The 258,632-nt window shown below is 49.2% G+C and overlaps 1 protein-coding gene across 1 annotated transcript; it reads left to right on the top strand.

The window, feature by feature from the left end:
- Positions 1–34,616: 34,616 nt before the first annotated feature.
- LOC144754048 (antigen peptide transporter 2-like) lies at positions 34,617–170,724 on the top strand. Its single transcript, XM_078641561.1, has 12 exons — positions 34,617–35,166; positions 46,929–47,499; positions 71,603–71,717; positions 85,308–85,438; positions 96,808–97,013; positions 100,379–100,576; positions 108,289–108,417; positions 111,823–112,005; positions 152,972–153,145; positions 160,960–161,119; positions 163,959–164,095; positions 168,657–170,724. Exons 2-12 carry the CDS (start codon positions 47,268–47,270, stop codon positions 168,861–168,863), a joined length of 1,872 nt encoding a protein of 623 aa, XP_078497687.1. The 5' UTR covers positions 34,617–35,166; positions 46,929–47,267; the 3' UTR covers positions 168,864–170,724.
- The last annotated feature ends 87,908 nt before the right edge of the window (positions 170,725–258,632 follow it).

The raw sequence follows: 258,632 nt of genomic DNA, 5'->3' as shown, positions 1-258,632 counted from the left end.
CCTTGCGTCCACTAGGCAGTTAAATAACTATGCGCCCAAAACTAAGCAAGCTTACTACTTACGGAATGTAATCATAGGACACTAATCTAAACTGGGCATATGTGCCATGCCGTAATTATGCTAGACGGTGTGCTGCGCTAAACAAGGCCATGAAACAAGTCCCATGCCCTTTAGACAGAGGACTGTCAGGTTAGTGCAATTGAGTATTGCAAACACATTCTGCTGCATCACCCTCCTAGTCGCTGCCAGCAACTACTGAATTAATAGCTTCAAGTCGTGCAAATGCGAGACCTATTGCATTGCAAATGCTTGTTTTAAAATGTGGGTGATGTAGGGGAGAGATTGTTAGAGAGTGATGGGCGACAGGACACCAGGTTTACTATGGTGCAGGAGCGGGTAAATGTGTGGCTAGCTGAGGCTCGACCTTAAAATATAAAAGGAAATTAAACTCATATCCCCTTTGAGGAACTGAAATCTGAATTAGACCCTGAGAGCAAACTAAAAACACATAGTAGTAGTTAGAAATTAGCGTGATGCACCTACTTAGTTCATTGAGGAGGTGTGAGCATTAATATACCCACTTCAACCTTGCTATAACGAGCTGAGCAGAACTGAGAATGCTTTGTATCCCATATATTAGCATTCTGTTTTAGGTTAACCCCTCCATTGTGAATATACCCGATTTATGTATACATTAAGAATCGGGCCTTTTCTGAAGAAACCCCATGTTGGTTTCATTTCCCCGTACCTCTTGCTCTTGCTAGGAAAACACGTGACCTGTCACTGTGTAAAGGGAGAGTCTAAAAGGTCGGCCTGGGCTATGAATGGACCATTGATTCGAACTTGGGAAACTCAAGGTTACATCTGCCTTTCGTGTGGGATGAACACATTCTTGGCCCTCGTCACCAGCCGTCTGGACTACGGCAACTCCCTCTATGCCGGAACCACCGCCAAACTCCAGAAGAGACTCCAGCGGATCCAGAACACCTCAGCACGACTCATCCTGGACATCCCCCGCCGAAGCCACATCTCCGGACACCTGAGAGACCTGCACTGGCTCCCGGTCAACAAGAGAATCACCTTCCGGCTCCTCACCCACGCACACAAAGCCCTACACAACCAAGGCCCAGGATACCTCAACGGCCACCTCAACTTCTACGCTCCCAAACGCCAGCTTCGATCGACCAGCCACGCCCTCGCCGCCGTCCCCCGCATCCGAAGAGCCACCACAGGAGGAAGGTCCTTCTCCTACCTGGCCGCCAAGACCTGGAACTCCCTTCCGACCCACCTCCGCCTGACCCAAGACCACCTCGCCTTCAGGAAGCAGCTCAAGACCTGGCTGTTCGAGCAGTTGCGGACCCCCCCCCCCCCCCCAGCGCCTTGAGACCCTCCGGGTGAGTAGTGCGCTATATAAATGCTTTGATTGATTGATTGATTGATTCTTGCAGACTCTCGTGCCTGAGAACAAAAAGGGAGTCACCCTTCCTGAGATGCCCAGTAATGAATAGCTAAGCTTTGAACTAATCATGTGTGCCATATATGGTCCCTTCCTGGGGTGAAGGGGCCAGAGGATGTGTTTTCCTTTCACAGTGATAATGTGTGTTGAACTGAAAATATATAATGACTTGTTTGAATATGAACAGGCAGTCTTCTTGTCACACTGACTAGGTGTGGACGGGGAGGCTTCTCTGCGCAGAGTCCATTTAGAATACATGATTGGAGCTTCTTCACTGCCAACTGACTGATTATTTGGTAATTGCTATTGGGGCTATTGGAGGGTATGGCTCTATTAGACTTATTATTTTTCGGTACAACAGTTGGGGGCTCGTCCGGGCTTCCGCATATGGGGTTGTCCTCCCGTACTACGGGGTAAAATTAGGACATTAGGGGGAGTGCTCTGGTCGAGGGGGTGGACTGGCTAATAATTCTGCGGAACTCCGCTCTCGCGATCAGGGAGTCCCAGCTGCTATTGACCCCTCGCCGGAATCCTATGAGGTGTAACCTGGGAACTTCAAATAGAGAATGAAAGAGCAACCCTGCCCTTGTGATATAATCGTCCCCGAGGGGATCCAACAAGTTTTTATAGGGTGATTTATCTAGGAGCCAATATTGCACAACACCCAAGTCAGTTCAGTATATACTCAGAGATGATATTTTCTTTTTAAACATGAAGTTATTTATTCTTTATCTTGGAGTTTTTTTTGTATCAAATGGTGTAAACATTATATATACAATATACAGTACAAATGATAGAAAAGGATAAAAATAGACAGTGATGGTCCTACACCTGTATCAAGTTCTACCCAGTAACATACCACATGACATTCATTCTCTAACATTCACTCATTCCAATTCAATCACTATAGTGTTCTTTCATTCCACTTGTATTCACTAATATGGGCCCGGTGCTTGCAACATAAAGATGTTTAAATTTGTTGCATAGATCAGGGTATTGTTCCAGGGGAGGACGACTTGAAGGGATCCAGATGAATATGGAATATTGTGTCGTCTTCCTGGAAGCGCAAGCCGACGCGCGTTTCGGTGATTGGCCGGGGTGGCCACACCTTCTTCAGGGCTCGGGGTGGTTAACTGGGAGGGGACAGGCATGAAATCTAGGGATAAAAACAGTGTCTTAGATCTTTGGTCAAAATGCAGGGTCAAATTGAAAAAGATTTTTTTATGTCCTTTTTACTTTGTTTTTACCCAAACATTAAGCTATGTTTAACTGGGCATCAAAATTATTTGTCTGACCGCCATAATAATGGGAATTAGATCTTCACATGGTAATCCCTATTAGATAAACTGAATTTAGGCGCCCTTGAATAAATGTGTGTATGTATGAGGGAAGTGTAAATAGTCATAAGTTATGAAACATGATGACATGTATCCAATGGTTTGCCTAGATAAGGCTATCAAGTTGCCTTTAGTAGACCTCACCGAACGGGAAGTCTCTTCCTAGGAGGGTTCATAGGTAGCCCAGTTTTGCACAGTCACAGGAATTTAACCATAGATGTATCCATCTAGAAATAATGTTTGGGTAAAAACAAAGTAAAAAGGACATCAAAAAATCTTTTTCATTGTTATTGGTATCCGTAAAATAAACAGAAAATGTATATATGTATATTTTGACCCAGCATTTTGACCAAAGATCTAAGACACTGTTTTTATCCCTAGATTTCATGCCTGTCCCCCTCCCAGTTAACCACCCCAAGCCCTGAAGAAGGTGTGGCCACCCTGGCCAATCACCGAAACGCGCGTCGGCTTTCGCTTCCAGGAAGACGACACAATATTCCATATTCATCTGGATCCCTTCAAGTCGTCCTCCCCTGGAACAATACCCTGATCTATGCAACAAATTTAAACATCTTTATGTTGCAAGCACCGGGCCCATATTTGTTGTAGGAGAGTAGGGTCTGCTATCCTATGGTCACCCCAAATTTTTGCTTTTTGCTTCACTGGTTTTCGACTACTGAGGCTGTGGGCCTGCTGATCAGACCCCCAGCCTGCTGTTCTCTCACTAAATTACTAATACATGTGCTATAGGCACATACCACAATTGGAAATGGACTCCTTGTCAGCCCCTGTATAATGCACTATAGGTGCCCAGGGCATAGGGGCCACCAAGGCCTACCAGGGGCTGCAGCATATCTTTTGCCACCCCTGGCTGGTTCTTAAATTGACACAACTGGCTGATCACTCAGCTGGGGTAAGGTGGTGTAATCACCCCTTGCTTAGATATAGTATACCTATATCTAAACCTATATCTGGACACATATAAACCTGTGAGCCACTCCTATGGAAGGCCTCATCAATCCTGGAGGCAGAGTGCGTGGTTTAATGTGAGATGGAACTCTAGCATGAGCTGAGCCTGTCTGCAGCTGTCGGGAACAACTCCCTAAGCTGTTTCAGGATAATGCCATACCATATACTCTTAAGTGCCTTATAATCCTCGCGGTTATATAGCAACTCTGGTTTGGCTTTATCAAAACATGTCGTGTAAGGTGTCATACGATTTGGAATACTATCCCCTCGCCAGTTCTGGCGACGGGGATAGCATTCCACCCCTCTAGAGGGGTAAGACATGTTACTTTACTTAAATGCGGTTAATTTCTAAAAGGACCTTAGATCCACAAAATGGATGCCTCTGCCACAGACAAAGGTCTGACCCCCTGAAGCTGACCGAAACTCAGCCAAATGGGGCCTGGACAAAGGGTTTCCTGTCGCAGGGGGGTGTTACCACCCTCCAGACAGGAGATAGTGGATTGTAGCAGGGAGGTTTGAAAGAAACCAGACACTGCCTGGGGCGCACAAGGCTGCCCCTTGCATAATCCGGCCAAACCGGTTCTGGGGCACTCCAGCCCTCGTGCCAGGGCGGCCTGGATCAAAGGAAGGGGGTGTATCCACCCACTTCCTGGGTCCCACCCATAGGAGGGGACCTAGCAGGTAATCCAGCCCCCAAAATTAGTATAAGACTGGGAGCAGTGCCAATGCACTTCAGATTATCCTGAAGAAACATAAGAAATGAAATTCTGGACCCTTCGACATCCTACTCGACGTAGAAGCCCGAAGAATCTCCCTTGTGGTCAAGGAGTGACCACCCTGTGCAAACAGGCACCATCCAGCCATCAACGTCTGCTTTGTCGCAGTTCCCGCCGGAACTCGAGCGACAGAGATTGACGAGATCAAGCTTGCCTGCCTTCCAACAGCCCGATCCACAGTCCCTGCAGAGCTGAGACCCGTGGAGGCGACCGGAAGTGTGGGGCACGACATCTTGAATTGACCACGAGACGCTGACTGTGCAGCCCACGAGTGACCCTCGAAGCTGTACACCGGGGTTTGGGAAGCCCCAACCTTGAGCCACTCTTGCACCGAAGTTCAGCCCTCCACACTTGACGAGTGCTGCGTGGGGCCCTTCTGCTCCATTTGGCTCAATGCGTTGGCCCGGTCACTTGCCAGCCGGCTAGTGGCCCCTGTACCGACGGACTTTGAAATTCGACCTGTGAATCTGGTTGCTCCAGATCTACACCAGCTCCCCTGAAAAGGAGCCCCCACTCTGACCCTCCTGGTTCGAGTGAGAAGCAATCTCCCGGTTCCGCGTGGATTGTTTTTGCCAAGTGTTGTTTGCTCCAATCTTGAAGCCGACAGCGCCAACGGCGAGAGCCTGCGTGGGACAGATCGTGACCTGCTCCTGGACGTCGTAGATGCCCCAGAGCCCACGTGACAGCGGAGAGAAGCTCCTCGACAACGACCTGATTGCGCCCGACATTGTCTGGTTCCGTCCTGGTTCCACCCTGGTCACGGCTGAGTGACCCAGACTCTGTCCCCTCTGCTTTCAGGTACTTTTCGACTCGAGTCCACCCTTGGACTCCACCGGACACTTCTCTTTCACCCCGCCTGCAGCCCTTACAGCTTCAAGCACCAAGAGCCTGCGTGACGAAACCCGACTCAACTTCGACCCTGTGCACCCGCTTCCTGTGGGTGAGGTAACTTTGCTCCGCCGGTGTTCCCACACTGGTACACATCTCTAGGGTCTGTGTCTTAAGTTTTGTTCCTCTAGGTTCAGCGGAAGTGTCCTTAAACTTTAACTTTGCAACTTTTACGCACCATTGGTTAACATTGGTGCATGCGTGCGCTTTCCGCACTGCTCCCGAATCCCGTGGGCCTCTCCCGACTTCAGCATTGCTTGTCCCGACTGCTCCCAGCGATTCCCTAGGCCCTAGGCCTAACCACTGTTCGATTGGTATCTCTTATACCACTTGTTTAGTATATGGTTTGAGTGGCCACCCGCCCTCATCCATAATTGTGCAACTTTGTATGTTTAAACTGTGCTTTTGATTTAACGCTTGTGCCCCTTTATTCATAAAGAATACTGGGGATTGTTTTTAGTAATAAATACATATATTTTTATAATATATACTTGTGTGGTGTCCTTTCATTTGATATTACAGGATTGTATGTGGTAAAACAGCTCGCTTAACACGACCTCTTAAGTTAAGCCTTTAGGCTGCTTAGTCCATGCTACCCCTAGGATAGCTTGTCTAACAAGGTTGACTTACAACCTGACACCATAAGGGATTGTTTGGTCTGATAATAGGTGGTTCCAGAATTGGAAACATCACCTATCAGGCCAACTTCTCACATTGGTGAGCAGCGGTGCGGATTTGAGCTTGCTGTTGTTTTACCATTGCAATCTTTTTATCAAATTGAAAGATCACATCAAGTACCTCTAGGTACATATAAATCAAAAGCTTAGCATATTAAGTTCTACTGAACTTAGTAGTTGTAGGTTAAAGGGATTAGCACACCCTGACTACAACTCACTAGCAAGGTACAGTAGGAAAACACTTAGTGTAGGTAAGTGCACCACTTACACCTCACTAGCAGTCATGTCTGACACAGGAAAAGCCTCAGGGTCTGCTCCTGTGACAGTTGACCTTACCAAGGCAACTTCCAGCTATGACAAGTTAACCCGAAAGGACTTGATTGCCTTGTGCATATCAAGAGGGTTAAAAAGGGGCACAAGTCCCACATGTCCTATCCTGATAGCCATTCTAGAGCAGGATGACTTAGAGAAGGGAAATGAAGCTCCCTTAGACTCAGGAGATGGAGTGAACCCACCTGTAACTGATACCCCTCAAGAGGAAGGAGAAGAGGAGGAAGAAGAGGAGGAGGAGGACTCAGATGTAGAGGACCCAGAAGATCAGGATCAGAGGGGTAGCCAGGTCCAAGTTGCCAGGCTTAACCAGGCCAACTTAGACCTACTGGGAAATGGAGAGGGCCAGCACCTCCCCAGATCCAACCATATCATTCTCCCAGGCAACAGAAGAGTGAGATCTCCCTCAGGGGACTCTCATATTTCTAGTGCCTCAAGGGAATCACAGAGAGGTATGACTGCCTCTCAGAAGATAGAGCATAGGGCCAGAATGAGGGCTGTCAAACTCCAAATAGAGAGGGAGGAGGTAGCCTTGGCTCAAGCTAGACTTGCCTTGGCAAGAGAGCAGAAATTGTGTGGCTTAGATGCCACTGGTGGCAGCAATATTCCTAGAGAAAAAGACAGGAGCTATGACAATAGAAACCTGACAAAAATTGTGGCCCCCTACAAGGAAGGGGATAACATCCACAAATGGATGACTGCTCTTGAGAGAGCCTGCATGGTACAGCAGGTTCCTCAGGATCAGTGGGCTGCAATTTTATGGTACTCCTTTTCTGAGAAAGGGAGGGACAGGCTCCTCACAGTTAGACCTGAGGATGCCAAAAACTACACTGTCTTGAAGAGTGCTCTGATTGAAGGGTTTGGCCTAACCACTGAGCAATACAGGTTGTTGTTCAGAGACACCCAAAAAGCACAGACTCAAGACTGGACTGATTTCGTAGATTGTGCCACTAAGGCTCTGGAGGGTTGGTTGCAGGGAAGTAAAGTTTCAGACTATACAGGATTGTACAATCTTATCATGAGAGAGCAGATCCTTAATAACTGTACAAACCAGCTGTTGCATCAATACCTTATTGACTCTGATCTGACCTCTCCGCAAGAATTGGGAAAGAAGGCAGACAAATGGGTCAGAACAAGGATTAAGCAGAAACCCCAGAACCAAGGTGGTGACCAGAAGAAAACAGACCAGAAGGGTGGAAATCAGAAAGATAAAGAAAAAGACCAGAAGTCTTCAGGCCCCCAAACTAATAGTAAGGAGGGTGGTTCCCAAAATGGAAACAAAAAGAAGAAGAAGAATGGCCCAAAGAAGCCTTGGTGTAATAACTGCAAATCAGTTTCCCACTGGGGCAGTGAATGCACCAAGACAAATCCAGTCCCCACCACTCCATCTCCTAAAGCAACTGCAACCCCTAGTCCAGTAAGCAGTGGTGGAACACAGTCCAAGGGTGTAGCAGGGTTGACCCTGGGTATTGAAGTAGGATCTGGCCTAGTCAGAACCCCTACTCAGGCAGTTCTCCTATATGATGTGGACCTAGCTTTGTCCACTACAGTGAGTCCCAGTAACCTGGGCAAATATAGGCAGACGCCTTTAATCAATGAGAAACTGGCTCAGGCCTACAGGGACACATGTGCCAGTGTCACAATGGTGACACCTGACTTTGTGGACCCTGGACAGATTGTACTAGGTGAAAGTTACCTAGTGACCAACGCCAGCAACTCCACTACTTCCCATAGTGTGGCAGTTGTGAACTTCTCCTGGGGAGGGGTAGATGGCCTAAAGAAAGTTGTTGTGAGTGCAGACCTTCCAGTAGACTGTCTGTTAGGCAATGATCTTGAAAGCTCAGTTTGGTCAGAAGTGGAGTACAGGACTCATGCAGAAATGCTAGGGATTTCAGCTCATGTCCTTGCAGTGACAAGGTCTCAGGCTAAGAAGTGCCTTCCTGAACCAGTGGTGGATCTTGGAACAATAGACCAACCACAACCCAAGAGAAGGAGCAAGAGAGGAAAGGCTTAGCCTTCCACCTTGCCCCAGGTTGAGGATCAAGTTTCAGAGGAAACTGATTCTGCAGTCCAAGAGGAGACTGTCTCTGAGGAACTTGAACCTGACCAGGTTGAGTTTCTGGGGACAGGGGGACCCTCAAGGGCAGACCTGAGGCAGGCTCAATTAGATTGCCCTTCCCTTGAACCCCTCAGACAGCAGGCTGCTGCTGAGGCTGCTGGGGATGCCCAAGGTACCCATACTGTGTATTGGGATGATGGACTCCTTTACTCAGAGGCTAGAGACCCCAAGCCTGGCATGACCAGGAGGTTGGTTATACCTCTGCAGTTTAGGGGGTTCCTCCTTACCTTGGCCCATGATATTCCCCTTGCAGGACACTTAGGCCAGAACAAGACGTGGGACAGGCTTGTTTCACACTTTCACTGGCCTTATATGTCAGAAAATGTCAAGGAGTTTTGTCGCTCCTGTGTCACTTGCCAAGCCAGTGGTAAGTCAGGTGGCACAACAAAGGCCCCCCTAATACCACTACCTGTGGTGGGGGTACCCTTTGAAAGAGTTGGAATTGATATTGTGGGTCCCATGGACCCCCAAACAGCATCTGGGAACAGATTTATACTGGTGGTAGTGGATCATGCCACCAGGTATCCAGAGGCTATTCCCCTGAGGACCACCACAGCACCTGTGGTGGCAAAAGCCCTCATTGCAGTTTTCTCAAGAGTGGGCTTCCCAAAGGAGGTATTATCAGATAGGGGCACCAATTTTATGTCCAGCTATCTGAAAGCAATGTGGAAGGAGTGTGGAGTAAACTACAAGTTTACCACCCCCTACCATCCACAGTGCAATGGGCTTGTGGAGAGATTTAACAAGACCCTAAAAGGCATGATAAAGGGATTACCAGAGAAGCTCAGGCGGAAATGGGACATTCTTTTACCTTGCCTGCTCTTTGCTTACAGAGTGGTCCCACAGAAGGGGGTTGGCTACAGCCCTTTTGAACTTTTGTTTGGCCACCCTGTAAGGGGTCCATTGTGTTTGGTGAAGGAAGGATGGGAGTTACCTCTCAAAAAGCCTAAACTAGACATAGTGGACTATGTACTTGGTCTCCGCTCCAGGATGGCTGAATACATGGAGAGAGCATCCAAAAACCTGGAGGCCAGCCAAGAATTACAAAAAGCTTGGCAATGCATGACCAAAAGGCTGTACTGGTAGAGTTCCAACCAGGACAGAAGGTGTGGGTACTGGAGCCAGTGGCCCCAGCAGCACTCCAGGACAAATGGAGTGGACCCTATCCTATCATTGAGAAGAAAGGAGAAGTCACCTACTTGGTTGACTTTGGAACCCCTAGGAGCCCTCACAGGGTAATCCATGTGAATCGTTTGAAAGCATTTGTGGACAGGGAGGACATGAGCTTGCTCATGGCCACAGATGGGGATCAGGAGGAAGAGAGTGACCCTCTCCCAGACCTGCTTTCTCAGAACCCTGATGATGGTTCAGTTGATGGAGTAGCCCTGGCAGGCAGCCTCACTGACCAGCAACAGAGGGACTGCAGACAAGTTTTGCAGGCCCACAGGCATTTGTTTTCACTCACACCCAGCCAGACTGACTGGTGTACCCATGTGGTGGACACTGGTGACAGTCTGCCTGTGAAGAATAAGATCTACAGGCAACCTGACCATGTCAGGGATTGCATCAAGGCTGAGGTGCAAAAGATGTTAGAGCTTGGAGTGATTGAGCCATCAGAGAGCCCATGGGCCAGCCCAGTAGTCCTTGTGCCAAAACCTCATACCCAAGATGGAAAGAGAGAAATGAGATTTTGCGTGGACTACAGGGGTCTCAATGCTGTCACTAGGACAGATGCTCACCCCATTCCAAGAGCAGATGAGCTCATTGACAGATTGGCTTCTGCCAAGTTTCTGAGCACATTTGATCTGACAGCTGGCTACTGGCAAATCAGACTAGCTGAGGAGTCAAAAGCCAAAACAGCATTCTCTACCCCTAGTGGACATTATCAGTTTGTGGTAATGCCCTTTGGTTTGAAGAATGCACCTGCCACTTTCCAAAGGTTGGTGAACCAAGTCCTTACTGGGTTGGATGACTTTTGTGCAGCATATCTAGATGATATTGCTGTCTTTAGCTCCACCTGGGAGGATCACCTGATCCACCTGAAGAAAGTTCTGGAGGCCCTGCAAAAGGCAGGTCTGACTATCAAGGCCACCAAGTGCCAGATAGGGCAGAGTAAGGTTGTATACCTGGGCCACCTAGTAGGTTGAGGTCAGGTTCAGCCACTGGAGAGCAAAATCCAGACCATACAGGACTGGGCTCCTCCAGTTACCCAGACACAAGTCAGAGCCTTCTTGGGCCTGACTGGGTATTACAGAAAGTTTGTGAAAAACTATGGGTCTATAGTGACACCATTAAATGACTTGACATCCAAGAAGATGCCAAAAAAGGTTCAGTGGACAGTTAGCTGTCAAAAGGCATTTGAAGACCTGAAGAAGGCCATGTGCTCTGCACCTATCCTGAAGAGTCCTGACTACTCCAAACAGTTCATTGTACAGACAGATGCTTCTGAGTTGGGGTTGGGAGCTGTGCTCTCACAACTTAATCAAGATGGTCCAGACCAACCCATTGCTTTTATTAGCAGATGGCTGACCCCCAGAGAGAAACGTTGGTCAGCCATTGAGAGGGAGGCCTTTGCTGTGGTTTGGGCCCTGAAGAAGTTGAGGTCCTACTTGTTTGGAACTCACTTCCTAGTTCAGACAGACCATAAGCCCCTCTTGTGGCTCAATCAGATGAAGGGTGAAAACCCCAAACTGCTCAGGTGGTCCATTTCCCTACAGGGGATGGACTTTACAGTGGAGCACCGCCCAGGGACTGACCATGGTAATGCAGATGGTCTCTCCAGGTACTTCCACTTAGAACATGAAGACTTATCTGGTCAAGGTTAGTTTAATGTCCCTGCGTTTGGGGGGGGGGGGTTGTGTAGGAGAGTAGGGTCTGCTATCCTATGGTCACCCCAAATTTTTGCTTTTTGCTTCACTGGTTTTCGACTACTGAGGCTGTGGGCCTGCTGATCAGACCCCCAGCCTGCTGTTCTCTCACTAAATTACTAATACATGTGCTATAGGCACATACCACAATTGGAAATGGACTCCTTGTCAGCCCCTGTATAATGCACTATAGGTGCCCAGGGCATAGGGGCCACCAAGGCCTACCAGGGGCTGCAGCATATCTTTTGCCACCCCTGGCTGGTTCTTAAATTGACACAACTGGCTGATCACTCAGCTGGGGTAAGGTGGTGTAATCACCCCTTGCTTAGATATAGTATACCTATATCTAAACCTATATCTGGACACATATTAACCTGTGAGCCACTCCTATGGAAGGCCTCATCAATCCTGGAGGCAGAGTGCGTGGTTTAATGTGAGATGGAGCTCTAGCATGAGCTGAGCCTGTCTGCAGCTGTCGGGAACAACTCCCTAAGCTGTTTCAGGATAATGCCACACCATATACTCTTAAGTGCATTATAATCCTCGCGGTTATATAGCAACTTTGGTTTGGCTTTATCAAAACATGTCGTGTAAGGTGTCATACGATTTGGAATACTATCCCCTCGCCAGTTCTGGCGATGGGGATAGCATTCCACCCCTCTAGAGGGGTAAGACATGTTACTTTACTTAAATGCGGTTAATTTCTAAAAGGACCTTAGATCCACAAAATGGATGCCTCTGCCACAGACACGAGTCTGACCCCCTGAAGCTGACCAAAACTCAGCCAAATGGGGCCTGGACAAAGGGTTTCCTGTCGCAGGGAGGTGCTACACCCCCTCAGACAGGAGATAGTGGATTGTAGCAGGGAGGTTTGAAAGAAACCAGACACTGCTTGGGGCGCACAAGGCTGCCCCTTGCCTAATCCGGCCAAACCGGTTCTGGGGCACTCCAGCCCTCGTGCCAGGGCGGCCTGGATCAAAGGAAGGGGGTGTATCCACCCACTTCCTGGGTCCCACCCATAGGAGGGGACCTAGCAGGTAATCCAGCCCCCCAGATTCGAATAAGAGTGGGAGCAGTGCCAATGCACTTCAGATTATCCTGATGAAACATAAGAAACGAAACTCTGGACCCTTCGACATCCTACTCGACGTAGAAGCCCGAAGAATCTCCCTTGTGGTCAAGGAGTGACCACCCTGTGCAAACAGGCACCATCCAGCCATCAACGTCTACTTTGTTGCAGTTCCCGCCGGAACTCGAGCGACAGAGATCGACGAGATCAAGCTTGCCTGCCTTCCAACAGCCCGATCCACAGTCCCTGCAGAGCTGAGATCCGTGGAGGCGACCGGAAGCGTGGGGCACGCCATCTTGAATTGACCACGAGACGCTGACCGTGCAGCCCAGGAGTGACCCTCGAAGCTGTACACCGGGGTTTGAGAAGCCCCAACCCTGAGCCACACTTGCACTGAAGTTCAGCCCTCCACACTCGACGAGTGCTGCGTGGGGCCCTTCTGCTTCTTTTGGCTCAACGCATTGGCCCGGTCACTTGCCAGCCGGCTAGTGGCCCCTGTGCCGACGAAACTTGAAATTCGACCTGCGAATCTGGTTGCTCCAGATCTGCACCAGCTCCCCTGAAAAGGAGCCCCCACTCTGACCCTCCTGGTTTGAGTGAGAAGCAATCTCCCGGTTCCGCGTGGATTGCTTTTGCCAAGTGTTGTTTGCTCCAATCTTGAAGCCGACAGCGCCGACGGCGAGAGCCTGCGTGGGACAGATCGTGACCTGCTCCTGGACGTCGTAGATGCCCCAGAGCCCACGTGACAGCGGAGAGAAGCTCCTCGACGACCACCTGATTGCGCCCGACATTGCCTGGTTCCGTCCTGGTTCCACCCTGGTCACTGCTGAGTGACCCAGACTCTGTCCCCTCTGCTTTCAGGTACTTTTCGACTTGAGTCCACCCTTGGACTCCACCGGACACTTCTCTTTCACCCCGCCTGCAGCCCTTTCAGCTTCAAGCACCAAGAGCCTGCGTGACGAAACCCGACTCAACTTCGACCCTGTGCACCCGCTTCCTGTGGGTGAGGTAACTTTGCTCCGCCGGTGTTCCCACACTGGTACACATCTCTAGGGTCTGTGTCTTAAGTTTTGTTCCTCTAGGTTCAGCGGAAGTGTCCTTAAACTTTAACTTTACAACTTTTACGCACCATTGGTTAACATTGGTGCATGCGTGCGCTTTCCGCACTGCACCCGAATCCCGTGGGCCTCTCCCGACTTCAGCATTGCTTGTCCCGACTGCTCCCAGCGATTCCCTAGGCCCTAGGCCTAACCACTGTTCGATTGGTATCTCTTATACCACTTGTTTACTATATGGTTTGAGTGGCCCCCCGCCCTCATCCATAATTGTGCAACTTTGTATGTTTAAACTGTGCTTTTGATTTAACGCTTGTGCCCCTTTATTCATAAAGAATACTGGGGATTGTTTTTAGTAATAAATACATATATTTTTATAATATATACTTGTGTGGTGTCCTTTCATTTGATATTACAGGATTGTATGTGGTAAAACAGCTCGCTTAACACGACCTCTTAAGTTAAGCCTTTAGGCTGCTTAGTCCATGCTACCCCTAGGATAGCTTGTCTAATAAGGTTGACTTACAACCAGACACCATAAGGGATTGTTTGGTCTGATAACAGGTGGTTCCAGAATTGGAAACATCACCTATCAGGCCAACTTCTCACATTGGTGAGCAGCGGTGCGGATTTGAGCTTGCTGTTGTTTTACCATTGCAATCTTTTATCAAATTGAAAGATCACATCAAGTACCTCTAGGTACATATAAAATCAAAAGCTTAGCATACTTAAGTTCTACTGAACTTAGTAGTTGTAGATTAAAGGGATTAGCACACCCTGACTACAACTCACTAGCAAGGTACAGTAGGGAAACACTTAGTGTAGGTAGGTGCATCACTTACACCACACTAGAGTCATGTCTGACACAGGAAAAGCCTCAGGGTCTGCTCCTGTGACAGTTGACCTTACCAAGGCAACTTTCAGCTATGACAAATTAACCCGAAAGGACTTGATTGCCTTGTGCATCTCAAGAGGGTTAAAAAGGGGCAGAAGTCCTACCAGTCCTATCCTGATAGCCATTCTAGAACAGGATGACTTAGAGAAGGCGAATGCAGTTCCCTTAGAGTCAGGAGATGGAGTGAACCCCCCTGTAACTGATACCCCTCCAGAGGAAGAAGAAGAAGAGGAGGAAGAGGAGGAGGAGGAGGACTCAGATGTAGAGGACCCAGAGAATCAGGATCAGAGGGGTAGCCAGGTCCTAGTTGCCAGGCTTAACCAGGCCAACTTAGACCTACTGGGAAATGGAGAGGGCCAGCACCTCCCCAGACCCCACCATATCATTCTCCCAGGCAACAGAAGAGTGAGATCTCCCTCAGGGGACTCTCATATTTCTAGTGCCTCAAGAGAATCTCAGAGAGGTATGACTGCCTCTCAGAAGACTGAGCATAGGGCCAGAATGAGGGCTGTCAAACTCCAAATAGAGAGGGAGGAGGTAGCCTTGGCTCAAGCTAGACTTGCCTTGGCAAGAGAGCAGAAATTGTGTGGCTTAGATGCCACTGGTGGCAGCAATATTCCTAAAGAGAAACCCAGGTCCTATGATAGTAGAAACCTGACAAAGATTGTGCCCCCCTACAAGGAAGGGGATGACATCCACAAGTGGATAACTGCTCTTGAGAGAGCCTGCATGGTACAGCAGGTTCCTGAGGAACAGTGGGCAGCAATCTTATAGTACTCCTTTTCAGAGAAAGGGAGAGATAAGCTCCTCACTGTTAGACATGAGGATGCAAACAATTACAAAGTCCTGAGGAGTGTCCTAATAGATGGGTTTGTCTTAACCACTGAACAGTACAGGTTGAAGTTCAGAGACACCCAGAAGACACAGACACAGGACTGGACTGATTTTGTAGATTGTGCTACTAAGGCTCTGGAGGGTTGGCTACATGGCAGCAAAGTACATGACTTTACAGGATTGTATAATTTGATCATGAGGGAGCAGATCCTAAGTAATTGTCAGAACCAGCTCTTACACCAGCACCTGGTGGACTCTGATCTGACCTCTCCCCAAGAATGGGGAAAGAAGGCAGACAAGTGGGTCAGAACCAGGATTAGGCCTAAGAATCAGGACAGTAACCAGAAGAAGGAGTCTACCAAGCCTCAAGATAAGGGTGGGGATAAAAATAAAGAAAAGACTTCCCCAGGGCCCCAAAACTCCAAGAATGGGGGTGGGTCCCAAGACACTTCTTCAACAGAGAAAAAGCCCTATTGCCATGTCTGTAAGCAGGTTGGGCATTACAAAACAGACAACTGTTGTCCCAAGAATGGCAATAAAGAGAATATACCTCCAAAGCCAGCTCCAACACCTCCTGTTACTGTCAACAGTAATCCCCCAGGAAGTGGGAGCACACCCAGGAATCTGGGTGGGTTTACTTTTGGAGCCCAGGAGGACCCTGGCCTATCCAGGTCCCCATCCCCAAATAATCTTGTTTATGAGACTGGCATGGGGTTTGCCAACTTCTCTGATTGCCCAAATACTTTGAGCAAATATAGACAAGAACCCATCATCAATGGTTTGAGAGTTGAAGCTTTTAGAGACACAGGGGCTAGCATCACCATGGTGGCTGATGGCATATTCCCCTCTAAGCAACTTTTACCTGGTGCCACATACCAGGTAATAAACATTGATGGCATCCAAACAAATCATCCCATGGCAGTAGTAAGTCTCAGCTGGGGAGGTGTCACTGGCCCAAAGAGAGTGGCAGTGTCATCAAACTTGCCTGTGGACTGTCTACTGGGTAATGATTTAGAAATCTCAGCCTGGGCTGAGGTTGAACAGGAAACCCATTCTAGAATGGTGAATTCCAATGGAAAGGTTAGTGGGGCTGTACTAGCTACAGCCCCAATCCAAGATGTCCTTCCTGAAAAGGTTGGTAGGGCTGAGCAACTCTCTGCCCCATCTTTAGCAGAAGCTCTTCCTGAACAGAATAGCAAAGCTGTTATGATAACAGCAGAAACCCAAACTGAGTCTCCTCCTGAAAAGGTTGGTGGGGCTGTGATGGCCACAGCCCAAACTCAAAATGATATGTGTGTTGTGAAGCCTGAAATGATGGATAACTCCACACAAACTGAGAGCACAGAGGAGGACGAGAAATCTCCCCCTCACCAGACTTTAGGAAAGGATCAGCCTCCTCAGGGAACTGATCTTACCCCTGATGAAGGAACTGCCCCAGAGGTGGTTAGGCCTAGCCTGACAGAGCCTCTGATGTCAGTGGACCCTTCTCAGGTGGGACCCAGTCTGGAGCAGGTAACCTGCCCCTCTCTACCTTGCCTTACTCAGCCCAGGGCTGCAGAGGACAAGAAGGACAGTGAGACCCAGAGGGCCCCCTGTCAAATAAAGCACCCCCATCAACAGATTAGGGGCACCAAAACTAGTAGCCCTAGTGAGGTGAAAACTTTAAAAACTCCTGAGGGAGCCCCCTTAAAAACAGTTAGGGACCTCCCACAGATGGATTCTGTTGGGCACAGCCAAACCTGGGACCCAAAGGGCCCAAACCTGAACTGTCCCTCCAGCAAGCCAAACAGAGGGACCCAGCCTCCAGCTTTAGGTAGCCAGAGGTTGACCCTGAGATCACAGTGCAACTCAGTTAAAGAAAGAAAGGCACACATGGTGGAAGATAATTGGAGGAAGCTAAGCCCTAAATTAGTGGAGCCTCACTTCAATACTCCATATCCAAACCAGCCTTTAACTTTGCATAAACACACCCAAGGTAGTGATTCCCTATGGTGGAGACCCTCTGATAACCCAAGGGTGAGGGGCTGCTTAGTGGACCATGAGACAGGGGGTACCCATGCTAGTGCAGGTACTTCCTTATATGGCCACTCAGGCAATATAGGCTTACCTGGCCAAGGATAGCTTTATCTCCTTTCGTTTGGGGGGGGGTTGTGTAGGAAGGTGGCTACCTGACTATGGTTACCCCAGATTTTTTGCCTGTGTTTAGCTGTTTTTTGACTTAGTTGACCTGGTTCCCTGCTAATCAGGGCCCCAGGCCATCTGCTCTCTCTGTAAAATGGATTCCATTTACCCTAGGTACATACCACAATTGGAAATGGACTCCTTGTCAGCCCCTGTATAATGCACTATAGGTGCCCAGGGCATAGGGGCCACCAAGGCCTACCAGGGGCTGCAGCATATCTTTTGCCACCCCTGGCTGGTTCTTAAATTGACACAACTGGCTGATCACTCAGCTGGGGTAAGGTGGTGTAATCACCCCTTACTTAGATATGGTATACCTATATCTAAACCTATATCTGGACACATATTAACCTGTGAGCCACTCCTATGGAAGGCCTCATCAATCCTGGAGGCAGAGTGCGTGGTTTAATGTGAGATGGAGCTCTAGCATGAGCTGAGCCTGTCTGCAGCTGTCGGGAACAACTCCCTAAGCTGTTTCAGGATAATGCCATACCATATACTCTTAAGTGCCTTATAATCCTCGCGGTTATATAGCAACTCTGGTTTGGCTTTATCAAAACATGTCGTGTAAGGTGTCATACGATTTGGAATACTATCCCCTCGCCAGTTCTGGCGACGGGGATAGCATTCCACCCCTCTAGAGGGGTAAGACATGTTACTTTACTTAAATGCGGTTAATTTCTAAAAGGACCTTAGATCCACAAAATGGATGCCTCTGCCACAGACAAGAGTCTGACCCCCTGAAGCTGACCGAAACTCAGCCAAATGGGGCTTGGACAAAGGGTTTCCTGTCGCAGGGGGGTGTTACCACCCTCCAGACAGGAGATAGTGGATTGTAGCAGGGAGGTTTGAAAGAAACCAGACACTGCTTGGGGCGCACAAGGCTGCCACTTGCATAATCCGGCCAAACCGGTTCTGGGGCACTCCAGCCCTCGTGCCAGGGCGGCCTGGATCAAAGGAAGGGGGTGTATCCACCCACTTCCTGGGTCCCACCCATAGGAGGGGACCTATCAGGTAATCCAGCCCCCAAAATTAGTATAAGACTGGGAGCAGTGCCAATGCACTTCAGATTATCCTGATGAAACATAAGAAACGAAACTCTGGACCCTTCGACATCCTACTCAACGTAGAAGACTGAAGAATCTCCCTTGTGGTCAAGGAGTGACCACCCTGTGCCAACAGGCACCATCCAGCCTTCGACGTCTGCTTTGTTGCAGTTCTCGCCGGAACTCGAGCGACAGAGATCGAAGAGATCAAGCTTGCCTGCCTTCCAACAGCCCGATCCACAGTCCCTGCAGAGCTGAGACCCGTGGAGGTGACCGGAAGCGTGGGGCACGCCATCTTGGAAAGACCACGAGACGCTGATCGTGCAGCCCACGAGTGACCCTCGAAGCTGTACACCGGGGTTTGAGAAGCCCCAACCCTGAGTCACACTTGCACCGAAGTTCAGCCCTCCACACTCGACGAGTGCTGCGTGGGGCCCTTCTGCTTCTTTTGGCTCAACGCGTTGGCCCGGTCACTTGCCAGCCGGCTAGTGGCCCCTGTACCGACAAACTTTGAAATTCGACCTGCAAATCTGGTTGCTCCAGATCTGCACCAGCTCCCCTGAAAAGGAGCCCCCACTTTGACCCTCCTGGTTCGAGTGAGAAGCAATCTCCCGGTTCCGCGTGGATTGCTCTTGCCAAGTGTTGTTTGCTCCAAACTTGAAGCCGACTGCGCCGACGGTGAGAGCCCTCATGGGACAGATCGTGACCCGCTCCTGGACATCGCAGATGCCCCAGAGACCACGTGACAGCGGAGAGAAGCTCCTCGACGACCACCTGATTGCGCCCGACATTGCCTGGTTCCGTCCTGGTTCCACCCTGGTCACTGCTGAGTGACCCAGACTCTGTCCCCTCTGCTTTCAGGTACTTTTCGACTCGAGTCCACCCTTGGACTCCACCGGACACTTCTCTTTCACCCCGCATGCAGCCCTTTCAGCTTCAAGCACCAAGAGCCTGCGTGACGAAACCCGACTCAACTTCAACCCTGTGCACCCGCTTCCTGTGGGTGAGGTAACTTTGCTCCGCCGGTGTTCCCACACTGGTACACATCTCTAGGGTCTGTGTCTTAAGTTTTGTTCCTCTAGGTTCAGCGGAAGTGTCCTTAAACTTTAACTTTACAACTTTTACGCACCATTGGTTAACATTGGTGCATGCGTGCGCTTTCCGCACTGCTCCCGAATCCCGTGGGCCTCTCCCGACTTCAGCATTGCTTGTCCCGACTGCTCCCAGCGATTCCCTAGGCCCTAGGCCTAACCACTGTTCGATTGGTATCTCTTATACCACTTGTTTAGTATATGGTTTGAGTGGCCCCCCGCCCTCATCCATAATTGTGCAACTTTGTATGTTTAAACTGTGCTTTTGATTTAACGCTTGTGCCCCTTTATTCATAAAGAATACTGGGGATTGTTTTTAGTAATAAATACATATATTTTTATAATATATACTTGTGTGGTGTCCTTTCATTTGATATTACAGGATTGTATGTGGTAAAACAGCTCGCTTAACACGACCTCTTAAGTCAAGCCTTTAGGCTGCTTAGTCCATGCTACCCCTAGGATAGCTTGTCTAACAAGGTTGACTTACAACCAGACACCATAAGGGATTGTTTGGTCTGATAACCGGTGGTTCCAGAATTGGAAACATCACCTATCAGGCCAACTTCTCACAACTAGCCTCTGGAAGGTGGCTGGCGCATTTTTCATGCCGAAGGGCATCACTTTGAAGTGATAGTGGCCATCTGGCGTCGAGAAGGCCGATCGCTCTTGTGCGCCAGGAGTAAGGCCGATCTGCCAATACCCCGCCGTGAGATCGAAGATGCTGAGGTATCTGGCGGCCCCTAGGCGATCGATCAGTTCATCCGCCCTGGGGATGGGATGTGCGTCGGTCCTGGGGACTGCATTCAGTCCCCGGTAGTCAACACAGAACCGGAGCTCGGGCGCTGTTCCGGGGGAAGCGGCTTTCGGGACCAGGACAACAGGACTGGCCCAGGGACTGTTGGAGGGTTCGACTACCCCCAGGGCCAACATCTTGGCCACCTCGGATTGGATGCAGGCCCGAACCCGGTCGGGCACTCGAAAAGCTCGTTGTTTCACAGGGGGGCTGTCTCCGGTATCTACATCGTGGACACACCACCGGGTGACCCCCGGCGTGAGGGAAAACAGATCCGCAAACTGCCCCAGCAGCTTCCGGCAGTCTTGTTGCTGCTCTGGGGTCAGGGTAGAGGAGAGCCGGACCCCTTCGAAGGAGCCGTCCTTCTCGGTGGTGCTGAGAAGATCTGGTAGTGGCTCGGAGTCGTCTTCAGCTCCATCATCGGTCGCCAGCAGCAGACTCAGTTCAGTGCGTGCAAAGTGCGGCTTGAGCCGGTTAGCGTGTAGAACCCGGAGGGGGTTCCTGGGGGACTCCATGTCTACCAGGTAGGTGACGGGGCTCTTGCGCTCCACCACCTTGAAGGGCCCCGTCCATTTGTCCTGGAGGGCACACGGTTCAACCGGGGACATGACCAAGACTTGCTGGCCCGGCTCGAACTCGATGGACGAGGCGTTCTGGTCATACCAGCGTTTCATCTCCTCCTGACTGGCCTCCAGGTTGGCCTCGGCCAGTTCCCTGAACTTCCGAGTCTGATTGCGGAGTGTCAGGAGGTACCGGTAGACATCCGGTGGGGCATCTCGAACTGCTGTCTCCCAGCCTTCCTTGACCAGGCTAAGGGGACCTCGAACCGGGTGTCCGTACAAGAGTTCGAACGGGCTAAACCCCAGGGATTTCTGGGGTACCTCTCGGTAGGCGAACAGGAAGCAGGGCAGCAGGACATCCCATTTGCGCCGGAGGGGCTCTTCTAGGCCCTTGATCATTCCCTTCAGTGTCCTGTTAAAGCGTTCCACTAGTCCATTTCCCTGGGGATGATACGGGGTGGTGAACTTATTTGCGACCCCGCACTGTTGCCATAGGGACCGCATATGCTTCGAGATGAAGTTGGACCCCCGATCACTCACGACTTCTCGGGGGAAGCCGACTCGGGAGAAGATGCTCATGAGGGCTCGGCCCACCACGGGGGCCGTGATGGTTCGGAGAGGGATGGCCTCAGGATAGCGGGTGGCATGGTCCACCAGGACGAGGATGAAGCGGTGCCCCTGCGAGGTGCGAGGGTCCAGGGGCCCTACGATGTCTATTCCCACTCGCTCGAAGGGGGTGGTTACCACAGGAAACGGCTGGAGCGGAGCTTTGACCTTCCCCCCGCTCTTCCAGCTGGCTTGACAGGTCGGGCAGGTCCTGCAGTGGTTCTGTACATCAGTGCGCATTTTTGGCCAGTAGAAATGGGTCACCAGGCGGCTGTAAGTTTTGTCCTGGCCCAGGTGCCCGGCGAGGGGCACATCATGTGCTAAGTTCAGGAGGAAGTCTCTGAACCGGAGGGGTACAACCAGCACCCGGCCGGCCCCTAGCTCGGCAACCTTCTGCTCACTGTAAAGGAGGTCGTTGTCCCAGTAGACCCAGTGGGACCCCGCGGGGTCTCCAGCGGCTTGCGTAGCGGCTTGCTGTCGCATCCCCTCGAGGGAGGGGCAGGTTTTCTGTTCCTGCCGGAACTGTTCGCGGGTGGGGCCACCTTCTTGGCGCCATTGAGCGAGTTCTGGGAGGTGGTTGAGCTCGGTGAGATCTTCTTGGTCAGGCCCTTGGGGGCCGGGCTCGGTATCGGCGTCCTCGGGGACGACGGGTGGCGGAGGTGCGGGCCATTCTGGCTCCTCTGTTGGAGCTTCCCCCGCTGGGGCGGAGGCTCGGGCGGACATGGAGCGGGTGGTCGCACAGACCCACTCGGGAAGGCCTAGCATCCCCAGGTGCTCTCTTCGTTCGACGCCAGCCCACGGGGAACTTTCCAGGTCGTTCCCAAGGAGGCAGTTCACGGGGGCATCGTCGCGGACAGTCACTTTCAGCACGCCCGACACTCCCCCCCACTCGAAGGGGATGCGGGCCATCTGACACAAAGTTTCGGAGTTATCTGCGGATCGGACTGGGCACAGGACGTTAGGAAGGATCTGTTCCGGGGTCACCAGATGGCAGCGGACCGCTGTCACGCTGGCCCCAGTGTCACGGAGGGCTTCGGTCCGGCGACCATTGATGGTGACCCACTGGCGGTACTTCTGGGTGTTGCCGGGGATCGGCCCTCGTGGGATCATGTCGTGAGTACCCAGGCAGGCTAAGGTCATGGCGGCGGGCTCCCACTCGGCCTGCTCGTGGTCGTCGTCCTCTTCCTCACTTCTTTCTTCACCTAGGGCAGCTGCCGCGATCTGGCGGGCGGGGGGCCCGGTGGTGCCGGGTCGCTGGTTCATCGGGCAGAGGGGGTCATTCGCATAATGACCCTGTCGCTGGCATCTCTGGCACGTAACGTTCGGGCGGGGCCCCGGCCTGGCTGGGGGCCCCCTTTCCGGCCCAGGGATGGCGACGTGGAGGTAGGGAATGACCCCTGGGGGGCGTCTCGACCCCGGCTCTGGCCTACTCCGCCACCTCGTGGTCGGTGGTTCCCCGGGGACCCCCGGCCGTAATCTCCCATCGTGTTCCGGGGAACTCGGGTGCTGGCCCAACGGTCTGCCTCGACAGAGAGTTTTCGTGGCTCAGTCAATTTGCTGTCGAGGAGGTGCTGCCGGAGTTCGACGAAACAGTTATTGGACAGGTGTTCCCATAGAATGAGGTCGACCAACTGCTGGTAGGTGGTGACCTGGCAGCCCCGAGTCCACCCCTCGAAGGCTGTACTGTAATAGTTCACGTATTCCACCCACGTGGTACCGGGGATTTTTTTGCAGTCTCGGAATCGCTGCCGGTACATCTCGGGGGTGAGTCCGTAGCGAGTGAGGAGGGCGGTCTTCATGTGCTTGTACGAGGTCCTCTTGGTATCAGGGAGCTCCAGCAGGGCGTCTCTTCCTTCGTTGATAAACTTCCCCCACAGGCCGGCACCCCAGTCCCGGAGGGGTACTCGATGGGCGGCCATGGCGACCTCGTAAGCTTTGAACCACTGCTGGATGTCGTCGTTCTTATAGTACTCTTTGACGACATCCTTGGGTATGTGCACCTTCGTGTCCACCGGGGGAGGTGAGGTCTTACCCCCGGAGGTGGCAGTCTCGTTTGCCTTGGCTTTGAACTCTAGTTCTTTGAGGACGCGCTCGTGCTCGAGCAGGAGTTTCTTCTCCTCGAGGTCTCTTTGTCTTCGCTTTTCTTCCAGGTCTCCTTCTAGCCGTAGCTGCTCGAGGGCCAGCTTCCTTTCTGCCAGTTGGATCTCTCCTTCTTGTCGGAGTCGAGCAAGATCCAACTCGTGGAGCCGGTTCCTCTCTCGTTCTCGGGCGTCTTCGGGGGAGAGGCCTGTGTTTGGGTTTGCGGGTCTCTCTCCCGCTGGGTTCAGCTGGGCCTCCGGGCCTCCGTTCGGGCCCGGGTTCTCTTCCCTCGGAGGTGGCGCCTCACCGGCGTCCACCCAGGCCTGCAGGGCCTCTTTGAAATCTTCTTTGGTGCTTAAGCCAGTGGTAGCGATGCCTAGATCTCTGCAGAATTGCTTCAGCTCCTTGTGACTGTAGTCTTCCATTTTCTCCTTCTGGAATTCTGTGCTCATGGTCGCAGTGGGTTTTTCTGGGTAGCGAGTGAATCACTCTCTGTACGATCTGCGTGGGCTCGGATCCCAGCGCTTGCCACCAATGTTAGAAAGGCGACCCGGGGGAGGTAGAAGATGTCTGACTGACCACCCCTAGGTCCACCCCTCCGTCGAGAAGTAGCCGAGCGTTTACCGAGAGGCCTCCTGACTGAGGGTCCTCTCTTAGGATCGTACAGCCGAGTAATCACAACACTACAAATGGACACCACACAGGAGGTCAAGTTCTCAAGCTTTTATAAGTAATAACGGGTGCGGGTTCTTGGCAGTATATACAGCTGGATCGAGGGATCCGTAAAGTCTCGAACAAGGGAGGTAAGGTAGCGGGACAGTCTTACTCTGGGCAGAGGAAGGGATACCCTACGCACAGCTCTCAATCCTCGAGCTGGGGGGTCCCGAGAGGTTCGAGCCGCGGCAGCGCCAGCAGGCTAGCAAGATGGTTCAGCAAGGTAGGCCGCGGCCGCGCCAGCAGGCTCTCAGGTGGTTCAGTAAGGTAGGCCGCGGCAGCGCCAGCAGGCTCTCAGATGGTTCAGCAAGGTAGGCCGCGGCAGCGCCAGCAGGCTCTCAGGTGGTTCAGCAAGGTAGGCCGCGGCAGCGCCAGCAGGCTCTCAGATGGTTCAGCAAAGTAGGCCGCGGCAGCGCCAGCAGGCTCTCAGATGGTTCAGCAAAGTAGGCCGCGGCAGCACCAGCAGGCTCTCAGATGGTTCAGCAAGGTAGGCCGCGGCAGCGCCAGCAGGCTCTCAGATGGACGTCAGGTTACAGGAAGGATGAGTTTGTCTGGTGTCCTACTCCGGGGCTGGCCCAGATATAGGACGGAGGTCCTTTGATGTCCGGTCCCTCGCGCCTGGGGGCCAGAGGGGCCGGGATGATGGTGTCCAGACACCCAGCACATCACTCTGGCTGCAGAGCTCCTGCTTGAGCCCGGAGGGGCCCCTGCACGTGCCTTGCAGGGGGGCCCCCTCAGCACATCACTCTGGCTGCAGAGCTCCTGCTTGAGCCCGAAGGGGCCCCTGCACCTGCCTTGCGGGGGGGGGCCCCTCAGCACATCACTCTGGCTGCAGAGCTCCTGATTGAGCCCGGAGGGGCCCCTCCATGTGCCTTGCAGGGGGGCCCCCTCAGCACATCACTCTGGCTGCAGAGCTCCTGATTGAGCCCGGAGGGGCCCCTGCACGTGCCTTGCAGGGGGGCCCCCTCAGCACATCACTTTGGCTGCAGAGCTCCTGATTGAGCTCGGAGGGGCCCCTGCACGTGCCTTCCGGGGGGGCCCCCTCTGCACATCACTCTGGCTGCAGAGCTCCTGCTTGAGCCCGGAGGGGCCCCTGCACGTGCCTTGCAGGGGGCCCCCTCAGCACATCACTCTGGCTGCAGAGCTCCTGAGTGAGCCCAGAGGGGCCCCTGCACGTGCCTTGCAGGGGGGCCCCCTCAGCACATCACTCTGGCTGCAGAGCTCCTGCTTGAGCCCGGAGGGGCCCCTGCACGTGCCTTGCAGGGGGGCCCCCTCAGCACATCACTCTGGCTGCAGAGCTCCTGCTTGAGCTTGGAGGGGCCCCTGCACGTGCCTTGCGGGGGGGGGGCCCCCTCAGCACATCACTCTGGCTGCAGAGCTCCTGATTGAGCCCGGAGGGGCCCCTGCACGTGCCTTGCAGGGGCCCCTCAGCACATCACTCTGGCTGCAGAGCTCCTGCTTGAGCCCGGAGGGGCCCCTGCACGTGCCTTGCGGGGGGGGGGGCCCTCAGCACATCACTCTGGCTGCAGAGCTCCTGATTGAGCCCGGAGGGGCCCCTGCACGTGCCTTGCAGGGGGGCCCCCTCAGCACATCACTCTGGCTGCAGAGCTCCTGAGTGAGCCCAGAGGGGCCCCTGCACGTGCCTTGCAGGGGGCCCCCTCTGCACATCACTCTGGCTGCAGAGATCCTGATTGAGCCCGGAGGGGCCCCTGCACGTGCCTTGCGGGGGGGCCCCCTCAGCACATCACTCCGGCTGCAGAGCTCCTGATTGAGCCCGGAGGGGCCCCTGCACGTGCCTTGCAGGGGGGCCCCCTCAGCACATCACTCTGGCTGCAGAGCTCCTGCTTGAGCCCGGAGGGGCCCCTGCATGTGCCTTGCAGGGGGGCCCCCTCAGCACATCACTCTGGCTGCAGAGCTCCTGATTGAGCCCGGAGGGGCCCCTGCACGTGCCTTGCAGGGGCCCCTCAGCACATCACTCTGGCTGCAGAGCTCCGGATTGAGCCCGGAGGGGCCCCTGCACGTGCCTTGCAGGGGGGCCCCTCAGCACATCACTCTGGCTGCAGAGCTCCTGATGGAGCCCGGAGGGGCCCCTGCACGTGCCTTGCGGGGGGGGGGGCCCTCAGCACATCACTCTGGCTGCAGAGCTCCTGATGGAGCCCGGAGGGGCCCCTGCACGTGCCTTGCAGGGGGGGGCCCTCTAGTTTCGTTACGCCGGTGCTGTGAGCCTTGGTCGGACAGCCATGTCGTGAGCTTCTTCCTGAAGTCTTCCAGCGAGGGGGGGCGGATCGCAGGTGGAGGGGGGGAGTGAGTCCAGTGGGGGCCTGAGAGGGGCCCCTGCTCCAGGAAACGCCCCTGCGGTGTGGGCCCAGCCGGATGCATAGGAAGCGCATTTCTAGCATCTAAAGACGGAGTGGTAAAGCCAGGATGAGACCTCAGGTCTGCTGATTCCAAAGCCAAAACCGTGCGCAGTGGATGACGTACAGTGGTGACGTACAGCGGTGACGTCAGACCCTCCTACGTCATCTCTCCGCCTTGTGAGGGTCCGGCCGAGGTGCTCCTATAGCGCTGCTTCCATCAAACCTATTCTAAGCGCTTCCACGGTCCTACAGGTAAGAGGGCAGATGTAGGTTGTGTGACTGCCCTCCGGGCCCTGGGGCAGGGGCTGGTGACCGGGCAGTGCCCGTGGGCGGTGCCGATGTTTACCATGAAGGCTCGTCCATGCCACCTGCACCGGGCAGGGGCTCACAAAGGGCAGCATCAGAGGGTTTACTCCTTGAGGGGGGTGAAGTTCAAGATGACGTCATAACCCCACTCGGTGACCTCAAGGTCGACATGGTTATGGAATGTTGGACCCGGCCTCATGGCGTGGTCCTACCCCTCCCGCATGGCGGGCCCAGGACGACATCAGCCCTCCTCCGGACCTCGGGCGGCCCCTTCTGGCCGACCCTGCACCCCAACACCACAGACCCGGCTACCATCCCGGATCCCCATCATCGGCCTGGCCCAAGCGTAGGCCCATCACGACCTAAGCACGAGGCCGTGCCCGACTCCATCTTGGGCCCACCACGTCACGACCACGTGGCCTCGGCCCCAGCCTCGGCCCCAGCGAAGCCCAGACATCGAGGCACCAAGATCCACCCAGGTGGTCGAGTGGCCACTCGACAGATCCCGGAGGGAGAGGAGTTTCGATGGCCCTCCAGCCGTCCCCGGACGCCTGGTATCAATCGCCCTCCGGCCTCCCTGGGCGCTGTCTCCACCCCCCTGCTGGGTGTCTGGACACCATCATCCCGGCCCCTCTGGCCCCCAGGCGCGAGGGTCCGGACATCAAAGGACCTCCGTCCTATATCTGGGCCAGCCCCGGAGTAGGACGCCAGTTGTATCCTGGACTGGAAGCCCTGCTGACGCTGTCACGGCCGACACCAGACGAACTCATCCTTCCTGTAACCCGACGTCCATCTGAGAGCCTGCTGGCCCTGCCGCGGCCCACCTTGCTGAACCATCTGAGAGCCTGCTGGCGCTGCCGCGGCCTACCTTGCTGGACCATCTGAGAGCCTGCTGGCGCTGCCGCGGCCTACCTTGCTGAACCATCTGAGAGCCTGCTGGCGCTGCCGCGGCCTACCTTGCTGAACCATCTGAGAGCCTGCTGGCGCTGCCGCGGCCTACCTTGCTGAAGCATCTTGTTAGCCTGCTGGCGCCGCCGCGGCTCGAACCTCTCGGAACCCCCCAGCTCGAGGATTGAGAGCTGTGCGTAGGGTATCCCTTCCTCCGCCTAGAGTAAGACTGTCCCGCTACCTTACCCTCCTTGTCCGAGACTTTACGGATCCCTCGATCCAGCTGTATATACTGCCAAGAACCCGCAACCGTTATTACTTATATAAGCTTGAGAACTTGACCTCCTGTGTGGTGTCCGTTTGTAGTGTTGTGATTACTCTGCTGTACGATCCTAGGAGAGGGCCCTCATTCAGGAGGCTTCTCGGTAACGCTCGGCTACTTCTCGACGGAGGGGCGGACCTAGGGGTGGTCAGTCAGACATCTTCTGCCTCCCCCGGGTCGCCTTTCTAACATTGGTGGCAAGCGCTGGGATCCGAGCCAACGCAGATCGTACAGAGAGTGATTCACTCGCTACCCAGAAAAACCCACTGCGACCATGAGCACAGAATTCCAGAAGGAGAAAATGGAAGACTACAGTCACAAGGAGCTGAAGCAATTCTGCAAAGATCTAGGCATCGCTACCACTGGCTTAAGCACCAAAGAAGATTTCAAATCGGCCCTGCAGGCCTGGGTGGACGCCGGGGAGGCGCCACCTCCGAGTGAAGATAACCCGGGCCCGAACGGAGGCCCGGAGGCTCAGCTGAACCCAGCGGGAGAGAGACCCGCAAACCCAAACACGGGCCTCTCCCACGAAGACGCCCGAGAACGAGAGAGGAACCGGCTCCACGAGTTGGAGCTTGCTCGACTCAAACAAGAAGGAGAGATCCAACTGGCAGAAAGGAAGCTAGCCCTCGAGCAGCTAGGCTAGAAGGAGACCTAGAAGAAAAGCGAAGACAAAGAGACCTCGAGGAGAAGAAACTCATGCTCGACCACGAGCACGTCCTCAAAGAACTAGAATTTAAAGCCAAGGCAAGCGAGACTGCCACCTCCGAGGGTAAGATCTCACCTCCCCCGTTGGACACGAAGGTGCACATACCCAAGGATGTCGTCAAAGAGTACTATAAGAACGACGACATCCAGCAGTGGTTCAAAGCTTACGAGGTCGCCATGGCCGCCCATCGAGTACCCCTCAGGGACTGGGGTGCCGGCCTGTGGGGGAAGTTTATCAACGAAGGGAGAGACGCCCTGCTGGAGCTCCCTGATACCGAGAGGACCTCGTACGAGCACATGAAGTCCGCCCTCCTCACTCGCTACGGACTCACCCCCGAGATGTACCGGCAGCGATTCCGAGACTGCAAAAAAATCCCCAGTACCACGTGGGTGGAATACGTGAACTATTACAGTAGAGCCTTCGAGGGGTGGACTCGGGGCTGCCAGGTCACCACCTACCAGCAGTTGGTCGACCTCATTCTATGGGAACACCTGTCCAATAACTGTTTCGTCGAACTCCAGCAGCACCTCCTCGACAGCAAATTGACTGAGCCACGAAAACTCGCTGTCGAGGCAGACCGATGGGTCAGCACCCGAGTTCCCCGGAACACGATGGGAGATTACGGCCGGGGGTCCCCGGGGAACCACCGACCACGAGGTGGCGGAGTAGGCCTGAGCCGGGGTCGAGACGCCCCCCAGGGGTCATCCCCTACCTCCACGTCGCCATCCCTGGGCCGGAGAGGGGGCCCCCCAGCCAGGCCGGGGCCCCGCCCGAACGTTACATGCCACAGATGCCAGCGACAGGGCCATTATGCGAATGACCCCCTCTGCCCGATGAACCAGCGACCCGGCACCACCGGGCCCCCAGCCCGCCAGATCGCGGCAGCTGCCCTAGGTGAAGAAAGAAATGAGGAAGAGGACGACGACCACGAGCAGGCCGAGTGGGAGCCCGCCGCCATGACCTTAGCCTGCCTGGGTACTCACGACATGATCCCCCGAGGGCCGATCCCCGGCAACACCCAGAAGTACCGCCAGTGGGTCACCATCAATGGTCGCCGGACCGAAGCCCTCCGTGACACTGGGGCCAGCGTGACAGCGGTCCGCTGCCATCTGGTGACCCCGGAACAGATCGTTCCTAACGTCCTGTGCCCAGTCCGATCCGCAGATAACTCCGAAACTTTGTGTCAGACGGCCCGCATCCCCTTCGAGTGGGGGGGAGTGTCGGGCGTGCTGAAAGTGACTGTCCGCGACGATGCCCCCGTGGACTGCCTCCTTGGGAACGACCTGGAAAGTTCCCCATGGGCTGGCGTCGAACGAAGAGAGCACCTGGGGATGCTAGGCCTTCCCGAGTGGGTCTGTGCGACCACCCGCTCCATGTCCGCCCGAGCCTCCGCCCCAGCGGGGGAAGCTCCAACAGAGGAGCCAGAATGGCCCGCACCTCCGCCACCCGTCGTCCCCGAGGATGCCGACACCGAGCCCGGCCCCCAAGGGCCCGACCAAGAAGATCTCACCGAGCTCAACCACCTCCCAGAACTCGCTCAATGGCGCCAAGAAGGTGGCCCCACCCGCGAACAGTTCCGGCAGGAACAGAAAACCTGCCCCTCCCTCGAGGGGATGCGACAGCAAGCCGCTACGCAAGCCGCTGGAGACCCCGCGGGGTCCCACTGGGTCTACTGGGACAACGACCTCCTTTACAGTGAGCAGAAGATTGCCGAGCTAGGGGCCGGCCGGGTGCTGGTTGTACCCCTCCGGTTCAGAGACTTCCTCCTGAACTTAGCACATGATGTGCCTGTTGGACCCGGGCCTTGTGCTGGTTCACCCCTGAACTTTTTGCCTTATGTGTGACCCTGGGTCAGTGATTTTTGGGTCTCTGCGCACTTTCCCCTGGGTCCCAGAGTGAAAGTGCGTGCGTGTAGCATGGCTGGCCTGCCCTCCCATAGGAATGCATGGGGGATGTGTGTGTCCCTGGTAGTTCCTGATGCGTGGGGAGTGCAGGCTCGAGTTTAGTATGTGTAAACTCGTGAGAGTGAATGCTGCGAGATGGTGTCTGCGGCATGTATGTGTCTAGAAGGGAAGTGCTACTTCTGGACATTGAGATATGTGTGCGTGTGCTGTGAGGGTGCTGGAGCATGATTGGCTGGAGCTGGCTGGCATGCCAGGCTCCAGGAAGTCTAGATGGGTTTGCCCGGTGGTGAGTGGGAGATTAGCATGAGTGATGTGTGGGAGGAGTGTACCTGTGTCCTGGATGGGCTGGGTTTTCCCCACACAATGCTGGCTCCGCCCCCCTGTGGTGTGTCTAACGACCCTAGCCTCCCCAGTGAAAGAAATTGGTGGTTGGGCCATCAAGAGTGCTCCAAAGCCAGCTGAAACTGGGTTTCCCCCCACCCTGCACCCTTAGACAAAGGGGTTTTACAGTATGAAGAAGGGGCTGTGTCCCCATGAAGGTGTTCTGCTTTTGGATCCTGCCAGAGGGGGCTGTTGCTGTTGCTGGGGCCAGGAGGACCGCCACTTGGACTGTCTCCCTGCCTGGAGACCCAGTGTGCTGGCTCTGGCCCAGCCTTGCCCCCCTGCCTGCCTCCAGCCCCTGCTGGAGCCTTGTCCTGTCCTCCAGTGCTGGGGAGCACTGAGGATTCTTTGCCTGCAGCCTGAGAGCGCTGCTCTCTGCCCTTCAGCGCTGGGGAGCGCTGAAATCGCCTAGCTGGCGCTTGAAAGCGCTTGATTTTGGCCATAGCGCTGTGAGCGCTGTGTCTTGTCCTGTAGGCGCTTGGGAGCGCCTACCCTTCGTTTCTAGCGCTGCTAGCGCTGGGTGTGCACAGCCGGTGCCCACCCGGCATCTGGTCGCCCCGTGTGGCGATTTGGCGGCGCGGGTGCCACCCCGCTCATTGCCGCTTTGTTGTGCCCGTTGTTGTTGATCCACGAGGGAGCCCACTCCTCGGATCATGGGAGCCCGCCTGCCTGCCTAAGAAGCGAGCCGCCGCGCTGCCGCGGCGACCCAGAAGTGGTGAGGAGGCCCGGCCAAGGGATGGATTTCACTGTGGAGCATCGCCCCGGCAACGACCATGCCAGTGCCGACGGCCTGTCCAGATTCTTCCGCCTCGGCGAGGAGAATCCCCAAGAAGATGGGTGACTCTCCCCTGCCTTCAGCTGGGGGGACGCGTGTCGGACCCGGCCTCATGGCGTGGTCCTACCCCTCCCGCATGGCGGGCCCAGGACGACATCAGCCCTCCTCCGGACCTCGGGCGGCCCCTTCTGCCCGACCCTGCACGCCCCAACACCACAGACCCGGCTACCATCCCGGATCCCCATCATCGGCCTGGCCCCAGCGTAGGCCCATCACGACCTAAGCACGAGGCCGTGCCCGACTCCATCTTGGGCCCACCACGTCACGACCACGTGGCCTCGGCCCCAGCCTCGGCCCCAGCGAAGCCCAGACATCGAGGCACCAAGATCCACCCAGGTGGTCGAGTGGCCACTCGACAGATCCCGGAGGGAGAGGAGTTTCGATGGCCCTCCAGCCGTCCCCGGATGCCTGGTATCAATCGCCCTCCGGCCTCCCTGGGTGCTGGCTCCACCCCCCTGCTGGGTGTCTGGACACCATCATCCCGGCCCCTCTGGCCCCCAGGCGCGAGGGTCCGGACATCAAAGGACCTCCGTCCTATATCTGGGCCAGCCCCGGAGTAGGACGCCAGTTGTATCCTGGACTGGAAGCCCTGCTGACGCTGTCGCGGCTGACACCAGACGAACTCATCCTTCCTGTAACCCGACGTCCATCTGAGAGCCTGCTGGCGCTGCCGCGGCCTACCTTGCTGAACCATCTGAGAGCCTGCTGGCGCTGCCGTGGCCTACCTTGCTGAACCCTCTGAGAGCCTGCTGGCGCTGCCGCGGCCTACCTTGCTGAACCATCTTGTTAGCCTGCTGGCGCTGCCGCGGCCTACCTTGCTGAACCATCTGAGAGCCTGCTGGCGCTGCCGCGGCCTACCTTGCTGAACCATCTGAGAGCCTGCTGGCGCTGCCGCGGCCTACCTTGCTGAACCATCTTGTTAGCCTGCTGGCGCTGCCGCGGCCTACCTTGCTGAACCATCTGAGAGCCTGCTGGCGCTGCCGCGGCCTACCTTGCTGAACCACCTTGTAAGCCTGCTGGCGCTGCCGCGGCCTACCTTGCTGAACCACCTTGTAAGCCTGCTGGCGCCGCCGCAGCTCGAACCTCTTGGAACCCCCCAGCTCGAGGATTGAGAGCTGTGCGTAGGGTATCACTTCCTCCGCCCAGAGTAAGACTGTCCCGCTACCTTACCCTCCTTGTCCGAGACTTTACGGATCCCTCGATCCAGCTGTATATACTGCCAAGAACCCGCAACCGTTATTACTTATAAAAGCTTAAGAACTTGACCTCTTGTGTGGTGTCCATCTGTAGTGTTGTGATTACTCTGCTGTACGATCCTAGGAGAGGGCCCTCATTCAGGAGGCCTCTCGGTAACGCTCGGCTATTCCTCGACGGAGAGGTGAACCTAGGGGTGGTCAGTCAGACATCTTCTGCCTCCCCCGGGTCGCCTTTCTAACATGGAAGGAAACTCAAAAAAGGTGCCCTGTGACGTAGAGTCACGTGTGCCCCCGACAGGTGTCTTCGGGTGTACCCAGACCCCGCACTCAAACTGCCCCATATATTAATACAAGCGCTACCTCGGCTGACGCCAGTAGGTGGCGCCAGAGACTGGATCTAGGTCGCTCCTTGCCCCAGCCTGGATAGAAGCCATGTTAATAAACTCTGAAACATCTCTTCATTCAGGGGGGGTGAGGGGGCGAAGAAACTTCTTACAGCACTGGAAGGGAGGGGGCTGACAAGCGGGAGGGAGAGGCAGAGAAAGGGGTGACAGACAGATAGATGGGGGACAGAGAGGACCAGGCAGAGATGGGGGAGCGACAAATGTATGTATGTATGTTTTGGATTTATATAGCGCTTATAACCCAGGGGTCTCTAAGCGCTTTGCCTTGGGAACCTGTCCTGGCTTTTCCCTGTGAGATAGCCCCTACAGGGCATCCCCAAGGTGAAAGCCAGGCATCCCGCCGCGGGGGGGCCGTTGTGGAGATTAAGCAGGCTGTTGCCCAGAGCTGCAGAGTGTGAACCCGTGATTCGAGTAGGCACCGAAGCGAGAATTATCGAGTCCGTGGACATTTGAGCTCAAGACCCTGCCGCGTCGGGAATTGAACCCTGGTCCCGGGTCTGACCTCTGCTTCAGGGTCTGCCTGCTCTAACCAGTGAGCCACATTTCTCCACTTCTCCAAAGAAGGAGAAGGGGTCAGAGAGAGGCAGAGAAGGGGTGATAATGATAAACGAACACAAGTGGAAGGGAGGGGGTGTCACAGATAGGGGCTGCAAGGAGAAGGGCAGTGCAGCGCATAGAAGCGGGCTGTGCCTCGAACCCCCGGCTCATCGGTAGCGCCCAGAGGCCGCTGGTGTTTCTTACAGAGTGTGAGTCGGAGGATTGTCTCTCCCCCTCTCTGTTTTGCGCCTTCCCTCCCTCTCCCCTCTCCATGTCCCTTTCACTCTCGCCTTTCCAAAGAGTCCTGCCCCTCTCGATCTCTCCCCCCCCTTCCTTCTCCCTCCTGCCCCTCACTGTCTTTTCTCCCCTCTCTAGCGCCTCCTCCCCGGACGCCCCCTGGCTGCGGTCCCAGCGCTGACAGAAAATGAAACTGAAAGTGAAGGCGCCTCTGTCCTCTCCTCCTCCCCGGCTCTGCCCGCCCTGGGTTTCCCCTTCAGTCATCAAACGCCGCAAAAGGCAGAGGAGACAGGAGCTGGGGAGCAGCGAGGCGCTGTACAGACCCAGGGCGAGGCGCTGTACAGACCCAGGGCAGGAGCCTGGTGAGCATCGAGGCGCTGTACAGACCCAGGGCAGGGGCCTGGTGAGCATCGAGGCGCTGTACAGACCCAGAGAGAGGCGCTGTACATACGAGGCGCTGTCAGACCCAGGGCAGGAGCCTGGTGAGCAGCGAGGCGCTGTACAGACCCAGGGCGAGGCGCTGTACAGATCCAGGGCGAGGCGCTGTACAGACCCAGGGCGAGGCGTTGTACAGACCCAGGGGCAGGACCCGGTGAGCTGTAGATACCCCGGGGCAGGACCCTGTGAGCTGTAGATACCCCGGGGCAGGACCCGGCGAGCTGTAGATACCCCGGGGCAGGACCCGGCGAGCTGTAGATACCCCGGGCAGCACTGAGGGTACAGCACAGAGGGCTTCGGCACACGGGTAAGTACTGGAACATTTCTGGCGCACGCACTGCACCCTCATCTTCTCTCTGCCCCGTCTTTCATCATGTCTACCCCTTCTGTTCGGTGCCCTTTCCTCTAACTCTGTTTGCACCTGCCCCCCTCCCCGCTGGCACCTCTGCCCACGTGTGCTCTCTGCCACTCTTGTTTATGCTCCAGCCCCTTCACCTTTGCCACTTCTGCCCCACGTGCGCTCTGCCCCCAATCTTTCTGCCCCTGCCCGCTGGGCTTCTGAGGTCGATCCCTTTCTTACCCGTTTATTTGTCCCCAGAACTCTCTCCCTGTGCCCCCCAGCCCGGCTCTGCTCCCTGTGCTCTGCTCCCTGTGCTCTGCTCCCTGTGCTCCCCAGCCCTGCTCTGCTCCCTGTGCTCTGCTCTCTGTGCTCCCCAGCCCTGCTCCCTGTGCTCTGCTCCCTGTGCTCTGCTCCCTGTGCTCCCCAGCCCTGCTCTGCTCCCTGTGCTCTGCTCCCTGTGCAATGCTCTCTGTGCCCCCTGCCCTGCTCTGGTCCCCGTGCTCTGCTCCCTGTGCCCCCCTGCCTTGCTCTGCTCCCTGTGCTCTGCTCTCTGTGCTGCCCGTGCTCTGCGCTCTCATGCCGCTGTTCTCTTCCTTTGCTTCCTGGCATCTGGTCCCAGTGCTTCTGTGTTCCCTGATGGTGTTTTCCATAATCCAAAGGCACTTTTTCCCCAACTTTAATGTCAGTGCTCCCCGGACCCCTCTCCACGCGCCACCAAGGCTGCAAGACTCCAGGATCGAAGAAGAAATGATTTACCAGCCTCCTCGGATGCTGCACACAGGGCCCGTGGAACTCAGCAATCAATCAATCAATCAATCAATCAATCAATCAATCAGTGCATTTATAAAGCGCACTACTCACCCGTGAGGGTCTCAAGGCGCTGGGGTGGGGGGGGATGCCGCTAATGTTCAAAGAGCCAGGTCTTGAGAAGTCTCCTGAAGGAGAGGTGGTCCTGGGTCTGTCGTAGGAGCAGGGGGAGGGTGTTCCAGGTCTTGGCGGCGAGGAAGGGGAAGGATCTTCCGCCGGCCATCGTTCGTGGGATACGGGGGATGGCGGCGAGGGAGAGTCTGGCGGAGCTGGCGGGTGGAGGTGTAGAAGCTGAGTCTGCTGTTCAGGTAGGCTGGTCCAGCGTTGTGGAGTGCTTTGTGTGCGTGGGTGAGGAGCTTGAAGGATATCCTCTTGTTGACGGGGAGCCAGTGTATGTCTCTCAGGTGGGGGGTGATGTGGATGCGGCGGGGGACATTGACGATCAGTCGGGCGGAGGCGTTTTGAATGCGTTGCAGTCGTCGTAGGTGTTTGGCCTGGATTCCTGCGTAGAGTGCCTTGCCGTAGTCCAGTCTGCTGCTGACGAGGGCCTGTGTCACCGTTCTTCTTGTTTCGGTCGGGATCCACTTGTAGTTCCTGCGGAGCATGCGGAGGGTGTTGTAGCAGGAGGAGGTGACGGCGTTGAACTGCTTCAACATGGAGAGGGAGGAGTCGACGATGAAACCCAGGTTGCATGCATGGTCGGTGGGTGTCGGTGCTGTTCCTAGCGTGGTCGGCCACCAGGAGTCGTCCCATGCTGAGGGGGTGGAGCCGATGATGAGGACCTCCGTCTTGTCCGAGTTAAGCTTCAGTCGGCTGTTCCTCATCCAATCTGCGACAGCCTTCATTCCTTCGTGGAGGTTGGTTTTGGCAGTGTGTGGGTCCCTGGTGAGGGAGCTGGGTGACGTCGGCTTAGGAGATGATGTTGAGATTGTGCTGGCGGGCGACCTGGGCGAGGGGGGCCATGTAAATGTTGAACAGCGTCGGGCTGAGGGAAGAGCCCTGTGGTACGCCGCAAATGATGTCGGTGGCTTTGGAGCGGAAGGGGTGGAGATGGATGCTCTGGGTTCTGCCAGAGAGGAAAGAAGTGGTCCAGTCCAGGGCTTTCTCTTGGATTCCGGCTTCTTAGAGGCGTGTCTTTAGTGTGCGGTGGCAGACCGTGTCGAAGGCGGCTGACAGGTCCAAGAGGATGAGGGCAGATGTTTCGCCGATGTCCAGGTGGGCCCTTATGTCGTCTGTGGCGGCGATGAGGGCTGTCTTGGTGCTGTGGTTTCTTCGGAATCCGGACTGGGATGGGTCGAGGGTGTTGTTGTCTTCGAGGTATCGGGTCAGATGCGTATTGACGATTTTCTCGATGACCTTCCCCGGGAACGGGAGATGGGAGATGGGTCTGAAGTTCTTGAGGTCTTTGGGGTCCACCTTGGGTTTTTTGATCTCGGCGTGCTTCCAGCTTTCTGGGAATGTGGCTGTCTCGAAGGAGGTGTTGATCACTTTCCGAAGTTGGGGTGCGATGGCTGCGTCAGCTTAGTTGAATATGTGGTGGGGGCAGGGGTCAGACGGTGATCCTGAGTGGATGGAATTCATTGTCTTGCGGGTTTCGTCGTCATTGACGTTGGTCCAGGAGGTTAGGCTGTTGAGGCGGGTGGGGGTCGCAGGTGGGTTGGGGACTGGAGTTGTCGGGCTGGTCGTTGTGTTTAGGCTGTTGTGGATGTCGGCGATCTTGAAGTGGAAGGAGGTGGCCAGCGAGTGGCACAGTTCCTGGGAGAGTGGGATGTCGTTGGCATTGGTGCTGGGGTTGGAGAGTTCCTTCACGATACTGAAGAGCTCTTTGCTGTCGTGTGCGTTGTTGTCCAGGCGGGTTTTGAAGGAAGATTTCTTGGCGAGTCTAATGAAATGGTTGTGTCTGCGAGTGGCGTCTTTGTGGGCAGTGTGGCTGTCCGGTGTTTGTTCATGGAGCCATTTCTTCTCCAGTTTCCGGCAGGTGCATTTGGAGGTCTGTAGTTCTTCGGTGAACCAGGTGTCTTTCTTGCTGGTGCGGCTGTCTGCGGGTTTCTTGAGTGGGGCAAGGGTGTTGGTGCAGTCGTCGAACCTGTGTCTGAGGTTGCGGGCGGCGGCGTCTGGGTCAGTGGATTCGGTGGGTGAATTCAGGGCAAGGGTGGCGGCCAGATAGCCCTCGGTGACTTTGCTCCAGCAGCGACGGGGCAGCTGTTGGGCGCGGTGGTGCGTTGTGGCCTTCTTGTAGGTGAAGTGGATGCAGCAGTGGTCGGTCCAGTGAAGTTCGGTGGTGTTGTTGAAGGAGATGTGGTTGCTAGCGGAGAAGATGGGGTCAAGCGTGTGGCCGGTGGCGTGGGTAGGGTCGGTCGGTGACTTAATCATATGCACATTCTCAGGAACGAACCACAGCAGGGCTATGTGTGTGGAAAGCAGCCTGAGGTCACCATCTAGAGTGCATGTTTTCATGTAGTGTTTGGTATTTCTGTAGCACAATTCTAGTCAGAAGGCAGGGGAGTGCTGTACGTAGTAAGAGGCAAGTTTAAAGTTAGTGGTAATAGTAGAAGAAGCTGAGTTTTGGACGGGTAACGGATTGTGATATATTGCTCTTTAAATTCTTTCCTTAATTGAAGCAGTGTTGGGACCCTTGTGTTGTGATAGATACAGTGTTATTGCTCCACATTCCAAGTCATAGATGGAACAGCCCTTTTGTCTTGTTTTTCTTTGTTACACTTCTGAGTTTGAACTCTGCTGTGTCCTGGCTGTGGTTGTGCCGAGAACCGCCAGCGATGGTGAGCTTGTCTACAAGATAACGGGGTGCGCCTGGCTGTGATTGGTTTGTAAATGATGCCGCTGGTCCTGAAGATGGTGCCGGCCGGCATGCCACTGGAGTTTCATCGGGATAGAGGTGATGTGATCATATTCTTCAGGCCCTGGATGAGACGTGCTGACGTGTCAGATGGCCCTCAGGGATGCCAGCGTGCAGTCTAGGAGGCCATGGAAGAGGGTGTTACCACCTCCCAGATGCAAGAGCACAAGGTCATAAACAGCCGTTCTGAAGTCGCTTTCTGGAATCGCAAAAAGAGAGCTGCTACTGAACAGAAAAGACTTTCAAGTTGGGTTGTGTATCGTCAGCAGATTGTTGAATCTTGATGCTATTATCAGAGAGTAGAGCACCGAGTAGCTATATGTAAAGGTCGAAGATGACAAGAGAGTGTACAGAAGCCTGGGGGAACTCAAGGTGATGGGATCTTTGGTGACATGAAGGTATCCATGTGAACAAACTGGTGTCGGTCGGAAAGTTAGGAGAATCATTGAGCATGTTCGGTGAAACCATTCTGAACTCAAAGGTGCATTTGAGGGTACGGTGATCGACTATGTCAGCTGAGAGGTCCAGCAATAATAGGTGGCAGGGGACGTCTTCATCAGTGGTCAAGCGGGCATTGTCTACTGTGTGTATGGTGGTGGTCTCTGTGGTGCAGTGTGAACTGAAGCCAGAGTGGGAGTTGTGATTGATGTGATCTTAGAGACGAACGTTGACTGCTTTTTCAATCTTGCCGATGAATGGCAGGTGAGTGATGGGTTTGGAGTTGGCAAGGGCACCAGGGTCTAGTGTTGGGTTCCTAAGGAGGTGGAGGGTCTGGCCTGTCTTGAGAGTTTCTGGAAAGTTTACTTCAGTGAGGGAGGCGTTGACAGTCGTGAGTAGGGGCAGAGAGCATCCCCAGCGAGAGCTTCGACGAAAGAGGGATGGTAAAACATTATCTTCATTAGAAGTGGCTTTGAAGGATTGGAGTGTGAGACCTTTGAGAGCTAGGGTTTGAAGCATGATCGCTGCAGATTCTACTGGAGGGGGTCGCTGTGAGAGTTGGAGCAGGCTTTGAGTTGTTAATGTGCTGTTGCATCTTCTGTATTTCGTTCATGAAGAAGAGGTCGATGCCTTTGCACTTTTCAGTGGAGCGAGGAGTAGGTGGGTCTGGCCGGAAGTTGATGCAATGCTTGGTTGTCTTGGACAGTGTTCTGCTTCTGTTGGTGGCTTCACTGATGGTGTTTGTATTGTACTTTGCTTTGCCTGGTGTAGTGTGCTGATTGCATGTTGAGAGAAGGGACTTCAGTATCAAGAGATCCTCTGGACTTCTGTTTTTCTTCTGTATTCTATCCTGTCCGCGATCAGTCGTTTATTGTCACCAAGGTCTTTAGGGTCGCAGGGAGGGGAAGGCTTTGGCTTCCAAATACGTAATCTAATTAAGGTGTAGGCATTCGTAACACCTTCCCAAAAGTTGTTGGATTTGTTTCGAAGAGTGTTGGCGTCAGACATGGAGTTGATGGGATGCAGCATTAGAGAGACAGCGAGGGTCGGTTCATGTCAGCTTGGCCCTGGATCTGGAGTGTCAGAGCAGTGGGTAAGACGCCAGGTGCCCAGGGCAAGTTTTCATGTTTATTGTTTCCTTGGGACACGTAGCCCAGCCCTTTGCCTACCAGATTACAGTGCCACGTTATGGACCAGGGAAGGGCACCGTCTGCAGTTAAGATAATGTACGTGTTCATATGTTTATGATTCATTAATGCAAAGCCTTGATTATTAGGGCAAGCGCTCTAAGGAAATGTAAGTTCGGACTGCACCACTGACAGTGGTTCCAGTGTAAAAATGTGTACACATGTTTGCAAAGTTGAACAATATGAGTCTATGTATAATGCTTCCAGGATGCTCTCTGATTAGATGCACATTTATGCAAAAGCTTGAATGCAAGATTGATGAATCTTTGTTATTAAAATAAAATGTTCATAAACAAATGCAGCGAGGAAAAAACGTTTTGCTAAACTGCTGTGAAATTTTAGGTACCATTTCTTTGCAGCATCATTTAGTAAAATGTGTTCATGCTTGCTAATATTTCCCAAAAATATTCATAATGGAAAATCTGTGTAATTGGTTTCAACAAAATTATTGTAAACATGAAAATAAACAAGCATTGGCAAAGCCAATAGGTATAACATTGGTGGTCAGCCTTTCGGTTTTGTCAATGCGTGTCTTGTTTTGACACGGTTTTTGTAAAACGTTATTGTTGTGGGATCTGCTGGGCCCTCATCCTTATAACAAATTGGCAAAAGCTAAAATATTTTTGGTTTCAAAAACCACACATTGACTCAGATGTTCCTGCCACTGAACAAAACTACTTTGGGTGCCGATATGATCCTTGTGAAAGAGCAGAAGGCTGTCACTGACAGTGATGCCAGTCAATGGAAAGAGAGGGAGAAATAGAATTTTAATAAAAACTAAAAGGTCTTGGTTAACTCCAGACCTAATTTGGAACCTAATTCTTAAAGAAAGTCACAGAAGTGCACCCTTGGTAAATGTCCTTGCATTAGTGCAGATGTATGGCTTTCATGAATTCACAAGAATTTACAGAAGTAGGTCCGGAAATCATACTCCTAGAAAATATTTATGAACTGCATTTTAGCACGAGTAAATATTCATATGTAGATTTGCTCTTGCAAAAATCTGTTGTGCTGTAACAAGTTCACTTTCCTTCCAACCACTTTTTTCCCAACACTGGACGAAGTTCTACTTTTGCTGTTGTCAGGAATAAATTTCCAACCTTTCTCTGAATGGGAACATTTTAGAGATGAGCTGATGAAAACTCTTATGACATGCAAGTTAGTAGGTTTCGGCATACTCAAATGGGCTTTCAAACCCTGGAACTATTTCTTACCGCTACCTGTAGCCCCAGTATGTAGGTCTGCTGAAAGGTGCCAAAACAAAATAAGGGGATTGCAAGTATTCAAACTCTACTATGGTATGAGCTCTTGCATAAGCAGAGAGGCTATTATCAGAGCTCTTCTATAATAAGATTGCTGCCATAATTTGTCATCACAATACATGGTGCAAAAGGGACAAGTGGATTTGTTACAGGACAAATACATTTATGAAGCAACATGCCCCATGGACAAGTAGACATTTTATTAAATTCCACACTCCTGCAGACGGGACAGTTACAAGTCTCTGCTCGTTACAGTTCTTCGTAGCGTGGAGGTCCCACGGATCTTGGCTGGATCTCTACACACCATGCAGTCTGTCTCCTCTTCTTCACACTGTGATGTCTTCATTGCTGGAGTACATGTTCAGTTCCTTCAGGGGAGGCAGCCCCAATGTCCTGTCTCTGGGCTTAACCTTTCTCAAAACAAGAACTTCAGGTGATTCCTGAATGAGCCTATAGAGCCGACTTGTAATCGGTGTGAGAAGTTAACCTGGCATATGATGTCCACTGGTTCTAGTGGGCACCTTGCACCAGTCTAATCGACCCTTATTGATGGTGGTTGTAAAGTCAACCTTATAGAAAGCTATCCTAGTGGTAGCATGAACCAGCAGTCTTCAGGCTAAGATTTCAGTAGGCGAGTTAAGCAAGTTGTTTTACCATATATAATCCATTGAATATCAAATGAAAGGACACCACAAGGTATATATAAAATATATATGTATTTAACCTAAACATAACCTCTCTGCACTCTTTATGACGTCAGAGGTAAAAATACTATACAAGTCACACAGTTAATATACGATAAGTTGCACAGTATACGTTATGCCCTAGGGGCCTCACAAACCATATACTAAGAAAGTGGTATAAGTACCACGTGAGAGTTAGAAAGCAGGCCTACGGCCTGTAGAATCGCTGGGGCTACACTAAACAACCAAAGGTTAGGAAGTAGGAGATCCACGGGAGCCGCGTGCAGTGTCTAAACACAGGCGCGGGTTCCCATTGACTTTCTATGGAGTTCGTAAAAGATACAAAGTTACAATTTAAGGACACTTCCGGATGGACTAGGATGGAACCCTTTTAAACTAGGACACTTCCAGAGTCAAGACCCACGGAAGCACTGGAGTACTCGAGTTACCTCGCCCAGGGAGGCCGGGTGCATAGGTGTCTTTTCGTGTCGGGTTTCGTCGTCCTTTTCTATGGAGAGCTGCAAAGAAGTGCTGCAGGCGACCAGAGGAAAAGTGTCCGGGTGGATCCAAGGGCGGATCGAAGATCTGAAGAACCTGAAAGCAGAGGGGACAGAGTCTGGGCCACTAGCCAGTGACCAGGAAGGAACCAGGCGATGTTGGGTGCTTTAAGGTGAAGAAGGTGAGATTGTCTCTTCAGCCACGAGGTCCAGGAGGCATCGATGATGAGCAGGAGCTGGATTTGAGCTGTTCCACGATGGATCTAGATGACTACGGTGCCGGTATCTGGATTGGACCCAACAAGCCTTGGCAACCGCAACCCATGCAGGACGTCGAGATTGGCTCTGTTGCAGACCAGCAAGGTCTGTGGCGCTTCTCCTTTTCAGGGAAGCTGGAGCAAGCCTGGAGCAACCAGGATAGCAAGTTAAATTCAAGATGGCGTCTTCAGGGGTCTCACTAGCCAACGGGCAAGGAACCGGGAAGACTCGTCAAGCTCAAATGCAAAGGCGGGACCCACGGGACACTCGCAGAGTGTGGGGGCCTGGGCTTCGGTACAAATGGTGCTCGGGGCTGAGGCTTCTCGTACCCCAATGCACAACTTACTGAGGCTTCAGGAAAGGAGTGCAGGTGGCAAAATGCAGGATATCCAAGATGTCCGGTTCCACGTCTCTCGTGTCTGCCACCAGTCTCAGCTTTGCTGTGGATGTGGATCGGGGTCAGAGAAGTCTGGAAGTCCAGTTCTTGAGTCCCAGAGTCTTCGGGTTCCGACGGGAGCCTTGAAACTGCAGACTGGCAAAGTTGCTGTTGGTGCCTGTTTGCACAGGTTGGTCACTCCTTGACCACAAGGGAGATGTCTTACGTCTTCCAGTCAGAATAGAATGTCGAAGGTCCAAGATATGTCTTACAAAGATTCGTCCAGGATAATCTTAAGTTCTGGGGACACAGCTCCTATCCTTATACTAAGAAAGGGGGCTGGATAACCTGACTAGGTCCCTCCTATGGGTGGACCTGAGAAGGGGGTGGTTACACCCCTTTCCCTTTGTCCAGTTTCGTGCCAGAGCTGGGGCTGGAGTGCCCAGCAAGTGGTTTGAACCGGGCTATGCATGAAGCACCTTGTGTGCCCCAGGCAGTGTCTAGATGCATTCACTGAATGCAGCCCTCCCTGCCCCAATACACAAAACCCCTGTTTGTGGAGGTGCTGGCACCTCCCTGGACAGGAAACCTATTGTCTAGGCTGCCCTTGCTGGAGTTCCCCAGCAACAGGAGGTCAGACTCGTGTCTGTGGCAGCAGCATCCATTTTGTGATGCTGAGGCTCTGTTCAACTTAAACCGGGTAAAGCAGTAACTTACATGTCTTTTCCCTAAAGAAGGGTGGAATGCTACCCCCCCTGCCAGAATTGGCGGGGGGGGGGTGTAGTATTCCAAAGTGTTTGACACCTTACACAACATGTTTTGATAAAGCCAAACCAAAGTTAGCATTAACTGCGAGGATTATAATGCACTTAAGAGTATATGGTATGGCTATATCATAGAACAGCTATAAGGAGATGGTTCCGAAAGCTGCAGAGGGGCTCAGCTCATGCCAGAGCACCCTCTCACATAAAACCAAGCACTCTGCCTCCAGGATTGTCGAGGCCTACCATAGGAGTGGCTTATAGGTGTATATGTGTCTATATATAAAGGTAGATATAGGTATACTATATCTAAGTATGGGGTGATTAAACCACCTTACCCAGGCTGTGGGAACAGACCTGTGGTGTCAGTTTGGAAGGCAAACCAGGGGTGGCACAATACATGCTGCAGTCCGTGGTAGGCCTAGGGTGCACCTATGCCCTGGGTACCTATGGTACACTATACAGGGGCTCACAAGGGTGACCCAGGAACCAAACTGGTATGTACCTAAAGTGCATGGTATCAATTTAGAGAGGGAACAGCTGGTATGTGGGTCTGATTAGCAGGCCCACAGCCACATTAAAGTCGTAAAACCAGAGAATCACAGCAAAAAGTGGGGGTGACCATAGGAAGCAGACTCTACTCTCCTACAATCGGAAACCCTGCCGATTGGGACTGGGCACTCGGATTTAAAGCTGTACCCCAACTTTTAGAGGGAGCCCATGAGTTCAAAGTACATCTGTCTGTAGTTGTGTCTTTTTCTGGCACTTTTACTGTGGGTTCATTGTGGATGACAGGGATCCGATAATGTCCTCTTGATTTGCACATTGGATTCAGAGCATCTCCTATCCAGGGTGCTGCTGATGCTGGCTTCATCTCCTGTCCCGGGCGGTGCTGATGCTGGCTTCATCTCCTGTCCAGGGTGGTGCTGATGTTGGCTTCATCTCCTGTCCCGGGCGGTGCTGATGCCGGCTTCATCTCCTGTCCAGGGTGGTGCTGATGTTGGCTTCATCTCCTGTCCAGGGTGCTGCTGATGTTGGCTTCTGCTTCTCGGGGTATCAAGACACAGGATCCAGCCTATGGGCAGGCAGCTCGTCGCCAGATCTCATCAGATTGCAACCGTACCATGTCTGCGGCCAAAGCCTTTGGTCTGAAGTCTCATCTCCCTCTCCACTGACCCCTGGGAGGTGAACACAAAGAACACTCCCTGCACCATTGACTGGTTTGTGGCGTCAGACCTTAAGGCACACGATGTGGCTTACAGGACCGTACTCCTATTTTATGCCATCTATTACCAACATTCACCCAGGTCTAAACATGCCAAGTGTTGATATCAATGCCTAGATAAGCCGTGCTGCAGAACATCTGCCAGTTCAAGTCCTCACATAACAGCCATTACTATCATATGCAGAGGTGTTTTAAGGCTTGGGCAAAGTGGGCTCTGGCCCAGGGCCCCAAACTTTCACCCTCCAGCCCCGATAGAGGCAGCTCGTTCTGCAGAGTCTTACCCAGGTGACCTGGATTCATTCTTAAACTGACTGTTTTAAATGCTGTTTCCTTTAATTTATTTTTAATGTGGGTGATGTGTGAGATTCTATTATAGACATTTTGCAGAGAAATGTTATGTTTATGTTTCATTCAACGCCCATAAAAAAGTTTTTTAGATCAAGACACAGCCTCACATATGCGAAATGGGAGATTATTTGCAGTAACGTTTGTGAGCTGCTGCTGTGTTCCAATATTGAATACACACGTCACTATCCCTGAATATTAGATGTAAACACATTTAAAATTTGGACATGTGTGCGTGTGAACTGTCAGTGACCCGGCCAAAAAGAGCTAAACAGGTCACATGGCCAGGGCCACGCATACCCTTTATAGCTATTATGTGCCCACTTGGGTACTCAGAAGGGTCTCTGGCCATATGCCAGGTATTGCCACCACATGCCCACATCCTTCTCTAGCAGGTACTGCTATTATAGGCCCAGATGGGTGTTCCTGTTGAGAGCAAACAATCTACGCCGTAGATAAGCAGTTACTGCGACAGCATTCCCTCTTAGGCGTCACAGGGAGGCATTTCTATCTCCGGCCAGATAGTGCCATCTTATTCGGAAGAACTCTGGCCAGTTGAAGCAGGAGGATCACAGGATGTGGAAGGGGTGATGGCCTGTCACCTATCATAAGTAAATGAAGGGCAAACATTTAATTTCGGAGGATTCAAACAGAATTTGTGGGTGGGTGGGTGCAGCATCCTCCGAGTCAGCAGGGTGTGAGTGTTGGCGACCATGCATGGTGGAAACTGCAGGTGCATCTAATTCTGATAAAATGCACACCCACTACTCGACTGCACCCCCTTTTGTAGTCCTACATGAGACTGGGCCTGATTTAGACATTGGTCAGACGGGTTACTCCACCACAACTGTGACGGATATATCGTCCGTCGAAATATAGATCCATTATATCCTATGGGATTTGTATTTCAGGGGACAGTTGTGACTGAGTAACCCGTCCACCAAGATATAAATCAGGCCCTTAGTGTTCATTCACTTTGAGGATGTTTTGTAATAAAGTATAAACCTTTTCTAACATTTCTTCTCTCGTTCAGGTTCCTTGGACTTTGTTCTGCAAGTGCTTTGAAGACATTGGCTGCTCCTCGCCATGGGTGGACTCGTCTTCCTCCTGGCCTTCAGCCTTGGTGAAGTCCTCTTCAGTGCCTCAGTCACTCGCCTCCTTCTGCCCCTTTGAGATCCTCAGCTACATCTGGCTCTTGGCTTTCCTCAAACTCCTGCTGCTCCTCGGTGTAGTTAGGAGACTCCATGGAAAGTTGGACCTCGCCGGAGGTAGCTTCAGTGTCAGGACCATCTCACTGTGGCCAGTGGTGGCCTCCCTCACGCCCCCTGTCTATGAAACCGCCAAGCTCCTCGCCCTCCGGGGGCCGGTGGAGATGCACTCCGGGGGGTATCTGTCTCTGTTGATGGTGCTCGCCTCAGGGGTGGCCGGCTGGATCTGGGGGCTCCTGTGGCCCTGTCGGTCTCTCAAGGATGGAAAAGGAGACCCTTCTGAGGAGAAGGGGCGTCTCAAGGCATGGGCGGCCTTCAGCAAGCTCTGGCACTACTCCAAGGAGGACAAGGCCTACCTGTCTGGGGCATTCCTCTTCCTGATGCTTGCTGTTGTTGGTGAGTACATGTATGTGTGTGTATTGTGTTTGTGTGTGCTAGTGTGTGTGTATGCAAGCATGTGTGTGGTGTATATGTGCATGCAAGCATGTGTGTGTGTGCATGTGCAAGTGCATTTGAGTGCCTCACTGTGTTTGTGCAAACGTGTGCACCATTTGTCCATTGACTGTCTTTGTGCAAATGCATGTGCGTTTCTAGTCGCACGCCTGCATGTGTTTGCGTGTAACATATTTCCAGTAGGTGCTGTAAAACAATCCCTCTCTACAGACCCATCAGTAAGGCCTCTCCCTAGGGTTGGAATGGGGCAGAAACTAGGGCTAGAGCTTTTGGTGCCCGGGGAAGTCCCTGAGTTTGCCGCCAGTGCAGGTAAGAGCGGAGAGGCGGGGGGAGGGCCACAGACGGCGGGGAAAATAAAATTAAAAAGAAAGAAAACCTCTTTCTTGAACCCCCCAAAAAGTGTTGCGGGTGCGAACCTCCCCCCGTTGCTACACCGCTGGCTGGGCACCAAAATAAAAGTGGCCCCCATTAATGAATTAGATAGCTAAAAACGTGGTCCATGTTTGTAAATTGGGGCAGGTTTGATCTTGTGAATATACGCTGTATAAGTGTTTCACAATGTATGGATGACTGCATGGATTAGAGCTTGTAGCAGGCAATGTTTGTTATAATATACACCAGCCCAGCAGACCATAAAACAGGCCCACAAACATCCAAAAACACAGCCAACACTGTGACGTCTCAGACTAACCCATCATCACTGCCTAATTGACCTGTAGGCTAGTCTGACACTGGCCCTCCCTTTAACAGTTTGCAGATTGAGGAATCTGGGCATCAGAACAGAGGAAGAACTGTCATGGCCGACCAAGACTCTTTGGGCAAAGTTGGGTTCTCTCTTGTGTGTATCCTCGAAGAAATGATTCTGAAACCCCTGCAATGAGTACAAGTTCCTCTGTGTCTTTCCTTACTCTGGCTTGCATGGATGATGTTACCAGCATGTGGAGTGCTCCAAATACTAACATACTGCTTGTATAGTCCAGGACCCCTCCTAGGGGAGCCCTGTGCTCTCGTCATTGCTCCCAGTGACATAGAAACATAGGTTTAAGTCCTCTGTGTCATCATTTGAGCTCTACATCCCTTATTTTGACAAGACGGAAATTGTATTTTAAAAACTGGAGCCATATCTGAGCTCTTTACACCTGCTTCAATCAAGCAATCAGTAGATTTGCAGAGCACTTCTTGTCACCCTTGAGGCTATCGAGGCACTGACAGGGTCCAGTTGATTAGCTGAATAGCCAGGTCTTCAGGGACGTTCAGAACTCTGAAAGAGACGGGGAGGTCCGTAGATGAAAGGGCAGCTCGTTCTATGTCTTCACTGCTAGTTAGGAGAAGGAGCGACCTCTGCATCTGCTACATCCGATAAGGGGCGTGAGGGTTAGAGAAAGGGACATGGAGCAGAGGTGTCAGTGACGCTGATGGAAGTTCAGGCGGTGGTTGAAGTAGGAGTCCGCAGTTGTGTAGGGCCTTGTATGCGTGGGTCAGGAGTTTGTCGGTGTTGAGCATTCTCGGTGCAAGCTGCCCATCTGTGGAGTTCTTGGCCTCTGTTTATAGAACATCAAGCTGACCACCTAGCTTTGGATAGTGCTAAAATAGGTTTTTATTAAGTTCACCTTCTCAAAGTGGGAGTGGGTTTCTTCTCCTCATGTACCCCCAAGAGGCAGGGCAATGGTGAATACTGCGATTAAGGAATGCCCATAACGTACCACAGTAGAACATATGGGGTGTTCACAAGCATAAGTGGAACAGGAACATGTCTGATGCACAACTTTAGCCCACCCCCTTTCTTTGTTTCCATAGCAGTAAACATTCCCTTTTTTCTGAGAAGTATCAGTGAGTCAGTAAAAATTATGTTTTTAAGATTATAAGACCACAATCTTGCTTCATGTCTGTGGTGTAACACACCCAGGGAAAGTGTGTGACTGTTGATTTATGTGACATAAACTCCGAAGTGACATAATCTGTCAAAGGCTATGTGTGTGCTAGTACCGCTTGCTCAGGTCCTGCTTGTTTGCATCTGATATCATCCAGGAATATGACTCTGTGTCCATTGTCCTGTGTACATTGATTGTAAAAGAACTTTCTACCTGCTTTCCGAATCCACCCGATGCAATTAACGATGGAAAATAATAATGCATGGGTGATCTTTCACTCCCGTTTTTATAAGGAACTTCCAGCTTGGAAACCTTCTCTATGTTGGGTACAACTTTGGAATTGGTTCAAACCCAACCTAGCCATCCAATCATGTCTGAAGTTGGCACCTCATTTCCAAACTGTTTCTGTTTCTCGAGGCATTCCACATTATCCCATCGCTGTTGAATATCTATCCAAAAGACTGAGTAATTTTATAATTAATACAAGTATATTGTACTCTCTGTAGGCTGAAGACATCCAGGTATATCTGAAGGTTTATTCTCAGGATGATGTCTCTTTACTCTGGGCAAAACACAGCCTTGGATACACCTCAAATTTAACACAAATATGGCCAAGGCCCTGATTCACAAAGGGCCTCTGTACTTGTGGCGGAGGCCACACAGTCCAAGAATTTCGACTTTTGTGACATGAAAATCACACTTACTTAATTTACAGTAAAGTCCATGATTTTGAAGGATAGTTAGTATTGTTGTAACATGTTTTTTGTGCATACTTTCTGATTCACAATAAATCAAAATATCATCAATGTAGACGATAACAAATTTGTCCAGGAATTCTCGCAAGATGTCATTGAGAAAAAATTGAAAAGCTGCTGGAGCGTTGCAAAGTCCAAATGGCATAATCATATATTCAAAAAGACCGTACCTGGTTTTAAAAGCAGATTTCCATTGATCACCAGCACACATTGTGACCAGGTGATATGCCCCCTTAAGATCCATTTTTGGTTTAGATACAGGCAGCTTTAACTTCATCTAATAATACCGGGATTATAGGAAGTGGGTATTTGTTGTTGATTGTGATTTTATTTAGGGCTCTGTAATCAATGCACAAGGTCAACTCCCCATTGGCTTTAGACACAAAAAATAATGTGGAAGCTGCAGGGGAATTAGATGGCCTTAGTTATAAACCCATTCGATCGGTAGTGATCTAAGTAGTCTCGTAAATGATTGTTTTCTTTTTCAGACAGAGCATATTTTCGGCAATTAGGAATTACAGATCCTGGGAGCAAATAAATTTGGCAGTAATAAGGGCGATGTGGAGGAAGAGTATTTGGCTGTTTTTAGTTAAAGACATCGCCAAATGATTGATATTGTGCTGGTAGTTAGACGTCCATTTCTGCTGCGGTTGCCACTGAATGTTGACTAAATTCTATTTGTTTTTGAAAGCAGTGTAGTTCACAATAGTGAGACATACTGACGATAGGTTTTGACACCCAGTCTATAATAGGGTTGTGCAATTTAAGCCAAGACATCCCAAGTATAAAACCATATTGTGGGGCACTAATGAGATTGAACTGAAAGAGTTCTGTATGGCTTTTGTCCCTAATGTCAAATTGTAAAAACACTTGGTTTGCATGGTCATTGGACCGGAAGACAAACTCTCCCATCCACTGTTTGCACAAGTTCTGGTCTTTTCTTTTTTTGATGAGGTAAATCCAAAGTTTGTGCTAAAGCATCGTCTACAAAGTTGCCAGTGGCTCCTGAGTCTCTGAGCACAGTAATGGTATGTGTAAGTTCTAAGGACACTAATAATGCCATTTTTAAGGTTAAATGTGTTTCATGTTCATGGAAGGTTGAACTTATTGAAGGGATTTGCCAACCACTCGAAAAAGTCCCCTCTTCATCTTTTGAGTTAACTTGTTTTCCAGTTTGAAGTCTATAGTATTGAATGTTTTTGTTTGTGGGCTTCGGGGTTTTAGTTTGATGAGACAATCTTTAACAAAATATCCTTTTTTGCCACAATACAAGCATTGTTCATTTTTATGTCGTGCTTCTTTCTCTTCTTTAGATAGGTAAGATCGTACAGTACCTATTTCCATAGGTTCGCTTTGAGTTTTTTGTGTGTTAGTGTTATGGAAAATTCTAGGACGTTCAAACTGTGGAATTCCCCGGTCAGGACGACAACGATCTCCTTTCCTTTTCATCATACGATGGTCTATATGAAGGGTCAGATTCATTAAGTCTGTACAATCTTGGGGTTGTGGATCGATTTGAGCTAGAATGTCCTTCAGCTCATCTTTAAGGCCTTGATAATAAATGGCTGCCCTTTTTTCTTCAGGCAATTCCGTTTCAGCCACTATATGGTTCAAAAGTGTTAAGTAGGTAACTAATTCACGATTACCCTGCTTTAATTCCAATAATTCTTTGTCCGCTGAAGTAGCCCTAGCAAATACCTTTTCAAATTCCTTTACAAAAGACTTCCAATTACACAAAATTGAGTTGTCACCACGAAATAGAGGTACAGCCCAATCAGCAGCGCCCCCAGCTAGATATGAAATCAGGAACACTACTCGTGATTGAGCACCGGGAAATGAAGAAGGTCTACATGTAAAATGTAATTCAATCTAGGTTAAGAAAATCTGTGTTTTACCGGGATCCCCAGAGTACCGCTCTGCAGATGCCAAAGGGATTTGTGGTGGTACTGTGTAAGAACTGGGACCACCAGTTCTCCGGGGGGTAGCTTGGCTCGAGCAGGAAGGCAGCCAGGGGCTTACGTGTAAAGCAGCCACTCAACACACGCATCCACTGAGACACGAAGTGGGCGCAATAATGGAGACCACACCAGTAGTTGTGTTTGAAAATCAAGATCTTTTATGTAGGCTTTAGATCAAAGCAATTAATGCATTAGCAAATTATTAGCATTTCATTAAAGTACCTCATTAAAACATTTCATGAACGCCTTTCAAAATGCATTTCCTGTAAAATGGCAAAACATTTCATTAAGTACTTTCAGTACAGCAGAAAAACTCCAAATAACCCAGCCTGTCGCGTTATACTATTCAGCAGGCTAAAAGGGTACTTTCATAAACCAGGGCCGACCATTTCAAGAAGCAGTTATAAACATTACCCCTTGTAAATATCAACAGTTCAATACCAGAACTCAGGTCATCAAAATAATACTGGAATGAATCAATAAGTATCAGAGTTCGGCCCCATCAGGAACTGTAGAAGCCCGCCCCTGCAAGAAATTCAGTACAGTGAACAAGATCACCATTCCATTAGCAGGCATGAACAATGCAGGCCACCTAAGGCGGCCACTAAACACCAACAGTCACTGAAGTGGATTATCTGATTGCCAAGTATAAACCCACAGTTCAATTGACAGGCTTCAGGCCTAAAACTGACAGTTAGGCAGAACATTGAAGTACGGACAGAGTCTGTCCCCAGGCCTCCTAGACACTCGAGGCACATTAGGGGGCCAACAGGGCCCAGTCACAGTTCTCCCCAGGGGAGGGGCGACCTCGGGGCCTTACCCGGCCTTCCGCCCTCCTCCCCGGGGGTTACCTTGTGTCTTCGGCCTGATCAGGGCCCTTGTGGAGATTCTGGGGTAAGCGAGAGGGGCTTCGGCCCTCCCGTGGCCTCACTCCGCCCGGCACGGTGAAAGCAGGCAGCTGTGGGGCACCGGCGCTCGGGGCGGCCGACCGGAGGGGGGCTCCAGGGCTCCACAGCACCTCCGCGATGAGTCGGCGCTTCCCCGGGTGCCGGGCCTCGCTGTAGATGGCCCGGTCTGGGCGGCCAATGGCGCCGCGGCTCTGGCGGGGGGCGTGGCCGATGACGAGGCCGGAGTCCCCCGTCACGTGCTGCAGGCAGGGGGAGGCTTCAGGCCTAGTGCGGCCTGGTGTAATCGGTGCGGCGGCCCACTCCTGGCATACGGGGGCCGCCGAGGAGGCTCGATGACGGCGCAGGGCCCGCGGGGGCACCGGGGCACAGAGAGGCATGGTGACCTCGGCCCAGCGCGGCCCGTGGAGGATTCTGGCGGCCCTCTCCTGGCACACGGGGGCCGCCTACGAGGACGCAATGCTGGCGCTAGCGCCGCGGCCACCAGAGGGAATTTCTAGGCGCTACCGGAGGGCGTAAACGGCTCCGGGCCGCAGCGGTGAGTCACCCCGGCCCAGCGCGCTCAGTTCTCAAAGCGCTAGGGGGCAGTTTCAGTCAGCACTCACAGGGGGCTTCAGCGTGAGGGCAGTCAAGCGCTTGAGGGGTACCTTTACAGCAGGTTTTGACAGGCAGGCAGTCTCTGACACAGCGCTTTAGGAGGGGACCGCTTATAGCGCTTTTCCAGTTATGCAGCCAGCAAGGCAGGCAGGAGGGAAAGCAGAGCAAGTCAGTCAGGGGGAGGCAGGCAGGGCAGCACAGTCCAGTACCTGGTCGATCCCCCAGCAGTCTCTGGTCAAAGCAAGTAGTCTTCTTGGCGCTTGGATGGTTCTGCGCCCTTAGATGTTGGTTTCTTAAAGTTGAAGGGGGGGGTGAGTTAGAGGCTGGATGAGTTTTCCTCAGTCACTCCAGATGGACCCTGGGGTTCCCTACCGCTGGGCCAGATCAGGGGGCTAGTCTAGGACACCTCACCCAGCTTAAGAGGCAGCACCTAGAGGGGCGTGGCTTGGACGCCGATCGGGATGGCGGCGTGAGCTCGTAGCTCCGCGCAGAATCCCGTTAATTCTCCTGTTTTCGGAACCCTAGGCGGCCCGGAGACGACGCTCCTGCCCTCTGAAGTGTGAGGGGACAGCTGGACACTATTGGTGAGCCGCTGGGGGACTGCAGGCCCCGAGGAGACCGAGTCGAAGAAGCGGCTGAGGTGTTGCCGAGGGTGCGAAGAAAATGGCGGCGTGGAGTTCGGCGGCCCCCGAACTTCAGCTCTGAGCCGAGTTGGCGCCGACTGGCAAGGGCTACTGGCAGGAGATCCTGCATTCAGCTGATCGAGGCACTGGGGTCGGCAGTGCTGTGCCTTGGGGCCGAGTGACGCTGCCCTGACTCGCCAGGAGCTTGGGGACCCTGGCTGGCTGCCGCCCGGAGACTCATCCTTTCCCCCTCAGGCTCCCGAGGGGGGCGGCGGAGCGGAGTGTACCTAGCTGGTCGTTGCTCCTGTGAGTTTCAGTGAAGACATTGCTCTGCCCGGTGCCCGACGACCGGCACTAGCCTACGGGCGCTGACGACAGCGGGCTCCGGGACCTGTGACGCAGCACCCTGGAATGGCGGCGACTGGAGGGCCGATGGCCGTGAGATGCACTGAGGAGGGCTCGGCGACATCGGCTCGGCTGGGCGAGGGTCCCTCCCCGGAGCTTGACCGAGAACAGCGGCTGAACCGGCGATTGCATGCCATACTTGATGCGATCGCCTCGACTAAGGACGCGTTGCACCAAGACATCGCCCAAGTGGCCACGGGCCTAGGGCTGCTCCGCGCGGATCATGCGAAGCTAGCGGACAGAGTTAAGGACCATGACCAACTGTTGCTGGACCTGAAACCATCGGTGGTGGCCGCGGAGCATAGGATTGCGGACATGTTGGCCCGGCTGGACTCGCTGGAGCGGAGGGCGGAGGATGCCGAAGGCCGCAATAGGCGGAACAACGTGCGGGTCGTCGGCCTTCCGGAACGAATTGAGGGGGAGGATGCGGTGGCCTATATGGAGACCTGGTTCCGCACTGTGGTGGCGCCGGAGGGGCTCACTCCTTTTTTCACGCTGGAGCGGGCCCACCGTGTGCCTGCTCGCCCGCCGGGGATTAGCCGCCCCCCCCGACCGATGGTGGTGAGGCTCCTCCATTACAAGGACCGAGATCTCCTCATTCAGCGGGCCAGGATGTCGGGCCCTTATGAGGTGGAGAACAGTAGGGTTACGATCTTCCCGGACTACACCCAAGCGGTCCAGAAAAACCGGGCATCATTCTTGGCGGTGAAGAAAGAACTCAGGGAGGAAGGCGTTCAGTATTCCTTGCTCTGCCCGGCTAAGTTGCGGATCATCATGGATGGGGCTACGCACTTTTTTCAGACTCCGGACGAGGTTTGGCATTGGCTGGAGTCGTATAGAGCGGGGACGGACAGATCGCATAAAAGCAGACGAGATGAACCCAAGCGGCCCCGGGTGAGGCAATCGCAACGCATCAGATCCCGCAACAGGCGCCAGCGGGAGAAACGGGAGGCTCAAATGGCGGCGGAGAAGAGGGATGCACTCGCAGCGACGGCGGCCATTACAGGGTCGCAACAGAACAGTGAACGGGCAGAAACGGACTCGGGAGGGGAAGGCAGCAAGACGGGCGAGGAACTCTCGGAGGCGGAAAGCTCGAAGGGGCCGACGGTGACCCCACAGACTTCAGATGGTATCTTTTGCGGCTGAGATTGGACTGGGCTAGTTCGAGACTTCATGGTAGGGTGGTATCCTGCTGTTGGAGGACGGGATGCCGGGAGGGGAGGCTGTGTGCTTCGGGAGGGATGGAGGCGCGGGGTGCGGGCTCCGCTTGCTGGGGTCGGCGGCGACTCACCCCCCTTGGGCCCTTAAGGCCGACTGTGGTGGAGACCACAGGGTAAGAGTGTGTGAAGTTGGTTCAAGGTTTGGATGGGGGCGGACATTGGGTTTGTGTGCTCTGTCCTGGGGAGTGGGGTTTGGGGAGTTTTTCTGTTTTGGGGGTGTTCGGGGGGGGCAACTGCATTGGGGGGGCTGTGAACTTTCGTTATTTGATTTGGACTGTACGAAGTTGGAATGGGGACGTTACCTAATCTGAAATGCCTGACGTGGAATGTCCGGGGGCTGCGAACTATGGTGAAACGTCATAAGGTCCATGCATATTTAGTACGCAGGGGGGTTCAGATTGCCATGCTCCAGGAGACTCATCTCACTAAGAAAGAGTGTACTGCCTTGCAGAAACGATGGAGGGGCCAGGTGTTTGGCACCACTTACTCAGCGTATGCCAGGGGGGTGCTGATCTGGGTGAGGGCGGGGATACCCTTTCAATTACTGAATCAAGTTGTGGATCCGGAAGGCAGGTTTGTGGCGGTGGAGGGGAGGTTATATGGACGGGATGTGGTTTTCTGCTGTGTGTATGCGCCGAACACTGATCAAGCTCGATATTTTGATAGCCTCTCGGGGTCTTTGGCCTCTTTCCTGGCGGCCCCAATAGTGCTAGGGGGGGACTTTAACTCGATCACGGATGTGGCTCTGGATAGGTCCCATCCCCCCCTGGTGGACTCCCCGGTGCGCAGGTTAGCCGCGCACAGGAAGGACTGGCAGGATAGATGGGGGTTGCTGGATGTCTGGAGGGAGCGGCACAGGGAAACCAGGGATTATTCCTTTTACTCTGCTCTTCATGACCTGCATGTCAGGATTGATTCGGTGCTCTGCAGTGGATCCCTAGCCCCGCTGATCTCCCATGCGGAGTACTTGGCTAGGACGACCTCAGATCATAACCCCCTATTAGTGCACATTCAGTGGCAGAGAGAGCGCTCAGTGATTGCAACGTGGCGGCTTCGGCCGGAAACGCTTGAAGATCCTGTGTTCACTGATGCGGTTCGACAAGGCATTGATAGCTATTTCGGAGTGAATGAGGGCACGGCCACGAGTAGGTCCACTGAATGGGATGCGATGAAAGTGGTGGTGAGAGGAGTGTGTTTGGGTAGGTTTTCGAATGCTCGCACGGCTGTGTTGACTGACCTCATGAAAGCGGAAGAAAGGTTGAGGGATTTGGAGCGCCGCAGGCCAGCTAGGCTGGACTTACAGGCCCAGCTCTTAGAAGCGAAAGAAGTGGTCGCCACCGAGACGGAACGTTTACGATGCTATGATCACAGGCAATGTATCATCAGGGCGCATGCGGAAAGGGACAAGGTGGGTACCCTCTTGGCCAGACTGGCTAATCCGGAACTTAGGGGCTCCCCGATCCTCGGCATTCGTACTGCGCAGGGAGAGATGGTATACACCCAAGCAGCGGTATTGGAATGTTTTAGGGGGTACTATGAGGAACTGTATCGGGGCCAGCTGGGAGTGGGGGTCCAGGACATTGCGGAATACTTGGGGGCGAGGCAGCTTCCGGTCCTAGATGAGGAGGACGCGAAGGAACTGGGCGGCCCGATCACGCTCTCAGAAATGCGGGCGGCCATTAAGCATATGGCCCGTGTTGGACAGGCCACATGAAGGGCTCGCTCCCTCCCCGCAGGACAGGGCCCGGGCCACCGTCAGCACCATTGCCCGGCCCAGCCGCCATCTTGGACACGGCACCACGCGGCCGTGCGGCCTCAGCCCGACCCCAACCCTGGGCCTGGCCAGGCCCCGACATACCGGCACCACCCTCCACCCAGGAGGTGAACGGCCCACTTGGCAGGTCAATGGGAGTACGAAGTGTCGATGGCTCTCCCCCGCCAGGTGCCGAGCACCCCCAGCCTCCTCGGGCGCGGTATGCGGACAGTTTGGCGCCCAGGCTGCTGGCGGTGTACGCTGAAGCCTTTGAGGCTGGGGTATTGCCTGGGTCCATGCGGGAGGCCTTGATTGTGCCGCTCCTGAAGCCTGGCCGGGATGCTGCGGATGTGAGGTCTTACCGCCCGCTGTCCATGCTGACGGTGGATTATAAGATTCTGAGCCGAATACTGGCCACCAGGCTGGCCCCATATATGACGGGCCTGGTACATAGGGACCAGGCCGGGTTCATACCCACGTGGAGCACGGCGCTGAATATTCGCCGCCTGGTGGGGATAATGGACGCCATCTTGGACGAGGAGGGAGCCCCGGCGGTCCTATCCGTGGACATCGAGAAAGCCTTTGATAGCTTGGAATGGCCGTTCCTGGATGGAGTTTTGGAGAGGTTTGGCATGGGCGAGGGGTTCCGCAGGTGGACAAGGGTTTTGTATGCTTCGGCGGCGGCGAGGGTGCGTTTGGGCGGCCTGGTGTCTGCGGCGTACCCGGTAGGCAGGGGCACGCGGCAAGGATGCTCTCTGTCCCCCCTGTTGTTTGCTCTGGCGATGGAACCTTTGGCGGTCCATGCGAGGTCGGGTGTCAGGTATGCGGGGATAGCGAGAGGCGGGCAGTGGCATTATATATCGCTGTATGCGGATGACTTGCTCCTGTACCTGGCTGACACCTCACGGGCATTGGCCGGTGCGATGGAGCTGTTGTCGGAGTTCGGCCGGCTGTCGGGCCTTAAGGTCAATTGGGCGAAGACTTGTGTGTTCCCGCTGCGGGCGGGCTCGCCCGTTCCTGGTGGCGACTTGGGCGTGGTGTGGGAGCCATCTTGTTTCACCTATCTGGGTGTTCGCATCTACCACGCGACTGCAGATCTCTTGGAGGGCAACATTGGTCGCTGTGTCCGGGCACTAAGGGGCAGCTTGTCTTTCTGGTCGACCCTCCCGCTGACGGTTCTGGGTAGGATTGCGCTTTTAAAGATGGTGGCGCTCCCCCGCTTCCTCTATTATTTCCGAACGCTGCCTGTCTGGATTCCCCAAGGGGTCTTCAGAGACCTGAGATCGATGATTATTGGCTTCTTATGGGGGCACGGCCGCCGTAGAGTGGCCCTGAGCACGCTCCTCCGCCCTAAGGTTGAAGGGGGCATGGCTGTGCCTGACTTCGAGCTGTATTATCTAGCGGCGCAGCTGCAGGTTCTTACACAGAACGTGGCTAGGGTGTTCCGGGGTCCAGAGGAGGACCGGGACCGAGGGATACGACGCCACGTGCTGTCCTATATTGTCATGCAGCAGAGGCTTGAGTTGCGGGCCCTCACAATGGAGGAAAGGACGCTCCGGCTGTGCTGGCAGAGGAGCCTTCGGAGAGCGAGGGCTTCGCGGCCTTATGCGCCGGAGATCCCGATCGGCATGCTGACGGCCTTGCCGCACGGGGGAGATTGGTCCCCGTTGCTGGATTGGGAGGAGGCGGGACTACAGGTGGTAGGCGACTTGTACATAGATGGGGCTTTGGCACCGTTCGAGGCGCTCCGGGACCAGTTCGGGCTGCCCGACGGGGGGTTCCTCCTGCACGCGGCAGTGGTGGCTGCCATACAGAAGCACTGGAAAGGGGGGCTCGTAGAACCCACGACGACTATGGCGTGCCAATATGTGGTGATGGCGGCAGGCACGGTCAAAGCTGTGACGTGCCTCCATAATAGGATGCTGAATGAGGGACTGGAGCCACTCCTGGGGCTCAAGGCTAAATGGGAGGAGAGTGTGGGCCGGCACATACCGGATACGGCTTGGGGACACATCCTGCGGCGCACGTGGAAAGGCACGAGAAATGCGCGCTTTCAGCAAGTGCATTTCTATGTGCTTCATAGGGCCTATTTAACTCCAGAGAAATTACAGCGGTACTTCCAGGTGCCGGATGCCCGATGCCCACGGTGTTCGTCTCTGGGAGCGGACATGGATCATTTGTTTTGGAAGTGCCCGCAATTGGGGACCTATTGGGCGGAGGTAGGGGAACTCCTGAATGCAGTGACAGATAGGGAGGTGGAATTCGATATGGCGGCGTGCCTGCTGCTCTGGTTCCCGCACACTAAACGCACCAAGGTGACGAGCAAGTTCCTTGATCTGGGTCTGATATTGGCGCAGAGGGAGATATCGTGGCATTGGAAGTCCAGGGGGGGGCCCTCGCTGCGTAGATGGAAGAATGAATTGCTGCGGTGGTCTGCCTGCGAGAGTGTGCTCCGGATGCGGCAGGCTGTTAAGATAGGGAATGAGAAGGTTTTGGAAGCGGCGCGTGCATGGGAGCTAGTGGTGCAGGCCTTGCGTGATTCTTTTGTGGACGACGAGGATGGGGAGAACTAAGCCGGTGGACACCACGGGGCGAACACAGAAGTGCTATATTCCGCACTGTGGTGGTTCCATCTAACTCGACAGGACGAGGCGTACGCCCAGCAGTTGCCAGGGGGGGGGCCTTGGGGGGACTGGTTCATGGGGGTTCGGGGTGGGACGGAAGCCACTGGATGGTAGCCGCCTGGGTGCCTTGACTCTACTAGGATGGTTGGCACAGTGTGGAGTATGAAAGGGCTGGAGGGAGCAGCCAGGCGAGATAGAACGATAGCACCTAGGGCAGGCCTCGATATGAGCGGTGTCACTGCTTTACCTCTGGGATGGCAGACGGAGATGTTGTTGTGGGTGGGGGGGATAAAAGCAGATACGTACAACGACTTTTCGACCATGGTCCCCGTGGGACGTGCACCGTGCTTTTCCTATTGAATGTAATAACATGCCGCCCGGCCCCCGGGATGCGGGCTGAATGGCTGTGTACAGTTTGGACTTCTTAGTGGACGAGGGGATGTCACGAATGCACCGGTTGATTGATTGTATCCTGTGGTTTCTAACTCTGCAATAAAAATATATTTGAAAAAAAAAAAAAGAGGCAGCACCTAAATCCTGTCACTCCCAGTAGCATATGTTCCTAACTAGGCCCTCCCGCCTAAAACTCCTGCGTGGGTTCCCCAGGTCAGTGATGCCCCAACTAACTAGAAGAAGTTCCCTCCCTTGCTTAAGTATGCCCAGGTCAGGTGACCACTCTCTAAGGCGGCAAAAATCAATTCCGCCTTTCTTCTGGAAGGTTCCAGGAGCTTCCCCACTCTACCTATGGACAGGGGATGGGTGGCTGGCATTGCAACATTGTATGGGGATCCAGCCAGCTCCTGGCAGCTAGGGTGCTACACTAAAAAGACCATGCTGCAGTAGCAGGGGCCAGTGGCAGCCATGTTTGAAGTAGAGAGCACCTGCACCCTAACATGGATTAGCCATGAAAAAGGTGCCCGAAGGCCTAAGGGCCAGCAAAAAGATGCTGGAAAAAATGAGGCAAGGGCAAATAAAACACAGGGAAAGACCACCCTAGGGCTCACAGGTCTAACATGCGTCCCCCCTAGCCGAAAGAGGGGAGAACTACCCAACCTCTATGGAGTTCTCGTCACTAAGGCGGAAAAACCGGGATAGACCGTCAGCATTGGCGTGGTCAACTCCGGGCCGATGTTCCACCCTAAAGTCCATCCCCTGTAGGGATATGGACCACCTTAGCAACTTGGGATTTTCGCCTCTCATCTGCATGAGCCAGCGAAGGGGTCGGTGGTCGGTTTGAACTAGGAAGTGAGAGCCAAAAAGGTATGGCCTCAACTTCTTCAAAGCCCAGACCACAGCGAAGGCTTCTCGCTCGATGGTACTCCATCGCCGTTCCCGAGGGAGGAGTCTTCTGGAGATGAAGGCCACAGGTTGGTCTTGGCCATCATCATTGAGTTGCGACAGCACGGCGCCTACGCCATGCTCCGAGACATCTGTCTGCACGATGAATTCTTTTTGGAAGTCCGGAGTGGCCATCACCGGAGCGGTGCACATCGCGCACTTCAGTGTTTCAAATGCCTCCTGGCAAGCAGCCGTCCAGATCACCTTGCGTGGCTGCTTTTTGGACGTCAACTCGGTCAAGGGGCCACGATGGTGCCATATCCCTTGACGAATATGCGGTAATAGCCAGTGAGGCCGAGGAAAGCTCGGACCTCAGTCTGAGTTTTGGGGGGCTCCCAGGCCATGATGGTCTCAATTTTGGCCTGGAGGGGTTGCACCTTACCCCCGCCCACCAGGTGTCCCAGGTACACGACAGATCCCTGTCCAATCTGGCACTTGCTAGCCTTGATGGTGAGGCCAGCGCGTTGCAACGCCCGCAGCACCTCCTGGAGATGCTGCAGAGGGTCCTCCCAGGTGCTACTGAGACAGCTATGTCATCCAGATAAGCTGCTGAGAAGGACTCCAGGCCAGATACCACCTGGTTCACCAACCGCTGGAAGGTGGCCGGAGCATTCTTGAGCCCGAAGGGCATCACTCGAAATTGGAAGTGGCCCTCGGGGGTGGAGAACGCTGTCTTCTCCTTCGCTCCATCGGCCATGGCAATCTGCCAGTACCCTGATGTCAAGTCGATGGTGCTGAGGTACTTGGCTGCTCCCAGCCGGTCAATCAGCTCGTCTGCCCGTGGTATCGGGTGAGCATCTGTCTTGGTGACAGAGTTCAACCCCCGATAGTCCACACAGAACCGAAGTTCTGGTGTGGTGCCCGGTGGAGCTGCTTTCGGCACCAGCACGACCGGACTAGCCCACGGGCTGCTGGAGGGTTCGATCACTCCCAGCTCCAGCATCTTGGTCACCTCACCCTGGATGCTGTTCTTTACTTTATCGGACAGCTGGTAAGACTTCGTTTTCACTGGCGGACTGTCCCCTGTGTCCACATCATGGGTACACAGATGTGTAATTCCAGGCGTGAGGGAGAACAACGAGGCGTGCTGCGCCAATACCTGGCAGCAGTCCCTCTGTTGTTCTGGGGTCAAGGATGGGGAGAGGACAACTCCCTCCACTGAACCATCCTTCTCCTGAGCCGCTAGAAGGTCAGGAAGAGGCTCACCTTCCTCCTCCTCGCTCCCATCCGTCACCATGAGGAGAGCAAGCTCCGATCGCTCATGATGAGGCTTCAGGCGGTTGACGTGGAGCACCCGGTGGGGCTGTCGGGGGGTCTTCAAGTCTACGACATAGGTGGTCTGGCCTCGACGCTCCACAATCTCGTACGGACCAGTCAACCGGTCCTGGAGGGCACTAAGCTCCCCAGGCTCCATGACCCTCACCTTCTGTCCAGCGTCCAACTCTACCGTACGAGCGTTGCGGTCATACCACTCCTTCAGGACGGCTTGGCTAGCTTCTAAGTTGTCTGAGGCTTCCTTCCACAGCTTGGCCATCTGGCTGCGGAATGCCAGCATGTAGCTGACAACATCACGGGGAATCTTCATCGAAGTCTTCTCCCACCCCTCTTTGACCAGACTGAGGGGACCCCTAACGGGATGGCCATAGAGCAGTTCGAAGGGGCTGAAACCCGACTCCCTTCTGGGGTACCTCGCGGTACGAGAACAGCAAGCAAGGGAGGAGGATGTCCCATTTCCGCCTCAAGTCTTCCGGCAGGCTCCGGATCATCCCCTTCAAGGTCTTGTTGAAGCGCTCTACGAGCCCGTTAGTCTGGGGGTGGTAAGGAGTGGAGAACCGATAGGTCACTCCGCACTCCTTTCACATGGCCTGCATGTAGGCCAACATGAAATTTGTGCCCCTGGCCGACACCACGACCTTGGGGAATCCCACTCGGGTAAATATCCCCATCAGGGCCCGCGCCACCACAGGTGCAGTAACGGTCCTCAGAGGGATGGCCTCCGGGTACCGAGTGGCGTGGTCCACTAACACCAGGATGAACCGATGTCCCGCAGAGGTCGGAGGGTCCAACGGCCCAACAATGTCAATTCCGACCCGCTTGAAGGGGGTCCCGACCACCGGGAGTGGTTCCAATGGAGCCTTCAATTTGGTCCCAGTCTTGCCACTGGCCTGGCAAGTCTTGCAGGTCTTGCAATAGGTGTCAGAGTAAACTCTCATCCTGGGCCAATAAAAGTGTGGGACTAGCCTTGCAAAGGTCTTGTCCTGGCCCAGGTGTCCGGCTAAGGGTATCTCATGTGCCAGTTCCATCAAAAAGGCCCGGTAACACTGGGGGACCACTAAGGCCCTCGAGGATCCATGCACCGGAACCCTTGGCTCACTGTACAGGAGGCCATCCTCCCAATACACGTGATAACTGCCGGTCTCTTGGTTGACCGCTTGGGCTTCGGCCTGTCGCCGCATGCCTTCAAGCGTGGGGCACTCCTTCTGCACCCGACGGAATTCCTCCCGGGTAGGACCTCCTTCCACATGCCACTCTGCAAGGGTCGGCAAGTCCCCCACGGGAACGACATCCACCTCCACGGACTCCGGGGTTACCTCCGTGGGCTCCCCATCCATCACACGGGGTGTGTCCTCCACAAAACTCTCCTCTGGACTGGCACTGGGTTGGGCCGTTGTCTCAGGCTCCAACCTGGGTTGAGCTTCTTGCCGGGCAGCCATGGACCGCGTGACTACGCAAGTCCACCCTGGTAACCCCAGCATCTCAGTGTGGGCCTTAAACTCCACGTCCTTCCAGGCGGTATGTTCGAGGTCATTACCGAGCAGACAGTCCACAGGCAAGGCAGGGCTGATCGCAACTCTCAACGGGCCTGACACTCCTCCCCACTCAAAGGGAACTTGAGCCACGGGATAGTAGCTCATTCTGCCGTCAGCCAATACGGCCGGATGGTACACATCAGGTACTACCTGCTCAGGGGACACCAGCCGCCTCACTACGGTGGTCATGCTGGCTCCTGTGTCCCTCAGAGCGTCTACCTCCTCCCCATTGACCTTCACCCTCTGCTGGTACTTAGCAGTATTCGATGGTAAGGGCATCACTGGGACCATCTCTCTATCCCCAAGTGAAACCAGGGTCAGGCCTGTCCACTCCCCTTCCCTATCTAGGGGCAGCTCCAACCCAAGCGCTACACTAGCCACCCCAGGACTCTTGCCACCAGTGGGGGCTGGGGGTCGTTTGCGACACTGGGCATCTCCCTTGTAGTGTCCGACCTCTCCGCACTCATAGCACCGGACCACTTTTGGCTGCTGACTCTTGTCAGGGTAAGTGGGTTTTGGGGAACGGTTCTGAGATGGGGTACCTACTCCTTTCCCAAACTGTCTAGTTTGTGGGCCTCGTGAGAACTCCGTTCTTTTATCTCCACCCTCTTTCTTCTGAGGGGCGCCCTGTCCGCCTTTCGGGCCATCTCCCCCGGGGCCCTTGTGTGACACCCGGGTGCTAACCCAAGTATCCTCCTCCTCCGCAAGCTCACGGGGATCAGTAAGCTTGCGGTCCACCAGATGTTGGCGCAGCTCTGGAAAACACTTACCCAGGAGGTGCTCTCTCAAAAAAAGGTTATACAGACCCTCAAAATCAAGCACCTCGCTGCCACGCACCCAACCATCCAGAGCCTTACGGGCATACTCAAAAAAATCCACCCAATTCTGAGTGGACAGCTTATGGCTGTCACGGAACCTCTGGCGATACCTTTCAGGGTTGAGGCCAAAATGTTTGATAAGCGCCTCCTTCATGGGGGTATACCTAAACTGGTCTGCCTTATCCAAATACAGGAGGGAGTCCCTGACGTCAGGAGGTATATAACGGTACAAACCACTTCCCCAATGTTTCTCGGGCACCTCATGGGCAGTCAAGGCCATTTCATACGCCTCCAACCACCTGGCAATGTCATCCCCCTTGGTGTAGCTCGCTGTCTCCTCCTTAGGTAACCAGAATCTGGGCTCCTGCTGAGCCTCTGGTACGCTGCCACCATTAGGACTCCCTGGTGCACCCAACTGTAATGCTCTCAGCTCCATTTCCTTGAGCTGAAGCTCGTGCACCAGCTTCCTTTCCTCCATAGCTAGTCTTTCTCTCTCTAAAGCCAGCTTCTTATCTTCCCTTTCTCTCTCCCTCTCATGCTCTAACTTGGCAAGCTCCCACTTTAATCACCTCTCCTCCCTCCTGTCCTCGTACTCCTGCGACGATACACTCCCCCTGGATACACTACTCCCTGCCCCGGAAGGTCTTCCTGGCAACACATTGTCTGACATGTAAATGTTGAGTAGGCCTGGGTCTTCGTGAGTGTCCGCCTCCCCTTGTGTGACCTGTTCCCCATCCTCTTCCTCCTCCTCTGGGTGGGCCCTTACCCATGCCCTTAAGACGGTACGGAGCTCTTCTTTGACAGCTCTGGTCCCCACAGGCACCCCATCCCCTGACAAAACTCCCTTAACTGCACTACAGTGTACCTATCAAGGTCAGCCAGCTGGAACTCCATTTTGTCAGGTGGGGACCCAGATAACCTGAAAGAAAAGATTCTAGGACGTAGGCAACAATGCTGGGTCGACACAGGTTTCTACACACTTTGCAGACCTAGACAGTGGTGGGCAATTGAGTTAACTTGTGGCACGATAGGTGTCCAATTAATTGCAGCGCACACTGTCCCACTGGAGGGTGTTAGGTAGCTACAGGTCCTGGATCCCACCGCTCGCCACCAATGTAAGAACTGGGACCACCAGTTCTCCGGGGGGTAGCTTGGCTCGAGCAGGAAGGCAGCCAGGGGCTTACGTGTAAAGCAGCCACTCAACACACGCATCCACTGAGACACGAAGTGAGCGCAATAATGGAGACCACACCAGTAGTTTAGTTGTGTTTGAAAATCAAGATCTTTTATGTAGGCTTTAGATCAAAGCAATTAATGCATTAGCAAATTATTAGCATTTCATTAAAGTACCTCATTAAAACATTTCATGAACGCCTTTCAAAATGCATTTCCTGTAAAATGGCAAAACATTTCATTAAGTACTTTCAGTACAGCAGAAAAACTCCAAATAACCCAGCCTGTCGCGTTATACTATTCAGCAGGCTAGAAGGGTACTTTCATAAACCAGGGCCGACCATTTCAAGAAGCAGTTATAAACATTACCCCTTGTAAATATCAACAGTTCAATACCAGAACTCAGGTCATCAAAATAATACTGGAATGAATCAATAAGTATCAGAGTTCGGCCCCATCAGGAACTGTAGAAGCCCGCCCCTGCAAGAAATTCAGTACAGTGAACAAGATCACCATTCCATTAGCAGGCACGAACAATGCAGGCCACCTAAGGCGGCCACTAAACACCAACAGTCACTGAAGTGGATTATCTGATTGCCAAGTATAAACCCACAGTTCAATTGACAGGCTTCAGGCCTTAAACTGACAGTTAGGCAGAACAATGAAGTACGGACAGAGTCTGTCCCCAGGCCTCCTAGACACTGTTGGCACATTAGGGGGCCAACGGGGCCCAGTCACAGTTCTCCCCAGGGGAGGGGCGACCTCGGGGCCTTACCCGGCCTTCCGCCCTCCTCCCCGGGGGTTACCTTGTGTCTTTGGCCTGATCAGGGCCCTTGCGGAGATTCTGGGGTAGGCGAGAGGGGCTTCGGCGCTCCCGTGGCCTCACTCGGCCCAGCACGGTGAAAGCGGGCAGCTGTGGGGCACCGGCGCTCGGGGCGGCCGATCGGAGGGGGGCTCCAGGGCTCCACGGCCCCTCCGCGATGAGTCGGCGCTTCCCCAGGTGCCGGGCCTCGCTGTAGAAGGCCCAGTCTGGGCGGCCAATGGCGCCGCGGCTCTGGCGGGGGGGGGTGGCCGATGACGAGGCCGGAGTCCCCCGTCACGTGCTGCAGGCAGGGGGAGGCTTCAGGCCTAGTGCGGCCTGATGTAATCGGTGCGGCGGCCCACTCCTGGCATACGGGGGCCGCCGAGGAGGCTCGATGACGGCGCAGGGCCCGCGGGGGCACCGGGGCACAGAGAGGCAGGGTGACCTCGGCCCAGCGCGGCCCGTGGAGGATTCCAGCGGCCCTCTCCTGGCACACGGGGGCCGCCGACGGGGACGCAATGCTGGCGCTAGCGCCGCGGCCACCATAAGGGATTTCTAGGCGCTACCGGAGGGCGTAAACGGGTCCGGGCCGCAGCGGTGAGTCACCCCGGCCCAGCGCGCTCAGTTCTCAAAGCGCTAGGGGGCAGTTTTAGTCAGCGCTCACACGGGGCTTCAGTGTGAGGGCAGTCAAGCGCTTGAGGGGTACCTTTACAGCAGGTTTTGACAGGCAGGCAGTCTCTGACACAGCGCTTTAGGAGGGGACCGCTTATAGCGCTTTTCCAGTTATGCAGCCAGCAAGGCAGGCAGGAGGGAAAGCAGAGCAAGTCAGTCAGGGGGAGGCAGGCAGGGCAGCCCAGTCCAGTACCTGGTCGATCCCCCAGCAGTCTCTGGTCAAAGCAAGTAGTCTTCTTGGCGCTTGGATGGTTCTGCGCCCTTAGATGTTGGTTTCTTAAAGTTGAAGGGGGGGTGAGTTAGAGGCTGGATGAGTTTTCCTCAGTCACTCCAGATGGACCCTGGGGTTCCCTACCGCTGGGCCAGATCAGGGGGCTAGTCTAGGACACCTCACCCAGCTTAAGAGGGAGCACCTAAATCCTGTCACTCCCAGTAGCATATGTTCCTAACTAGGCCCTCCCGCCTAAAACTCCTGCGTGGGTTCCCCAGGTCAGTGATGCCCCAACTAACTAGAAAAAGTTCCCTCCCTTGCTTAAGTATGCCCAGGTCAGGTGACCACTCTCTAAGGCGGCAAAAATCAACTCCGCCTTTCTTCTGGAAGGTTCCAGGAGCTTCCCCACTCTACCTATGGACAGGGGATGGGTGGCTGGCATTGCAACATTTGTATGGGGATCCAGCCAGCTTCTGGCAGCTAGGGTGCTACACTAAAAAGACCACGCTGCAGTAGCAGGGGCCAGTGGCAGCCATGTTTGAAGTAGAGAGCACCTGCACCCTAACTTGGATTAGCCATGAAAAAGGTGCCCGAAGACATAAGGGCCAACAAAAAGATGGTGGGAAAAATTAGGCAAGGGCAAAAAAAACACAGGGAAAGACCACCCTAGGGCTGACAGGTCTAACATACTGTGACTATGATATTTAGTATAACTGTACTTCCTTGACCTGCTGTGTGCACCACGCTAGGATATTTTCCTAAGGGGACATCAAATGGAGTTTTCTCTGGTGTTCCTCTGATATCTACTTTGTGTTGCAACTGAGTGACCTTGTCTGCAAGTGCTGCTATAGTGGCCTTAGAGTCCGCAAATTCTCGCTGAATCTGACCTAGGGCTTTAAAAATATCATCTAAAGAGGCCATTTTGACACCAAAGAGATCAGGAGGTATTAATACCATGGGTTTCCTATTCTGTCACACTCGATTCCTCAGGATCTCTTTGTTGACAGAATGTTCCACAAGTGCAGAGACGACCCCACAACTGCGGGGCCTCTGCCACGAGTGCAGAGACGCCCCCACGACTGCTGTGTCTTCACCACGAGTGCCGAGGCCCTATGTGAATCAGGCCCTGCGTTTCTACTTGCCTCTTCACACAAGTCCTCTACTCAGTGCTAACCTCAACTTTTTGCCGACTGTCATTGATGGTGCCGGATCTCTTGGCCTCATCCTCGATAGCTGACTCAGTTCTCACAAATGTGCACCAATGACACGGCTAGAAATGTGCACCATCGGTTCAGACTTACCAAAGGGAATAAAAAGTTCTTTCCAGAACCACACTGGAGGAAGGAAGTTAGGCTTTGATTCTGTCCAGATTGGGTTATGATTACACTGTCACGCTCGATTCCTCGGGATCTATTTGTTGACAGAATGTTCCACCTCCAGGTAGCTTCAAGTCAGTTTGCTTTTATTGCTCAGACTATTGAAGTGGCCAGGTGAGGGAAAGGGTGTTGGGAAGGGAAGTGCTGGGAGGGCGACTTACAGGGAAAACAGCCACTGATTATTCTCATTGTTTCTAACCTTTGCCTTATTGTTTTTATATTGATAAAGTTTGTTTCTAAATTTACTTGAACCTCTGTGGCAGTAAAGATGGAACAGAATTATTAAGGAAAGAGTAGATATTATTATATATTAAGTTCCCCTAGAAGATAAAATATACAATACCATAAGATGATCATATAAACAAATGTACTAAGGCTCTAAATATTCTATACTCAAAATTATTATTGTGTGCTTATTTCACCTCCCAGGTCTAATAATGTTTATGTCTTAAACCTCAGGGGTAATACCTAGGAAGATGAAAAGTCATAAACAGTTAAATCACTCTTCTGACTGTATAGTTCTTCTTTTTAAAACACAAAAATGATATTGACCATGTCTTGACAATACAGATTAACAGAATGCAGGAACTGCCTAGCACATCCGGTAATGTGGAGGAGTGTGGCTCAATTGTTAGAGCGGCAGACCTTGATGCAGAATTCTGGCCCGGGACCAGGGTTCGATTCCCGCCTCGGCAGGGTCTCGGGCTCAATTTCCTCGGACCTGTTAATTCTCGCCTCAGTGCCTATTCTTATCACGGGCCCCACGCTGCAACTCTGGGCAATAGCTTGCTTAGCCTCCACACCGGCCCCAACAGTGCTAAGGATACCTGGCTACACCCTGGGGGTGCCCAGGAGTGGACACTTCACAGGGAAAGCCAGGAGGGGTTCCACAGCTGTATGAGTATCAGCGCCAGGAAGCCGAATAGGCGACACCGCAAGGTGACCGTCTGGTGACAGTGCGCTCTATAAGTACCATGACATTTACATTTGACATTTACATCTTTAAAGTGTTCCCTGTCATCTCCACGGTTCTGATGCTTTATCACTAGAAACACCAGCTTTCACCACAGAACACAACTCTGCAGACTGTGAGTGCCACCCCTACATCTGCACCTCACCCCCTGACGTTCGCACCACCTCCTGTCTGAGTCTTCAAAAAGGAACTACAACTTTTTCTCCTCAACCTCTAGTTCCTGTCTTCCATCCTTGTGTCACTTGATTGATCTTGTGTCATTTGAACCGTCTTGTGAACATCTTCCATTTTCGGTGGCCTGTATGAGTGATGTACGCTCTTCTTTCTAAATACCTGCAAGGTCTGTACCTCCCTACCTCACAGGTTTAGGATCTCTTCACCCCACGACCTTTGGGATGTTCATTGCCCTGGATCTCGTTCCTCTTTCTTCTGAACTGAGCTTAGGTCTCCTCAGATGATGAACTTGTGGTCTTGTTGTCTCTCTGATTCCACATTGTGACTCTCTGTGACCCGTATGTAGGCAGAGCACCAGCTGTTGCTCTTTTGTTCTCTTGTCTGGCTCTCTGTTTGTCACCTGCGTGCCCTAGGTGAGGTGCTCTGATGATCAAGAGTCTTGCTAGTGCTCTATAAACATCCCAAGTAAACATATAAACATTAGCACTTTAACAGCTAGGATGGAAGAGGCAAGAAGGACGAGCAATGATAGTTGAGGAGTGTGAGATGCAGCTCTTGGCTCGACCTCCCTCATCTGTCACAAGGGGTGACAATTGTCTCTTCACCCCTGCAGCTGGCCTCAGTTCTAAGCAGTGCCAAGAAGCCCTCATGGTGTGAGACACAGCCGCACTGCTCAGCTTGCTGAGCTCAGATAGTGTGAGACATAGCGCCTCACCACTCCAGATGGCTGCAGCTCTATGGTTGATGATTCCAACAGAGAGTGAGCAGTGACCCCTTTACCCCTCCATCTGGAAGCAGATACCCCCTGTCACGAGGTGCTCATAGGATGAGAGACACACATTCTCCTGTAAGTATTCACCTATCTCGATGGGTCGGAAGGAGTGAGTAAGTTGTGTGTTGTTTGCTTCTTGCACAGTTGAGTTCGGTGGCCGGAGCAGGTAGTGCTCAGTCTGTATCACTCACCCTCTCTCCTCTCTCTCTTGTCCAGGTGAGATGTTCATCCCGTACTACACCGGCAGAGTCATTGACATTCTGGGCTCCAAGTACAAAGAGGCCGACTTCTTTGCCGCCATCTTCTTCATGTCCATATTCTCCATGGCCAGGTGAGTAGAGGGGTCTCAAACTGCAGCCGCCAGTGGTGTCCCCCAAAGGCCGTCAGACAAATATCAATGAGTCCCAGCCTTGGGGTCCTAGGACAGTCCGAGGTTACAGGGCAGTATTCTGAGGTCCCCCACAGAGTAAGTGGCACTCAACAACAGCAATGTCAATCACTCAATCAGCCATTTGTTAAGTGTGACTACTCACCCGTAACGGTCTCAAGGCGCTGGGGGTAGGGTGGGCGGTGCAGGTTCCAGTCCATCAAGGAGGGGGGGGGTCTGTCGATTAGCCAGGTTTTGAAGTCTTTTTCGAAGATCGGAAGCGATGTTGTCGCTCGGAGGTGGAGCGGCAGGGCGTTCCAGGCTCTGGCCGTGAGGAAGAAGGAACGGCCTCCCGATCCTGTCTTTCTGGTGCGGGGGACCATGGCATAGGAGAGCTGGGCTGATCGTAGGGTCCTTCGGGGTGCATGGAAATTTAGTCGGCTGTTCAAGTATGCTGGTCCGGTGTCGTGGAGGGCCTTGTGTGCGTGGGTGACCATCGTGAAGGTGACTCTGGCCTCGATGGGGAGCCAGTGTAGTGTGCGCAGGTGCTGGGAGATGGGACAGTGTCTTGGCAGGTTGAGGACCAGTCTTGCGGCGGCGTTAGGGTGCAGTGAGAGACTGTTATGAACGCCCCTGAGAGGTCGAGGAGGATGAGGGCTACTATTTGTCCTTTGTCCAGTAGGGTGTGGATGTCGTCTGTAGCAGCGACGAGGGCAGTTTCCGTACTGTGTTTTTTTCTGAAGCCGGATTAGGATGAATGTGGCGAGTTGGCTGTTGATGGCTTTCTCAAGGACATTCGCTGGGAACGGGAGCAGGGAGATGGGTCTGTAGTTTTTTTGGTCAGTGGGGTCCGCCAAGGATTTCTTCAGGAGGGGGTTGATCTCGGCGTGTTTCCAGTTGTCAGGGATGAGGCGGTTGCCAGGGAGTGGTTGATGGTGTGGTGGAGTATGGGTGCGGTTGTGTCGGCGGCTCTGTTGACGATATGGTGGGGTCAGGGGTCTGTGGGGGCCCCAGAGTGGATTAACTTCATTGTGTCTTCAGTGGTGAGGGCTGTCCAGTTGTCAATCGCTGACTTCAGGGTGTTGGGGTGGTTGGCGGGGGTTCAGTGTGTTGGTTGTCTTCGTCAAAGTTGTCGTAGATGCTCTTGATTTTATGGTGAAAGAAGGTGCTGAGTTTGTCGCAGAGGTCTTGTGAGGGAGGAATATCCATTGATTCGCTGGTGGGTTTGGCAAACTCCTTGATGATGTTGAAGAGTTATTTGCTGTTGTGTGCGTGTGTGGAGATTCTGTCATTTTTTTCCTTATTTTTCTGATGAGTAGGTGGTGGGCGTTGGTAGCGGCTCTGAAGTTGTTGTGTGCTTCTGTGGATTTGGTGTTCCTCCAGGCCTTTTCGAGGCAGCGGCAAGTACATCTGGACTCTCGAAGTTTGGTGGTAAACCATCTGGTTTTCTTGGCTTGGGTGCTGTTGTTTTTCTTGAGGTGGGCTATGGTGTTCGCACTGTCAGAGATCCATCTGTGCAGGGTTCGGGCTGCGGTGATGGGGTAGTCATTTCCCACGGTGGTTGGGGTGGAGTTGCTGAGTGAGGAGGTGAGCTGGTCGTCAATGATTCTGGTCCAGTTTTGTCGTGGGAGCATTTGCTGGTGTCTGTGGATGGTGGGTGTTCTGAAGGTGAAGTGGACGCATCGGTGGTCAGTCCATGGGAGTTCGGTGGTGTGGCTGAAGGTGATGGAGTTTCCTGTTGTGAAGAGGGGGTCGAGAGCGTGTCCTGCAGAGTGCGTTGGTTCGGTCACGATTTGGCGGAGTCTAATGTTGTGGAGGTTGTCCAGGAGGGATGTGGTGTTGGGGTCCAGTTGGTTGTCGAGGTGGAAGTTGAGGTCTCCCAGCAGGGTGTAGTTGGTGGATGCGATGGCATGCGGGAGATGATGTCCATGATAGAGTTGACGAGAAGTCAGCGGAGTCCAGGGGGTCAGTAGATGAGGGTTCCTCGGAGGGTGGAGTTAGGGCTGGCCAGTATCTTGAAGTGAAGGTGTGTCGTTTCGTCAGGGAGTGTGCTCAAGTGGACGGTGGATTTGTGGACGATGACGATTCCTCCTCCCGGGCGGGTGGGGTGGTCCTTCCTGGAGATCTTGTATCCTTGGGGTATGGCGATGGCGATGTCCGGTCCTGAGTTGGTGTTGGTCCAGGTTTCAGTGAAGAACGCTACATCCGGGGTGGTGGTGTCGAGGAGGTCCCAGATTTTGGTGGCGTGTTTGTTGAGGGATCAGACATTTGAGTAGGATGCATTGCGAGGTCTTCGGTACGTGTGTGTTCTTGCGGTTGGGTTGTGCTGGGTCTGTGTTCCAAGCGGTGCTGTAGGTTTGTCAGCAGCGGTGACAGCTGAAGGGTCCGTTGGTGTCGGCTGGTGAGGCTAGCCTGCAGTTGTTGTTGCGGCCTGGGTTGAGTGCGTGGAGTGCTGCTGGGTCATAGCGTTGGCGGTGCGGAGGTCCAGGGTTCCTGGTATGGTTGTGGTCGGGTTGCAGACGGGCTAGCCTCTGGCGCGCCAATTGCGCGCGGCCGCCATTAGGTAGGGGTTGGGGAGGGCTGGACAGCTGGAAGGCGGGAGCGGGGAGGGGAGCTGAATTGGGGAGGTCGCGCTGGGGGGGCCGCGGGGGCAGCAGCGGCAGGGAAAGCGGGCAGGAAAGGATGGAAAAGGAGGAGTAAAGGAAAAAGGAAATAGAGCAGAAAGGAGCAGAAATGAAGAAAAGTGCAGAAAGGAGAAGAAAAAGAGGGTAGAAAAACAAGTGAAAAAACATGTGAAAAACGAGTGAAAAACACGTGAAAAACTGAGCTATAGAAAGGAGATAGAGGTCCACTGTGGGTGGAGGAGGGCCTCAAACACCAAACACTCGAGAGTGCGGGGGCAGGCCTCACTTAATGGTGGAGCTGCGAGGGAGGGGGAGCAATTTCACTGACAATGAGTCAACTCAGTTCTCCCCCAGAAGTGGATGAAGTGTGGGTGGAATACATTATAGCATGCCCGAGGGGCTCCCACATCAGCACAGCTGGCTGGAGAGAAGGCAGGCTTCTTCCATGGTGCAAGGGTGCCTGCCTCGGCACTAGGCAGCAGTTTGTGCACGGCGAGGCGAGAGCAGGACTGCGGCGCATAATGTCCAGTACGCCGCATCCCTGCCCCCTCCCTTTCATGCAGCGCAGCACGGTGGCTTGATGCGTTGTGCTGCGTGAAGTAGTGATAAAAAAGGGCCCAAGATTCTCCATCTGGATAGTATTTGCAGCCCTAGACTGTGTTTCGCTGCTGATCTACAAGTGTGAAGAAGGAGTTTAAAGATAGATTGTACAGAGGTTTTAGTTTGGGTGAATAAAATTGGAGCCTTAAGAAAATTGTTAAAACGAGTTTTTTTGGGTGTTTTTTTTAAACTTCTTTTTATTATACAAGTGTCAGCATCCATATACATTACATAGGCACAATTTATAATACAAGTTTCTCATTGACGTTCACAACTTGCAGCTTATGGACATGCAGGAATAATCATTACACAATTGAATTCTTCCTAGATGATCCCAGCCACCCACCAACTCCTTCCCTTCTAAATACCAGATATCCCCCCATTCCCCCTAAAATCTTCTCATCGCTGCCAGACTTTCTCCCATTGTTTGGGGCAGCCCGGCTCTCATAGATTGTCTTTTCTGCTGCCCAGCACCAGTCCAAATCTCTCTTCCATTGTGACACTTTCAGCGGTTGAATTGCCCCCCATGCCCCTGCAACATTTCTTTTTGCCACCATTGCAGCCACCTGTAGCCACATTCTATGATATTGGAACCAATTCTGTTCCCCCGGAGGCGCATAGCATGTGCCACCTGGTGTCCAGGAGACTTCTTGCTCAATCACTTCTGACATAATCTGAGCCACCTTCCTCCAATATTTCTATATTATCGGGCATTCTCACGGGATATGAAGGAATGTACCCCTCTGAGTGCACCCCCTCTGTCATTCCTGTTAGTATACGTCCCAGCTTGAACATGAGTGTGCTGGTATAATATGACCTATGCAGGATTCTCAGTTGGACCAGTCTGAATTGTGCCCGGATCGCCACCTCCCTAGGACTCTGCACCGCCTCCGCCCAATCATCATCTTCTAACAGGCCCACATCAGATTCCCCCGCCTCCCGCAGCTTAATGAGTAGGTTTCGGGAATTATTTATTATCTTCTTGTATGTGCATCAGAGAGCCTTCTCCGGAATGGTGTCTTATAGTAACCAATCCTCTAGTGGACAATATTCAAGGATCTGATCCTCATCTTTGAGGTGCCTGCCCAGCGCATGCTTCAGTTGCAGATATCTGTAGTGTTCTGTGGGCGCCAATTGATATTCTTTCTGTGGCTCTGAAAACGTAATCACAGCCTGCCTTTTCCACACGTCTCCGAGGCGTACAATATCTATTAATTTCCATTTCGAGAAGCCCTGCAGTCTACCTACATCCCGGAGCATTTCGCTGTTCCACGAGGGAATCTGCTCTGTTAGCCGGTTGGTCCAACCCAAAAACCTATTGGTCTTTGACCACACTGTCAATACTATCTGAGTATGTGGGGGTGTGTTTCCCGTTCTCACTCGGCCATACAGTGCCCCCAAGTAGCCGTTGGTCCCCATAGCCCAATGACCCACCCTATACGCCGGGTCATTCCTATCTGCAAATGCCCAATCATTAATGACCATTAGGTGCGGGTCCAGTAGTACTTTTGAAGATCTGGGATGGCCAAAGCTCCCTCATATACCCCCTTCTGTGGTTTGGCCAGAGCCATCCGTGCACCCCGCCATCCCACAGCAACGCTCTCAGCTCGCTATCCACCTCTTTAAAGAATGTGTCTGGTATGGGGCAAGGGGTATTTTGTATAATGTATAGTAATCGCGGCAGGGACATCCTTTTGAAGAGAACTGCTCTCCCCATACGGGATATCGGTAGCGTCCTCCAGTGGGTTACATCTCTCCTTAAACGTTCCAACTGCGGCTTTAGGTTCCCTGCCAAAAACTCTGAGTCTGTTTTCCCTATCTGTATGCCCAGATATTTAAAACTATCTGTAATCTGTAGCTTGGAGTCTGCTCCCAATAATCGGGGTTTTCCCACTCGACAACATATGTAGGAGAGACTTATCCCCGTTGATCTGGTCTCCAGAGTATCCTTCAAAAAGCTTAAAAATCTGAAGCAGCCGGTTGATTGTGAACCGTGGTCTCATTGCATATAAGAGAACATCGCCCGCATTTAATGATACCCTCTCTTCCCACTGATCTCCCCCGCATATGCCCGATATTACCGGGTTCCCCCCGGACCCAAGCCGCGAGTGGTTCCAGCGCCAGTGCAAATAAGATCAGTGATAAAGGGCACCCTTGTCTCTTACCCTTCCGGAGAGCAAAAGAGCGGGACACCGAACCATGAACTCACACTCTGGCCAGAGGCTGCATATACAGCAGCTTGATAATGCCACTCTATTCTATCAAACGCCATACGGGCGTCCAGCGACAGCAGCGCTGCTTCCACCCCTGGGTAAAACTAGGTTTTTTTTTGGAATATTTAAATTCTGCTTTCCAAAGCCCACATTTTTAGGGAATTTGGAGAAGCAAGTCTGGAACTGGGTCTAAAGATCTTACAGCCGCATGTGTGTTAAGACATGGGAGATTTCTGAAAGCTCTACTAGTCTTGGGGCGAGAGAGGTGATCTCAAACCTAAATCCTTAGTAACACCTACAGTCTGTGAGTTCACTTGCACCCCACCCTGACGACAGCTGCCAATCAACTATAAACTGACCGAGGAGCTGCACCTCTTCACAGTGCACGACAGGGCATTCCTGGGTTGTGTTTTACGACAATCTGTGTTATTTCCACACAGACTTGTAGCTCAGGACGGGAATGGTAATTGGTTAAACCTTCCAACTCAAATTGTGTTTGCACATGACAAATACAGCAGAATGATCTATAAATATCACAGATAAAAAAACACAGACATGTAAATCAGTTTTACATGCACCACATATTATGGCCTGATCTGCGCGTGTGCTTTGAAACCAGTATAAATGTGACATGCAGTGGCTCATTTAGGAAGAAATCCTGATATTTCCAGTAAACCTATTGCTCGATGGTTCGGTGTGCCTGCGTAAACATCATGAACAGCCAGTAGGGCAGGTTCTTCCACATTTGCGTCATCCGTAATGGACGCCGTATCACAAAGCTCGCGATTGAGTCCTGCCCTCTTCGGTCCCTTCGTGGCCGCTCTGGCAGATGTGAATTCTCACTTCACTTTCCTTCCTGGTCACTGAGGCTGCCTGGACGGCTGATAGTTGTCTAAAGCTTAATTCAGATAAACATAGGTCCTTGTCCTGGGTGAGCCTCCCAGGGTCTTCTCCGGCACTTGGTGGCGGTGAGGTAAGTGGTGTACTATATGGTGTGGTTGTGTGACCTCACGGTGGAATACACTCACTCACTGGGTCCGGTCAGCCTCATTTCTGCAACCTTAGCTCGACCATGAGCAGCTGTTGCTTCGAGCAGCCAGGCTTGGACAAAGGAACACGTGTAAGTGTAAAGCATTTAGAAGAAACAAATCAACGAAATAAGAAAGTCACACAACACAAAAGAAATCCAAAACCAATTCCTACAAACAGATCGTATGTTTATGAAAGTTTAGTCACCAGAATGAACACAATTGGCTGGAGGGTTCTTGGGAAATAGATCTTAGAGTAAAACGTAAATCACAGTAAAAGTCCAACAAGCACTGATAACCGTATAGTTTGGAAACTTTGTAAAATGTTTAGAAAGTTGTGTTCGACTATTCGGGCCCATTTTGGGTGGCATTTCCCCATCGGTAAAGAGGTAAAGAGGGCCAGTGAGGAAGCTTAGGACAGTTACCTTCTCACCAAAGCAGTCTTCAGTCCGGTTCTAAGCTCTATCGGTGACCCCCAGAGAGATCAATTGCATGGTCCTTATGCAAGGGATGCAAGCTGCTGAACATGCTCTAGCTTACTTCTTGATTCACGGTCCAGGTGTACTGACTATGGCTACAGGATCTGATGTCATTCAAAGTCCTCTTTGGTCTTGCAAAAGTCCAGTTGCCATTGGACTACTGGTCTATGGTCACTGCAAAACCAGCTGTTCCCGTGGTGAAGGCTAGTGCTGGTTTTGAGCGGCCAAACTGCTCTCCATTGACTCTCCCAGGTCCAGCAGACTCGGATGCAACTTTTCAATGTTGCCACTTCATCTCCGTCAGCAAGTTGGTAGTCAATGTCGATCAAGAGATTGTGGCTACTGGCTAGCCAAGGCGGGCTTCTTTCGCTTTTATGGCCCTGGTTCTGTAACAGGAAGTCATCCAACTGACTCTTGGGGTTCACCTTTTCTGTCTGGGGCTCAGGAGTGACTTTGCCATGAGCCAGTCACCACAGGCACAATCCTCTCCTTGCTAGCCCAAGGATCAGGAGGTGCAGGCCAGCGGTTGGTGCAGCGTCTCTTGCCAGGTTCAGGGAACACAAGGTCACTCCTTCTATGGTCCCCTCTCCAATCCAGTCGTTATCTGTGGTCTGGGTGCTAGGATTGTTATATTTATGCCCAGAAAGTACCTTTAGGGGATGAAGCATTTACTAGCCAATGAGCTACCAGGTCCCCTCTCACTGATGATGACTTAGTGCAATGTATGGTATCTAGCTATCCCAGAGTGCACTATTCCGCCCACTCTTGGGCTGGCACAGTTATGAGCATGGGGGGGAGGGCGGGGCAGCGGGGGGTAATCGACAGATGTCAGCATAGGAAAAATTCAATAAAAAAATATAACCACTTACCTTGCGCTCGGCGATGCGGTGAGTGCCAGGTAAGTGGTTTTATCAATTTTTTTATTTAATTTTTGCTATCCCATCATCTATCGACTCCACCCACCCCACTGCTCTTACCTGTGCCGGCTGCGCCTTCCAATGTGCCTCAGGCGTGTGAGCCGATGCGTGTGCCATGTTTGTGAGCCCACACGTGTGCCCATGTGTGTGAGCCCATATGTATGCCCATGTGTGTGAGCCCACGTGCATGTGCCCTAGTTTTTGAGCCCACACTTGTGCCCTCGTTTGTGTGCCCACGCATGAGCCCATGTGTGTTTGCCCCTGGTTTAACGTTCCGTCGCTCTCACAGCTGTTGGTTCTGTCCTGGGAGAAGCAGGGCAGGCAGGGGACCTCCAGACAGAGAGCTTCAAAGCACTGTAAGTCATATGACAACTTCAGAGCTGCAGATGACTTGGTCATTCATTGTCAGGAATCAGGCGAACGAACAGGGCAGACCGCTCTGCTGACTCCTCGGGCCAACTATCAGGGGACACAGACCCCTCTGCTGAACCCTCGGGTGGGCTAACAGGGCACACAGACCTCTCTGCTGACCCCTCGGGTGAACTGACAGGGCACACAGACCTCTCTGCTGACCCATCGGGTGAACTAACAGGGCACACAGACCTCTCTGCTGTCACAGACCTCTCTGCTGACCCATCGGGTGGGCTAACAGGGCAGACAGACCTCTCTGCTGACCCCTCAGGTGGACTGACAAGGCTCACAGACCTCTCGGCAGAACCCTCAGGTGAACTAACAGGTCACACAGACCTCTCTGCGGTCACAGACCTCTCTGCTGACCCATCGGGTGGGCTAACAGGGCAGACAGACCTCTCTGCTGACCCCAATGTGGACTGACAGGGCACACAGACCTCTCTGCTGACCCATCGGGTGAACTAACAGGGCAGACAGACCTCTCTGCTGACCCCTCAGGTGGACTGACAGGGCACACAGACCTCTCTGCTGTCACAGACCTCTCTGCTGACCCATCGGGTGGGCTAACAGGGCAGACAGACCTCTCTGCTGACCCATCGGGTGGGCTAACAAGGCAGACAGACCTCGCTGCTGACCCCTCGGCGAACTAACGGGGCAGACAGACCTCTGTGCTGACTCCTTGGGCAAACTAACTGGGGGGCCGACAGACCTAACTGCGGAACTCCTCGGGCGAACAAACAGGGCAGAAAGACCTCTCTACTGTCACAGACCTCTCTGCTGACACAGATCTCTCTGCTTACCCGTGGAGCGAACTAACTGGGTAGACAGACCTCTCGCCTCCCAATTATTCCATAGCCAGGGACTGATATAAGAAGTATTTGCAAGGCAATAGGTCTCTCATTGCTGAAACTTTGAGCTATTGGTGTTGCTAGTAATAATAAAACACCAATATCTCAAATGTTCAGTAATGGGAGAGCTAATGCATTGCAAATGCTTGTTGCGGCCATCTGCCCTGGACCCATTAACACTACCATGTGAGACACCCACAGTTCAGAGAAGCATCTGGAACAGGTGTTTGTTTGGGAGTATTTTGGATCAAACTGATTTCCTGTAACATTCTGCAACTTTCTACAATCGCAAACGCAGAACAGAGCACAGACACAGGCACTCTTCTTATCCCATGAGGCACAGGGTCAAGACTGATTTGCTTATGGCATGTCTGTACTGGGGTGGCGTGGTGAGCAAATTAACAATGGATTAAACCCAGATCTGTGACTGGGGGTGAATGTTTTGGCAATGTGCAACATTCCGTCCATCACGTTGTGTGTCTTGCTGTTCGCCCTATGTGGGAAGGGTATGCCCAGACGTGGGTCCCGTGCTCACTACGCCACTGGAGTCAAGATATCCTGGCCGATGACGGCAGATAGCCAGAAACCGGTCCTAGGATGCTTGATTCCGGTCCAGGGAAGATATGGCTTGGCAGTTTGGGCTGGACTGTTCCCATGGGTCACAGGGTCAAGACTGATTTGCATATGGCTGGGTTCAAACTGGAATGGCATGGTGAGCAAACAAACGATGGATTTAGGCCCAGATCTCTGTACTGGGGTGAATGTAAGACATTGTTCTGCCTTCCGTCCCTTTATAAATAAACTGTTGTTGTTGTTGTTTGTGCATTCTATCATGCCACACCTCTTGGGCTCCCACGGCTGTTCATCTAAGTGTGTGCCACGTCACAGGCACACAATACAGAGGCACAAATACAACCACATACAGATACATACATTATAATACTGTGGCAATTCGTGAAATTCAGATAACACTGAAGAAGATTTCTGAAAGATTTTAAATAGCTGTGTATTCTCTTATAAATAATTCAGCGAATTCTGTTTGACAGTTAAGGAAGAAATGTATATTCTGCCAACTTTTTTCAGACTACCAGCACAATTTTCAAACTGTTTTGCTTTGAAATGAAATCTCTTATTAAACTCTGGTAGTTTTGATTTTGTTTTGTGAACTTTCTCTTCAGGAGACAAAACCTAGGTTGCACATACTTTTAATTGAGACTATATTTATCTCTATGAGAACATCCATCAGCTCTTCCAGACAGCGACTACCTTTTTAAAATAATGTTAAAATATCTTTACACGTTTTAAATTTCAAGATTTTTTTTGTTTAATAGGATCCCCCTAAAATGCAGGTTTTATTGTTTACTTTCATTGCGCACATTGGAAACCCGCATGGCTCAATCAAGTCCAGGCGGCAGAAAACATGCATTGTCTTTGGCGAATGAAAGGATGTGATTGCATGATCTGCTGCTCTGACAGGCCCACATACCAAGTTTTGGAGAATCGCTGATTTGCCTGGAAAATTAGGAAATATAATTCCAAGCATTCCAAACTGCCGCACCATTCCTCCCTTTGACTTTCGAGTAGTTAAAAGCTGATGAAATCTCTGTGATAAATTTCTTGAGACACCCCCAAGCTGTAACATAAAATACCAATGCATTATGGTTCTGAATTTATGAATGCCCATGGTATCAGTAATTCTGGGAGCAGGAACTACTGCCTCGATGCTCCCACCCACCGTAGAATGTGGGTCAACGCCGTGTGCAGGTGAAGGAAGAGGACTCACCTGTGTGTTTGCTCACCCCTAAGCATCTTTTCAGCTCCTGTGGTGAGAGTGACTTGTCTTTGTTCAGATCACAGAAGTCGGTAAAGCGTCAGCCGCATTTATAGGCTTAGCTTTCCTTTTTACGTAACGCTTCAGGGGTTTCATTTCTCGTTTGTTAATGCTGTTACTTGGTTGGTGTCCAGTTGTTGAAAAAATTAAAGCAATGACAGGCCAAAATACAACTGCGGCAGGGGCTGTGTGCGCTGCTTGAAAGTGGGGGGAATGGCATATAACGTGAAGCAGAAGCGGAATGAAAACAGGGCGGAAGCAGCCGTGGGCCAAAAGCATGAAAACAAGAAAGTTAGAAAGTTCTCAGAAACAGGAGATAACAAAAGCAAGCGTAAGTACACTGTACTGCTCCTGAGCCTTGAAAGGAAGTGAGCTATCAGCTGCGGAACGAGACAGGAGGCAGCAAAGAAGAGCGACGCTGGAATGGACCAATCCTAAGCAGGAGGCGGGACTAAAGGCGTTCACCGATTACAGCAGGTCTTGTAGATAGCGCGTGCGTGCTGATGCTCGACCTAAAAATCACAACTTTTAAGGACAATAGAGAAACATGGGAGCTAAGAAAAACATAAATTTTTGTTTTGTGCTTTTTATTGACATGTTCACCTGCTCAAACCTCTCTACCGGACGCACACACAAACACACACATATGTTTGCTACCAAACACTCACACAGTTCAAGAAAGTTAACTCAGAATGTCCGGGACACCAGGCAGGCCCGTCTCCACAGATATGTCCTTCAGTCTAGCCCTGTGCTGGCCCATGGATTACCAAAGATTTGTTTTATATTAGTGACCCAAGGAAAGTTCATGCCACTGGGAAACAGTTCATTTTAGGGGCTGGGTGAGTGATTAATGGTTTATTTACAAGACGGACATGCAGACTGTCAGAGCTCCCATCAGCCTTTGATGTAAAACACACCAAGAGGCATTAGCCATCCTTATCTGCTTGGAGCTCTGGAATAAGACATGAGGGTGGGTACGAGCAGTTAACATTCTGCTGCTGACATTGCCAAGCACCGGCACAATGAAAAGAAAACATGGAAAGCGCATGTGAAAATGCGCTGAACGTTTTTAAAAAAGTCACTGAATTCGACGAAATCAAGTCTCTTGGGGGTGAACTGGCGAAGCCCTTGTGAGTAGACTTGGACATTTCAAACTCTCTATTCCAATCATTAAAGCAGAGGTTGCATAATATAAGATTCATATATACCGCCGGTGACAAATGCAGGAACTTCAAAGTCACAAGTTTGTATTTAGCCGCGGCAAGTCAACGTTTGGATATTTCCGATGGGAGCAAATGTGGTACTATAAATTGGGCAAGGGCGACATTGGTTATGTAGAGTATCTAGAGCAATGGTACGCACAGCTACATAAAACAAGAACAGGGAAAGGAAAGAACACAATAACAGAGCGAGAAAGAGAGACCGAGAGAGAGAGAGAGCCCGGGAGTGCTGCGTGTGTGCACGCACAGTCTGCTCATTTTCAAGCACTGCACTCGTGCTTGTGGCACACCCCTGCTTGCTCCCACAAGGTGGACGCCGCCACAAACACGAGTGTGTGCTTGAAAATTACCAGAGCGACGGCTAAAGGTCCTCCTATGCAGCGCATGCGCGCTGCATAGGCGAGACCTAAAAAGCAAGTATACAAACCCAAAAATGGAAGGAATGCTAAGACAGAGAAGGGCAGAAAAATAAAGGTTCACGGTGCAGGACGGCTGAAGCGACCTTGAACGAGAGCGTTGTAAGCACACCAAAATGCTAATTCACCAGGCACAGGCTCAGTGGAGCCCTCACCACTTCTGCTGTGTCAGCCACGCACCCGGGTGGAGGAAGTGTATGTAAATGGTGGCCATATTGGATAGAGAAGATGTCTGTAGAAGATCATGGTTTCCACAGAATCTAGTATGGCCGACTTAAGGCAACAAGACATGGGGTCTCACCTGGAGTCTACCCTGGCTACCAAAGTTTCCAAGCTCCATTGCTCCTCTGTCTCTCAGCGGGGCTTTCGCTCCAAATCCTCCAGGTACGTATCTGTGTGCATTCCCTCAATATCTGAACGGTAATATGGGAAACCTGCCCCTATTGCTCCTAAACCTATTAGTTTAATTCTGTGATGGGGGTTCGTCTGTAAAGGGGAGATCGCCCTCTTGCCTCTGGAGCCCTGCCATTGCCCCCAACATTGGCCTCAACATTGCAAACGCCAGGCTCCATCCCAACAAGTACAGGATCTCTTTGCCACAAAACTGTCTCCACTAAGCTAAAAGGTGGCAAACAGAAACACTGGGTTTGTGTTGAGGCAAGGAATAAAGGAATAAGGTGCTTGGGAATGGTGGCCTGTGGAGGGTGGGCTGCCATATGACCAGGATAGTACCTCTTGTGCAGTTGCTGGGGTCACAGATCTGGGCCAGGGCAGTGTGTGAAGTGCTGTACCCCAGGTCATGTGAACCTGGCCTCTCAGCGTTGAGGCCCAAGGTTCCCGTTGCTTCTAGCATATGGTATTCTCATGTTTTATTCTTCTCTTACAAGATTTGTGTTTCTGTTGTCCACACCCACAGGTGATTACCTCTTACCTTGGTTTATTCAACCCCATCTCTCCTTCTCCACAGCTCTCTCTCCGCCGGGTGCAGAGGAGGACTCTTCATGTTCACCATGGCCAGCCTCACCCGCCGCCTCCGTGTCCTGCTCTTCAAGGCTGTTGTGAGGCAGGAAATTGATTTCTTCGAGTCCACCAAAACGGGTAACACTCTACGTAGCTTTTTAAAAAGACTCATTTGCAGTCAGTCTGTCTCCACTTTGATGCTTGTTGAGGTCCCTAGGTCTGAGTTACCCCAAATGCCCCCATTTCACCTACTCATTGAACTTTGCACAGTGGTCATCATGTGCTCATCCAGAGCAGGAAGCATCGTCAGCTCCCTCGTGAAGGTTTGATCTGTAGGATCTCTTCTGACTGAGGGGTACGGAGTTCCAGATCTTTCCTGCATGTCCTAGTTAGCTCTGGAGGTTCAAGCAGGAGTGTGGCTCAGCTCCTCACAGATGTTCATCTGCCTGAGTCGTTTAGTTTTGGGCCGGTATGTGGTGGTTCTTACGGATTGCTTCGTACGAGACGCAGGATCGTTTGCTCTTACTCCTGGATTCTATTGGCAACTGATTGAGTGGGATCAGCATGGAGATGATGTGGTCAGATCTTCTCTTCCTGGGAGCAGTCCTGCTGACGCATGCAGCGTTGATTAAAACATGCTCAGTGGATCTTGGGACTAGCACGTAGCAGTGAGTTGCCGTAGTACAGTCGTGACCGAACAGCAGCTTGCATGACTTCGTCCTGCGGGATGTGGTGTTTGATAGTCCTAGAGGTTCCAGCGGATCTTACTCTCATTTCGCTTCAGCATGTATGTGCGCTTGAAGGTAGAGTTATGTCCTCCAGACTTGTACCTCCATCAGTGTTTAATTTACATATTAGATGCTACTTAGTGATGTGATCTTCTTGTACAGTTGACTATCATCCAGTTTGAAAGAGTAGAAGAGTTTTCTATCGCAGGTTGAATATTTTGGTGATAATATGGAAGTCTGTGGGACTCTTTGGTGTAACAATGATGTGTTAGGCAGGGAGTTGGCTATTTTTTATATCTGCCCCCAGTTTTCCAGGTGTGATTTGAGCCAGTACACCACCGAGCCTTCCTGGTCTACCATCTCACCGAGGATATTCATGAGGGTGTGAGGTGGTTTACTGTCTCAGATGCAGCAGGAAAGTCTACTGGAATGAGAAGATATTCATCTCCTGCAAGGAAATGGGGTGTAATATATGGTGTGCTTGTGCGACCTCACTGTGTAATTACACCAAACAACCCCTTTAAGATCAGTAGATTGTGTTTGTTAAATCCTCTGCTCAACCGTGTGCCTGCTGTGGCTCTGAGCAGCAACGCTTACACTAAGGAACAAGCGTAAAACATTTAAACAGGAAAAAAACAATTGAAGAAGAAATAACGGAGACACTCGAGAAATCCAACAACAATTTATGTAAAAAAAAGTAGATTTTAAAATATTTTTTTTACACCACTATGGAAAAGATCCACCAGTTGGTAGATTATTCAAGGTACAGTAAATCAGAGCATTTCATTCAATCACAAGGAAGCTTTGGCAAATTCAACGAATTTGACACTAAATAACTTTTTCACCAAAATGTTTGGCAAGTTATGATGCAGTCAGTTAGAGTTACTTTGGGAGACAGACTCTAGCAGGCAGCCTGTGAGGGTACCAGCAAGACTCTCAGAAATAGCTGCCTCAACAGAAGAAGCAGTCTCCAGACAGTTCCAGGCTCTTTATCCGCATTCCAATGACCTCCTATGGAAGTTATCCTGATGCTGAGGATACAGGAAACTTAATGTACTTACGGATGCTGGGGGTGCAATGCGGTCACCTGGGGGTCTTTTTGTGTGGGAGTCTGGGGTCCTCTTGTGGCTACTCTGCCCACAGGCTTAGTAAGGTGATCCAGGCCACAATGGTCAACTGGCTGGTAGTAGTCTATTTGCCATTTGGCTATCAGTCGTCCGGTGTTGCGGTTACCGCCAAATCCTTCGCCGAGCTGTAGCTTGCCTTCAGGGTGACCAAGCTGCACTCCGATGACTCTACCGGTTCTAGCAGACTTGGATGTAACTTCTGAGCATTGACCCCTGGTGCTGCACGACGGTGGAGAGTGGCGACCCTGGGATCAAGGCTGCTACTCGCCCATAGCAGGGCTACTTCAGCTGTTAAGACAATGTTCTGTGAGGAGGAGGTCAGCCGGCTGAGCCTTGCACTCTCTTGCCTTGGCTGGGCTTGGGAGATGATTTCTCCACAAGAAGGACATAGCAGGCACTGTTACTTCCTTTGCTAGCCAGTAGGGCAGTCCGTGTCGCTGCAGCCTCCCCTCGCTGGGAACTTGGTGCAGCATGGCCGTCCTTCTTCGGTCCTTCTTCTAGTCCTGCGAAAATCTGAGTTCAGGGTGCCAAGGATTCCCTTCTTATGCTCAGAAAATGCCCTCAGGGCAGGACACGGGTGGTAGCCAGTGGGTTAGCAGGTTCCCTCTCTCTGGATTGTTTTTTCCTGGGAGTCGTTAGCGCATCTTTTCCCAGAGGGCAGAAAGCTGTCTGGTGGACAGACCCAAAGTACAACCCTTAACGGGCCCTGGAAACCTTGGGCAACCAAAGTGGCAACTTCTAAAGTTGCACTTTGCACATCCTGGGCATGACATTTGACTTCACCATGCACTCAGATTTAATGCACTGATTCTTTTGATAGCTTACAGCACCAACGTTAGCAGTCCCATTCATAAGTTAGCAGTGCTGCGGTGTCGGCTTGTAACGCTGCACTTGCCAATGGGGCTAGTAGCGTTTCCACAGTAAAAACAACAACTTAGGGTTTTTACTATTAGATCATGAAAATGTATATTTTCCATTTTTTAACATACAGCACCCTGCTTTTGGGCTCCACAGGCCTGACTTAGGGGTGACTTACATAACGTAAAAAGTGAGGTTTGGGCTTTGCAATGACTTCAAATGGCGACATCGAGGCAGAAGTATTAAACTGCCCTTCCAGTCTGTTTTACTTTGTCGTACTCGTGGTGACACAACCAGTGCTGCCGTCCACGAGAGGCGCTTCAACCTACAGACACTAGGTACCCCTCATACCATATACTACATACTTATAAGTAATTTGAGCTATGATAATTTAGGACGATCCAGTTAAACGTGTTGCATAATTTACAACTTTGGCATAGCTCTATAAGGTGCGCTTTCCCACCCAGGGGTGACACAGCTGAACTTGTTTCAATGCACCAACAATGAATGAACACTTTTAAGTAATAAGTATGTATTACTACAGGAACAATCTGTTTCTCAACACATCTAAATCAACTACACAGAGTATTATAAAAACAGGCACGTTATCAATAACAAGAATAAAATGAACATTTCTAACATGGTTAACATTTCATCTAAAACCTAACACCCTGATTCCTACTTCTATGTGCTACCGTAAGAGAGCGTGGAAGGCAGATCAACTTGCAGTCTAGAGTTTCTTATGGAGAAGCGACGCATTGCATAGCTTGTTGACAGCAAAGGCTGAGGCGTGAAGACAGTGTTCCCTGTGAATGGCAAACGCACGCTGCGGTCTTTCTCCGGTACTCTGCTTTATCAGCTTCAGACGAAGTGTAGCATCTCCGAAGTGTGCTGGCAGTAGGCAAGACTGTCTGTGGCTGGATCTCTGGCGATAATCTGGGCAAAGCACCTCTCCTGACAAGTGGTCAAGTGGCAGTCCAAATATACTAAATCTTATCAAAAATTGGAATTTCTGATATAAGTTTAGGAATGTCTGACATAGATTATGTGCATCAAGGTGTGCGTCTCAGTCCTTTCCATATGAACATATGAGGTAAAAGGACGTCAATTCAGACTACACGATTTCCACTAAATGTCTGTATTTGTTCTTATTACCCTGGACCTGATTAAAAGTAGACATATGACCAGGGGCGGCTCCTCCGCTAAGGCGAAGGAGCTTCGCCCCACTGTCTTTCAGCACGGCAAAAACGGAAAAATAAAATGATGATAACGCGATGTTATTATCATTTTCTTTTTCCGTGCTGGGACAGTGCTGCTAGGCTGAGCAGCGCAGGGGGGAGTGGTGGCACCCTCCTAAGTGCGCATGAATGTTTGGCCGGCCCTCTCGGGCCAAACATTCATGCACACTGTGCATGTTCTCCACTCTACATTACATCAGAGACCCTTCATTACAGCCTGGGTTGAGAACATGCCCAGGCTCCCATTATCTGGCTGAGCCCTGAACCACGGCCGTCAGACCAATCACAAGGCTGCATTGCAGTGTAGTGATTGGGTTAGTGGAGTCTGTGTGCTTCCCGTTCGAGCAGAAATCAGGAAGAGGATGGAAGAGAGGCGGCGGCTGGCCAGCTGGCCGGCCATCATGTAAGTGATCTTTTTTTAATTTATTTTTTAACCCTCTTTTCTCCCCTCCCCACCCCACTACTGCTTCCCAGGAGCAGCCCTGGCTGCGCAACACCCAGACAAATGTTGCATCAACTTTTGAAACTATGTCATTAATCAAATGAATTGACACTTTCATAGTTTTAAGAAAGATAATGTCAGACGACATCTGCATCCAGTGGCAGACATGACAGCGATTCTTCATAAACGAGAGAACATGGTTACTTCCATTGTCTAAGATTGAAAACTGGCGACCTCCATTAAGCAAGACGGAATCGGGCATTAATAAAATGGAGTTGGACATTAGGGGCTTGACGTCACCTGCACCATTTTAAGGATCAAAGCGCATGCACTAAGTCCTGGTTAGCAGGGCTCGGGGCATTTCAGAGGCTTTACACCTGTACCTAGTAGTCAAAATGGGAGCAAAAGATGGGGGGTGAAAGCCTGTTTCCTTCCGTCTCCCCGGTCTATAATCTCAAGAGCATCATCAACAATCTTTAGAGTGGCAGATTCCACCCTTCTCTGAAGCTAACTGATGTTTGCCCAATGAGTTGTATTCTGAGATGTTTTAGTCAACATCTTTCTAAGGTTCAAGACTGGGAACAAGTTGTTCGACACTTTTCCAGGCGTCCCTATTTCCTTGAGAAAAGGTCTGACTTGAACAATTGTGAGGCAATTTGCTTGCACCAATGATGAGTGAATCAGGCACAGCATCATAGCGGGGCTGACTTCTGTTAGGGTATTTGACTCAATAGGCTCTGTGAATTGTGATGGCGGTCGAGTTTAGATTTACATTTTTTGAGACTTCTCTGAAACATTAGCAGGAGACATTTGTTCTTCTCACTTTTGTAAAGTTTGATTCATTCTCTGGATTCAGGATGAGTGACTGGTCAGTATTATTTACTTTTTCATAGAAAGGTTTACAGATTTCTCATGTATTTCTTGACCTGAAATAGTCATTTTTACAACATTAAGTTGCAGGCTACAGCTTGAAGTTCTACATACACTCCGGGGGGACTTTAGCGGGGTACCACACCTCACATGTACTTACGCACATGCGTGTACACTCCGCATACAGGAGGAAGAACAGATATAATAAACTACACAGTTTTTTCCCCAGGAAGAAGCAGTGGGCAGTTTTAACTCTGGGGTTCAGATAAGGTCTTTACTCCACCACTATTATCAGATGCCAAACACCAATAGTAGATTCATTGTCTGGTCAAGGAGACCTTATGGTAAAAGGAGATCTTTGGGCAGATCCAATCCACCACTAGAGTCTAGCATTCTGTATCTGAACACCATGCCGTGTTGACGTAAAGCACTGGTAAAGAAACTCGTGGCATTGGGCTAATGCGCAAGAAAACACACCGGGTGGAGACTGTTGTTTGCCACGATTGTTGCACAATATTATTTCACTCAAGAAGGATAACAGAGCTTTCCTGGGTAGCATTGAATTCAAAGACTCTGTAACTAAAAGGTGCTGCGAACTTCTGGAATCAAGGTACAACTCCAAATATTTTATGTTTTATTTCATTTTCTGAAGAACAACAAGAACAAGGAATGCAGCCGATACCTCCACTCTCTCTAACCCCACCCCGTCCCTCCTTATTTTCACAAGCGGGGTCACAAGATTAAACTCTCATTCGATCCAATGGACGTCCGTTCAGTTTTGGCGCATGCAGCGTCCATACCGTACTCCAGGTACTACCATCCATCGGATACAAGTCCCTTGGTGGGTTCTGGATTGCCCTAAGCATTCCCGGACATCTGCGGTCTCTATGTCTTCGGCAAGAAAATCCCAGTGTGGAGACCACTGAGTGCTAAATTCCTTCTCTCTACCCGCCATATCACGCAGTGTGGTTTCATACCCATCCTTGACCGGAATCAGTGATAATACTCCTGCCTCCGGATAATCCATTTTGCTATAAGAAGTAACCAGCATGCAAACTTTTTCATGTCTTTTTTGGTCCTCCATTTAATGTCCAGCGTCCTTCACCGTACTGCTACCCATGCCGTTCGTGGTACCGTGAGCCCTGGGATATCCTACATGTCTTGCAGTAAGGACTCTTCCACAGTATTCTTTCAGTTTTGGGCAGTCTCATAAAATATGGGATAGGGTACTTGTTTCATCACATTCCCCCCTTTACTTCTCTGATTTATGTTTGTTTGTTAAATATGGAGTACACTGACATCTGCAAAGTGCTTTAGGATTTGCCTCTTTACTGTCTAACGCCTCCTCCTGGTAGGAGACTGAGGTCAGACCATTGATTATAATTAAATGTAACACCCAGATCTTTCTACCAAGCTCCTTCAAACCAAGGTTGTTTTCTGGTTCTGATGCTCAGAGTATTGTGAGTACATATTATGTGCTTATCGGAGTTGTAGTCGTGCTAGTTTTTGGAACCAAAACTAAATAGAACCCCTAATTTTATGCATCTATATTTTTCCAACAAAAAATCTCTTTGTCCAAACCTAGCTGAAAGCCTGTGTTACTGGATAGAGGTGTAAATGCGGATGGGTAAGACTTTAAATGTTTAATATTACATGTCCATTCTCAGTGCTGTCTTTATTATAACATTAGTCCCATGGCACTGGTGTTCCTATTGGCTGCGCTCCTAAAGCGCGTTGTTCCCCTCAGAACAATGTGGATATCTCTCACTGGGCAACTCCTCATCCAACACTTAGAGGAGTTAAAGTTTTGGGATCTTCATCTCAAATGATCAGTCACAGTCAAAATATTCCAGTGACCGGGCGCCCACCGAGCCGGACAGCTTCACTTCCAACTGGGAAGTAAACTTTATGGTAAGGGACCAACTGAGACAATGATATCTCAGTAAAAGTATGAGCTAAAAAGATGGTTCAAGCTCTTTCAGAATCAGGATGGCCATGCCCAATCAAAACTATGGGCCCGATTCACAGAACTAACTGTTATGTATTTATTTATTATTTATTGTCTCGTGCTTTGCCTCGCTCCAACCTTCCACTGCGGTGGTGTTCTAGAGTGTAAAGCAGTTGGAGAGCTGAGGGAAGAGGGCAGAGGTGTTTCTCTGCTGTGTCGCAATAAATCTACTTTCTGCATCAATTTCGGTGTCAAGCTATCTATACACTAACTTAAGACAAAATCCTCAACTTACTACTTTTGGTATTCCCAGAAGTTAGGATTTTGTCTTAAGTTTGTCTTAAGGCAGACTTAAGACAGACTTAAGATAGGATTTTGTCTTGAGTCTGTCTTAAGACAAAATCCGAAATTCTGTGAATACCAAAAGTAGTAAGTTGAGGATTTTGTCTTAAGTTAGTTCTGTGAATCGGGCCCGTAGAGTGTAAAATTCCAAGACCACCAGGTCTACCTCAAATGGACATTACACTCTTCCATCCATGGGTATCTCCTCCTCCCCTCCAAAGGAACCTCACCCTCCCCTTCATCAAACATCACACCATTCCCTCAGTGACTCATATTAGCCTCACTGTTCTTTCGACATTTAAGCTACACATTGTTCTCAAATATTAATCCCCAGGTGTCTTCTAATCCTTCTTTGACGGCTTTTGTGGGACCCTGGGCTCTGGGCTGAAGCCCCTCATCATAATCCTTGGGGACCTCACCCGGAGCATGAAGATTGCCCTGAAGGACCATCCTTCCCCCCCAATTACTCTCCCATCTCTCTTTTTCCAATATCCAGTGAACCCTCATTCTCATGGTGGACTCTTGACCTTGACATCTCCACTCTGACCAATTTCCTCTCCAAAGCTTGTCTATCCTCCGTCTCATGGCAAATACGTAATCTCTGGCGCACTGCGGTTTTGTTTTATTTTATTCAGGAGGTTTAAAGCACAAAAATATCGTTGTAAAAAATATAGATAGTCAAAATATCAAATTTTTTTAATGTCTTAAAAGTAATTGAAAAATTATGAAATAATAAATATAAATTAACTTAAACATACTTAAAATACTTAAATAACCTTACAATTAATAAATAATGAATGTAAGTTAAAAATAAATAAACATACTATTTGATTTTTAAATACATATATATATATATATAAACATAATATGAATAAAAAATATACAATATTTTTACCGTAGGTTAGCGGTAGGGGAAAATTTACTATTACCACTCCAATGAGTGCAACAGTAGAGAAAGCGTTGGATAGCGTAGGGGTAAAAATTACTATTCCCACTCCAGTGAGTGCAACAGTAGGGAAAGCGTTGGATAGCGTAGGGGTAAAAATTACTATTCCCACTCCAGAGAGTGCAACAGTAGGGAAAACGTTGGATAGAGTAGGGGTAAAAAGTACTATTCCCACTCCAGTGAGTGCAACAGTAGGGAACGCGTTGGACAGCGGGAGGGTAAAAATTACTATTCCCACTCCAGAGAGTGCAACAGTAGGGAAAGCGTTGGATAGCGTAGGGGTAAAAATTACTATTCCCACTCCAGAGAGTGCAACAGTAGGGAAAACGTTGGATAGAGTAGGGGTAAAAAGTACTATTCCCACTCCAGTGAGTGCAACAGTAGGGAAAGCGTTGGACAGCGGGAGGGTAAAAATTACTATTCCCACTCCAGAGAGTGCAACAGTAAGGAAAGCGTTGGATAGCATAGGGGTAAAAATTACTATTCCCACTCCAGTGAGTGCAACAGTAGGAAAAGCGTTGCATAGCGTATGGGTAAAAATTACTATTCCCACTTCAGGGAGTGCAACAGTAGGGAAAGCGTTGGATAGCGAGGGGTAAAAATGACTATTCCTACTCCAGCGAGTGCAACAGTAGGGAAAGCGTTGGCTAGCGGGAGAGTAAAAATTACTATTCCCACTCCAGAGAGTGCAACAGTAGGGAAAGCGTTGGATAGTGTAGGGGTAAAAATTACTATTCCCACTCCAGGGAGTGCAACAGTAGGGAAAGCGTTGTATAGCGTAGGGGTAAAAATTGCTATTCCCACTCCAGTGAGTGCAACAGTAGGGAAAGCGTTGGCTAGCCGGAGGGTAAAAATTACTATTCCCACTCCAGTGAATGCAACAGTAGGGAAAGCGTTGGATAGCGGGAGGGTAAACATTACTATTCCCACTCCAGAGAGTGCAACAGTAGGAAAAGTGTTGGATAGCGTAGGGGTAAAAATTACTATTCCCACTCCAGAGAGTGCAACAGTAGGGAAAACGTTGGATAGAGTAGGGGTAAAAAGTACTATTCCCACTCCAGTGAGTGCAACAGTAGGGAAAGCGTTGGATAGCTGGAGGGTAAAAATTACTATTCCCACTCCAGAGAGTGCAACAGTAGGGAAAGCGTTGGATAGCATAGGGGTAAAAATTACTATTCCCACTCCAGTGAGTGCAACAGTAGGAAAAGCGTTGGATAGCGTATGGGTAAAAATTACTATTTCCACTCCAGGGAGTGCAACAGTAGGGAAAGCGTTGGATAGCGCAGGGGTAAAAATTACTATTCCCACTCCAGTGAGTGCAACAGTAGGGATAGCGTTGGCTAGTGGGAGAGTAAAAATTACTATTCCCACTCCAGAGAGTGCAACAGTAGGGAAAGCGTTGGATAGCGTAGGGGTAAAAATTACTGTTCCCACTCCAGAGAGTGCAACAGCAGGGAAAGCGTTGGATAGCGTAGGGGTAAAAATTACTATTCCCACTCCAGGGAGTGTAACAGTAGGGAAAGCGTTGGATAGCGTAGGGGTAAAAATTACTATTCCCACTCCAGGGAGTGCAATAGTAGGGAAAGCGTTGGAGAGCGAAGGGGTAAAAATGACTATTCCCACTCCAGGGAGGGCAACAGTAGGGAAAGCGTTGGATAGCGTAGGGGTAAAAATTACTATTCCCACTCCAGTGAGTGCAACAGTAGGGAAAGCGTTGGATAGCGGGAGGTTAAAAATTACTACTCCCACTCCAGAGAGTGCAACAGTAGGGAAAGCATTGGATAGTGTAGGGGTAAAAATTACTATTCCCACTCCAGTGAGTGCAACAGTAGGGAAAGCGTTGGATAGCGTAGGGGTAAAAATTACTATTCCCACTCCAGGGAGTGCAACAGTAGGGAAAGTAAATACTTCATATATGAATACAAATAAATTAAATATTAATACCAATTTCAAATGAATCAAAAGTAATTACCAATTTAATATAAAATAATAATTAATCAATAAAAAATAAAAAATAAAAATTACAAAAAAATAATTACCTATTAATACAAATTAATTACCAATTAACAATTGAAAAATAATTAACAATTAATTGAAAATAAATACCAGTAAAACATTTTTAAAATGTAATTAATTACAATTAAATTACTTCCCACCCAATTCCCCTATAAACCCACAACCCGCTACAGAAAATAAATTAATAAAATGAACATAATTATCAATTAATAAAAAATTATTACCAATTATATTTTAATTAATTATCAATTAAAAATTAATTAACAATTAATTCAAAATAAATACCAATAAATAAATTAAATATTTAATTAATTATCATTTAATTACTTCCCACCCTATTCCCCTATAAACCCACAACCTTCTACAGAATTATATTATGCACAAATTAAATACCATAAAATTCATTACTTAAAATAAATTATAAAATAAATATACACTTTTCACACATATACTAACATAAAAAACACTTTAAAAAATGTGATATTATAAAAAAATTGATATTAACTTACTTACCTAAAATTCGATATTTTTGTTGTCTATATTCTGTCCATTCGATATTTTGTCCATTCTATATTTTGAATTTGATATTACTGCTATTCAATTCGATATTTTTGTGGTCTATATTCTGTCCATTCGATATTTTGTCCATTCTATATTTTTAACTCGATATTTTGCCCATTCTATATTTTTTACTCGATATTTTGATTGTATATCCCCCAGAAGGCCCTCCACTATCTCATGAACATCTCCTCTGGACTCAAATAATCTGCTTTCCAGCATCCTCCATGCCAACCACCGTGGAAACTGGGCTTACGTTCCTGCACAACTTGTGTCAGAAGTGGGCTTTTTGAGGTTTAGGGGAGTTCTTGAGTGCATGGATTTTTCTTAAAACATTGAAGTCTCCAGATGTCGCAGACGTGGAGGGAAGTTCACTGATTGAGGGTTGTCCAAGTGCTAGCATGTGCTCTTTCTGTTTTTTTGGTCCTGTGCAGGTGAGATCACCTCGCGCCTCTCTGCCGACACCGCCCGCATGAGCCGCTCCATTGCTGCCAACGTCAACATCTTCCTGCGAAGCCTGGTGAAGGTGGCGGCCACATACGTCTTCATGCTCAACATCTCCTTGCAGCTGACTCTTCTTACATTCGTGGACACACTGGTCATAGCGGGATTGCAGACCGTCTACAACCGCTACTATGAGGTACCTGTGTGCTCATGTGAGCTCCAATGCAAACTTCAGTCTTCCGCCATGTTTGTGTGAGTCCTGCGCAGGGTGATATCTTCCAGTATAGGCTGCGAAGAGAGTGACCACCAGGAGCTGTTCATCTTACGAGTGAGAACCTCTCTGTGACAGTGAGCGTCTCTTTCAGTGAGTGAAAGACTGTCTGTACCACTAACAGCCTGCTTGTTCCAGCAGGTAAGAGCATGTTTAGTCTGTTCGTGAGAGAGGCTTTATCTTTTCTAGTGCGTCATTCCATGACTGTGGCAGTGAGTGAGATCATGTGAGCTCTGGCTAGTGGCAGTCTGTGCTTATGACATGAACCCTTCACAGAGAGACCTCCTGTGCCAGCCTCCCTGCAGTAGCAGATGCCCAGGGCAGAACAGCTGCCTCTCCAGGGTCAGCAGAGTTTGGCTGAGCTCCCATGCACCCTAGTGTCCTGGAACAGTGCACAAAATGACTTCTGACCATTCGATATTTCACAACCGGCATGTCACGCCCACTCATTCTTGAGAAATGAGAAAGGCTTATACAGGTATGGCCAGTTTTTAACACGTTGAGTGCACATGAAGGCCGGGAACCGTCCGAACATTGCCGCTCCGCCCAATTAATCAGTGGGCGGGGTTCGGAGTGCTCCCGAACGTCATTAGCACACGCCTACTGTGACTCATGACGGCCAGGAGCCGTCCTCAGCATGGCAGCGCCTCGCCCAGCCCTGCCCCCTATCACACCGCAGGGAAATGTGCCCCACAGAGAAGGGGTTAAAGTCTCCGCTGCAGACATCTTCAGCCTTCTGTTGACCACACCTATTGTTTCCGATACATATAGACTGGTCTTAGGTCCACCCCTTGCTCTTGATTGGATGGCTTTGTTGTCTCTCTCACCTCCCTGCTCATAATTCATGGGCTTTCCTCCTGTTTGATTCATTTGTCTCGCCCAGGAGCATTTCAGTCTCACAGTTTTCAAACTAGTTGACTTAAAGTCTTCCACAGCCGACGTGCTTACATTCAGAGAACTACTTGTTTTTTTTCTTTTCATGTACACACCCTGTGGAAGTGCCTGTGTTTTTCTTGCTCTCTCCCGTGTGGGCAGCTTCCTCCTCACTTTGCCCTGCCCCCTCTTGATCTCCACCTTGGTTCCTCACATTCTTTCCTCTCCCACCTCATCTGTTGCTCCCCCACCCCTGCCTTCTTGGGGCACCTTCCTTATTTATTTAAAGTTTTTGGCACCCATCTTAAAAATGTGTTTACCCAATTAGGATGGGAACCAGCAATTGTGCATTAGCAAGCATGTCTTCTACAAAAGAATGGGCCTGTTTTATTTTAACAAACCCAGTGAAGGATACCTGCTGCAGATGCATGTGCTTCCGCGGCGGCCATCTTTGAATGGGTTTGTTAAAATAAGACAAACATTAAAAAATGGGCACTATGAATGCGTGCATATCCAAGGCAGCCATTATTGAATGAATACATTTGTAATATTTTATAGCCAGTTCTCAGATGGCTCATACAGATGTATTCACAATTGTGGCTATAATAGTACTTTTTTAGGCATGTTGTCATCATTATATGAAGTTCAGTATTGAGTAATGAACTTCTATCACCAAACGTTCTATAAAGCAACAAGTCGCTCAAAATGCAGACAGTCCATCACTGTGGTCTTTCACAAAGCTGTAGTGGCGTTTATCACTAGATGTCCCCGCAAGGAGGAAGCATTTATTAATCATGGACATATAATGCAAACTTTTGGCCTTGTTGAAAACATCTATGTAGGTTTCCATTCTGGCGTTGATGCTGAATTCACAAAAATTAAACCTCGATGGGAAGCCCTTACAAATATGAACATAACAGGTGACCATTGCCCAATGATCTGAAACCTAGATTACAATATAGGCTCTGTATTGACTTAAAATCTCACTCACTTCTGTTCTGGCCATCAGAGCAACGATAGGTGTGCGTGTGCCCTCTATACTTCTGTCTGCTTTGAGCACAGACCTGATGTTTTCAGCTGTTCATCACATCTGGATAGTCAGGCATGTAAAATGACCTACATACTCCAACCTCTTTTTCCTGCCATTTCACAAGAGCAGTTGTGTAGCTGCAGTGGACATATGCAGCCACATGCATCAAGTCATTTAGGAATCGCAAACGGTGCGAGTCGCAAAATTCGGCCGTTTGCGATTCCTATATCGCTATTTGGGATGCATCAATCAAAAATGCAAGAAATCGCTATTTTTTGCGATTTCTAGAAATGCGATTGCATTTTGCATGACACCTAAAAAAATTGCGAATTCGCAATTAGGAGGAAAAAAATACCATGAGGTTGGACCTCATGGTAATTTGCGAAAAATCTGAAATATGCAATTTTGTGCATTTTTCAAACTGTCATGTTGTGCACACACATGCCCCTTAGGGCATGTGTGTGCACAACATATGTGCATTGATTGATTTCAGGGGTGCAACAGGGTGTCCTTTGGACACCCTGCACCCTTGAAATTGCAATCTTAATTTGCGATTAGCTAATTGCGAATCTCAAATTAAGATTGTCTTCCCATTCATTCCTATGGGCCTTTTGGCCTATAGGAATCAATGGGAAGGGATTCCTTAATTGCGATTCGCAAATTGTGAATCGCAATTAAGGAAAAATAAGGAATCGCTAAAAAAATTGCTATTTTTTGATGCATTGCCGTTTGCGATTCCTTAATTGCGATTCCTTAATTTTCACAATTAAGGAATCGCAAATGGCAACAATGATGCATGTACCTGATAGACTTTTCTTGGCGAAATATATACACTTCTATATTTATAATATTTTTCATTAGTTGCAGGGCCCCTCTGATGTAGCACATGGAGGTCTAGCCTCGCAAGCCCTAGGCACAACCTGTGCCCGACACTTCCCATCCTTAGCCGTGGGTCCCGCTCTGTGTCGCACTCAGAGAGTCCTCGCCAGCCTCAGGGCCCCACTGGTGTTACACACAGCGTCGTCCCTCACCAGTTTTAGGGTGTTATGTTTGTCGCACTCAGTGACTCTCCTTACCAGCTTCAGGGTCCCACCTCAGGTGTACACAGTGACCCTGCTCACCCTCAGGTCATGACCCCCTCCCCAGTGATATGCTCTCAGCAGTAAGATTGCTTGAGCTCACACACCCCGCGTCTACATTTACTAAGGATTGTGTGGTGCTGCAGAATTTTGTGCTTCACTAATGGGCCTTTCTATCGGTAAGTAAGCAAGCAAGCGCCTACGCAAAACGTTCGTAGATAGCCACTTAGATCCCAGTTTCCTCAGCGCACAGACATGACATGGTGGATGCTAGTCTTCGATAACACTTGTTCTCTTCCTGCCCATAGGACCTGGTGAAGAGGGTCCAGGACTCCATTGCTCGATCCAATGACCTGGCGGGTGAGGTGGTGTCTTCCATCAGGACCGTGCGCAGTTTCACCGCAGAACGCGAGGAGCTCAATAGGTACCGCGCTGCCCTGCTGGAGACTCATCGCCTGAAGACCAAGCAGGAAATGGTGCAAACTGTGTATCTTCTGGCGCGGAGGGTATGTTTTGCACCCGTCCCTCTCACCACTAAGGACATTTGTTAAAAGTTCAAGTTCTCCACTCTAGATGTTGGGTGGGTAGAAGTGGGACCTACAGAAGGGGTGTTCCTCTAGCTGTTGGCCGAGTGCATGTGGTGGGTGGTAGTGTGCAGTCACAGGGAAGAAAGGGTCCATGTTTTCCTTTGGAAGGGCTTAACCAGGCTTATGAAAGTTTACAGTTTTTCTTTATGATAAGTGAATGTTAGTCCACAAGCAGATGTAGGTGCATGCATTTTTTGGGGGTGAATTTTTAGCAGAAGTATCTACGTGAGTGGCTTTGCCAGGCTGATTGTCTGATTCTTTTGAAGTCAGTTTGTGTCTGTTTGTGAACTCCAGAGTATATAAAAAAAGACCATAAAGTGTCAAAAGTGAGGAAAAGCTAAAAGCAAAATAAATGATGAGAAATGTTACTTCCTTCTAACAGTGGTGAAGCAGCCTGATGTCTATTACATTTTAACCCATTTCACAAACGGGTGGTTTAATTAGGGACAAGTTTAAAAATCTATTAAAATACATTCAAGAGTGTGGGATTTTATAAAATATCCTTGTCAATGAGATTGAATGTTTCATAAATCTTCTTTTCCTGTAAAAAATATCCACTTGTCCCTTTAGTGGCATCCAGCGAGTTGACACATCATGGCAACATTCTCATTGAATCAGAAGTGGTGAGGCCAGGACTCACATTATAGCAGGGTTTGTATTCGAGTAATTCCCTGATTTTTCCACCTTCCCGCAAATCTACTTACTCGAGCAGGAAGTAGCGAGAAGTGGTAATTCCATTTGAGTTTGTGCACACCCACAAACGTTCACGTTTAAAGGTTTTTACCAACTCTTTTCCAATCTCTTCCTACACTGGGACAAGTTAAAAATTTACATCTGACAAGGGCAAAAATAAATCTTTTGCCAGGCTGGGGAAAAAAGGGTTGTTGGTAAAGTCAACTTGCAAACGTTCAGCAGATTCTCGAACGAGCAGACATAGACATGCCTATTTGCTCACACAAAAATGTAGTTCTCAAAGTAGTACTGTTTCCAGGCCTACTTCTTTAAATACGTGTGAATTCATGAAAGTTGTAAACATGTATTTATTCAAGGACATATAACATGGGATGTATGTCAGTACAACGCGATCTAAAAGATCGCGGTACTTGACAACGCGGGCATTACAACGCAAGTCGTTACAACGACTTGCGTTGGAGGGCGCAGATTTTGGAATATTATAATTTTATATTCCAACACCAGTCCACGTAACAGTAGGGAAGGAGTTGGAATATAAAATTACAACATTCCTTGCCCAACAGCGCCATCCAGCGCAAGTAGTAGTAAAGACTTGCATTGTAATGGCATCGTTGTAAAGGCACTGCGGTGTAAACACCGTGTTGTAAACGATGTTTAACTATAACATGGACGCACTTTTTTGACTTTCCTTAATAACTAGACCCCTAATTACATCTGATCTTATTCAAGGCATTTATTATTATTGTCTTCTAGATGCTTTTTTTATGTACATTGTATTTTTAAATAATTTTCTATTTTGCTTTCAGGCTTCAGCGAGTACTTGCATTTAATCATAGAGCGCATACTGGTAACATTATAGGTAGCTTCAAATTGGTAAACTTCGCAAACGTGTGCACATGTTATACTGGCACCACTGTTAGTAGTGCAAGCCGAGCTTTCTTATACACAGTCCACATGAAACAGTTTTATAAACATTTCAAGGCAATGGTGATAATTGTAGAAAAAAGAAAAAGTTACAATAGAAGGAAAAGGGAGCGAGCAAAAGAATAAACAGAAATTAGATAATTGTTTTCATCCTGCAACTAATATAGACATATATTTTTTTCTAATATCCAAATAAAGGAAGAATTGTTAAAACTGAATGTTTATCTCATGTTCCAAATCTCCTGAGAACACAAAAGATACCAACAGAATATGGAGAGGATAATAGGTGAGATTAGGGTTGACGTGTGCCTAACTGGAAAGGTTCTACGAAAAGCATTCGAGGGAATCACAGCAGAGGGATCCAGAATCACAGTAGAGGTCTTCATGGGGATATGCAAAAAAAAGTGGATTGACTTATGGAGTTATTATGTTCTCTGTAGATGAGGGTGGACAACCGAGAGGACCGTTTCCATCACAATAACCTTCGGCTTCTTGGATTCCCTGATAACTTGAAGGCTGGTGCCTTCCCTAGATTCCTAGAAAGATAGTTACAAGAGTGGATCCCAGAGGATAACTGTCGCCCAATTTTGTCAGCGAATGTAAGCATTGGCCCTGTTGTGGATGCCATCACTGGGGAACACGCTCTCATCCAGTTACTGCCCGAATTCTACATTAACTGGACAGGGATGGTATCCACAATGCTGCTAGACTAAAAGAATCTTTGCTCTATAAATCACAACCATATCCATCTTTCCTGATCTATCCAATCACTAAAAAGAATCTTCAGGAAATTAACATTAGGTATATGTTGCTTTATCCGGCTAAGCTTAGAATCTTCTTTTAACACCCCTCCTTCTTTTTTGAGACTCCACAAGCAGTGTTGGAAAGGATAGAGGAGAGACCGCGCATCATGCACATGGGTCCGCATGCTCAGCTTGAAGAGGAGAGATACCACAATGGGGAAAACCGAGCAAAGGTAAGACGATCGACTCACAAGATTAGAAACCACCCTCGATGCACAGCAAAAGACGATCTGTACCGATAAATACGCTCCGGGGACTGGCTCCTGAGATCGATCAACCAAATCCACACAAGGACCGGCTGACCTGAATCTCCTGCAACCCATAAACATTACCGCTCTTTCAAAGCCAAGCAGATGTTTCCTTGCCGGTTGATGAAGGGTGGGTTTCGCTGCACAAGCAGCTGGGACAGATAGGTTATTGCAGACAGCACACAATAAACACATACATCAAGGGAGCCCCCTAGAAGCCGATAATACAATACTTTCTTCTCAGAGGGGCAGATGGTGAAGACCTTCACTCAATCTGTGTTTTATATTCGCAAACTCATGCTTTGTAAATGTTAATTTCCCTCACTGAGCTTTATCTTCACATACTCACTCTCGGTGGATCATAATGTCCCTCACTGAGCTTTATCTTCACATACCCATGCTGTCTGGATCTTATTGTCCCTCACTGAGCTTTATCTTCACAAACTCACTCTCTGTGGATCTTAATGTCCCTCAGTGAGCTTTATATTCACAAACTCACTCTCGGTGGATCATAATGTCCCTCACTGAGCTTTATAGTCACAAGCTCACGCTCCGTGGATCATAATGTCCCTCACTGAGCTTTATAGTCACAAGCTCACGCTCCGTGGATCTTAATGTCCCCCACTGAGCATTAGCTTTACAAACTCACTCTCTGTGGATATTAATGTCCCTCACTGAGCTTTATCTTCACAAACTCACTCTTGGTGGATCTTGCTGTCCCTCACTGAGCGTTATCTTCACAAACTCACTCTTGGTGGATCTTAATGTCCCTCAATGAGCGTTATCTTCACAAACTCACTCTCCGTGGATCTTAATGTCCCTCACTGAGCGTTATCTTCACAAACTCACTCTTGGTGGATTTGAATGTCCCTCACTGAGCTTTATCTTCACAAACTCACTCTTGGTGGATCTTAATGTCCCTCACTGAGCGTTATCTTCACAAACTCAATCTTGGTGGATCTTAATGTCCCTCACTGAGCGTTATCTTCACAAACTCACTCTTGGTAGATCTTAATGTCCCTCACTGAGCGTTATCTTCACAAACTCACTCTCTGTGGATCTTAATGTCCCTCACTGAGCGTTATCTTCACAAACTCACTCTCCGTGGATCTTAATGTCCCTCACTGAGCATTATCTTCACAAACTCACTCTCGGTGGATCTTAATGTCCCTCACTGAGCTTTATCTTCACAAACTCACTCTCGGTGGATCTTAATGTCCCTCACTGAGCGTTATCTTCACAAACTCACTCTTGGTGGATCTTAATGTCCCTCACTGAGCATTATCTTCACAAACTCACTCTTGGTAGATCTTAATGTCCCTCACTGAGCATTATCTTCACAAACTCACTCTCCGTGGATCTTAATGTCCCTCACTGAGCGTTATCTTCACAAACTCACTCTCCGTGGATCTGAATGTCCCTCACTGAGCATTATCTTCACAAACTCACTCTCGGTGGATCTTAATGTCCCTCACTGAGCTTTATCTTCACAAACTCACTCTCGGTGGATCTTAATGTCCCTCACTGAGCGTTATCTTCACAAACTCACTCTTGGTGGATCTTAATGTCCCTCACTGAGCTTTATCTTCACAAACTCACTCTCGGTGGATCTTAATGTCCCCCACTGAGCTTTATCTTCACAAACTCACTCTCTGTGGATCTTAATGTCCCTCACCGAGCTTTATCTTCACAAACTCACTCTTGCTGGATCTTAATGTCCCTCACTGAGCTTTATCTTCACAAACTCACTCTTGGTGAATCTTAATGTCCCTCACTAAGCTTTATCTTCACATACCCATGCTCCATGAATGCTAATGTCCCTCATTGAGCTTTATCTTCACATACCCGTGCTCCATGGATGTTAATGTCCCTCATTGAGCTTTATCTTCACATACCCGTGCTCCATGGATGCTAATGTCCCTCATTGAGCTTTATCTTCACATACCCGTGCTCCATGGATGCTAATGTCCCTCACTGAGCTTTATCTTCACAAACTCACTCTCTGTGGATCTTAATGTCCCTCACTGAGCTTTATCTTCACAAACTCACTCTTGGTGAATCTTAATGTCCCTCACTAAGCTTTATCTTCACATACCCATGCTCCATGAATGCTAATGTCCCTCATTGAGCTTTATCTTCACATACCCGTGCTCCATGGATGTTAATGTCCCTCATTGAGCTTTATCTTCACATACCCGTGCTCCATGGATGCTAATATCCCTCATTGAGCTTTATCTTCACATACCCGTGCTCCATGGATGCTAATGTCCCTCACTGAGCTTTATCTTCACAAACTCACTCTTGCTGGATCTTAATGTCCCTCACTGAGCTTTATCTTCACAAACTCACTCTCTGTGGATCATAATGTCCCTCACTGAGCTTTATAATCACAAGCTCACACTCTGTGGATCTTAATGTCCCCCACTGAGCTTTATCTTCACAAACTCACTCTTGGTGGATCCTAATGTCCCTCACTGAGTTTATCTTCACAAACTCACTCTTGGTGGATCTTACTGTCCCTCACTGAGCTTTATCTTCACAAACTCACTCTCTGTGGATCTTAATGTCCCTCACTGAGCTTTATCTTCACAAACTCACTCTCTGTGGATCTTAATGTCCCTCACTGAGCTTTATCTTCACAAACTCACTCTTGGTGGATCTTACTGTCCCTCACTGAGCGTTATCTTCACATACCCGTGCTCCATGGATGCTAATGTCCCTCATTGAGCTTTATCTTCACATACCCATGCTCCGTGGAGCTTTCCACATGACACTGCAGACACCTTTGCCCAGTATCACATTACCTTTATCAGACACCACCATCGCAAATAACACAAATCTGACATACTACTTGAACCGCTATTTCATGGCCACAGTTTCAACGAAAGACAAACTCCAATATAAAAACCCTATTGACCACCAATGAATAACGGAGGCCTTACAGCAACTGGCCTCCGGCAAGACCCAGAGGCAGGATCGCTTCCCTATGGAATTTTATACATGGCTCAATACATCACTAGCTCAGTCACTCCTTGGTAGGTTTGATGCGCTAAGGGCACAGGGTGCCTTTCCTTCAGAAATGTTCAAATCTACCCAAACTACATAGACCAAAGAATGTCGAGAATCATACCACCCAATCTCATTCATTAACTCTGAACTGAAAATCTTGGCCAAGGTATGAGTGACCCGAGTCGGAGGCATAATTACTAACTTAATACATCCTGATCAGAGCGGTTTTATCCCTCATCGGGCCACTAGGCATAAAAGAAGGCGGGCTGCTAATGCTATGGCTTTGGGGCACCCTTAAAAGCCTCTTAGCGGTACTGTTAATCGACTCTGATAAAGCTTTCGAAGATGTATCATGGAAATGTCTATTTGATCTCCTTCATTATATTGGCTTCGGACCACCTTCCTGGCTTACACTTGTTCTGCATCTGATGGACAGGTAGGCAGTATCAAACTTAAGAGTTGTGAAATAGGGGTTCTCTTTGTCGCCCCTATTCTTCTATCGCAATAGAACCCCTGGAGCAAGCAGTGATGCAGGTGCTGATGGAGTTTGGTACACTCTAGGGTCTTCAAACCAGCTGGAGTTAGACTAGACCATCATGGCCATCAGGATACCTATCATTCATGGGCAGAGCACATAGGGTTGAGGATTACAACACGCAGTATTAAATATCTGGGGGTGCATCGTACATACATAGAGGATGCAGTGCAATTATGGGCCTCCCTACCACCCGTCTATACTTGGAAAAGTGGCTCTTTTGAAATGATTACTCTCCTGAAAGTACTTTATGCACTACAGAACTACCCTTTTCCCTTCCATGATGATTTTTACCTACGCTCGCAGCATGTCTTTGGTCCATTCATTGAGATGGGAACCTCCGGTAAGTATCATTGTCCAAATGCTAGAACTCCATCTATGATGGGTAAAGGCCTATGATATATTCTATTACATGTAATATATTCTTTTACAAAGTCGCTTGTCTGACAATTTTCAATCATTATCAGCATAGGTGGGCATGAGGACTGGTCCTGCATAGCCTGTGAGACTATGGTTAATGGGAGAGGAATCTCCAATATAATTCCTGCATGTGAAGCCACCCGGGCGGAAATCCCGTCTGCGACGAGGGTGGCCCTTGAGGTCTCGAAAACCTCTAATAAATGAATCGGGTGGTATGGAGGCTGGCGGGCCAGAACCCTCTATGGACTGGTAATACTCTCCCAGATGTCACAGCACTTGAGGGTTTTGGAGGAGAGGATCGTCTGGAAATCTTATCTACTAGAAAATGTGGCCCCCACCGGTGCCCTGAGACCTTTGCTTGAGTTGCAAGATGAATCTGGTCGACGACACACACAATTCCATCAATATCTCCAAGCTAACCATGTTTGAACTCTCTGGTAGGGGAAAAGTATCTGCTCTATACCGTGCATTGATCATAAACTCTTCAGACACCGCTCTGAAACTCCGAGAGACATGGGAGGATGCTATAGGTCATCTAGATGAAGACAAATGGATATCAGCGCTAATGGCCCCCAGAAAGACAGCCATATCTAATGCATAGCGACTTATCCAGTCTAAGTATCTTCATCGAGTTGATGTAACGCCGGCTAGACCTTGGCAAAGGCCACAGGGACCGGGACCAGGATGTCTCAGCTGTCTGTCCTCAGTGGTCGACTTTTTACAAACTTTCTGATCCTGTCCGGTTCTCAGGCCATTCTGGTAGAGCATAGCTTGCTCTTTTTGTCAAGTACTCCGAGATCCCTCAAAAAATACCTAGATAATAAAAATGTAATTGAACCAAGCTGCCAAACAATGTGTTACAGGTAAGTAGCTTATTTGCCGTTCTCTGTATCCCTGGAAGCCTTTGATCCATCAACACTGGTGGGTGTTTTCTGATGTCTGTGGCGGGGTGCATTGATACAAGATGAGAGAGCTTATCACTGTTTTGTCTCCTTGCAGCTGGCCGTGCTCGCGGTGCATGTGGCGATGCTGTACTTTGGGCAGCACCTGGTCCAGAGCGGTAGAATAAGCAGTGGGCGTCTCGTCTCGTTCATCCTATTTCAGATGGAGGCTGGAGATCACATAAGGGTAAGGGTCACCCTTGCGAACCGTTACTACTAAATGTAGGTATTTGTGCTTCAAATGCTAATGTGTCCTGAGTAAAATGATACCTCACTTGTGTGGGTGGGGCAAGGGGCTGTGACTGGAAAGAGCCCAAAACATAGGAAGTAATGGAATAGCACAGAGAATTCTAAGCACTACATTATTTTAAAAATACGTTTTTCGCCGATTCTGTATTGGACACCTACACAAGTGAGGTATCATTTTACTCGGGATACTAAGGAGAACGCTGTGGGGTAGGACATTTGTGCCACCACAGTTATTCCACACAAAAATATGTGGAAAATGTGTTTTTTTACAGCTAAATTTGAAGTTTGCATGGCATTCTGGGTAGGAAAACGTTGGGGGAACCATGCAAGCCATAACTCTTTGGACTCCCGCAGGTGTCTAGTTTTCAGAAATGTTTAAGTTTAGTAGTTTCCCAAGATGGCCGCCGAACCCGTGGCCAAAACCCCCCAAAACCAGGTAGTTTTGTTTTAGGTACTTTTGAAGTTTCCACAGTACGATTTTGGCCATTTCCTGTGGCAGCCACTATGCCTACCCACACAAGTGAGGTACCATTTTTATCGGGAGACCTGGGGGAACGCTGGGTGGGAGGAAATTTGTGGATCCACGCAGATTCCAGAAATTTTCCACAAAAATGTGACCAAAAAGTTATTTTCTCAGGTAAATTTGAGGTTTGCAGGGGATTTTGCGTAGGAGAATGTTGGGGGACCCATGCAAGCCATACCTCACTGGACTCCCCCGGGTGTCTAGTTTCCAGAAATGTGTGGGTTTGGTAGGTTTCCCTTGATGGCTGCCGAGCCCCGGGCCAAAAACAAATGGGACCCCCCTTGCAAAACCAGGTTGGTTTCCGATAGGTAATTTTGATGTCGCCTCAATAGGTTTTGGGCCCTTGCCTGTCACAGGTACTTGACCCACCCACGCAAGTAAGGTACAATTTTTCTCGAAAGGTATTGGGGAACGACGGGTGGTTGAATTTTGTAGATCCACGCAGATTCCAGAACTTTCCTCCTCAGAAATGTAAGGAAAGAGGGTTTTTTTGACAAATTTTTAGGTTTGCAAGGGATTCTGGGTAACAGAACCTGGTGAGAGCCAGTCAAGACATCCCCATCCTGGATTCCCCTGGGTGTCTAGCTTTCAAAAATGTATCGGTTTGCTAGGTTTCCTTAGGTGCCGGCAGAGCTAGGGTTAAAAAACTACAGCTAGGCACTTTGCAAAAAAAGGGTCATTTTTCACTGTGAAAATGTGGAGTGTCCACAATGCGTATGGGCCGTTCACTGTTGCGGGCACTAAACCTACCCACACAAGTGAGGTACCATTTTTCTCGGAAGACTTTGAGGAACGTGGGGAGGGTGGAATTTTGTTGATCCAGACAGATTCCAGAACTTTCCACCAGAGAAATATGAGGAACAAGTGTTTTTTGGGACAAACTGTTAGATTTGCAAGGGATTCTGGGTAACAGAACTTGGTGAGAGCCAGTCAAGGCACCCCATCCTGGATTCCTCTGGATGGAAAATGTATAGGTTTGCTGGGTTTCCCTAGGTGCCGGCAGAGCTAGGGTTCAAATACTGCAACTAGGTACTTTGCAAAAAAAGGGTAATTTTTCACTGTGAAAATGTGATGTGTCAAAGTTGCGTTTTGGGCCGTTTCCTGTCACGGGCACTGGGCCTACCCACACAAGTCAGGTACCATTTTTCTCTGAAGACTTTGGGGAACGCAGGGTGGGTGGAATTTTGTGGATCCATGCAGGGTCCAGAACTTTCCACCAGAGAAATGTGAGGAAAAAATGGTTTTTGGGACACATTTTTAGGTTTGCAAGGGATTCTGGGTAACAGAAATAGTGAGAGTCAGTCAAGTCACCCCATCCTGGATTTCCCTGGGTGTCTACTTTAAAAAAATGTATAGGCTTGCTAGGTTTCCCTAGGTGCCGACAGAGCTGGGGTTAAAAAACTACAGCTAGGTACTTTGCAAAAAAAGGGTAATTTTTTACAGCGAAAATGTGGTGTGTCCACGTTGCGTTTTAGGGCATTTAGTGTCGCGGGCACAAGGCCTACCCACACAAGTGAGGTACCATTTTTCTCGGATGACTTTGGGGAACGCTGGGTGGGTGGAATGTTGTGGATCTGTGCAGATTCCAGAACTTTCCACCACAAAAATGTGAGGAAAATTAGCTTTTTTTTTTTACAAATCTTTAGGTTTGCAAGAGATTCTGGGTAACAGAACCTAGTGCGAGCCAGTCAAGTTACCCCATCTTGGATTCCCCTTGGTGTCTAGTTTTTAAAAATGTGTAGGTTTGCTATGTTTCCCTAGGTGCCGGCAGAGCTAGGGTTAAAAAACTACAGCTATGCTCTTTGCAAAAAAAGGGTCGTTTTTCATTGTGAAAATGTGGTGTGTCCACATTGCGATTTGAGCCATTTTCTGTCGTGGGTACTAGGCCTATCCACTTAAGTGAGGCACCATTTTTTTCGGGAGACTTGGGGTAACAGAGACTAGTAGAGCAGCTGTTATTAGTTATTGACTTTTGATGCATTTCTTCCTTCCAAATGAAAGACAATGGGTAAAAAAGAAGTCATTTTCACATAATGACCTATAATTCTCATGCTAGTATGGGTACTCCCAATTTTGGAAATGTGCAAATATCTACTGTTCCTAAACTCTATATTTTGTTCCCATTTCAGAAATACATAGGTGTCTTTCATACCGATTTTTCCATGCATTCGTCGGGTTCTTGGTGAACCTACAAGTCTTATATATCCCCACAACCAGAAAGGTCAAGCGGATGTAACAGTATATTGCTTTCAAACAGCTGTCATAATTAGATAAAGTTACAGGTGAAAACGTTGACACAAATGGCTGTTTATTTCAACTAATTGTCAATTTTTACTATATTTAACTGTTAGTTTCTGTAAAGAAAACCTTGAAGGATCTACACAAATGACCCCTTGCTGAATTCAGAATTTTGTTTACTTTTCTAAAATGTATAGCTTTCATACCCATTTCTACCAGTAACTGGAAGGAGGTTGAAAGCACAAAAAAAGTAGCAAAAATAGGCTATGTCCCAGAAAAACGCCCAAACTGTGTAAAGATGTTTTTCTGACGAGAGTCTGCTTGTCCCATAAAGCTGGGAAGATGGTGATTTCAGCACCACAACCCCTGGGATCCGTAAACCCTGGGTACCTTTAGAATCCCCCTTATTTGGTAAAAAAGTTACCGGGGCCTAAGCACGAACTACCTCAAATAGCCAAAAAAGGCTTGACACGGGGGGCAAAGCCCTAGCAGCAAAGGGGTTAAGGGAGGTCAGACAATGTTTACCGGGTGAGTTCACTTCCATCTGGAAAGGATAACCTTCTCTCCTTCACCTCCCTGCAGTCCATGGTGCACATGTGCAGCCAGATGATCCTGTCCGTAGGGGCAGCGGAGAAGGTGTTCCAGTACATGGACCGAACTCCTGGGGTGTCCACTGGGGGTCACCTGAAGCCCGACAACCTACAGGGCCACATTCGGTTCAACAAGGTGACGTTTTCTTACCCCACCCGGAGGGACGTGCTCAAGGTGAGTGAGTGTGGTAAGGACACGTCTGTCCCTCTCATAGAATGGGGAGAGGATGTGGTCTGAAGGCTAGACTGCCGACCTTGGAGCTGGGAAACCAAGGTTCGAATCTTGGGTCGACTCCACATCCAGTGAATCTGGGCAAATCACTTAATCTCCCCGTGCCTACCACAAAAAAAATCAATGTGTCTGTGCGTAACGTAACCAGTGCTCACGTAAAGCGCTCCAATACCTCGAGTTCGAGCTCGCAAAAAAAAACCATTTACGAGCGCCAGGCTATGCCACGCCCATAGACGGAGTAAGAACTCAGGAAAATCTTGGGTGAGCCCCTGATGTCCGAGGGTCACAAAAAGGACCCTTTGACTTTCATCCCTGGCTTTGCCTCCACGCCCACTGTGGCGGGGACCTGAGCGCATCAGTGGGATTACGTACAGCAGCTGTAGGAACGCATACCGCCCGTGCGGTGCTCCAGGGTGTAGCACCTGGTGACTCGCCCCCAATGAAAGAGAAACAAAACGCACAAAAAACTAGTTTGAGGTCACACAGACCAACCTAACCTGCTTCAGCAATCCAGAACCTAAGCCCGCCCAGTGTTCCTGTGTCCCCGCCTCTAAACCCATGTACCTCAGTCTTCCTGTGTCCCACCTCTAAACCCATGTATCCCAGTGTTCCTGTGTCCCCGGCTCTAAACCCATGTACCCCGCTGTTCCTGGCTCCCTGCCTCTAAACTCATGTACCCCGGTGCTTCTGTGCCCCTGCCTCTAAACCCATGTACCCCAGTGCTCCTGTGCCACTGCCTCTAAACCCATGTACCTCAGTCTTCCTGTGTCCCCTGCCTCTAAACCCATGTACCCCAGTGTTCCTGTGTCCCCGCCTCTAAACCCATGTACCCCACTGTTCCTGTGTCCCCTGCCTCTAAACCCATGTACCCCAGTGTTCCTAGGCCCCTGCCTCTAAACCCATGTACCCCATTGTTTCTGTGCCCCTGCCTCTAAACCCATGTACCTCAGTGTTCCTGTTTCCCCTCCTCTAAGCCCATGTACCCCACTGTTTCTGTGTCCCTGCCTCCAAACTCATGTACCCCAGTGCTCCTGTGTCCCCGCCTCTAAACCCATGTCCCCCAGTGTTCCTAGGCCCCTGCCTCTAAACCCATGTACCCCATTGTTTCTGTGTCCCTGCCTCTAAACCCATGTACCTCAGTGTTCCTGTTTCCCCTCTTCTAAACCCATGTACCCCACTGTTTCTGTGTCCCCGCCTCTAAACCCATGTACCCCACTGTTTCTGTGTCCACTCTTCTAAACCTGTGTACCCCACTGTTCCTGTGTCCCTGCCTCTAAACTCATGTACCCCACTGTTCCTGTGTCCCCGCCTCTAAACCCATGTACCCCAGTGTTCCTGTGTCCCCGCCTCTAAACCCATGTCCCAGAGTGTTCCTGTGTCCCGCCTCTTAACCCATTTCCCCAAGTGTTCCTGTGTGCCCGCCTCAAAACCCATGTACCTCAGTGTTCCAGTGTCCCTGCCTCTAAACCCATGTACCCCGCTGTTCCTGTGTCCCTGCCTCTAAACCCATGTACGCCAGTGTTCCTGTGTCCCCTGCCTCTAAACCCATGTACCCCAGTGTTCCTAGGCCCCTGCCTCTAAACCCATGTACCCCAGTGTTCCTAGGTCCCTGCCTCTAAACCCATGTACCCCAGTGTTCCTGTGTCCCCGCCTCTAAACCCATGTACCCCAGTGTTCCTGTGTCCCTGCCTCTAAACCCATGTACTCCACTGTTCCTGTGTCCCCGCCTCTAAACCCATGTATCTCAGTGTTCCTGTGTCCCCGCCTCTAAACCCATGTCCCCGAGTGTTCCTGTGTCCCCGCCTCTAAACCCATGTACCCCAGTGTTCCTGTGTCCCCTGCCTCTAAACCCATGTACCCCAGTGTTCCTAGGCCCTTGCCTCTAAACCCATGTACCCCAGTGTTTCTGTGTCCCTGCCTCTAATCCCATGTACCCCACTGTTCCTGTGTCCCCTCTTCTAAGCTCATGTACCCCACTGTTTCTGTGTCCACTCTTCTAAACCTGTGTACCCCACTGTTCCTGTGTCCCGGCCTCTAAACTCATGTACCCCAGTGTTCCTGTGTCCCCGCCTCTAAACCCATGTCCCCGAGTGTTCCTGTGTCCCCGCCTCTAAACCCATGTACCCCAGTGTTCCTGTGTCACCCACCTCTAAACCCATGGACCCCAGTGTTCCTGTGTCCCCGCCTCTAACCCATGTACCCCAGTGTCCCTGTGTTCCCGCCTCTAAACCCATGTACCCCAGTGTTCCTGTGTCCCTGCCTCTAAACCCATGTACCCTGCTGTTCCTGTGTCCCTGCCTCTAAACCCATGCACCTCAGTGTTCCTGTGTCCCTGCCTCTAAACCCATGTACACCGCTGTTACTGTGTCCCTGCCTCTAAACCCATGTACCTCAGTGTTCCTGTGCCCCTGCCTCTAAACCCATGTACCCCGCTGTTCCTGTGTCCCTGCCTCTAAACCCATGTACCCCAGTGCTCCTGTGTCCCTGACTCTAAACCCATGTACCCCACTGTTCCTGTGTCCCCGCCTCTAAACCCATGTCCCCGAGTGTTCCTGTGTCCCCGCCTCTAAACCCATGTACCCCAGTGTTCCTGTGTCACCCACCTCTAAACCCATGGACCCCAGTGTTCCTGTGTCCCCGCCTCTAACCCATGTACCCCAGTGTCCCTGTGTTCCCGCCTCTAAACCCATGTACCCCACTGTTCCTGTGTCCCTGCCTCTAAACCCATGTACCCCAGTGCTCCTGTGTCCCTGACTCTAAACCCATGTACCCCACTGTTCCTGTGTCCCTGCCTCTAAACCCATGTACCCCAGTGTTCCTGTGTCACCTCTTCTAAGCCCATTCACCCAGTGTTCCTGTGTTACCCACCTCTAAACCCATGTACCCCACTGTTCCTGTGTCCCTGCCTCTAAACCCATGTACCCCAGTGATCCTGTGTCCCCTCTTCTAAGCCCATGCACCCCAGTGTTCCTGTGTCCCCTCTTCTAAGCCCATGCACCCCACTGTTCCTGTGTCCCTGCCTCTAAACCCATGTACCCCACGGTTTCTGTGTCCCTGCCTCTAAACCCATGTACCCCAGTGTTCCTGGGTCCCTGCCTCTAAACCCATGTACCCCAGTGTTTCTGTGTCCCCTTCCTCTAAACCCATGTACCCCAGTGTTCCTGGGTCCCTGCCTCTAAACCCATGTACCCCAGTGTTTCTGTGTCCCCTTCCTCTAATCCCATGTACACCACTGTTCCTGTGTCCCTGCCTCTAAACCCATGTACCCCACTGTTCCTGTGTCCCCTTCCTCTAAACCCATGTACCCCAGTGTTCCTGTGTCCCTGCCTCTAAAACCATGTACCCCAGTGTTCCTGGGTCCCTGCCTCTAAACCCATGTACCCCAGTGTTTCTGTGTCCCTGCCTCTAATCCCATGTACCCCACTGTTCCTGTGTCCCCTCTTCTAAGCCCATGTACCCCACTGTTTCTGTGTCCCCTCTTCTAAACATGTGTACCCCACTGTTCCTGTGTCCCTGCCTCTAAACCCATGTACCCCAGTGTTCCTGTGTCCCCGCCTCTAAACCCATGTACCCCGCTGTTCCTGTGTCCCTGCCTCTAAACCCATGTACCCCAGTGCTCCTGTGTTCCTGCCTCTAAACCCATGTACCCCACTGTTCCTGTGTCCCTGCCTCTAAACCCATGTACCCCAGTGTCCCTGTGTTCCCGCCTCTAAACCCATGTACCCCACTGTTCCTGTGTCCCTTCCTCTAAACCCATGTAACTCAGTGTTCCTGTGCCCCTGCCTCTAAACCCATGTACCCCGCTGTTCCTGTGTCCCTGCCTCTAAACCCATGTACCCCGGTGCTCCTGTGTCCCTGACTCTAAACCTATGTACCCCACTGTTCCTGTGTCCCCGCCTCTAAACCCATATACCTCACTGTTCCTGTGCCCCTGCCTCTAAACCCATGTACCCCAGTGTTCCTGAGTCCCCTCTTCTAAGCCCATGCACCCCAGTGTTCCTGTGTCACCCTCCTCTAAACCCATGTACCCCACTGTTCCTGTGTCCCTGCCTCTAAACCCATGTACCCCAGTGTTCCTGTGTCCCCTTCCTCTAAACCCATGTACCCCAGTGTTCCTTAGTCCCCTCTTCTAAGCCCATGCACCCCAGTGTTCCTGTGTCACCCTCCTCTAAACCCATGTACCCCACTGTTCCTGTGTCCCTGCCTCTAAACCCATGTACCCCAGTGTTCCTGTGTCCCCTTCCTCTAAACCCATGTACCCCAGTGTTCCTGTGTACCCTTCCTCTAAACCCATGTACCCCAGTGTTCCCGTGTCCCCGCCTCTAACCCATGTACCCCAATGTTCCTGTGTCCCCTCTTCTAAGCCCATGCACCCCAGTGTTCCTGTGTCACCCACCTCTAAACCCATATACCCCACAGTTCCTGTGTTCCCGCCTCTAAACCCATGTACCCCACTGTTCCTGTGTCCCCGCCTCTAAACCCATGTACCCCAGTGTTCCTGTGTCCCCGCCTCTAAACCCATATACCCCAGTCCTCCTGTGTCCCCACCTCTAACCCATGTACCCCAGTGTTCCTGGGCCCCTGCCTCTAAACCCATGTACCCCGCTGTTCCTGTGTCCCTGCCTCTAAACCCATGTACCCCAGTGTTCCTGTGTCCCTTCCTCTAAACCCATGTACCTCAGTGTTCCTGTGCCCCTGCCTCTAAACCCATGTACCCCGCTGTTCCTGTGTCCCTGCCTCTAAACCCATGTACCCCGGTGCTCCTGTGTCCCTGACTCTAAACCCATGTACCCCGCTGTTACTGTGTCCCTGCCTCTAAACCCATGTACCTCAGTGTTCCTGTGCCCCTGCCTCTAAACCCATGTACCCCACTGTTCCTGTGTCCACGCCTCTAAACCCATGTACCCCACTGTTCCTGTGTCCCTGCCTCTAAACCCATGTACCCCGGTGCTCCTGTGTCCCTGACTCTAAACCCATGTACCCCACTGTTCCTGTGTCCCTGCCTCTAAACCCATGTACCCCAGTGTTCCTGTGTCCCTGCCTCTAAACCCATGTACCCCGCTGTTCCTGTGTCCCTGCCTCTAAACCCATGTACCCCGGTGCTCCTGTGTCCCTGACTCTAAACCCATGTACCCCGCTGTTCCTGTGTCCCTGCCTCTAAACCCATGTACCCCACTGTTCCTGTGTCCCCTCTTCTAAACCCATGCACCCCAGTGTTCCTGTATCACCCACCTCTAAACCCATGTACCCCACTGTTCTTGTGTCCCTGCCGCTAAACCCATGTACCCCAGTGTTCCTGTGTCCCCTTCCTCTAAACCCATGTACCCCAGTGTTCCTTGGTCCCTGCCTCTAAACCCATGTACCCCACTCTTTCTGTGTCCCTGCCTCTAATCCCATGTACCCCACTGTTCCTTTGTCCCCTCCTCTAAGCCCATGTTCCCCACTGTTTGTGTCCCCTCTTCTAAACATGTATACCCCACTGTTCCCTGTGTCTCTGCCTCTAAACCCATGTACCCCAGTGTTCCTGTGTCCCTGCCTCTAAACCCATGTACCCCAGTGTTCCTGTGTCACCCACCTCTAAACCCATGTACCCCAGTGTTCCTGTGTCCCCGCCTCAAAACCCATGTACCCCATTGTTCCTGTGTCCCCGCCTCTAAACCCATGTACCCCAGTGTTCCTGTGCCCCTGCCTCTAAACCCATGTACCCCGCTGTTCCTGTGTCCCTGCCTCTAAACCCATGTACCCCAGTGCTCCTGTGTCCCTGACTCTAAACCCATGTACGCCACTTTTCTTGTGTCCCCGCCTCTAAACCCATGTACCCCAGTGTTCCTGTGTTGCCTCTTCTTAGCCCATTCACCCCAGTGTTCCTGTGTCACCCACCTCTAAACCCATGTACCCCACTGTTCCTGTGTCCCCTCTTCTAAGCCCATGTACCCCACTGTTTCTGTGTCCCCTCTTCTAAAAATGTGTACCCCACTGTTCCTGTGTCCCTGCCTCTAAACCCATGTACGCCACTGTTCCTGTGTCCCTGCCTCTAAACCCATGTACCCCAGTGTTCCTGTGTCCCCTCTTCTAAGCCCATGCACCCCAGTGTTCCTGTGTCACCCACCTCTAAACCCATGTACCCCACTGTTCCTGTGTCCCTGCCTCTAAACCCATGTACCCCAGTGTTCCTGTGTCCCCTTCCTCTAAACCCATGTACCCCAGTGTTCCTGGGTCCCTGCCTCTAAACCCATGTTCCCCAGTGTTTCTGTGTCCCTGCCTCTAATCCCATGTACCCCACTGTTCCTGTGTCCCCTCTTCTAAACCCATGTACCCCACTGTTTCTGTGTCCCTGCCTCTAAACCCATGTATCCCAGTGTTCCTGTTTCACCCACCTCTAAGCCCATGTACCCCAGTGTTCCTGTGTCCCCTCTTCTAAACATGTGTACCCCACTTTTCCTGTGTCCCTGCCTCTAAACCCATGTACCCCAGTGTTCCCGTGTCACCCACCTCTAAGCCCATGTACCCCAGTGTTCCTGTGTCACCCACCTCTAAACCCATGTACCCCAGTGTTCCTGTGTCCCCGCCTCAAACCCATGTACCCCAGTGTTCCTGTGTCCCCGCCTCGAAACCCATGTACCCCGGAGTCCCTGTGTCCCCGCCTCTAAACCCATGTACCCCAGTGTTCCTGTGTCCCTGCCTCTAAACCCATGTACCCTGCTGTTCCTGTGTCCCTGCCTCTAAATCCATGTACCTCAGTGTTCCTGTGTCCCTGCCTCTAAACCCATGTTCCCTGCTGTTCCTGTGTCCCTGTCTCTAAACCCATGTACCTCAGTGTTCCTGTGTCCCTGCCTCTAATCCCATGTACCCCGGTGTCCCTGTGTCCCTGCCTCTAAACCCGTGTACCCCAGTGCTCCTGTGCCCCTGCCTCTAAACCCATGTACCCCACTGTTCCTGTGTCCCTGCCTCTAAACCCATGTACCCCAGTGCTCCTGTGTCCCTGACTCTAAACCCATGTACCCCACTGTTCCTGTGTCCCCGCCTCTAAACCCATGTACCCCAGTGTTCCTGTGTCACCTCTTCTAAGCCCATTCACCCAGTGTTCCTGTGTTACCCACCTCTAAACCCATGTACCCCACTGTTCCTGTGTCCCTGCCTCTAAACCCTTGTACCCCAGTGATCCTGTGTCCCCTCTTCTAAGCCCATGCACCCCAGTGTTCCTGTGTCACCCACCTCTAAACCCATGTACCCCACGGTTTCTGTGTCCCTGTCTCTAAACCCATGTACCCCAGAATTCCAGGGTCCCTGCCTCTAAACCCATGTACCCCAGTGTTTCTGTGTCCCCTTCCTCTAAACCCATGTACCCCAGTGTTCCTGGGTCCCCGCCTCTAAACCCATGTACCCCAGTGTTTCTGTGTCCCCTTCCTCTAATCCCATGTACCCCAGTGTTTCTGTGTCCCTGCCTCTAATCCCATGTACCCCACTGATCCTGTGTCCCCTCTTCTAAACCAATGTACCCCACTGTTTCTGTGTCCCTGCCTCTAAACCCATGTATCCCAGTGTTCCTGTTTCACCCACCTCTAAGCCCATGTACCCCAGTGTTCCTGTGTCCCCTCTTCTAAACATGTGTACCCCACTTTTCCTGTGTCCCTGCCTCTAAACCCATGTACCCCAGTGTTCCCGTGTCACCCACCTCTAAGCCCATGTACCCCAGTGTTCCTGTGTCACCCACCTCTAAACCCATGTACCCCAGTGTTCCTGTGTCCCCGCCTCAAACCCATGTACCCCAGTGTTCCTGTGTCCCCGCCTCGAAACCCATGTACCCCGGTGTCCCTGTGTCCCCGCCTCTAAACCCATGTACCCCAGTGTTCCTGTGTCCCTGCCTCTAAACCCATGTACCCTGCTGTTCCTGTGTCCCTGCCTCTAAATCTATGTACCTCAGTGTTCCTGTGTCCCTGCCTCTAAACCCATGTTCCCCGCTGTTCCTGTGTCCCTGCCTCTAAACCCATGAACCTCAGTGTTCCTGTGTCCCTGCCTCTAATCCCATGTACCCGGCGTCCCTGTGTCCCTGCCTCTAAACCCGTGTACCCCAGTGTTCCCGTGTCACCCACCTCTAAGCCCATGTACCCCAGTGTTCCTGTGTCACCCACCTCTAAACCCATGTACCCCAGTGTTCCTGTGTCCCCGCCTCAAACCCATGTACCCCAGTGTTCCTGTGTCCCCGCCTCGAAACCCATGTACCCCGGTGTCCCTGTGTCCCCGCCTCTAAACCCATGTACCCCAGTGTTCCTGTGTCCCTGCCTCTAAACCCATGTACCCTGCTGTTCCTGTGTCCCTGCCTCTAAATCCATGTACCTCAGTGTTCCTGTGTCCCTGCCTCTAAACCCATGTTCCCCGCTGTTCCTGTGTCCCTGTCTCTAAACCCATGTACCTCAGTGTTCCTGTGTCCCTGCCTCTAATCCCATGTACCCCGGTGTCCCTGTGTCCCTGCCTCTAAACCCGTGTACCCCAGTGCTCCTGTGCCCCTGCCTCTAAACCCATGTACCCCACTGTTCCTGTGTCCCTGCCTCTAAACCCATGTACCCCAGTGCTCCTGTGTCCCTGACTCTAAACCCATGTACCCCACTGTTCCTGTGTCCCCGCCTCTAAACCCATGTACCCCAGTGTTCCTGTGTCACCTCTTCTAAGCCCATTCACCCAGTGTTCCTGTGTTACCCACCTCTAAACCCATGTACCCCACTGTTCCTGTGTCCCTGCCTCTAAACCCTTGTACCCCAGTGATCCTGTGTCCCCTCTTCTAAGCCCATGCACCCCAGTGTTCCTGTGTCACCCACCTCTAAACCCATGTACCCCACGGTTTCTGTGTCCCTGTCTCTAAACCCATGTACCCCAGAATTCCAGGGTCCCTGCCTCTAAACCCATGTACCCCAGTGTTTCTGTGTCCCCTTCCTCTAAACCCATGTACCCCAGTGTTCCTGGGTCCCCGCCTCTAAACCCATGTACCCCAGTGTTTCTGTGTCCCCTTCCTCTAATCCCATGTACCCCAGTGTTTCTGTGTCCCTGCCTCTAATCCCATGTACCCCACTGATCCTGTGTCCCCTCTTCTAAACCAATGTACCCCACTGTTTCTGTGTCCCTGCCTCTAAACCCATGTATCCCAGTGTTCCTGTTTCACCCACCTCTAAGCCCATGTACCCCAGTGTTCCTGTGTCCCCTCTTCTAAACATGTGTACCCCACTTTTCCTGTGTCCCTGCCTCTAAACCCATGTACCCCAGTGTTCCCGTGTCACCCACCTCTAAGCCCATGTACCCCAGTGTTCCTGTGTCACCCACCTCTAAACCCATGTACCCCAGTGTTCCTGTGTCCCCGCCTCAAACCCATGTACCCCAGTGTTCCTGTGTCCCCGCCTCGAAACCCATGTACCCCGGTGTCCCTGTGTCCCCGCCTCTAAACCCATGTACCCCAGTGTTCCTGTGTCCCTGCCTCTAAACCCATGTACCCTGCTGTTCCTGTGTCCCTGCCTCTAAATCCATGTACCTCAGTGTTCCTGTGTCCCTGCCTCTAAACCCATGTTCCCCGCTGTTCCTGTGTCCCTGCCTCTAAACCCATGAACCTCAGTGTTCCTGTGTCCCTGCCTCTAATCCCATGTACCCCGGCGTCCCTGTGTCCCTGCCTCTAAACCCGTGTACCCCAGTGCTCCTGTGCCACTGCCTCTAAACCCATGTACCCCACTCTTCCTGTGTCCCTGCCTCTAAACCCATGTACCCCAGTGCTCCTGTGTCCCTGACTCTAAACCCATGTACCCCACTGTTCCTGTGTCCCCGCCTCTAAACCCATGTACCCCAGTGTTCCTGTGTCACCTCTTCTAAGCCCATTCACCCAGTGTTCCTGTGTTACCCACCTCTAAACCCATGTACCCCACTGTTCCTGTGTCCCTGCCTCTAAACCCATGTACCCCAGTGATCCTGTGTCCCCTCTTCTAAGCCCATGCACCCCAGTGTTCCTGTGTCACCCACCTCTAAACCCATGTACCCCACGGTTTCTGTGTCCCTGTCTCTAAACCCATGTACCCCAGTGTTCCTGGGCCCCTGCCTCTAAACCCATGTACCCCGCTGTTCCTGTGTCCCTGCCTCTAAACTCATGTACCCCAGTGTTCCTGTGTCCCTTCCTCTAAACCCATGTACCTCAGTGTTCCTGTGCCCCTGCCTCTAAACCCATGTACCCCGCTGTTCCTGTGTCCCTGCCTCTAAACCCATGTACCCCGGTGCTCCTGTGTCCCTGACTCTAAACCCATGTACCCCGCTGTTACTGTGTCCCTGCCTCTAAACCCATGTACCTCAGTGTTCCTGTGCCCCTGCCTCTAAACCCATGTACCCCACTGTTCCTGTGTCCACGCCTCTAAACCCATGTACCCCACTGTTCCTGTGTCCCTGCCTCTAAACCCATGTACCCCGGTGCTCCTGTGTCCCTGACTCTAAACCCATGTACCCCACTGTTCCTGTGTCCCTGCCTCTAAACCCATGTACCCCACTGTTCCTGTGTCCCCTCTTCTAAACCCATGCACCCCAGTGTTCCTGTATCACCCACCTCTAAACCCATGTACCCCACTGTTCTTGTGTCCCTGCCGCTAAACCCATGTACCCAAGTGTTCCTGTGTCCCCTTCCTCTAAACCCATGTACCCCAGTGTTCCTTGGTCCCTGCCTCTAAACCCATGTACCCCACTCTTTCTGTGTCCCCTCCTCTAAGCCCATGTACCCCACTGTTTGTGTCCCCTCTTCTAAACATGTATACCCCACTGTTCCCTGTGTCTCTGCCTCTAAACCCATGTACCCCAGTGTTCCTGTGTCCCTGCCTCGAAACCCATGTACCCCAGTGTTCCTGTGTCACCAACCTCTAAACCCATGTACCCCAGTGTTCCTGTGTCCCCGCCTCAAAACCCATGTACCCCAGTGTTCCTGTGTCCCCGCCTCTAAACCCATGTACCCCAGTGTTCCTGTGCCCCTGCCTCTAAACCCATGTACCCCGCTGTTCCTTTGTCCCTGCCTCTAAACCCATGTACCCCAGTGCTCCTGTGTCCCTGACTCTAAACCCATGTACCCCACTTTTCTTGTGTCCCCGCCTCTAAACCCATGTACCCCAGTGTTCCTGTGTTGCCTCTTCTTAGCCCATTCACCCCAGTGTTCCTGTGTCACCCACCTCTAAACCCATGTACCCCACTGTTCCTGTGTCCCCTCTTCTAAGCCCATGCACCCCAGTGTTCCTGTGTCACCCACCTCTAAACCCATGTACCCCACTGTTCCTGTGTCCCTGCCTCTAAACCCATGTACCCCAGTGTTCCTGTGTCCCCTTCCTCTAAACCCATGTACCCCAGTGTTCCTGGGTCCCTGCCTCTAAACCCATGTTCCCCAGTGTTTCTGTGTCCCTGCCTCTAATCCCATGTACCCCACTGTTCCTGTGTCCCCTCTTCTAAACCCATGTACCCCACTGTTTCTGTGTCCCTGCCTCTAAACCCATGTATCCCAGTGTTCCTGTTTCACCCACCTCTAAGCCCATGTACCCCAGTGTTCCTGTGTCCCCTCTTCTAAACATGTGTACCCCACTTTTCCTGTGTCCCTGCCTCTAAACCCATGTACCCCAGTGTTCCCGTGTCACCCACCTCTAAGCTCATGTACCCCAGTGTTCCTGTGTCACCCACCTCTAAACCCATGTACCCCAGTGTTCCTGTGTCCCCGCCTCAAACCCATGTACCCCAGTGTTCCTGTGTCCCCGCCTCGAAACCCATGTACCCCGGTGTCCCTGTGTCCCCGCCTCTAAACCCATGTACCCCAGTGTTCCTGTGTCCCTGCCTCTAAACCCATGTACCCTGCTGTTCCTGTGTCCCTGCCTCTAAATCCATGTACCTCAGTGTTCCTGTGTCCCGGCCTCTAAACCCATGTTCCCCGCTGTTCCTGTGTCCCTGTCTCTAAACCCATGTACCTCAGTGTTCCTGTGTCCCTGCCTCTAATCCCATGTACCCCGGTGTCCCTGTGTCCCTGCCTCTAAACCCGTGTACCCCAGTGCTCCTGTGCCCCTGCCTCTAAACCCATGTACCCCACTGTTCCTGTGTCCCTGCCTCTAAACCCATGTACCCCAGTGCTCCTGTGTCCCTGACTCTAAACCCATGTACCCCACTGTTCCTGTGTCCCCGCCTCTAAACCCATGTACCCCAGTGTTCCTGTGTCACCTCTTCTAAGCCCATTCACCCAGTGTTCCTGTGTTACCCACCTCTAAACCCATGTACCCCACTGTTCCTGTGTCCCTGCCTCGAAACCCTTGTACCCCAGTGATCCTGTGTCCCCTCTTCTAAGCCCATGCACCCCAGTGTTCCTGTGTCACCCACCTCTAAACCCATGTACCCCACGGTTTCTGTGTCCCTGTCTCTAAACCCATGTACCCCAGAATTCCAGGGTCCCTGCCTCTAAACCCATGTACCCCAGTGTTTCTGTGTCCCCTTCCTCTAAACCCATGTACCCCAGTGTTCCTGGGTCCCCGCCTCTAAACCCATGTACCCCAGTGTTTCTGTGTCCCCTTCCTCTAATCCCATGTACCCCAGTGTTTCTGTATCCCTGCCTCTAATCCCATGTACCCCACTGATCCTGTGTCCCCTCTTCTAAACCCATGTACCCCACTGTTTCTGTGTCCCTGCCTCTAAACCCATGTATCCCAGTGTTCCTGTTTCCCCCACCTCTAAGCCCATGTACCCCAGTGTTCCTGTGTCCCCTCTTCTAAACATGTGTACCCCACTTTTTCTGTGTCCCTGCCTCTAAACCCATGTACCCCAGTGTTCCCGTGTCACCCACCTCTAAGCCCATGTACCCCAGTGTTCCTGTCACCCACCTCTAAACCCATGTACCCCAGTGTTCCTGTGTCCCCGCCTCAAACCCATGTACCCCAGTGTTCCTGTGTCCCCGCCTCGAAACCCATGTACCCCGGTGTCCCCGCCTCTAAACCCATGTACCCCAGTGTTCCTGTGTCCCTGCCTCTAAACCCATGTACCCTGCTGTTCCTGTGTCCCTGCCTCTAAATCCATGTACCTCAGTGTTCCTGTGTCCCTGCCTCTAAACCCATGTTCCCCGCTGTTCCTGTGTCCCTGCCTCTAAACCCATGAACCTCAGTGTTCCTGTGTCCCTGCCTCTAATCCCATGTACCCCGGCGTCCCTGTGTCCCTGCCTCTAAACCCGTGTACCCCAGTGCTCCTGTGCCACTGCCTCTAAACCCATGTACCCCACTGTTCCTGTGTCCCTGCCTCTAAACCCATGTACCCCAGTGCTCCTGTGTCCCTGACTCTAAACCCATGTGTGAGAAGTTGGCCTGGTAGGGGATGTTTCCAATTCTGGAACCACCTACTACCTGACCAAACAATCCCTTATGGTGTCTGGTTGTAAGTCAACCTTATTAGACAAGCTATCCTAGGGGTAGCATGGACTAAGCAGCCTAAAGGCTTAACTTAAGAGGTCGTGTTAAGCGAGCTGTTTTACCACATACAATCCTGTAATACCAAATGAAAGGACACCACACAAGTATATATTATAAAAATATATGTGTTTATTACTAAAAACAATCCCCAGTATTCTTTATGAATAAAGGGGCACAAGCGTTAAATCAAAAGCACTGTTTAAACATACAAAGTTGCACAATTATGGATGAGGGCAGGGGGCCACTCAAACCATATACTAAACAAGTGGTATAAGAGATGCCAATCGAGCAGTGGTTAGGCCTAGGGCCTAGGGAATCGCTGGGAGCAGTCAGGACAAGCAATGCTGAAGTCGGGAATGGCCCTCGGGATTCGGGAGATGTGCGGAAAGCGCACGCACGCACCAATGTTAACCAATGGTGCGTAAAAGTCAAAGAGTTAAAGTTTAAGGACACTTCCGCTGAACCTAGGGGAACAAAACTTAACACACAGACCCTAGAGGTGTGCACCAGTGTGGGAACACCGGCGGAGCAAAGTTACCTCACCCACAGGAAGTGGGTGCACAGGGTCGAAGTCGCGTCGGGTTTTGACACGCAGGCTCTTGGTGCTTGGAGCTGAAAGGGCTGCAGGCGGGTTAAAGATGAAGTGTCCGGTGGAGTCCAAGGGTGGACTCAAGTTGTAGAGTACCTGAAAGCAGAGGGGACAGAGTCTGGGTCACTCAGCAGTGACCAGGGTGGAACCAGGACGGAACCAGGCAATGTCGGGCGCAATCAGGTGGTCGTCGAGGAGCTTCTCTCCGCTGTCACGTGGGCTCTGGGGCATCTGCGACGTCCAGGAGCAGGTCACGATCTGTGCCACGCAGGCTCTCACCGTCGGTGCAGTCAGCTTCAAGTTTGGAGCAAACAAGCCTTGGTAAGAGCAATCCACGCAGGATCGGAAGATTGCTTCTCACTCGGACCAGGAAGGTCAGAGTCGGGGCTCCTTTTCAGGGGAGCTGGTGTGGATCTGGAGCAACCAGATTCACGAGTCTTCTTAGGTAGTTCGTCGGCACAGGGACCACCAGCCAGCTGGCAAGTGACCGGGCCAACGCGTTGAGCCAAATCGTGCCAAAGGGCCCCACGCAGCACTCGTCGAGTGTGGAGGGCTGAACTTCGGCTCAGGAGTAGCTCCGGGTGGGGGCTTCTCAAACCCCGGTGCACAGCTTCGAGGGTCACTCGTGGGCTGCACGGTCAGCGTCTCGTGGTCACTTCAAGATGGCGTGCCCCACGCTTCCGGTCGCCTCCACGGGTCTCAGCTTTGCAGGGACTGTGGATCGGGCTGTTAGAAGCTGGGCAGGCTTGATCTCGTCGATCTCAGTCGCTCGAGTTCCGGCGGGAACTGCAACTAAGTAGACGTCGAGGGCTGGATGGTGCCTGCTGCTGCAGGGTGGTCACTCCTTGACCACAAGGGAGATTCTTCAGGCTTCCACGTTGAGATGGAGGGCGAAGGGTCCAGAATATCGTTTCAAATGTTTCTTCCAGGAAATCTGATGTGCCTTGGCACTGCTCCCACTCTTATTCGAATCTGGGGGGCGTGATTACCTGCTAGGTCCCCTCCTATGGGTGGGACCCAGGAAGTGGGTGGATACACCCCCTTCCTTTGATCCAGGCCGCCCTGGCACGAGGGCTGGAGTGCCCCAGAACCGGTTTGGCCGGATTATGCAAGGGGCAGCCTTGTGCGCCCCAGGCAGTGTCTGGTTTCTTTCAAACCTCCCTGCTACAATACACTATCTCCTGTCTGGAGGGCGGTGACACCCTCCTGTGACAGGAAACCCTTTGTCCAGGACCCCCTTGACTGAGTTTCGGTCAGCTCCAGGGGTCCAGACATTTGTCTGTGGCAGAGGCATCCATTTTGTGGATCTTAAGGCCTTTGGAGAAATCAACCGCATTAAAGTGAAGTAACATGTCTTACCCCTCTAGAGGGGTGGAATGCCATCCCCGTCGCCAGAACTGGCGAGGGGATGGTATTCCAAAGCGTATGACACCTTACACGACATGTTTTGATAAAGCCAAACCAACGTTGCTAAATAACCGCGAGGATTATAAGGCACTTAATAGTATATGGTATGGCATTATCCTGAAACAGCTTAGGGATTTGTTCCCGACGGCTGCAGACAGGCTCAGCTCATGCTAGAGCTCCATCTCACATAAAACCATGCACCCAGCCTCCAGGATTGGTGAGGCCTGACTATAGGAGTGGCTCACAGGTTTACATGTGTCCAGATATAGGTTTAGACATAGGTATACTATATCTAAGCAAGGGGTGTGTACACCACCTTACCCCAGCTGAGTGATCAGCCAGTTGTGTCAATTTAAGAACCAGCCAGGGGTGGCAAAAGATATGCTGCAGCCCCTGGTAGGCCTTAGTGGCTCCTGTGCCCTGTGCACCTATAGTGCATTCTACAGGGGCTGACAAGGAGTCCATTTCCAATTGGTATGTGCCTATAGCACATGTGTCATTAATTTAGTGAGAGAACAGCAGGCTGGGGGTCTGATCAGCAGGCCCACAGCCTCAGTAGTCGAAAACCAGTGAAGCAAAAAGCAAAAATTTGGGGTGACCATAGGATAGCAGACCCTACTCTCCTACACAACCCCCCCCCAAACGCAGGGACATTAAACTAACCTTGACCAGATAAGTCTTCATGTTCTAAGTGGAAGTACCTGGAGAGACCATCTGCATTACCATGGTCAGTCCCTGGGCGGTGCTCCACTGTAAAGTCCATCCCCTGTAGGGAAATGGACCACCTGAGCAGTTTGGGATTTTCACCCTTCATCTGATTAAGCCACAAGAGGGGCTTATGGTCTGTTTGTACCAGGAAGTGAGTTCCAAACAAGTAGGACCTCAACTTCTTTAATGCCCAAACCACAGCAAAGGCCTCCCTCTCAATGGCTGACCAACGTTTTTCTCTTGGGGTTAGCCTCCTGCTAATGAAAGCAATTGGCTGGTCTTGACCATCTTGATTAAGTTGTGAGAGCACAGCTCCCACCCCCAACTCAGAAGCATCTGTCTGAACAATGAACTGTTTGGAGTAGTCAGGACTCTTTAGGATAGGTGCAGAGCACATGGCCTTCTTCAGGTCTTCAAATGCCTTCTGACAGCTAACTGTCCACTGAACCTTTTTTGGCATCTTCTTGGATGTCAAGTCATTTAATGGTGTCACTATAGACCCATAGTTTTTCACAAATTTTCTGTAATACCCAGTCAGGCCCAAGAAGGCTCTGACTTGTGTCTGGGTAACTGGAGGAGCCCAGTCCTGTATGGCCTGGATTTTGCTTTCCAGTGGCTGAACCTGGCCTCCACCTACTAGGTGGCCCAGGTATACAACCTTACTCTGCCCTATCTGGCACTTTGTGGCCTTGATAGTTAGGCCTGCCTTTTGCAGGGCCTCCAAAACTTTCTTCAGGTGGATCAGGTGATCCTCCCAGGTGGAGCTAAAGACAGCAATATCATCTAGATAAGCTGCACAAAAGTCATCCAACCCAGTAAGGACTTGGTTCACCAACCTTTGGAAAGTGGCAGGTGCATTCTTCAAACCAAAGGGCATTACCACAAACTGATAATGTCCACTAGGGGTAGAGAATGCTGTTTTGGCTTTTGACTCCTCAGCTAGTCTGATTTGCCAGTAGCAGCTGTCAGATCAAATGTGCTCAGAAACTTGGCAGAAGCCAATCTGTCAATGAGCTCATCTGCTCTTGGAATGGGGTGAGCATCTGTCCTAGTGACAGCATTGAGACCCCTGTAATCCACGCAAAACCTCATTTCTCTCTTACCATCTTGGGTATGAGGTTTTGGCACCAGGACTACTGGGCTGGCCCATGGGCTCTCTGATGGCTCAATCACTCCAAGCTCCAACATCTTTTGCACCTCAGCCTTGATGCAATCCCTGACATGATCAGGTTGCCTGTAGATCTTATTCTTGACAGGCAGACTGTCACCAGTGTCCACAACATGGGTACACCAGTCAGTTTGGCTGGGTGTGAGTGAAAACATTTGCCTGTGAGCCTGCAAAACTTGTCTGCAGTCCCTCTGTTGTTGGTCTGTGAGGCTGCCTGCCAAGGCTACTCCATCAACTGAACCATCATCAGGGTTCTGAGAAAGCAGGTCTGGGAGAGGGTCACTCTCTTCCTCCTGTTCCCCATCTGTGGCCATGAGCAAGCTCATGTCCTCCCTGTCCACAAATGCTTTCAAGCGATTCACATGGATTACCCTGTGAGGGCTCCTGGGTGTTCCAAAGTCTACCAAGTAGGTGACTTCCCCCTTCTTCTCAATAATAGGATAGGGTCCACTCCATTTGTCTTGGAGTGCTGCTGGAGCCACTGGCTCCAGTACCCATACCTTCTGTCCTGGTTGGAACTCTACCAGCACAGCCTTTTGGTCATGCCAAGCTTTCTGCAATTCTTGGCTGGCCTCCAGGTTTTTGGATGCTCTTTCCATGTACTCAGCCATCCTGGAGCGGAGACCAAGTACATAGTCCACTATGTCTAGTTTGGGCTTTTTGAGAGGTAACTCCCATCCTTCCTTCACCAAACACAATGGACCTCTCACAGGGTGGCCAAACAAAAGTTCAAAAGGGCTGTAGCCAACCCCCTTCTGTGGGACCTCTCTGTAAGCAAAGAGCAGGCAGGGTAAAAGAATGTCCCATTTCCGCCTGAGCTTCTCTGGTAATCCTTTTATCATGCCTTTAAGGGTCTTGTTAAATCTCTCCACAAGCCCATTGCATTGTGGATGATATGGGGTGGTAAACTTATAGTTTACTCCACATTCCTTCCACATTGCTTTTAGATAGCTGGACATAAAATTCGTCCCTCTATCTGATAGTACCTCCTTAGGAAAGCCCACTCTTGAGAAAACTGCAATGAGGGCTTTTGCCACCACAGGTGCTGTGGTGGTCCTTAGGGGAATAGCCTCTGGATACCTGGTGGCATGATCCACTACCACCAGTATGAATCTGTTCCCAGATGCTGTTTGGGGGTCCATTGGACCCACAATATCAATTCCAACTCTCTCAAAGGGGACCCCCACCACAGGTAGTGGTATTAGGGGGGCCTTTGTTGTGCCACCTGACTTACCACTGGCTTGGCAAGTGACACAGGAACGACAAAACTCCTTGACATCCTCTGACATGTGAGGCCAGTGAAAGTGTGGAACAAGCCTGTCCCACGTCTTGTTCTGGCCTAAGTGTCCTGCAAGGGGAATATCATGGGCCAAGGTAAGAAGGAACCCCCTAAACTGCAGAGGTATGACCAACCTCCTGGTCATGCCAGGCTTGGGGTCTCTAGCCTCTGAGTAAAGGAGTCCCTCATCCCAATACACAGTATGGGTACCTTTAGCATCCCCAGCAGCCTCAGCAGCAGCCTGCTGTCTGAGGGGTTCAAGGGAAGGGCAATCTAACTGAGCCTGCCTCAGGTCTGCCCTTGAGGGTCCCCCTGTCCCCAGAAACTCAACCTGGTCAGGTTCAAGTTCCTCTGAGACAGTCTCCTCTTGGACTGCAGAATCAGTTTCCTCTGAAACTTGATCCTCAACCTGGGGCAAGGTGGAAGGCTGGGCCTTTCCTCTCTTGCTCCTTCTCTTGGGTTGTGGCTGGTCTATTGTCTCAAGATCCACCACTGGTTCAGGAAGGCACTTCATAGCCTGAGCCCTTGTCATGGCAAGGACATGCTCTGAAATCCCTAGCATTTCTGCATGAGTCCTGTACTCCACTTCTGACCATGCTGAGCTTTCAAGGTCATTGCCTAACAGGCAGTCTACTGGTAGGTCTGCACTCACCACAACCTTCTTTAGGCCATCAACCCCTCCCCAGGAGAAGTTCACAACTGCCACACTATGGGAGGTAGTGGAGTTGCTGGCGTTGGTTACTAGGTAGCTCTCTCCTAGTACAATCTGTCCAGGGTCCACAAAGTCAGGTGTCACCATGGTGACACTGGCACATGTGTCCCTGTATGCTTGAGCCAGTTTCTCATTAATTAAGGGAGTCTGCCTGTATTTGCCCAGGTTAGTGGGGCTTACTGCAGTGGGCAACTCAATGTCCACATCATACAGGAGAACTGCCTGTGTAGGGACTCTGACTAGGCCAGATCCTACTTCAATACCCAGGGTCAACCCAGCTACACCCTTGGACTGTGTTCCACCACTGCTTACTGTACTTGGGGTTGCAGTTGCTTTAGGAGCTGTAGTGGTGGGAACTGGATTTGCCTTGGTGCACTCACTGCCCCAGTGTGAAACTGATTTGCAGGTATTACACCAAGGTGTCTTTGGACCTTTGTTCTTCTTCTTCTTGTTACCATTTTGGGAACCACCCTCCTTACTATTAGTTTGGGGGCCTGAAGACTTCTGGTCTTTTTCTTTATCTTTCTGATTCTGATTACCACCCTTCTGGTCTGGTTTCTTCTGGTCACCACCTTGGTTCTGGGGTTTCTGCTTAATCCTTGTTCTGACCCATTTGTCTGCCTTCTTTCCCAATTCTTGGGGAGAGGTCAGATCAGAGTCAATAAGGTATTGATGCAACAGCTGGTTTGTACAGTTATTAAGGATCTGTTCTCTCATCATAAGATTGTACAATCCTGTATAGTCTGAAACTTTACTTCCCTGCAACCAACCCTCCAAAGCCTTAGTGGCACACTCCACAAAATCAGTCCAGTCTTGAGTCTGTGCTTTCTGGGTGTCTCTGAACAACAAACTGTATTGCTCAGTGGTTAGGCCATACCCTTCAATGAGAGCACTCTTCAAAACAGAGTAGTTTTTGGCATCCTCAGGTCTAACTGTGAGGAGCCTGTCCCTCCCTTTCTCAGAAAAGGAGTACCACAAAATTGCAGCCCACTGATTCTCAGGAACCTGCTGTACCATGCAGGCTCTCTCAAGAGCAGTCATCCATTTGTGGATGTCATCCCCTTCTTTAAAGGGGGGCACAATTTTGGTCAGGTTTCTATTGTCATAGGCCCTGTCTTTTTCTCTTGGAAAATTGCTGCCACCAGTGACATCTAAGCCACTTAATTTCTGCTCTCTTGCCAAGGCAAGTCTAGCTTGAGCTAAGGTAAGCTTAGCTTGACTCAGGGCTACCTCCTCTCTCTCTATCTGGAGTCTGACAGCCCTCATTCTAGCCCTATGCTCAGCTTTCTGAGAAGCACTCATGCCTCTCTCTGATTCTCTGGAGGCACTAGAAAGATGAGAGTCCCCTGAGGGAGATCTCACTCTTCTGTTGCCTGGGAGAATCACATGTTGGGTTCTGGGGAGGTGCTGGCCCTCTCCATTCCCCAGTAGGTCCAAGTTGGCCTGGCTAAGCCTACCAACTGGAACCTGGCTACCCTGATCCTGTACTTCTAAGTCCTCAACATCTGAGTCCTCATCCAAGTCATCATCATCCTCCTCTTCAGGGGGATCAACTACAGGGGGGTTCTCTCCATTTCCTGTGTCTAGGGAAGCTGCTTTTGCTTTCTCTAAGTCATCCTGTTCTAGGATTTCCACCAGGATTAGGCAGGTGGGGCTTCTGCCCCTTTTTAACCCTCTTGCTTTGCACAAGGCAATCAAGTCTCTGCGGGTTAGTTTGTCATATCCAAAAGTTGCCTGGGTAGGGTCAACTGTCACAGGAGCAGACCCTGAGGCTTTTCCTGTGTCAGACATGGTTACTAGTGAGGTGTAAGTGGTGCACTTACCTACACTAAGTGTTTTCCTACTGGACCTTGCTAGTGAGTTGTAATCAGGGGTGTGCTACTCCCTTCAACCTACAACTACTAAGTTCAGTAGAACTTAATATGCTAAGCTTTTGATTTTATATGTACCTAGAGGTACTTGATGTGATCTTTCAATTTGATATAAAGATTGCAATGGTAAAACAACAGCAAGCTCAAATCCGCACCGCTGCTCACCAATGTGAGAAGTTGGCCTGGTAGGGGATGTTTCCAATTCTGGAACCACCTACTACCTGACCAAACAATCCCTTATGGTGTCTGGTTGTAAGTCAACCTTATTAGACAAGCTATCCTAGGGGTAGCATGGACTAAGCAGCCTAAAGGCTTAACTTAAGAGGTCGTGTTAAGCGAGCTGTTTTACCACATACAATCCTGTAATACCAAATGAAAGGACACCACACAAGTATATATTATAAAAATATATGTGTTTATTACTAAAAACAATCCCCAGTATTCTTTATGAATAAAGGGGCACAAGCGTTAAATCAAAAGCACTGTTTAAACATACAAAGTTGCACAATTATGGATGAGGGCAGGGGGCCACTCAAACCATATACTAAACAAGTGGTATAAGAGATGCCAATCGAGCAGTGGTTAGGCCTAGGGCCTAGGGAATCGCTGGGAGCAGTCAGGACAAGCAATGCTGAAGTCGGGAATGGCCCTCGGGATTCGGGAGATGTGCGGAAAGCGCACGCACGCACCAATGTTAACCAATGGTGCGTAAAAGTCAAAGAGTTAAAGTTTAAGGACACTTCCGCTGAACCTAGGGGAACAAAACTTAACACACAGACCCTAGAGGTGTGCACCAGTGTGGGAACACCGGCGGAGCAAAGTTACCTCACCCACAGGAAGTGGGTGCACAGGGTCGAAGTGGCGTCGGGTTTTGACACGCAGGCTCTTGGTGCTTGGAGCTGAAAGGCCTGCAGGCGGGTTAAAGATGAAGTGTCCGGTGGAGTCCAAGGGTGGACTCAAGTTGTAGAGTACCTGAAAGCAGAGGGGACAGAGTCTGGGTCACTCAGCAGTGACCAGGGTGGAACCAGGACGGAACCAGGCAATGTCGGGCGCAATCAGGTGGTCGTCGAGGAGCTTCTCTCCGCTGTCACGTGGGCTCTGGGGCATCTGCGACGTCCAGGAGCAGGTCACGATCTGTCCCATGCAGGCTCTCACCGTCGGTGCAGTCGGCTTCAAGTTTGGAGCAAACAAGCCTTGGTAAGAGCAATCCACGCAGGATCGGAAGATTGCTTCTCACTCGGACCAGGAAGGTCAGAGTCGGGGCTCCTTTTCAGGGGAGCTGGTGTGGATCTGGAGCAACCAGATTCACGAGTCTTCTTAGGTAGTTCGTCGGCACAGGGACCACCAGCCAGCTGGCAAGTGACCGGGCCAACGCGTTGAGCCAAATCGTGCCAAAGGGCCCCACGCAGCACTCGTCGAGTGTGGAGGGCTGAACTTCGGCTCAGGAGTAGCTCAGGGTGGGGGCTTCTCAAACCCCGGTGCACAGCTTCGAGGGTCACTCGTGGGCTGCACGGTCAGCGTCTCGTGGTCACTTCAAGATGGCGTGCCCCACGCTTCCGGTCGCCTCCACGGGTCTCAGCTTTGCAGGGACTGTGGATCGGGCTGTTAGAAGCTGGGCAGGCTTGATCTCGTCGATCTCAGTCGCTCGAGTTCCGGCGGGAACTGCAACTAAGTAGACGTCGACGGCTGGATGGTGCCTGCTGCTGCAGGGTGGTCACTCCTTGACCACAAGGGAGATTCTTCGGGCTTCCAAGTTGAGATGGAGGGCGAAGGGTCCAGAATATCGTTTCAAATGTTTCTTCCAGGAAATCTGATGTGCCTTGGCACTGCTCCCACTCTTATTCGAATCTGGGGGGCGTGATTACCTGCTAGGTCCCCTCCTATGGGTGGGACCCAGGAAGTGGGTGGATACACCCCCTTCCTTTGATCCAGGCCGCCCTGGCACGAGGGCTGGAGTGCCCCAGAACCGGTTTGGCCGGATTATGCAAGGGGCAGCCTTGTGCGCCCCAGGCAGTGTCTGGTTTCTTTCAAACCTCCCTGCTACAATACACTATCTCCTGTCTGGAGGGCGGTGACACCCTCCTGTGACAGGAAACCCTTTGTCCAGGACCCCCTTGACTGAGTTTCGGTCAGCTCCAGGGGTCCAGACATTTGTCTGTGGCAGAGGCATCCATTTTGTGGATCTTAAGGCCTTTGGAGAAATCAACCGCATTAAAGTGAAGTAACATGTCTTACCCCTCTAGAGGGGTGGAATGCCATCCCCGTCGCCAGAACTGGCGAGGGGATGGTATTCCAAAGCGTATGACACCTTACACGACATGTTTTGATAAAGCCAAACCAACGTTGCTAAATAACCGCGAGGATTATAAGGCACTTAATAGTATATGGTATGGCATTATCCTGAAACAGCTTAGGGATTTGTTCCCGACGGCTGCAGACAGGCTCAGCTCATGCTAGAGCTCCATCTCACATAAAACCATGCACCCAGCCTCCAGGATTGGTGAGGCCTGACTATAGGAGTGGCTCACAGGTTTACATGTGTCCAGATATAGGTTTAGACATAGGTATACTATATCTAAGCAAGGGGTGTGTACACCACCTTACCCCAGCTGAGTGATCAGCCAGTTGTGTCAATTTAAGAACCAGCCAGGGGTGGCAAAAGATATGCTGCAGCCCCTGGTAGGCCTTAGTGGCTCCTGTGCCCTGTGCACCTATAGTGCATTCTACAGGGGCTGACAAGGAGTCCATTTCCAATTGGTATGTGCCTATAGCACATGTGTCATTAATTTAGTGAGAGAACAGCAGGCTGGGGGTCTGATCAGCAGGCCCACAGCCTCAGTAGTCGAAAACCAGTGAAGCAAAAAGCAAAAATTTGGGGTGACCATAGGATAGCAGACCCTACTCTCCTACACCATGTACCCCACTGTTCCTGTGTCCCCGCCTCTAAACCCATGTACCCCAGTGTTCCTGTGTCACCTCTTCTAAGCCCATTCACCCAGTGTTCCTGTGTTACCCACCTCTAAACCCATGTACCCCACTGTTCCTGTGTCCCTGCCTCTAAACCCATGTACCCCAGTGATCCTGTGTCCCCTCTTCTAAGCCCATGCACCCCAGTGTTCCTGTGTCACCCACCTCTAAACCCATGTACCCCACGGTTTCTGTGTCCCTGTCTCTAAACCCATGTACTCCAGTGTTCCTGGGTCCCTGCCTCTAAACCCATATACCCCAGTGTTTCTGTGTCCCCTTCCTCTAAACCCATGTACCCCAGTGTTCCTGGGTCCCTGCCTCTAAACCCATGTACCCCAGTGTTTCTGTGTCCCCTTCCTCTAATCCCATGTACCCCACTGTTCCTGTGCCCCCTCTTCTAAGCCCATGTACCCCACTGTTTCTGTGTCCCCTCTTCTAAACCTGTGTACCCCACTGTTTCTGTGTCCCCTCTTCTAAACCCATGTACCCCACTGTTCCTGTGTCCCCGCCTCTAAACCCATGTTCCCCGCTGTTCCTGTGTCCCTGCCTCTAAACCCATGTACCTCAGTGTTCCTGTGTCCCTGCCTCTAATCCCATGTACCCCGGTGTCCCTGTGTCCCTGCCTCTAAACCTGTGTACCCCAGTGCTCCTGTGCCCCTGCCTCTAAACCCATGTACCCCACTGTTCCTGTGTCCCTGCCTCTAAACCCATGTACCCCAGTGCTCCTGTGTCCCTGACTCTAAACCCATGTACCCCACTGTTCCTGTGTCCCCGCCTCTAAACCCATGTACCCCAGTGTTCCTGTGTCACCTCTTCTAAGCCCATTCACCCAGTGTTCCTGTGTTACCCACCTCTAAACCCATGTACCCCACTGTTCCTGTGTCCCTGCCTCTAAACCCATGTACCCCAGTGATCCTGTGTCCCCTCTTCTAAGCCCATGCACCCCAGTGTTCCTGTGTCACCCACCTCTAAACCCATGTACCCCACGGTTTCTGTGTCCCTGTCTCTAAACCCATGTACCCCAGTGTTCCTGGGTCCCTGCCTCTAAACCCATGTACCCCAGTGTTTCTGTGTCCCCTTCCTCTAACCCCATGTACCCCAGTGTTCCTGGGTCCCTGCCTCTAAACCCATGTACCCCAGTGTTTCTGTGTCCCCTTCCTCTAATCCCATGTACCCCACTGTTCCTGTGTCCCCTCTTCTAAGCCCATGTACCCCACTGTTTCTGTGTCCCCTCTTCTAAACCTGTGTACCCCACTGTTTCTGTGTCCCCTCTTCTAAACCCATGTACCCCACTGTTCCTGTGTCCCCGCCTCTAAACCCATGTACCCCACTGTTCCTGTGTCCCCGCCTCTAAACCCATGTACCCCACTGTTCCTGTGACCCTGCCTCTAAACCCATGTACCCCAGTGTTCCTGTGTCCCCTTCCTCTAAACCCATGTACCCCAGTGTTCCTGGGTCCCTGCCTCTAAACCCATGTACCCCACTGTTTCTGTGTCCCCTCTTCTAAACATGTGTACCCCACTGTATCTGTGTCCCTGCCTCTAATCCCATGTACCCCATTGTTCCTGTGTCCCCTTTTCTAAGCCCATGTACCCCACTGTTTCTGTGCCCCCTCTTCTAAACATGTGTACCCCACTGTTCCTGTGTCCCTGCCTCTAAACCCATGTACCCCAGTGTTCCTGTGTCCCCTTCCTCTAAACCCATGTACCCCTGTGTTCCTGTGTCCCTGCCTCTAAAACCATGTACCCCAGTGTTTCTGTGTCCCTGCCTCTAATCCCATGTACCCCACTGTTCCTGTGTCCCCTCTTCTAAGCCCATGTACCCCACTGTTTCTGTGTCCCCTCTTCTAAACATGTGTAACCCACTGTTCCTGTGTCCCTGTCTCTAAACCCATGAACCCTGCTGTTCCTGTGTCCCTGCCTCTAAACCCATGTACCCCAGTGTTCCTGTGTCCCCGCCTCTAAACCCATGTACCCCGCTGTTCCTGTGTCCCCGCCTCTAAACCCATGTACCCCAGTGTTCCTTTGTCCCCGCCTCTAAACCCATGTACCTCAGAGTTCCTGTGTCCCTGCCTCTAAACCCATGTACCCCACTGTTCCTGTGTCCCTTCCTCTAAACCCATGTACCTCAGTGTTCCTGTGCCCCTGCCTCTAAACCCATGTACCCCGCTGTTCCTGTGTCCCTGCCTCTAAACCCATGTACCCCGGTGCTCCTGTGTCCCTGACTCTAAACCTATGTACCCCACTGTTCCTGTGTCCCCGCCTCTAAACCCATGTACCCCAGTGTTCCTGTGTCACCTCTTCTAAGCCCATTCACCCCAGTGTTCCTGTGTCACCCACCTCTAAACCCATATACCCCACTGTTCCTGTGCCCCTGCCTCTAAACCCATGTACCCCAGTGTTCCTGTGTCCCCTCTTCTAAGCCCATGCACCCCAGTGTTCCTGTGTCACCCTCCTCTAAACCCATGTACCCCACTGTTCCTGTGTCCCTGCCTCTAAACCCATGTACCCCAGTGTTCCTGTGTCCCCTTCCTCTAAACCCATGTACCCCAGTGTTCCTGTGTCCCCTTCCTCTAACCCATGTACCCCAGTGTTCCTGTTTCCCCTCTTCTAAGCCCATGCACCCCAGTGTTCCTGTGTCACCCACCTCTAAACCCATGTACCCCACAGTTCCTGTGTTCCCGCCTCTAAACCCATGTACCCCACTGTTCCTGTGTCCCCGCCTCTAAACCCATGTACCCCAGTGTTCCTGTGTCCCCGCCTCTAAACCCATGTACCCCAGTGCTCCTGTGTCCCCGCCTCTAAACCCATGTACTCCGCTGTTCCTGTGTCCCTTCCTCTAAACCCATGTACCTCAGTGTTCCTGTGCCCTTGCCTCTAAACCCATGTACCCCGCTGTTCCTGTGCCCCTGCCTCTAAACCCATGTACCTCAGTGTTCCTGTGTCCCAGCCTCTAAACCCATGTCCCCCAGTGCTCCTGTGTCCCTGACTCTAAACCCATGTACCCCGCTGTTCCTGTGTCCACGCCTCTAAACCCATGTACCCCGCTGTTACTGTGTCCCTGCCTCTAAACCCATGTACCTCAGTGTTCCTGTGCCCCTGCCTCTAAACCCATGTACCCCACTGTTCCTGTGTCCACGCCTCTAAACCCATGTACCCCACTGTCCCTGTGTCCCTGACTCTAAACCCATGTACCCCACTGTTCCTGTGTCCCCGTCTCTAAACCCATGTACCCCAGTGTTCCTGTGTCACCCACCTCTAAACCCATGTACCCCACTGTTCCTGTGTCCCTGCCTCTAAACCCATGTACCCCAGTGTTCCTGTGTCTCCTTCCTCTAAACCCATGTACCCCAGTGTTCCTGTGTCCACGCTTCTAACCCATGTACCCCAGTGTTCCTGTGTCCCCTCTTCTAAGCCCATGCACCCCAGTGTTCCTGTGTCCCTGCCTCTAAACCCATGCACCCCAGTGTTCCTGTGTCACCCACCTCTAAACCCATGTACCCCAGTCTTCCTGTGTCACCGCCTCTAAACCCATGTACCCAAGTGTTCCTCTGTCCCCATCTCTAAACCCATGTACCCCAGTGTTCCTGTGTCCCCGCCTCTAAACCCATGTACCCCAGTGTTCATGTGTCCCCGCCTCTAAACCCATGTATTCCAGAGTTCCTGTGTCCCCGCCTCTACCCCATGTACCCCAGTGTTCCTGTGTCCCCGCCTCTAAACCCATATACCCCAGTGTTCCTCTGTCCCCGTCTCTAAACCCATGTACCCCAGTGTTCCTGTGTCCCCGCCTCTAAACCCATGTACCCCAGTGTTCCTGTGTCCCCGCCTCTAAACCCATGTATCCCAGTGTTCCTGTGTCCCCGCCTCTAAACCCATGTACCCCAGTGTTCCTGTGTCCCCGCCTCTAAACCCATGTACCCCAGTGTTCCTCTGTCCCGTCTCTAAACCCATGTACCCCAGTGTTCCTGTGTCCCCTGCTTCTAAACCCATGTACCCCAGTGTTCCTCTGTCCCGTCTCTAAACCCATGTACCCCAGTGTTCCTGTGTCCCCGCCTCTAAACCCATGTACCCCAGTGTTCCTCTGTCCCGTCTCTAAACCCATGTACCCCAGTGTTCCTGTGTCCCCTGCTTCTAAACCCATGTACCCCAGTGTTCCTCTGTCCCGTCTCTAAACCCATGTACCCCAGTGTTCCTGTGTCCCCGCCTCTAAACCCATGTACCCCAGTGTTCCTCTGTCCCGTCTCTAAACCCATGTACCCCAGTGTTCCTGTGTCCCCTGCTTCTAAACCCATGTACCCCAGTGTTCCTCTGTCCCATCTCTAAACCCATGCACCGAGGCTACGCTGCAGCACCGAGAGGAGCCAGGGTATTCTTGCATTTATAAACATTTGAAGCTGTCATATACTAGTACTCTAGCCAAACTGAGAGAATGAAAGTCCTAATCTCTTTTAAAGAGATATAAATGCCTGGACAACGCAGAGACTAGGCCTCATTAGAAGTGCAGCGTCAACCCTGTTATTGCCTCATCGGGGTTACACAGCTCCAGTGTGTTTTCGCCCGGACACCTCAGCTGCTGAAGGCCTCTGACATGTCTCACTCTGGGAGAAATGAGGCGTTAGAGGACGAATGAAGCCTGGCCACTTCTGCTTTCGATGTTTACCAGTTTTTAATGTATAGAATATTCTTATGTATAGATAGGAACAGACTGGCCATTCAGAGTTTTATCTGATATGCTTTCTTGTTTCTGACCTCACACCAACTTCTGTGTGAATATTGACTGTTCAAACCTAAGAGTCAACAACAAAAAGTGGGGGCCAAATTCATCAAGGTTTTGCGTTGACCTTCCACCACTGTAGGGGGCAGAGGGGTGACGCAAAACCCAAGTGAGATTTATCAAGCCAGGCCTACCACTATGAGTACATCTGGGAGGGACGCCTTGCGTGGCCCTGCGTGGCTTGACAAATCCAGAGTGACGCAGCGCAAGTCGCTGCGTTGCATTACTCTGCCCTTGGGGGGGGGGGCATCCCATGGGTGGAACGTGGGTGTTCCCACGCATCCACCCTTGGATTTTGGCGTATTGTGGTAAATAAATAAATAATACCTCTATTTTTGACTAGACATACAATAACAGATAGCTCAATAAATAAGAGTCAAGATTCGAGGTAGCTGGAGTTTGCAGGTTTAATATAGCATAAAGGACAGGAACAGGACAACCTGCACGGGAATAGGATGGCAGCTAGCTAGCTTTTAATAACAGTGCACAAGCATATATATATACTTAAACAAAATACATAATGTTCAATACAATAGGCGTAGCAGTGGGCAGGGCCTGTAGCAGTCGCGAAAGATAAGGCAGAAAGTAGGTGTAACAAGAGGCGTGAACAGGGCGTATACATAGACATGTGATGTAAACGTAACGGAATATGTCATAAATGGGGCGGAAACATGGAGGGGGCTACCTAAGGAGCCGGGACCTCTAACCTAGTGGTGCGCGCAAGCTGGCAATGACGTGTTACTAGGAGGAACTGGGAGCTATGACTTCTGCGCTAGAAGAAGAGACTAAAGTCTGGAGAGTCAGAGCGACATGTACCTAAACACTATCTAGTATCTGATGTTTAGAGAACATGTTGATAGAATCCAAAAGTTATCAGGGTAAAGGCTAACAGACTCTAAGACTGGTGCATGCATAATTCTACATGTAGTGCGTGTTGAGGAATATTAAATGACCATTAATACAGTATTTCTCTTACATGGAGACGTAAAGGCTAGACCATGACGGAAATTATTGATGCGATTCAGTAGCTTAGGAATGCAGAGAAGGAGAGCTGGACTGATAACTAGAATCATAACATATTCTTGGCAGACCAGCAGGCAGAGCCAGGCCGAGCCGGGCACTGTGAGGCAGGAAGTAAGTGAAGGGTCAGGGATACAGGTGGGGGCTGTATCGCTCCTCGGAGAGGGTTCAGGAGACAGGAGCTGAATCTGAGTCCGGGCCCTTTTGAGGCCTAGAAACGGGGATTTTACAATGAAATAACGTGCACACTGTGAAACGTGGCAACATAACTTTACATAGGCCTAATACTCGTAGCTTTCACGAGAACTGGAAACTGGCATACTAGAGTTGGACATAACTATAATTGCGTCTTTAATCGATCATGGGGAATACATATGCATATTAATCATGCACATATAGCATAAGATGGGGAACACGTAGGGACACAGAACATGGCAAAATTTACTTTTCCACATTCCCTCCTTGTCACTACGTTTCCATCAGGAAACATCAATATTCATGATACCATCTATCATTTCATACAGTATCATTTGCTCGTCTCGAATTTTCTTGGAACGGGATCTGGGACGGGACTTGGGACTAGGAATACAAGAGGTAGCACAAATGCCGCAAATCGCAGGGCCACATTGTATACAGAGGCAGCAACTGAATATGATCGCTACTGCAATACCTAGAAATGACAGTACTTTCCATCCCCAGGCAGAAATTATACTCCAGAACCAACCGGACCATGTCCAGGTGCCTGGATTCTGGTGTAACTGATGGGCAATTTTATGAAGTCTGGTTATAGCTGAATAAACAGACGGCGCGTTATTAGGAATAAAAATGCAGCAACTAGATCCGATGACTCTACATGCTCCTCCTCTATCGGCCAGTATGACGTCAAGAACGAGACGATTTTGGAGCACGACAAATCTCATAGCAGATTGCTCCTCGGTTAAGTTACCTAGAGCAGAGGCAGTCTCATTCACTACCGCTTCAAGGGTTCTTGTTAACCTACGAATTAGCTTACTATTCTGGATAGGTCCTATAAAGAAAAAGAAACCTCTATTGAAATCTGTATACTGTTCTAGAGCAGTTTCAGTTTGATCGACAATTGGGGACTCGATCTCCCTTCTATGTCTAATGTGTACTAGATGTGTGTTTCTGTGATAATCGGACGGGGCTAGGAAAACTGGTGGCAGTAGGAAGGCAATGTAACATGTTCCATCCCAATCGAGGGGCAGACAAACATATGCGGTCTGACCACACACAAAATAAGAATGACGTGAAGCTTTGAAAATAGATTTCCCACTGTCACTATACTTGACAATAGTAGTACAATCACTATGTCCTACATGTGCGGAACCATTATTTCGGACACATAATTCGCCTTTGACTGGTAGTACTGAAATAGCAGGTAAGTCTGGAGTAGGATCAGACTGAACATTCAGAACCATGAAATTCGAAGAATAATTACCCAAATTATAAACTTCATTTTCTAGATCTAACCCTGTTCTGTGGGGAAGACCTTGCTTGTCTGGAAAACATGTACTGTTCAGAAGGGACATATCATTTGAAGATGATGTTAACATGGACCAGGCTCCACATGAACCATTATGTGAAAACGGATAAGGAAACAGTGGCAGAACTCCCTTCGGTGTCTGGAAAGGGGGGAGTCGACCACACACCCAACAATTAGTGGCATTGCTGGTCTGGTGTGAATAATGTAACATACGGATAAATGTATTGTTGCGCATAGCAAGACGATAGGATAGTTCGTGAGGAGGCAGATCACTAAACGTGTGCTCTACTGTAGCATTAGAAAACATATTTACATGAGAAATTGGAAAACATAAATGAAATGCATAACTTGTGCAGGTAACCATCAAACTCAGAAACAATATAAAACTTAGAAAAACGATACATCGGATAGAGCTTTGACTAACTCTCTCACTATGGGGGTCTATCTCATACATGTCAGATACCTGTCTAACCGTTTCACCCGAGGGGGACTTAGACAATTAAACTGGCTGACTTATTTTACTAGACCGGAGCTTACTTTTATACTCCTGCTGCGGAGTTTTCTCTAACAGGGAGGGCTTTGAGTCAAAGTCAATAGCGGGACAGTCCTTGATAATAGGGCAATGTTTAGACTCGGAAGTGTCTATAGAAGTGTCATTGAGCTGTTTAGGTCTTAGTCCGTGAAATTTCTTGACATGAGACAGATGCACCCAGCCTTTTCTGCCTTCCAACTTCACGGCCGTGCGGGTGGTCAGAAGGACTAACTTCGGCTCCTTCCAGCGAGGCTCCAGCGGACTTGAACGATCAAAATTCCGGATTAAGACCAGGGTGCCGGGAAGGATCTCGTGTGGCTTGACTTCAGTATTGTCGGGAAATGCAGCGGCAACCTGTGAACGACAAGAGTGTAGGGCAGACATCAAGGAAGCTAGGTAATCTGTCAGCATATTACTGGAAACATCTGTAATACTTCGGGGTCTGGGTGTACCCCACATGTTCGGGGGGCGGCCGAATACGACCTCATAAGGGGACAGACCTGATCTGGAGTGTGCGACCATGCGCATATAAAATAGGGCGACTGGCAGAGCTACTAACCAGTCTACACCTTTTTCTTGGCAGATCTTGGCAATGCGGATTTTTAGGGTCTGGTTATGTCTCTCTACGAGACCGGCTGCTTCTGGATGGCGTACACAATGGAACTTCCACTGGTACCCTAACAAAAGGGAAACGTGCTTCATAAGTTCGGATGAGAATGGCTGGCCGTTATCAGAATACACGACCCTAGGGAGTCCATAGCGGGGGAAAAATTCACGAACCAACTGCTTGGCAGTAGTCGCGGCTGTGTAATCTGGGACTGGATATGCTTCTGTCCACCTGGACAAAGCGCATACAACTACAAGGACATACTTGAAACCTCGACATCGCTCCATCTGAATATAATCCATCTGGAGGACTTCAAAAGGGTGGTCAGGAGGCTGGAATCCACCTTGTTCCACCGGGACACTTTTACCTGGATTGAACTGGCAACATATCATACAGGTACGGACTTTCTGCTTGGCTGCAGCTCGTAAATGCTTGTTAAACCAAATGTTCTGGATACTGTCTATCATGGCTTTTTCTCCTAAGTGTGCTGGACTATGTGCGGTATTGATAATGACTTGAACCATAGAGTCGGGGAGAAACCATGTGGCTTTTCCCTTCGTCAACCATCTCTGATCTGTCTGGACCCCTCCTTGTTCGGACCATTTCTTGATTTCTTCAGGAGTAGCATGTAACTGGATATCTATGACATCTTGAGTAGGGTCCTTAACTGTCATACAAGTAGTCTGTTCTAGAGTGGATGTCGGTGTCTTGTTAACTGGTATGTCTGGTGTCTGTGCTGTAAGCTTGGCTGTTCGATCTGCTAGATCATTACCTTGGGAAATAATGTCAGTAACTTTAGTATGTGCCTTGTACTTCATAATAGCGATAGATGTCGGTAAATGTATTGCATCTAACAGAGCTTGAATAAGGAACCCATGCTGAATCTTGGTTCCATGAGAAGTCATGAAACCTCTCTCTTGCCAGAGCACTCCAAAGTCGTGTACGACTCCGAATGCGTAGCGTGAATCTGTGTAAATATTAACTTTCAGGTTCTTGGCATGTATGCAGGCTTGTGTCAGAGCGACTAGCTCTGCTGCTTGAGCAGACAGGGTGTCAATACGGTGTGTTTCAATAACTTCAGTGTCAGTAGTCACTGCATACGCGGCTACTAGTTCTCCTGTACTACTATACATGAACCATCCACATAAAGTGTCAGGTCCGGATCTGGTAATGGAATATCTGTCAGATCTTGTCTTGGCTTTGTCATAGTGTTAACAACTTCCACACAATCATGCGTGGTAGGATTTGAAGTAACTGACGGTAACAGTGTAGCAGGATTTAGAACGTTGCAGCGTCTGATTTCTATGTGTGGCTGGAACAGTGTCAGTTCATAACCTGTCAAACGTGCAATTGTCAAGTGCTGAGTCTGTGTTCGGTTTAAAAGAACTTCCACGGAGTGTGGAACTTGTACTGTCAAGGAGTGTCCTAATACTATGGAATCACTTTGTCTGATAGCTAGTGCTGTGGCTGCAACTGACTTGAGGCACGCAGGCAGAGCCTGGGCTACTGGATCTAGTGTGCTCGAAAAATAAGCACAGGGCTTGTATTGTCCTGCTTGATCTTGTGTGAGAACAGATAATGCAGTACCATCACGTTCCGTGACAAAAAGTGTAAAAGACTTACTGTAGTTCGGTGTTGCTAGAACAGGTGCTTGGCATAAGGCTTTCTTCAACTCATTAAAACTAAGTGTATGTTCAGATGTCCAAGGGAGAACAGTCGATACGGCTGCCTCCTGTGTCGTTAACTGTATCAGTGGCTTGGCTAGAAATGCATACTGAGGAATCCATTGTCTGCAATAAGAAGTAAGGCCGATAAAAGCTCGTACCTCCTTCTGGGTCTTGGGCTGAGGAAGACTCGCTATTAACTGGATACGGTCAGGTGTCAACTGCCTACCCCACTTGGACAGTAAGTGGCCTAAGTAGATCACTTGCTGGACACAGAATTGAAGCTTTGAAGGGGACACCTTGTGCCCCATCTCGGCTAGGAAATACAGAACTGTAAGTGACGCTCGCTCGCAGTCACGTTCAGAACGGGCTGTGATTAGTAGATCATCGACATATTGGAGCAGGGCAGTGTCAGTTGGCATGTGAATGTTGTCTAGTTGTCTCTTAAGTGCTTGACTGTAAATACTAGGACTTTCTGTGAAACCTTGAGGAGCTCGTGTAAATTTATAGCTCCTTCCATTTAAACAAAAACCGAAAAGGTACTGGCTGTCTGGATGAATTGGAACACTGAAGAATGCATTCTTGAGGTCGATTACTGTAAAAAATATTGCCTCAGGATCAATAGCTGTCAACAGAGATTAGATATCTGGAACAACTGGATACTGGGGAATGATACATTTATTGAGTTCTCGAAGGTCAATCACTAATCGATATACTGGGGGTGCATTTGGATCAGTACGTTTCATGACTGGAATGATAGGAGAATTACATACATTGGAGTCAGTTTCTACAACTACTCCTTGAGCCATGAGCTCGTCAATAATTTTGGATAAGGCTGCTACAGCCTCAGGTGGCAATCTGTACTGTCTGATTCGTGGCAGGACTATACCTTGCTTGAGAGTCACACGATGGGGTGTGATTTGCATAAAACCAACATCAGTTGGACCTTGTGCCCATAGATGCTGCGGAACATTAGACAATCTCGGATCAAAATCTCGTAAAACATAGTGACCCTTGAAGTCACGCAAAAACAAACGTATTCCCTCTGGGGAACAACATATAACTGCACCTAATTCTTTCAATGTCTTAATACCTAACAAATTTTCTGGACATGACTTCGTAAGCAATAGATCAGTAGTTCGGGACAAGGGACCAACTTCTAGAGTAACTGGCTTTGATATCTCGTTTACAATTGGCTTTCCTGAAAATCCAAGGGAAACATTTCTAGAGCCTGAGAGCGGAGCCCGTGGAACCTCGTCATGACTGATAGTAGTCCTACTTGCCCCTGTATCAATCAGAAACTTTCTGTCTTTCCCTAATACTTGACTATGAACATAGGGACCTTCTTGATCTACAGGAATCTCGATGAGAGGCAAGCCTACCTCCCTCTCCAGGCTGTTTCATGAATACGCTTGATACTCCGGATACTCTGTCTGTGCATACTGGTACATCTGCTGTGTAAAATGCTGTGTTGCAGCGATAGGCTGCGGTGCTGTAACTGTCTGTTGTGCATTCTGTGGCTGAGAAGTCTGTGAAACTTGTTCTTGTCTAGGCGGACGTGGTCTTTCTTTAGTTTTACCAGTGGCTATATTGTGTTTCAGAACTGCACACTCGTTTATAAAATGACCTGGCTGTTTACAATAATTGCATGTCCCTTTAACGGGAGCTGCAGGATGACTGGCTTGATTCGGACCCCTCTTCTGACTGTCTTGAGGAACAGATTGTGCAACTAGTACTTTCATTTTCGTGTCTTTCATACGTCTTCTCTCGTGTTCTTGCTCTTCTCTGATTCTATTCTGGTGATACTGGAGCATCTGTAACATCTGGGACGGGGTACTAGCTTGCCATGTACTTTCGACTTTCAAAACTCGATTCTTAACTTGTGGACTGGAATTCTCGACTAGTTTAGTAACAAAAAGATGAGGGTATGACTCACTACTCGTCTTTAAACCACTGTTAATTATAAAACATTTCTCAAATCTAGAATAAAAATCACTAGTGTCTTCGTCTTGTTTCTGTTTACATGCTGAGATTGCATCCCAGTCTTCCTTTTTAGTGGCTAATAATCTAGGCAAAACTTGTATTAATAATTCTGGTAATTCTTTACATTTGTCTCCAAGACCGGTACCTGGTACTCGTATCTTATCTTCAGCTTCTAGAGCTGTCCAATCAATCTTTTTCTCTCCCACCTCCCAATCCTTTTCCTTGAGTTTTTCATATATGCCCGCAGGCAACAGGACTTTTAGCATTTTAATAATATCTGGATACGTGTATTCTCCCATACGGAGCATGTCTTTTAATTCTCGGTGGAACCCTGCTGGATCTTTGTCGTGACAGGGAATTAACTTCTTCATTTCTAAGAGTTCCATCTTGGTAACTGGGGTGTAAACAAATACTCGTTGCATTTCACCACCCGCTGTCCTAACTGGGTGTACTTCTCGTAACGGATGCTGTCTGTCTATGTAAAACGGTTTACTTTCTGGAGGTGAGACATGAACAAAATGTGGGTTCAGAAACGTTCTATATTTATGGCGCTGTTCTAGAATGACACTAATTAAATCGGTACCTAAACCTTTCCATCTATACTGGAGTAACTCGTTCAGGACATCATGTAACGGGCCTGGATCAGAATGTTGACCCTCATACAGTGTAATGAGGTGCTGGATCATATACATACCCACCAGTCGCTGCTCGGCTGGGGGCAGTTTCAGAAACATTTGTGCCACTATTTCGTCTGGAAAAGTGGTAGAATCAGTAATCCATCGGACTGCTGATCGGGCTAGTTCTTGTTCATGCATGGTACTTAACTCACTATAACCGATTCGTGATTTCAGAATTTGGTCGGTAGCTTGAAATACTTGTTCTAGAGAGCCTTGTTCTGGTGCTGGAAGATGAAAGACTTTCTTGTGTTCTAGGCGTGACTGTCGGTCTGGAAATCTAGATTTACCTACATACGCTATTCTGGCGGTATTCTCGTCGTCTACCTCTTCAGTAGGAGAGTCATTTTCTTTCTCGCTTCCTAGAGCTTCTTTGCGTTGTTCGTGTAACCTTATTATTTCTTTACGTATTTTCTTGTACATACTCTCTATACTATTGAGTGTCTTGTGCTTACCCTCGGCTATATTATCACTCCACCTTGTCAGAACTTTCATTTCGGTCGGATCTTTAGTCGGGGAATCTTGTTCCCGTATTAAACAATTGATCAGAAACTTTAATAACATGAACTGGATCTCAGCTTTCCTGAGAGACATGACTTCACCAATACTTTCTGGATCTTGTCCTGTACGAATGAAACGGTACATTCTGTCTAGATCTTCTTTCATATTCGGTAGGGTGACCAAATACTCGGACACCTGCCTTATACGTACGGAATATACAACCATACTATCCTCGCCTGGGACTGGATCATAACAGCATTCAGTAAGAGCTCGCCTGATATCTGCAATGGACTGATATTTAGGCGTACGCTGTAACGCACGTTCATGTAACTCGACTGGACCTAGACGTCTATTTGGCGGCGGGGTACCAGGAGGACCTCCTCCCGCGGCCCCTAAGCTGGAATCGTCGATTGATACTCTTCGTACTGGCAGAGTGGCTGATGTGGCGGGAATTTGTACTACGGGCTGGACCGGGGGTACCGTAACAGGTACTGCAACAGGTGCCCCGGTGACTGGAGGACCATGAATTACATTATTTACAGGAGCTGGTGGAACAGGATTTGCATATTCTGGGACTGTGTCGTCCAAATAGGACGAGAGAAAAATATCAGCTGCGGTCGGTTTGTGACGTAGCTTGGTCGGAACTAAAGGTGGCGGGAAATTACTGGATGCCTCCGGGGTTGCTTTTGGCAAGCCCTCGGCAAGAAGAGGATACATACCCTTAATAAGGGCATTCCTCTGCCTGTCTGATTGTTCGGTTTTAACTCGTTCACCTATTTCGATTAGTTCCCTTTCTTGGGCTCTTTCTGAGGATTCTCTACTTAATTCTGACTTTCTGATTTCTTTTTAGGTTCTTCTATGAGATTCTTTGCGCCATAACTCGATGGCATCTTTCTGTGACTGTCTGGCTTTCTTTTTCCATAATGCTTCTTCTACTCGCATGATGCACTCGGCATCCCATGTACCCGATACGGGCCATCTATACTTTTCTTCTAACTGTTTGGTGTACTCCACCCACAAATCTAGATACAATATGGCACTTATGCCATGCTTTTGATACATAAAATGACCTGGACTGTCCCTAGGCGGGACAGGACCTTTTCTAGTTTTTAACTGACGTAATTTTGAGAACAGAGGCATGACTGAACTGGAGTCTAGACACAATACAATACACAATGAACACGATAATTACTGAAGAACACCACTTTCATACCACGACATTGAAATACATGAATGACATTTAAAATAACAGTTCGGACAAAATACCACCTGGAATACCAAAAACAGAATGCATGAATTTCTCGAGAACAGAACGGACTAGAACAGAAACTAGATGCACTGCTAAAACAGTACGAAACTTACCGGTCTCATAAAGAGACACGTCAGGACCCGCATCCACCTAAGTGGACACTTCGTGTTGGATCTGTGTACCCAAACCCACGGACCAGAGACAATGCAATTGACCCTGTCTAGATACTACCCCAGCAACGGTACTCACCGGGCAGCAAGAACGGAAGGCCTCGGACTGGACTGGACTGCTACGACGAAGGACGGACGAACTTCGGACTTCTGTTACGGGTGGGCCTCCGGATACCTCGGACCTTGGACTCTCGGCTTGGGCTCTGGTCGGGACTCGCCGCGTTCCTCCACCGCCTCGTCTGGATGCTGGACCGCAACCTCCGTCTCCTCCGTGGGCCTGAGGGATACTTGAAGCAGAAATATCTGCACGTGCACGGTATGGTTCCGTCACGGCTGCAGAGGATCAGGGGGCTTGCGTGGCTTCACCGGCGCGTGGGGAAAGGGCAAGTCCCTATTCGGGCGCCATTATGTGGTAAATAAATAAATAATACCTCTATTTTTGACTAGACATACAATAACAGATAGCTCAATAAATAAGAGTCAAGATTCGAGGTAGCTGGAGTTTGCAGGTTTAATATAGCATAAAGGACAGGAACAGGACAACCTGCACGGGAATAGGATGGCAGCTAGCTAGCTTTTAATAACAGTGCACAAGCATATATATACTTAAACAAAATACATGATGTTCAATACAATAGGCGTAGCAGTGGGCAGGGCCTGTAGCAGTCGCGAAAGATAAGGCAGAAAGTAGGTGTAACAAGAGGCGTGAACAGGGCGTATACATAGACATGTGATGTAAACGTAACGGAATATGTCATAAATGGGGCGGAAACATGGAGGGGGCTACCTAAGGAGCCGGGACCTCTAACTTAGTGGTGCGCGCAAGCTGGCAATGACGTGTTACTAGGAGGAACTGGGAGCTATGACTTCTGCGCTAGAAGAAGAGACTAAAGTCTGGAGAGTCAGAGCGACATGTACCTAAACACTATCTAGTATCTGATGTTTAGAGAACATGTTGATAGAATCCAAAAGTTATCAGGGTAAAGGCTAACAGACTCTAAGACTGGTTCATGCATAATTCTACATGTAGTGCGTGTTGAGGAATATTAAATGACCATTAATACAGTATTTCTCTTACATGGAGACGTAAAGGCTAGACCATGACGGAAATTATTGATGCGATTCAGTAGCTTAGGAATGCAGAGAAGGAGAGCTGGACTGATAACTAGAATCATAACATATTCTTGGCAGACCAGCAGGCAGAGCCAGGCCGAGCCGGGCACTGTGAGGCAGGAAGTAAGTGAAGGGTCAGGGATACAGGTGGGGGCTGTATCGCTCCTCGGAGAGGGTTCAGGAGACAGGAGCTGAATCTGAGTCCGGGCCCTTTTGAGGCCTAGAAACGGGGATTTTACAATGAAATAACGTGCACACTGTGAAACGTGGCAACATAACTTTACATAGGCCTAATACTCGTAGCTTTCACGAGAACTGGAAACTGGCATACTAGAGTTGGACATAACTATAATTGCGTCTTTAATCGATCATGGGGAATACATATGCATATTAATCATGCACATATAGCATAAGATGGGGAACACGTAGGGACACAGAACATGGCAAAATTTACTTTTCCACAGTATTTCCAGATTTACCATTAGTAATAGAACTGGGAATGCGTCTATATGCTATACTTCCCGAGGTGAGGCATAAAAGAGAGAAATATCTTTATTTCTCCTCGTTGTTTCCTCTTTCTACTTGTGCTGTGTTATGCAGGACATACAGAAAGGAAAATGCATGTCTGAATTGTTTTTGTACAGGAAGATCTCCCTTCCTGAACACAAAAAAAATCCTGCCTACAATGCCGGCCCCTTTGCACCCTAGTGCAAGGGTGTCTGTGTTGGTACGAGGCAGCCAAAAGTCCGCCAGCTCAGAAGATGAGGTTGTGGGAGGAGCCGTATTTTGGTCCAACCCCCAAGTAATTCTGGAAGCGCCAATTTCTGTAAATGTTTGAGATTGTGCTAAACCTGATGCTGACCTGCCGGTCTGTTGAAGTGCCGAAACTGCTCATATGTAGACTCAGAAGTTTAGTGTCGGAGGGATCCAGTTCTGTCCTCCGTGTTACTGACTGATTCTGTCCATCTCTCTTTGTTAGGACGTCTCTTTTGATCTGAAGCCTGGTAAAATGACAGCCCTGGTGGGACCTTCAGGCGGAGGAAAGACCACATGCGTGTCTCTACTGCAGCGATTCTACGAGCCACAGGCTGGGGAGATCCTGCTGGACGGTCGACCGATTGAGCAGTACGACCACAAGTATCTCCATTCAAAGGTAACAACTTGGATGCATCTTGTGCAGGAGGACGTTTTTCCTCAGGTGGCTTCCAGGGTTGAAGGAGGAGGAACCTTAACTAAACCATCCCAGCCGGTGCCTGTAAAGGAACCAGGCAGGGGCTGGCCAGCATATGTCCTACCAGGAACCAAGTATTCATGGGGTCAGTCTGCGCCTGTAAGGAATCGATCTAGACCATCCCAGTCGGTGCCTGTAAAGGAACCAGGCATGGGCTGGCCGGGGAACATCCTTTTCAACGCGGATGTTACCCCGCAGTGCTTTTACGACGCGTCCTTTACAACGCACGACTTGCGCTGGAGGGCGCTAAAGGATAAAGAATAGTATATTTACTATTCCAACACCTTCCCTATTATCCACGGGGATTATTTATTTATTTATTTATTTATTTATTTATTTATTTATTTATTCAAAGTTTTATATAGCGCGAACAAGATCCTTACAGATATCAGAGCGCTTCACAAAGACAGGGTAGGGGCAGTAGGAGTGAACAGAGATAATGGGAGCAGTATAGTAGTCACTAACATGGTAGGATAATAGTAAACATACATAAAACATATCAATATACAATCAGGTAAACAAGTAATATAAGACGGTACAAGTCATTGATCACACTACAGAGGTGTTCAGGTGCACCTTGGGAGTGTGGATGGTTTGTACCAAAGTCTTAGTGTAGCGAGAACACTGAGTGGGGGCATCGGGAGAGTGAATCAGTAACCCAACGTGTATCATATATTGGTAGTGACAACATCAAGTTAGAGGTATAGTGCCAGAGGACAAGGTGAACAGTGATACAAGGCAATGCAGAGTCTCTGATCCAGCACCAATAAGGTTCAGGAGATCTTCACCTCTTTCTTGAAGAGTGCAGTGGAGGAGATCAGCCTAGTTTCAGGCGGGAGCGCATTCCAGATCCTGGGTGCCATTCCAGAGAAGGAGCGCTTGTATGTTTTCTCTTTCCGGAATCTACAAGGTTTCAGGAGTAGGTTTTTTGTACTTCTATTGGATCTCGAACCTCCTGATATAGACAACTTTTGAGCGAGGTAGTTGGGTGCATTGTGGTGCACGGCCGCGTGTGTCATAACTGCAATTTTTAGCTGTATTCTGGCTTCAAAAGGCAGCCATTTTAGAGACTTTAAGTCTGGGGATATATGCGAATGTTTTCTTGAGCCAGTAATGAGTCTTGCTGCAGCGTTCAGGGAGGCTCTTAAGGGTGCAGTTGTGGATAGCGGGAGTCCGCTGAGGGCCACAATTCCGTAGTCTATTCGAGGGATGACTAGAGCTTGTACAGAAGATTGGAAGTCTTCGGCAGGGAGGAAAGGTTTAATTTTCCTCAATGTGTTGATTTGGAAATTAGCTGCTTTTGTGGCTTTGCTAACGTGCTGTTGCATGTTGAGCTTGGCGTCGAGTGTGATGCCTAGGGATTTCGCCGAATCCACGATGGTAGGTTGGACATTGAGTGCTGTTAGGTTATTGAGCCATGTTTGGGTGGTGGAAATTTTCGCCGGGGGTGAGATGAGTAGGAACTCGGTTTTCAGAGCATTTAGTTTGAGGTGATTATCTGCCAGCAAAGATTGAGTGTTAATGAGCGTGGAATTCAGATGTTTGATATCTTCCGGGGATTGTAGCTTTAGATAGAGTTGTGTGTCGTCGGCGTACATATGGAATTGGACATTGGAAGCTTGGAGCAGGGTGGCGAGTGGTTCCATGACGAGGTTGAACAGTGTGGGGGAGAGGGAGGATCCTTGTGGAACACCTAGATCTGCAGGCACAGGTGTAGATAGCACATTGTCGATCTTGAACTTCTGTGACCGGTTGTGAAGGAAGGACGAGAACCATTTGAGAACAGTTCCCGATAGGCCCATTCTGGTGCTTAGCAGCTCCAGCAAGTTCTCATGTTTGACCGTGTCAAATGCTGACGAGAGGTCAAGAAGGATGAGGAGGCAGGACTCATTGCGATCAAGAATTTGGAGGGCGTCATCAATTATGTGTGTCATAGCTGTTTCCGTGCTATGTTTCGCTCGGAAGCCTGATTGATGAGGGTTGAGGAGGTCAAATTGGTCAATGTGTTTAGTTAGTTGTAGTTGGACACATTTTTCCAGCAGTTTGGCCAGGGTGGGGATATTGGTGATGGGCCGGTAATTGTTTAGGTCAGACGGATCAGCTGTAGGTTTCTTGAGTATAGGCGTGACTTGCCCCACCTTGAGGGAGTCCGGAATGAGGCCTTGTTGCAGGGAGCTGTTGATGATTTTGGTCCAGAGAGGGAGGAGCAAGGGGATGAAGTCTTTTACAGCATTAGCAGGTAGAGGGTCTGTGAGGTGATTAGAGGGCTTCAAGGTGCAGAGCAGTTTGCGTATTGCTTCTTCCGAGTAGGTATCGAAAAACAGCCAAGATGCCTTGTTTTTAGGTTGAGTGTAAGACATTCTGGTGTTGTTGGGGAATCGACTTACATCCATGATGAGGTCATTTCTTATGTTGTCAGTCTTTAGCTTAAAGAAAGCAGAGAAGGCTTCACAGTGTGGGGTGTCGCTTGTTGTGCTGTTTGATTGCAGGGGTTGCGTCTTTGTTTGGGTCTTGATTAGTTCAAACAGCTTTCTTGGCCTGTTTTTTGCTTGGTCCAGCTGGCGGCTAAAGAAGTCCGCCTTTGTGCGCTTTATTTTCCTGAAGTAGGCATTTCTCTTGTTCTTAAGCCTTTTGAGGTGCAGTGCTGAAGGGTCCGATCTCCAGGTGCGTTCTGCCATTCGCATGGTACGCCTGTCGTCATTGAGTCTATCATCATACCAGGGGTTAGAAGTTTTGGTGGAGACTCTCTTCAGTTGCAGTGGGGCGACTTCATTGACTACTGTGTTCATAGAGTCAAGGTAGTGGTCCATCAGTGATTGAACATCCGAGGCACCTGAAGGGGGAAGGAGGAGATTGCCGATGTGGGGAGGCAGGGTAGAGGGGTTAAGGTTCTTCATGTCCCTTTTCCATGTTTTGGATTTGATTGGTTGAGCTGGAATAGGTTTAACTTTTTCATTGATAAAGAAGGTGATAATGTGGTGATCAGACCAGTCGCAGGGTTGAATCGCCTCCAGTTGTGTAGAGTTCTCTTTGGCAATGATGAGATCGAGTATCGAGCCTTTGTCGTGTGTTGGTCTATCGCATATTTGGGTGAGGTCATGCGCATTAAGGAAAGTTTTGAGACTATTCACCACTGTGTCTTTCTGATCGTTCCAGTGGAGATTGAAGTCACCCAGGTAGATTTGGGTTGTCTGCCGACCGGCATTGGAAGTGATCATGTCCATGAGTTGTTGGGTGAATATGAGATTGTCACCAGGCGGGTGATAGATGAGATGTAAGGCACAAGCTTGTTTGCCCTCGCTGGTGATGTCGAGGCAGAGGAGTTCACTTGAGGAGAGGGAGGGGGGGTGATTTTAGTAACGGAGAGGTTGCTCCTAAAAATGCATGCAATTCCCCCGCCCGTCTTGCCAGGAGACCTGTCCAATCAATCAATCAATCAGGTCATTTGTAGAGCGCACTACTCACCCGTAGGGTCTCAAGGCGCTGGGAGGGGGGGGGGGGGTGCCGCTACTGCTCGAACAGCCAGGTCTTGAGCTTCTTCCTGAAGGAGAGGTGGTCTTGGGTCAGGCGCAGATTGGTCGGAAGTGAGTTCCAGGTCTTGGCGGCCAGGTAGGAGAAGGATCTTCCTCCTGTTGTCGCTCTTCGGATGCGGGGGACGGCGGCGAGGGCGTGGTTGGTTGATCTGAGGAGGCGCTTGGGAGTGTAGAAGCTGATCCGGTTGTTGAGGTAGCTCGGGCCTTGGTCGTGTAGGGCTTTGTGCGCGTGGGTGAGGAGCCGGAAGGTGATTCTCTTGTTGACCGGGAGCCAGTGCAGATCTCTCAGGTGTCCGGTGATGTGGCTGCGTCGGGGGATGTCGAGGATGAGTCTCGCCGAGGCGTTCTGGATCCGCTGGAGTCTCTTCTGGAGTTTGGCCGTGGTTCCGGCGTAGAGGGTGTTGCCGTAGTCCAGTCGGCTGGTGACGAGGGCTTGGGTGACCGTCTTCCTCGTCTCGGTGGGGATCCACCGGAAGATCTTACGTAGCATGCGCAGGATGTTGAAGCATGACGAGGAGACGGCGTTGACTTGTCTGGTCATGGAGAGGGAGGAGTCCAGGATGAAGCCCAGGTTGCGTGCGTGGTCCGTCGGTTTGGGTGCGGTGCCCAGGGCGGGGGGCCACCAGGAGTCGTCCCAGGCGGAGGGCGTGGAGCCCAGGATGAGGACCTCCGTCTTGTCTGAGTTCAGTTTCAGGCGGCTGGTCGTCATCCATTCGGCTACGTCTCTCATCCCTTCGTGCAGGTTGGCTCTGGCGGTGGCGGGGTCGTTGGTCAGGGAGAGGATCAGCTGGGTGTCGTCGGCGTAGGAGATGATGTTCAGGTTGTGTTGGCGTGCGATGGCCGCGAGGGGGCTCATGTAGATGTTGAAGAGGGTTGGGCTCAGCGAGGATCCTTGGGGTACGCCGCAGATGACTTTGGTGGCCTCTGACTTGTACGGTGGTAGGCGGACTCTTTGTGTTCTTCCGTCGAGGAAGGAGGTGATCCATTCCAGTGCCTTCTCCTGGATTCCGATGTTGCTGAGGCGCTGTACTAGGGTGCGGTGGCAGACAGTGTCGAAAGCCGCGGAGAGGTCCAGGAGGATGAGGGCCGCTGTTTCTCCGTTGTCCATCAGAGTTCGAAGGTCGTCGGTGGCGGCGATGAGTGCGGTCTCCGTGCTGTGGTTCGCTCGGAAGCCGGACTGTGAGGGGTCGAGGGATCCATTCGTCTCGAGGAAGGCGGCCAGCTGTTTGTTGACGGTCTTCTCGATGACTTTGGCCGGGAACGGGAGGAGCGAGATGGGACGGTAGTTCTTGAGGTCGGTGGGGTCTGCTGTGGGTTTCTTGAGGAGAGCGCTGATTTCGGCGTGCTTCCAGCTCTCAGGGAAGGTGGCGGAGTCGAAGGAGGTGTTGATGATGTCCCGCAGGTGGGGTGCGAGGACAGCGTCGGCCTTGTTGAAGACGTGGTGAGGGCAGGGGTCAGTCGGAGATCCGGAATGGATGGAGTTCATGGTGCGGATGGTGTCTTCGGTGCTGATCGGGGTCCAGGTGCGGAGGGTGGTGGATGGTGGCGTCGTTGCGGTTGTGGCTTGCGTTGGTTGGTTGTTGAAGCTGTTGTGTATGTCCGTGATCTTGTTGTGGAAGTAGGACGCGAGGGAGTTGCAGAGGTCTTGCGACGGGGTGATGTCGTTGTTTCCGGCGTTGGGGTTGGAGAGCTCTTTCACGATGTTGAAGCCTAATGATGTGATAATTGGGGGGGACTAGTATGTCCATAATCGGGGTGGAGGCTTCAGTAAGCCACGTTTCCGTTAGAATGGCTAGGTCCAGATCCATTATACTATTCACTATCCGCGCCCAACAACGCAAGTCGTTGTAACGACTTGCGTTGTTAAAGACACGTTGTAAAGGCACGCGTTGAAACGGTACGCGTTGTACCGTCATACATCCGGGCTGGCCAGCATATGTCCTACCAGGAACCAAGGCTTCTTGGGGTCAGTCTGCGCCTGTACTGAACCTGACCCAGACAGATCAAGCCTTACTTCCGCATCACGGCCACACTTGACGCTAATATACCTCGCTTCCCATTAGAACCACCTTCTTTCTAACTACTGGAAACATTAATAACCGCCAGACACCTAGAAAGTTGGTGACAACCCTCTATATGACTACTCAGACTGATGCCCCTATAACAGCCATGAACTCTAAGGTGAAATAGGACAGTGCTCTACTTATGCAATAAAATGACAAGGAGTGGGGATTCTGCTGCATGCAAACGGCTCTCTCATTGCGCCTCGCTACCCCACCTCTAGGGTGGCGTAGCATTCAGACGCATCTCCAGATTTACAATTTCTCATAAATCTGGAGATGTGTCATGTTACATGGTTGTAGCGTGGGAACACCCACAGCAACACCCATGGAACGCCCCTTCCACGCAAAGTGCTGCATGTGACGGGCCGTATTTACAAGGAAAGGAAAAGTCGCGTAGGGTGGCTTTTCCTCTCCTTGTAAATACAGAGGACCCCCTGCGCCACCAGTACATCAAGAAAAGTGACGTACTGGTGGCACAGGAGGCTTGTAAATCTGCCCCGCAACGTATCGATCATCAAGCCATGTTAAGACCATTATTGTTCTGGGTGCGACTGTGGTTAACAACCGAACTAGCCCACTACAAAGAAGGGCTAGAAGAAACTTTAAAGTTTGACCCAGGCTCTAGCCTTCAGTGGATTAAGCATGTCTATTACTGTTTTTTGTGTGAACTTGGGCAGAAGCATTTTTTGGGAAGAACCCAGCCTATTGACACCAGTTACTAAGAAAATACTGAAAACTACCTTTTGGGCGTATACCCAAAACAATGTGTCTCATAGCACAGCCACTGGTAGATTAATGGCCCAGTTTCTCCTTATGAAACCTACCCCGAACTTCGAGCTATTTCTGGATGAAGTGCAGCCCAAGTTGGCAAAATCACTGTATATGAAATTTCCTTATGGTGTTCTGCAAACCAACTTGAACACATCGAAATGGGGCCAAAAAACAGGCGAGAGTAACACGGAGTGCTGTGCATTATGCCAACTTGATACACAAGAAAATGACCTACACTTATTGTTCTTTTGCCCTGCCTATGCTGAAAGTTGGCATAAGTTGGCAGGGTATGTTCAGACGTGAGTCCCTTGCTCACTTTGCCACTGGATTCAAGCAAGCCGGGCTGAAGACGGCTGAAATGCCAGAAACCGGTCCTAGGAAGCTTGATTCCGGTCCAGGGAAGGCATGGCTTGGCAGTTCGGGCTGGACTGTTCCCATGAGGCACAGGGTCAGACTGATTTGCATATAGCCATGTCTGAACTGGGGTGGCAGAGTGGGCTAAAGAACGGTGATGGATTCAACCCAGATCTGTTAACTGGGTGTGAGTGTTTGAATGGTTCAGATGCTACGTCCATCACCACCCCCTTTTGTACCGCTTTGTTCGCCATAATTTGGCAGGATATGCTCAGACGTGAGTCCCTTGCTCACTTTGCCACTGGATTCAAGCAAGCCGGGCTGAAGACGGCTGAAATGCCAGAAACCGGTCCTAGGAAGCTTGATTCTAGTCCAGGGAAGGCATGGCTTGGCAGTTCGGGCTGGACTGTTCCCATGAGGCACAGGGTCAGACTGATTTGCATATGGCCATGTCTGAACTGGTGTGGCAGAGTGGGCTAAAGAACGGTGATGGATTAAACCCAGATCTGTTGACTGGGTGTGAGTGTTTGATTGGTTCAGATGCTCCGTCCATCACCACCCCCTTTTGGTTACATTATGTGGCATTTTACTTTATTGTGCTTTGGGAACGGGCATACCCTCCGGCCCTGTGTGCTTTATTGAGGCTCTTCTCCCCGGACCATTGCGGTGTCACTGCATTATTCTGTGGGATTGCTCAGGGGTTTCCTGTTCATGCAGTCTGTCTGCCTACTACGTGCCACCCCACCTGTGAATTGTCAATCCGGTACCTCGGTCATAGGGTTCTTGGCCTGCCTAACTATGTATTTCAGAGTCGGGGTTGATGTGGAGTTCATGATGGGAGAATTTTGTTCTTATACATGAATGTATTGTTATTCATATTGACATCAACTTTATTAATATTAACAAGATAATGCACAGGGCTTGTATTGTGCCTTGAGTTCTACAAGCGTCAAACGTTGACACGTCTCATAAAGATGCTATCACATTCATATTCTTCTCTTTTTTGTCGTCCCAGATCTCGCTGGCGGGGCAGGAGCCCGTCCTCTTCACTGGGTCAATCAAAGACAACATCACTTACGGCCTTCAGAATGCCTCAATGTCAGAGGTCAAGCAAGCTGCAGATATAGCCGACGCCAACCAGTTCATCCAGAAGATGGAGAGGACATATGAGATGGGTGAGATGTGGCATGAGGGTCTGAAGACATCAGGCGGGAGAAGGGGTGAAGCAAAGAATGGGTGTTGGATGGAATTGAGGGGTATTGATGGAAATGGGTGGGAGACTGTGTACAGCTGAAGCAAATATGGGGGAATGGGTGAAGCAAAGAATGGGTGTTGGTTGAGATGGAATGGTGTTCATGGGAGTGGGTGGGAGACTGCATACAGTTAAAGCCAATGTGGGAGAATGGGTGAAGTAAAGAAGGAGAAAAGGGGGAACCTGAGGGTGGCACTGAAGGGAACAGTTGAGAAAAAGAGCACAGCAAAGAGGATAGAATAAGCATGAGGTGGGTGGAGGTGGCATGAGGGGGGCACTGAGGGGAACACATGGTTTAAAGCTGAGAGCTGAGGCACAGCGCCAGATGGGTGGGGGTGGAATAGAGGGGCACTGAAGGGACTGGGGAGGGCCTTGAATTAAGATTAGATAGGAAACATGGGGTGGTGGAATAAGCTTTTAGGTAACAAGTTTATAGCAAGCATCTAATATATGAGCCAACTAATTTTAGGTGAACACTAATCAGACAATAGTAACCATATGCTAAATTATAAAATAACCAAAAAAAGACCAAAACTATTATGTAATTTTGTAAACAAATTCATATTTTTTTTAATTTTGTCTAAGAGTTTTTATTCTTACAGATAAATATTTATACATTAGTTTAAATCCTTTTCTTTTTAGCATATGGTTACTATTGTCTGTGCCCCGAAAGTCTTCTGCCTGGGTATACCAGATGCTCTAAAAGGGTCCTGTGCAATGGAAGACTTGTCAGAACTTTATGACCATAACTTTCTCCAGGACTTAGACAAATGTCTATCAGGCAGATGAAAGCATCTCCCACTGGCTGTCTGGGACAGATTAGCCCTTGTTAAAATATCCTGCCAGGTGGAATGTCCAAGCGTCATGAAAGAACACCCATCTCTGAAACAGGTAACTCAAAGCTAGGCCTTTTTGTCGACCTGTTGCCTCTGTAACACCAGTAAACTGGCAGACACCTAATTCCCCTGCAGCGTGGGGGGAGGGGGCCCGCACGCGGCGCCGCGGTGCTCATGACGAGCTCGGCTCTTCATGCAGCACGGTGGCGCTGTGCTGATGACGAGCTGAGCTCGTCAAGACTACGCCCGGACTACGCCCGGACTACGCCCGTTCCAATGGAACGCCCAGCACAGCAGGGGAATTATCCCCGCGTGGGCGTTCCGTAATGGTCATGGAGAAGTGTGGCTCAATGGTTAGAGCGGCAGATCCTGATGCAGAGGTCTGGCCCGGACCAGGGTTCAATTCCTGCCTCGGCGGGTCTTGGGCTCAATTTCCTCGGACCTGATAATTCTCACCTCGGTGCCTCCTCTAATCATGGGTTCCACTCTGACACTCTGGGCAATAGCTTGCTTAATCTCCACAACGGCCCCAACAGCACTGGGAAACCTGGCTTCACCTTGGGGGTGCCCAAGAGGGGCACTTCACAGGGAAAGGCCAGGAAGGGTTCCACAGCGGTATGTGTACAGCACCTTGAGACCCTTTCGGGGATGATACGTGCGCTATATAAGCACTGCATTTACATTTTATGACGAGCTCAGCTTGTCATCAGCACAGCGCCACCGTGCTGCATGGCGGGCTGAGCTCGTCATGAGCGTGGAAGCGGTTAACTTGGGTCCTCCTCATGGAAACAACAATAGGGAGAGGAAATGTGACTACTTCTGTTAGCCACAACTATGTGCAGCTGTGAGCAGTAGGGACAATTGTGTTCACCAAAAAGACACAAATTCCTTTAGAAAGAGACCAAAGTTAAACCCATAGATTTCTTAAAGTGTCTTCAGTCTGGTGCTTTTATACCCACCAGGTTTCTCATTCCACCCTTCTATGAAGGGACCCTCAGCACTTAAAGCCAAGACAGCGTAGGTTTCTTATGAGCTTGGACAGACAAGGAATGAAGGTTGGCGAGGGGGCTCTGTGCCTTGGTCAGCTAGTGATGCACACTGTATGCATCATGTTCATTGCATGCACTGCAGGCACACCTTTGATACAAAAGAGGAGAAGGCAGTCCTGGTGGGGGACCCTACAGCACAACAGAAGTGGGGGGCATAGGTTTCAGGTATGTGTTTGAGGTCAGCGCTGGCCGACAGCTCAGTGGACTGTTGCACCCACGGCATGAGTCTGTGTTTGACCCCATGGACACAGATTCATATCCCAAAATGGGTACAATTGATCTTGGTAAATATAAATATTTCGTAGAGCTAAGAAACCCCTTGATGTGAATGTGCCCTTTACAAATACTCAGATTATGAATCCCTGTGGTCTGTAGCTCCGATGGAGCGCCACGCGGCTTCAGAAGACCCTGACCACTGTTTGTTGGTGGAATCCACCTTTGTACCAACTCACTGTCTGCCTATTGCAGAAGTGGTCAAGACACAGCCAGTGTATACATTATAGGTCCTAATGCATTCAATGTCCAATGTTAACAACAAACCCAACAGTACGTACAGTGCCCGGCTGCATCTTTTTGCTAGATCAGTGCTGTATTCATTACTTAATTGTATATAAAAAAAATAAAACAAAAGCACACATCCTTCCATGTGATTCTGCTGTTACCCACACTCATGTTCAGGTCCCTCCACGTGAGTATTGTGAGTACACGCCCATATGTTTCTTCATTTGGTTTTTCACCTGATTGTTATCCGTGCTGCGCAGATGTTGGGGAACAGGGAAGTCTCCTGCCAGGTTTAGTGTGATTGCATGTCCATGCTCTGGGTTTCTTGATTCTTCATTTGTATTCTCTAGCTCTTGTTTTCACCCCTGATGCGCAGATGTTGGGGAGCAGGGAAGTCTCCTGGCCAGGGGACAGAAGCAGCGCATCGCCGTCGCCCGAGCACTGGTCCGGCGCCCACAGGTGCTGATCCTGGACGAGGCCTCCAGCTGCCTGGATGTGGACACCGAGCACAAGGTAAACACGGCACTCCTTTAAGTCTTTAAGATCTCCCGGTATCCCCTTGGAATGGCTCACGTCATCGTCCACGTCATCCCCTTAACTCAGCTCAGTCCACCACACATACTTATAGTTTCCACTAGCCGAGGCGTAATACTCTTTCCACCTCTTCTGTTTCTGAGTAAACAACGCCACAGCTTTTGTATTAGGGAACCACCCATGGTTTTAAGTTTGATGACCTCACAACCTCTCAACCTGAACAATTCCTGCTGTCACATGTGGGGTATTGTGCTAGATTCACATAGGTGCCTCCAAACCATTCACTACAGAGACATTACCTGACACTACTCTGCAACCATTATTAGCCCTCACCATGAGGATGGTACAAATTACATCACAACGTCCAAGTCACAACAGTAAAGGATGTGCAACTGGAGATTGGCAAGTCACGGTGTACAATGTGTGAGTCTTCGCAGATTGCAATGATAAGGGGGGTGTGTAAAAAGCATCATCTCTTCCATGTGAGTCATAATTGAACGTATAAAGACTTTGCGACTCTATTACAAGTGACCGACCTGTTGAGGCAGGTGTTACTGGTTTGCATTCTTGGAGCGGTCTGTGATGGACAGCCTCCGCTCTGCACATTAGAGCTGTGGGCATCCTGGGAAGAGGGCAGTGATCAGGCGACCACTGCATGCTACCAACAGTGCCTTCTGAAGAACACCCATAATGAGATGGAGGTCAGTGGTCTCAGGCAGGACTCCAATGCAGCACTCCGGGTGCAAGGACCCACAATCTGGTTCCCACCCACTTTCATTGAGGTGAGAAGTTGGCAAATTTGAGCAACCTGCCCCTTCATGGAGCAAGGTCTGTGTACATCCCTCGGACCACAGAGGGAGAAGCATGTTGCAGCACTCCCCTTTACTATGTCAGGACCTAAGGGCATGGATTAGTCACAAACATAAAACAAAATTGTAGTCGAAACATAAGATGACCCTAGGAAATCCATGCCTGTCCCTTGACTGGGGGAGGAGTGGGATTCATTGTCTGCATTGGTGCTTACAGACACTTTTGACCTTTAGCCTCTGACCTACTCACTCCACAAATATTAACCTTTATCTCAAAATCTTTACTCATACCTGGCCTCCAATCTATTTCCCTAAGTGACTTCATGTTCAGGGCCATATTTAAATAGTCCACATACACTGGATCACCCATCTTGCTTCTAAAGGTTGTTGGCAGAATAAACGTTTCTCCTCTAAGTAAATTACTATCTTTAAATTACCTCTCTGCTGCCTCTTTTGCAAGAGATTTAGTACCATACCAGACATCTCGCCACAGGTCACGTCTTTCTAATAAAATCAGTTGTCTCATGTATCCTATTGCAAAGCTTTCATCCATTCCTGTTGAGTAACAGATTTACTCTGTTCAAGATTCACTTGCTCCACCAAATATTCTAAGGGGCAGATTTACAAGCCCCTTGCGCCACTTTTGCGTCACTTTTAACATGGGAAAAGTGACGCAAAAGTGACGCACGCGGCTTGTAAATCTGCCCCTAAATCCTTATCCTGGTTAAACACTTCTCTCTCCAAACCATCTTCCACATAGTTATACACTCTGATTTCTTGTTGTGAACCAGCAGTATTTCCACAGTTGTGTGCCAAAGCTCACAGTGGGTTTGCTTGTTTGCACAAGTATGCCACTAAAAATGGATATGGGCTGTTTGCAATGTCATTTTTGTACCTTAAGAGATGGCTTACATATGTGCACAGTCCACATGCGAGTTCACATCTTTTCTCATGAGAGTTTGATTCTTTCTGGAGCCTTCAAACGTGAGAACGTAAGGTGCCACAGCTTCTTCTTAGCTCCTTTTTTTGTGATAACAGCATGCACACGCCACCTTCACTAGCAGTCACAGTTGAATATGGAGATTTTCCTTGGACAAAGGCGTGTAAAATGGGCCAATATTAGGGTCTATTTGACAAATATGAGAAAGAATGAGTTTGGTCGGTCCCTTAGACAAATCTCTCCCCTTCCACATTAATCTAGTAAAGGCTCCCTTTAGCAAGTGAATAAACCCCTCTCTTCTGGGGCTTGAAAATAATCACCAGTTGCCTTTAGCATGGAGGCTTTGGGTCCTTCTGTAGCAATGATAACCAGGTATTCTGCTTCCTTGTTTCCAAAAGCACATTTGTGTTTTAGTCACTTACACCCAACAGTTGCTACATCCTAATATTTAGTATGGTCTGTGATTCTCGTTGAACCTCAAGATATTATCCTGAAAGGCCAGAACTACATTAAATTACCTTAAACAGGTGTACCCAATCCTCATGAGGACTTCCAACACCAAGCCAAAATGTATTTTTCTAAACTGAAACATGCCAATATGTGTTACAAAAACAGACACTACGGGACAGATTTAAGAGCCCCTGCACCACTTTTGCGCTGCCGTTGCGTCACTTTTGTGAAGCAGCAGCGGCATAAACCATGCGCCATATAGGGAGATGGTTCAAAAGGGGGTGGTGATGGACAGAGCATCTGAATTAAACAGAACACTCATACCCAGTCAAAAGATCAGGGCTTGATCCATCACCGTTTTTTAGCTCACTGCACCATCCCAGTTCAGAACCTGGCTACATGCAAATAAGTCTGACCCAGGCCCAGTGCATCATGGGAACAGGGCAGACCAAACTACCAAGCCAATTCTTTACTGGAAAGGAAACAAGCTTCCGGGGACCGGTTTCTGGCATTACAGCCGTCTTCGGCCCGGCTTGCTTGAATCCTGATGGTGCAGTGAGCAAGGGACTCATGTCTGAGCATAGAGATGGGTCACGTTGTAAAGCCCTGCGCCACATGAAACCTGCGTCAGGTTTCATGTGGGCGTTCCAGCACGGGGGGGGGGGGCGTTACGGCGCAGTAAAGCCTCTGTAAAGTGCCTGAGTGAAATCTACAAGATTCCACTCAGTCACTTTCCTGACACCGCTGCGTCAAAACCTTGCGCCTGCTTGAAGCAGGCGTAAGGCGAGAGGCACCACGGTATGTATGGGCAGGCCACGAGTATTGCTGGACACGACTCCAGCAATGCGCCACCCTTACGACAGAAGATGCGTCACGCATCGGTTTATCCTTGCGCCACGATGTGCCGCATAGTAAATGCGGCACATTTGTGGTGGCGCAAGGGTAAACTTGCATGATTCATCTTACCTGGCGCATCCCTGCTGATTTGAAGGGATGAGCCAGTCGTCATAAATCTGCCCCTACATCTCCACCAAAACGGCAAGATAATACACTTATGTGGATACATCTTAGAATATAGCCTGGCAGAGCATGCGTGGCAATAGTCTCATCCATCTTTGGAAGATGAGGGACATCTACGAAGACCATCTGGCTGTAATCACACAGGTCAATGCACATATGGAGTTCACTGTTAGTTTTGCACACAACCACAAATGGCGACAACCATACTGCACCTCTATAAATTTAGTCAGTCTGCATACATATGGTCCATCACTGTAGATAGATTCTTCACAGTTAAGCAGATGCATCCCATCATGTGTTCAACAATGTGAACCTCATTAAACATAAAACATAATTAAAATGCTTGGGTTCCAATCATGTCTTGACACAGCCCAGCTGCCTCCTACACATCTTCTAAAGCCTCTTCCTAAATGTTTAAAAAGTGCTGAAGACTTTTATTGCACCCTATCTCTTAGCTTACAGGCATCATCATTTGCACCTCCATTTCTAGTGTTAGAATCACATACCTACAGCAATCCTTGATGACATTATCTGAAAATATCCAACCCGTTACATGTTACATGCAATGTCCAAATAGTACTCTTAAATTCAGTCAACGTATACTGCCCGATCAATTTTATTGCCACAGTGCAAGTGTAAGTTCCTGGACAGTACATGGGAGAAACACTTAGAGTTGGCATAGAGTTTACAGAGAATTTTAATTGAAGAGGTCAAATCTGTTGTTTATAGCAGCTACAATTATCAAACCGTCATTCAGAAGCTTCACAGCTGTGATTCAAGGATTGCACATTAAATAGGTATTCCTAGGTGAGCATAATGAGGATATCAAAGTAGAAGAAACTAGCTACAGAGGCATTCTCTAGGAGGGTTACAGGAAAGCCTAAAATGAGCTATTCCAGCGATCATGTGAGTCTCAAATTCAGAAGCTAAAATACAGATTATTCTGACCAAAAGTACAGAAACAAGGAAGAAGCAGAACTAAATTTAATTTAATTTAATTTAATTTAATTTAATTTAATTTAATAAATGGGATAGGGAGATGGGCAACTTCGAGATCTGATAGGGAATTCATATCCATGAGTGAGGCCTTTCCCTCTCTTTCAGATGAAGGTGTAAGCCTCTCATTCCCTTCTAGATGCATGTGTACGATTCTCACTCTCTTCAAGCTGGAGGTGTAAGTCTCCCAGTCTCTTCCAGATGTAGGTGTATGCCTCTCACTCTCTTCCAGGTGCAGGTGTAAGTCTCTCCCTCTCTCCCAGGTGCAGGTGTAAGCCTCTCCCTCTCTTCCAGATGTAGTTGTAAGCCTATCCCTCTCTTCCAGGTGCAGGACGCTCTGTCACGGATCCCGGGGCTGACCATGCTGATCATCGCTCACCGACTCAAGACAGTGGAGAATGCGGATCACATCATCGTGATGGAGGAGGGGCGGGTAGTGCAAGAAGGAACTCACCAGCAGCTGATGGAGAAGGATGGACTCTACCAGCGACTAGTCCAGCGGCGCTTCCTGGAAAACGGGAGCGGCCACTGAGCAAAGAAAGAATCAGTTGAGATTGAGCAACGGTGAGCCCAGAGACTCAACAAGAGTGGAGCCTGGTTGCACCGGGGAGTGAATACTTGGAAGGAGGTTTAAGGTATCAAAGTGGAGCCCCGCACATAGAACAAGCTGAGGACAGAGCGACAAAGCGACGCATCACCATACCTGAGAGTATGGTAACAAAGATACCCAATGATGAGTGAAACCAACCTTTATTTATCACTCCAACACCATCGCTGTCTTGCATTCAGCATGGAATGGTGAGCCAATGACAATATATGGCAGAAACTACTAAAGATGGCCATCCAATTGCCAATGCCTTTTAAAGTATGTGCAGCCATCTTTCCATAGTGGTGGCATACGTTATCATTGGTTCATTGTTCCAAGGTGGCAGACGCGGTATCAGCAACGTGTCACGGACATGTGCTACCAATTTAAAGGCAGGCGCATTGGCTTTGCCGATGCATCTATGCTTCAAGGAACCCCACATGCTATTCAGGATTTGCTTAGAACCAAGACATATGACCACCAAGAAAGTTTAAATTGATTTATTCACAGGATGTTATACTGCAAAAGCATAAATTGGTGTTCACTGTAAACAATGCAGTTCTCTGTGCAAACACGCATTCAGACTGGAGCAAAGAGCACAATTAAAGACAAATCATCCCCTAATCGGGTAACAAGTGGTGGGAAGGTTTGGAAGGGAGAGAGTACAAACAAATTCCCCATGGGATGATAAGTTCTCATGTATGACCCATATTTCTCGTGAAGTACTTGTGTTACAGGGACGATGTTTCGCTCTGGTGTATTACTCCTTGGGTCTTCCTCAGGCCTGTGGGGAGGGGGTCATTAAACAGAATGGAGTGCAGTCCATGCAGGTGACTTGTTAGCTTCTCTCCTCCCCTCAACTAACGCTCATGTGGCAAGAGTCTTTAAAAGCCACCAGGACACATGGCGGTGTCATAAGACTGGAGCTTTGCTGATGACATCACAGTCTATTTAAGCGATGATGGATTTGATGCTGCCTTCTCTTCAAGAGGTGTATTTCATCTCTGATAATTCTGAAATATTTAATTTATGGTACATGTTAATATAACAATTTTTTTCTTTCTGAAGTGATGAATAATACTCCCTTGTTTAAATAAAAATAGACATTGTATTTTATTTCCCGTAGCATCTCGAGCCACATTCGTAGGTCACTGAAGAGTCCTGGAGGACTGTACAGTGAATCTTTTTTTCTATGTGAAGATTTGTAATGCAGAATTATTTTGATATATACCCATTTTGTTTTTGAGCTAAAACTACAAGTCTCCTTTTTGTGAAATAGGCTTCATTTGTGATGTTCTATAAATGGAAGGTGTGGCGGCGTTTAGACACTTGGGTTGAATGTGACTGAAATCCTGTAATTCTGCCATCTCTGTACTCCTGTGATGAGCAGATGCTTCCTGTCAGTGACCTCAGAGGCTCCTTCAGTTGTTCTGGGCAGTTGGAAATAGGTGGTGAACCCTCTTTTATTTCATAAGAATCCTCGACCCTGCTCCTAGGCCCCCCATTCCTTAAAAGGCTCCTTTTCTTGCCTGTGGTAGGTTAGAAGTCCATTCCAGTCTCTACCCCTCCTGCGGGCTCTTATTCCACCTGTGAAGCCCTTTCCCTCCCTCTGTGTCCTTCTATTCCATTCCTGCAGTTTGTTGTTCTGCCTGTCACACCTCTTCCTGGACATTTCCTGCTTCCTGCAGGCTGTCACCCTGGATAAGGCTGCATTTACAGGACCGTGGGAGCTGTGGCGTTAAAACATTCACGTTAATGTCTGTAAATATTTGACCAACTAAATAAAGCGTTTTCTCTTTCTGTTTCAGAGAATGTGAGTTTACATGGCAGGTGTTTGCGTGTGGTGCTGTGTATGTTGGTGGAGAGCTCTGGTGCCCGACAGTGGTTTGACAGTGATTAAAAAAAACGCATTAGTGTAAGGTGGACCAATGTTTTGAGGTCGTTGATTCACCTTTCACCTCGGAAGACATATGTGGTGCGTGAATGAATCTGTCTGCGGAGGGGGCTAGGGAGCCCTGTGGCCCCCTCACACGTTGACTATGCTCCGCCTCTTGTCATGCACAGCCCTGACCACCTCTGTGCCCCATGTCTGCAAAGACGGTGTTTCCTCATTTGATTAGAGTTCAGCCCCATGCAAAGGCGGAAGTGCCTTCTTGTGATCCTTCCGGCGCAACCCTTACTATAGGAGGGACTGTGCAAGCGTCTGCGGCACCTTCTGTAATACCAAAGTGACCCGGGAGTGCAGGAAGCAGGCTCACATCAGCAGCACCGCAGGGCAATGTTTGTAGTATTGCCCCTGGTAGTCACACTCTGTTACTTTAAATTTGTGTCTAACCTATGGTGCATAATGGAGTTATTGTCCTTCACACATGGGAGCGCTGAGTGAAGAATTGCTGTGCTGCAAGGACAGACGAGGTGCAGCGCCACATTTAGAAAGAGTCACTCGCTGATGATGTCAACAGTGGTGGTCACTCCAAATCTTCCTGTTCTTCGTCATGCTGAGCCTCGGCTTGTGGCACAAAGGAGGCTTTAATCTCTAGCCTAGGATTTGTAATGGAGCTACATCTTCTATTACTAACTTTTACGTGTAGACATCAGCAGAGCGGTCAGAAATGTCAGATGCGCCCTTTCGGGTAGAAGCACTATCCTATTTTGCTACTCATTGACTTCCCTCTACTATTTTGTACCCAATAGTTGGTTTAAGCACTCCCTTGTCTCCCTTTACCCCTCGGTTCTGTAAAGCGCTCTGATATCTGCAAAGATCTTGTTCGCGCTATATAAAACTTTGAAAATAAATAAATAAAATTATTGTTGTGCCCTTGCACACAAGTTGACACAGGTAGCCATGTAGAGTTTTGTAGTCTTCTTTATTAGTTCCATGTAGTAAACACATTAGTCCTTATTCTGGTTGCCAGCCATCTCCAGCCCTTACTCCGGCCCCATCAGGAGCAGCCTCCCACCTGCTCAGCCCATCACCAACTGTCGCCACTCATCCACACAGGCACCCAGGCATACCGTCACCATCTCTCACTCTGGCTGGGCAGCAGGAGACAGCAGGGCTGGATTACATTCAAAGACACTTAAGAGGATATAACACACATGGAGGTATTTAAGAAGGTACACCGCTTAACTCCTTGCTTGCGCCTGCTTTTGTTGGGCGTTAGAATTTGGATCAAAACTAGATCAGGCTACTTTATTACATCTGGTTGGGCATCAAACCTAAGGTTTGGTGCTGGCCCAAACCAGACATTTCCCCCTTGCATAGATTTGCGTTATAATTTGCTGTTGCTTGTGCTTGTTGTGTTCGTCATATGGAATCCGACATCTGTTAGATTCCACATGCCTTTGTGTTTGAATTAGCGTTCCGCGCTGGTCAGTTGATTCCTGGCCAGTTTGGGATCGGGTTGTGCTGACGGAGCTGTGTGACTAAACCCAATAAAGGAAATTGGTCAAAGTCCCCCACCGCGCCCGGGCTGTTTACTTCTATCTATTTACAACAAGGGGTGGTGAGGGACAGAGTCTCTGAATTAAGCAGAATACTCTCACCCAGTCAAAAGATCAGGGCTAGATCCAACACCGTTTTTTAGCTCATTGCACCATCCCAGTTTCAGAACCTGGCTGTATGCAAATTAGTCTGTTCCTGTCCCAGTGCATGATGGGAACAGGACAAACCAAACTACAAAAGCCAATTCTTACACTGGGAAGGAAACAAGCTTCCGGGGACCGATTTCTGGCATTACAGCCGTCTTCGGCCCGGCTTGCTTGAATCCTGATGGTGCAATGAGCAAGGGACTCATGTCTGAGTATACCCTTCCACGCTTAGGGTGGACAAAAATATTTACAACAAGGGGTGGTGAGGGACAGAGTCTCTGAATTAAGCAGAATACTCTCACCCAGTCAAAAGATCAGGGCTAGATCCAACACCGTTTTTTAGCTCATTGCACCATCCCAGTTTCAGAACCTGGCTGTATGCAAATTAGTCTGTTCCTGTCCCAGTGCATGATGGGAACAGGGCAAACCAAACTACAAAAGCCAATTCTTACACTGGGAAGGAAACAAGCTTCCGGGGACCGGTTTCTGGCATTACAGCCGTCTTCGGCCCGGCTTGCTTGAATCCTGATGGTGCAATGAGCAAGGGACTCATGTCTGAGTATACCCTTCCACGCTTAGGGTGGACAAAAATATTTACAACAAGGGGTGGTGAGGGACAGAGTCTCTGAATTAAGCAGAATACTCTCACCCAGTCAAAAGATCAAGGCTAGATCCAACACCGTTTTTTAGCTCATTGCACCATCCCAGTTTCAGAACCTGGCTGTATGCAAATTAGTCTGTTCCTGTCCCAGTGCATGATGGGAACAGGGCAAACCAAACTACAAAAGCCAATTCTTACACTGGGAAGGAAACAAGCTTCCGGGGACCGGTTTCTGGCATTACAGCCGTCTTCGGCCCGGCTTGCTTGAATCCTGATTGTGCAATGAGCAAGGGACTCATGTCTGAGTATACCCTTCCACGCTTAGGGTGGACAAAAATATTTACAACAAGGGGTGGTGAGGGACAGAGTCTCTGAATTAAGCAGAATACTCTCACCCGGTCAAAAGATCAGGGCTAGATCCAACACCGTTTTTTAGCTCATTGCACCATCCCAGTTTCAGAACCTGGCTGTATGCAAATTAGTCTGTTCCTGTCCCAGTGCATGATGGGAACAGGGCAAACCAAACTACAAAAGCCAATTCTTACACTGGGAAGGAAACAAGCTTCCGGGGACCGGTTTCTGGCATTACAGCCGTCTTCGGCCCGGCTTGCTTGAATCCTGATGGTGCAATGAGCAAGGGACTCATGTCTGAGTATACCCTTCCACGCTTAGGGTGGACAAAAAAAATATTTACAACAAGGGGTGGTGAGGGACAGAGTCTCTGAATTAAGCAGAATACTCTCACCCAGTCAAAAGATCAGGGCTAGATCCAACACCGTTTTTTAGCTCATTGCACCATCCCAGTTTCAGAACCTGGCTGTATGCAAATTAGTCTGTTCCTGTCCCAGTGCATGATGGGAACAGGGCAAACCAAACTACAAAAGCCAATTCTTACACTGGGAAGGAAACAAGCTTCCGGGGACCGGTTTCTGGCATTACAGCCGTCTTCGGCCCGGCTTGCTTGAATCCTGATGGTGCAATGAGCAAGGGACTCATGTCTGAGTATACCCTTCCACGCTTAGGGTGGACAAAAATATTTACAACAAGGGGTGGTGAGGGACAGAGTCTCTGAATTAAGCAGAATACTCTCACCCAGTCAAAAGATCAGGGCTAGATCCAACACCGTTTTTTAGCTCATTGCACCATCCCAGTTTCAGAACCTGGCTGTATGCAAATTAGTCTGTTCCTGTCCCAGTGCATGATGGGAACAGGGCAAACCAAACTACAAAAGCCAATTCTTACACTGGGAAGGAAACAAGCTTCCGGGGACCGGTTTCTGGCATTACAGCCGTCTTCGGCCCGGCTTGCTTGAATCCTGATGGTGCAATGAGCAAGGGACTCATGTCTGAGTATACCCTTCCACGCTTAGGGTGGACAAAAATATTTACAACAAGGGGTGGTGAGGGACAGAGTCTCTGAATTAAGCAGAATACTCTCACCCAGTCAAAAGATCAGAGCTAGATCCAACACCGTTTTTTAGCTCATTGCACCATCCCAGTTTCAGAACCTGGCTGTATGCAAATTAGTCTGTTCCTGTCCCAGTGCATGATGGGAACAGGGCAAACCAAACTACAAAAGCCAATTCTTACACTGGGAAGGAAACAAGCTTCCGGGGACCGGTTTCTGGCATTACAGCCGTCTTCGGCCCGGCTTGCTTGAATCCTGATGGTGCAATGAGCAAGGGACTCATGTCTGAGTATACCCTTCCACGCTTAGGGTGGACAAAAATATTTACAACAAGGGGTGGTGAGGGACAGAGTCTCTGAATTAAGCAGAATACTCTCACCCAGTCAAAAGATCAGGGCTAGATCCAACACCGTTTTTTTAGCTCATTGCACCATCCCAGTGTCAGAACCTGGCTGTATGCAAATTAGTCTGTTCCTGTCCCAGTGCATGATGGGAACAGGGCAAACCAAACTACAAAAGCCAATTCTTACACTGGGAAGGAAACAAGCTTCCGGGGACCGGTTTCTGGCATTACAGCCGTCTTCGGCCCGGCTTGCTTGAATCCTGATGGTGCAATGAGCAAGGGACTCATGTCTGAGTATACCCTTCCACGCTTAGGGTGGACAAAAATATTTACAACAAGGGGTGGTGAGGGACAGAGTCACTGAATTAAGCAGAATACTCTCACCCAGTCAAAAGATCAGGGCTGGATCCAACACCGTTTTTTAGCTCATTGCACCATCCCAGTTTCAGAACCTGGCTGTATGCAAATTAGTCTGTTCCTGTCCCAGTGCATGATGGGAACAGGGCAAACCAAACTACAAAAGCCAATTCTTACACTGGGAAGGAAACAAGCTTCCGGGGACCGGTTTCTGGCATTACAGCCGTCTTCGGCCCGGCTTGCTTGAATCCTGATGGTGCAATGAGCAAGGGACTCATGTCTGAGTATACCCTTCCACGCTTAGGGTGGACAAAAATATTTACAACAAGGGGTGGTGAGGGACAGAGTCTCTGAATTAAGCAGAATACTCTCACCCAGTCAAAAGATCAAGGCTAGATCCAAGACCGTTTTTTAGCTCATTGCACCATCCCAGTTTCAGAACCTGGCTGTATGCAAATTAGTCTGTTCCTGTCCCAGTGCATGATGGGAACAGGGCAAACCAAACTACAAAAGCCAATTCTTACACTGGGAAGGAAACAAGCTTCCGGGGACCGGTTTCTGGCAATACAGCCGTCTTCGGCCCGGCTTGCTTGAATCCTGATGGTGCAATGAGCAAGGGACTCATGTCTGAGTATACCCTTCCACGCTTAGGGTGGACAAAAATATTTACAACAAGGGGTGGTGAGGGACAGAGTCTCTGAATTAAGCAGAATACTCTCACCCAGTCAAAAGATCAGGGCTAGATCCAACACCGTTTTTTAGCTCATTGCACCATCCCAGTTTCAGAACCTGGCTGTATGCAAATTAGTCTGTTCCTGTCCCAGTGCATGATGGGAACAGGGCAAACCAAACTACAAAAGCCAATTCTTACACTGGGAAGGAAACAAGCTTCCGGGGACCGGTTTCTGGCATTACAGCCGTCTTCGGCCCGGCTTGCTTGAATCCTGATGGTGCAATGAGCAAGGGACTCATGTCTGAGTATACCCTTCCACGCTTAGGGTGGACAAAAAAAATATTTACAACAAGGGGTGGTGAGGGACAGAGTCTCTGAATTAAGCAGAATACTCTCACCCAGTCAAAAGATCAAGGCTAGATCCAAGACCGTTTTTTAGCTCATTGCACCATCCCAGTTTCAGAACCTGGCTGTATGCAAATTAGTCTGTTCCTGTCCCAGTGCATGATGGGAACAGGGCAAACCAAACTACAAAAGCCAATTCTTACACTGGGAAGGAAACAAGCTTCCGGGGACCGGTTTCTGGCATTACAGCCGTCTTCGGCCCGGCTTGCTTGAATCCTGATGGTGCAATGAGCAAGGGACTCATGTCTGAGTATACCCTTCCACGCTTAGGGTGGACAAAAATATTTACAACAAGGGGTGGTGAGGGACAGAGTCTCTGAATTAAGCAGAATACTCTCACCCAGTCAAAAGATCAAGGCTAGATCCAACACCGTTTTTTAGCTCATTGCACCATCCCAGTTTCAGAACCTGGCTGTATGCAAATTAGTCTGTTCCTGTCCCAGTGCATGATGGGAACAGGGCAAACCAAACTACAAAAGCCAATTCTTACACTGGGAAGGAAACAAGCTTCCGGGGACCGGTTTCTGGCATTACAGCCGTCTTCGGCCCGGCTTGCTTGAATCCTGATGGTGCAATGAGCAAGGGACTCATGTCTGAGTATACCCTTCCACGCTTAGGGTGGACAAAAAAAATATTTACAACAAGGGGTGGTGAGGGACAGAGTCTCTGAATTAAGCAGAATACTCTCACCCAGTCAAAAGATCAGGGCTAGATCCAACACCGTTTTTTAGCTCATTGCACCATCCCAGTTTCAGAACCTGGCTGTATGCAAATTAGTCTGTTCCTGTCCCAGTGCATGATGGGAACAGGGCAAACCAAACTACAAAAGCCAATTCTTACACTGGGAAGGAAACAAGCTTCCGGGGACCGGTTTCTGGCATTACAGCCGTCTTCGGCCCGGCTTGCTTGAATCCTGATGGTGCAATGAGCAAGGGACTCATGTCTGAGTATACCCTTCCACGCTTAGGGTGGACAAAAATATTTACAACAAGGGGTGGTGAGGGACAGAGTCTCTGAATTAAGCAGAATACTCTCACCCAGTCAAAAGATCAGGGCTAGATCCAACACCGTTTTTTAGCTCATTGCACCATCCCAGTTTCAGAACCTGGCTGTATGCAAATTAGTCTGTTCCTGTCCCAGTGCATGATGGGAACAGGGCAAACCAAACTACAAAAGCCAATTCTTACACTGGGAAGGAAACAAGCTTCCGGGGACCGGTTTCTGGCATTACAGCCGTCTTCGGCCCGGCTTGCTTGAATCCTGATGGTGCAATGAGCAAGGGACTCATGTCTGAGTATACCCTTCCACGCTTAGGGTGGACAAAAATATTTACAACAAGGGGTGGTGAGGGACAGAGTCTCTGAATTAAGCAGAATACTCTCACCCAGTCAAAAGATCAGAGCTAGATCCAACACCGTTTTTTAGCTCATTGCACCATCCCAGTTTCAGAACCTGGCTGTATGCAAATTAGTCTGTTCCTGTCCCAGTGCATGATGGGAACAGGGCAAACCAAACTACAAAAGCCAATTCTTACACTGGGAAGGAAACAAGCTTCCGGGGACCGGTTTCTGGCATTACAGCCGTCTTCGGCCCGGCTTGCTTGAATCCTGATGGTGCAATGAGCAAGGGACTCATGTCTGAGTATACCCTTCCACGCTTAGGGTGGACAAAAATATTTACAACAAGGGGTGGTGAGGGACAGAGTCTCTGAATTAAGCAGAATACTCTCACCCAGTCAAAAGATCAGGGCTAGATCCAACACCGTTTTTTAGCTCATTGCACCATCCCAGTTTCAGAACCTGGCTGTATGCAAATTAGTCTGTTCCTGTCCCAGTGCATGATGGGAACAGGGCAAACCAAACTACAAAAGCCAATTCTTACACTGGGAAGGAAACAAGCTTCCGGGGACCGGTTTCTGGCATTACAGCCGTCTTCGGCCCGGCTTGCTTGAATCCTGATGGTGCAATGAGCAAGGGACTCATGTCTGAGTATACCCTTCCACGCTTAGGGTGGACAAAAATATTTACAACAAGGGGTGGTGAGGGACAGAGTCTCTGAATTAAGCAGAATACTCTCACCCAGTCAAAAGATCAGGGCTAGATCCAACACCGTTTTTTAGCTCATTGCACCATCCCAGTTTCAGAACCTGGCTGTATGCAAATTAGTCTGTTCCTGTCCCAGTGCATGATGGGAACAGGGCAAACCAAACTACAAAAGCCAATTCTTACACTGGGAAGGAAACAAGCTTCCGGGGACCGGTTTCTGGCATTACAGCCGTCTTCGGCCCGGCTTGCTTGAATCCTGATGGTGCAATGAGCAAGGGACTCATGTCTGAGTATACCCTTCCACGCTTAGGGTGGACAAAAATATTTACAACAAGGGGTGGTGAGGGACAGAGTCTCTGAATTAAGCAGAATACTCTCACCCAGTCAAAAGATCAAGGCTAGATCCAAGACCGTTTTTTAGCTCATTGCACCATCCCAGTTTCAGAACCTGGCTGTATGCAAATTAGTCTGTTCCTGTCCCAGTGCATGATGGGAACAGGGCAAACCAAACTACAAAAGCCAATTCTTACACTGGGAAGGAAACAAGCTTCCGGGGACCGGTTTCTGGCATTACAGCCGTCTTCGGCCCGGCTTGCTTGAATCCTGATGGTGAAATGAGCAAGGGACTCATGTCTGAGTATACCCTTCCACGCTTAGGGTGGACAAAAATATTTACAACAAGGGGTGGTGAGGGACAGAGTCTCTGAATTAAGCAGAATACTCTCACCCAGTCAAAAGATCAGGGCTAGATCCAACACCGTTTTTTAGCTCATTGCACCATCCCAGTTTCAGAACCTGGCTGTATGCAAATTAGTCTGTTCCTGTCCCAGTGCATGATGGGAACAGGGCAAACCAAACTACAAAAGCCAATTCTTACACTGGGAAGGAAACAAGCTTCCGGGGACCGGTTTCTGGCATTACAGCCGTCTTCGGCCCGGCTTGCTTGAATCCTGATGGTGCAATGAGCAAGGGACTCATGTCTGAGTATACCCTTCCACGCTTAGGGTGGACAAAAAAAATATTTACAACAAGGGGTGGTGAGGGACAGAGTCTCTGAATTAAGCAGAATACTCTCACCCAGTCAAAAGATCAAGGCTAGATCCAAGACCGTTTTTTAGCTCATTGCACCATCCCAGTTTCAGAACCTGGCTGTATGCAAATTAGTCTGTTCCTGTCCCAGTGCATGATGGGAACAGGGCAAACCAAACTACAAAAGCCAATTCTTACACTGGGAAGGAAACAAGCTTCCGGGGACCGGTTTCTGGCATTACAGCCGTCTTCGGCCCGGCTTGCTTGAATCCTGATGGTGCAATGAGCAAGGGACTCATGTCTGAGTATACCCTTCCACGCTTAGGGTGGACAAAAATATTTACAACAAGGGGTGGTGAGGGACAGAGTCTCTGAATTAAGCAGAATACTCTCACCCAGTCAAAAGATCAAGGCTAGATCCAACACCGTTTTTTAGCTCATTGCACCATCCCAGTTTCAGAACCTGGCTGTATGCAAATTAGTCTGTTCCTGTCCCAGTGCATGATGGGAACAGGGCAAACCAAACTACAAAAGCCAATTCTTACACTGGGAAGGAAACAAGCTTCCGGGGACCGGTTTCTGGCATTACAGCCGTCTTCGGCCCGGCTTGCTTGAATCCTGATGGTGCAATGAGCAAGGGACTCATGTCTGAGTATACCCTTCCACGCTTAGGGTGGACAAAAAAAATATTTACAACAAGGGGTGGTGAGGGACAGAGTCTCTGAATTAAGCAGAATACTCTCACCCAGTCAAAAGATCAGGGCTAGATCCAACACCGTTTTTTAGCTCATTGCACCATCCCAGTTTCAGAACCTGGCTGTATGCAAATTAGTCTGTTCCTGTCCCAGTGCATGATGGGAACAGGGCAAACCAAACTACAAAAGCCAATTCTTACACTGGGAAGGAAACAAGCTTCCGGGGACCGGTTTCTGGCATTACAGCCGTCTTCGGCCCGGCTTGCTTGAATCCTGATGGTGCAATGAGCAAGGGACTCATGTCTGAGTATACCCTTCCACGCTTAGGGTGGACAAAAATATTTACAACAAGGGGTGGTGAGGGACAGAGTCTCTGAATTAAGCAGAATACTCTCACCCAGTCAAAAGATCAGGGCTAGATCCAACACCGTTTTTTAGCTCATTGCACCATCCCAGTTTCAGAACCTGGCTGTATGCAAATTAGTCTGTTCCTGTCCCAGTGCATGATGGGAACAGGGCAAACCAAACTACAAAAGCCAATTCTTACACTGGGAAGGAAACAAGCTTCCGGGGACCGGTTTCTGGCATTACAGCCGTCTTCGGCCCGGCTTGCTTGAATCCTGATGGTGCAATGAGCAAGGGACTCATGTCTGAGTATACCCTTCCACGCTTAGGGTGGACAAAAATATTTACAACAAGGGGTGGTGAGGGACAGAGTCTCTGAATTAAGCAGAATACTCTCACCCAGTCAAAAGATCAGAGCTAGATCCAACACCGTTTTTTAGCTCATTGCACCATCCCAGTTTCAGAACCTGGCTGTATGCAAATTAGTCTGTTCCTGTCCCAGTGCATGATGGGAACAGGGCAAACCAAACTACAAAAGCCAATTCTTACACTGGGAAGGAAACAAGCTTCCGGGGACCGGTTTCTGGCATTACAGCCGTCTTCGGCCCGGCTTGCTTGAATCCTGATGGTGCAATGAGCAAGGGACTCATGTCTGAGTATACCCTTCCACGCTTAGGGTGGACAAAAATATTTACAACAAGGGGTGGTGAGGGACAGAGTCTCTGAATTAAGCAGAATACTCTCACCCAGTCAAAAGATCAGGGCTAGATCCAACACCGTTTTTTAGCTCATTGCACCATCCCAGTTTCAGAACCTGGCTGTATGCAAATTAGTCTGTTCCTGTCCCAGTGCATGATGGGAACAGGGCAAACCAAACTACAAAAGCCAATTCTTACACTGGGAAGGAAACAAGCTTCCGGGGACCGGTTTCTGGCATTACAGCCGTCTTCGGCCCGGCTTGCTTGAATCCTGATGGTGCAATGAGCAAGGGACTCATGTCTGAGTATACCCTTCCACGCTTAGGGTGGACAAAAATATTTACAACAAGGGGTGGTGAGGGACAGAGTCTCTGAATTAAGCAGAATACTCTCACCCAGTCAAAAGATCAGGGCTAGATCCAACACCGTTTTTTAGCTCATTGCACCATCCCAGTTTCAGAACCTGGCTGTATGCAAATTAGTCTGTTCCTGTCCCAGTGCATGATGGGAACAGGGCAAACCAAACTACAAAAGCCAATTCTTACACTGGGAAGGAAACAAGCTTCCGGGGACCGGTTTCTGGCATTACAGCCGTCTTCGGCCCGGCTTGCTTGAATCCTGATGGTGCAATGAGCAAGGGACTCATGTCTGAGTATACCCTTCCACGCTTAGGGTGGACAAAAATATTTACAACAAGGGGTGGTGAGGGACAGAGTCTCTGAATTAAGCAGAATACTCTCACCCAGTCAAAAGATCAGGGCTAGATCCAACACCGTTTTTTAGCTCATTGCACCATCCCAGTTTCAGAACCTGGCTGTATGCAAATTAGTCTGTTCCTGTCCCAGTGCATGATGGGAACAGGGCAAACCAAACTACAAAAGCCAATTCTTACACTGGGAAGGAAACAAGCTTCCGGGGACCGGTTTCTGGCATTACAGCCGTCTTCGGCCCGGCTTGCTTGAATCCTTATGGTGCAATGAGCAAGGGACTCATGTCTGAGTATACCCTTCCACGCTTAGGGTGGACAAAAATATTTACAACAAGGGGTGGTGAGGGACAGAGTCTCTGAATTAAGCAGAATACTCTCACCCAGTCAAAAGATCAGGGCTAGATCCAACACCGTTTTTTAGCTCATTGCACCATCCCAGTTTCAGAACCTGGCTGTATGCAAATTAGTCTGTTCCTGTCCCAGTGCATGATGAGAACAGGGCAAACCAAACTACAAAAGCCAATTCTTACACTGGGAAGGAAACAAGCTTCCGGGGACCGGTTTCTGGCATTACAGCCGTCTTCGGCCCGGCTTGCTTGAATCCTGATGGTGCAATGAGCAAGGGACTCATGTCTGAGTATACCCTTCCACGCTTAGGGTGGACAAAAATATTTACAACAAGGGGTGGTGAGGGACAGAGTCTCTGAATTAAGCAGAATACTCTCCCCCGGTCAAAAGATCAGGGCTAAATCCAACACCGTTTTTTAGCTCATTGCACCATCCCAGTTTCAGAACCTGGCTGTATGCAAATTAGTCTGTTCCTGTCCCAGTGCATGATGGGAACAGGGCAAACCAAACTACAAAAGCCAATTCTTACACTGGGAAGGAAACAAGCTTCCGGGGACCGGTTTCTGGCATTACAGCCGTCTTCGGCCCGGCTTGCTTGAATCCTGATGGTGCAATGAGCAAGGGACTCATGTCTGAGTATACCCTTCCACGCTTAGGGTGGACAAAAATATTTACAACAAGGGGTGGTGAGGGACAGAGTCTCTGAATTAAGCAGAATACTCTCACCCAGTCAAAAGATCAGGGCTAGATCCAACCCCGTTTTTTAGCTCATTGCACCATCCCAGTTTCAGAACCTGGCTGTATGCAAATTAGTCTGTTCCTGTCCCAGTGCATGATGGGAACAGGGCAAACCAAACTACAAAAGCCAATTCTTACACTGGGAAGGAAACAAGCTTACGGGGACCGGTTTCTGGCATTACAGCCGTCTTCGGCCCGGCTTGCTTGAATCCTGATAATGCACTGAGCAAGGGACTCATGTCTGAGTATACCCTTCCACGCTTAGGGTGGACAAAAATATTTACAACAAGGGGTGGTGAGGGACAGAGTCTCTGAATTAAGCAGAATACTCTCACCCAGTCAAAAGATCAGGGCTAGATCCAACACCGTTTTTTAGCTCATTGCACCATCCCAGTTTCAGAACCTGGCTGTATGCAAATTAGTCTGTTCCTGTCCCAGTGCATGATGGGAACAGGGCAAACCAAACTACAAAAGCCAATTCTTACACTGGGAAGGAAACAAGCTTCCGGGGACCGGTTTCTGGCATTACAGCCGTCTTCGGCCCGGCTTGCTTGAATCCTGATGGTGCAATGAGCAAGGGACTCATGTCTGAGTATACCCTTCCACGCTTAGGGTGGACAAAAATATTTACAACAAGGGGTGGTGAGGGACAGAGTCTCTGAATTAAGCAGAATACTCTCACCCAGTCAAAAGATCAGGGCTAGATCCAACACCGTTTTTTAGCTCATTGCACCATCCCAGTTTCAGAACCTGGCTGTATGCAAATTAGTCTTTTCCTGTCCCAGTGCATGATGGGAACAGGGCAAACCAAACTACAAAAGCCAATTCTTACACTGGGAAGGAAACAAGCTTCCGGGGACCGGTTTCTGGCATTACAGCCGTCTTCGGCCCGGCTTGCTTGAATCCTGATGGTGCAATGAGCAAGGGACTCATATACCCTTCCACGCTTAGGGTGGACAAAAATATTTACAACAAGGGGTGGTGAGGGACAGAGTCTCTGAATTAAGCAGAATACTCTCACCCAGTCAAAAGATCAGGGCTAGATCCAACACCGTTTTTTAGCTCATTGCACCATCCCAGTTTCAGAACCTGGCTGTATGCAAATTAGTCTGTTCCTGTCCCAGTGCATGATGGGAACAGGGCAAACCAAACTACAAAAGCCAATTCTTACACTGGGAAGGAAACAAGCTTCCGGGGACCGGTTTCTGGCATTACAGCCGTCTTCGGCCCGGCTTGCTTGAATCCTGATGGTGCAATGAGCAAGGGACTCATGTCTGAGTATACCCTTCCACGCTTAGGGTGGACAAAAATATTTACAACAAGGGGTGGTGAGGGACAGAGTCTCTGAATTAAGCAGAATACTCTCACCCAGTCAAAAGTTCAAGGCTAGATCCAACACCGTTTTTTAGCTCATTGCACCATCCCAGTTTCAGAACCTGGCTGTATGCAAATTAGTCTGTTCCTGTCCCAGTGCATGATGGGAACAGGGCAAACCAAACTACAAAAGCCAATTCTTACACTGGGAAGGAAACAAGCTTCCGGGGACCGGTTTCTGGCATTACAGCCGTCTTCGGCCCGGCTTGCTTGAATCCTGATGGTGCAATGAGCAAGGGACTCATGTCTGAGTATACCCTTCCACGCTTAGGGTGGACAAAAATATTTACAACAAGGGGTGGTGAGGGACAGAGTCTCTGAATTAAGCAGAATACTCTCTCCCAGTCAAAAGATCAGGGCTAGATCCAACACCGTTTTTTAGCTCATTGCACCATCCCAGTTTCAGAACCTGGCTGTATGCAAATTAGTCTGTTCCTGTCCCAGTGCATGATGGGAACAGGGCAAACCAAACTACAAAAGCCAATTCTTACACTGGGAAGGAAACAAGCTTCCGGGGACCGGTTTCTGGCATTACAGCCGTCTTTGGCCCGGCTTGCTTGAATCCTGATGGTGCAATGAGCAAGGGACTCATGTCTGAGTATACCCTTCCACGCTTAGGGTGGACAAAAAAAATATTTACAACAAGGGGTGGTGAGGGACAGAGTCTCTGAATTAAGCAGAATACTCTCACCCAGTCAAAAGATCAGGGCTAGATCCAACACCGTTTTTTAGCTCATTGCACCATCCCAGTTTCAGAACCTGGCTGTATGCAAATTAGTCTGTTCCTGTCCCAGTGCATGATGGGAACAGGGCAAACCAAACTACAAAAGCCAATTCTTACACTGGGAAGGAAACAAGCTTCCGGGGACCGGTTTCTGGCATTACAGCCGTCTTCGGCCCGGCTTGCTTGAATCCTGATGGTGCAATGAGCAAGGGACTCATGTCTGAGTATACCCTTCCACGCTTAGGGTGGACAAAAATATTTACAACAAGGGGTGATGAGGGACAGAGTCTCTGAATTAAGCAGAATACTCTCACCCAGTCAAAAGATCAGGGCTAGATCCAACACCGTTTTTTAGCTCATTGCACCATCCCAGTTTCAGAACCTGGCTGTATGCAAATTAGTCTGTTCCTGTCCCAGTGCATGATGGGAACAGGGCAAACCAAACTACAAAAGCCAATTCTTACACTGGGAAGGAAACAAGCTTCCGGGGACCGGTTTCTGGCATTACAGCCGTCTTCGGCCCGGCTTGCTTGAATCCTGATGGTGCAATGAGCAAGGGACTCATGTCTGAGTATACCCTTCCACGCTTAGGGTGGACAAAAATATTTACAACAAGGGGTGGTGAGGGACAGAGTCTCTGAATTAAGCAGAATACTCTCACCCAGTCAAAAGATCAGGGCTAGATCCAACACCGTTTTTTAGCTCATTGCACCATCCCAGTTTCAGAACCTGGCTGTATGCAAATTAGTCTGTTCCTGTCCCAGTGCATGATGGGAACAGGGCAAACCAAACTACAAAAGCCAATTCTTACACTGGGAAGGAAACAAGCTTCCGGGGACCGGTTTCTGGCATTACAGCCGTCTTCGGCCCGGCTTGCTTGAATCCTGATGGTGCAATGAGCAAGGGACTCATGTCTGAGTATACCCTTCCACGCTTAGGGTGGACAAAAATATTTACAACAAGGGGTGGTGAGGGACAGAGTCTCTGAATTAAGCAGAATACTCTCACCCAGTCAAAAGATCAGGGCTAGATCCAACACCGTTTTTTAGCTCATTGCACCATCCCAGTTTCAGAACCTGGCTGTATGCAAATTAGTCTGTTCCTGTCCCAGTGCATGATGGGAACAGGGCAAACCAAACTACAAAAGCCAATTCTTACACTGGGAAGGAAACAAGCTTCCGGGGACCGGTTTCTGGCATTACAGCCGTCTTCGGCCCGGCTTGCTTGAATCCTGATGGTGCAATGAGCAAGGGACTCATGTCTGAGTATACCCTTCCACGCTTAGGGTGGACAAAAATATTTACAACAAGGGGTGGTGAGGGACAGAGTCTCTGAATTAAGCAGAATACTCTCACCCAGTCAAAAGATCAGGGCTAGATCCAACACCGTTTTTTAGCTCATTGCACCATCCCAGTTTCAGAACCTGGCTGTATGCAAATTAGTCTGTTCCTGTCCCAGTGCATGATGTGAACAGGGCAAACCAAACTACAAAAGCCAATTCTTACACTGGGAAGGAAACAAGCTTCCGGGGACCGGTTTCTGGCATTACAGCCGTCTTCGGCCCGGCTTGCTTGAATCCTGATGGTGCAATGAGCAAGGGACTCATGTCTGAGTATACCCTTCCACGCTTAGGGTGGACAAAAATATTTACAACAAGGGGTGGTGAGGGACAGAGTCTCTGAATTAAGCAGAATACTCTCACCCAGTCAAAAGATCAGGGCTAGATCCAACACCGTTTTTTAGCTCATTGCACCATCCCAGTTTCAGAACCTCGCTGTATGCAAATTAGTCTGTTCCTGTCCCAGTGCATGATGGGAACAGGGCAAACCAAACTACAAAAGCCAATTCTTACACTGGGAAGGAAACAAGCTTCCGGGGACCGGTTTCTGGCATTACAGCCGTCTTCGGCCCAGCTTGCTTGAATCCTGATGGTGCAATGAGCAAGGGACTCATGTCTGAGTATACCCTTCCACGCTTAGGGTGGACAAAAATATTTACAACAAGGGGTGGTGAGGGACAGAGTCTCTGAATTAAGCAGAATACTCTCACCCAGTCAAAAGATCAGGGCTAGATCCAACACCGTTTTTTAGCTCATTGCACCATCCCAGTTTCAGAACCTGGCTGTATGCAAATTAGTCTGTTCCTGTCCCAGTGCATGATGGGAACAGGGCAAACCAAACTACAAAAGCCAATTCTTACACTGGGAAGGAAACAAGCTTCCGGGGACCGGTTTCTGGCATTACAGCCGTCTTCGGCCCGGCTTGCTTGAATCCTGATGGTGCAATGAGCAAGGGACTCATGTCTGAGTATACCCTTCCACGCTTAGGGTGGACAAAAATATTTACAACAAGGGGTGGTGAGGGACAGAGTCTCTGAATTAAGCAGAATACTCTCACCCAGTCAAAAGATCAGGGCTAGATCCAACACCGTTTTTTAGTTTACTTCTATCAGCAGGGGACTGGAGCACAGCGGTTTGGACGAAACAGCGCAAAGCAGCTTTTGCGCGGGCAATTGATCCTGTTGCTGCTCTTTGCCATTACGTTGCTTAGCAACTCGTGTTTTAACTGCTGCATAAATCCTTCTTAGATCTGCCCTGGGAGCTGTTCTCATCAATACACATCTTCCAAGCAGGGATTCTGGGAATTTCAGCCTTGAGTATCACATCTCAGTACTGGCCCATAGTGGGTACGGATTATACAGCTTAAGCTGCAAATCGGTATTTAAACATTTAATGTTCATCAGCCGGGATACTGCATTGTCGCCCTTAATCCTGCCCCTTAATCTTAAGTCTAGTTAACAGCCCCATCATGGACATACCCCAAGTCTCTCTGGATGTTTTGATGGAATTTAAGAGCTTGGAATTGTTGGAAGGGATTTTAACTGCTTGAATTGACACAAAATCAATACCACTACTTGGTTTTACAGATATGTACGTAATGTAGTCGTTGAAGAATGTAGTGCAGGTAGTTCTGGTTCATTCCTGGTGATAAGGGCATTGCAATAAAACAAGTCTTACATTATTTCCCCACCACACTCTTCATAGTTATGTATATTTTTTGGGATTCCACATCACTCTTGTCAACAGCCTTCACAAGTTTGTCTTCTGTTGCTGCATCTTATCATCCGCTCGATGTGCAGGGATTGTCAAACACCGGTGTCGAAAAGCCCTCACCAGCTGGACATGTCCAAGGTCTGTCTCTGCCTCATGACATTAAATGTGTTCTATATTTGAAGAAACTGTTTCTGAACTTGAGCTGGACTAACAACCATCTGTCCAGTCTGTAGTCACCTGGGATACTCTAAAGCAGAGGTCTTCAAACTTTTGGTTGCCGAGACCCCCCAGTCAAAATTTTCAGGCGTAAGGACCCCCTCCTGACAAACAATTCTAAACCTATAGGCAGAGCTACTGGAATTATGAGGCAGGTGAGGACCAAATTATGCGGCAGGCTCGACTAAATTGTATGGTAAGAAAAAATAAATAATACTATGTGATGCCGCATATTTTGGGATAGTATTGCTTCATTATTTTGACATTTTTACGCACAGTAACACTGAGGAAAAAAGATTTAATCTCATCAGTACCAGTTTATAATGAAAATACAGCAATAAACAACAGAAAGGTGTCTAATTAACCTTTGTGAAGGGCCTTCCACTCTGCAGGAATAAGTGCTGCCACATTAGAAGCTCACCTGGCCCTGGCCGGGAGAAGCAGGGGTCCCTTAAAACCCTGGCAGCCTTATGCAGAGTTAAGCAGTTTACCCATGCCACTTTCCTCTCACCCCCTCCCTTCCATCCCTCTCTCCTCTTCCAACCCTGGATCCCTCAATTACTTTGCAGGCCATTTTCTTTCACCCCTTTTTACAACTTCTGAACTCTCCCCATTCAACCTCTCACTTCATGTTTAATCACCTCTTGCCATTCTGTCTTTTCACTGCCCTCTTCTCTCGAATTTATCTCATCGCCTCTCTGGACACATCACCTCTCTCTCCCCTCAGCACCTCTCATTCACCTCAAGTATCTTCCTTCAAATTTCTGTCTATTTGTATCTTACACCTCTCCAGTCCACCATTCATCTTTCACATCTCCCCTTTGTTCTTCCACACCTTCTTGAACCAATGTCCCTCTCCCCTATTACCTCAGCACCCATCTCAGTACTCCCTCTCTTTCCTCATCGCTGTTGTCCCTCACCCACATCGTACCAAATTCTCTTTTTATGTCACAGATCATCACTCAGCTATCTTCTCTCACTGTTTAACAGTATCCCTCCTCTGTGCCCTCACCTTTCGCTCACACTCACTTCTCCTCTTGCGTTTCTGCACTTCTTCAGCACTTCACATATCTCCTCATCCCTGAACTCTTCAATGAAATTCTCTCGCTCCCATGCTGTCCTCTCTCATCCCATCTACTCTCAGCATTTCATCTCTCCTAACTGGGCATACCCGTATGCTCCTCTCGGCCTGTGCCAATCTTCTTATTGTTCCCTACTGCAAAAAAACATGACTAGTCGGCCTCACTGTTTTGGTGCAGGCCGCACAGTTGTGGAACTTTCACCCACCTTTGCTTCACTCCACCATTGATGTATTATCCTTTAGAAAGCTATAAAAACCTGGCACTATACCCTGTGGGTTACCCCCTTTGGCTGGTTCTCCTCCCCCCTCTGTGTGTTTCTTATTTGCCATTTCAGTCAGCAGATGGTTATTAGCCCCAGGACACCTTTTTGGAAATAATAATAATAGACCGAAGTGTGACCTGGAAGGTGGGACCCACTTTCTATCACTCCACGACCCCCCCCGGGGGTCGGGCCCCACAGTTTGAAGACCCCTGCTCTAAAGGCTGTTGTAAGAGGGCACACAACACTTATTCAGCCAAGATAAAGAAAACGGACCGTAACCAGGGAGGCGAAGACACACTTCAGTCTAAGCTGCGCTGGATGGAAACGGCACGTGCATTGACATGTATCATTGTGCATCACTAAGGCCTGTATTCAAACACTCGGCCACTTTGTATTACTATCTGCAAAGCAAAGTCCGGTTGAATGGTTTTCGAGAGTTAAGTGTGGGGGAAAAGCAGGGACGGTCTTGATCATTAGGCTAGGTTAGAAGCGGAGTGCGGGATCTGTGATGTGTGAAATGCTCACATTTGGATGGTGTGGCTAAGACATTTGTTACATTTTCCTCCACCCTGTACACTAAAGCAACTAAAGGAACAATATTCTCGGTGAATAATACTGATTTTAAAAAGTACCGTCTAAATAGCTGAAGAGATAACTTAAAAGATGCACAATGGCTGAGGTGTAAGCGGTGTGGAAAAGTCTACTGCTCTGCAAAGCCCAGACAAACATGGGGGCATATTAGCAAGGAACCTCCTTAAAATTATCGCAGTTTTATCGGCAGTAAACTGCCTCTAAAATGGCTATAAAGGGCTTGTTAATATGCGTTATAGAATTCCTATAGAAGCCCAGGTTAGATGTCCTGCACATCTAACCTGGCTTCTATTGGAATTCTATAACGCACATTAGCAAGCCCATTATCCGCGTTTTAGCGTCAGTTTCCTACCAATAAAATGACGATAATTTTAACAAGGTTCCTTGCTAATATGCCCCATGGCTTCCCTAGTCAGCTAGGCAAGGAAGTGGCAGGTGAACTGGCTTCAGTTGTGTCGGCTGCCCTTCTGCCAATTACAGCGTGCCACTGTTCCGCCATACTGTAACACTGCGCAGATAGCTTTTCTTAAAACCATATACACAGGTTTACAATAATTTGTGCACCTCCATGTTTCTTTGATTAATGCTGATGCAATTCTATATAATGCCTCAGATCACACAAGGGATCCCAACCACCTGCAGAGGAAAGGCACATCATGGACTTTGTATTATGTGAGTACTTAGCGATGCCCGTGTCTGTGTGATTGCTCTCACAATTATGTATTTTACCCACGGGCAGGCTTATGAATGTCTGCCTTTGTCTGTGCGGCTTCACTACCCTCAAGTAAGGATTTTTATGTGCCTTCTAAGGCTGCCCCAGTTTTTAAAAATGGCGCCCGCTCCACTCACAGCTCCCTGAATGATGACTGAGGGCTCGGGCATATCAGTGTCTCCTTGTGTTACATCTAAAGGTTCTGCTCTTCAGATCAGTGGCCACATGCACAGCTAAACAAGACGTACTTAAGCGGCATCTCTGCGACCCTCACTTCACCCCGTTTGTGGCGGTCGGTCAATGAAGCTCCCCATATCTATCAGCTGTGGGCACAGAAGTAAAATCCAATATCCAGATAAGCTTTTTTGCGATATTAAAAGACCACCAATCACACGTCTTATCTGCTAAAGGTTTTTGCCACTACAACTAACCGAAAAAAGAGCTTCAATTCTGGTCGTACGGAAGAGCGTGATAATGGCGTTTTGTCTGTCAAAAGATATATTAAGTGAAGTCATCACAGAGTCATTGGTTAAGATGAAACAGGCTTCAGGTTGTACCAAACACGGCTGCCAGGCTGATCCTTAATATCCCTAAACGGCACTCAGCAAAGGAGGGGCTTCGCTCTCTGCACTGAATCCCTATTAAGAAGCGAATCTCTTTCAAAGCCCTGTGCACGATCCACAAGGCCCTGCAGAACAAAGGTTCGCAGCAGCTGAAACCCATGTTTCAATGGTACATGCCTGGGAGGGCTCTGAGATCTTCCTCCCAGAGAAAATTGATCACCCTTAGTGTCGGCAAAGCCAGATGGGGCGAATGTTCCTTCTCGGTGGCAGCCGCAAAGCTTTGGAATACCCTACCTTCCACGATTTCCCAGGTAGAATTGTTTCCAGTGTTCAAACAACTGCAGAAGACTCTGCTTTTTTTCAGTTTAGTCAGCAGCCCGTCATTCTCCTCTCTTCTTCTCTACCGCCCAGCTCCTTGGCACCCTTGGGTTTTAGTGCGCTTTATAAATCCTCATCCTATCCTATCCTAAATTGAGACAAATGGAAACATAACTGAGAAAACATTTAACAGACGTCTACATGCTACGACTCTAGCCAATAACATCCAAAGAGTAATGAGAGGATTATGAATTAACAAGAAACCAACGTTTTGCAGTGACCAAAAAGGATTTGTAGATGAATGGAATGGGATCTTGGCTAGTCTCTCATTGTGTTGTTTCAAAAAGAAACAGAGATGAGGAAGAACAAAAAACCTAAAAGGGACACCTAATAATGCATGTTAGACATAGTCTATAAAGGGTATAAATACTATAGGAAACGAAAATATACCGAATCAAGTAGCACTGAAACAAGCCACGAAGATGAAACAAGACCTAGAGGTATCCTTGGAGAAGTGGCCCAAAGGTAAGACGAGTGACAGCAGAAGATACCGTTAATGTTCAGGTCACTGAGGGAAGTATTCTGAGCAGAGAGAAGATATTGGAAATGTAGAATGAGGGAATGACGGATAGTGACCTGAAGAAGGAAACCCAACAAGGGTTGATCGTACTAGAAGAGTACGTTGTTTAGAAATAAGACCTGCAACAAAAAAACACAGACGAGGAAGAAAGAGGAGAACTAAGGAGCAAGACGAGAAACACGTGATTTCTATTTCGCAGAACTGGTTGGCCCCACTCCAGGAAAGAGTATTGAAAAAGGATACTTCCTTTATACCATGACACGATTCCTCACTTTATGAGACAAGAATACAACTCTGTAGATCCATGAGGATTTCCAGATTGAAATTGAACTTTGCTAATATCCATGAACAGAAGGGAGATCAAACTATATAAAGAGTTCAAATGCAAATGACACACCGGCCTAACATAACGTTTTGGACCTACTTAAAACAATGGTATAAATGTAACTGAGAAAGATTAGCTACACGACAAACTAAGTATAACATTTGACTCTGAAGGGGGTCAGATGTTTACAGAACCTAGTAAATAATATTAATATCACCATTAATATTGAATAACCGCATGCTATATCGATTATGGACACTCCCTTCAAAAATCATGTAGGAGAGAGGAATACCTCTCAACCTCCAGAGTCTGATCTCACAGATCTTTAAGCCTGGACTGCAGAACACTGCTCTAAAGAAGTGACTGGATCTCGGCTACGACAAAGTTGTTTCTCATTCTGTAACACTCTACGATACCTGAGTTATACTTATTGTCCAATAAACATAAACAACTAAGACCAGTTGTTGCTGGCATAAGGTCAATTCAGCAACCAGTGGGAAAGTAAGTGCACTCATTCTTACAAACAACTGCAAGAGAGGCCTCACCACACATACAGGATGCAACTAGTTTTTTAACCAAAGTTGCCGAAGGTGGCTGTTGGAGATACAGAAGAGTTGCGGCTATGCGCACTGTATGCGTCTTCATTATACATAAGGCTTCCTGTTTTCCGTTTTTACTGGTTTTTACAGATAAATACAGACAGAAAACCATTTATTTTCTTGTCTATTTATTTTTAAATGTGGATAAAAAAAAGTAATTGTGTGCTTTTTGAGTGATTCTAAATACTCTGTGCTATGATTGCCAGGCTAATAACTGTGTGGATTGAGAGGTAAAGGGGCTTAAAAAGAGGAATTTCAGTAAAGAGGCTTAAACAGCAGTAGATATGCACAAGGCTGATAGTGAAATGTGCATATTTTCATATAAGTGCATGGATTTATCTTCTGCGGGTGTTCATATCACTGAAACCTGGCAGGTATTCAAGCACGGCTGCATATTTATTGGTTAAATAAATGTGGAAATTTACCAGTTTCATCTTAATTTTTAAATAAAACTCAAAATAAATATGGATAAATACAGATAAAGTTGGCAAAAAATAAATATGGATAAAAACAGAAGGAAATGTCTAAAAAATAAGTACCATATATCCAGGAGCCCTAATTATACACAACTTTTCCACATTCAGAAGGCTTGGAAGCATTGGGATACTACCTACATAGAACAAGGGATTTGGAAGCTAAGATTAATTGCACAACGCAACCGATGAATTCATCTTATACCTTCAATACTTCTGTGCAATGGGCAAGTATTACTTACAATAAACCAGAACATCAATGTGTTATGTGGCAGTTTCAGCCAATGCTAATATGTCTATGCCTCTAATATTTTTACGCCTCATTTTGAGGAATAACACATCCCAAAATAGTGAGAATTGGTGAAACAAAATTAAACTTTACCCACAATTCGTTGATGATTTGTCCATAACCTGGCGTGGTTGAAGAGTATTGTTGGAGAATAACACTGAAGCTTTAAACAGTGTGCATGATAGAATAAAACGTTGTTCTAATATTCAAAAGAACCATATACTATTTGGATGTAAGCATAACTTTATAGGGAAACAGATGATCCGCCACATTAAATATTAAATGAAGAGAAAGATTTTGCTGCATTCCCAAAGCCACCTTCCAAAAGGAATTATTTTAAATCTACCATATTACCATCTATTCAGAGTAAAGAATCTCCGAACCAGACGAATGTAAATGACCAGAGTCTAAAATGTTATCAAAATGTAGGAGAAGATATAAACATGCAACGCTCAAAAGAGCACAGGAATGAATCAGAGGCATTAACAGGGAGGACTTATTGATATAAAAAAATGGTAACATCATCTAATGTATCAGAATGATAGCAAACATCCCAAAATAAAGAAAAAATAAAAAAATTAAAACATTGCATGTATTATCAATTCGATTTTAAGCCCTTTCAATTGGTATTATTATTTAAAAATACTGAAGGAAGTCTTATTCTGGCTAGGCTCCATTCTAGTTATGCGTTAGTAATATTATTTAAATAAAGGCAAGAATATGAAGGGCTCCTGTACACATATGGATGTGTGTACGTCAGTACTGATGCTGGTCTGCTCCGGAAATGACGTGCGACCTTTATTGGCACCACTCTTGTGCGTTGATGTCACTTCCTTTCTTTCTTTCTGTGCCTCCAGATGGGCATCTGGTCCTTCCTCTTGACTCTCACAATTACCTCCATATTTTAAAAGAAATTTCTACTGTGTTCAGGGGAAGTCACACCCTAAAATGAGCCCTGTAGGGACTGTCACAAACAAATGTCTGTGACAGAGCCACATCAGGTGTACCTGGGGTACCAGAGATCAAATGAAAAAATAATAAATGGGGGAGGAGTAAAGAGGTATAAAGATAGACTCTACCTCCTGTTCAACTTTTCATAAACAATGTGATTCTACCCTATATATTGGCCAGTAAAAATATTTTTTGGTTTTTCTAGTGATTCTGAAAAAAGTGTAATAGTGATCCATGAAATGTCATTGAAAAGCACTAAGTGTTTTTAAAATACCCCTCTCACACTACGAATCCCATAGTGTCATACTTCATCATAGGGGTCTTCCCGTTCCTCTAAGGGGTGGGGGCGTGCTGCAACTGGCGGATACGTGGGAGCACTGTTATTGTGAAAATAGGCTATGTGTACTGTAGGAGTGAGAGTGGTAGGGTCTGTGAAAGACACAAAGAAATTAAAAATACCCTGGCTAGTGGAAAAAACAAATGTTATTCACTTCCCTAGCTGGAAACATTAAAAATGGGGATGTGCAGGGGGTATACTGTAATGCGATGCCCCCCACTGGGTCAACATGTTTCGTAAGCAGTCCCCACTGCTTTACTCGTCAGGACCTAGTGTGATCCCCACTGCACTCAAAATATATTACTTGTTTATCTATGTTGTATGCCAATCTTTCAAAAGCCAACCTGCAAAAATAAGCAAGACTGGAAAAATGGGGTTAGCATAGCCCCAAGTAGTTTCAACAACCAATTTGGTATACTACTTGGAATGATAGTCAGGCTTCATGAGCTTGCACCGAAGGGGAGGTTGCCTTGAATTAATCAATGAAAAAGGATATGCCCTCGCCTCTAAATACCTCAGTGCAGCTCCGTGATTAATTCAAGGCAACCTCCCCTTCGGTGCAAGCCCATGAAGCCTGACTATCATTCCATTGATTAATCAACATGATCTGTCTATGTGGCATACTACATTTTAACAGATACCACTGGCAGGTTCGCCCTCTGCACCAGCTGTCCTCTCCATACTTGTATAGCCTCATACTCCACTGCCGGCACCATGACCCATGGGCATGTGACACCAATGCCAACTTCCCTAACTGTAGAAGCGCCCAATTGTCCTCTTTGATGCCAAATCAACACCTGTCTGACCTTGTCGCACCCCAATCCCCGAGGCATTGCTTCTCCCAGTTAAGTTCCCATAGGCTCAGCAACACTCTTTGCATTCCCTTTTTGGAAATGAATCAGATAATGACTGACCTAGGTGATGAGTTTGCTTCCTGGAGACAGGTCTTTTTACCAGGCCCAGCTCTCTCCATGCTACTGCATCCTTCTTGCTTCTGCTCTTCTCCTGGTTAATCAGTTTCCCTTATTTTCTTATTGCTTTTTCTCCTTGTTTTTCTCTCATTTTCTTATTGCATTTCTAATTTTCTTCCCTCGTTTTCATATTGCTTTTCTCCTTGTTTTTCCCCCGTTCATTGCTGCTCTCCTTGGTTGCCTGCTCCCTCCTGACACCTACTTTTCCACCTAGCCCGCCTACTACCTCCCAGCGTCCTTCTCTCTTCTCAGGACCTACTTAATGGAGGCCACAGCACGGCACACCTCTGTTGCATCGAAGGCACACCCAAGGCAAGCTCTTCTGCACCCATCTGTGCCTGGACCATGCCCAGTGCCAGGACCCCTTAACCCCTACCCACCCGCAGATATGACGCTGCTTCCCTCTGACCCTTGAATACCGGACAGCCCAGAAAACACTGCTGCCATGTTGCACCGCACTTCACTCATTGCTACAGTGATCTCCGACGGATATAGTATCACCCACCAGAGCTGCACCACCAAGCAGCCATCATCCACATAGAGACCATGCAGTGCACCACTATAACCGACAACACCACCGCCCCCATGGAACATCTCAATTTCAAGCTCCACACTGACGACAAGGCAACTATCAGTGACACCACTGCATATCTACCGCCGGACCTGTGCTCCAGCTTCTGCAACTCCATTGCAGACTTCATTGCGGCCCAAGCCTTAAACACCAACTACTACATCTTCCTCGGGGACCTAAATTTCACAATCAACGACCCCAACGCAAACACTGCACATCTCCTCTACAGTATGAGCTGCCTTGGACTAACTGAGAATGTCCACGACTCTACTCACACCGCAGGACACAAGCTGGACCCCATCTTCCGCTCCAATAATCACGTCAAACACAGCCATGTCACAGAACTCACATGGACCAATGTTTCCATTGTCCATTTCAGCATCTCCAGCCCCTGCACCGCCACCCCTAAGATAACCAGCGCCGCACACCGCAAGTGGAACCACATTTCAGAGACCATCTGGACGCACGCCCTCAGCACCTCCAAATCCTCTACCGCCACAAATCTCGAACAGAGAATTAAGAACTTCAATGCCTGGATCACCCATTGTGCCGCCAGCACCATCCATATCAGGAGCACCAACCAGAAAATCCTCCAAAAAAAAGTCAACTGGTGCACCCAAGAACTCAGGACAGTGAAACAAGACAGCAAACAGTTGGGGGGAGATGGTGCACCAGCATGGGCACCTCCAACAAGACACCCTTCAAGACCTTCCTCAACCTCTACCATCGCCTGCTGAGGGAAACAAAGACAACAACCCTAGCCAGATGCATCAAAACCCACAACAACAACACCAAGGGAATTTTCAGCATCCTTAAGGAATTCTCCAACCCAGCTGCCAGCAAAAACAATATCACATCGGAGCTGTGTGACAACTCGCTGACTTCTTCCCTGATGAGATCGCAACCATATACTGAAACTTCAAACCCCACCCTACATCTACAGACTTCCTAGACAGATACGCCATCACCACAATCGACACAAACCACGTACTGACCACCAGATACCTCCTCTCTACCCAGGACACCACCTCCACTATGAATTTCATCCACTTAGGAGCTCCCACAGACCCATGCCCGTACCATATCTTCAGTCTGGGAAACCAAAGGATCAGCGAGGAACTCACAGCCCTGCTTAACATCACTATCACCACCGCAATGAATCCCGACACCTGGAAACAGGCCAAAGTCAGACCACTACTGAAGAAACCCTCTGACGACCCCAGCGAACTGAAAAACTACAGGCCAATCTCCCTGCTTCCATTCCCAGCGAAGGTACTGGAAAAGATCATCAACAAGCAACTCATGACACACCTGGAGCAGAAATAGCTACTTGACGCCTGCCAATACTGCTTTCACTGCAATCACAGCACCAAGACCTCCCTGATTGCAGCCACTGATGACATTCGAACCCTCCTCAACTGAGGAGAAACAGCAGCTCTAATCCTCCTCAACATCTCTGCAACCTTCTACACCCTATCCTACCACACACTGATTGAAAGAATCCACATCTGCATCCACGGAAATGCCCTCAGATGGATCACCTCCTATCTCACCGGAAGAACCTAGATGACCCACCACCCACCTTTCACCTCCGAACCCAAGGATATCGCCTGCGGTGTCCTCCAGGGCTCATCCCTCAGCCCCACGTTCTTTAATGCATATATGACCCCGCTGGGCAACATCGTCACATCCCATATTTTCAACATAATTTCCTACGCAGGCGGCATCCAACTCTCACTCACCGACAACCCCATCACCACCAAGGCCAGCCTCCACAGATGCATGACGAGTGTCGCCGACTAGATGAATAACAACCGCTGCCGCTGAACACGGACAAGACGGAAGTACTGATCTTCGGCAACAACAGCAACACATGGAACAGTTTCCGGTGCCCATCAGACCTAGGCCTGCACCCACTCCCTCCAACCACGCCAGAAACCTCGGAATCATCATTGACAACAAGCTCACCATGAAATCGCATATCAACACTGTCTCCTCTGCCTGCTTCCTCACTCTATGCATGCTACGTAAGATCTTAAAGTGGCTGATTAGACTACAGCAACGCTCTCTACGTAGGAATCAACGCACACATCCTACTGAGACTTCAAACCATACAGAACGCTGCAGCCAGACTCATCCTCGACCTTCCACCAACCATCAAGAAGATTATTACTTGCCCATACTCCCACATCTACTGAAGCAGAAGTGAAGGACACACCTTCTCCCACATTACAGCAAAGACCTGGAATAGCCTCTCCACACAACTTTGGACCATCACCTCACCGGAATTTCAAAGGGTCCTTATGACCTGGCAGTTCGAATGAGCCTCTGGAACATGCAAGTGCCTGGATACACTAGCGAGTGAATAGCCACACTTTATAAATCCTGACTGATTGATTGATTGGTAATGCGTAGGGTGGCTGAAGTTCTTGACCTCCAGCTCCCCTTCTTGAAGGTTAAGACTAAGGGTCTGACAGAAGTCCTCCAACTGGGGGAAACATCTTCTGAGCCCCTAATTAACTTTAATTTTTATTTGGTTCCTTGAACTAGTCTTTTGCTGTTGGGTTGATACCCAGTTTAGGTGGGCTGTCTTTTCCCAATGTTTCCATGCCCTCCTGCCTCCCTGCCAGTCCATCTCACCACCTTATAAAGGCAGCTGCGTGGTCCCAATGAGTAGCCCCTGACCACCGGGTCTCGTGAGCCACTACCTCCGGTGCCGCAGCCTAGCTCCTCCTGTCTGTGCCGAGTCTCTGCCCGCGAGGCTGGCAGTTCGATCCCACTTCCTGCTGACCACCTTCAATACCGTTTTCTGGTAAATTTATTTTATTTGTCCCAAGGTAGTCTCTTGCTAGGATAACTTTAATTTTAATTTGGTTCCTCAGCTAATCTTTTTTTGTGGGGGTTAATACCCAGTTTTGGTAGATTTCGCGCTCCCGCTGTTTCTTCCCACCGGTTCCCAGCCCCCCTGCCAGCCCCCCCATGGCTACTTATGTGGGAGCGCAGCAAACGCGTTCGAGGAGCTCTGGGTACTGGACCTCGAACACCTAAACAACAGCTGTTGCACATGCTCCCCACGATCGACCGAAGGACCCTTCGCCTGCCACCCCTGCCTCTTCTCTTGCAACACTGAACCACCTGCCCGCACCAGACACCGCACCACTTCCACCCAGACCACCATGAATATCCCAAAACCCCTCCAATGCATCCTGTTTAACATCTGTTCCCTCTGTAAACACGCCACAGAAACCTGGCACACCATAACCTATATACCCCCGAAATTGCCTTCATCACTGAAACATGGCTCAACCCCTCCTCAAACCCTGACATTGCTAGTGTATCACCTGACTGCTACAAGATGCTACACTAAGACCACTCCAACAAACAGGGCGGAAGCATCACCATTATATTCAAGGAAATTATCCTATTCACCACCCCACGCCTCTCAATCAACACCTCAACTTCAAATGACAGAAAAAACGCCTAGACCACATTAGGAGGCACCCTTGTCCACAAACCCCCAGATCCCTGACGGGCCTCTGCAGCGCCATCTCCAACCTCATCACCCCCCTAGCCATCGACTCCCATCACTATGTCCTACTTGGCGACCTCAGTTTTCATGTCAATGAAACCAACAACGCCAACCCCACCTCTCTCTTGGGAAACCTGAACAAAATTGGCTTCACCCAACTTGTCACTGAACCAACACACAAAGCTGGACACATACTCAAAACCATCTTCATCGACAGAATCAAATTCAACCACTTCACAGAGCCCACCTGGACCGACCACGCCATTGTCCACTTCACAATCTCCGAAAGCTCACCACACCATCGCTAAGCATCATAGCTCCCCCCACAGCAACTGGGGCAAGATAACCGAGACACAGTGGATTCAGGCCCCCAGCACTACCCAACTGGAAGCTTAATCAAAGCTTGATCAGGTCGTCCAGAATTTCTCTGCTTGGATCACCAAATGCGCCGACAGTTATCCAGCTGAAACCAGCAAAAACAAAATATCAAAACAACTTGCCACCATCTACAACAATTTTGCCCCCCAACCCTCCACTCTCAAACTCAATCTCCTCAGCTACCCAGCGCACCCGAATGATCACCACCTGGTCTTCACTCACCACCCAGACCACCTCGGCCATCATGTCTTCAATACACTCTGGGGTGTCCACCGACCTCTGCCCCCACCATCTATTTAACCTCGGAACCAACCACATCACCATGACACTCACCAGCATCATCAACACTTCCATCTCCAAAGCATCTTTTGCGGCCAAATGGAAACCCGTCAGACCCCCTCCTAAAGAAAACCTCCGCCGACCACAGCGATCTAAGAAACGTATCGACCGATCTCCCTACTCCCCTACCTGGCCAAAGTACTTGAGAAAGCCACCAACCTATATCTAACCAATTACCAGAAACAAAACCACCTTCTTGATGCCTCACAATAAGGATTACGTGCCGACCATAGCACTGAGACCACGCTGATTGCTTTTACAACGCAGTACCTTTACCACGCAACTTTTACAACACAAGACGTTACAACGACTTGAGCTGGGGGCGCTCTAGGATAGGGAATAGTTAATTTACTATCCAAAACCTTCCCTACTATCCACGGGGACTGGAGTTGGAAAAGTAAATTAAACTATTCACTATCCAGCACCCCCCAACGCAAGTCGTTAGAACGACTTGCATTGTAAAAGTTGCGTTGTAAAAGCATGCGTGGTAATGACATACATCCCGCTGCCACAGACAACATCAGAACTCTCCTCGACCCCAGAGAAAAAGTGTCCCTGGTTCTTCTCGACCTCTCTGCTGCGTTCAACACCGTCTCCCACCACGCCCTCACCCTCAGACTCTACAACATCGGCATACAGCAAAGCACCCTCAAGTGGAACGCCTCCTTCCTCACATGATGCACCAGAGCATATGATTGCCTCCCTTAACCTCCGAACCCAAGGACATCATATATGGCATACCGCAAGGATCATACCGCAATCAACCCCTATTCAACACCAACATGTCCCCCCTCACAGATGTTATCAGACACAGCCTCAACATATTCTGCTTCACAAACAACACAGACTAATCCTCTCAATCACCAAAGAACCCTTCAATGCCAAAACCAACTTCTGCACGCCAAGACTAACTGCCTCAAACTCATCTCCGACAATACGCAAGTACTGATCTTCAGAAAGGACACCACTGTTTTGAACCACAGCTGGTGGCCAGCAGAACTTGGACCAACACCCACAACGGGAGGCCATGCACGCAACCGAGGCAGCGAACTGAACATGAAACAACACATCAAAGCAGTCGCCTCTGCCTGCTTTCACATCCTCCACATGCTCCGCAGAATCTACAGACGGGTCCCAGTCAACACCAGAAAGACAAGCCCTCATCACCAACTGCCTCAACTTCGGCAATGCTCTCTTTGCAGGCATCTTCTCCAGCTCCTCAGACGACTCCAGATCATACAGAAGATTGCAGTCTGACTTATCCTGGGCCTCCCCAAACAGACCCGCATCACCCTCCACCTCCAAAAACCTCCACTGGCTCCCCATCCAGAAAATATGCCAGTTCAAGATCCTCAAGCACGCCTACAAAGCCTTACACGATCAAGAACCATCCTACATCAACCATCGTCTGAGATTGTGTCTTCCCACAAGACACTTGCGCTACTCGTCGCTTGCCCTCATGCACACCCCCACATACATCACAGCCACAGGGGTGGTCGGTCCTTCTCCTACATCATCGCAAAGACCTGGAACGACTTGCCAATCCACCTCCGAACAGCATCCTCCCTGGCGGGCTTCAGAAAGAAACTCAAGACATGCCCCTTCGACGGAGACGCATTAGCTTCAGCACCCAGATACCCCTATGGGGTGATAGTGATGCACTTTAAAAACACTCTTTGATTGATTGACTTCCCTTTAACAAGATGCTGATAGATCCCTTATTGAGGGCTTGGGCCAAGCCCTGCTCTGGCACCCCACTCAACAGACAAATTGCCTGGCACCATCGCCTTGGCGAATAGGCTTTTCTTTTGCAGCATCCTTGGCCGGAACACCTAGTGGTGTAGGTTTTTCTAATCCACACACATTTATCACCACTCCCCATTATAGGGAATCTAAGCAAATGGAAACATTTGTTAAGTTTGTCTTTTCTTCCACCAGCTTGCCCCTCAGATCTATTCATGCCAGCTGTTTGTTTACACAGTACCCACACGCCCTTTGGGATTCTGTGGTACAAGTTCAACCTGGAGTGCCTGAAGGCCTTCGCCCTTTGCTATCTAGTGCAATTCAAGATGGTCATTATGCTGCCAAATTCAGGGTTTGTTGTGGCTTGGACACCACCAATTCCATCGGGTGGGCCAAAGGCTCCAGCTTTGCCATTTAACTCCATGCATAGCTGCGATCAACTGGGTTCTCTGACAATGTCTAGTCCTCCCTGTTGAACATGCCCTTTGATGGGACTCGCCTGTTTAGGGACACCGCTAATTCCACTCATGAGAGCTTTTACAGAGAGCAGGGCCACCACTTGTGCTCTGGACCATTCTGCCCCACGACTCACAATCGTTCCTTTTGTGGCTTTGGTCGAGGCGTCCCTTCCCATCAACCCATCCAATCCCCAAAGTAAGCCCAGTAGTTTTGCGATAGCAGCCGTTGTACCCACCGCCCCTGCGGCCAAGGCCTGCGTTCCGTCCAGTCATCCAAACCTGCTGTCCCACCTGCCAAACCTCTTTAGCTTTCCCTTACAGAGACACAGCTGTGGAAAATTAGTGCGTTTTGGTGAACATTATCTGCGCCATCTTGCCTCTTCCCCTGATGCCACACTTTTGTCGTGCGCGCCCGCCATTTTAAGATGCCCCGATCAGAACAAACCCTTTTGCATGCCGCTAGCCCCTGACATAGCCCTTTGCCTTCGCTAAGCCTGCACGCTGACCACCCCCTGCTTGCACCTGCCTTGAGTCATAAACCCCTCTTCGGCGCTGCTCTGCCCCCGGCCCTCATCCTGTTCCCAGCGCGACACCTCCCTGCTTTCCTTTCATGATCTCCGGCCCTTAGATGCAAACCCCCTTTTTTCCCGTGTGCCCGTTTTGTCCTCCCCGTTCCCAAGCCGACACCCAGCTCTGCCGATACCACCCTTGCCCCTCCCCGTACAATAGAAAGCTTCCCCCATCAAAGAAATCCCCGGGTTGATCAAAGCCCCCACCCCATGAGACCCAACCACACTCCCCACATTCCGTGACTCGGCGGATTATCCAGCTGCGCGATGCTCATCACTTGTTGTGATTAGGGTGGGGATTTCAACTGTAAATGTGTATGGGAACGGGCCCCAAAGGGGGATTCCGGGTATGTCTTTCCGTATATCAAAGCTTTGTCACATATATGTAAACTGCAATAAAAACCATAAAACACTGTATATAAGGGGCCAGGCCTCAAACGTAAGTTAGAGCACCTCAGAACGATACCTTCTGTCCGTTTCGTTGTGTTCTCCTCCGGAGAGAATAAAAACCCTTGTTTCCTGCCTTCCAGTCTCCAGCGCCTGCCTCTTCATTGATTTAACTGACTAGAGGGTCACAGAGGCAATACCGCCGGGCAAATATCGATTGTCCCCGACCCGATTGAAACTGTTTTTACAATTGGCGTCCCAAGCGTGGGGCCCATCAGCGACTCGTGGATCCAGTGGGAGAGGTCCCGACGACAGAGTGAACGACTGCAACGATCGGGAGAGCTCTTGCCCAATAGACCCTCGTCTGGCAGCCGATCATCCGAACTTCACTAGTTCCGAACAGACCTCTCTCGAGTGATCTACGGTCCTGACTGGGAACCATCAGGAGTGCCGTGAGAAATACGAGAAAAAGAGGACGATCGGGCGCTGGATTCGGAAGACAAGAAACTGTCCACATGGTCCGGGTAAGGTCGTGTTGCCACGACTAATTGCGAAATTTGTTTTGATCGTTTGATTGTTCAAAATACTAGTATTGCCTTGTTTATTTTTATTTAGAGATTCACTGTCTGCAAACGGAGAAGCAACAGGCTCTCTCTCCCTTTGCAAGCAGTGGAGGATAAGTAGGGTAGCAGCCGTGCTTATTCTTTTTCTCCCCCACTCAATAATTGCTTGAAACTGAACTGTTGTTCACAAACTATTGTTTCCTGGAGATTCTCTGTCTGCAAGCAGGGAAGAGACCATCCTTTTTGCAGATAGTGAAAAGGGTAGGTAACGCAGATCTTTGCGGACCTACTCATTCTCCCCATTGTTATTTATTGGTCGTTTGGTTTTATATATTTTTTTGATCCATGAGGTATTCACTACCTGCAAACAACGTAGAATAGAAATATTCTGTCTAGTCTTTGCAGCTAGTGATAAGATAGGCAGTGCTGACTTTTTAGTCCCTCGTTACGAGCCGTCATGTCTGTCTTCTCCCCATTGATAAATAGCCTGTTTAGCCCGGACCGGGTGTTAGAGGTGGACCATATGGCTCCACTAGAAGGCACCCCTAATAAGGACATGTTCATAAACTATGGGTTAGTCACCATAGCTTATAATAAATTATGGCATAGGTATACCGAAGATAGCCAAGATAAACAGTGGCCACTGGCAGGATCCTTTGACCTTGATAAAATAGAAACGTTAGAAATAGCCCTTCGAAATAATAAGACGACGCCAATTATGCTCGACAGTCTCGGTATGTGGCGCAGAGAGGCTACGAAACGACAGAGAAAAGACGAGGATAAACCAAGTAGGGAAATATACCGACAGGACAACCCCAGGACACCGCTACCCACAACTTACCCCCCGACACTATACCAAGGACGACCAGACTTAGGGTCAGACCAATGCGCTTTTTGTAGGTATGTCGGACACTGGAAAGCCCAATGCCCGACTCTACTGAGCGTGAGTAGGAGCAGAGGACCGACAGGAACGACAGACCGACAGTACGAGAAAAGGCGCGAGACAGAGAAGAACCCGACTTACATAGACAGGCCAGACAGAACCACCACGTTTGATTATGCCCGATGGCACAGATTTCGCCAGGAAAATCTCAGCGGCATGATCAAGTTCTCCTAGGTCGGGCAATGTCAAGACGGGAACCCAGCCTCGTTTAAAAACTTACAGACGGAAAGAGATAATTATGACCGATAACTGTTTTTATATTTGTCTTGGGTCTTTGTATGTCGTACTTGTACTGCCCCCCGTCTGAGTTCGTGCGTATGTAAATGTACAAATCTGCGTCACCCCTCTACACGTGTTTCCGTGTTACTCGACCCCTGTTAGCAGAAACTTAGCATAAAAGCAACCTGGAAAGAAAGAAATGATAAAACAAAATCCGTAGAACATTAATAAACTTGAACTTTTAATTTAACACAACAAACAAGGAATAATAACGATAAACTGTAGAAAATGAAAGTCAAACAGAACATTCGCCCCCCCCCCATTCTGGAACCTTCCAAAATAGGGCAGGGTTACGGCTACGCCCAACCAACGGCAACCCATATAAGGCGAGCCCCGCCGCCAACTCTTGGTCAGGAAATCTTAACGTATGGGGGAGCCGGAGGAGAGGCAGGAGCCCGCAGCCTGGGCATTTGCAGGTAGTCCCGCCACATGTCTCCTTGGCCGGCCGCAACGGGCCTGGAAAGACTAAGGTAGTCCCGCCACATGTCAAGAGGAGAGCGAGGCATCTCTTCCTTTTCTCTTCTGTCACAGCCGCAGCAGTCCTGGACGGCGGGATGTCCTGCACGTACCTCCACAACAATTTGTCCAAGTTGGGCTGGGAGGGAGAGGCGACGCGGACGAGCCTCTCCCACCTCCACCGGTAGGAGGTTTCCCAGCCCCCAGTCCGACGCCGAACACCCCCAGTCAGGCGATGGTGCCCATACTTCCACAGCACCGGACACACCATGGTGGCACCCCAGTACTTGCGCAGCACCGAACACACAATGGTGGCACCCCAGTATTTGCGCAGCACCGAACGTACAATGGTGACACTTAGGGAACACCGGATGTGGAGAGGCCTTCATGCAGGGCGATGAAAAGGAGCGGCATGGAGTGCACCGGGAGAAGGAGACAATGTGAACGAGTCTCCCTCGCCCCCCCAGGTGGGGGCATCACAGCTGCACCCCAGCTGAACGTCCCGCTCTCACAAAACAGGGACCTCTTCCTTTCACTCCGAAGGGTCTCTTCCATTCTTGCAAACTCGACGAGGGTGGCCCCTGTAGGGCCTCAAAATGGCGTCTGGATCCGCTGGAAGGCGGGCCCCGGCCACTAGAGTAACTTCGGCCAGCCATACAACTCAAACATTTGTCCCATGGAGCACGAGCCCCCATCTCCGGCAGCATCTCCGCAGCCTTGAAGATCATACAAAGGTCCCCGGCGGAGCCTTCGGCCTTTGCAGGTTTCCGGTAAGGGACGGCTGCTTCGATCGCCAACGAAACAAACATGACATTGCCACACCTTCTGTTAGCGTGAATTCTAGAACTGCCGAAAAGGACTCTGGTCCAAACTGCCAGTAATGGAAACATTTCCCCCTGATGCTGCTTCCGGACTGTGCCGGCCCCGCCCAAAATGGCGCTGGTATCAATCGGAACTTACGAACACCTCGTGGTGTTCCTTCGCACTAATATAAACTTGATGTTCTGAGATTTTTGTGATCCTTTGTACACTTGGCTAGAAAAGACAAGGAGAGCTCACTCGACGAACAGTATGAAAAGATCCCCGTTACAAACATTGATTACGAATATACAATGTATTATATTTTTATAACTGATGTAAACCTCATTTACGATACATGCGTACGGTATGTATATAGGAAATCTGATTACAACTGTTATGCTTATGTTTCTAAATTATGAAAATATATGCCCCCGAACCCCCAGCCAATTAATAGACGTTTTAGTCTCTCACAAATGAATGAATGAAACTTTCCGATGTTTTTACTGTTGCAAACGACACCCCCGCTGTACGCACTTTAGCCATTGCCACGACCGACCAAATACGACCACACCCTCCTAATCCATATGCTGAAATGAATTTGCAAAATAAAGTCTTTGAAACTATGGACGGGTATTGCATGCTTTATTTTAAAACAATATGGGATGGGTAGGAAAGTTCTTTTTCTGTGCACCCTACTCTGCTCTCTCTTTAAGGTTAAAGGAAGATGGTTGCCCAGCCCTGGAGGACGGATCGGATCGACAACACGACACTCCGTCTTAAAAGTACGCGACTGACTCATGAACTCTCGCGTAGAGGAAGACCGTGACTTCCAAGGATGGGTAAAACGAATGGTGTAAATGAGGGAATGTAAAAGGAGGGTGAAATGAAATAATGTAAATACTGTAAAGTACAACGTTCCAAAGTAGCAGGGACCCAAGAACCGAAGAACTTTAGAACGCCACAGCGTTGAAAGAGGTTTAAGGATCCCGATAGTGAGATATATCCTTTGACTAGATACCTCGCACTAGGCACCTCTGGTTTCCTTTTTATGTTTCCCCGCACACGCCCTACATGAACACACTACCCCCCCTCGACTCCGAAAACCATATCCCCGGGGACCCTGCCCCAAGGAGGAAAGACGAGTTAGAGGTAAGTAAAGGACTTATGAATCCATGTATTTGTATGCGCGCGAATGCTGTCCCCCCCACCCCCCCCCCCCCTTTTTCCTCCCTCTGCAGGTTACATCAGAGATTACAGCCAAGGTGTGGCGAAGATCTGAGACCTTGCCATGTCTAAGTGCACGAAACGGACTAGCGCCGCAGGGTGGTGTCTAAGCACGCCTGCAAACTACTCACGTATCGAACAAACCCGAAAAATTAGCACAACCTGATAAAAAGTGATCACCCTTAAACCAGACCGGACGAATGAACCCACGTTACGTATGATGCGAAACTGTGAGGGAGTGTGTGTGTGTGTGTGGCTGAGGCGTTGACCCAACTGGTCAAAGGACCGAGAATGCGAGAAAGTGCGACAAAATGGTACCTCCTTTTTCTTCTTTCCTTTTCCCAAAGCACGTCCCCTCTACCCTGTCTAATGCTCAAACTGCATGATTACAAGCTAACGTGGACTCGTGAATACCCTTTACTGTGTAATGCACTAAATAGCCTTTCTCGAACGCACTGCCGCCCTCTCCGTTGCACGTGTACTATTTAGCCTGCCGTTGCACTCTCTCTCTCTCTCTCTCTCTCTCTCTCTCTCTCTCTCTCTCTCTCTCTCTCTCTCTCTCTCTCTCTCTCTCTCTCTCTCTCACTCTCTCTCTATTTTTTCACTACCACTCTTCCGAGTGGTTAGCCCCGAAATTGGCAGATTGCCACCCCTAGCACACCACCTAATTGGCTTCAAATACCGTCAGTATTTGCACAAACATTTGTCTTTAATGCAATCACCCTGAGGCCGCGTCATTACCTCTCCTTTTCCGCTAGAAGTCAATGAACCCAGGTTGGGCCGTAAGGGAAAGGACAGGTAAGACGACAGAGGTCCCCTAATCTGGCCCGAAATAAGGGAACTACATGTCAACGGCTCCTATAGTATAAAACAAGGACCTCAGAATACGCGACCCTCCCCTCCCCGAATCGTCGCAATACCCAAACCAGAAAAACGATCACCCCCGTTGCCTCCCCTGTCTATGTCCCTGGTTGTTTCCCATAAATCCCCTGTCCTTCCTAGTTAAGTAACCGGGCTGTAAAAGGTTACGTAGGACCCAGAATGATGTTTTACAAGGTTAACAGACTAGACCAAGGTAAAAAAAAAATCGTCAAAATGAACCTCGCAGTAGCTGAAAAACAGGATGCACCGATAGAAAGGAAATGTTTAGCCATGTTCGTCTCTCAGCGAAATACCTGTGTAGTACCATGTTGATGACTCACTGTACCCTTTTGTAAATGTGAAACTCTAGAGAACGGCATATCTTTGCCAGATTTATCTCCCGAAGGTGGGTTACCATCAGATGAACTGTCATGCCTGTAATAAATGATTATGAAGGAAAGTCATAGTAAATCCAGCAGGTCCGCCACTGGTCATTCATATGCCAGTTGTGAACGTTAAAAATGACGGACATTTTCATTCTTTGCCTGGAGCTGGGAGAGAAATAGACTTTTTGATTATCGTCATCCGAAAATTTTCTAAAAGACTGTCTTTTCAAACTTGTTTAAGGGTACTGCTGTTGGAGGAGAGAAGGACCGGATGTGGGAGCACGAGGCCCGACTGCAGACTAAGGGACACCTACGACATTGGCCAAGGCGAGACCACGACTGAAAAGAGCTGCAGGACGAGGCACTGTTTTCGACAGCATGAAAAGAAAGGGTCGACCTGATGCCCCTGCTCGACGTCCAGTGCCTGTCGACAAGTCCCCGCTCTCTGAATTCCGTCACACGCCCGCCTATTTGAAGTCTCTCGTTCCCCTAGTTTGTTCCTAATTTGGCCTTGCTCCATCCCCCTCTTTTTCCTCTGACCTACCCTATAGACTGTTTTGAACGCTCTTCTTCCATCGGAACTTTCTGACAATCACCTCAAAGGACACGGGGCGAAAAGGACCTTTTCCGACCAGAAACGCGAGGAAAGGGTCGTGCCCTGCAACGCAGAACTTAGACCAGAGCTGGACTCGTAGCTCCACCGCCGGTGCTCAACAGCGCCAACGAAAGACCACAAAGAACAATGAGAACTCGTAAACTTCGAACGTTTGACCTCCTCAACCACCGTTTTTTCTACGCCTCATTTCTCTCCCAGCCACCATTGTATTGATCCTGCTCCAATCCGAATCCGAAATATGTATTAACCTGCCAGTTTACGTTATGATATGTACTTGCTGCTCGCCGTTTTTGTATTTCATTCCTATGACTTTCCTGCTGAACAAATTTATCAAAGTTCATCAAATAGGTGCACCTCCTAAAAACTAGTAACCTCAAAGTGTATTGTTTACAACTCTTTATCTTGGGTTTCCTACCGTTCTCTCTTTCATGCTCACCACAATAGACCCGAGTAGAAAATGAACCAACAAGATGTCTTGAATATGTTAAAGGAGGGACTGTGGAAAATTAGTGCGTTTTGGTGAACATTATCTGCGCCATCTTGCCTCTTCCCCTGATGCCACACTTTTGTCGTGCGCGCCCGCCATTTTAAGATGCCCCGATCAGAACAAACCCTTTTGCATGCCGCTAGCCCCTGACATAGCCCTTTGCCTTCGCTAAGCCTGCACGCTGACCACCCCCTGCTTGCACCTGCCTTGAGTCATAAACCCCTCTTCGGCGCTGCTCTGCCCCCGGCCCTCATCCTGTTCCCAGCGCGACACCTCCCTGCTTTCCTTTCATGATCTCCGGCCCTTAGATGCAAACCCCCTTTTTTCCCGTGTGCCCGTTTTGTCCTCCCCGTTCCCAAGCCGACACCCAGCTCTGCCGATACCACCCTTGCCCCTCCCCGTACAATAGAAAGCTTCCCCCATCAAAGAAATCCCCGGGTTGATCAAAGCCCCCACCCCATGAGACCCAACCACACTCCCCACATTCCGTGACTCGGCGGATTATCCAGCTGCGCGATGCTCATCACTTGTTGTGATTAGGGTGGGGATTTCAACTGTAAATGTGTATGGGAACGGGCCCCAAAGGGGGATTCCGGGTATGTCTTTCCGTATATCAAAGCTTTGTCACATATATGTAAACTGCAATAAAAACCATAAAACACTGTATATAAGGGGCCAGGCCTCAAACGTAAGTTAGAGCACCTCAGAACGATACCTTCTGTCCGTTTCGTTGTGTTCTCCTCCGGAGAGAATAAAAACCCTTGTTTCCTGCCTTCCAGTCTCCAGCGCCTGCCTCTTCATTGATTTAACTGACTAGAGGGTCACAGAGGCAATACCGCCGGGCAAATATCGATTGTCCCCGACCCGATTGAAACTGTTTTTACACAGCCACCAGGTGGAAGGCTGAATCCACATACTTTTACTGGGTTGGCAGGCAATTACATCAGACAGGTGGGTCCTACAGATTGTTGTACCCTTTCTCTCTTCTCTGCCACAACCAATCAGTGACTGACTAAGGACCATCCCTCCATTATCCACCAGAAGTAAGACGTGGTTGTTATTCCCACTACTTTCTGGTGCCCAAGAAGGATGGTGGTCTTCGGCCTATTCAAGATCTGCACCCTCTCCATGCCTTCCTCTGGAAGGAAAGTTCAAAATGCTCACCCTGGCCTAGGTTTTGTCTGCCCTTGACCCTGGAGATTTGATGGGAACTTTGGACCTGCAGGACGCCAAATTCCATATTCCTGTCCGGCTGCCCATCTGAACTACTTGCAGTTTGTGGGAGAGGAGTATTTTCATTTTGCTGTGCTCTCCTTTGGTCTCTCCAGCACTCCTCAAGTGTTCATGAAAGTGATGATGGTTGTTGGCAGCTCTCTTTTGGAGCAGTGACAGTTTTCTGTACCTTGATTATTGGCTGTTGAGGGCAGGCTCACCCCAGGCAGTAGTCAACCATCTCCAGACAACGGCGAACCTCCTGTCATCTTTCGGGTTCACCATCAAAGTGCCGACGTCTCACCGGACCCTTTCTCAGATGATCCCCTTCTTCTGAGCCATTCTGGACACAGCTTGGTTTTGTGCTTTTCCTCCAGGAAAGAGAGTCTTGGACATTCAGTCTGTGGTACTAATCTTTTAGCCGTGGTTCTGGATTTCAGTGAGGGCAACTCTGAGGTTGCTGGGACTGCTGGCCTCCTGCATTTATTTATTTACTGTATTTTTAGAGCACAAACATTCACCCCCAAGGGGATATCACGGCGCTAGAAAGCTTCTGATGCTTCAAACTGTGAAAACTGGAAATGGAATTAAGATCAGCTGATAAAAACACATTAACCTTTGAAAAGCCATGTTTTTTTTCTAAACCAGAGATGGTTTTCAGTAAGACGCAGGTCTAGGGGTAAAGTGTTCCATTAGGTCGCTGCCAGATGTGAGAACCAGCAGCCGCCAGCTCGACCTTTTTTAATCGTCTTGGCTTTAGCAAGTGCAAAGTTTTGTGACCTCAGATCGCACACTGGATTTTAGAATTCTACTTTGGCTTGAAGAATTTTGGGCCCAGTGTTATATAATGCCCTGTGTGTATGGCAGAGAAGCTTGAAGCTGGCTCTTTTTTGCATTGGCAGCCAATGTATGGTAGCCAGACAAGCTGAGGCCAAGCTATATCTGTCCATATTGCAGACCAGCTTGGAAGCAGTGTTATGGATCACCTGGAGTCTGGTGGATAAATAAGCCATACTCACACTTAGCAGAGAACATTGGTCCCTATATAGAAGTAATGAACACAGAGCACAATAATCATACACTTAATAAGTCGTATGTCTACTGTCCGTCCGGACAGGATTTTAATTTTCTATTTGAGTTTTAAGTTTATGCGTTTCTCGGTAATGTCAAGCGGGCACAGCCGTGACCTTCAACATACAGGAGACAACAACAGAAAGATGTGAAAAGCAGGCGATCTGTCTGTACACTTGTGTTTCAGTGAGTCAGACTTAGGATATTTACATAAACCACACCATTGCATCATTCAATAGTTACTTAGGACGTTTGCATATGGGGTTAAGGGTCGACGTTTCGATGCCTTTCTTAAAATGCAGACATCATCATCAGGACCGCCAGACCCGTGGCAACGTTGAGCCGTACCTATAATAAGCCATTGTGCTGCCCGCGTATCATTGTATACGGAAGCTCGCTTAACCGCGTATTAGAAATCCGGTTTTTAAAGAATGTCTGTCATAGCAACGTAATAACTCTCTCGGTACCGCTAAATTCCAGCAAGGAAATTTTACCACTAAATGTGGAATATTAATCTTGACAACAATAATGTCATGTAATGTCCTGATGATGATGTCTGCATTTTAAGAAAGGCATCGAAACGTCGACCCTTAACCCCATATGCAAACGTCCTAAGTAACTATTGAATGATGCAATGGTGTGGTTTATGTAAATATCCTAAGTCTGACTCACTGAAACACAAGTGTACAGACAGATCGCCTGCTTTTCACATCTTTCTGTTGTTGTCTCCTGTATGTTGAAGGTCACGGCTGTGCCCGCTTGACATTACCGAGAAACGCATAAACTTAAAACTCAAATAGAAAATTAAAATCCTGTCCGGACGGACAGTAGACATACGACTTATTAAGTGTATGATTATTGTGCTCTGTGTTCATTACTTCTATATAGGGACCAATGTTCTCTGCAATATGTAATGCCCAAGGTCCCTATGCTATACCTTAAGGGTTCCCTTGTTCTGTCTAAACATACTCACACTTAGAGCATTGCATTCTGCTGTTCGAGTACACCAGGTGGAATATGCCAGCTCTACAGTGGGATCTGAAGTCTCAGTGGGCGCAACATCAGGAGGACCAGCCTGACCACAGATGTCGGATTAGACTGTAAAAGATCTCCAGTGGTGGTTACTGGACCACGATTGGGTCAGCGGCAGACTCCTTTCCATTTCCCACCCATCTCTTCTGGGTTGGGGTGGCCATCTGGAGGATGTGGAGTTCAGAGGCCTCTGACTCCACATCAACCTTTGGGGCTGAGGGCCATCCGCTTGGCGTTGAATTTTTCTTGTGGTGAACCATCTGTTAGGATTGTTAAATGCCAGGGCGTACAAGCTCTGCCATCGACACCTGGCGGAGCTCGAATGGCAGCTACACCCAGAGGTGCTGCAAGGACGTTTCTGTGAATAGGGAACACCTTGGCTCAGTCTGTTCACGATTGCCAAGAATGCCCAGCGTGAGCAGGCCTGCACGTTGGAGTTTCGAAGGCATCTCTCACTCTGAGACATTTTCCGCATCGAGTGGAACTCGGGACCCCTCTATGCCTTTCCGCTGATACCACTCCTGGCCCAAGTTCTCAAGAAGCTCAAGATAGACTGTGGACTGAAGTCATCTTAGTGGCTCCAGATTTCGTAAACAGAGTATGGTTTTAAGAACTCCTGGCCTGGAGTACAAGTCTTCTGATCAGGCTGCCGCTCAAGAGGACCTGCTATCACAGTAACAAGGAAGGACTCTGCACCCGGCCTTCGCAATCTACACCTTCATGTGCAGAGATTGAGTGGCAACAGCTGAACATCTTCAACCTTCCTCCAGAGATGGTTGATGTCATCTTGGCAGCCAGGTGTCCCAAAAAGAAGGCTGTATATGCCCGTCACTGAGACAAATTTGTGACTTGGTGCAGCGCAAAGCAGATTGACACTCTCTAGACCAAGTTATCTGAGGTTCTGTTATTTCTTCTGTCTCTTGCCTGGCAAGGCTTTGCTTTGAACTCAGGTAAAGGTTATCTTTCAGCCCTTATGGCCTTCTTAAGGTTGTCAGATCAGCCCTCATTGTTTAAGTCGCCGGTTGTGATGCCATTTTTTAAAAGGCTAGAACACGTTTCCACCTTCTTCTTTTGCCATGTCCCAATGGGACCTCCATTTGAGGCACCTTATTGATGTCCCTTACAGTTCCTTGCGATCAAGTCTGTATTCCTTGTTGCCAAGGTGGTGGTAAAAAAGTTAGGCATCATTTTGGATCAGTCCCTTTCTATGAAGGATCAAGTAAGAGCTACCACCGGTTCCTGTTTCCACATTTCTTCATCTAGAAGTTATACTCCAACCACTCGCCTTGATTCTGTTCTTTTGGTGGTCCTGAAGAAGGTGGTCAAACAATTGACAACACCCACCGAAACGTGCATTGACCAGTTTGTGAAATACCCAGCCCGCAACACTGTCACGAAGACTGTAATACATCTGTCTTTTGGATAACCACATAGTGTACGTGACCGTGGGAGGGTAGGATATGATTTGTGGTATGAATGAGTATGTATGTGGATGAGAGGCTCGTATGTAAGTGTGGTCAAATTGTAGGGGGCATTTAAATTCTCCTGAATGACAACGCTCATGATGATTCTTTCCAAAAAATGAAATTGTGGAATATTCATGCAAAAGAAATCTGGAAGAAAAGTATGGATACAATAAATGCTTTGTAAACCTTTTTTTATGCAAATGATGAAATAATGATCTATGAACAAAATAAAGTTTATGTCAAAATAGAAATAGTTTGTGTGCCGTATCTTCAACGTGGGCAGCCCCAAAGAGCTGTAATCAGCCTTTATGAAAGAAAGGTCAAGGGGGCGGTTTGACACTGTCTCACCAGATTCCTCGCCGACCCTCCGTTCCGCCCTGTCCTATGGTTGGACTCTTTACCATAATAAGATCCCAAGTCTATGAACCTGCACTCTGTGGACCAATTTGCTGGCGTCTCTACAGCCATGGCATCCACAAGTGTCATCACCAAATTGACCGGGCCTTGCAGAAGTTCCTCAACAGATCCTGCGACAGAAACATCTTTTGGCCTCAAGTGTAAATCCCGGTGATTGACTAGATCCGGACACATTTTGGATCATCTCTGGGAAGAGGGTCTCTCATGCAAACAAAATCCTTCCAGAGGCCCCATCAGCAGCACCCACAGACATGGAGGTCTCCAGATTCACCCTGGACATGACTCCTCAACCAAGGGAAATTCCCTGTGTGCTCCAACAGCTGGACAATGGATAGACATAGGTGTGAGAAGTTCGAGGAGAAAATTAGGATTAGGGTGAATAACTACTCTCTCATCCAAGACTGACAAAAAAGAAACTGTACGGCTACCCCTAGTGCTAACCATACACAGCTACCCCCAGTGCTAACCATACACAGCTACCCCCAGTGCTAACCATGCACAGCTACACCCAGTGCTAATCATACCCAGCTACCTCAGTGCTAACCATACACAGCTACCTCAGTGCTAACCATACACAGCTACCCCCAGCGCTGCCTTACGACCCCTGGCCTCAGGTTGCAAAGGCAGTATCAGGTTTGTGTTAGGCTTGAATACAGCCTTCTGTCTGTTCTCTATGAGGCCCCAGGGTTTGCTGGGACAGGGCACAGCTCAAACTTGCAACAGTTTCAGTTTGCCCCATCAAGGAAGCGGTTGCCTAGCAACACCCTGTGCAGGGCCTCCCAGACCCCAGGGGCCCCCGGGCACAGCTCTGCACGCCCACCAGGCTCAGAGCTGGGGTGTGCTTCACTCGTGTGCATCAGAGAAGCACCGAGGGCTGGTGGGAGCCGTCTGTCCGGGCCTCCTGTGTGGCGGGACCCCGGCTGGCTTTGGGACCCAGGAGCTTTCCTGCCAGAAGCAGTCGCAGACTCGCAGAGGATCACAGTAACAGCCTGATTCATCAAGCCGAAATCGGCTCGCAAAGGGCCAGATTCTGAGAATCTGGCCCTTTGCGAGCGCTATTTTTGCATTTGGGATTCATCATCCCAAATGCAAAACTCGGTAATAGGGGATTTCGCTATTTTGCGAGGATTTACATTTAAGGAATCTCTAATTGAGATTCCTTAAATGCAATTCATCATCCATTTAAAAATTGCGAATTCGCAATTTCGGCCCGCTATTTACCGCGAGGTCAAACCTCGTGGTAAATAGCGAAAACTTAGAAAAATGCTTTTAAAAGCATTTTTCTAAGTTGCATGTTGCACACACACATGTCCTTTGGACATGTGTGTGCGCAACACTTGTTTCAATTTGCATTTAAGGGGTGCTACAGGGTGTCCTTTGGACACCCCTGGCACCCTTTAAATCGCTATCTTATTTGCGATTAGCTAATTGCTAATCGCTAATAAGGAATACTCCCCAATCATTCCTATGGGCCTTTTGGCCCATAGGAATGTATGGGGAGTTATTCCTTATTTGCGATTAGCAATTTGCTACTCGCAAATAAGGAATGTGTAGGAATCGCTATTTATTTAGCAATTCCTACATGAATCCCGTTTTGCAAGTCCTTAATAGCGATTCGTTATGAATCGCTATTAGGGGCTCGCAAAACGGCAGATTGATGAATAAGGCTGTATGTGCTTTCAGGTTCTCTTTCCATAATCGTACTCCTAGGGTTGTCACAGGGCCAGTATTCAATCAGCATGGCCAGGATTCTGATGTCAAGGGCAGTAAAAAGCAGTAGAAAGAACAGCTAAACCTCATATTTTTATAAATTTTTAATATAAATCCAAAGCACCAAATTACAAGAAGAAACTTCGAAAAGTATTTTATTGCTGACTCGACTAATCCTAAATTGATTTTAAAAGCGAATAAAGAAATGCAGAGTTAAAAGAGGATTTTGCCGCAATTCGTATTCGTGTGCCCGCCTCTGGCCCTTTCATAACCTCAAACAATGAGCTAATGGGCATTTATTCTCTATACAACAGGTGGTTCTTATTTGATTCTACAGACCCTAAGGCTGGCAAGGGTTCAGATTGCTTATGCGCATGCAGGTCATTTAGAGGTCTATTTACTACGATTTAACGCCATGTCCGCATCACAAAAGTGACGCAAAATGAAGCAAAGTCTTTTTCACCGATTTCTTTGCAGCGTAAAACCTGTTCTATGCTGGAAAATCACTTGAAAGTAACGCAAAGCAGCACATAACGCTGAGTTGCATTACTTAGCGCCAATGGGCGTACCATGGGTGGTGTCTGGGCGTATCCATGCTACCCCCTCAAGTTTCTGACACTAAGCCCTTTTTCCTTAAAAAAAGTAGGCAGGGTTTAGCGTGAGAAAATAGCGCCCATTTCAAAGAGGCGCTGTGAAGGAGACCTGCTTTCATTTCTCCTTCCTTTTCCGTCTTTGTATGTGTGCTGCTCTGTACAGCACACATACAAAGTGGGGAAAAAATGAACGTTAGACTTAAGCATGGTATTTTGTACTGGAAGGCTTCCCTTCCAGTAGAAAACCTATGCGAGACTCATGGAAACACTCTTGCACCACCATCGTGCAAAGGTGCACCACCATCGTGCAAAGGTTTGCCCGTGGCGGACGGCAGCATATATCTGCAACCACTGGTGGCTTGCATAGGGCGTGCTGTGGGGAGGTGAGTCGGGGAGGGGTAGGGTGGGGGGTAGTAAACTTGGACATACGACGGAACGGAGGAACGTAATAATTACTTTCCTCCATTCCGTCGTATGTCCGAGTTTACTAACCCCCACCATGCCCCTCCCCCAACTCAACCCACTGCCCCGCAGCCAGCCTTAAACGAGCCGCCACTGTCTGCAACAGCTCTAGGGAGAGGGGAAGAGAGTGGCATATTTCTGTAAATCTGGTGCTCTCCTGCTCTCTCCTCACGCAGCGCAGCATTTTCAGCTGCTGCACTGCGCTGCAGGAGAAACTAGTAATTCTGAACCTTAGGGTCTTGCAGAGTGTGCGGTAGACATGGGTTCCAAGCAGCCTCGTATAGCACAGAGGTTCAATTACATTTGCAAAACTGGGATAACTTGGAAGGAACTGGGCTAAATTGGGCAAAGAGAGATTTCACCTAGTCTGTCTTTTAGCCTCACAGACCAATCACCACCACAGTAAAAGTGATTACTTGCGTTACATGCCTTGCACTACACATTACTACTCAGCCGCAGCTCAACATGTCAAGTCAGCAGTGCACTATGTGCGAGGGCACGTAGAATCTGCCATGCATAATGCATACTGTGTTGGCAGCCTGCTGGGTTGTGTAGACTTGACCTATGTATTACTTTCAGTTTGATATTTGGGGAAGGTCCAACACAGGAGCCCGCTCTGCTCCATGCGACAAATCCAGGTGTAAATGTGGGGTTTGGCAATTGTGCTACACCCTAGAGCATCATCGCGGCTCTTTGGGGAAAATTCCTGAATGTACCCCCTGGATTCCCAGATCATCATGGGACCTATTGCAGAGGAAGGGATTGCCTAGATTTACAAATCCCTTATAGTACTCTCTGAGTTGTTCGTGCATTTGTTTTGTAGACGGGCCCATGCACACTGGCCTAGTGTTCCCCACATCATTGCAACCAGTGCCTTCTGTGAATAATGATGATACTATGGGGTATATTATCAAGGGGTTTATCTCCGCTTTTTTGGCTTTAAAAGCCAAGAAAGCGGAGATAAAATTATCTCCCTATTACCAAGCTGTCGCTAACACCAGTTAGCGACAGCTAATAGGAGATAGCGACCATCTTGGGCCCCGCTTTGCATGTCAGTGATATTTATCACTAATGACATGCAAAGTGGGCGTGCCAAGATGTTAGCGACTGGAAACAGTCGCTAACATCGCTATCTCCTATTATCAACTTTTGGAGATATTCGCGCTAAGCGCGAATATCTCCAAAAGCTAACACCTGCCCTGAGCAGTTCTTCACCATGTTATCCAATGGGAGGTGGATAACATGGCTAAGAGCATTTGCTCGATAATGCATGAATATCGCTGACTTTTCAGCGATATTCATGCATTGCGGCCGTTTTTTATCGCATTTGCGATAAACCTTGCTAATAGCAAGGTTTATCTGCGATAAAAATCACCGATGTGCGGCGATAATTTTTGTCTCTAAACAAGTTAGAGACAAAAATTATCGCTAGTTGTTGGTAATATGCCCCTATGTTCTTCAACACTCCTTCCTAGAGTGACCGTCTATTGATATGCCTTCATATGTTTTTATTGATTATACTATTTTAATAATAAAAGAATATAAATAAGATTTTGTCTCTATAATTCAGTTGCTGTGTCTTTCTCTCTGTTGTATTTTGAAGAGTATTCATCTCTCTCTTGAGTGACAATTATGTAGAAACCTTCTCAGTGACTTAGCTAATTCATTTCAAGAGTCTCTGCCTCTTTGGTTTTTCTAAGGAGGGAAGTCAGGACCCATTGTTGTCCTTATTACATTGTACTCAGTTCCTTTGATGCATTTTGGGTTAACCCATGAGTGTGTAATGGCCTTCCCGTCTGCGTCAGAAGGATTTGCACCTGAACCCGGTGGCTCAAAGGGCTAGGGTGATGATAACAGGCTCCCAACCACCTGCACCAGCACCCAGATCTGCTGCAGCAAGCCCCTGACCCCCAAGTGGTGCCTCGTATGTCCTGGACCCTTGGGTCAGAGAGGCTGAATTTACATTTGTGGGCTCTTTGCAGCCCAGACGGGCCCATTTGTGCAGAACCCTTGTCACTCACACAGCCTGGCAAAGCAAAGTTCTGCCGACCCGACCCTTTGCGCTGTGGCATCGACCACACGCGTGGAGTGCCACTGAGATGCTCCAACCTGAGAAGATGCTCACAGGTTCTTTGCGCCACACGGATGACTCTCCGCAAATCCCGACCTGCTCTTCGTGCTGCATCAAGGAACGCCCGCGATGTTCCTCTGCTTCTCATCAGCCCCTCCACAGTGAACGCGACTCTATGCTGGACTGAGTAAGTGGCTTTTCTCTCTTGATCAGCATGAACTTGTGCCTTTCCCTCTGTCTGACACAACTATAGAGCTCCTAGGGGTGCTTTGTGTTTTTTGACGCTATTTTACATTTAAATCTTTAAAAAGTCATAACTGTGGTTCTACTGATTAGATTTTTGTTGATTTGGTTGTTTAATTATAAAATTGTACTTTATGTTTCTGGATTGGATTTCGTTTGTGGTGTTTTCACTTCATTACTGTTTGAAGTGCCTCATAAATACTTTATACCTTGCCTCAAAGTTAAGCCTGACTCCTCTGTGCCGAGCTACCAAGGGTTGAGCACAGGTTATTTTGGGGTTTGCCTGTGCCTCACCCTGACAAGGATTGTGGTTGCTGCTTGAGTAGGGTTTCACTCCCTCAACCGGTTACCCAATTTCTTGCACAAAGGAATTTCACCAGGTATCACAACTGCATTGCTTCTAAGTGTGCCAAATCATGTATGGCACCTACAGAAAGGGCTGACGTGGAGACAATCGTACTTTGTATTATTGGGCCTCTTGTCACTTTTTCACCCTCATAAATTTGAGATAAAAAATCCCAAGATCTTTAAAGAACTTGGACTGGGGGAGGGTGTTACAAATGTCAGCTGTATTGTTATCGCTTTGCTCACTTGCTTATCTCTTGCAATTCTGGAAGGGCCAAGAGCTGGGAGGCAAGGAAAATGCTACTTACCAGTATGCATCTGTTCTTGGCATGTAGAGCTGCAGATCACTACACTATGCATAAGATCGCCACCTGGTGTTGGGCTCGGATGATTGCATGTTGTTCTCCTCTTGGAAGAAGTATTTTGTAGTCACGAGATAGATGACTCCTCCCTTGGACAACAGTGCGCATGGGCATCAGCTCCATCTTTAGATTGTTTTTCGCCATGATGGGAAATGATGGAGTTAGTAGAAGTAAAGAAAAAGATGCCCATGCGTGTGCATCAAAGTAAGATAGAAACTGGAACAGATACAAGTCCTGGGGAGGCGGGAGGGCATGTAGTGATCTGCAGCTCTCCATGCCAAGAACAGATGCATACTGGTAAGTAGCATTTTCCGTTCGAGGCATATGAGCTGCAGATACTATACTATGCATCGACTGTTGCAGTTGTTTGAAAAAGAGTTTTAAGAACAGCCTGGCCTACTGAAGCTTCTTGCTGCTTGGCTTGCACATCAACACAGTAATGTTTAGTGAATGTGTGTGTTGTAGACCATGTTGCTGCCTTGCATATGTCTTCCAAGGGGATGTTTCCTAAGAAAGCCATGGAGTCTCCTAGTTTGCGTGTGGAGTGCGCTCTAGGAGGAACTGTTAGCGTGCGTTTAGCTTTTTGATAGCAGACTTGTATGCACTTTACAAACCACATTGCAATCCCACCCTTAGAGATAGGGTTGCCTTATGAGGTGGAGAGAAAGATACAAATAATTGTTTTGTTTTTCGAAAAGAGTTAGTCCTATCTAAATAGTAGAGAAGAGCTCTTTTAACATCTAGAGTGTGTAGAGCTCTTTCTGCCACATAGTCAGGGTTTTGGAAAAATACCGGTAACTCTACAGATTGGTTTCAATGAAAAGGAGTAATTACTTTTGGAAGGAATTTAGGATTAGTTCTTAGAACCACTTTGTTACGATGTAGTTGTAAAAAAGGTTCTTGTATAGTGAAAGCCTGTATCTCACTTACTCTTCTAAGAGAGGTGATAGCAATAAGGAAAGCTGTTTTCCATGTGAGGAATTGCAGTTCACATTTGTGTAGAGGTTCAAAAGGGGGTCCCATGAGCCTTGTAAGAACCACGTTGAGGTTCCACACTGGAGAAGGTGGTAACCTGGGTGGAATGATTCTTTTTAATCCTTCCATAAATGCTTTAATTGCAGGTACTCTATAAAGAGACAGATGTTGTCTGTTTTGTAAATATGCCGCAATTGCTGCAAGGTGCAGGCGTATGGATGAATATGCCAAGTTACACCTTTGTAAATGTAAAAGGTAGCAAATGATGTTTTGGATAGAAGCATCAAGGGGATCAATTTGATTATTATTGCAGTAAATGGGAAATCTCTTCCATTTAGCAGCATAACAAGCTCTGGTAGTAGGTCTCCTGGCCTCTTTAATTATGTTCATACAGTCTGGTGGTAGGTTAAGATAACCAAACTCTAAGACTTCAGGAGCCAGATCGCCAAATTCAGTTGATTTGGGTCTGGATGTCAGATGTCTCCATAGTTTTGTGTGAGCAGGGATGGAGTCAGACGTAGCTTTCGGTGTGGAACTAGAGATAATTCTAGCACTGTGGTGAACCACGGTTGGCGTGCCCATGTGGGAGCTGTCAGGATCAATTTTAGAGACTGTTGTCTGAGCTTGCGTACTACTAATGGTATTAGTGGTATGGGCGGAAAAGCATGCGCAAATCTGCTTGACCAGTTCATCCATATCGCACTGCCCTTGGACAGCAGATGTGGAAACCTGGCGGCAAAGGTTGGGCATTTTGGGTTTTGGTGTGTGGCGAACAGATCTATGTCTGGATGACCCCACTTGTGAAAGAATGGTTGAAGAACCTGCGGATGTAGTTCCCATTCGTGAATTTGTTGTGTCTGCCTACCAAACAGATCTGCTATCTGATTTGTGGAATGTCCCATCTCCAAATGCCCTGTGCGAGTTGGGACAGTTGTAGAGAGTGTGTCCCCCTCCTGTTTTTGTATGTAATACATGGCTGTCATGTTGTCCGTCCGGATGAAGACAGCTTTGTTCTGTACTTGTACTTGGAATGTTTTGAGTGCTAAGAAAATCGCTAGCAGCTCTAGATGGTTGATATGGAACAATTTTTGTTGACTGTTCCATTGTCCTTGAGTTGTATGGTGTAGGAGATGAGCTCCCCATCCTGTGAGGGATGCATCTGTTGTGAGCACAAGTTGTGGAACAGGCTCGAGGAACGGCCGCCCCTTTGTCAAGTTTTTGGTGTTCCACCACTGCAGAGAGCGATGTGTGCGGCTGTCTACCAACACCAGGTCTGTGAGCTGACCTTAAGCCTGATTCCACTGTTGTGCTAGAAATTCTTATAACGGGCGCATCTACAGTCTTGCATATGGTACTATGAACATGCAAGATTCCATCATGCCTATTAGTCTCATGAACACTCTGGCTTGCAGAGATTGTTGCTGTTGAAAGATTGTGACCAAGGCTTGAATGCTCTGTATCCTTGCTGGACTGGGATACGCTAGAGCCGTAGATGTACCTGACTAAAAAGCCTTGAATTGGCTACAATTGGAAGCCAGAATTCACCTGAAAATTGCCTCATAAAGCCATACACCACAATGCACCCAGCTACCTCACCCAGAAACTTACCATCTCGGGTGGAAATAGATCCACAAGAAGTGTGGAAAACCTATTACTGAAGCCACACAGATTCAACAAGACGAAAACTTATAAACGATCCTTCTCAGGGATGGCTCCTAGGATCTGGAACGCAATACCCCCAGAAGTCAGACATATCACATCTACGGCTCTTTTAAAAAAGGAAGTAAAAGCTTTCCTCATGGATAAATTCACATGAACACTATCTAAGGAAACTACGAGTTCACTAGTACCTCTACCGATATCTCCTCTATATACTCGATATACCTGTTATTGTTTTGCTTTACTGTCTACATTGTGCTATGTATAAGCAATTTACCTGTTGTTATTTTGTGGCACAACTATCCATGAACTACGAGCTCACTAGTACCTCTACCGTTATTTCTTTTATTTACTTGATTTATCTGTTATTGTTCTTATGTACTATTTACATTATGCTATTTATACGCAATTTACCTTTGCTTAACTATCCCTCACTGATTGTAAAGCGCTCTGATATCCGCAAGGATCTTGTTTGCGCTCTATAAAACTTTCAAAATAAAATAAATAAATAAAATTTATCGTAGCCCCTAGATACTGATGTATGTGAGAGGGCTGGAGGTGCGACTTGGTGTAGTTGATTGTGAACCCTAAGTCGGCAATGTTTGAATTGTTTGATTTTATATATTTTTATTTTGAAAGTTTTATAGAGCGCAAACAAGATCCTTGCGGATATCAGAGCGCTTTACAATCAGTGAGGGATAGTTAAGCAAAGGTAAATTGCGTATAAATAGCATAATGTAAATAGTACATAAGAACAATAACAGATAAATCAAGTAAATAAAAGAAATAACGGTAGAGGTACTAGTGAGCTCGTAGTTCATGGATAGTTGTGCCACAAAATAACAACAGGTAAATTGCTTATACATAGCACAATGTAGACAGTAAAGCAAAACAATAACAGGTATATCGAGTATATAGAGGAGATATCGGTAGAGGTACTAGTGAACTCGTAGTTTCCTTAGATAGTGTTCATGTGAATTTATCCATGAGGAAAGCTTTTACTTCCTTTTTTAAAAGAGCCGTAGATGTGATATGTCTGACTTCTGGGGGTATTGCGTTCCAGATCCTAGGAGCCATCCCTGAGAAGGATCGTTTATAAGTTTTCGTCTTGTTGAATCTGTGTGGCTTCAGTAATAGGTTTTCCACACTTCTTGTGGATCTATTTCCACCCGAGATGGTAAGTTTCTGGGTGAGGTAGCTGGGTGCATTGTGGTGTATGGCTTTATGAGGCAATTTTCAGGTGAATTCTGGCTTCCAATTGTAGCCAATTCAAGGCTTTTTAGTCAGGGGAGATGTGGGACCTTCTTTTCGAACCTGTGATGAGTCTGGCTGCAGCATTAATGGAGGCTCTTAGTGGAGGTGTGGACGCTTTGGGGAGGCCACAGAGAGAGACGCTTCCATAGTCCACTCTGGGGATGACTAGAGCTTGAACTGCAGTCTTGAAATCGTTGAATGGTAAGAAGGGTTTCAGTTTTCTCAGTGTATTAATCTGGAAATGTACCCTCTTTCTAGCATTGCTATTATGTTTATGCATGTTGAGGTTGCAGTCCAGGGTTATACCCAGAGACTTAGCTGAGTCGATGATGGTTGGATGAACGTTGAATGCCGTAAGGTGTTTGAACCAGTCATGCAAGAGGGGTATTTTGGCGGATGGAGCTATAAGGAGGAATTCTGTTTTTAGTGCATTTAGCTTGAGATGATTCTCAGCTAACCATGCCTGTGTGTTCAGAAGCGTATTGCTGAGCCGTATGATGTCCTCTGGTGTGTGTATCTTAAGGTATAGTTGTGTATCATCTGCGTACATGTGGAATTGTATGTTGGATGCTTTCAATAAGGCAGTGAGCAGTTCCATAAATAAATTAAACAGTGTTGGGGAAAGAGTGGACCCTTGTGGTACTCCCAAAGTTACTGGCACGGGTTTGGATAGGGAATTGTTGGCCTTGAATTTTTGAGTCTGGTTTTGAAGAAAGGAGGTAAACCAATTAAGCACTGATCATGATAGTCCCATTCTGTGATACAGCAAATCTATCAGGTTCTCATGTTTGACAGTATCAAAGGCTGAGGAGAGGTCTAGTAGGATGAGTAGGCATGCTCCATTCAGATCAAGTATTTGCAGAGCATCATCAATTATGTGCGTCATAGCAGATTCGGTGCTATGACCTGCTCTGAAGCCAGATTGGTGTAAGATCAAAGTGGTCAATGTGTTTTGTCAATTGAAGTAGTACGCATTTTTCCAAGAGTTTGGCTAGAGTAGTGCTATTGGTAATCGGGCGACAGTTGTTAAGGTCCATGGGGTCAGCTGTGGGTTTTTTGAGGATGGGTGAGACCTGTCCTACTTTGAGGATGTCAGGGATGCAGCCTTGATGGAGTGAGCTGTTGATGATTTTGGTCCGGAGCGGCAGAATCAGTGGTGATAAGTCTTTAACGGCGTTAGCCTGGAAAGGATCGGAGCTGTGATTGGCTGGTTTGAGGGTGCTGAGGATCTTGCCTATTGATTCTTCGGTGTAGGTATTGAAGTAGTCGGAAAGAAGATGGATACTTCAAGTAGATTACTTAGGTTACTTTATTAAGATAAGTTGTTAAGTTATAAATGATAAAACCCCATCAGGAGCAGCTGTCCTGCTGCTCAGCCCTCACCCAACTGACATTCACAACACATTCACATTCCATTCATCAACATTCCACATCTCATGCATACTAGCTGAGCAGTAGGAAGACTCAAGATACAACATATCTCCCTTCGTTAGGGGAGCAACTGCATTGAGCAATAAAAAGGATGAAATTTTAAACAGTGAATACAATAAATTTGAACTCATCTCGCGCACTACAGTCTGAAGAGGGCATTACTCCCAGAAATAAACAACTAACCTACATTCTACGCCCATGTGCCACAAATCATACCAGTTGGCCAGACAAGTATAACAAGGAACGCACACAAGAGCAAACCTTAACACCATACATATCAGGAAACAACATGCCCACCTTAGACAAAGAACATGCACTCACATAGCTCACTCATGTGCCACAAAACAACGTGCACACCTCAGACCAAGAACAAGCACTTACATAACTCATTCATGCGCCGGGAAACAACATGCACACCTAAGACCAAGAACAAGCACATATAACTCATTCATGAGAAGAACAAGCACTCACATAACTCATTCATGCACCACAAAACAACGTGCACACCTCAGACCAAGAACAAGCACTTACACAACTCATTCATGCGCCGGGAAACAACATGCACACCTCAGACCAAGAACAAGCACTTACATTACTCATTCATGCGCCGGGTATCAAACACCACACGATACCCATAAAAAAAATTACCATATACGGCATGGTCATCTCATATACAGGGTGACCACATACAACATAGCACCCACACACAGAAACCAGTGAGTCAGCCAACAAGTTGAGAAAACTCACACACAACATTAGTTGTGGAACAGCTCTGAGTGACTTAAACACCCACAACCAGCAACACTAACAAGGGGTGACTACATACACATAGAGACCCTAAAACACAAGCTAATGAGTTGCCCAACACCTAGACACACCTCACACACAACATTTGTTGTGGAACAGCTCTACACCAACTAATTAGCGGGCTAACAACTCCATTGACCCCGTTTTAGGCTTCTCGTTGCGTAACAAGTTCCAGGACATCGTCCAATTCAGACACTTGGATAACAGGATTCTTGGATAACAGGCCTGCAAATATTTCCTTGACTGTGAAACATTTTAGTCACTTCTCAAAACTGCAACCATTGGCTAGGCTGGGAATACCATTCACTTTTCTTATTTTTTTTTTTTTTTTCAACCTGGCTCAAATCGTTCTAAATAGACACTGTTGTTAACGCGCCGGCGATATCCCCGAAGTAATGATCCACACAGAAGAAAGTCATGTTGATAACATAATTTTTGCATTTTCTTAAAATACTTTGCGTGACACGTTACATTCCCGTAGCTGGCATACATCAAAGAGCTGCAGCATTCTCTAAAAAGCACTATGTCGACATTTCCAAGTTTTCCATTACCCAAAATGAATGCACGCAAACGACGTCGTGCCGGCTGGTTCACGGCACGTACCTGCATCACACACCGCTCATTAGACTTCCATGAATAGAGTGACGTGTCGTCACAGAGGAAGACATCGAAGGTAAGCCAATTAACATTCTGGCAGTCTCGTGTAAAGGCTGTCTCGTGTAAAGGATTTTCAAAAATAAACTGTGAACGTCAGCTCGCCAAGCACCCAATTTAAAATAAAATGAATGTTTAACTCGTACTTTCCTTCCATTTGACACTGCCTTTAAAACTCCGCAAAGTACTCAGCTGTACCGTCACAATAACAAAGAGAAAGGTCTCCTACATATTTCCCTTTTATTTTTCTGTTGTTTTGCACTCCTGGTATCTTTCCAAAAAAAAAACAGCGCCGTCTCAACACTTTCCCATCACATAAGCTCACATACACATGGTATTCCTGAACTTTCCTCACCGAGGCTCGATTTTTGCCTCCGGACACCAACAAACCAGGCAGCAGCTAGTTTACAAGTACTTCAGACTCCGAGGCTCGATTTTACAGAGGCACCACACTGCAGTTGGCAATCTACACGGAGGCTCGATTCTACCTTGCCTGCGGATAACAAAGCAATTTCACATGAACCGGTAGCTTGATCGCGCTAGATACCACAGTCAGATTAGGGTTAATTGTCATCAAATGCTTTACTCCGAGGCTCGAGTTAGTGCCCCCGAACCACCAACCAATTTCCAATCTGCTGCTAATTAGCGCCATTGGTTAAAGCTAGATTTTACTTGGCACCATATTAAAGCTTGTAAACACTTCACTGAGGCTTGATTTTATGCCCCCGAACAACAACTAAACTAAACCACAGCTGGTAATGCACAAATGTATCTGGCAAACTTGGGTTTCAGGGCGACCGATGACCGGGTCACTGATGGGGTTTAATTGCCAGACAGCATTCAGACACACTTTTAAATACCATTAAAAGTCAATTACCTTGAGATTTCACAGTTTCCGATTTTCTGTACCTTTCAAAATTTCCTTTCCCAACAAGCTTTGAATTCTCTTTTCTTTTTGAGTCAAGTCTCTGTTTTGTTTCAATTTTCCTTGAATTTGCACGCACGGGTTCTTCATCAAAATGTCGCCAAATGAAGTAGTCGGAAAGAAGATAGATACTTCAAGTAGATTACTTAGGTTACTTTATTAAGATAAGTTGTTAAGTTATAAATGATAAAACCCCATCAGGAGCAGCTGTGCTGCTGCTCAGCCCTCACCCAACTGACATTCGCAACATATTCACATTCCATTCATCAACATTCCACATCTCATGCATACTAGCTGAGCAGTAGGAAGACTCAAGATACAACAGTATCAAATGAGGACCAAGTTGCGTTGTTTTTTAGTTCCAATTTTGAAGTGTCAGAATGTGGTAACGATGGAAGAGTGAGGGGTGTTTTGGTGTGCATGCTTGAATGTAGGATAAGGTCGTTGAGTAGGTCTTTTTTGATATATTCAGTCTTTAGAGTAAAGAAGGTGGCAAATTCTTCGCACGAAGGTAGCGTACGAGTGGTGTTGTGTGATCGTTGCGGTTCATCCTTAGATTGGGTTTTGATTAGTTAAAAAAGTTTTTTGAGACCGTTTCTTGCTTAATCTAATTGGTGTGTGAAAAAATCTGCTTTAGTGCGCTTGATCTTTCTATGATACGCATTTCTCTTTTTCCTTAGAGTTTTGAGGTGCTTGGCGGAATGGCACTGATCTCCAAATGCGTTCGGAAGTTCTGAGAGAGCGTCTATCTTCATTTAGCATGTCATTGTACCACGTTTAGAGTCTTTCAAGGATACTCTCTTTAGTTGAAGAGGTGCAGCCTCGTTGATAACCGAGGTTATCGAGTTAAGGTAGTGATTGGTGAGGTCGTGCACATTGGAGAGGCCTGCTGGGGGCTTGAGTAGATTATGGCTGTAGGCGGGTAAAGAGTCGGGATTTAGTTTTTTCATATCCCTTTTCCATATCTTCGGCTTAGTGGATTGAGCTGCGTTAAGTTTCACGATTTCCCTGATAGAGAAGGTGATGATATGGTGGTCTGACCAGTCACAGGGTAGGATTGAGTCAAGCTGAATCGAGTCATTTTTGGAGATTATTAAGTTCAAGGTTGCGCCTTTGTTGTGTGTGGGGCTGTTGCAAATTTGGGTGAGGTCTAGCGCACCAATGAAGTTTTTGAGACTGTTGACTATTGAGTCATTGAGGTCATTCCAGTGGAGATTGAAGTCGCCTAGGAATATTTGAGTGTTTTGTCGTCTGGTGTTCGTTGTGACTATGTCCATGAAGTGTTCCATGAATGTAAGGTTGTCGCCGGGTGGGTGATAGATGATGTGTAAAGAGCAAATTGGAGAACCCGAGCTATTGATGTCAATGCACATGTATTCGCAGGTGGAAAGTGTAGGGGATGAGGCCCTGTTTACTGAGATGTTGTTGCGATGTATGCACGCGATTCCTCCCCCAAGCTTACCGCTCCTATACAGTCTGATGATGTCATAATTTGGAGGTACAAGAATGTCCAGGAGGGGAGAGGAGGATTCAGTTAGCCAGGTTTCTGTTAAAACAATCAGGCCAAGCTCCTGTGAGATTATTAAACCTTTATTTATTGCATTAAACAGAGATACAAGACATTCGCATCATTTCCATCCAACCAGCGCGTTACACTTACGGTACATCAATAGAGCATCGTACAGTCACGTGGGCTAGAGCACCTCATCACATCTGAGCAGTACATTAATGAACGTCAGTCATTAGGGTGGATACATCGGTAGCAGAGCACTACGCACAGCACAGTGAGGATTGCAAATATCGGGAAAGGTCCACTACTCTTGCAGGCCATTCCAGCAATAAACCAGCCAGGTACAAGCAATGAAGTAGGGAGGACGAGTATCAGACCACACGTGGAATGCTGCTCATACAAACCCTACCAGGTGACATTCAGTGGCCCCATTGGCATCAGTGTGCCTTACGTGCAGTATCCAAGATGTCCCCCCCCTCTTCCCAATGAGCGTAACAAACGCGGGTGCACTGATTGGTGTTTGACGTGAAGTGATGCATGGTTCCCAACCCCTTAGGGGGTACCCTTACATGTGCCTAGTCTCTAAACCCTGCGTGCAAGGGAAGTCCCAACTTGATCACAGCATAAGTGTAACAGGGGAGCCGTGTCATGTGCCTCGCAGATAGCAGTATCCATACTGCAGGTGTCCCACAGCCTTCTACCTCGTCTCAATATTGAGCAGCCCGCCACTCCACTAGCAGAGAGATGGTGTCCCCCCCAGCTAGGGTGTTGTAGTCGTATCAGGGCGCCGCACAACAGTAAGTTGCTCATTGCTCAGTCAGCTGACCCTCATCCGCACAGGTGTCACCATGAGATACCTGGGACAGCCAGTAGAGCTGCAGCGGGGACCAGATATCCTTGGGCCTGGAACGTGCAGGCATTAAGTCTGCATAGATGCCATGTTGGTCTTGGCAGTATGTAAGATCATCCAGCCATTCTTTGAATTTTGGTGCCCTGCCCCTCCCCCACCTGCAAGCTACTCTCCTTTTAGCGAGGAGCAATGCAATATCTACAAATCGTCGGTGCATTTTGGGTATATCTTTGGTATACCCCAACAGCATCAGCAACGGGTCTAGTGGAAGAGGGCCTGCAATCATGACCTGGAGCGCCGCATGTACCTGCGTCCAATATTCCTGTATCACGCGACACTCCCAGGCCAGATGAAGGAAGCCCGCGCCCTCCGAGCGGCATCTCGCGCACCTGTCGTCATCAGAGAGATGAAATCGCAATTTCCTGACTGGCGTGTAATAAAACCTCTGAAGAAATTTGTAATGGATGATTTTCAGACGGCAGCTGGACGAGACATTCGCCGTGGCCGAGCAGCAATAGTACCATTGCTCTTCAGTGAGTTCAGCGTCCAGTTCGGAGTTCCAATCGTCTCGCGCTTTGGACCTCACCGGCGGACGCTGCGCTCGGATGTTATTATATAACTTGGAAACCATGTGCCTCCCATCCGACACCAGTAGTACGTGCAAGGGCAGTACCACCCCTGGCTCATCCGGAAAGTTGGGGAGTATGTCACGCATGCCCTGACGAAGCCTAATGTAGTAAAACACCTCCATCGGTGTCGGGGGACCCGCCTGGAATATCTGATCTTTGGTACGAAATAGCCCGTCCTTGAACAAATCACCCCATGTATTTATGTGAATGCGCTTGCACATAGACCGAAATCCATTTTCTAGTAACAATGACAGTCTCGGGTGGTACGTTAGGGGGAGTGCAGGTGAATAGAGCATGGGAGCGTCGAGCATAGTAGTCACTCTCCTCCATGCGTCGATAGTACATGTGACTGTGGTGGCAGGCGTCTCAATATCTCCAATCACTCCCATCAGCATACCGTTAAGCGGAAGCGGATGCGCAATCCATTCTTCAACTGCAGTCTGTGGCATAAAGGGAGCGGGATTGACCCAGTGGTATGCGTATTGCGCCTGAGCACTAAGATAGTACGCAGCAAAATCCGGCACATCAAACCCACCTTTTTCGTACGGTTGTGTCAAGATCGCCCAGCTAATCCGTGGTTGTTTACCTCCCCAATATAATCGAAGAAGTTCAGTCCGCAGTCTCTTAAAGAAATAGGGGCCCGGGTAGTAGGGGATATTCTGAAAAAGGTACAGGAACCTTGGGAGGATGACCATTTTGATCAATGAGGCTCTGCCTGCCATTGAAAGCGGCAGGACCAACCATCGAGTAACATTGTCTGACAATTGTGAGATTGCCACGCCATAGTTCAGCCGAATAGTATCCTCTTTATTGAGCGATATCTCAATGCCCAGGTATCTGAGTTCCGAACTACACCATTCCAGTGGGTAGTCCAATTGGAAACGGTCAACCGAGGCCGTGAGGGGGAAGAATTGAGATTTCTTCCAGTTGATGTGCACTCCGGACATGCCGCCAAAGACAATAAATTCCCTCAGGATTGGGTTAAGGTTCTGCTGTGGGTGCCTCACGTACAGGGTAACGTCGTCCGCGTATAAAGAAATCCCTATCTGCCGTTGGTGGCAGTTAAAGGCACTGGCCTTGTGTAGTTGCCGGACCCTGCAAGCCAGTGGCTCTATTGCTAAGGTAAAAAGCAGGGGCAATAGGGGGCAGCCCTGCCTGGTACCTCTTGTGATCGGCATTTGTGCAGAAAGCACACCATTAATGACGACCCTGGCAACCGGGGCAGTGTAAAGAAGCTTCACCCAGGAGATGAAAATCTGAGGAAAACCCATTCTGTCCAAAATAGCCATGAGGTAGCCCCATTCCACAGAATCGAATGCTTTAGTGGCGTCCAGAAACACAGCGGCAACAGGCAACTCAGGCGCGATGGTGGGAATAAGGGAGAATAGCGTGCGAAGGTTATGCGACGTCGCTCGACCCGGCACAAAACCAGACTGATCCGGTAGCACCAGGGTAGTCATGAGTAGGGACAGTCTAGTCGCCAACACTTTGGCAAGGATTTTTGCGTCACAGTTCAGAAGCGAAAGGGGTCTATAAGAGTCGGTGTCTAACGGATTTTTCCCTGGCTTCAGGAGTGAGGTAATCGCCACCTCTCTCATTGAGCCCGGTAGTATCCCCACCTCAAGTGACTCTGTAAAGACTTCCCTCAGTACCGGTGCCATGATGTCAATGTAGCACTTGTAAAATTCAGCTGGAAGGCCGTCCAGCCCTGCAGCTTTGCCGTTACTAAGGGACATGATAGCTTCTCTAATCTCGTCTAGCTCAAAAGGAGACCCAAGAAAGGCCCTGTGACTGTCGCCAAGCCAACACAGCGCTATGTCATCAAGGAAGTCTCCGAACTCCACGTCGCCTTCCTGCTGCGTGGAGTACAATTGTTTGTAGTGCTGTAGGAAGGTGTCTTGTATACGCTTCGTGTCCTGATAGGTCCCCCCCTTGCCATCAGCGATTTCCAATATATGGGTAGCATAGCGCTGCTGTCGCGTGAGCGCAGCAAGTACCTTCCCTGGGCAGTCCCCCTCGCAGAATCTCCTAGCCGTCCAGTACTTGCCCCGAAACTTCACCTCCCTGGCAGCCTCTTCCTCAAAGGATGAAAGCTTAGACCTGAATTCCTGCGCTAGTTCAGGGCTAGGGTTGTGGACCATCTCCGCCTGAAGGGCTTTAAGTTCTGATTCAAGTTTAGTCAGCGTACGCACTAGGGGCCGGATGTAGGTCGGTCGGTAACGGCCGAAAATCGGTATTTTCGGCCGTTACCGACCGAGATTCACAAAATGGTATGTAGGTCCACATATTTTACAGATTCGGTAAATTTACCGATCGGTAAATTTACCGAATCTGTAAAATACCGAATTGGTATTTTTACCGATTCGGTAACAATGAGATGTAGGTGGGACTCTTCTGAGTCCCACAAGCCTTACAGAATCGGTATTTTACCATGAAATCCAACTTCATGGTAAAAAACCGATTCCGGTGTGCATGCACATGTGTGCATGCACACCTGTGCCATATGACAGGCAGACCTGCCCTTAGGGCAGGTATGCCCGCCACATGGCCCCCGAATCTTTTTTGGGGGTGCTAGAGGGTGTCAAAGTGACACCCCCTGCACCCTTGTCAAAATCGGTATTTACCGATTCGGTAAATACCGACCGGTAATGCCCCATTCATTCCTATGGGCTTCAAAGCCCATAGGAATGAATGGGGCATTGCCGGTCGGTATTTACCGAATCGGTAAATACAGATATTTACCGATTCGGTAAAAGGAACATCTGGATGTTCCTACATATCCACCCCTTAGATTTACCGATTTTTAATTACCGAATCGGTATGATTCGGTAATTAAAAATCGGTAAATCTATTTTACCTATATCGGGCCCTGAGTCCCTTAGTATCCCGCAGCTCTTAGCAATCGTGATACCCCTGATAGTCACCTTGAAGGCTTCCCAAATCGTCTCTACACTTTCGACCGTGCCCTTTATTTCTAGGGAAGAAAGCCTCTATCTCCTCACCAAGTTCAAGTTTAAAGACAGGGTCAAGAAGAGAAGAGGGGAATAGCCGCCACGGTGGTCGCAATTTGCGCAGTCCAGGCATCACAATTACAGCCAAGACCGGGCAGTGGTCAGAGTAGGTCCGAGGCAAATGTTGAACTTTAATGACACCATTGGCTAGACCCCGTGATATAAAGCAGTAATCAAGTCTCGCCCATGCACGTGTGTATGCCGTGAAGTGCGTGCCCTCTCTAGCCACTGGGTGTGTGAACCTCCAGCTATCAATGAGCCATGCCTCAGTTAGTATACCTTGCAGTGTGTCTCGAGCCTTAATGTTGTATTGGCCACTCCCATCCGACCTATCCGCCACGGGCATCAGCGATAGGTTGAAGTCTCCCCCCCAGACAACGTGTGTGGCTTCAACCTCCAGTACATGACCCCACAATGTCAGGAAGAAATCAGGTGTGTCAACATTGGGCGCATAACAATTCACAATCATGACCACATCCGTGCCCAATCTGCCCCATAACAGCACATACCTCCCCTCCGTATCCACCCTCGCTCCCAATTTTTGGAATGGCAGTGCTCTGTTAATCAAGATGGTCGTACCTCTGGAATACGTGGAATATGAAGAGAATTCTCTCACATGCGCCCATCTACACGCAAATTTAGGCTCACTTCGCGGGTCCAAGTGAGTTTCCTGAAGCAGTGCTATCTGCACATGATGTCTATCTAAGTATGCAAGTACATTTCTACATTTCCTGGGATCATTAAGGCCTCGTACATTCCAGGACACAATTGAGATGTTATCCGATGCATCCTCACCCATTGCAACCACCGTGCTCATAAAACAGATTCATGTCCAAATTAACAGCCCTCATACGTCCTGTACCAAGTGCAGATCTCCTCTTTGCATGAAACATTCGCATCTCCCATTCCGTAACGCTGTCAGTCACACTAGCTTCAACGTCTGTATGCTTGTCATTGATAGCTCCCAAACCAGTGCCTATAGTTACAACATCCCAATCCCCAACAATCACATACCCCCCCTCCCCCCGTATGCAGCAAGCCAACGCACTCGCTCCCAATCCCCCCCCCTCCCACTGAAGCAACCCAATGTTGCCAGTACCACATCCCCACCCCCCTCCCCGAAACCCACGCTCAACAACCATCAAAAAACTGTGTGGGGAATCCCCTTCTGGGGGCATCAGAGGAACGCACCGATCCACCCCGATAATCTCCTCCCGCTCGTGCCATGCGAGAACAGTCAGAGATAGGGGGGGTGGTGCCTGGTATACATTACCCCTGCAGATTAGAACCTGTCCAACATGCCAGCATCTCTCATGGCGTCCGCCCCAGGTGGGGAAGACTCCAGGGCATTCGAGTGAGAGTGTCCCCTTGTCAGCTGCAACGCATATCTCCACCAGTTGTGCCATCAGACTGTTCGCTCCAACAATGTCCCAATTATCGGACCACAATACGAAATGCACCAACTCAGTCACAGCACGTTTACGTGGCGCTGGATCAACGCCTCCATCCCATAACAAAGGTAGCCCAACAGGGACTTGATCAAGTTCAAGGGGACAAATCAAATTTCAGATCGATGATGCGAGGTCAATCAGTGTATAGCGGAGAGGCACCGTCAGTCGCCAGCATTCTCCAAAGGTTCTCCGTCTACATCACCATCCTCTTCGTTTCGCCTGCCTCCTCTAGCAGCGCGGATTTTTTTAATATAGTCCTCCACCTGCTGCGGATTAGTGAAAAAATATTGTTTGGCCTGATGGGTCACTCTGAGACGCGCAGGGTACAGGAGTGCATAGTCCACTTGCATTTCTCTAAGCTTTTTCTTCACATCTAAGAACTTCTTCCGCTGTTCCTGTACCATAGGGGTGAAGTCCGGGTATACTGAGAAGTTCACACCATCACAAGACAGGTTTTGGTTTGTCGGCGCCGCCCGTAGTGCCGCGTCGCGGTCGCGGTAGTTGAGTAACCGGGCGATGATAGGCCGCAGCGGTCTCCCTGGTTCGGGCCGTGGACCTAGAGAACGGTGTGCTCTTTCGACAATAAATTGACTGGAGAAGGCTTCCCTGCCCACTGCAGTCGTGAGGATTCGTTCGACATATTCTTCCATACGTCCTGTGTTGGTGGATTCCGGAACTCCTACGACGCGGATGTTGTTGCGTCTACTCCTCGCCTCTAACTCCTCATTCTTTGCGGCTATCACACGCAATATGTTGTCCATTCTCGATAGGCGGGTATCGTGGGACGTCGACGTGTCCTCCGCGGCCGATATGCGTCGCTCTGCCTCCGTCAGGCGTTCCTCATGGACCTCTAGTTTCTGTGCAACCCCGTCCATCCTCGAGGACAGCCGATCCACTTTGTCCACTATCATGGCGAAGCCCTGTCTCATCTCATCCATCATCATGCGCATCTCAGGGGTCATGGACGTGGAGGGGGGTTCAGCGCCCGCCGGCCCACGGGCACCACCAGAGTCCGCCGTGTCTCGCAACTGTTTTCTAGTGGCCGCGGGCTCGAAAGAGAGTTTAGGCTGTTTATTGTCATTCTTCCCCATTGTACGTCTCTTGTAGGGGCTAGAGGCGCTCGGAGATGTACGATTAGCGCGGTCCTCACCGCCCGCCAACGATCTGTTTTGCATCCGTATTATCAGACCAGTGGTCGCTCAGATGGTGGCCCCCTCTGCGCAAGGAGCGGTCCAGCAACCCGCAAGAATGCACCACCAGAGAAGGCGACCTCTGCTCCAGCAATCGAGGGTACCCGCATTCACTCACGAGGGGGTCAGAGGTCCCACTCAGCCCCTGTCCTCGCCGCAGTATGGAGGAGAAGTGCGCACTCCTGTGGGCCCCAGACACGTGGCACCTCCACAGCAACGCAGTAATCACGCGCCTGTGGGTGCTGTATATCGTCTGCAGGTGAAGTGGACCGTAGTAGGTTCCAAGTGCGCTTGAGCAGTTCCCCTGCCTCGCAGGTATGTTCTCAGAGCCGTGCTGGAGAGTCTCAGGGGAGAAGTGTACCCGTGCTGCCGGCGGGTGACAACCAGTGAAGGGACCGGCCCAAGATAGCGCCCCCCAGAAGGCTCCTGACGCTCCTCAATCCGCCGCTAGCAGCAGCGGCGAGCCCTCGGAGGAAGGGTTGGCGCTACCGGGAAGCTGTACAAAAAAGTCCGGGACCCCGCTCAATTACCTCCCGGTGCCGGCGTCAGGCCTCCGCCTCTCGCGTAGTACCAGCGAGTCTTCGCGTCTCCGCTCAGTGTCTCTGCCTTTGACAGTGGCCAGTGGAAGGAGAAGACAAACCGCCACAGCGGGTCCGCCGAGCAGCAGCAGGTTCCGCACCCTCTAGGCGGACCGCCCCGCGTCCAAGGCCTGTCTACCTCGTGGCGAGCCCCGGCCTCTCGTAGTCGCGCCTCCAGGCTGTTGCGCCGCCCTTCCGCAGCAGCGCACCCCGGTCAGCCTTCCCACGCGACGAAGTCCGGTGTCCGACTTCGGATCGCCTCCAAACTTGGACAGGATCTGCAGGGCACCTGAACTCACACTCGCTGAGATTTACAGGCGAGCATCTGCAGGACAGAAGGAGATATGCAGGATAGTTGTGACCAGGCAGCCAGAGCCTCACTAAAGTGCGGCCATTTGCTCGTGCGCCCTCTAGCGCCCCAGGTCAAGCTCCTGTGATATGATGAGGTCGGCAATGTCTACTGCGTGTCTAGAGGCCGATTTACAGTTCATAAGAGTGCATCTAAGAAGTGGTGAGATAAGGGAAGGGGTGGGATCGAGTGTGAGTGTGATTCTTCTGAGATTATTACCGTTGATACCTCTATTGGTGTGCGTGGGGGACCTTTGTGGGTTGGGGGGAATAGATGGGATGGCCGTGTGTGCGGGGGAGATAGGGGTGGTGAGAAGGGGTATGTAGGACTGTAAAAGGGAGCGTATATCACTCTCCAAAAGTGGGTTGATGCTACGTATTGGGCAGGTAGGGAGATTGGGGGCTGGAATGGAATTCAAGAAGGGGGGATATGATTGGGGGTCAGTGGGAGGCGCATAGGGGCCTGACTTGATCTAGTTTTATTTGCTGATCTAATCTACAATGATTATCTAGATATCATCTCTTTAACAATGTGGAGTTCCTCTTTAATTTGGTCGATTGCAGACATAATCAGATCCAGACTAGCATCTGTTACTGTTATGAGAGGTGTGGGTGGATGAGGTAGCTCATGCGATGTGGGATCGGGAACGGTTGTTGGGGGTGGCTGAGATATGCGTGCTGGTGGTTGTGCCTCAGCCTGGATTTGTGAATGATCTGGCATGGGTGGGCATAGAGTTGTTGATGGTGATGTGTATGTGGAAGGGGTATATGTTAGTGCGGGAAGTTGAGGTGTTGGAATGGATTGCAGGTGAGTGGGCAAGATGGGTGTAGGTGAGATCTGAGTTTGGGCTGGGGACTGAGAGCTATTGGGATGGGGGTGAGCCATATGTGCCAGCCAAATGTCTGTAAGGTGGTGGTGGGGTGACTTAACGTGTGTTGTCGAGTGAGGTGTAATGTATCAGCGGGGATGTGTGGGTTCTATATTAGGGGTGGCGATGTGAGGTAGGGGTGGCATGGTGAGAGGGAGGAGGAGATGGTGAGACGGGATGAGGCAATGCTCGTTCTTGGGGGGGCTCGTCTCCCGTAGGGGGAGAGGGTGTAGTCTCAGTCGTGTTAAGTAAAGATAACATGTGAAGATTAATTCACGTGGGATGGGAGGTGGTGGTGGGGGGTAAGCTCGGTGGAAGTAGAGTGTGTGTGTGGTGTTATGGTAGGACTAAGTGGAGGCGACATGAGGAGGTAAGAAGAGGTGCAATGGGGTGCTTTGGAGGTGGAAGAAGGGGATGAGGGGGGATAGGGGTGGCCGAGGGGGATGGGGGTGTGATGACATTTGAATTGGCTGTGGGAGGGGGTTGGATACGTGGTCTTTAATGATGGGGAAGATGTTCTCTAGAAGATTTAGGTTGTGATCCGTGGATTGCATGAGGATAGTTCCGTTGTTATAAATGGTAATGGTTGCTGTGGCTTGGAAGAGCTGTGATGGTGCAATAGAGATTGCAAGGCCGTTTGGAGATTTTCTAGTGGAAAAGATTGAGAGTAGTGCTAGGAATGCTTTCCGCCATTGGGCTCTTCCTTTGGTGTGGAAGATAATGTCATTGGTTATGTTACGGTTGTGAATAGAGAAGTAGGGGTCAGCAAAGAGGGTTTCAGGATGTAATTTTATGAAGTTGTGCTTGAAGCGTTTGGCGGCTTTATGTGTAAAGTGTGGGGGATAAATGATATTGAATGTATGTCTGCCTGCGGGTTCCATGATGCGTGTTAGTGGAGAATGAGAGGTGATGATGCTTCGAGGATGTGTATGGGGGTAAGGGACAGGTAAGGGGATGGATGTGAGGTAAAAAGGGCCGAAGGGTGGGAGTGCTTGGATTAGAATAGCTGCGTCTGTGCAAACTAGGATGAAGTATATGAGTGGGTATCTGACTGTAATGATATGTGTAGACTATAAGGGGGGTGGACAATAGGGTGGAGGGGAGGGAGGACAGATGTCGTGGGAGTTTAACCTGGAGGTGCAGACTAGGGATGATAGATACTTGAGAGGGGGTGAACACGTAGGATGGAAGGGAGCGAGGAATCCTCAGGAGCTGTCTGTGTCTATGGTGACTAATAATAATAAAGCACTGGGGATGAGAGATGCATAAGAGGGGTGAAGGCATGGGGTGTAAGGGAGCGAGCCATCATCAGAAGCTGCCTGGGCCTATGGAGAGTAATGCTGTAATAAAAGGATGATAGGTACAGGAGAGCGGGTAAGGACAAGGGGTGGAAGGGAAAGAGGAATTCTCAGGAGCTGCCTGGGCCTATGGTAAATGAGGCTATAACATGGTGGTGATGCCGGTCTAAGAAGGCCGAATCCTTAGCCAAGGACTTAATGTACCAGTGTGTAGTCCTATGCTTGTTTCCAGTGCAGGGAGGGAGCCCATGGGGTTCTGTTTTCCAACCATCTGGCTGAGGAAGTCCTATTATGATGTTTTGTATCTGAAGACTGTGGTCCTCTTACCTTACAGTGGCGTAGAAAATAAAGCAACAGTACTGTCAAGACCCCCGATATCCAGGTTTTAAAACAGTCGGCCACTTTGCCCTAGGTAAATAGGTAAAGGAGCCCCTAGTCCGGGTATAGGCAAATAGTCAGCCATTTTGCCCTGAACAAAAACAACGTCCTTAGTCATAGTGCAAATAACAAAAATAAAAGTGAAAGTGAAAAATAGATCAAAATCTCGTGTTGACATAACAAATGTAAAACCTAGTCTATGTTTAAAAGTCTGATCCAGCCGAAGAAACAAGCAACAACAATTTGCCTTTGGTCACATTGATGCCCTCTGCGTGGACGCCTCGAAGTTGGTAAACAAGTGAAGCTTGAGCAGGCTGTGTGGGGAGCAGGGCCGATGCGCTATCGGTACCGTTGTGGAAGAGGGCGGGGCAGAACCGCAAACTCAATCCGAGAGATCTAAGCCGCGGGAGACATCATGAAGAAAGGAAGACAACGTGAGAAGGAGAGTCAGCTGTCCGATCATGGAGGAGTGTTGATTTTGCTGCTATGGGGGGTGAGGGGGGATGCCTCGTCCTGCTCCTCCGAGGCAAAGCCACAATGCAGAAGTGCGCCTGGCCGTGTCTCATCCATCTGAGCCTGCCAACCCTGCGGGGCGCATCCGGCTCGATCGGAGATCCAAAGTCTCTCTGCCTCCAACCAGGTCACCATGACTCTCCTGTGGGCAGAATGAGTACGTTGCTGCTGCTCATAAAGGACCTCCCCGCAACGCCCCAGCTCAAGACCCTGCGCACAGCTCCGTGGCTGTCGGGTCGAGCTCATGAGATGTCGCGGTGATTCTGCAACCACCCTGGCCATTCTCGCCCCTGTCTCCAGAGCTTGTCCCTGGGAAGTTCGGCACGGGAGACGCTCTGACCCTTCAGTATGGGTCAATCCGCCACCCCGTTGAAAACAGCAGCCATCCGATCCGACACCGCAGCTAAGCAGCGCAATCCGGTGTGCGGACGCAGCTGGGATGCGAAAATCTTCAAAGAACTCTCCAAGGGACAGTCTGCAACGTCGCCGGTGATCCGTTCGAATCCAGGTAAGAATAGAAATTCCGCACCAGTCCTTGTGCAAATCGAATGAAAAAAATTATTAGAATGCTCCGGTTACTCTCTCTCAAGAATTCTCAGAGTTTTCGTTTTCCTTGATGGCAGTCGCTATCCGGGATAATCCCTAAGAAGGTATCCCCAGCGCTTGGAGCTCCTTCTCAGTCGGCCACACTGATTGAATGACTTTGCTTTTATGAGCCAGTCGTCTAGATAAGGGAAGACATGTATTTGTTGTCTCCTGAGATGTGCTGCTACTACTGCTAGGCACTTTGTGAATACTTGTGGTGCAGTTGTCACTCTGAATGGAAGGACTTTGAACTGATAATGTTGTCCTTCCAGTACAAACCTTAGATACTTTCTGTGAGCAGGATGTATAGGAATGTGGAAATAGGCATCCTTTAGGTCTAGTGTCGTAAGGAAATCGCCTTGTTGCAGCAGTGGGAGCACTTGTAAAGTGATCATATGAAAATGATCTGATTGTATGTAATGATTGAGGGGCCTGAGGTCGAGAATTGGTCTTAGTGTCCTGTCCTTCTTGGGAATTAGAAAATACAGCAAGTAAACCCCTGTTCCTTGTTCTTGTAAAGGAACTATTTGTATTGCGTCCTTTCATAGAAGTGACAGAACTTCTTGTTTGAGCAGAGTAAGGTGTTCTGTAGACATTGGATGCTACCTGGGTGGTATGTGTGGAGGGGTTGCTGTAAGTTCCAGGCAGTAGCCATACTGGATATTCTGTCTTACCCACTCGTCTGTTGTGATGGAGTTCCGGACAGGCAGTAATTGCGTTAATCTGCCCCCCACAGGAGTGGAATGCTGTTGGGGGAGCAGAGGGAAGTCACTGTTTTGTGGCAGAAGAGGTTAGATTACTGTTGTTACCCCGACCTCTTCCCTTGTTATTCCCTCTATATCCTCCTCTAAAATATCCCTTGTTAGAGGATGTTTGTGTGTTGGATTTGAAGGATGTTGTATTGTCTGCACCGGTTTGTTTGGAGCCCCCTCTATAGAAGGAGCGACAAAAGGAACCTCTAGTTTGTGTGGACTGTAAAGCTCCCATAGATTTGACAGTGTCTGTATCCTTCTTCATTTTCTCCAGTGATGTGTCTACCACTGGTCCAAGCAATTGGTTTTGATTAAATGATTGATTTAAAATGGTAGTTTGGACTTTTGTTTAAATCCTGAAATACGTAGCCACGCATGTCTTCTAAGTACCACACTAGTATTTACAGCTCTAGATGCAGTATCTGCAATGTCTAGTGCGCACTTGATTGAGGCACTTGAAATAGGCTTGCCTTCTTGTATAAGATCATTTGCTTGTGCCTTATATTGGTCAGGTAGATGGTCTAGCAGTTTCTCTAACTGATCATAATGAGCCCTATCATATCGGGAAAGTAGGGCTTGTGTATTAGATATACGCCATATGTTGGTAGCTTGTGCGGCTATTCTTTTGCCTGAGGCATCTATGACCTTGGATTCTTTGTCAGGTCGAGGTGCCTCACCTGAAGTCTGTGAGTTTGGTCTCTTCCTAGCATTGGAGACAACTACGGAATCTAATGGTAGTTGCCCTTTAATGTAGGCTGGATCTGCAGGTGCAGACCTATATTTCTTCTCAATCCTATGGCTTAAAATCCTGGTACGTACAGGGTCTTTAAAAATTTCTGGAGCATGTTTGATGACCCCTTTAATCATAGGAAGAATTTGAATAGATCTTTGTGATTGTTCAAATGTATCTAATAGGAAATCTTCCTCTGCCTCGTCAGAATGCATAGTGACCCAGTGGTAAATGGCAGCTCTGTTCAATAGGTGCCCAAATCCAATGTTATCTTCTGGGGGAGAAGCTTTTGATGGGTATGTCTGTGGGTCAGGAATGTCTGGTATATCCTGTGGGTTTGGGTACTCCCAGACTGTGTCATCTGTAGGGTATGGGAAAGGTTAATCTGTGCCCATCCCTCCTCCTAAACTATACTCATCATCATTTTGAGGGGAGTGTGGTGACAAAAGAGGAGAATGTGTAGGAGAAATCTGTGGTGAATTGTTAAGAGAAGCAGGAGATGAAGGAGAAGGAAGTATACGTGAAGAAGGGTGCATAGGAGATGTGGCAGAGTCCTTCTTCTTGGCAGGAACCACAGGAGTGGATGTTTCATCTGCCTTCCTTTTCTTATGTGGTGTGGTGGACACCTGACCTGTCTTTGGGTCGATGTAGATCTTCTTTTGCAGAGGACCTGGCTGGAAAAGTTCTTCTGTTTGAGAAACCTTTGTCGGCGCCAATTTTTTCGGTACCGTGCGAGGTTGCTGCTTGTCTTTAGCCTTAGGAGTTGTTACAGTGTCCTTTGGCGTCGTTTTCGACACCGAGGGTGTTGTTTTCGGTGTGGTAGGCTGTTTCGAGGCTTTGGACATGTCGGAATCAGGCCTTGTCGGTTTCGGCATTGAAGACGATGTCTTCGGAGTGGAAGCTGGTCTCGTCGGCTTTGAGGCGTCGGACGCTGGCTTCGTACCCTTGTCTTTAGAAGACGACGGTTTCGGAGCCGAGGCTTCTTTTGGTTTCTGTGCCGAGGGAGCTGGTGGGATCGGCACATGCGGCTTACTTGGTACCGAGGTACCGGAAGGCTTAGTTAGTTTCTTCGGAGCCGGGCTCGATGGTGGGGCTATCGAAGTGCTTTTTCGGTCGCGACTGGGCCCCGGAGGCGGAGTGTTGACCTTTGCCTTCGATCTGGGTGCTGTGTGTGGTGCAGGGGCAGTAGTACTCATGCGCTGACCCAATGGTATGGAATCATCTGAGTCGTCTGCCTCTGATACGATCTGGAGATCATCTGAATCTTCTTCGGGAACGAGCGGAACCACGTCGTTGAAGATATCCACCAGTTCCGGAGCTGATCTCTGCATGTTGTGTCGACGGGCCCTCCGATCCCTGATAGTTTTCTTGGATCGAAAGGACGCGCAGGCTGTACAGCTGGATTCGTCGTGTTCTGGCGACAAGCACAGGTTGCAGAGCTCGTGGTGGTCACTGCGTGGAAACTTTTCTCCAAACCCGGGGCATTCCTTGAATGGCGTCCTTTCCATGAGGTGTAGGCCTCACGGCGTGGATAGGCCCAACGGCCTGCGTCGACGACCGGAATCGAGCTGATGGAATCGAAACGATGTTAGTCGGTATCGAAGTTAGTTTGAAGAGTTGTGGGAAGTTTTTTGCACCTCGAAGTGCTTGAAAAGTCGATTTCTACCCAGAGCGGAAAACTTTCATCCGAACCCAGTGGCGGAAAAAGACAATCTAAGGATGGAGCCGATGCTAATGCGCACTATCGTCCAAGGGAGGAGTCACCTATCTCGTGACTACAAAAGGCTTCTTCCAATACGACAACAACATGCAATCATCCGAGCCCAACACCAGGTGGCGATCTAATGCATAGGTAGTATCTGCAACTCATATGCCTCGAACATAAGTATTAACATATAATATTTTGCATTCTTTTCAACCTGGCAATCACAGTCATGGAGCTGCCTCAAAGCTATGAACAGGTTTATTCGCTCCCTTCCTCTCAACGTGCGGTGCAGCCAACTGAGGGAACCTTTCTGCGCAACCCTCCTGCCCGTGCCGGTGCATAGTCCAGGGATTCCTATAAGGCTAAAGACTTGCATTGCACTTGCACCTCGCAATGTGGTGTATGTGTGACACAAACCCAAAATGCAATTTATGAAGCCACGCTGCGTGGCCCTTTTTGGCTTCATATATCCAGAGGAACGAAGGCAAATTGCTCCGTTATTTATTTATTTATTTAGTGTATTTTATATAGCACGCAGCTACCCCAACGGGGTGTCCCGGCGCTCCTGTGTAAACTTAAGTTTAGTCTAGCTCAGATGGAACTAGCAGAAGAGAAAGGTTTTTAGAGCTCTACGGAAGGGGAGTTCTTCCTGGATCGTCCGAATGTTGATGGGAAGCTTGTTCCAGTGGGAGGAGGCGCAGACTTGAAAGGTTTTTCCCTCCGAGCAAACTTTTTTAAATCTGGCGGTGGTAAGAAGATGTTTTGAGCTGGATCGGAGAAGTCTGGCATTGCTGTAGGGACGAAGACAGGAGGAGAGGTATGCAGAGCCCTTTCCTTTTACTGCCCGGTGGGCCAGAGTTAGTGCTTTAAATTGTGCCCTTTTTTGGATTGGCAGCCAGTGTAGTTTGATGTGGTGTGATGTGCTCACGGAGTGAAATGCCACAAACCAGACGTACTGCAGGATTCTGGACGGTCTGGAGGCAATGATAAAGGCCAGCGGACAGACCTATGTATAGGCCATTGGCATAGTCCAGGTGGGAAGTGATTAGTGCCGTTGTGGTAACCTGCCCTGTCAAGGCTTCCATCTGTGTTGTGTGGGTGATCCCACACAACTCCCATGGATTTTGATGCATTTCCACAGTTACCAAAAGTGGAAGACCTGGAAATGTGCCAAAAAGATACACGTTCCAGGGGAGGCGCAATGAGGACAAATATCTTTATTTCTCCTTGTTAAACTTTCAATGTGTGCTGCATTCTGCAGCACTTAGAACTGTGTCCATTCCTGCACAAAAACTATCCTGCATGCAACGTAAGCATCCATGCACCAGGGTTGTTGCTAGGCAGCCCATTGTGCACCAGCACTGGGGAAAGGACAGGAATGTGCGGTATTGTAAAAACTACTGCACATTCTGCCCTTTGCCTGTCACACAGTGCAGCACGGTAACTTCCAGTCTTACGTTGCGCTACAGTTTAATACATATGCCCCTTAGTTTGCGTACAATGCGGAGGCGGGGACCAGAGAGTGAGGGGGGAGAAGACAAATACTCATGAGACCGGCAGAAGTTAAGGCAAGAGATGAATGAGACAGAGAAAGAAAATAAGAGGAGCAGAAAGCGGTGAAACTTAGTAAGTAGTAAGAGACCGAGAGACGGGGCTACAAAGAGAAAGAAAAGGCGAGGTGAAGAGGTCGAGAGCCACTTAGCAACCGAAACAGACAGAGCTAGAGGTGGAACAAGAGGCAAATAGAGCAGAGCCTCATGGAAAGCACTAGGGTGGTAGACAGCAAGGAAGGAGGCAGAAGTGAGAACTGCAGACACATAAAAAGAGAAAACAAGGGAGAGATACAGACTGAGAGAGCTGGGTAGAGGTAGGAAGAGTGAAATAGGGAAAGAGGGCTAGGTAGAAAGGAAGAGAAAGAGTAAAAAAGATAGAGACAAACTGAGAACAAGAGTGAAATAGGAATGGGAAAGAAAGACATGTAGAGAATAATGGACAGAGCTACAGCCGCTGCTCTCACCCCCTTCCCCAGGTGCTCCTGGCCTCCTGCCGGAACACCCCTTCCCTGCTCGCCCTCTTCTCGGGTTTCTGCTGTTCTCATGAAGTTTACAGAGTTTTGCCTTCACCGGAACCCCTCCCCCCAGGACCCTCATCCAGGCCCCTCCTTGGAACCATGCTGCAGTGGGAGTTTCATGACCTTGGTGTCTTTATAATTTGGGTAATATAATCAATGAACATTGGTGATATAGTATTTACATGGCGCTTACTGCCAGGAGCGTGCCACTTACAAGCACGTTTATGTACTCTGCAAGTCCATGCAGGCCATGTTATCGGCCAGTAGGTCTTACTTAAACCCCATGGGGCAGATTTACAAGCACCTCGCACCACTATTGCGCCGCCGTTGCATCACTTCTGTGACACAGCAGTGGCGTAAAGCTAGCGCCATGCTGCGACGGAATTAACGTGACGCATCTAGGGATATGCGTCACGTTGTGAAGTCCTGCGCCACATGAAACCTGTGTCTGGTTTCATGTGGGTGTTCTGGCGCAGGGTGGGCGTTCCGTCGCAGGAACGCCTCAGAAAAGTGACGCAGCGAAACCTACAAGATTTCACTCAGTCACTTTTCCGACGCCGCTGTGTCAAAACCTTACACCTGCTTGGAGCAGGCGTAAGGCTTGACGCACCATGTTGCAGATTGGTTGGAACAGTGCTGGTATGGCGTCGCGCCCACAACATGACTCCAGCACTGCGCCACCCTTACGCCGGCAGATGCAACACGAATCTGCATTTTCTTGCGCCTTGGCACGCTGCATTGTAAATGCGGCGCATCGTGGTGGTGCAAGGATTGTAATGTGTGTTGCAAGTTTCCTGGCTCATCCCAGCGGATTTGCAGGGATGCGTCAGGAACTGTAAATCTGTTTATGTGCAGGAAGGGGTCCTTTCCTGCTCATAAAGTATAAAAAATGGTGATTTGCTAATTCTGTGTGTCCCTCAAAGTGCAGCACACATAGAAGTAGCAAATCGTCATTATTTATTGCGTGTTTATGTGCAGGAAGGTACACCTTCCTGCATACAAACAATCATTAATGGGGTTTTGTTCTTTCTACATGTGCTGTATAATGCAGCTTTCATAGAATAAGCAAAACCGAGGAGAAATAAAAGCATTTCTCCTTGTTGTGCCATTCTAACTCCTGCTATTGCACGGTGTTAGTTTTTGGCTCGGTCTCAGATTTACACACCCTTGTAAACCCGGGGCAGTGTCAAAAAGGAATGGGTGTTGCGGTGGCACACGCACAGCAACATCCATTTCACGCCCCTTTCACACAAAGTGATGCGTGTAAAGGGGCCATATTTACAAGGTGGCGTTAAGCCACTCAAAGTGGCTTAGTACCGCTTTGTAAATACGGAGAAGGGTAGGCCCTGGGCACCTGATTAGCAGGAGCCCAGGGCACACTCAGTCAAAGTACATCGTCAATACAGCAAAAAAGTGGGGGCATACCATTCAAGAAAGAGGGTACTTTCTCACGCTGTGTAGCCAACAGAAACATACTAAATTTGGGGCAAGTGGTGGGCATACTACGGGCTTGAAAACAACGGATGAATGGGCTGTAATTTAGAGTGTACTGTCATGGTATATGGTGGCTTCCAATGTATTGATGCCAAAATGGTCTATTCTAAATGTTTTGAAGAAAATAAGATAATTGGTTTATCTAAAACAAAATCTGCTGAATCACCCTCAGACTCCTATCATCCATCAAATGTCACTAGTATGGAAAGACTAATCAGCACTTCCCTGCTAACAGGTCCTTATAGAATTAAGGATAACCCTGCCATCATCCATCAACACTTCAGTGTCTTTAGCACCCTCCGTTGAGCTTCAAAAGTGCACACAATACACTTCCACTGTCTGGGAAAGCTGTATTCAGTCCTTCCTCTTCTGTCACATCAAACCTGGCGGGGGGGGGGGGGGGGGGGGACACAAAGTATCCAGCTGGTCTCAGCTATCGTACTTCAGCCAAGAGTCGTGCTCCCATCCTCACTTTACATACACACACTGAACACAGAAACAAGATGTCAGTGCTAGGGTTTTGGCATCACATCTGAGCAGATCTATACTTGAGTGGGGCTGTTAGACACCGAATTCCTGCTGATGCAGGATAAAATATGAATGCATAAAAATAGGCATGTTGCCTGCACCGCTTCATGTAAACAACACAGGACATGGCGTCACCCCTCCAGGTCTCAAAACAGTTTGGGACATGGAATAACCATGGACAGGCCTAGGTCTCTGCAAATAGAAAAAATTGCATGTAGGCTGGGCCAACAAAAAGTCAGCAGGGCTAGAAAAATCCAAAAAATGGTACTAGTCCTGCAGGTCTAGTAACTTGAAAAATCTCCTCTACCTACCTGCAACCTACTTGACCCCGTCTCTGAAAGCGGAGCAAATGTGACAAGATTTAAAGGTATCTTTATTTCTCATTCCTTTTGTGAGCAATAAAAATGCCTTTAAACCTTGTAATCTTGTCACATTTGCTCTGTTTTCAGAGACAGAGGACAAAAGTTAGTTTGTCTTCCTACTCACCAGAAAGTAGGACCTAAAACAGCTCGCCCTCATTAAATTAAGCTCGCAAATGCGAGCAGAATTTTCGAGCCCTCATCAGTATACCAGTTTCACATACAGTCAGGTCTCTCTGAGCTCCTTTTCAACACTATCCTCTGTTCTCAAACCTTTCAGTTGTACAAAGCTTCATGAACTGGAATAAAATGTGATTGTTTTAGCACATAAGAAGATGATCACTGCAAACATATGAGTGAATGAGCTTGTGAATGGTAAATCTAATAACAGTTTTCAAAGCTGACAATAATGAAAACTATAATCAGTTATCCTCAATCAATTCTTTATTTGAATGATTAATAAAAACCATTACAAAATTATTTAGTTCCACATACTAAAAACATTAAAAAGTAACTTTGCGTTGTTATCAAACAAGTTTCTCAAAGGTCAAACAGAAAAGCCCGAAAACCAATTACATGTCCCTTAAGGACTGCAGGAGAAGGCTTACAGTGACAGACATTACAAAGCATTCTACCACTACACTTCTAAGAATAATAGCTAATCATGACCTGATAAAAACATACAAGTTAAAACATACATACTAAAACATGGGTATCAGAATATACAAACAAAGCACACGTATCCGGACATACGCCTTGCTAAAAGAGTAAGTGGGCCCCCAAAGTGTGTGAAGTGATTAAAGTGCTGTTGATGTTGCTATGGTTTTAGTTAGAGTGGCATTTCAAATTACTATATTTTCCTGCCACAGTGTATATCAGATCTCAACTCGATTAAAACAGCCATGTTAGTGAGAGGGCGGGTCTCAGGCCAACTACGACCTACATTACCGGACCCTGGCCTTGCCAGAGGGATGCTGAAGCCACCAAAGTGCATAGAGTATATAAAGTGCTGTCTTGACTGATACCTTGCAGGTGACAGGCACGTTTCACGAGCCTCTCTAATAAGATGTTAAACCCCCCAATGTGCGTACAGTAAATAGATGACAATATAGACTGCTATACTACGTATCACAAACACGAACCTCACTAAGAGAGGGTTGACCCACTCCCCCCGATATGCGTGCAGAAAATAAAGAGCTTTATAGAATCCTACACTGCGGATCACAGGCACATTTCATAATGCAGATCATGGCGAAAAGGAGATACCTGCCTATTATATTCAAAAAGGCCTCAAATAAGGTCCAAATATATTTATGCTAGCCTCAAACCACATAAGAAATTCTTGAACACATATTAACAAAAATATAAAAAATAATTTTTATTTTGTGAAACAATATTTTTTCAATTCATAGACATAATCAAAATAGATTTATTACATATAAGTCATAACTGTTCAATAGGGGGAGATACACAAAAAGTATAAAAAACAGTAACATCCTCACCATAGCCCACACACCATTCAATACTCTCATACCAACATGCATACACCTCAAATCAAAACAAATCCAACAGATTCATATATCATTCCACAGAGATGTTATAATCAGCGATCAATTGGGAACAGTTGGAATAGTATCCCAAATCACTTGGGTGGTACAAACGCCTTCAATTAACACAATGATGAATTTTGCAGTACATAATTCTCAGTTATCAATACAACTTTGTTTATATTTCATGGGTTGCTTTTTCATATTTGTTTTTAAAATACTTTCATTTATCAAAGTTTATCGTGAATGAATAACATGAAAAAAAAATGTACATAGTTCACATTGTACAAACACATAAAAGGCAGACAAATTGAAATGAGTGAATTCCCCCCCTTCTTAGGGTCAAGATGTCAAGACAAGGGTGCGATAATGTGGACTGTCTTAAGCTCGTGCTACTTTTATCAACAATCTGTGTATCTTAGTGCTTGTGTTGAAGCGTTTCGTGCCAGAAATGATCAAGGCTGGAGCTAATGAAGACAAACCTCTGTCAGCTCTTGCTAGTAAATAACTCTCCTCTGCATACAACCACATTTGTCTTTAACCTTTTCCATGCTAATGACAAGGTGAACTCGTCATGAGGCACACTGGAGCTGTGCTCATGACAAGGTCAACTCGTCATGTATAATGGGAAAAACAAATTTCCAGCACCGGAGGGGAAAAGCCTTAGCAGCCAAGGTGTTAAATTGTCACAAACAAATAAGACCAAGTTCGCTACCACAAAGCTCTGTTGTCATGAATTTTCGTCACTCAAGCATTCAGGGAACCATTAGGTTTTTTAAAAAGGACCTAGTTGGTGGCATTCTTCATCATTGGGTTCCCACCAAAGATGTCTAGAGCATCCCAGGTGTGCTGGGACGCCTGATTACAGCAGAGCTAGGTTTCTATTAGGTGGTTGTGAATTTGTGAGTGGTTTTAAAAAGAAACTCAAGGTTGTCTGTTCCAATAGAGTAGTTTATTAATGGATACCTTGGGTAGGTAAGTAAACACACTTGATGTAAGGTGAGAGAATAATGTTCTCCCACACCACGGTGTGCGGTCTACATGTTTCAGCCAATTATGGATCAGGTGTACTAATACCAGCCTAGTGTAGAGTAAGCATGCAAACTAAGGTGTGCAGCGAAAGTATGGTGGATCATTGCTTACGGTTTTCACTGACCGCTTTACAGAAATTCAATTTCGCATGGATTTCAGGTTACATGGATCGGCTGGGTTGGGTGGGGCCTATAGTCACACATTCGTCAAGGCAAGCTACCCACAGCCCTGCCTAATATCAGCCTCACTGTGATCCTGACGCCGTGTGAGGGAGTTGGTGTTACACAGGGCGGAGCTGTACATGGGAGGCACAGTCAAAAATGGAGAGAAGAGTGTGTGCAGTAAGATCCGTACAATGAACAAGGAGAGTGGCACGTGAAGGATCAGTGTTCCACATCGACACAATGGTGTGTACTGGGGATCTGTGCAACAAACAGGGAGAGGCGTCTAGGTGATGATTAGTCTAATATATACGCAGGTGGCATCGCACATGTCTGTGGCTTGGTCACTCCCTCCCTTGGTCCAGTTCTTGAGGTCTGGGTTTGTGATTAGTGTCACCATCGCTTTCTTTACACCAGTGAAAGATGCAGCCTGGGCCTGGGACACCTAGATGGAGAAGATTACCACCGACAACCCTCATTACTGGGACAAGAAAGTGGAGAAGAACCAGGAAGTGCAGCCGGTGTCCAAGGCAGATGTGAGGATAGTGATGGACAGAGTCAACGACACTAGGGCTGAGTGTTCAAGGGGGTAGTGTGTCAAAGGGATGCAACCAGTCCAACCAAAGTAGGGTGATTGCACTTTGTATCTTAGGCTGTTGTTGAAAGCACTATTAAATCATATTATTTGCACAAGTGCTCTTACTGGATCGTGAATGAAAGGTCCCTAAAATGTGTGCTCTTGTGCACACAACAGTTTCGTTCTGATGGGACTGAAAAGAACTCTGCATTGTATTGGACATGTACCCCTGCCCTGAGTGCCCCAACTTTACTGATGTCTGGATCCCTAAAGCTGAGGGATCATGCATGTGTGCCATGACATAGACTTCGCGGATTGCAGTCTTGTTAGACCGGAAGGGGCTCCCAAAGCGCGCCCTCATAGTGGTGAAAGGCTATCGCCTTCGCCAGGAGTCAAGCACCAAGAGTGCGGTGGTGGCAGCGTGCCGTGCAGTGATCAATATGAGTGAAGGTCCTTTTGAAACCTGTCACTGGAGTGAGGCCTACAGGCTCACTCACTTTAAAGTTCCACTGGTGTCTACTTGACTTACCCATTGGCCTACATTGGTTTTATGTGCAGTGCTGCGCAACGCAGGAGTGGTCTATCTGCGCCTGGGACGGGTACAGTATAAGGATCATGCTGTACTATGCAGTGCACAATGTGAAATGTATGTGCTGGGTGTATGTGAAAGATATATTGCATGCAGGATGTAGGGATGTGTAGTGTGTACATGTTGACTGTATATGCTGGGTGTAGTTGTGCCTGTGAATGGTACACCACATAAAGGATGCATGACAAATGTCTGTGCTGGGTGTAAGTGTGCCTGTGAGGGGTACAGTACATGGAGGATATAGAGCTATGCAGTGTGTGTACACTATATACACACCCTAGGTATAAGTGTGTCTGTGAAGGGTACAATGCATGGACGACTCTGGGTTCCACTTTGTTAAGGTGAAAACAGGAGGAAGTTGATAATCCCTCAGATTTGTATATTGTTGTGTCCTGTGAGCTGAGTGCGACGCACATTGGGGACGGGAGAGCCAGGCTTCCCCTGCATACTTCAGAGCTGCTCTTTGATTCAGCATGACGTCACAAGGAGGGGGCCTGGGCACATCTGAGGAAGGAGATGGCCTGATAAGAGAATCATAAAGAGTAGGGCTGGGGGCTTCAGCACAAATCACAGTGGCTGACATCCAGGTGTGACCTTCCGTCACACCCATGGCCTGTGTTGTGGGACGATCAGCTTTGGAGTAGATCCTGCTCGACAGGCTGCGTTCAAGAGGAAGAGAGGGCAGAGGAGTGGAGCGTTAACGTCAAAAGAAGCAGAACCCGACATAAAAGACTCAGACCCAAAATCACCTTTAGTGTCTGGAAATAACTATAAGAAGGGGAGCTTGAGACCCCAAGAATTGCCTAGCAACAGGTGGGCTGTGTGAGGAGGGGATGCGCTGCAAAACCTGTGCCTGTGACTAGGACTGGGGCCGAGGCCTGCTAGTCCCCCTGCTGGGTGAGGGGACATCACCCCGAGAAATCCAAGACCACCTGCTCTGGAGCCTTAAGCACCAGTGTCTGTCTCCTTGCCAAGACAAGTGTGCCCTGTGAGGAAGAGGAGAGCGTTGGAGGGAGCAGAGTCTAGTGGGGAGCCATGTCGAGTGGACTCCTTTTGTGAGGTGTGAAGGACATGGCTGCTGCACCAATCGGGTCATTATCTGTGTGTAGGACAGAGTCACCACATATGCCACGGTAGGGGCACCGTGCATTGAGCTGTGTGCTGTCGCGATTGACCAGAGACTGAGCTTAGTGCCGAGGAGGTGCCCCCATGTGCCAGGAGGGGCCGCCGTGAGGAAAGACTGTCCTGTAGTAAGGGCAAAGCCTTAGCCAGGCTTGTGAACCTGTATGCCAAGATGGTCAGCCGTCAAAGACTTCACAATGCGGATCGGGCAGTAGCCTGTGTCTGTGTACTGTGAGATACGGTGACCCCCATATGCCAGAGGGGGCTCCGGGGAGCAAAAACTGCAACCTGATCTGACTGCCCCCTCCCCCTCTTCTCCCCACTCATGAAGAAGCGAGAACGCATTGGGAGAACCTATGCACCCCCCCCAGATGAAGGACCCATGGCAGGATCATCGCAACCACCTCCACCAGGAGATGAACTAGACACTTACCCCCCAGGAGGAGCCATAGATAATCTATGGTCACTTCAGGAAGCATAAGTGTGAGAGATGGACTCTGCACCTCCTGAGTGAAGCGATCTGGACCGCATGCAATAGACCCACATGAACTCAACTGTAAAGTATGTCAAGAGGTACTAAGAACTCCAGAGGCTTCACACGTGCATGTGCAGGTAAGACTGATTAGGGCCTTGCTGCTAGTCAGTGCTGCAATGCTGAAACACTCTTGACTTCAAGTTAAGATTCAAAATGAATGTGTCCTCATGTAATGCAACTGGTGCGATGTAAAGCGCACTGATACCCGATTCGGGTCAAGTTTGCGCTATATAAAACTCTGCTTAAAAACAACAAAAAACCTGTTAAGCCTCGGATTACTATCGGGGCACACCCGGTATGTTACCAATGGGGATTGGGAATAACCACTTTCCCCAGCGTGAGTAGTGAGTGTGACAGGGAATCGCCAAAGGAACACTAGAGCCCTGACCTCAGGAGGGACTCTGTAGTTGTTTTAGCTAGAAATAAAAGCGTATACTTATCTTTTTGTCATAAAAGTGAGTGTTTGGCTGGACAATAATTTATTTCTGCTGCTGGGCGCTTGTTGAGTTGTGAGCTTGTGTTCACCAATCCGTATCCATATTACCACATCCCTTCACCAGAGGAAGCCTTGTACTGCTCAGACCATGTCTACCCCGAGCGTAAAGTGCAGAAGGGGGTACTTGGCCAGTTGGTCAGATTCCTTTACAGTAGGTCAGTCTCTAAGACATCAGCAGTAACAGGCCTCAACCCCCTTGGTTGGGCCCAGTGGCCCCTGTGCGCCCGGTGGCCCTCTCAAAAGGGTCTTGAAAGGTATGCTTCCTTTTGCAGAGATATTCCTACCACATTGGGTGGGTACTTGTATGAAAAACATAAGGTGGCATGGTCTGCTGAATTGAAATAAGTATTTCCTGAATATGTATAGATTTTGTATAAGACAAACTGATTTCTGTTATTATATTAAACAGCACGAGGGAGGAAACACATGCAAAGGGATCATAATGAGTGGATTGGTGCAGTGATGGATGGAGAGAGGGGCGAGTGAGTGTCAGGGGTTTTCTGATCCATAAGAAGAGAAGGATGGATGGTGTGTGTGTGTGTGTGAGACACCATCTCAGGTCCCTCCGGCCAGCGGTCTGATCTAGAGGTGGGTGAGAATGAAGACATATCCAATATCTATAAGAGTGCCAAATCTGGAGGAAAATTCACCTTTGGAATTTCCTTCACATTGGGGACAGTCATGTGAAAGAAACACCGCATCAATATTCTGTGTGATTTAGCACCACTGGCAGAAACAGGAGGATTTTTTGTTACCACTGTCCACTAAATCAGGGCTTGGGCCGGTCCACTGCAGGATATTTTGCTCCCCTCATTCACCTTTGAAAGCGTGTGGAGCTTAAGCCACGTGTAGCACACGGACACTAAACCGGCTACAGTCTCTGAAGAGTGGCTCATGCATGGAACTGTTGGGACCTGTTACAGCGGGCAGTCACTGGTTGCAGCCATGGGTAATGGGAGGGGTCTATTTTGGACAACTCATACCCATCACACACTATGAACCAGGTTCGAAACCTTTCACCAGAACAGGGCCCGGGGTACTCAGTGGCGGTACATTTTAAGCTCCATCACTGTCATAAGCTAACCAGGAACACTGCACCTGTTTTAAGTACGTGCCACAGAAGGGGTTGTTTCAGAGATGTATTACATTACATACACATAACTTGTTTAGCATGCAGTAAGGCATAACTGGCTATAAAGTGTCACACAGAAGAAACTGAAATGTCACACACTTGAGACCCTATTGGTGATTTGCGAGATTTATAAATCCCTGATTGATTGACAGATAACATACAATTGTCATACATGGAAACTTGGCATCTATTAGGAGCAGGCAGAGAGGAACTGTGCAGGGATTTGTTCATACAGGGTAGAGAGGTGCCCAGTGGCCAGTGTAATACAAGGTGGGTGGTGCAGGTTTGATGCCCTTCTGTGTGGTCCAGACTCTAAGTCTCTGCCCCTCTCCACTCCCCAGGGTTGCCCTCTCTCTAATCCTCCCTCTCACTCTCAAGGCCCCTCCCCAATATGCCACAGTTGATTGAGACGAGTAACATGCAGTAGAGACGGAAGGGGATGGGGGCACTGTATTGTGTGGGGGTGCTGAGGTTAGGTATTACCTGTGGGTGAGCTGGTGCACAGACATAATATCGACTCCAAAATATCGACTGGAAAGAATATCGAGTTTTAAATATCGTTTGGAGAAAATATCGACAGTCAAAATATCGTTTTTAAGGTAAGTGAAGTAATATCGACTGTAAATAATATAGACAGTGAAAATATCCAAGTATATAATCTAGATAGTAAAAAATATAGTTTTTTAAAAATATTTAATTATTTATAGTGTTTTTATGTTATAATATATGTGAAAAGTGTCATTTTTTTATAATTATTTTTAATTAATATTTTTTTTTAATTATTGTGTAATTTTATTCTGTAGCGGGTTGTGGGTTTATAGGGGAATAGGGTGGGAAGTAATTTAATTATAATAAATTAAATATGTAAATTTATTAATTGGTAGTAATAATTAATTAATTGGTAATTAAATAATATATGTTAATTGTTTACAATTTAATTGGTAATTAATTTAATTGATTAATTGCTAATTATGTAAATTAAAATAATGTATT

Source organism: Lissotriton helveticus, chromosome 5_1 (assembly GCF_964261635.1).
Source record: "Lissotriton helveticus chromosome 5_1, aLisHel1.1, whole genome shotgun sequence".
In the NCBI taxonomy this organism is placed as follows: Eukaryota; Metazoa; Chordata; class Amphibia; order Caudata; family Salamandridae; genus Lissotriton; species Lissotriton helveticus.
Note: the sequence above shows the minus strand (reverse complement) of the source record. Positions and strands in the feature narration are given on the sequence as shown.

What these genes read in the sequence shown, in the direction of transcription:
- LOC144754048 (XM_078641561.1), top strand. Translation starts at nt 47,268, where the DNA reads ATGCACTCCGGGGGGTATCTGTCTCTGTTGATGGTGCTCGCCTCAGGG. An exon ending in TCCATATTCTCCATGGCCAG is followed by an intron (nt 71,718 to 85,307) that starts GTGAGTAGAGGG and finishes CCTTCTCCACAG; the next exon opens with CTCTCTCTCCGCCGGGTGCA. An exon ending in GGAGAGGACATATGAGATGG is followed by an intron (nt 161,120 to 163,958) that starts GTGAGATGTGGC and finishes CCTGATGCGCAG; the next exon opens with ATGTTGGGGAGCAGGGAAGT.